The 280976-nt window shown below is 39.6% G+C and overlaps 10 protein-coding genes and 1 long non-coding RNA gene across 25 annotated transcripts in view; 7 read left to right on the forward strand and 4 right to left on the reverse strand.

The window, feature by feature from the left end:
* pax6b (paired box 6b) overlaps window positions 1–12057 on the reverse strand; it is a 21621-nt gene extending 9564 nt beyond the window's left edge. The window contains exons 1-4 of one of the 7 annotated variants that reach the window (XM_085452844.1): window positions 11908–12057; window positions 5843–6031; window positions 2719–2772; window positions 1826–1849 (exon numbers count right to left, since the gene is read on the reverse strand). In XM_085452844.1, the coding sequence (XP_085308970.1) occupies window positions 1826–1849; window positions 2719–2772; window positions 5843–5855 (91 nt within the window). In that variant the 5' untranslated portion in view covers window positions 5856–6031; window positions 11908–12057. Of the gene's footprint in view, window positions 1–1825; window positions 1850–2718; window positions 2773–3053; window positions 3128–5842; window positions 6224–6257; window positions 6413–11907 lie in introns of those variants that run through there. The other 6 variants (XM_085452843.1, XM_085452847.1, XM_085452842.1 and 3 more) reach the window with 6 other exon arrangements.
* Window positions 12058–30555: 18498 nt separating this feature from the next.
* Window positions 30556–37476, forward strand: rcn1 (reticulocalbin 1, EF-hand calcium binding domain). Its single transcript, XM_085452849.1, has 6 exons — window positions 30556–31067; window positions 32779–32972; window positions 33095–33273; window positions 35235–35295; window positions 35919–36118; window positions 36476–37476. The coding sequence occupies exons 1-6, from the start codon at window positions 30841–30843 to the stop codon at window positions 36581–36583; spliced, it is 969 nt and encodes a 322-aa protein (XP_085308975.1). The 5' UTR covers window positions 30556–30840; the 3' UTR covers window positions 36584–37476.
* A 7494-nt stretch (window positions 37477–44970) lies between these two features.
* wt1b (WT1 transcription factor b) lies at window positions 44971–51756 on the reverse strand. Of its 2 annotated transcripts, none has more exons than XM_085452851.1 (9): window positions 51006–51756; window positions 49688–49810; window positions 48870–48969; window positions 47541–47621; window positions 46943–47048; window positions 46713–46860; window positions 46527–46616; window positions 45799–45882; window positions 44971–45655 (listed from the first exon to the last, which is right to left on the reverse strand). In XM_085452851.1, the coding sequence occupies exons 1-9, from the start codon at window positions 51409–51411 to the stop codon at window positions 45534–45536; spliced, it is 1260 nt and encodes a 419-aa protein (XP_085308977.1). In that variant the 5' UTR covers window positions 51412–51756; the 3' UTR covers window positions 44971–45533. The 2 variants fall into 2 exon arrangements, with proteins under 2 accessions (XP_085308977.1, XP_085308976.1); XM_085452850.1 differs by having other exon boundaries at window positions 45790–45882.
* Window positions 51757–60796: 9040 nt separating this feature from the next.
* Window positions 60797–62299, reverse strand: LOC146718559 (uncharacterized). The gene is made up of 2 exons (XR_014919423.1): window positions 62236–62299; window positions 60797–62051 (listed from the first exon to the last, which is right to left on the reverse strand). It is a non-coding gene; the product is annotated as an uncharacterized LOC146718559 (long non-coding RNA).
* Window positions 62300–62325: 26 nt separating this feature from the next.
* Window positions 62326–67374, forward strand: eif3m (eukaryotic translation initiation factor 3, subunit M). The gene is made up of 11 exons (XM_085452852.1): window positions 62326–62443; window positions 63089–63221; window positions 63774–63912; window positions 64010–64133; window positions 64293–64387; window positions 64539–64622; window positions 64715–64814; window positions 65279–65360; window positions 65812–65955; window positions 66622–66682; window positions 67146–67374. Exons 1-11 carry the CDS (start codon window positions 62402–62404, stop codon window positions 67267–67269), a joined length of 1128 nt encoding a protein of 375 aa, XP_085308978.1. The 5' UTR covers window positions 62326–62401; the 3' UTR covers window positions 67270–67374.
* A 3637-nt stretch (window positions 67375–71011) lies between these two features.
* Window positions 71012–74846, forward strand: prrg4 (proline rich Gla (G-carboxyglutamic acid) 4 (transmembrane)). The gene is made up of 6 exons (XM_085452854.1): window positions 71012–71558; window positions 71673–71836; window positions 71930–71957; window positions 72819–72960; window positions 73388–73558; window positions 73659–74846. Exons 1-6 carry the CDS (start codon window positions 71453–71455, stop codon window positions 73684–73686), a joined length of 639 nt encoding a protein of 212 aa, XP_085308980.1. The 5' UTR covers window positions 71012–71452; the 3' UTR covers window positions 73687–74846.
* Window positions 74847–76633: 1787 nt separating this feature from the next.
* Window positions 76634–89541, forward strand: qser1 (glutamine and serine rich 1). 2 transcript variants are annotated; one of them, XM_085452855.1, is made up of 13 exons: window positions 76634–77162; window positions 79384–79493; window positions 79619–79756; window positions 81093–84401; window positions 84745–85067; window positions 85293–85409; window positions 85486–85619; window positions 85700–85884; window positions 86000–86137; window positions 86244–86341; window positions 87724–87870; window positions 88043–88138; window positions 88314–89541. In XM_085452855.1, exons 1-13 carry the CDS (start codon window positions 77053–77055, stop codon window positions 88452–88454), a joined length of 5046 nt encoding a protein of 1681 aa, XP_085308981.1. In that variant the 5' UTR covers window positions 76634–77052; the 3' UTR covers window positions 88455–89541. The 2 variants fall into 2 exon arrangements, with proteins under 2 accessions (XP_085308981.1, XP_085308982.1); XM_085452856.1 differs by lacking the exon at window positions 79619–79756 and having other exon boundaries at window positions 76635–77162.
* Window positions 89542–96035: 6494 nt separating this feature from the next.
* On the forward strand, window positions 96036–103798 carry depdc7a (DEP domain containing 7, paralog a). Its single transcript, XM_085452862.1, has 9 exons — window positions 96036–96150; window positions 98334–98796; window positions 100411–100517; window positions 100638–100830; window positions 101319–101539; window positions 101666–101808; window positions 101886–102011; window positions 102132–102210; window positions 102324–103798. The coding sequence occupies exons 2-9, from the start codon at window positions 98342–98344 to the stop codon at window positions 102545–102547; spliced, it is 1548 nt and encodes a 515-aa protein (XP_085308988.1). The 5' UTR covers window positions 96036–96150; window positions 98334–98341; the 3' UTR covers window positions 102548–103798.
* A 231-nt stretch (window positions 103799–104029) lies between these two features.
* On the reverse strand, window positions 104030–114678 carry cstf3 (cleavage stimulation factor, 3' pre-RNA, subunit 3). The gene is made up of 20 exons (XM_085452861.1): window positions 114428–114678; window positions 113744–113848; window positions 113477–113572; window positions 108672–108704; window positions 107992–108089; window positions 107846–107912; window positions 107723–107757; window positions 107515–107641; window positions 107339–107416; window positions 107065–107227; window positions 106692–106801; window positions 106443–106559; window positions 106132–106350; window positions 105933–106035; window positions 105736–105805; window positions 105441–105636; window positions 105177–105327; window positions 104962–105056; window positions 104770–104830; window positions 104030–104589 (listed from the first exon to the last, which is right to left on the reverse strand). Exons 1-20 carry the CDS (start codon window positions 114452–114454, stop codon window positions 104390–104392), a joined length of 2151 nt encoding a protein of 716 aa, XP_085308987.1. The 5' UTR covers window positions 114455–114678; the 3' UTR covers window positions 104030–104389.
* A 1890-nt stretch (window positions 114679–116568) lies between these two features.
* On the forward strand, window positions 116569–165110 carry LOC146718565 (homeodomain-interacting protein kinase 3-like). 4 transcript variants are annotated; one of them, XM_085452860.1, is made up of 17 exons: window positions 116569–116935; window positions 127498–128800; window positions 147485–147608; window positions 151294–151413; window positions 151893–151979; window positions 152492–152676; window positions 152768–152927; window positions 154177–154300; window positions 154420–154541; window positions 154779–154912; window positions 155566–155733; window positions 155835–156155; window positions 156245–156391; window positions 156580–156842; window positions 157107–157158; window positions 157954–158087; window positions 160135–165110. In XM_085452860.1, the coding sequence occupies exons 1-17, from the start codon at window positions 116863–116865 to the stop codon at window positions 160644–160646; spliced, it is 4029 nt and encodes a 1342-aa protein (XP_085308986.1). In that variant the 5' UTR covers window positions 116569–116862; the 3' UTR covers window positions 160647–165110. The 4 variants fall into 4 exon arrangements, with proteins under 4 accessions (XP_085308986.1, XP_085308983.1, XP_085308984.1 ...); XM_085452857.1 differs by lacking the exon at window positions 157107–157158 and having other exon boundaries at window positions 154417–154541; window positions 157948–158087; XM_085452858.1 differs by lacking the exon at window positions 157107–157158 and having other exon boundaries at window positions 157948–158087.
* Window positions 165111–166161: 1051 nt separating this feature from the next.
* kiaa1549lb (KIAA1549-like b) lies at window positions 166162–231973 on the forward strand. 4 transcript variants are annotated; one of them, XM_085452867.1, is made up of 24 exons: window positions 166162–167080; window positions 198020–198373; window positions 201392–201868; window positions 201995–202110; window positions 206046–206265; window positions 206579–206712; window positions 207278–207446; window positions 211220–211279; window positions 212422–212573; window positions 213041–213212; window positions 213796–213959; window positions 214415–214450; window positions 216077–216267; window positions 221149–221279; window positions 222189–222313; window positions 222751–222980; window positions 223775–223907; window positions 224077–224115; window positions 226616–226984; window positions 227070–227161; window positions 227479–227627; window positions 227824–227975; window positions 228743–228817; window positions 229220–229279. In XM_085452867.1, exons 1-23 carry the CDS (start codon window positions 166861–166863, stop codon window positions 228770–228772), a joined length of 3915 nt encoding a protein of 1304 aa, XP_085308993.1. In that variant the 5' UTR covers window positions 166162–166860; the 3' UTR covers window positions 228773–228817; window positions 229220–229279. The 4 variants fall into 4 exon arrangements, with proteins under 4 accessions (XP_085308993.1, XP_085308990.1, XP_085308991.1 ...); XM_085452864.1 differs by lacking the exon at window positions 228743–228817 and having other exon boundaries at window positions 166164–167080; window positions 229220–231973; XM_085452865.1 differs by lacking the exons at window positions 224077–224115; window positions 228743–228817 and having other exon boundaries at window positions 166164–167080; window positions 229220–231973.
* The last annotated feature ends 49003 nt before the right edge of the window (window positions 231974–280976 follow it).

Consider the following 280976-nt stretch of genomic DNA (forward strand, 5'->3'; position numbering starts at 1 on the left):
GACAATCCTTTATGAAAAACATGCCATAATTACGCATCAAAAAGACAAGGAAACAATAAGATTTTAGCTTTAAAATATGAGGTTTTATTTTTGCTTATTGTCTAAAAAAATTAGTGATATTTAGAAATTATCCTTAAATTATTGTATGGAATCGCTCTAAAGCACAGAAAAAGCCCGCAAACCTGAAGCCAAAAGGGAGAGCTGACTCCCCGGAGTGCCTGAGCTGCTCTCTGTTTCTCCGCTCCCTTCCCCTGCGCTGCCGCCCGGTACATTGACTCCGGGAGCAGAGGCTCCTTAGCAATAAATAAGCTCCAAATATAGAAGAGGGGGAAAATATGATGAGCCTGCCTGACATTTGTCTTTAAAATAAAGCTAGCTGCACGTCAAGTTTGAGCTTAATTTCTGGAAATAGGCGGAAGTCGCCTCGGATCATGCATGGGAGGCTAATTGAAAAGATCAGTTGGAGCACTTGTGGCAGGCATGTCACTTTATGACACCGCTCTGCTTTTGAAAATCGCATCGTCACGACAAATAGTAGCATGATAAAACGACCCTTTCTGTCTGCATTTGGATATCACTCAGACAAAATTGGACGCTACTCGTTTACCCTCCGAGGGAGACTTCGTTTTTAAGGTGGCCAGGGGCTACGCGCGGTCACACAAACGAGGGCGCGCCTGGATTCTTAACATATTAAAAGTGACATGCAGTTTTTCCCCCCCTTGTTTGTATTTGACAACAAATGCTCACAGCCACCGCAGTCCTGTTGTGTGGAATCGGTTGGCGTCTTCTTGCTGAAATGTGCCATAGGAGTTGGCTTTAAATGCGGACTTTATTTTATATAGATGACACAAAAGAAAGAAAGAAAATTAAAAATAGGGGGATCGGGCCTGTTTATAGCTACTTGAGTGAGAATAAACCTGTTTAACTGAGCAACATATCCCTTTTGGCCGCTATGTGTTATAATCTTCCTGCGTGGATCTGATTAATAGTAAATCCATTATCATCCCCTCCTGCTCTTTGGTAATTCCAGGATTAAGTGGAATTAATAGACTTCTTACGCTGAAATTGGCCTACCCACATTAAGCAGCCCTGCTCTGCGGGTTCTCCAGGGTTGCTCCGTCACCTCTGGTTTATAACCATCATATAAATCCTCCGGATCGATAAAACCTGTCAGATAACGACATCACATAAAAATCAAACTCTCCTAAGGTTAAGTCTTAATCATGGCACAATTCCCTCAAGTGCCCGGAGTCGATCTCGCCCGCTGGCGCTGATTATGCGCCTTGTATTCTATTGCAAGTCGACTAATAGGAAAACATATGGTGTCAATTTGGACGCTCCCCACTATATACACCCAGGAGTTATTAGCACAAAAGCCAGCGAGGCCGTCGCGACCTTTAGACAACCCAAAGGGCCGGGCCCAATGATATCTCCTCGGCAATTCGCACCAGACATCACACGCCAAGCCAGGGGAGCATCCTATTAACATCAATCCAGTGGGTATTGTACACAGGTTTGTTAAGGCTCTGTCATCTCTATAACTGACAACTGATAAGATTAAAAGAAAGAAATCACATTGCTGTGCCATTTAACGTAAGAAAAAAAATCTAGTAGGAGAAAAACAAAAGTAAGCCACTCGTGTTTTTGGGGGTTTTTTTCCCCGCAGCGCTTTCTTATGAATCACAGCTCTCTACACATAAAACAGTCCACCTCTCACGTGGTCCAACATTGGATTCAAACATACTCGGACTAATGCGCACAGGTTACAGCACAGACACGTCATCAAGGTATATGGAGAATAATATAATAAAATTATTCCACACACCTTCATCACAGATGTCATACACCTCTTGTCCAGCAGCAAGAGAGAAAATGTTTCATGTTTATCCTTTTTGGTTTCAACACACACCAGGAACAAGACAAATCATTCATCTGCAAGAGGCCACTTTAAACACATGAGGCCTATAAGCAACTTCATCTACCATGTTTTGGGTTGGGGTTTTTTTTGATTGGCACCCACGACAATATGGTTGTTAATATTTATCTTCCTCTCTGAGTTCAGCCTGCACCTAACAGTGAGGCCTGCGGTTATAATATGAGCATTTTCTTTCTAGTTCATGCTGTCTGTCCGTGAAGAATATGGACTAATCTACATAAGACATTATTGCTATTCCCTCATGTTTCATGCAGGACTCTTCTCTACGCAGCTAATCTTGTATGCAGCCTGGCAGCCAGCTCTAACGCTAATGCAGACGGCTGTGCAATTATTTAATACCAACTCAAGCAGAAACAAAAATCTCCCTCTCAACCCAGCACCCCCCTCTAATCCCCCCTTCTCTCTCTCTTTCTCTCTCTCCCTGGAGAAGGAAGGACGACGTGTGATTAACTTGTTCAATAATAACTTGCCTACCTATCATTTGGGAGGGAGATAATAATAAATTAACAGCAATGAAAGCGCCATCAAATAACTTAAAAATATTATCATCCCTGCTCTTAAAAAATCCTGAAAATGTATGGCTGCACATGCATCTGCCCTCTTTAAAAAAAATCAAATTTAAAAAAATAGTGTTTCTGAAATGTATGTTAACAAGCAGTGCAATAAATAAATATAAAAGATAAAATTATAAATAGAAAAATGTCAGTGGGTGTTGCTTCCATGCAACCACATTGCGGCTGTAATCAAAAGTTTCAAAATAAAATATATAGAAAACAACTTACTGTTCTGCATCATTGAAGCTACGCCAGACTCCCACGTGGCTTGGTTGTGGTATTCTAAGCGTCACAAGGAAATAACAAAAGTGGTTAGCAGCAAATCAGAAAACTGGTGTACAGATCTGTTTTACTATTATTATTATTGTTTTAAGGTGTCAAATAATTTGCAACATTTCTTTGAACAACAAAAAAAAAGTTTCTCATGTCGTCCGATTTAAATTTTATTTTTTTTTTAATTGCGGATCTGGTTCTTAAACATTTACTGATCCATAATTATGATTTTGTTTTGTTTTTTAAATAAAAACATCCTGAGTGTATGTATGTATTTTAATTAAACTTGCCTGGAAACAGAGTTGACTGTCCACGCTATAACAATTTAGTCAATCATCTGCCGTTTTCACTACTTAATGTCTCCCTATAGGACAAAGCAAAACAACACATTAGCACAGCCACAGCTACACTGATGTACTTACTGTATTTTCAGATTTATTTATTTTTTTTGCCCTACTTTTACAGATAACCTAAATTTTGGTGCCAAACAAATCAATTAAAATCGACGCGGGACAACATTCATCTTCGTTATTTTCACGTCTCTGTTAGGCCTGTTTCCGAAAGCACCTGTCACAATAAATCTCAGCTAACAGCCTAGCCATGATGTGATATTGGGCCTGTAACTCCTTTACAGCATTGTCTCTTTAAAAAAATAGTCCTGGTGTGCCCCCCCCCCCCCCCCCCCATTTTTTTCTTGTTAGTTCTTATAAAGAAATCAGCTCCTCATCGTCCCAGCAAGAGGCTTTAGTGTAGTTTTTAAAACTTGATAGCCTTCCTCTTGCGGAGTCTGTCGTGGAAACTGTACAGTGACACACGCTGTCTACCTCGCCTCACTGATCCGCAAAAGTCCACACCAGGAGGGGGTACAAAGCTGGTGTACAAAGCCTGCTGGACTCCCAACAATGCACCCCCTTTTCTGCCTCCGTATACCTCAAACCCGGGGCGAAAACTCGGCCTCCACGACTAGAAACACGCAGCTTCCCCTCTAAACACACCAACAAGTTCAGATTAATACAAAGAGCCGGAGGCATGCATCCACCCCCTCCGGGACCATTCACACATACACACAAACACATGCACTCTCTCTTTTTCACACACGCAGACACACACACACACACACACACACACACACACACACACACACACACACACACACACACACACACACACACACACACACACACGACCGTGACCCCTGCGCCGCTAGTGCGTGAATGTGGGGTTTTGTTTGCCCTGCTTTTATAGAACAAGATTTTTTTTTTTTTTTTTGGAAAAGTAATTTCTTGTTATAAATATTTGGTGGTTATTTTGTGCTGCTGGTGCGGGTTGTAAAGCGGTTTTAAAGACACAACAGCGCAGTAGGGCGCTCAATTGGAAAAGACAAATGCATTAAAGAAGCTTCTGAATGGGGGAACAGATAAAAAGGGGGCCACGGAGGGAGAAGTCTGAAGTTTTCATTTTCTCTCTCCGTGCAAAGTTGTGTTGTGTGCAGAGTAAAATGGCCTGTAATGTCGACGTCTAACAGATTGTGTTTAGTCTCGGGCTAGTCGGTGAGATGCACGTAGGGACGCCGTTACGTTCAGATTGTGTAGCTTTCTTTCATGTTGTAACAAATAGCCTGCTCGGTCATTAATCAAATTCAGATTCCTTCACACTGGCCCGCATAGGCCGAGTTACCCACTGATCTTAAAGACACGGGAAACTTGTAAATAATACTACATATTTTTATTAGCCGCGACTTAATGTCACGGCGGTTTTAGCAGGTGTGAATATCTCTGTATGTGTGCGTGAAATAATAATAATAACAATAAAAATAAAAAGAGACCGGCTTCAGCCTGCAAATACACTGCTGCCAGTAGCTTATAGCCCTGTAAGGTCCAAGTGGTTAATCATTTATTTAAGGTCGAAAGCTCAAACGTTGTTGTTCCTGAGGTTAACTGCGATCTAATCTGCATTTCTTTCCCTTTAGTAATCCGCAACAACAATGTGTTAATTCAACATGCTTATTCTGACCGCTGGATCCTGCGCTCACAACATTCATACAAGGAAGGAGAACATGTAGGCCTGAACTACAGTGGCCCTGCTGTTGGCTAACAGACAAAATATGCACATGAAGGCGAATTAAATTTTTTTTTAAAAAGTCACATGTCACAGAAAGCATTTATTGCATTAGAGCTTAATCTGATTTAAGAGTAAAGGAGTAAGTTAACATAGAAAGCTACAGAGTGATTTATTCTTTCATTGCAGTTTTATTTTAATTATTTTATGTATTTTTTTCTTTAAAAATTATATTTAAAATTACAATAGAGGCTTTGCACTAAAATATAGGTTTTGCTTATTTACGTGGATTAAAAAAATAGTTTCAAAGCATCAACAATTTGTGCTTGTTTCTCGGTTTGTCTTTTATTAATTTTAAATTTTTTTGAGACATTTACTTTTAAATTTGAGGCCAGCCAAGGACTCTTTATCTGAGTATTTTAAAATACTCCACAGCTTGACTGCTAAAATGTAAAAGCAGTTCAGTCGCTGTCATTAAAGCGGAGAAGATTAGAGACAAGGAGTAAAGTTGTGTTATCCCCGGCACACAAACAAACACGCTGAACACGGGCCTCCTCAGCAAGTGCTTCATGAAGGCTTTTTTTTTTTAAGAAGGCGCTTGGGTGACTCGCCTGCATGAATCAATCTGACACCTTTCCTCAACGGGTCATTGCGCCCCATTCTCCACGATGATCACTGTCCTGGCCCAACGTGACTTTTTACTCTTTGCTGTCATAAATAAGCAGCAAGCTATCCGTGGGCTTAAACCCAACAACCAAAAATCGAGCAGATAAAACCGACAGAGACGCTAAAAGGCTGTTCGCACTTTTGAGGGAGTCCAGGCTGCACAGTCCAAACGATAAAACACTCTCTACCTCACACTGACCCTCCACTTACAGCCGCGAATAAACCCGATATAATAATAATAATAATAATAATAATAATAATAATAATAATAATAATAATAATAATAATTTAGGCTATCACAAATAATAATGCATAATTTAACAGCAACAAGACAAACTTTTAGTCAGGATCTCACCTTTTTGGGGCATCCTGCGTCGTTATCAAAGTCCTGGGTAAACTATGGGCTGCAGCCTAGTTGTCCACACCAAAGAAAGAGAGAAGGGGGAGAAAAAAGCGGCGACCAGGATCGCTCTCTCCCGGGAAGTTTCGAAGAGAAAAAAAATTTAGTTTCCAGTGGTCTTCGGCGGAGACAAAGGGGATATCCCTGCGAAGGAGACAGAGATTGACAGTGAACTCAGATGTCAGGACGCACGGAGTTTGGCGAGGATGCGCGCTGGCGTGTGAGAGAGCGAATGAGAGAGTCGGGAAGAGAGAGATGGGGAAGAGAGAGAGAGAGAGAGAGAGAGAGAGAGAGAGCGGAAGGAGGGGAAGAGGGAGGGAGAGTGAGTGAGTGGTGGTAGGAGGAGGTGGGGGTAAGAGAATGAACACACCTATGCTGATTGGTGATGGAACAAGTGTATTAATGTATGTGTTCCTGGTCTGCTGTGTGCGCCTCGCCTCGCCTCCCTCCGCCGCTCTTCACTGGCCCATTAGCGCGACCCGACCTCTGTCATCATCCCCCATATAAACACTTCCCCCTGCACCACAGCCAAAGCGGGAAACGGGGCCGAGCCAAAGCGAAAGAGAGAGAGAGAGAGCGAGAAAGCGGGGAAGAGAGAGAGAGAGAAAGAGAGAGTCGCGTCTTCCCAACCCACTAATCAGCCCACGCATGCAAATACTCTGCGCTCACTTGCTGAATATTGCCCTATTGCAAAGGAAGTGCCTCGGAAATGTCCATTGGACGGAAGGCTCTATTCTTCCAGGCTGAATTGGGTCCGCACAGGGAATCTCAGGCATGCTCAGCGCCAACCTGAGGCTAGCTGGAGCCGCAAGGGCGGTGGGTGGTGGTGTGTGTGTCTGTTGTAGTGGGGGGGACGGAAACTAGCAGTGGAGCAGCGCACACTTGGAATGCTGGAGCTCGTAACACCAAATTAAAATTACAAAGCGCTGCAGCGTGCCTTTTATGAAGCAGCCGATGCACTACAGATGCGATTAACGTTATAGAGACGCACATCCGCGCTGCGTAAAACTTTTAGCGCCCTTTTTTCCCTTCTGGACTGAATGTAGCGCGATGTTGCACCTGCGCAAGTGCCGCAATTGGGAGTCATCTTTGAAGGTTTAAAAACTTTTACTTTGAAAAACCACCACTTTTAAACTCTTATACCACAGCGATTGAGCTCCAAAGTAAATCATCTAATCACCCCCACCAAAAAAAGAAAAAGAAAGTTGTTTTACTTTGAAAATCATTTTGCACTTGTCCGGCCTTCACTCACACTCAAAGCAACCAAAAATGTCCACCACGTGCTTTTGTTGATTCTTTTGAGTATCACCCTGCCCACCCCACCCCACCACCCCCATCGTGTCAACAAGAGCACCGTACATAAAGAGTCCGGCCTTTAGGCAGGCTCGGGTGCTTTTTATGGACACATTTGCGAGGCACGGCGACGTCACTCCTGCGACCTGACAGCAAATAGCACGCGTAAATAAAGTAAAAGCAAATGAGTGCGTAGCCATGGCCACACGCTCCCAAACTGAGCCGGCTGAATGACCGACTATTAGCGCACACCTCAGCGCACCCAAAATCAACCCCCTCTGCGCCCGTGTTTGAGCGTACACTCCCAGCTTTGGCCAGCACCAGTCTCGGCACTGAGGAGCCCCGTTGCTTATTCCAAAAAGGAAAACCGAGGGGAAGAGAATGAGGTTTGTGTGGATGCTGAAGCCAAAGTGGAAAAGCAGAAAAGGGGGTGCGTGAAAGGGCAAAGAGGGAGAGAGTGAGCGAGAGAGACGGGAGAGGGACAGACATGAGCAGGGGGAGGGGGAGAGAAATGCGTTTTCTTTTCCCTTTTCTTCTTCTTCTTATTGGGATGGGAGGCCGTGAAATGAAGTCGTGGAGGCCTACACTTGACTTTCTTTGACATGTGAAAAAGTAGGAGAAGTCCGAGCTCATCAATAAAACACTTCGGAGGTGAAAGAGGGCTCCCTAACAACCATCGCATTCCTGACTACGGGTTCAATGAGTAGACAAACGACGCTGCCAGAGAGAGGGTGAGAGAGAGAGCGAGAGAGAGAAGAGAGAGAGAGAGAAGGGACAGGGGGGAGGGGGAGAGGGACTGCCCGGCTTGAATGGGGCCCTCAGTGGGCCGGCGAGATAATGAGCTGAGAGGACCGGCTCAAACTGTCACTGAGGGTCCCGCGGTGAGGAACAACACTTTGGCCAATACTCCTTCATCAAACAACCCGTAAACTAAACGAGCACATTCATCTGTTTCTCCTTCCTGCATTGTTTCTACTCACTTAGACTGGTGGCTCAGCCTATAGGCCTACCGTGAATGGCCGCAGCTTATATCAGTTAAGAGAGGAGGGGGGGTCCCAAGCATTTTTACGTCAAGAACCCCTCCATTAGAATGCATCAGACCACAAACACCCCCTCACACACAACCCAACCCTGTCGCCCCTCCTGACAGGGGTTTGTGCAGTGAGAGACCTCGTGTTGGTTATAATTTACTGTAAAAAAATACATCAAGGACACGGCGAAGTTGGAACTTTCAATTAGCAGTTATTATGAAACATCAATGCAATTCAAGTTCACAGGTTTATGGATTATGTTGTGGCTAATTTGAGAAAAGATATTTGAAAGGAATTAAACTAAAAGTCGACGTGTAATACAAAAAAAAATCTATGGTGGGTTGTTGACTCTTTGACGCAAGAATACTCGCAAGGTGAAACTTTCTGCGCTAAAGTTTGCGTCCTCGTGGACGCCTCGGTCAGCCGCGCGTGCACGGGATGTGTGCCACTTTTAGCAGCTGCTGGTTTCAAGTAATAAGACAGGGAAGTTGTCAAAAGTAGAATGTCATCTTCTCATAATCAGTGTAACAGTACTGAGCGAGAAAACACATTCAACATCTTGCCTAAATGTTAAATTCTTTCTGGTGAGACGCTTGAATAAGTGTATTTGTGAGGCACCTTTGTAGTGCAAATGTTATTGCTACTCACTTGTCACAGATTGCAGCTGTCAAAAATTCACACCACTAACCTGCCTTCATAGAAAGACGGATTCCCCGATGAGTGTGTCAAGTAGTTTTCTTTGGAAACAATACCTCCAGCATGTTATTGATTTCTTTGGTTAAGCTGTAAATCCGCTCCAAGAGCTAATTCGTTGTCTCCATTCTCAAGATATTTCTTTTTGGTTTTTCATCTATTTATTATTTTTTTATTTTTTTATTCAGAAACCTAAGTGATATGCCAAGTTGGTCAACGGCACCTCTCTATGAATATATACATTTCTTATGTGTACATTTATCTTTTTATAAGGTAGATTGCATTGCTGTAAAAGTCTTTAAGGGTGATGTTGGGAAAGCAATTAGCCCAATTCGGATTAGCAGCAACTAATGTCACAGGCCTTGAAAGGAAAGCCTAATCTCGTCGCTATTTTCCCCTGAGGCAGTGTGGTATTCGTACCCCTGCAGAAACTTTTAAATACAATAAAAGAAAGAAAAGAAAAAGAGAGAGCTAGCTGAAAAAACAAAACCTTGTTTTGGTGAAGGAAAGATAGAGTATTTTAACTCATTTTCACTTCACAACTTGACACTATATTTGGACACGACCCCCACACCTAAAAGCCTGCTTTGATTTATTATTTATTTAAAATTGACAACTGTGTGATGACCTCCACTGGAGGTCACAGTTTACTCACCTTAGGAAAAAAAATTATATATACATGTACATATGTATATGTGTGTATATATATATATATATATATATATATATATATATATATATATATATATATATATATTTGAGCTTTCTATTATAAATATTGTTGCAGCATTGATTCGAGTTAGTAATCGCTTGGAAAACACGGTGATTCACTCAGACAATAAAAAGCCTGGTGTGGTGTGCATCTTCATTTTCTGTATTTAAATTGTATCTAATATAGGAGGGGAATTTTTTTTTCTTAGACAATTAAATACATATTAAGTGGTGTACACATACAAGCCCCAGAACTGTATTACACCTACTTTCACTGGTGAGCAAATAATTATATAAATATGAGTTTTCTATATACAATAAATTTGTTATTTATTATAAATAAATATAAATGAAATATTTATGAATATAACAAATGTACTTTAATTTACCTTTTATTATAAACGTTCTACTATTCTTTTTAAAATAATCTTATTATTATAGAAATTCTCAATTAAATGATTATCATTTGTGTTTTTAAGCAGTATTGTAAATGTTGATAATAATAATAATAATAATAATTATTATTATTATTATTATTGTTGTTGTTGTTGTTGTTGTTGTTGTTATTGTTGTTGTCACCGATGTATAAAATTTCGACTTTTACGTGTAGCTGCATTCTTGCAAAGCTCTGAGCTGTCATTCATCAGACAGAGCCGACCGGTCACATTTCTCCTCATGAGCACGTCGCCGGTTTATTTGCATAAATCATCCGCGCGTTTACGATTGTATTATTCTGTTTTCATGAGCCATAATCAAAGAGTCACTTGCTTGTTCGACTTCTGCGCCGATATTTATCCATCTGCTGTTTTGAAAGCGTGGTGGCGCACGTGGAGAGCGTACCGCAACAGAAGCTCCATTAGTGGCAACTCATTTTTCATCAGAGTGAGTAAACATAAAGAAACGCAACTCCATCACGGAGTGGGCAGCCGCATGTAGCTTCCTAAGGTGGCCCCCGTCTTGCTCTGTCGGGATGCCAAACACGCTCAAACCCTGCTCTTTATTATTTTTTTAAGCATGTTGTTACAGTTAACGTCCTCGTGGCTCATCTAATGGCTTCATTTTCTAGTCACATTCACCTCCACAGTGTGGAGTGCTTTGTACATCGTTTAAGGTAAATTTTGTTTTTATTTAGTTTATCCTGTGTAGTTTAACCCCACCTAACAATTTGTAAAGTTTGTGGGGACACAGTGAAGACTACGGCGTGTTCTTGTGTAGTTCCCAGAATGTGTACAGTCCACAAAAGGCTAAAGCCCTCAGCAAAAGGCTGAGGGCTGTGATAAACACCGGGGCTAATGGTGTCACAGCGCTGATCGGCCAGTGTGACAGGAAGACACGCTGCAGCCAAACATACAAGAACCTTGACCCGAGGCTTCCAAAGACTTCCAGATACTGTGTGGAAATGAGTACATGTGTGAGGGGTGTAAATAATAATGCAACTGAAAGCTCGTAATTAGACGAGGGGGTGTGTGAAGAAATTAAATGGTAATAACCTCAAACATAAACAGCAGGTCCGGGCCCTCCGAACAAAATCAATCTGAAAACCACCAAGGCGCGCGTGTCACTTCACTTCGTTGTTTTTGAAGATTTGAAGCACGTGCTTGCAATTTGCTTTCACAACTTTTTTTTTAAAAGTGTTATAGTTCTTTAACAGTACCTCTGACTTTAAACGTTAACTCACAGCATTTCAACCAAAATATCGCGCTGTTTCTCCAAAATGTCACAGACGTGTCATGTTGATGAAAAAGCCCACAGAATCAAATCTTCCGGTGATGGACATCGACGTTTCCATTGCGCTTATAGATCGTGCATAGATGAATGGATCTCACTGTACACATTCCTGATGTATAGGCTGAATTCCCCTCCAGGCGTAACTCGCACAATAATAGCCGCTTTTTAAAAGAAATGACGAGCGCTTAATTCCTGTGTGAAGATCGCTAATTACACGTTGTGTGCGCGTGTGCGATAGATGACAAAAAAACAAACAAAAAACAAAAACGAACTGGGCTTATTGTTTTCCACTTTGTTTTGGTGTTTTCCTACTCTGTAATACACAAAGCAACGTGCAAACACTTAACCAATAATTTTCCCAACTTTCCCAGTGCGCCCGAATTGAAATCAGTCTGCATGCTTTTAACTGCGTTTTTTTTCAGGATTTAATAAAATGAAATAAAATACAAAAATACAGAAAGGATACCCTGTAAATATTCTCAGAGGTTTATCGTGTAAGTTACAGTAGATTTAAATTTTAAAAAGAGACTATTTAAAAGTAGGCTATAGTCCAGCCAAACTCACCGGAAGAAAGGCAGCAGAGGCGTCTGACCGATATCCTGTGCATATAAACTCGCTTCTTCCCTCCCCGGATCTCTCCTCCGTGTCACAGAAACAGAAACTTATAGGTCCCGATGAAAATCTATCTACCTTTGAATCCGTCGTGAAGTTGAAATGTCAGTGAGAGGGGGGGAAAAATCTGCGACTCTTACCAGCAACTTTCCCTTCAGCATCAGCCTCAAGTTGGCGGTGATTGGCTGGAGCGACGACTCGACGTCACGCCTTGGACAGGACGCTGAGCGCAGAATGGGGAAGTGCGCAAGGTAACCAACATGTGGAGCACACCGGCCTGTTTACTTTCCCGGTGTGTCGGCTGTGTGCAGGGGCGGACAGCTAACAATTCACTCTGCGGGCTCGCTCCCCGATTGATAATTGATTTGATTTTTATTTACATCATCACCTTAGTGAATGTTATCCACTTTATCTTCAATCCAAAGTTTGATTTCTATCTTTCTGTTCGTGTTTTATTTATTCATGGAACTTAGCCGAAAACTTGCTCGAGAGCACTTCAGCAAGAAGCGTGCCGTATGGTTTAAAAGGTTTGAGCTGTTTGCGCTCAAAATCACCCGATCGAAGCACTGTATGATTATTATTATTATTATTATTATTATTATTATTATTATTATTATTAATATTAATAATAATAATAATAATAATAATAATAATAATAATAATATTTTTTATGACTCGGATGTGTTCCCGTTGATTTTAAGAATAAAGAGGATTGGCTGAGATTGAGCGAGCATCCGGTCTTACACTGAAACTGTGAAGAGTCTTGGCGCTATTTACATATTTGTTCCAGCTTTCGAATGTACAGGCTATAAGTAACAAAAATGCATCTTCCTAACAACAAGTTTTGAAATTCCCCATTAACAGTTACTGCTTGTAACAGTTGCTGGTGTTAGGTCATAGATAGGTCATATGAATATTAATAGATTAGCAAGTACACTGTTGTGTTCTTAAATCTGAGCATGCTCAGAGCGCAACAGGTGTGGGGGGGAACGGATGCAGGAAAGTCCCGCTCGGGGTCTATAGATGCCCCCTGGCTGCTCCCTATGACGTACTCCGGCTGTAAGAGTCATTACATTACTTATATTTGTAGACAATCCCAGTGTTTTAGTCTGCGCTAAAACCTTTTTATTTCTACAGCCCTATAAAGTTGTCACTGTGACTCATAATGGGGGCTTTAGTTTCCCTTTTACTAAGACAGGCTAAAAGCCTCAAATCCTATTTCACAACCTCTGATGTTTGTGTCAATTTGAACAAGACTGAGTAAATGGGCAACCGCGCCACCGCTTGTCTCTCAGGAAGAGACCGGGGCAGCGCAGGTACGGGCCAGTCAGGACTGGCTGTGTTTGGGCCATTATTTAGAGGAACAGCCATTAAGAGGCCTTGATACTGTGCAACGCAGCAGGGTGCTCGACATCCGCGCTGGAAACCGCACGGCTTGGTCCCTGCTTATCAGGCTGTCAATAAAACGAGATGGGATACAGCGGTCGAGCCAGGTGCTCCCTTTCCCTTCCCACACAGCCCCGCTCTCCAGAAGCAGATCAGGCGTAAACGCAAATCTGTCCAGCCGGTTTTCCCTCTGCCGTCACCACGCTGCTACACAAACCAACCTTTCTCTCTCTCCCTCTCCCCCTCTTTCTCTCTGTGTCCCCCCCCCCCCCACACACACACACACACACACATTAAAATCATACTGTCAGTTTCTGAATTTTTATGTCAGTAGGGAAACAATTTTGCAAATCAAATATTTATGATAGCAAATATCGACCCACATTTGCATGCGATCCCAGTCTTTCCGCCTATACTGCATATTTAACAACCACGGACACTCTAGCCAAAGTTAAATACCTGACATTATTTCGGCCTACAGTGAAGATGCTGACGTGAAGGGGTCTGTAAGGATAACACGAGTGAAACCTGGATTTAAGCTACAGTAACTCAACCCTGCCCGGGCTTTCCAGGGAGATGCCAATCTCTTTGTGACTGATCAAATTTAAAACAAATTGTGTAATGATCGACCTCCCTTCTGTAGCCATGCAGAACATTATGTTGCCATAGCCTACGCCTCATGAGCTTATTGTTTACTGTCGCTGTAGCAGACAGAGAAAAATGTCCAGGGGACCGAGCACGTTACCAGAAAGCAGAGGGTGCACGCAGAGCTGATGCTGCGTTCAAAGGGGGGGCATTTCATCCATCTAAATTAGGATTAATTGCAATGGAGATAAGGAGGTAAGTTCTATTTGAACCTCGCGTTTAAACTTGCTTCAAACGAGAATTTGTTAGAATCTTTCGTGTGCATTTAGCCTTAGGATTTTTTTAGAGCATATTGTTTGTATTTAGCGTCACGAATATCTTGCTAGGCCCACATGAGTTTAAATAAGACCAAAGTTAGTCAACCACTCGAACCTGCTGAAGTGATTAAACAGCCAGGCCCAGTTCATGCGCTCTCCGCCACTCAAACAGCTGGCATGTAGTGTGAAAATGTTTAGGTTGCACATCTGATATTTACAATTAAAAACTACAATGTCCAAAGATAATGTATCATAATTAGCCCACCCCCTCAGCCGACGCACGCATACACGTGTACAGACACATATTCCTCGTTTCGTCCTTTCTTTCCCCTGTGCGAAATGTTTTAATAAGCCCTACACGCTCTGTGTGCAGAGTTTGATTTGTTTTCTCTCCATGCTCCCCGGCCCTGGATCGAGACATTAGCCGAATTCCCCCGGGGTGATTGGATGCAATTTGTCCGGAGTAGACAGGCACGTCCTGGATGTTAGGAATTCACTTTGCCTCAACGTGACAAGTCTGACTTCGATCTACAATCGCATCTGAAAGTGCACGGAGCGGAAAGATTCAATGCCATTAAGTGTTCTTCTGCCCCTTTTTTGCGAAGTAACGAGATCATCCATTTGCTTACAAATATTCATAACAGTTCATTTTGCGAAACCTCCAGCCTGTGTGGAGCGTTAAATGTGGGCTACTCATGGTCAGTTAGGCTGGAGTGAGAAGTCAAAGAGGCGATATTATGCCCCCCAAATCTGTGACCCTTTAAATTAGATTAAAGATTGACAGTGGTCTGAAGTTAAAAATAATAATAATAATAATAGCAAAGTGTTAAGACTGACACCTGCCACTCAGACTTGACTGTGATTGATTCTGATGCTTCGTGCTGGCAACAATAATGTTGCTGTTTTGCGCAGGGCTGAGTAGGCGCATTTATCACTCACTTGCCAGGAGTGGCTGAAGTCAGTGTTCGTGTCGCGCTGTGAGCTGACAGGGGAAAATGGGAGCTAACGAGGTTGTCAGATGTCCTGACAAGACAAATGAGAGCTCGTCACTCCCTGCGCTTTAATAACGTTTAATGGAAACGTATTGCGCCGTTCAAAATAAAATGTTACACGTACCGGGGTCTGATGGCGACTCAGTTAATTACGCACGGCGAGGTAAATTACGCATCAGCTAAAGGGTGTTGGCATGGATTCAGAACCACCAAACAGGACTATCTATATAAAAAACCTATGATTTGTAGGTAATAGAGCAACTCGACCTTGGATTTTATTGTTATTTTCAACAGCTAATTAGACCAAGCACATAATTAAAAGACTTTTTCAACATGTGGCCAGTTTAGTCACAATGAAGGTCTTTTTTTCAAAGATTATCTTAGTAACTGTTGGAAGAAATGTTTGTGTGGAAAATAGAAAATCACTGAGAGGGAAGAGCTTAAATATGACAAAACAGATTCGTACGCATCAACATTTACCTGGCTAATAGATCAAATATAAATCAAAGATCTAACATGTTGGCTTGACTGGGTATTTCTTGACCTGTTAAGTATGTTATGTCATTAGAACCTTAAAGCATGTTTCTAACTTAAATTCAGACCTCGTAGATGGAAATTATTTTATTATAGATTTCACGTTTCTTATTTTGAGGAGTCCTTATTTTTCTTCCAATGCGCCTACATAAAATTTGGTTCTTTAGGAGTTTTTTTATTTGTTTGTTTGTTTAAAAAATAACTAATTTGTATGTAGAGCTGGGTTCAAATCCAGACAAAACTCGAAGTGTTTTTTGGTGAAATGTAACACTTGTCACCAGTCACAAGCTTTGCAGTGGTCTGCGCTAAGATGGTTTCACCATTACTCATGCTAGGGCTGTGGTCTGACTGTATTTTTGTGAATAACATTGAGCACTGAGGTTGTGCATTCTTCTGTGTAATTCATGGTGCGCGATATAGTCAACACACGGTATGGTAGTTGTGGTCATGATACATAATCCCCAGGGCTGGCAGAAGCTGGGCTCCAGCATGCTGCTAGGACAATTTATCTGGGTCTGCGTTGTATTGTTAATATTTGGTTAACCCGCCTGATAGTGTAATTGATGTGCCGTGCACTGCAAGCAGCTGCTCTGTCTTTCCGTGTTCGTTTAAAATGATATTTGCTTGGTCAGCTGACTCGGGATAACTAGAATAACCGATGATTGGTAAATGTAAGAGATCATCGCACGTCAATGAAAACAATCTGACTTAGTCAAGTCCGCCGTCTTAGTAACGACCAGGTGGACAAAAATGTCTGAGCATCATACAAATAAAACTCAGCAAACAGAGTAATGATGCTTCCACAAAGCCTTGGATCCTGTAATTTAACCTAAAAAGTGAGCGAAGTAGGGTTATACACCCTAGTTTCAACGAGCATGATAAGTGACAAGTGTATAAAAACTTATTCGACATGGCTTCTTTCTATAGCGGTGAAGGAGGCGGGCTGTGCGCGTAAAAATAGACATTACTTCGCTAATGCCATCACCTGGCCTCTGGCACTTTTCTATGCAGGGTCAGAGGCCGGAACACCTGCTGCAGAGAAGCAGAGGGGAGGTAATTAGACTAGATAGATAGATAGATAGATAGATAGATAGATAGATAGATAGATAGATAGATAGATAGATAGATAGATAGATAGATAGATAGATAGATAGATAGATAGATAGATAGATAGATAGATAGATAGATAGATAGATAGATAGATAGATAGATAGGCCAATGACCCTTCCAGCAACAGAGGAGACAGAACATAAAAGACCAAATGTGACAAACTCAACGTAGATCTATGTGATATGTATAAATGGATGCCGCGGCAAAAGGCTGTACATGAACTCACACAGATAACTGGGCTATGTAAAACAACACACACTAAATCAGGCAATAACGACGACAAACCGTCTGGAAAATAGACGCACATAGTGCAGCAAGAAATCACTTCTTCCTCCCCTCTCCCTCCTTCTCCTTGTCTGGATGACAAATCCTATCCTGGAGTAAATATTTTGAGGATAATTGAACTGATTGTTATTTGCAAGTTTCTCTGTCTTGAATATAAAAGCTGCGGCGTGCCTGTGCGCAGTCATAATGACTTTCAGACCATTGGCAAGATATATTCATAATGTGGCGACTCTTAAGTCGCTAATATGCAATTCTGCTGAATATGTCAGGACGCATTATTGATTTGGCTTTTCTGTCTCTTTGGCGAGCCGCAAATGTTCTTTTAACACTGGAAATGGGAGTTATAAGAGGGCTGCAGAGACTCTGAAACGTCACAGAACAGAAGAAGCTGACCTCTCCGCTATAAGAAAGCTCACTAAAAGCTCTGTAAAGCCTGCCAAATTCTGAAGGGTAAAAAAAAAAAAAAAAAAAAAACGTAGGAATTGTAGCCAAGTTCTGGAGAAAACGCGAAAAAAAAACTGTGAAAATTGTATTTGACAACATGTTTGTATCTTATTCCAGAGACACTTTGTTGTTCCTTGAACATATAGATTATTGAGGACTTCTCTGAGAAAAATACGGATGATTTTCGGGTCAGTGCTTCCTTATTGATCTTATTCACTCCATCCCTTACAGGCCGGTTATTCAGCAGCACCCCGCTGTGGATACACACTACATTTCAGTCTATACAGTGTTAAGCCGACATACTGGCTACAGAAAGCCTCTGCACAAACCGCGAAACGTTTCTAAATCTAATCACAAACGAACCGTAATTAGACAAGTAATTACCGGCGTAATTAACAGCCTCTTTCTGCTCGCTGTGCTTTGATATGGACGGGCAGCGAGTTCTGCGCTTTATGGCACACAGGCAGCAGCGGCGGATAAAGTCTTTATTATTATTACTGGAAACCCATCTGGTAATAGCCTTGCCCGAGACCTCCTCCCCCCTAATCAAGGTTTTAATTAAAGACGGTTGAGGGCCACGGAGAACAAGAAGGCCAGTAATTAAGACTAACATTGGACCCTAACAGATGCAACCCTCCTCCTGCCTTGGTGCAAAAAAAAAAAAAAAAGGAAAAAAAAGCACACAAACCAAGACTCGCATAGTCTTTTATGTATGGATGTAATATTCAATAAATCATGATGGATGAAGGTTTGCGGTTGCTGCTCATCATAATGCATCACGACGCGAAATAAAAGCACAAACTCATTTAAATACAACTATTTTCTCGTGTAACTTGCACTGGGTTGAAATTTGAAGTATAATTATGTCAGAGTAGAAAATGGGACAAAACTCTATCCTTGACACTAACAAGGTAGGTTAGTTGTGCGTATAGGTCCCGATATACAATAAAGTATTAAACTATAATCTGAGATCAGAGGTACGTGCCCATTTACTGAGCGGAGACGCGGTGGTTATGGTGTTTGTTTTCATATTTCTTTGACATGTATTGATTTGAAGACAGCTGCATAGGTTTTTGTAGCAGGAGAGAGCCCCCGGTCACCCTGCATTAGTGTCATGTCTGAACATTAGCGCGACACTGAGGGTCCAAGCAGGACACATCACACATCAACGCAAGATTTTGGTTCAGTGTGCATATTAATAACTCATTTCAATCTAAGAAAAATCAATTCGCTTTATTGGGTAAACAGTTGAATTTTAGAGTCTTCCTGTGTTTCAGGTATATATTGTGTGTAAAAGTGCACCTGGAACATCACACTTTAAGCCTCTGCTCCCGTTAAGCTCATACCACACCCTATCACATAGACCACGCGAGTCTTTCTCCGTAAGTTGCACCCTAAAAGTAAAGGTTTGCCCCTCTTCAGATGGGCAGACAGATGGGCAGAAGTTTAGCCAAAATCTCCCGCAAAGTTCTCTGGCTGCTCAGCCACCACTGGAGAAACCTACACGAGATTGCACTTTGGCTTCTCGAGCTCTACTTGGACAAACGACAATTCACCGTGTGGTTTTAAAGTAAAACTCTCAGATGGAAAGAACCCATCCCCATTCAACTTCCCCCTAAAAGAGTGCAAGAACGAGAACTCCAGCCAAAACAGTCTCCATCCTTAAACTTTCCTCTTACTGCTGCAGAGACACGTGCGCGGTCTATATTTCGTAATCTGCTACTGACACACAACCTAGCAATACTGCGATGTTTTATGATAACTGCCTTATAACCCACTGCACCGTTAAGACTTCACCTCTGTGATATACTATACTATTTAAGAACAGTCTATGCTGACAATAAAACAGCGCAATTTCACCAAACCTTCACAATAAAACTCATGAATACCATTTCGAATTACATATTAAGCTCAGTCTAAATCATAGCAAACATTCCAAACTTGGCCTGCAAGCCGCAGCTGCTCTCAGCTCCACTGCCAGCTTCATAGCGCTTCATCATTGCCACTTGTGGAGCTTTTCTGCCCCCTAGCGCCGAGTTAGACATCCACAAAAATTCATAAATGCAGAGTGTAAATACCGGAACGTGCCGCTGAGTTAATTTGTACTCTCCTGACCAAAACTGACCTGGCGCAGTTTGTAATCAACTCAACTGGTAGACATTGTGCCGAATGATTGCTTTCACTGTTTGAGTCCACTATTTATGTTCTGGCTCGAATTAGGCTGTAGGATTTAATTAAAATTTGGTTGTTTCGTTCATTTGTTTATGTTTGTGCATGTTTGGCATCATTGTTCAGGAAGGCCGAATGGAGACGCAGATTTTATATACAGACTTTTGTTTTAAGATCCACATAAGATGACGATATGTATAACGACCTTCCTGCAAGAACACCGACATCATCATTTATGATGTCGGTGTGAAATCTTATAAAAACCTACATTCATGAACAATTTCAATATATACAATTAAATGCTCTGTAGTTTACTAGAGTTTTTTAATCTGAGACATTTTCATGCATCTGTTCAAATATGAAAATCTTAATAGCTTCTGACAAATATTGTCTTTTTGTCACTTTCACACATCGTGCAGTGATGCAGTTAATATATGTACAGAGTTCCCCGTTGAGTCAACAGACCTGTCATATCACTTCACAGTTTACTTTGGCAGACTGCATGCATCCATCTACTTGTCAAATTCGAATACTGCTATAAACAGTGTGTGGCTTGAATAGGTCAGTTTATAATATCTGGCACACTGGCTAATGAAATTATAGATATGCGTAAGAAGAAAAAAGATTAGAGATTTACTATTATATATTTCTGAATCAGCTTTAAATATCCCAAACAATAAAAGAAAGAAAAGATAAAACAGAACACTGTCAGCTTGGTGAATTTAAAGCTTTACCAACAAGTTATCTACTGGCTTTATGCACAAATCATACTTCTCACACCCTCTGAAGTAATATAGTAATCTTGAAAAAACACTAATATATAAGTAGTGTAAATAATAAATCACCATTAAACTTCAAAAATGAATCAGAGTGTACAGAAAGGTTCCTGGTTTGAGCTGTTTGACTTCAGGGTACTAAAAACCTACAAAGCCTGATTTTGACTGGATATCAGTTCATTATGTAGACTTTAAGTTTTGGTCAGTGATCTATCAAGGAGTGTAGCAAACTTTTCCTATTTAAACAGCAAACATTTGCTCAAGTTTTCCAACTCTTTGTTGCCGTTTCCTTCACGAACACTGACCAGTGGCCAGAACTAACCCATCTTTTTTATATTATTACAGCTACATCACTTGTTACAGGAGAGCACTTCTGTAAATCTTTCTGCTCCAGGTACATAAGAAGGAAGCAAGCAATTATCCTTAATATCCCAGTAATGTAAAAAGAATGGGACTTAATTTTCCATCTGGTTGCATGGTGAGAAATGTCAAATGTATTGGATTGAAACCGTTGTTTTAATCATTAAAGGAGAACGGTGAAGGTTGATGAAGAGGTATTAAGGTTTTGCTCCTCATGCATAATTTAGTCTATTGATCAGGTGGGTCTGAAGCTCATGCGGCTTTCATACGTATGTCCTACTTTGATCATTTTGTCAATCTTCCAAAGTGTCAAAGTGCTTTAGAATTTGGAATATAGATTGCAATGGCCTGTACGGGAATATTATACTAACATTAAAGTTGAATATTTTCATGATATTTCCACTTGACCCATAGTTATGGCACTGACAATAGTCGCACACATACATTCACCTTAGTTTGCTGAAGAATTTTGTCTTGTAATGGAAATGTGCTTCCCTTGGAGAATCTTCATTTTTTCCTCTCTCCCTCTGTCCTGCTCTTTCTCACTCTATGCATGGAGGGAGGCTGGCATTTACTTGACAATTTCTGCCTTTAAGTGCACGCTTTAAGTGCAGTGTTTTTATCTACACCTAAGATAGCTACAGACCAGGACAATTTAACAGGCAATTTAACTGACCGTGTGTTAGTGAAGCTGTCTGAGTCCCACTCTTTGCCAAAGCGCCATGGCATGATGGATGTAGGCAGTCTGGGCTAGGTGAAAAGATGCACACACGCAGACGCATACAAACACACACACAATCCTACTGAATAGTGAGATACACAGACACACACCGCCCTGCCATATTTTCCCAATACAAACGCATATGGGCCCATCCACAGCCAACCCCCTTCCATTAAGTCAACATCTTGTGCTGGCGGTTGGAACAGTGCAGGGCTGGAGTCAGGTCGTCCAAATCCGTCAGTAAGAGGAGGCATAGGCGTTTGTCATCCTCCTCTCTGGGCACCATCCTCCTGGAAGAGAGAAAGGGGGGACAGAGGGTGGTGGAGCTACGAAGCATCTGGCTCTAGTAGCTCCAGCTGCAGGGAGAGAAGGGGGACAGGAGCTGCGCTGCAGCCCAGGGGAGACACTCTTACTGCAGCCAAAACCTCTCCACTATTCTATCTGCTGGATGAGGGAGCGGAGAAGCAAGTCAGTGAAAGAGTTTGCAAGAGCTGTTAATAACCTAATAAGTGGAAGCAATAGTAGTACACTAAAAACACCGATATTTAGTTTCTTAATTACTCTATACTTAAATTCCACTGATGTTGTGTTTCAGTTATGATTTGTTAATGCTCCGAGAAGATGAGTCTCGTTACATCACATACTATTAAGGTCTTTGTAGTAGTGCTCATCTACTAGAGTGTCCTCGGCCACAGAAAAAAGCCTGCAGCGCAAAAGCTGGAAAACAGTATTTGTGGCACGTGCACACACTTGAGCATGGTTTTCCCTCGAACATGCCACAGTGTAAAGAAGGTGTAAAGAAAGTATTGTAATGCCAACTGACTAGAAAGTTGAACCAGAGGAAAATGTCATCCAAATGATGACCAATAAATCACAGGCCACAGTCATGCAGCCAAAGCCTAGAGACACCCTTTAGCATCTAGCGTCAGCACACACACAAATGATGTTTAGCCAGTGGCGGGCATTTAGCACCAGACCCCATCAACTCTGAGGGTGCTTTGTCACATATCTATGGATGATTCAGAGCCCGGAGACAGCATTTAGTATTAGCACTTAATGTTCCACTGTGTTCCAGGGTTTGTTTTCTGGCTATATAGTTATGCTGATTGAAGAAAGGACATCAAATTATGTTTTAAGGGATTGGATGAGAGGTCCTCAGAGGGGGAACACATGCATTGCTCTCTTATTGTGAAGTGTGACCTTTATGGAGGGAAGATCTAGGGGCCGAAAGAGTCCCTCTGCTCAATCTGAGATATCCGCTAGGATTAATTAACCCCATTCTTCCATTAGGCCATTGGGATTGCTAATTAGGTTGAAAGAAGTCCTGCAGGAGTCTCCACATACTGTCTCTCTGATCTCTGCCAGGTGTATTGACTTTATATTAAGTGCTGCTTTTCAACTGGGGCATCTTTATATTTTTATTTGCTGTGGTAGAACTAGAAAGATGCTAGGAAGCAATGGGAAAGATGTGGTGGGACAAGCAGCAGAGGTCTACAGCCAAACTAGTGAAGCGGTTCATGGGCAGTACTTTAATATCCAAAGCACTTCTCACTAAACCATCATAGTGCCTTTACCCTTGGGACTTGAGCCACTCGAGGCACACTTCACATGTGCTCGAGACAATCAGCAAACAAGTAACAAACATAAAAAGCAAAGAATTCAGTGGTTTTGAACATCTCTGAAAATCAAAAATCTCCCTGTTCTTCCACACCATGGCCTTAACCCCACTGTGAAGATCCTGTTGAGGTTAGCCAGAGAAACAAATGAAATTAGCAGCACAGATCACAAGCATCTGTTAGATGTCACTAATGATATGTCAAGGGGGCTGCCGTGCGCTATTGTTCCGATCGCCTATAGATGCACGTCTGTGAAATCTGATAAATGAGTGAACATAAATTTGCCGCTCTTTTTCTGAAACCAGACCATTACTGTCAATCACGTAGACGGCTACAGCGAGCCAGAGGCTGCCGGCTCGCACAACAAGCGCTGGTCCCCACAGTCTCATGATGACGGTCCCCAGACGGTCTGCTGTAACAGCTCCAGCTAATCTTCTTTTCATGGTCTTCATTACGACCTGTCAGAACATAAATTGACAGTAAATTGCCATGTTTATTAACACTGCGCTAAAACAGCATCCTTAACTCTCCTGCCCCCTCGTGCAAATGTTAACATTTAACAGTGACCAAGAGGATCAATTAAGATGCGGCATGAAATCATGCTGCGCTCAAAACAAATGCTCTCGAACAGACGCACACACATATAGAGGTCCCCGCATTCACAATTCCACCTTAATATGCCTCCTCAAAGATTATGTCCTCTGTTGATGACCCCCCTTTGAAAACCTATTCAGACAGACACTTGCTTGCCACATATTTTCAGCTCGAGTAACGCTGGAAAGGAAGGGCCATGCTTCACGGAGCACTGCATCAACAGAGTCTAGAGTCTGAGACTTGCAGCGGCCTTTGCCATATAACACAGTAATTACTAGATCAAATCTGTTCAAATTGAAGCAACGCTGTTCTGTGATCCCTCCTATACTAATCAGCACACTGAGGTATGGCTGTGTGACTATAAATTGCTGACTTAATTAAAACCAGGACCTCTCTGTCATCTAATTACAGGGAGAAAAGGTTATTGCTTCAATGCAATTTTCCAAATATGATTCCTTCACAGTTATTAAAGGCTCAGGCGTCGTTTATTGTTTCAGATTTTTCAATATGGAAATGGCCCCGGTGACAGACGTAATGACTCGGGGAAAACGCTTCATCTCGATAGTGGCCTGGCACGGCCATTTGTCTAAGATAAGTGGAGCGGACAGGAACGGGGGAAATGTCATGGGAGGTATCCCATGATTGCCTCCACTTTACAGTTGTCATTAAACAGAGCAAAGGTTTCTTTTCTCCTGTGTGGCAGCAATGAGAAGTTTATTAATCTATTGAGTATAGTGAGGGTGGTGAGTTATTGTTACTATGAAAATTCACAAGGGAAGAGGAAAATTGTTTAATTCTGTGATGAGAGACTCTGTGTTCTCTGTTATTGTTCCACTCTAATCACTATTCCACCTCAAATCTTCCACAACTTGAAACCTGACAACAGCAACAACAACAAACATATTAATGAGAAACAAGCAGAGGGAAATCCCAGGAACGCAAACCAAACAATTTAGTGGATAAAGTGGAATAGTATCAAATCACTTTTGTGGTAAATACAGTGAAGAAAAATGAATAAAACGAGATGTAAATCAAGAGTCCCTAAACTCCCCCCCACTTGTACACATGATGTGGCCTGTTAACTATTTTTTTAAGTAATAGTTTAAATCAGTTTCTTAAACATTTTGTTACATACCCATCTGCAGAAGCAGAAAAAGAAATTAAAATATACGGCTCACAGTTTCTGTGAATCAAAATAAAACAATACATTAAAAAATACAAGTGGAACTTCAGCAGTATACTGTCTGTAAAGTCTCACTTCAAAGCATATTGAATATGTTCACTTAGAGTGCCGCTATAACTCTGTAGTGCTTTATACTAAGCTTCTAAAGCTGTTTCCACCCTGCAGTCTTTTCTCGACATTACCTAATCAGATATAAAACAGTCTTTAACATGCATTTTCCCACATTCATTACCCAGGTACCCTTGGCTAAACCAGGCAGCATGGTTAGCAATTGTTGCCACTGTTTTTGTCTTGATTTCAAATCCAGGCAGAGCCCTGCTGTGTGGATTTTGCATGAGCTCCTTGAGAGGCTTGTGATGTAAAAGAGGCTTTTAATCTCAAGTCTCACTTCTTTGATAAAGGTAAACATAAAATGAAAAATCAAAAAGTTTGTATCCAGTAGTGAGAAACTGTCTGACACTATGTGTGAGAAAGGGCAACTTCACACAAGGTCACATCCACAGATAACTTAAAATAGCTTCAGGGTCTGAAAAACCAGTGTGGAAGTGCTTTAAACCAGCATTCTTATAATGATCAGCAGAGGGGTGACTCTTTTGTTCTTCCATAAAAGAATCCCGGTTCTAGAGAAATCCATGTAAAACCTGCCCTCGACACTTTCCTGACAACTTTACGGCCTCAGTCGGTAGTTTCAGGTCATACTGAATAAAACAAGAAACCAATGAGGGTGTGGTATCCTCAACTCAGTTCCACCTCGCGCTGATCCCATCTACTTTCAAAACACCAAGATGAGGACGCTGAACGCGCTCAGCTTGACGTTTCATAACGGGGCTTCACTATCCAATGAGTGACGCCACAGCACGATCAATCTTTTATGTGAGTGGGAGTACAGCTCAGTTCTTTCTCATAATCTTCATGTTGGCAACATTCTCAGTTTTTGTGTCTTAGCGAAATACAACATGAGGCTCCTCATTTAACATTAAAAATCATTGCATAAGTCTGCATTGTTTTATTTGATTTATTTAGTTTTTTGTCGCCTTTGTGGCTCAGAGTTACAGAAAAGAGAACCACCTAGTCCTGAGCTGCAACTGAAAGACAGACAACAAAAAAGGGGGAAAAGGACATTAAAAAGCAAACATCGACAAGTTTCTAGCTTCTCTGTCTTCAAAAGCTTAAAGAAGATACTTGATAATACTAGTAAATGAAATGTTGCAGGCATGACTTCAGGTATACAGTAAACAGCGATTTAAAAAAAAAAGAACTACAATCATATTTACTGTCAAACTCACTTCCATTGTGCACGATCTCAGTTATTTATAACCCTTTAATTATTCAGATGCGCTGATTAATTGTTGTTGCTTAATCAAACTAACAAAACTGTTAAAATCTGATAAATGCAGTGTGTGTCTGTAAGCACAGGGCAAAAAGAGGCCACAACTGAACTGAATTTTCTGGACACTAATGCTCTGTGTCTCCCACCATAGGGTTTTCTTAATTACATTAATCAAATGCATTCTGCAGTGTGTGCAATCTCATGGTTAACTGAACACGCCCGTAGCTGCAGCCCCCTCCCCGTTCTATTCCTTGGTGAAATATTCATGTTGAAAGCCACTCTTGCCATCCGCTTTCTCCTTCCAACATGTTAATGCCCGCTGTTGTTCAGCCATGCTACCATTGTTTGAGAGTATAGTGTTCAGCATACAGGTAACACCTAAAAATCTGCCCCTGCTGTGTGATCTAAAGTTAATGAAAGGGTCCAACTATCTATCCTGCTGAGACCATCATCATCACCAAGATGAAAATTCTGTATTCTTGTATATCCATATGTATCTTTAGGAAATGCATCTCTTTGGGAAAGCACATTTGTATTTCTTCATGTCTGCACAGCACACTGATTCAAATTGACCAGGCAGGACTAATTTAAATACATTAACTATTCATTAATTGAATAAAGAGGCTAGTTGGCCCCAGGGCCTCTTTATAATCATAAACTGGGGTGTACTGTTTATGCAAAACAGCAAAGTGCCATGTGCTGGCTTATTATGCTAATGATGAATGGCAAAATACATGTTTCTCCTGCCCACAAAGGAGGATTAGGCATGGCAGTGTCAGCAAGTTGTTTCCAGGGTACAGAGTCTGTTCTTCCATATTACCTCATGTTGAGATGGGGCTCAGTAATGTGATTCTTTTCGTTTTCTTCACGTGGATATGATCACACACCCCTCCCTACACCAACTCTTCCTCTATCTCGAAACATTATATCGCTAGGACTCAACTAAACTGGACGACTTCACACTCTCGCATTGACTTATGAAGTTATCTGTAGTTGAAGCAATCTTTTAACTTTCCACATTCTCAGATATTGTTAATGATCCAAAACCCATGCTCCGTATTTCTTAAAATGAAAAAAATTAACTTAAAAACTACTTTAACTAAAATTACTAAAACCTAAACTAATTTAAGTAAATACTAAAATCTACAGTGCAAAAGTGTTGAATCAGCCTCACACGTCTTTATACTTTATACTGTTTTAGGAAAATGGGAAATAAATAGTGTATCTGAGGCAAAAAACAAAACAAACAAACAAACAAAACCAGAGTGTTCTTCAACATATCCTGAGCTCTCATACAGAAGCTTTCTTTTCATTTGTTGAAGTAGTCTTCATTAATAGTTCTCCAGGCTTCTTGAAGGACATTCAAAGCTCTTCTTTGGATGTTGGCTGCCTTTTGTTCTGTTCTCGGTCAAGATGATCCCACATTGCCTCAAAAATGTTGAGGTCCAGGCTCTGGGGAGGGCTATCCATGGATGGATGGATGTCAGATCCATTGATTTGACAAAATCTCCAACACCAACACTCCAACACTACGACATGTCTTCTCATTTAATTGTTTTTCTTTATTTTTACTACTTTCTACATTGCAGATAGATACTGATGACATCAAATACATGACACAAGATATATGGAATTATGTAGCAAAGAAAAAAATTGATAAGTAGTTCACAGGCGTGCCTTGTCAGGGTTCATTTGTGGAATTTCTTGCTTTCCTAATGGTGTTGGGACCATAAGTTGTGTTGTGCAGAAGTCAGGTTGGTACACAGCTGCCAGCCCTATTTGACAACTGTTAAAATTCATATTATGGCAAGAACCAATCAGCTAAGTAAAGAGAAATGACAGTCCATCATTACTTTGAAAACTGAAGGTCAGTAAGTCCAGAAAATTGCTAAAACTTTGAAGTGTAGTAGCAAAAACCATCAAGCACTACGACAAAACTGGCTGACATGAGGACCACCCCTGGAAAGGAAGGAGTCACCTCTGCTGCTGAGGATAAATTCATCAGAGTCACCAGCCTCAGAATTCGCAAGTTAACAGCACCTCAGATTAGAGCCCAGATAAATGCCACACAGAGTTCCTGTAGCAGACACATCTCTACATCAACTGTTCAGAGAACATGTGAATCAGGCCTTTTATGGTCAAATAGCTGCTATGGAAAAGCAGCAAGCAGAAAAGATTTGTTTGGGCCAAGAAACACAACGAATGGACATTACACTAGTGGAAATCTGTACTTTAGTCCAAATTTGAGATCTTTGGTTCCACCCGCCGTGTCTTTGTGCGACACAGAAAAGGTGACCGGATGGTCTCTATGTGCATGGTTCCCACCGTGAAGCATGGTGGAGGAGGTGTGATGGTGTGGGGACGCTTTGCTGGTGACACTGTTGGGGATTTATTCAAAACTGAAGGCACACTGAACCAGCATGACTACCACAGCATCCTGCAGCGACATCCCATCCCATCCGGTTTGCGTCTAGCTGGACAATGACCCCAAACACACCTCCAGGCTGTGTAAGGGCTATTTAACCAAGAAAGAGAGTGATGGAGTGCTGCTCCAGATGGCCTAGCCTCCACAGTCACCTGAACTAAACCTGATTGAGATGGTTTGGGATGAGATGGAACGCAGAGTCAAGGCAAAAGGGCCAACAATTGCTCAGCATCTCTGGGAACTTCTCAAGACTGTTGGAAAACCATTTCAGGTAACGACCTCATGAAGCTCATCGAGGGAATGCTAAGAGTTTGCAAAGCAGTAATCAAAGCAAAGGGTGGCTATTTTGAAGAATGTAAAATATAAAATGTTTTGAGTTATTTCACACTTTTTTGTTTACTACGACATAATTCCATATGTGTTCATTCATAGTTTTAATGCCTTCAGTGAGAATCTACAATGTAAATAGTCGTGAAAATAATGAAAAACTATTAAATCACAAGGCGTGTCCAAACTTTTGACTGGTATTGTACATACATACACACATACATACATACATACATACATACATACATATATTCTCTACTCAACAAAAGAAATAATAGAGGCTACATCCTCTCAGCTAACCATCCAACTCGTTTCCAGAAAGCAGTTTAAAAATAAAGGGCATTAAGGGGATACATTAGTGCACATGGCACGAGTGACACACACATCTGTGAAGGGATTATCAGTGATGAACGATAAATCAGGTTTTGGAACAACATATGCTGCCATCCAGGCTTTGTCTTTTTCAGGCAACGCATTGCCAAACCACATTCTGCACATGATTACAAGAGTAAAAGACAGTGGGTGCTGAACCGGCCTGCCTGTCGTTCACCCACTGAAAACGTTTTGGGGATTATGAAATACAAAATGTAACAAAAGCAATTGGCCTCCTCAGCTTCCAGATGCTTAAGTCTTTTGAAATATGTTTCTGAAAGCATGTTAAAATCAGCATTTTTTTTAAATGTCCCAGTTTCAACATCTGATAGGATATGTTGTCTTTTTATTACTAAATATAGTGCATGGCCAGTACATAACATTCCCACTAGTTACCCTGCCATCCTTCACTTTCTCCATCACTCTCAGACACACTAACACACATACACGCACATAGACACATTCAAAGATATTCCACAGCTGTTATCTTAGCAAGACTTTAACTGTGTCATGATGCCACAGTTATTCATTCAGTTCTATAGCAACTAACATATAGAATAATCCATCTAAATCCAGTAAGCAGTACTCGTATAATAGTATAGTATTGCATACTTTACGGATTCAAGGAACTTTACCCTCAAACAAACATCAAACACTGAAATCAGTTCCAGCATGTTTTACCTTAAACGTTTTACACTGAAGCAGCGAGCTGCATACTTGTGACTGATGATTTTTTAGACAGCAATGGTTTATTTATATCCCTGTACATCAGCGTAGCTGTGTGCACACAGCCTTTTCATTTCAAATGCACCTTATTACAAGTTGGCAGAAAACACTTAAATAGTTCCCTAAAACTGTGTGTGTTACTCCCGTTCTCACTGGTTGCTCGCTGACCCACGTTGATTCTCCTGCTCTGGTCGTTCGTCAGCTTGCAACGTGGCGCCGGAATCCCTCTCGTGTTACCGACATCCCGTGGACCAATGGGGGATATTCTGGCAGTGGTTGAGGCTGGGGCCTGAATCAAACGGAGTCTGTGAATGGCTGTACGTAAGGCGGCAGGAAATCCCTGTTTGGTTGCATCCCTTTCATTGGGATAAGGGACAGGATTGACTAAACCGGGGAGGAGTGTAGGTGTTCAGAGAGGACCTGTTTGCGGGCGCAGGTTGCGTTTTGAGGGTGTTTGAACATTGCTGCAACATTGTTGCGCTCCGCCGCTGAAGACAGGACAAAAAGTCGGCGTTTAGCGGTCCAGCAGTGAAAGGAGCTACACAGCCGCTTGATCATTGTGTGTTGTGGTGTTGTAGGCCCGTTTCGGAGATCGCTGTGCCTTCTGAGAGAAGTCAGCTTGAACCCCGACTGATGGCCGGCTTCAGCTTCAGCTTCGTGTGCGCTGTGCTCCTCTGCGCCGCTGTGGCGCAGACCAAGCCGACGCTGAGAAAAGAGAGAGTTCATCATGAGCCAGAGCTAAGCAGGCAAGCCCACGAAGACAATAAGAGCTTCCAGTATGACCATGAGGCCTTTCTGGGCAAAGAGGAGGCCAAAACATTTGATCAGCTCACCCCTGAAGAGAGCAAGGACAAGCTCGGGTAAGGAAATGCTACCAGCACTCTGCCACATAAGCTGATTTTTGGTATCTGAAAGTGAAGTTAGTGACAGGCTTGGTGGGATTTCGAAGGACAGGTTGGAGCTTTTGTGTTTGTTTGTTTGTTTGTTTGTTTTAAATCACACACTCTGCCGCTGAAGCCCGTTTCGTGTAACTGTTCAGACTAAGAACACTAAACATTTAAAAACATGGGAACATGTGCCTGTGAAAGCACTCCTGCTTTATTATGGCACCCATACTGTTTGCACACACTGTACACTTAATAGTCTGCAGAAATCTTAATTACAAATACTCATTAAAGATTCATTTATGGGGGTGAAGTTTAAGGAAAGTTTAATGGCCGAAGTTCTGCATGTAGGTATTCTGTACAAAACTGCAGGGCACGCTCAGTGTGCCACTTGGTTCTGTTGGCAGGATTCTTCAAGTATTAAACGTTTTTTTTTTCTTCTGCCACTGCTGCAGTGACAAGTTGGCACCATGTGACGCAAGTTAGTCCATAAAACTCCTGCTTGTTGTCTTGAAAGAGGGAGGACCCCTGTAATATCACAACGTGGCAGCCCAGGTCTAAGAATACACCACAGATGCACTGCAGTTTTTAGCTTTCTAACCTGGGTTTGCCTGCCCCTCCCTCAGAAATCCTTTCTATGAATCCACATTACCTGTAGGAAATTAATTATTTATTAATTATTAATCCAGCCTGTCATTAATCAGTATCTCATTACTAAAGTCTTCGGTCACTCTATATTTTACTTTTATACTTTCCTTCTTACATTTAATTGGTTTTCAAAGTTTTTCTTTGGACATCTGTCTTGTCCCCCCCCCAATTTTTAGTCCATTCCTTTATTTTCATTTTCATTTTTATTTTTGTCTGTTTGTTTGTTTAATCACTTAACACTAATGTGAATCATTCAAGCGTTAGAAAGCACGAAGTGGACAATCTGTGAACAATAAAAAGGAAGTAGCAGGCCTGTAAAGGACTAATTACAGCAGATGAACGGTATCTGAAACCTATGTTCTTAAGAAAAAGGACAAAAATCAACCGAAGACTTGACGCAGGACTAGAGGGTCAGGGTTTGCATTTGCATTTCAGCCGGTGGTGTTGGGGACCTTGTCAAACTTGACAGAATTACTGATGCAGAAAAATACCATTAGGTTTTGATCCACCATCTAATACCATCTGAAAAGCATCCTATCAGCAAGACTTCATTTTTCAGTATAGCAATGATCCCAAACACAATGACAGTGCGGTTAAAGCATACCTGGACTGAAAAACACACATTAACATTATCAGTCATGAACTGGTCTCCCCAGAGCCCGGACTTCAACACTACTGAAGCTGTGTGAGATCATCTTGACAGAGAACGCTACAAAAAGCAGCCAACATCCAAATAAGAGCTTTGACTGTTCTTCAAGAAGCCTGGAGAATTGGCCCTGAAGCCTACTTAAAGAAGAATAAACACTGCCATACCGAATACTGACTTTTAAACTTCTTAAATTGTAAAACCTCAATTTTTGCCTTCTATATTGAATTTCAGCAAATCTCTGCACATTTCAATAAATAAATATTTTCAACCAAAATATAAAGAAATGAGGGGCTGAGTCAGTATTTTTGCACAACACTGTATGTTGCCTATATATGCCTATAAGATCTAGTTAATATACCACTAATATCGGTCTTTTCCCCTGCCCAACAGAAAAATTGTGGACCGAATAGACAGCGATGCAGACGGCTACATCACCACAGCTGAACTCAAGGCTTGGATAAAGCGCGTCCAGAAGCGTTATGTGTATGAGAATGTAGCCAAGGTGTGGACTGATTATGACCTGAATAAGGACAATAAGATTTCCTGGGATGAGTACAAACAAGCCACATATGGATACTACCTCGGTATGGGCTCACTAGTTCAAGACACATGGTGTATTTTTTTATTTTTTTTTAGTATTAAAGTATTACATGGCTATTAAACCTGATTCATTTTTTATTCATCTTTTTTTTTTTCACCCTCTTAGCCAACCCGGAAGAATTTGAAGATGCCACGGACCAGTTCAGCTTCAAGAAGATGCTCCCTCGTGATGAGAGGAGGTTTAAAGCAGCTGATCTGAACAGGGACCTGGCAGCAGACAGAGAAGAGTTCACAGCCTTCCTCCACCCTGAGGAGTTCGAACACATGAAGGATATTGTGGTTCTGGTAAGCCCTTTGTGTTCACATGATCTTTAAGTAAGGAGTACGCACGTCAGACCTGAAAGAAGTGACGTTCCCAAAAGTAAGAGCACGTCTGCCTAATAAGAAATATGATTTAATTCCAAGAGTTTTGAGTTTCTGTTCCATGTGTTTGATCTCGCTACTTAAATAAATGTGCTACATTTGAATAACCTCCTAATGAAATTTTAACTTGGCCCAGAAATGATTGAGTTCCTATATATTTTTTTGGGAACAGGTCCAGTGGGACAAACCGACCGTCCCATTTAAAACTCAATCTTTAAATATAAATTCGGCTTCGTGGAATGTGGGGTGGCGAATGTTAGCAGTGATGCACTATGCTGCTCTGTTCATAAAATTTGTACTACCCATTTGACAGAGTTAATTATTAATCTCTCATTTTTATGATGTTGCTGAATGTTACCAAAGAACGGTTCAGCCAGGGGTGTCTTCACTGATTGTGGTGAATCTGGCTAGAGCTAACATGATAGTTACACATACATACATGCTGCATTCATACTTTATACTTACAATGAATTTTTCAGAAACACTGATCTTTCTAAAACTATGCAAACGAATGAGTAACTGATGGTACATGCGATCATAGGAAAAACATTAGAAAGGATGTGGCTGTAGGCTAGCGTGAACAATAACTGAAGGAGATTGCTGTGCAGGATCAGGGAGGAACGTGAAGTTGGTAAGCGCCAACTGGAACCCTACACACACTTCACATTTCTACCTTCAAACTGCTTGTGTTGCTGCCATCTACTATTGGCACCAGAGAGCTCCTGCACACTGCAAACGTGGAACAATACCAGTCCTTAAGAATAGTAGATTAAATTTGGCAGACGAGAAATCTTTCATTCTGAAGCGTAACACTTTCCATGAGCATTCACATGTATTTGGCCAAAGAAAACAGAACAGAACCGGTCGTAGTTAAGTCAGAGAGATGTGAATAATCAAGGAGGCATAGTTATTGATTAGGAATTTGGGAAAACTAGTCAGGAAGCAAAACTTGGATGTATCTGGTGGTGTTTATGTAGGTCTTCATTTCTTCCTTTTAACACACCATTAAGAGAATTTCTGAATTTCAACCTAAAAAGAGTTACGAAAGGGTCAGTTTTAGTGATCTGAAACTGTTTGATGTGAAAGAAAGCTCATATAAAATGCTTTAGTTCATTGCTGAACCCATTATGTTATTTTCCAAGCAAAGACAAGATTTTATAGCAGAACATAGGTTTTAATTATGATACCGATTATACTGCTGTGAATTGTCGTGTCCTTTTTGCATCCTTATAAAACGGAGAACATCTTACCCTTTCAGTGTTTCTAAAGATCTACACTGGAGAAAAATCTCTTTTTGCTGACCCTGCACAGATGTAGGAGTAGCAGCTCTAATCTAAGTAACTCCAGAACAGCCAAGCTGCTTGCCCTGTCTGTAAAGGGGACCCCGAACACCCTTTGGAAGAAAATAGTCTCTGCATCATGTATCCAAGATTTCATTCTCTCGGTTGCTACCCAAAGTTCGTGACCATAAGTAAGAGTAGGAACCAAACTGACAGCTTTGCTTTCATGTTCAGATCACTACAGCATCCACATCACTACAAGTGCCACCCCCACACGAACAAAACCCTGAGATACTTAAACTCCCTTCCCTTTAATTAACCAGTTAGCCAAATTCACATACTGTCAGATCCAGTATGTTACAGATAAATCTAGTGGAACCAAGTGTTTGCTGAAAAGGGTAAATCATTGTTGAGTGCAACTCATCAGTAGTCCTGTATTGTTGTGTCACTCTGCCGGCCCAGCTGTGAGCAGAATCTTATAAATTCACTTTTCCACCCCAGGGCTGCACGTTTCTCTTCTATTACTCAAAGTGAAAGTTCCTCTATAGTTGACGGACCCTTGTGTCTTCCTTTAATGATATTATTAACTCATTCTCTATGCAGGAAACCTTGGAGGACATTGACAGGAACAGTGACGGGCATGTGGATGAGGACGAGTATATCGGTGAGTTAATTCAAAAATTGAAAGCAATTGGTAAAAAAATAAAAACCCGTTAGCACTCAAACATCTACTTAGAACCTAACAATATACCACTCAGTGTTTTTAAAACACACACTGACAATTTGAAGCATACAAAGACGAACAGGAATGTGAATAAGGAGCATAATATAATATTTCAACAATTTGCCTCAATCCCCTAATCACTGGAAAAAGTGGATTTTAAAGTGTTGCAGGAGTTTGCAGGAACTTTTCAGCTCTTTTTAGAAATACGAAATATGTACATGTCCTCTTGATAGCATTATGTGTGCACAGTTCTTTAATTATGAATCATTTAGTGTTGATGATTTTTCTATCAGTGCACTGAAATGACAACTCTGCCGAAATAACAGGACTTAAACTTCACCTCCACTATAGATGGATGTTAGGGTTCAGAGCTTCAGTGTCATTGGTGTTTGCTTTGGAAAGCTTGCATGTGAAATAGTGTACATTGTGTGTATGCCATTTCTGTAGGAATTTATACCAGGAGTGTATTTAAGGTGTAAATTGTGTGTTCTCTTTAAATGCAAACTAAAAAAATGTCGAAATGTCTTATTCAAATGTTCTTTCATCATTTCTTTGGGTTTCAGCGGACATGTTTGCACATGAGGATGGTGGTCCAGAACCAGAGTGGGTCAAGACTGAGAGGGAACAGTTCTCTGACTTCCGAGACTTGAACAAAGATGGAAAAATGGACCAGGATGAAATCCGTCACTGGATCATGCCACAGGACTATGATCATGCACAGGCGGAGGCCAGACATCTGGTGTACGAGTCTGATCAGGACAAGGTATACTGTTAGAGCTATGTTGATATGGTTTCATATCTATTGCTTGTGCCCTTGTGGATGTGAGAGCTTGTCAACACAGGGTTCATTAGAGTCACCGGGTACGAGCTGGAACCCGTCCTAGCCGACAGAGGGCAAAAGTAAGTGTACGATCTGGACGGGCCGCCAGAGTGCAGGCACAGAGACGGCATGCAAACAAGTTAATTTTCTTTATTGGTGTATTTCGTATTTGTGTATTTTCAGTTCACAGCAGAATTCTTCACTTGAGTGTTTTTTTGCTTTCGGGAGAGTGTTTTTGTTTACATTTAAATAAGAGCTTTTTTAATCATCATATTTCACACGTTCTATCTCCCTTATCAGGATCAGATGCTGACTAAAGAGGAGATCCTCGAGAACTGGAACATGTTTGTGGGAAGTCAGGCTACTAACTATGGAGAAGACCTCACCAGGAACCACGACGAGCTCTGAGCTCTCACTGCAGCTTCGTGTGTGTGTGTGTGTGTGTGTGTGTGTGTGTGTGTGTGTGTGTGTGTGTGTGTGTGTGTGTGTGTGTGTGGCGCGCTGGTCTACAAAGACACAATCACACACAGTGACAGTAAGAGTGGGACAGATGTCAGTTTGTTAGACTTCAAACCAACATTGTACCAAATGAGAGGACGCACGAGTGTCGATCCTACCACTAACTCTGTGGGTCTGTTTCAGTCTTCGTATCGATGTTGTGCTTCTGACATTCAGGAGCAAAGCCAGACCCCGTGGACTTACTTTCCAACAATGGTGCCTTCCAGCCGAATCGCCAGATTCATTGCCTCAGAGATTTGTGTAGATAGTCTGTAACAAAACTTGTCAAAGCTTAGTATTGTCAGACATGGGAACAATTTTTGATGCTAATGTGAAACCACAGCTCAGAACGTTTGTTCTGAATTTATTTATTTATTAAATTGCTTCTGAACTTTAGGTTTGAGAGGAATATAGTGTTCTACTAAAGGTCTTTTCCTTTTCAGAAAAACAGACAACACAAATTTAGTTTTTTCGTTTGTTTGTTTACAGTTTTATTGTCCTGTTAACTAAAGACTTTTTATATCCTTTAAGTATTTTAAGAATTGTTGATTACTGATGTTTAATGGCATGGTTTTTGCACGCATTTGGTTTTAGTGTAGCCTGTGAAAAAAATGTTTCTCCACATTTAGTTTGAAATGTATTTATTGGTATACGTAAGGCCAACTGTGTGCTCAGTGTTCACATTTTCACTTTTTGATGTTTCATTTTTAACTTTATCTGTTTACAACTGTCTGATTTTAAGGTCAATTAGGCTAAGGCCTACTGAATATGTAATGGGTGGAAATAAAGTCTCCCTTCCTTGATTTCTCACGAGTAAGTTCTTGCTTACTTTTACCTCACTCCAAAGACTTATTCCTTGTCTTGGCATTGTACCTATCAACCTGGATTATTATTATTATCATTATTATTATTATTATTATTATTAGAACAATGTAGTGTGTGTGTGTGTGTGTGTGTGTGTGTGTGTGTGTGTGAAAATAAATGTCAGTAAATGATCAGGACACTGTTGCTCAATCCCCCCACACACCCACGCTCACTCTTACACACACCTTTTAAAAAAAAATCTTTAATGTTTTCCCTGTCTTGATGTATCCCAATCCCAAGTTGCATAATTTGCATACCACACAGGCACAAACCTGCATTAGAAACTGCACATGCTCACAAAATGTATCCAACTACAGTTGCTATGCGTTTCCACACATGTAGAAATGCGTTTTCTTTTTTACTCCATGTTACTTGCACTTTTAATTTGTGTTTGAGTTAAATATGACACGTCTTATTAGAGGCCAGCTATTTCACATTGTTCAGTGTTTGTTCTGAGTTAAAGGGCTTTCAGCAGTGAGTTGAACTTTATTAGTTAGACTTTCCCAATAGAGACTTGGATCTCTTGTGCCATCAGAATGGCCCTAATTCTCCTTCCCGTTCTTAGTTGTGACATCCAGTGTGGTCTGCTGCTGGTGTACCCCACCTGCCTGAAGGTTAGACTTTTCCAATTGGGTATGCTCTTTTGCATACCTTGGTAATAAGTGGTTATTCGGGTTACTGTTCATCAGCTCAAAGCAGTCTGGCCATTCTCCTCTGAATCAGATCAGAGGCTCTGATCTGTGGCATCAATAAGGCTTTTTTACTCAGGGGTTTGCCACAGACTGCATATTTGTAAGTGCCAAAATAGCGGCACCAATAACAATGCCACACTTAAAATCACTTAAATAACCACGTTTCCTCATTCTGATACACAGTTTGAACTTCATTTAAGGCAAACCGCAGTTTTAGGTTAACTATGTCTAAATGCAGCACTGTGACACGATTGAACTGACGCCTCACTAGAAGAAGGTCCTGAGTTCAATTCCACCACCTGGCTGGGGTTTTTTTTCTGTGTGGAGTTATGTCTGTTCTCCCCGCGTTTGCATGGATTCCCTCCGGCTACTCCGGCTTCCTCCCACAATCCAAAGACATGCAGTTGGTGAATCTAAATTGCTCATAGATGTGAATGTGAATGTGAATGCGAATCGTCTCCCTCTCTCTGTGTTAGCCCTGCGCCAGGCTAGTGACCTGTGGTAGCCTCGATAGGCTCCAGCCCCCCTACGACCCTGACAAGGATAAGCAGAAGAGGATGGGTAGAAGTCTAAATGCTTAAATGTATTGGGTTGGGAATTCATATAGCTAATACTACTAGCTAAATTAATAACCTCAAACATAATCCTGGGTTTCTGCAGTTTCTGAATGGTCAACATTTACATTTATTTACAGCATCATCATCACAACTTAATAAAAATCATTATGCATGTAGAAAACCAGTTAAAATACAAATTTTCCACTGTCAGTGTGACATGGTGTCGTGCTCTCTCTGTGTCCTTGCTACAAATGGTAACAGGTACAGGTGAACACTGGTGTTCATCTGTTTCACTGACTGGACACCAGCCTACATACAACACGTAATACTTTTAAACACACCACTGAGTTTCTCAAAACTTCTTTCCTATTGTGCTGCAATATTTATTTATTTGTCAGTCTTTTTGGGGGGCTTGCCTTCCTAACCTCTGTAAAACGTCCCTGTGTTTGAATGCTGCCTGTCTTTATAGCTTCACCAATGAAGACAGCTAATCGTCCAGGCAACTCAACTTTTCAAGTCTGGATTCAACTTTTTTATTCGTTGAACATCAGGAACAAGCGCACTATTAACGCTATTAACACTATTAACACTTCTCAGGACTAATTACAGACTTCACACACACACACACACACACACACACACACACACACACACACACACACACATGGAAAGCAGACATGGAGTTAAGCTGACTTGCTGTTGCTCCTGGCTGTTGCAGTAAAACTCTCAGATGTAACTGAGAAAGCAGTTCTGCCACCCAGCCTGTCCCCTCTGCTTGCTCATGTGGAACATATGGATATATGTGTGCCAGTTAGCAAGACAAGTCAAGCGGGACCAATGCGATAAAGCTCATTAGGAACAAGGGACAGAGCAATGTATGTGTGGGCTGTTTTATTCCGTTCTAATGAAAGACCTCCTTCTTCTTCACTCTCAAACTAGAAGCCAAAAATGGCTACAAAACTATCCTCCAAATATCCAAGTCATGTTTGATATTTTTACTCTGGTTTGAATTACTTGAGAGCTTTTTTTTCAGGTTTAAATAACTTAACAATAAGAATGTTTGGTTTTTGCTTTTTTCCATAAGAATTTGTTGAAATAGGCTAACAAACATGGGCATGGCTCCAGTTGTACAGTCATCCAAGAATACATGAATTTCTTTATCTGTCAAAAAGAAAAAAAAACAGGTCCAGCTCTGAGGAAGGTTCAGAGCGGAGGTGTCTGTATTATCTGCTTCTTCTTTTTTTCTCTGTTAGATAACATAATATTTTCTCTACTGCTTTGCTAAGGAGTGTGGAGTCAGTCTTGCTTCATACATTTGAATAATTGCACTAAGTTACTCAATGTACTTCCTCCAGATACCATATGAGGGTTGTCATGTGTCAGGGTGCATCTATGTCCTTGAGCCAATGTGTGAGTGAAGGTGGACAAGTATTAGTGGTGCACAGAGATGTAAAAGAACCAAAAGTGTGTTTGCATGAACAAGATGGGGGACTGGGGGGGCGGGGCGTGGACTACCTGCCTAGCGGCCATGTTTAACGGTCTGCTCCTGCTGTTTATGATAGGTTCTAGTCATTCACACTGGGGGAGTGTGTGCACATTAATGCCTTCAGACGGCTCTCATATGAGTGTGTGCGTAGATCAGCTCCTCTCCTCTGACAATAATGAGCCCTCTGGGTGAAAACAGGGTGGAGACAGTGGGAGAGGAGGGTCATAAAGTGCACCATATTAATGTCTACAACCTCACCCCCACCCACCCTTCCGATCCAATACAATTTCCAAGTGTCCACCAACAATCTCCTCTTAAAGAGCTTTTTTATAGCACACTTCTATTTCCATATCAGCAATTAACAGCTCCAAAGCCAAAATGACTGCTACAATTAAACAGCCACCATAACAAAGTACGCATAGCATCCAATTCCCCCTTAGCTCCCCTGCTCCTCTCTGACTCACATAATCACGATGCCCTATTTTTCATCCAAGTGTACGCTCCCTCATCTTTGTCTATTATTATGTCCTGTGTTTGTTCCTTCCACCCTGGGGATTTATAGCCCAGGGTGTTGTTTATAATGATCTTTGGGACATCTGACCCATCCCGTTCTGAAGCTTTCATAACAAGCTTTATGCCCATTATATAATAACAGGCATAAAGGCGAAAAAAGTCCAACTATTTTTTTTCATATAGATATGATACGTGGCTTAATGTGACAGCTCAAACAATATTATATATTAATTTCTGTACTTATTAGGCTAAACATTTGCTGTAAACAAAGATGTTGTTAAAAAGATACATAACATTTAGAATAGTAACATTGTTCTTAAGATTATTTATTGTTTGATACAAGTATCGCACCTACTTCCTGGTTACACAAGCTGTGTAGTCGATAGATGTACTAATGGAAAAAAATATACATATATAAAGTGTCCAGTCAACATGAACTTACCTTAGCTTACATTAACTACAGTGAAATGTACCAGGCATTACCACCTACTTGTGAACTTTAAACAAATTTTTTTTATTCAGTTTCTTGTTCACCAGATGAAATTTCCCACAATCACTGTTCTAGAAGAACTCATCAGAAATGGACATTTCACTGAAAGAGCGGATCCCTCCATTTGTCATAATGAACATTAAAACATCCAATCATCCTCAGTCTCACTTAAATCACACAATTAAGTCTTTCCACTATGTAAAACATTCAGCATGTCTTTATTTGATGGGTTTTTTTTGGCCAAAAATAAATAAATAAATAAAGGTATTCAGGATTTTTCCACCAGACTTATTCAGGCTAATATGTACAAACAGCCTTTGTGTGAGGAATTGTTTGTGTGTGAAAACATTTCAAACATCCAGATGACTGCAGAAATATATTTTTTCCTTCCTGTCTAGGCTGATTTGAGGGAACTGCCCTCATGCAAAGGCCATTATGTCTGTCATCCAATTCATGTGATTGTATTTAATTGTAAATGTGGGCTAATAAATGTGTTTCTACTTATGGACAATGACTTTTGTATCTTTTCTTTTACCAAAGAGAATTATCCGAGGACTTTACTCCTCCTAGTGGTGGTGAGGATGAATAAGACGTACACCCTGACTTTTTTTTTTTGTGAACTGCACTTGCGCTCATCTATCACCATGAGTTTTTATGCGCCCATCAACACGGTGTAGATAGGGAATCAGCAATTAATGACTACACAATTAGAGAGAAGGCTTTAAAGAGCAATATATTTCAATTTAGGAACCATAAACTTAGTGAGTTGGTAACTAATTGTAACTGCCTCAGGAGAAATGGGAGCCCTTTGGACTGAGGTCAGGAAGACTCGAAATCAGTTTCAAACAGATTTCAAATGGCTTCTTCAGTCACTCACACATTCTGGCAAGCTGCAGCATATCTCACATGATATACGCTGAGAGGAACTTCTCAAGTTTTAATTAAAAGGCGGGCAAAGTGGCCCGCAGTTGAGTTGTTTTGAAATTCATCACAGTGAGGGTGTAGACAATGCTGTCCCCGTGAGACTTGATATCTTTGGACAAAATGACTCTCTCGCTCCATTTGTCGACATTTTCATCTCTCTTTCTGTGGGTTTCTCTCCCCATGTCCCAGCATCTGGATACCTTTGGGATGGAGAGGGGAGACAAGGTCTTTCCCATCCCACTGTTCCCCCAGGGGGCATGAGTTGGTTTGTGAGCTTCTAGATCACATGATAGAGACACATCTAATCCTGTTAGAGGTTAATATCTTCCCGTGGCACAGAAGAGACAGCAGGAGGGAGAAATGATGGGAAGATAAAAGATGAAATTTCTGATGAGAACGTGAATACATAAAACGTCCTATCTGCTTCTCCTTGCTGTCCCACATATTGGTTTGTGGTTAGGGTATACGTAAGTGTGTGTTTGTTCCCGTGTCTGTGTACCCTCATGGGATCTTTCCGGCTGCTGCCTGTATGTCTAACAGACTCCTCTCAAGGTGTTTTCCCCTCGCTGTCTTTCTGTATCTGCTCCATCTCTGCTCCCTGAGTGAGAAAGTTTACCCTGTAGGCCCCATCTGAGCTCCAGGCCCCCCAAGGCCTCTGCATTCCCAAAGCTCCTACATACCAGAGCCCCTCAGGCTCCCTGCTTTACTACAGGGAATACCCCCAAGAACCCCTAGACCCCCTCAGACTGTGAAGCAGCAGCTCTGCACCAGAGAGCTAGCCTGAAGGGAGGGGGAGAAAGCTGTCTGGGAATAAAACTAACAGCATGCTTCACTTAACATGTGAACATTACCTGACAGCGCCTCCTGTTGGCACAGCATTGTTTTTGCATGCGGGCCTCCTTGTAACCCTTCTGAGTTGTCTCTCTGGAGGGTTGACCTTGTTAACAATCCCTTGGGGCTCCTAAGAGCCTGTGTGTGCTACATGTGCACTGACCTTTCCAGTTCCTGGAGGTTAAATAACGTCTTTTGGCCCAAAGAAACGCAGCGGGAAATGTATGCTGATGTTGGAAGCACCTGGGACTTCACCGAATGACATAGTGAAAAATAAGACCACTCCTTTTTAAACCAACTACAAAAAACAGCTTGTTGTTCCATACAACTAAATCATGAAAAAGATGCACCTTTTTCTTTTGCTTTCCTTGTGACAGTGAATTTAAATAACTTTTACTTTTGATAGAAACCTTTTCGGGACATTGCATGTGGTTGTGGAGGCTGTGAAGCTAGCAGGCCTGCTGTCCTACAGATGTCTTGGGCTGTGCCTTACCAGGTGTACGTCACCTGAGATTACCCATGCCGACACCCCTTAAAGGCAAACTGCCAGCAGTACAGCTGAGGGGGCATCTGGTGGCGTGTGCGCGAGCGAGTGTGTGTACGCCTATGTGTGTGTTCATGCATTCAGACTGGGGGTAACATTTGGCAGGATGGGACTGAGTGCAAACATTTATTGTGTTGTTTGGGTAATACACATGCCCGCAAAGAAATGCAGAAGATCAGTGTATAGGGCACAGATCTGAGTGAGTGTGATAGTCGTTGGTAGTAAAGACTGAGGACATTTAAAGCATCAGAACCTCTTGCTCCGGAAAGCCTTGCCAATATCCAGTAAAGAGTGAACTGAAGTGAGTAAAATGTTCAGCTCTGTCTTTCACTCTGTCCGTCTGATCTTCCAGCAATTCACAACACCCCCGCTGAGTAAGAACAAAGACGAGCCCTTCTTAATCAAAGTGCACTGGATTAAGAAGCAGAAAAAAACATCACAGAGATACTACCTCCCTGCCATTATGGGAATTGGAAAACAACCTGAATCTGCACTTCAAATGAGCCATCTGTGACCCTGAAGTAGGAGAAAGGCATTTTAATCTTTGTTAATTCGTCAAGTGTAAAAGGGCTGCCGTGAAAAGAGCAGGTACACACTGTACCCTGTTTGGGCTTCTGTTGGATAAATGTCTTCTTTAAACGTACACTGTGCTTTCCATATGCGAGCACACTGATAACAGTTAAAACATACTATGAGCCATGCAACAACACTTTCTGCCCACACTGAGTCATATTTTATTAACACACCCTCTGAAGCTGAATCATCCCATCGCCTTTCCTCTAGATTTGCAGATAAGCTGAAAAACACACATTCTATTGAAACCATGTATATTTCATGGACCGAAATATAGTCTGTACTGATACTCAACATGCAAGAATAAATTGGACATCTTCAGGCTGAGGTGGTAAAATATAAACAGTATATGAATTCAGTCACAGTCGAGAACTCTGAGTACAAGTTCCATTTGCAAGACGAGAAAGGATGACACTGCCATCATGTGGATAAAAGGTGTAAAGTGTTGTTCTAAACTGCAGGCTATTATGTACAGCAAGAACTCAAGCATGTGCATGTGTGCATTTTGGGGCCCAGCCTGCGTATAAGGGGGCAGTCAGTGGAGAGCAGCCTGCTGACACTGAGGTATGTGTCTTTTCTAATGAGATTTATTGGGCTCCAGATGTTCCTATTTATGAAGATGTGTGCTTGAGATTTAGGAGGGTGAGATCTGCAACCTGTCAGAGTCACAGAGGGGTGCTGTTTTACTGTCTGTCACCCACCTCACACCCCCACCTCGTCTCATAGGTGGCCTCTTAACCTGACAACACCCACACCTCCTTTGTCTCTCGCCAACACAAGCGTGCACTGATGTGACTCAAGATTTTATAAATGCACAAGAATATAAAAGGCACCATATATTGTGAGCAAATGCACCACATGAAGTATATACAAAGCAATCTGGGCAGTCAATGTACACTTTAGGAAGATAAAGATGTCGACATTCCCACAACCGAAGATTCTCTGTGTTCAACTTAACAGACAAACACTGAGGAGTTGTTCTTATTGCTCTAAATCCAGTTTACAATGTCCAACATATTGAAGAGGTGAGACCATTTTAAAAACAAAAGAAGAAGCCAGTGCATGTGTTGTAAAATATTCAAAATAGTATGTCAACATTTTCCTCATCTCATGAAGTTAAAAACAAAAATCTTGGCTCAGCGTTACTGTGGCATTATACCCTCTCAAAATGGCACTTTTATTGCTAGTAGTGGTTGAAGTGCACCTTGACGACCTTGGGGATCATCTGTGAGTCTTGACGTTGACGCAGGCGTCAGCTGCGCTCGCCACTTCGGTAAGTCTGGCAAAGCACCATAACCGCTGACCAGGATCCAGGCATCTTTTTCTACTAGCTGGCACAACATACTGTCACATTCCTCTTTGTCCTCCTCCTCCTCCTCTTGCTGCTCAGATGGCAGGCTGCAGCTTGGTCAGGTTCCTCTGGTGCATGCTGTGGTGGCGCACCAGCTCGTCAGAGCGGGCAAACTTCTTCTGACAGTTGGACCAGCGGCATGTAAAGGGCTTCTCACCTGACAAGGAGGGGACACGCAAAAAAAAAAGGGGAAAAACAGGAGAAAGCATTGCTTTAGAGTGAATTCAGTGAAGGCACTTATTGTGTGTAAATCAATTCGAATGGAGAAGTAGAAAATAAAGGTATACGCACTTGTTTTACCTGTATGAGTCCGAGTGTGTGTCTTAAGATGATCTGACCGTGAAAACTTTCTCTGACACGTCTCACACTGAAAGGGCTTCACTCCTACGCAGAGATGACGGTTGTTGTTGCACCGTCAGAAACATGAATGAGTGTGGAAACGGTAAGAAGAGGGTCAGAAGTTAAGTGTAAGATTAAGTGGTTAAAAATTGCTATTAAGAAAATGTGATCAAATTTACTCTAGATTCATTCTAGATATGGGAATTCTAGCATTCATGGATTATAATTGATCACTCTGGTTATGCAGCATTCAGTATTATCAATTAAATAAATACAAAATCACAATACATAGAAAAATTATTTGTTTCTCGTAGTGAATTAATTTCTAAATATTTATTTTGTTGTGTTCCTGGATTGAATGATATAGTTTCATGCATTACGGGGTCTTGAAGCAATAATGATGGCCGCTATATTTTTAGAAAGCAGTAAGAAGGTTTAAGAAAAAAGAGTTAAAAGGCGAATTAAGGCAGCAGCCAGGATTTTATAAATAATGAAACACTAATTACAATGACTCATTTCTCGCTTCAAAAAATATTCATTATTCATTCAAAACTGCCTCCTCCACACTACCAGGAAATTCAAAATCCTTTAAGTAATTACTTTTTAAATGTATTGTCCAAAAAGGAAACCTGATGTACCTATCTATAGTGGAATGAGGGATTAGATATACTAGCTTAACACCACTCTACCTGTGTGTCTGCGCTGGTGTCTCTTTAACTGGTCCGAGCGAGAGAATCTGCGTCCACAGTCTGTGAAATCACACTGGTATGGTTTCTCTCCTGCAATACAAACCAGCCGTCATCATCGAAGCCTAAAGTCGTCACATTTCAAAGTGGGCAGGACAAATGAGTACAAATGTTCTAAACAGCCTCCACCTGTGTGTTTGCGGCCATGCATCTGCAGATGGGACAGTTTGAAGTATCTCTTGCTGCAGCCGGGATAAGCGCACACAAACGGTCTCTTCTCACTGGCCTCTGAAGTCTTCGCAGCAGGGGAAGTGATACCAGATACCCGTCTGACATCCTTTAAGAAGAAAGGAGAAGGATTTACACTGAGGAAGTTCACTTTCTGTCTTTGTTCATATGTGTGACCAAACCTGACTAACCTGAAGTCCTCTGAAGACACCGTGGGTGTGTATGTGGTACTGGGTGCTGACAAGCATGGGTGGAGGTGGGGCTATGGGGTCACTGTCATAGCTGGTTGGATGGCCGCTGGTAGGCAGGAACAAAGTTACAAGTTAATTATAACAGTGGAGTATTTAGGACATAAATGCCATGTTTCCTGAGTGATTTCCAACTTGAACAAAAGCCTTTCTCCTCTTCTCTTCCAAACAACCCTTAAACATGCCTGCCTCTAACAATATATCCAGGGCCCTGAAGATATATTTTCTCACTCAGCTTGTAAATTTAGGTGACGGGATCCTACATAAACTTCATCTGAGACTTTTTTTTAATTTTTTGAGCAAGGAAAGCTTCGTCTCACATTCTTTAGCACAAATGGCCCCTTCTTTCTGTTTCCTTCTTTTTTCTTCCTTTTTAAAAGTTTGAATGACTTTATAGTAGCCTAAACCAGAAAACCTTCAAATACTCAACTCAGCATTTAGAACATGCATTAGAAGTGAAAGACTGCACATAAACAAAGCACCAGTGAAGACTAAAAACTGCACCATATGGTGTTGAAAATAAAAAGCGACAAAGTCTCACCTCTTCATAGATGATGCCAAGGAGTTCATTTGGTTCCATGTTACACACTCCAGCTGAGATGCCATTTGGTACAGGTTATCACTGAGTAAAACATACAGCATACGGCATTAACAGGGTTAACACTGCACTTACAGCAGAGTTAGGAAAGCGGGGAAAGTAATTTATAGGCTATGTTCAGGTTTTTTTTTAATTTATTATTTGGTTACTTTTTGGAAATAACCTTGAAATTAATAATCACAGACAAGATTTACTCTGAATTCCTCCTGACAGTTTTCTTCCCTTGTACATAAAATGAAGATGTTTCATTCAGGGGAAGTCCAAATGGTTCACTTATTAACACATGCTGTCCACCCACCACACTCCTCACTGGCCTCATTAAAAGACACAGGCACTGAGCCATTCTTTACCTTGGCAGATCACACTACTTCACACAGACACACACAAACACAGCACACAAACTCGCACACTTGAAGATGGGATTGTGCACTCATTGTGGGGGTGAGAGCCTCTGTGCCTAGTACACCCTGGACCCGTGGATGACATCACTCTGTCCTCGGTATCATTAATGGCGGGAAAGACTTTCAGGGGAATTCTGGACCACATTCCTTCAGAAGTCCTTGAGGGAAGGATTGCGATGGCTCACTAATCAGTTCTGAACTAAGTAAAACTGTGCAAAGACTCACTGATATCTGACATATGTACACCATGTGTATGAGCGCGTGCACTCGTGTGCGTGTTTGTTTGAGGGTTTCCAGTTCATGCAATAGCTCTAACAACAGTGCAGTCTTCCCCGTTCTTATCAGCTGCCGTCCTAGTATTTGAGTTGTACATGTTCCTTTTCTTCAACAACATCGCGGGGCGGCATTTGAAGAATTTCATCCTAATTTACCCTTTGAGATGTTTTCCATCCAAAGGAAAACAAGTGAGAAACACATCTACAGATTCAAATAAGCAGATTTTCAGTGGCAGCTTCTCTGCAACTCTCACTTTCACTTAACATTTCTCCTTTTTACTTTTCTCCTCATTTTTCCTGAGGGTGGACTGAGACACATCAGCAGTAGATCACTTAAGTGTTTGTTTTGGCCTGCTGAGCACCAGTGGGCAGCACTTAACCTCAGAACAAATTAGGATTCACAACCCAGACGCTGTAGAGGCAAACACGGGGCTTAATGTGGGATCAGGGAGAGTTCACACTTCTAAAAATTACCAGCAAGTGAGCAAGCTGCATATGGTGTCAGTGGAAAGAATCTGACATGAACTGATGACTGAGGACCAGAAAAAAGGGGAAATAAAGCAAAAACAAACTCATACAGGGATAAATTATTGTACCTGTTGTAATTTCGCAGCAGCAGCGCTTGGCTGCTCGGACAAGAGTCTGAAGGATTATGGCAGCTGAACATAGGATTAGGCGCTGGAAACTGCTGGTCAACTAAATCAAATGAAAAAAATACAAAGGCTGGTTTAAAATATGGATGCAGTGTTTACAACAATTTCATTTTCAGATTTTAAAATAATATGCTTTTTTTAAATGAAAAGCTGGGAGTCTAGAAAAGATCATGAAACTGTGAAATACATAGAAAAAAACAGAAAACACTGAACACATTGTTAATTTTAGTGGTTTTTGGTTAAAACTATATATTACATACAATACATCACTGTTCCACTTGCGATATAAATGCTTCTAAACCATTGATATTATATTGAATCATTTTTCCAGACACACTAAATTTATTTGTAAAACAAATATGAGTTCATTTCAAAGACACATGAACGGCAAGAGAGAAAAAAAAACAGAATGGAGAACAGGTCGTTGAGAACCACTGGTCCTTTTCAGGTTCACATAGTATATTGGTCCCTAGACAGTTTTTGACATTCCAACAGAGTCGCATAAAGCCATTTCCTCAAGTTATAATTTCCAGAATCATTAACCTTTTGTATGCTTGAAGAGCAAGAGGGAGAGTGTGTTTATGTATGTCTGCGTATATGAATATGTGTGCAGACAGAGATGGGGAGAGATGAAGGGAAATGGATAATAGCGGTTCTGTTGTGATATGAAAAATGATGGGTTACTTATATAACCTTGCTGTGACACGACAGCCTTCCAGTCTGCAGATCAAATGAAAAGGCGCCGGGGCGTAAAGAGTTACCTATGCTGTTTGGCGGTGACAGTGTCTCCTCGTGTTTGAATGACAGGCTGGAGAGCTGAGGAGTGTGGTGAGACGGCGTGTGACCGTAACTGGGATTGCTGTCTAAACCGACTGCTCCGTAACCTGAGAGAAAAAACAAAAACAACAAAAAAGAGAGGTGATGGAAATAAAATGAGCCTATTTGCCTGCTCGAGTCATTAGATCATCATCTCAAACATCACTGCAACATTCTGAAGCTTGCAAAGTCTTCAGTATCTGGTCAGTTATCTATATCCCCTTGATAGTAGCTCTTAGTCCCTGGCAGGCTTACCGCAGGGAGACATTCATCGCACTACTAAATCCTCTTTCCTTGTAACATATTCTTTTTCCCCCCATCTATCTTTGGCTTTGTGGTTGCATTATTTATGGCAGGTGGAAAAAGAAATTTGGCAGACACACCACAGATGGACTGATGTGAGCTACTGTAGCATATGCTTTGTAAAAAAAAAAAAAATAGAAGGGGAGAGAAAATTTTAAAGAGTATCATTTTAGTTATTTGACGGGGAAAGAAACATGTAACGAAAACTATTTTGATGTATTCTGCTGTAGCACACAAGAATTGTACAATCACAAAGAAAGTGAATGTGATGTCTATTTTACAAACGCAGTATGGACAGTTTGTGATACCCAGCGTCAGGCCCAAAAGGGATGTCAGTAAATTTCTAAGAAAAATGACTCACAAACTCCCTGATTCATGCCACTTGCAGAAAACCACTCTGTTTTATCACTTCATCAAAAACTACTTTGCGCTGGGCAAAGAAGTCTCACATGCACACTTCCTCTGAAAGCAGCAGGCAAACATGTAGGTTAAATGTACCCCAGCAGATAGCAAATGCAAGAATTGTTTATGACAGTGGCAGATGTGTCTTATCTCCTGTACAGAAACATTGAAACAAAATTTATGTAGTTTCATTTTTAATTATGATTCCAGATAAGAACCAAACTAATCTTCTGTTTTGTATAAAAAGTTGCTCAAACAGCAGCTGAAGTCAAAGGACTCAATTTTTATTTTTTATACTTACACTTTTTATGTATACATGCAATACTGTGTTAATTAAACCCAAAACTGAGAGGTAATAATAATGATGATGCCAAAGGATTTGTTGTGATTTGAAATGACCTAGTAAAGAACATGACATGCTGCTCAGACACAACATTACTGACAACACTCTTAAACATCAAGAGCACATTTAATGGCAGTATAGAATGATGCTGTCTCTAAAAAAACATTTTATTGACTGATGGTATCACAGAAGGGATTAGCAGTAAGAATGCTTACCCTGATTCCTAGGTGTAGGAGGGCTGTCCACACAGCTGGGCAGGTAGGTTCCATTGGGAAACATTCTTGGCTGGTTTGAAGGTGGTTCTCCAAAGGCCCCGGTCCGACAGGGGCCTGAGCCTGTAAATTGGCCAGTGAAATGCACTGTGAAGGCCCCAAGTCCACAGTGAGGGTCCTCTATCGGATCAGCGGTGCCCCAGCCAGGCTCCTGCTTGATGAGGGAATGGTGGGAGGGCAGGGAGCTGTATGGAGAGCCAGGGTGGAGGTCCAGCATCTGGGTCCACGGGCCCCCGCCACAGCCGCCACCAGCTCCTGGTAAGGATGGCACAGGAGGCGCAGGTTGTAAAAGGGTCAGATCGCGAACATCTGAGCCCAGTGACATGGTTCCACACGGTTCGGTCAACATTAGCGAAGGAGATTCAAGAAAATCCAGTCCAAAAAAGTAGTGATCGTATTCCAAAAGAAGGTACAACTAAGAAATCACAGTAACATTAATGAACTCTTAAGCGCATAACAAAAACAATATCTGAAGAAACAAGAAGCATGGAGGAAATACTTCTGCAGAAACAGACATCAGTGGTCACAATGCGCTAGAGGAGCCATGTTTCCAATCTTTTGTGAGAAAGTGAATAATGAAAATAACTGACTGTTGAACAAAATCTGGATGCCAAATTTCAGGCTCCCTGGGTACCTGCCGTGGATTTGAAGTGGGAGCCTGTGAGATAAACAGTTCCTTGTCCCTCTGTCTCTATAATGTCTGGCTTTCCTTATTCTCTTGAAGGCTCAAATACTGAATAACTCAGTGAAGAAGGGGAGGAGCAAGAGAGGATGAGAAGAGGATGACTCCCTTGCTTTTCCCCAGCCAGCTGAGACTGCAAATCTTTTTATTGTTTTTACAGACTGCACTTCTGAGTAGATTCTAACTAATGTCACATTTAGATTAGAGGGTGTTGTTCTTCCTTCTTTGTTCAAGTTTAAGCGTTTCTCATCGATTGCACGTACATGTGCATGAAAGAGGGAGTCAGTGTTACATGTCCAGTGTTCAGGATGCAGAACAAACTAGAAACCTGAGCAACTACAATTTGAAAATAAAAAATGTTTTCAAACATGTGTTCAAAAACAGCAAAATGAAAATGTTAGTCAGTGCACTAGTGACCTGAGCTGTTCTTACAAATGCTTATCGTTCTGGACTCCTATGACTCTGACTCATTTGTTTTCAGAAATATACACTTTCAAAATTTATACTTACTGGATGAAGCAACAGTTTAGCGAGCAGCAAGACAGCTGCTTGCAAAAACACTGCACTAGACTGAATAAAAATTACAGGTGAAACAGTAATTGCTCAAAATGTAAAAATGGTAAAAACAAAAATGCATAAAATGTGGCCGGAATGTTTCCATTTTGGATATGGTACTGTTTTTTACTAAAAGCAGCTCACATAAACTCCAGGGCCTTGGACCAAAGCCACATCACACTGAGGGATAATTATTTATTAGAAGAGAGGGTGTGTGTGTGTGTGTGTGTGTGTGTGTGTATGAGCATGTTAAAGATTGGGTTTTGACCTTAACTCTAGCTTAACTCAGAGGAACTGCACAGGAATGCAGTAACTTCAATATGCCTATAAAAACCAAGACAGCTGCTTTGGATCTTTTAACATTACAGTATTTGTGCGATCAGCACTCGGGTTCCTCCTTCTTTTCTTTAAAAGCTTAAAAGAATCACAATATGTGCTATAAGCAGTGCAGTGAAACAATCAATCATAGCTGGCCCGAGATAAGACCATGGTAATCATCAAGCTAAAAAAAAAGTGCTTGTATCATTTTTAGCATTTGTTTAAAATGTATAAAAAATGTGATTTGGTATTGGATTAATGAGGTTCATGTTAGAAATCTTGAAACATGGATTATGTGCAAAAACTGTCTGTCCTCACCATGCCTATCGACTGAGAAAACTGGGATCTAAAACACAAAATGTACTATTTCTCTTGTAGCCCAGAGTGTGTCGGTAATATGCTCATACTCTGTGTATAATGTTTGTTCTTTTCCTCCTGGGGACATGAATGAGAGCAAAAAGTCTTAAGTAGTCTGTCACTTCCAATTACTTTAACTCTGAACCGATGCCAAATTGGATAACTTTACGATTCAGACCACAATACTGTGGATAAATTGTCCATCGGTGAATTAGTGTGAGACATGGTAAGAGTGTTAACCAGTTTCTTTCATCACTTTCTCCAATGTAATTCAAGAAATGTTATTGACCCCAGAATCAACTTAAAAATAAGTGGTGGGTTAGTTACTTTTGAAATGGGAAACAGAAAGAGAAGGAAACAGTGAAGGAAAGAGGTGACAAGCTGCTTTGAGTGATGAAATAACCCGACAAACTGCTGAAGTAGCGTTACAGAGACAATTGTCAGTCATTGTTGCAAAATTACAGTGATGCGTCTTTCAGTACTCATGGTAAGTACTTTGAATTGCTGCTTTCTGAAATATTCCAGGAATTTATTGACCGTATCTGATGAAATCCATTACAGTGGTCATAACCTTACAATGCCCTTAAAATTTAAAGCACAGATTCATCTGGGTGGTTTGCGGACATGGAGAAGATTAAGAGTTTTCCTACTTGCTCTATTCTTGGAAATAAACAAGTGCAAAGGCAGCCCCACATCCCTGAGGAACACGCTGACATTTAGAGGATGTCCACATCGCAGATTTGAAAATAGAAGCGAAGAAAATTAATTTCTCCCAATGCAGTTTTTAAAAACCTTGTGTGGTCCGCCCATCACAAACAAACAGAAACTAAAATGATGTCCTTTATGGACAAAAGGTTGTGGAACAATTAAAAGTATCTTGTCAAACTTAGAAAGAGAAAGAGGAGGAAATGCAGTGTGTCTGAGCCAAGGCAAATGCTGGCTGTGCCTTCCAGAGTGGAGCCTTTAATGGGAATTCATCAAAGGTGACAGGGTCGGGAGAAAACAACCCTTTCAAGCCTTATGACGAATGGCAGTCCCCAAATACACCCATTCTTCAGATCGATCTATGGTTAACTCAGGGTTTAAAACAACATTACTGTGCAGTAGAAAGGAAATGGTCAATACTGCCTCTGACCCCTAACAAGAAATACACAAGACTGGAACTTTCTACAGCACGATGACTAAGGGGGAATTTGAGAAGCCAGAGAGATGCATGATAAACTACAGAGATATTTGACCTGGCAGGACAGATGCAAAATAAATTACTTTTTCCATTTAAATAAACATCTGCGTTCAAGCTATTGGATCTGATCATAGGTTACAAGGCAGTTTCTGTTTTTTCAAAACAAGAGCACTGCTGATTTAAAATGATTTATTAACATTTTTGAAATATTAGTAATCAGCAGTGCAGTAGCTTTGTTATAGCATTTAACAGCAGCAGAGAAATGCCAAAGAGCAGCAGGTGTTAGTTTGATGTGCTGAGAGTGGCACAGAAAAACCCAAATCCCTGCTTATTTCTAAATATGCTGGTTTCTGTTAAACAGGAAGGGTACACATGGAACTGTTTGTTCCTTACCTCAAATTACTTTTTTCTTCTTAAAGAGAACACCAAGCTATGTTTTATAAAGCTTGTACACTTGTTTTAATTAGCCCATATCAACTCCAAGCACTCTTCAAAGCGTGGTATATCAGACTGGAGATAAGAAACAGAGAAGAAAGGTCTGCGGGAGAATGTGCAGTTCTACAGGTCACGTGTCAGCCTCAACACTTGTCCAGTGATGTTTTAAACACCCACTGGTTTCTTCTTATTGGCCATTTTTATTCATTTGAAAAGCTTCAGTAGGTGAGCCTCTGTGAAATGCAAAAAGGAAATCCACTCACTTCCCACTTTTTTAGGTACACCTTGATAGTTACAATAGGGGCTCAGCCCCCCTTTTTCCACCAGAACTGCCTAAATTCTTCGTGGCAAAGTGTTGGAAACATTCTTCAGCAATCTTGGTCCATATTCACATGACAGTTGCTGCAGATTTGTCAGCTGCACATCCACGATGCAAATCTCTCATTCCACCACATCCGAAAGGTGCTTTATTAGACTCAGATCTGGTGACTGTGGAAGTCATTTGAGTACAGTGAACTCATTTTCAAACTCAAGAAACCAGTTTCAGATGATCTGAGCTTTATGAGAGCATTGTATGATTCACTGTACACTGTCAGGGATAAAGGGATAGGCATGGGCAGCAACAATACTCAGATGTTTAAATGATGCTAGGTTGGTACTAAGTGGCCTGAAATGTCTTAAGAAAACACCACCTACAATAGCCTTAATTGCAGATACAAAACAGGATGCAGCCATACTTTCATGTTGCCCACGCCAAATTCTGACCCTACCATCAGAATGTAAGAGCACAAATTTTGTAGACAAGGCAACGTTTTTACAAACCTCTGTTGTCCAGTTTTGGTGAATCTGCTTGAAATGCAACCTCAGTTTAGTGTGAGTTTAGCGTTCTTAGCTAACAGGAGTAGCAGCCGATGTTGTTTTCTGCTGCTGTAGCCCGTCTTTTCTTCCTATCTTGGTTGTAACAAGTGGTTATTTGAGTCACCGTTGCTTATCTATCAGCTCGAAGCAGTCTGGCCATACTTCTCTGACCTCTCGCTCATCAGCATGGTATGTTTGCCGGAGAAGTATTGCTAAATGGATATTTTCTCTTTTTTGGAACATTCTCTTTAAACCCTGGACATTGGTGTGCAGAAAATTCCAGTAGATCAGCAGTTTCTCAAGTACTCAGACCAGCACATCTGTCAGCAACAACAGCACCACACTTAAATGACTTTTTTCCTCATTCTGATGCCCAGTTTGAACTTTAACAGGTCATCTTGACCACGGCACATGCTTAAATGATTGAGTTGCTGCCATGTGGTTGGCTCATTAGATATTTGCATTAATAAGCAGCTTAACAAGTATATCTAACAAAACTCAACCAAGATAAATGCTTTCAAAAAAAGAATGTCTTTAAAATGCATTTCTGAAAGCTTTATTAATCTCAATAAAGTCAATAAATTACACAGATCATTAACACTAGTTTTTTTTCTCATTACACGACTCCACTAGTAAAGACACAAATACATGAATTAATTGTAAAACGAAATGAAACAATAAGCAAATTGAGCACTGCAGTTTTTAGCTTGTAGCTATTTTCAGCAGCATAATAACACGTCATCCACCAACAAGAAACAGGGTGGTATGCGTGTGATTAATGAACAGCAACAAATGTCAGCACTCTTGTTCATTACAACATCTTAGTCTGCATTTTCTTTACGAGTTGTGGGACAATGAAGCATTAAGGCACAGAAAGAAAAAAAAACATTTTTAATGATATCCAACGACAAGAAGAGTTTGAATTGTTTTGTTGCTACTCTTGGTGATCTGTTAAAGAACAACTATAAATAAAGGCACTTTATTCACATGTTTGTATTTGTAATCTCTACTTTCAAAAAGGTAAATGAGCCTTGTGCAAGCCACCAAAGATAATGATCCTGACCTTGCATAAAGCATTGATTAAAACGTCTGGCCATAAGATGACTACATGACCTACATCTCACTCTGGGACATATCTGTGACTCAGAAGGTTAAAATTCTGTTAAGAGTGGTTTGTGTCACTTTATGGGAATGTATAAGTACAAGCATAAGCATATGACGCATCATCATCATCATTAACCCGCAATCTGAAATGAGAATAATAATAATTATTATTATTATTATTATTTATAGAAGTTAAGAAACCAACTTTTAATTCTGAGGAAAGTGTAAATTATTATTTTACACTCATTTCATATGTCAGTGCCGCACTAGTGAGTTTTCCTCAGTGATGTCTCATCCTAGCAGATGGGTGTGTGTCAAGATCAAGGTCAGTCTTTATCGGTTCTTTACAGTAATTCACAACCTCTTCCACGCGGTCGCACCCTAGCAGCTGTGGCTGAGGCTTACACAGTCATCAGAAAACATTTTAAGATATCTGTAGCGGTTAGAGACTGTTGTCATACCCTCGAGGCTCATTCTGAAGGTAGGTGAGGAAATGTTTACAGGATAACTATGAGATATGCGAACAGTGATGGGAAAATATACAAGTTACTGCAATCAGCACAAAATGAGACCGTGAACTCTGACACATGGTTGTAAGGAAATACTGATTTGCTGCAATTTTCTCAGTCCTGATACAAACACATAATAAAGCTTTTTGTTTTTGTATTTTGTTCTTTATTTATGCCATGGTTCCTAGGTTGTTCTGTTAAGATGTTGCTTATTTGATTTCCCCTCGTGACTTTACCCCCTGTGTGCCCCCTCTGTGAATCTGTGAGGCCTCGTTTCCCCTCCTTGTGTTTTATTCCTTGTCTTCCCCAGCCCGTTATGTCTGTGCTCTCCCCGTGCTCTCTCTCTCCCCCTGGTCTGCCTCTGTGTGCTTCCTGTTTTACTTTGATGGTCTCCCGTCAGTGTTGTGTTTGCTCCTGCCGTGTCTTGTTATGGTTATCAGTGTCACCTGTGTTCCCCGTGTGCTCCCACTTCCCTCGTTAACCCTCTGTGCATTTATGTCCACATCTCCTTCAGTTCAGTGTCGCGTCGTCAACGTCTCTTCCCTTCCCTGTGTTCCCTCGATTTAGCATTCCCAGTTTAGTTCTGTTTCTTTGTGAAGCCTGCAATAAAGCAGAGATTTTGAGTTCAGCCTTTGTCTCCGTGAGTTTTGCATTTGGGTCCTCATCTGCCTGCACACAGCTAGTTCATGACACGATCTTTGTTTGGCCTGGAAAATAAGTCTGTTAAAAGAAAACAACAACAACCTAAGTTTGTTTGTTTCAACACTGTGATACACTGTGACGTAAACAACACATCTTCACCACTCAATTTTTCCATTCCCAAGTCTTTGTATAGCACTGCCGGATGCCATTCACTTGTCTTCTTACTTCATTACTCCGTGTATTGTCCTGTCTCCCTGTCCTCTTTTCTTTTCTCTTTCAGCCCCTCCCCCACCTTCTACCCAACCAGTTTGCTAGATGTTCCTTCCTCTTAAAAGAGATTTTTTCTTTCCCACTGTCACAAAGTGCTTCTCACAGGGGGGCTGATTGATGGTTGTGGTTTTATCCAGAATGGCCTGCATTTGTATAGCGCTTTTCTAGTCCATAGGAACCCAAAGCGCTTTACACTACATTCAGTCATTCACCCATTCACACACACATTCACACACTGGCGATGGCAAGCTACATTGTAGCCACAGCTGCCCTGGGGCGCACTGACAGAGGCGAGGCTGCCGGACACAGGCGCCACCAGGCCCTCTGACCACCACCAGTAGGCAAACACGGGGTTAGTATCTTGCCCAAGGATATTTGGCATGCAGCCAGGAGGCAGCCTGGGATCGAACCACCGACCTTCTGATTAGTGGCTGACCTGAGCTACAGCCACCCCAGAATACTGTAGGATCTTTCCCGTACAGTATAAAGCACCTTGCCCCGACTCTGTTGTTATGATTTGGTAAGATCTAAATAAAGCTGAATTGAATTGAACTGAAAACCCTAAATAATTTCTGGAAAAAGAAAAAAACACAATTCTGCTTTTTTTTGTCAGTTACATTCATTACTGAGAAAGTTTTAACAGTTGTCTGTTCTCTGTCTTCACCATTGCATTTATCAGCACTGATGAAACAGTCTAAACAGAATCTTGCAGTTACAGGGTCACGTAGTTGAACATGCCTCTAATTAGTATTTCTGAGCTCTGGCATCTATAGCTTCGCGCCAGACATTGCACAATGTATCCCTGGTGGAAACACATTAGATTTTTTTTTTGACTGTGTCTGTGACTTTTAAACTCTTATTGCCCCTACTAGCCTGTGAGAGTGTGTAATATAAACACTCTCTGACGACAAGAGGCCATTCCATCATCGACAGAGCCACAGTTCTAGTGTAGTGGGGCAGGGATAGCTCAGTAGGTAAAGTGGTCGCCCCATGATCGGAAGGTCGGCGGTTCGAATCCACTTAACGGCTACCCTGAGGTACCCCTGAGCAAGGTACCGTCCCTACACACTGCTCCCCGGGCGCCTGCTTAGTGGGCTGCCCACTGCTTCACTGAGTGAATGGGTCAAATGCAGAGAAAAGCAAGTAATTTCCCCATGGGGATCAATAAAGTATCCATTATTATTATTAGTGACTCAATCTATCTAGACAGGAACGCTAGAGTTCCTGTAAAACAGCAGCTTTTATTCCCTGCTGATGCCATTAGGTTGAAACAGAGCACACAAATTCCACATTGAGGGATTAGCAACTTCAGATAACTCAAAACCACAAATGCAAACTCACACTGATTGATTGCTGTGATCCTCAGTGTGATATAAAGCGGAGCATTATGTGAGATAACAGCGGTAAGATAACAATGGTATTTGATTTTTTTTTTCTGGTGATCTAAAGACTTTTTTTCACCCATCTAGAAGGTGTACACAACACAGCCGATCACCAGAAATTCTATGTGGACTAAAAAAAAAATTTCACAAGTGCAAAGGTGTGACATTAGCTGCAGTGCATGATTGATTATCTGCTTGAAGAGGAGATAAGTGATCACAAGAATAAACAGGCATTCAGCTTGATGAGACTGCTCATCAAACATGTATTCAGAGCGTGAAAATGAAACACACAAAACTGCAAAGGACATTACACAGGCTTATTGTATATCCATTTCCTGTAGACTTAACCACAATTACCAGTTGCCCTTACAATTATGTTGAATTTAACCTAATCAGCACTTTTTTAGCCTCAGGACTTTTTAAAAAACTATTTAAAGAGGATTAAAGACAACTTTCAAACCAAAATAACTTCAGTACGGAGCAGAAAAGGTAAATAAAATAAAATAACCAGTTTACTAGTTTCTGTGCTAGTAAACTGGTTATTGTGAAATAAATAAATAAAAACCCAGAGGTCATCATCAAAGTGATTTATTATACATTTCTTGCCTGCATTTATGAACAACAAAAGCCCATCAGATTGGCCCCATAGGATTTTATATGTCATGCAACACTTTGGCCTTAGACTTATTCATACTTAAGACTTTGACTTTAATGTTTTATTTGTTAACTGTATGTGTTTTTACCTTTTTTAAGGGAGGATGGGTCAGCTTATAAGTAATTAACAAGCAATTTGCTCCACCTAGAGAAATAGGGAAGTTACTCATGCGACGCTCTCTGACAAGGTCACTGGCTGATAGATGAGTCTGAGCAAGGGGATCTTTTGGAGACTGTGAAAGCAGGCAGAACTGTGGGAACCAGACAATTAGTGGGTGGAAGGTAGGCAGCCATGTTGGATGACAACCATGAGACTGGTTTACATGGATACTCATCACTTGGCTGGCCGACAGGGAGAAAACAGACACCTGGGCTCAACCAGCTATTATGACACAGTCATTTATCTTTGAGGAGGCTGAGCAGGCAATTCGCCAGCAGTTTAGCATGAAAGCGTGTGCAATTTTCCTTCAAGCAAATAGGGATGAAGTCAGTGCAGACATTTAACAATAAATATTGTTTCCAATTAGCTTTAGCAGACATATACTGTGGGTTGAGGAATATTAAAGATGGAGCATGAACCAACACCTAAAGTTCTTATTTGCATTTTAGTCATTTTTGAAGTTTTTCTATAGCTACAATGCAGTCTTTAAAAAAAAGAAAGAAGTAATAGTTACAAGATAAACACATGAAAACTATCACTTTCTGTTCCCCCGAGAAAAATAACAACCTACTGTAACACAGACACACACACGTACACACAAAGGAGAATTGGAATTTACCATAACACAAGAGAAGAGAAGATTTTAATGAAAAATCTTTGGCAATGTCTACCATTATTTCACAACCTTATACGGGAACAATGCTTGACAAAAGCAGAATTACAACTAGCCTTTCACAAATTCTGCCAACAAAAACAAACAAATGAATAAAAGAGAGGAAAAAATACACACTAAGACACATCAGTGTCAGTACCTGAAAAAAGGGTGAAATCTGCTGCTAGCCTATTTTCTTTCCTCTAAAGTCATCTATGCCAGTTTAGATTTTTAATGATATAAGACAGACTAAATCCCAGTTTAATACATGTACCTGGTACGGGCTCCTCTGAGTTAAAAGGTTTATTGCGCTCCAATTTCAGTGCTATTTTCAGAGCACTGTTCGACAAATATGATAAAGACTATTAAGCATCATAACATTCCATGACACTTTAAATACCTTTTAAAGAAGACAAAAACAATGTCTCACATGCACCTGGAGCTTCAAAGCACACAAAACTCTTATTCTGGACTTGAAATACACCAGGCACTTGACAACAGCTGTTAATCAGATAATGAAAGCCTCGGTGTTACACAAGCACACTTGTAGAGAAATGGCTATAAATTCTTTGCCATGACAGCTCACAAGGGCAGGGAGATCTTGAAGCTGGGATATCGTACCAGGCACTTGCCTTCCCAACAAGATGACGCATCATACGAGCAATATGATGAAACGCTTCTTCAGTCATTTCCCCCCAGTCCACTATTTTGAGCTATTTATCCTCGATGCAACAGATTTAAGTTCCCTTTCTGTAAGTGCTATGAGAAATAACTGACTACCAGCCAGTGATGATGCAGTGTCATGGGTTTCCATAGTTTCCGATTTTGTGAAAAATACACAGATCCTGATGGCAGATGAGGTGAATGTTGGAGCTTGGAGTTTAATAAGACTCCAGTGTCGTCACCCTGTACTTAGATGTCAGTAACTCGACTCCATAGTTTCAGGGTGACCTCCTGCTGCACTTACCCTCTTCACCTCAATCACCAAGTAACCTGCCATTGTAACAATACACAGGATCCCGCACGGTATAGGGGCCCAACACGTGCACCCATAGGTCAGCGGGTGTATGGTGAAGAACACTGCCCTTTGACACTGGCGGTGTTTCCTACTTTGGAGAGCTCTTGGCCAGGCCTTCCATGGTGGTCTGCAAAGATGGACTACAGCTAAATCAGATAACCTTTCACAGGGTTCAGGTTCACCTCTCATCCAAGACATCCAGGGATAATCCTCCAGGAAAGGAGAGGAATACATAAATTAGAGGCAATGGAAGTCAGAGGAAGTCATGACAAATACAATTTAGCAGTTTTCACAATATATAAACCATCATGGACAGGAATCAGATTATAGTCTAATTCGTGTCCATTAGATTAATCCTCGGCGTATTTAAAAGTAGCAATAAGGACAGACGTACTTCGGGTATTACACAAGCGCCAACCAACAGCCTTCGGTTAAGGCTACTGTGGCTTTAACAAAACATGACCCGGAAGAAGAATTTTGTCGCTTGTTCTTTTCCGGTCAGAGCTCTGTAGTGGTGCGAGCGTGGATTTCATCATCTAGGCTCACAAAATCACAAGAAAATGAGCGTACCAGCATTTATCGACATAACGGAAGAAGATCAGGTACAATCTACGTTTACAATAACTCGTGGAGTAGATATAAGCGTTATATTGTCGCGGATGAGTCGCTAAATGATACCCAATCAAAAAACTTAGCATGCTCGCTAGCTAAAATGCTAACTGTCGGTCGTAGCAGCTGATATCTGCACGCTTATTGTTAGGATATGCGTGGTAAAACATTTTAAGCAAATATGTTAAATATCCTGTCATCCACATTTTCTTGTAGGTAATTTAATAGGTATATTTTTAAGATCATCGTGGTTGGGGTTTAGCGTGTCGTAAGTTTCTTTTGGGGTTTAATAATAGCTAATGTTGCTAGCTGTTTTGCCGCACATCTAAACAAACAAAGGCGTAAAAATTCTACACACACGATTCAATAGACTGGATATAGAAAGGATAATACCTTCACTCAAACAGTTGCTTGTTTCTGTCCACTATATAGCTACAGTCCATATTTTAGTCAGCCACAAAAAAAGAGATGTAAGAGTATAGATAAATAAAGTCGTCCATACCTTTTTCTTAAATATAATGTCCACTCTGATGCGAGCACGTAATTTGCCACTTTTCGTTCTCTTAAATGTTGAAATGCTCTGTATTTACTGTGTATTTTATGTATTGTTTTTAATATAAATGTATTTTGTACTGCAGGCTTCAGAGCTGAGAGCCTATATTAAATCTAAAGGAGCTGAAATCTCAGAGGAGAACGCTGAAGGCGGTCTTCATGTAGATCTGGCTCAGATCATCGAGGCGTGCGATGTCTGCCTTAGAGACGATGATAAAGGTAGGCGATGAAGAAAATTGCTGCTCCTTTTTGATTAGTTCATCCTCTTCATCCTTACCTCAGGCTTCACCTCCTGAACTGAAGGCAGGACTCGAATGCACAAGAACATGCATAAAACGTGTAATTTCTTTCAGGATATTATCAGAGTTCCTTGTTGTCAGACCATCCCATCTTGGGGACAACAAGCTGGGTATAACAACACCATCTGGTTACAACATAATTTTAGGCTCGAGTGTCTTAAAAGTCACACTCTGATAAACAGTTTGATTACATTCTCACATTGCATGAGTGTTCATTTGCTGAGTGTCAGAGTCTGACAACATTAGAGCCACTTCGTATACTTTGTCTATAAAAACACTTTTGTACATAAACAGTAGTGGAAACACACCTCCCGTCCAGGTGTGTCCTGTCCATGTTTGTTGTGGGATGCAGAGGGTTAAGTTAACTTGTCTGGTTAAATTTGCTGTCTTGTTAAATGTTTGTTTGACAATTAATGCCCTAAAATTGTGCAACAGTGTCTTAATGCTCATGGCCCCCTCTCTCTCTCCACAGATGTTGAGAGCGTGATGAACAGCATCGTGTCTCTGCTGTTGATCCTGGAGACAGACAAGCAGGAGGCTCTCATTGAAAGCCTATGTGAGAAGCTTGTGAAGTTCCGTGAAGGAGAGAGACCCTCCCTCAGAATGCAGCTGTTAGTCCCATCGAGTCCTTTCCCTGAAAACTATCAAAATAAGAGGTTGCTTATTTATTTGCAAATATATAATCTCTTTTACTTTCTGGTGTCACAGGCTGAGTAACTTGTTCCATGGCATGGATGAGAACACTCCCGTGAGGTACACAGTCTTCTGCAGCCTCATCAAAGTGGCCGCCACCTGTAACGCCATATCCTTCATCCCCACTGAACTTGATCAGGTATATACGTTCATGGTGATTAATCCGTATGACTGGCCAAAAACACTGCTGGTGTTATAATGCAGTGCCTTGGTTTACTGAGCTAGTAAACCAATATTTCTGCATTTTCTTTTTGCCCTTTGTAATTAATGTATCATATGTATTTGTGCCCATAATCAGGTGCGCAAGTGGATTGTTGACTGGAACCTGAACACAGAGAAGAAGCACACACTTTTGAGGCTGGTATACGAAGCACTTGTTGACTGCAAGAAAAGGTAAATCCACATAGGGTTTCTTTGTGTACGGATTACTTCAAGAGAAAAGAAAAAGGACAAGATAAAATTTAGACATAAGAGTGTATGAAAATGTTCTGCATAGAATATCTCAGTAGAAGCATTTTCAACAATATAATTATTTATTTTATAGCGAAGCTGCAGCAAAGGTGATGGTTGAGCTACTTGGAAGTTACACAGAAGACAATGCTTCACAAGCACGCGTTGATGCCCACAGGTAAGCTTGTAGAACTTGTTGAACGCTTGAGATTACACTTCAGCATTGTCCTCCTCAGCAGTACATTAACGCATCTGTCTGCCGTCTCTTAGATGTATCGTCCGTGCTCTCAAAGATCCCAACACTTTCCTGTTTGACCACCTGCTCACCCTGAAACCTGTTCGCTTCTTGGAGGGGGAACTCATCCATGACGTAAGTGCTAGAGATTGCATAGAGCATTTATAATTATTTATTTATTAGGCTTCTTCCGCCACGACCCGGCTGCAGATAAGCAGAAGAATATGGATGGATGGATATTTGTATATAAATGGAAACATCTGCCCCAATAACCCTCATCACAATTTGCCTTTCAGTGCCTTTCATACTCCACAAAGCACATAAAGCATTTATTTTTATAATGTTGTGTCATGACAGTACAATCCACGTCACACATGAGACTGGTTATTAAGTTTGAGTGATTCACTTGAGGAATCTAGAACATTTCTACTTGAGTGCATTCAGTCTATGACAAAAAATTATTCAGGGTGCGTCTACAGTTTTCAGCAATCTGACGTAGATAAGTCTAACAACTTTTAGCCTGTGTGAACAAAACAACAATCAAGCTGATTGTACATCATACAGTGGCATTTGACCCTCTTCTCCCTCTTCTTTTTCAGCTATTAACCATCTTTGTGAGCGCCAAATTGGCAGCATATGTCAAATTTTACCAGAATAACAAAGACTTCATTGATTCTCTTGGTAAGTAGCCATAATGTGAGCTGTTATACACATGACACATGGAAATGCAAACAGAAACCAGAAGACAAGGTAAAAAAAAAGTGTATAGATTATTAATTATATGTAATAGAAATGCACGGATGAGATTTTCTTTTAAAGTTTACATGTAGCTGAGCATCGTTTGTGCTTTGAGGAGCTAGTGTTTCTCACACAATCTTGTGCTGTGTCAGCACTACAGAAAAGTGCGTTCACGTTGTTATCGTCTCACTACTAAAGGTTTAAGTGTAATTAAAAGCTTGTGTAGGATGGACTCTCAAAACAGACCCTGTGGAGTGATGTTTGTGTTAATGAGTAGATTCCCTTACTGCAGTCTCCTAAATCTAGAAACAATTAACACAGGGAAACTCCCTGAGTCAAGACTAATTGACTGTGACTGTTTTGTGCTTAATGATCCCTGCACGTTGCTTTCCAGGCCTGTCTCATGAGCAAAACATGGCCAAGATGCGTCTGCTGACATTCATGGGCATGGCGGTGGAATTCAAGGAGATCTCCTTTGACACCATGCAGCAGGAACTGCAGATTGGAGCCGATGACGTTGAGGCTTTTGTCATTGACGGTATGAACAATTCTTGCCACGTTCCTCTCTTTCCCAAAGGAAAGTGATTGAACATGATGTGAAGCGATTCTAATGAATCATACAAGACCAATTCATTGTTTGTTCATCAGTAAGCAGAGTAGCCTATTAAAATGCATTTTTTTTCTGGTTTAGTCCCAATTTTGCATTTTATTATTCAGCAAAGAAATAAGATAAGCAAAAAAAAATTTCAGTACTCATTACGTCACTGCTTTATATAAATCTACTGGACAGATTTCAATCTATCAATCAAAACCGTCACTGAAAATATAATTTCATTTGGGTGAAAAAATGAGGTTCATGTTTTTGCTTTGTTACAAAATAATCTTTCCCCGTGTAAAATCCTTCCACTTAAACATAAAATTTAAATCTTTTATAAGGTTATTATGTTTTCCACCAGTCACGTGTTAAATCTTTAGAGCAAATGGTTTTTCCTGCCATACAACTGCAGCTGCATTTTTGTGAGGTTATTCCTACCTCCAGGTGTATTATGTCACAGCAATTTGGGATCAAGTCGGTTTGAAATCTTAAATAGCATTTTCTTTGTAACAACCACTTGATTTTATTTTTTTCGACAACAAACCTGTTGATGTAATGTCAGAACTCTTGCTGTCTTTTAATCACCTCTTACCTGCTTTTTCATTTTAGCTGTTCGGACCAAAATGGTATACTGCAAAATCGACCAAACACAGCGAAAAGTTGTTGTGAGGTATGTGATCATTATACATTGTTCTCTAAACATATTGCGTCATTATTCTGTTGTTATATTATTCTGTTTTTTGTTTTTTTTATTAAAGACAAGACTTTCTGATCACCTTGGTTGTCTTCTCACTGGTTTCAAAAGTAGAAGTGAAACAACTTTAAAAAACTTCAGTTCTGTTCATTTACAAAACTTCAGGTTTATATTCAAGGTCTCACATTTGTGAGGCTTTATTTTTTCATCTTCTTTGATTAGGGTTGCTTTTTTATCTATGTTATGCTGGAGGCTGCAGAAAATGTAATTGTTTTTGTTTTTTAAATTCAAACCTGCCTCCTTTTTGAGTGTTTAGTCATGTCTTAAACAAGTCTGTATGGCAGTGTCATTAGCTTATCATAGCACATTTATCGAGCTCTGTGTATGACTTTGGCCTGTGTCATTTTTAAAACAAAAAATTCTATCTCCACCCCTTCAGCCACAGCACACACCGCACCTTTGGCAAGCAGCAGTGGCAGCAGCTGTACGACAGCCTCAGCTCCTGGAAGGGCAATCTAGCAACCGTCAAGACCAGTCTGCAAGCCCTGTCACCTTCTGCTTAATCCCACTTTACCCCAACTGTTTAGACTGGTTCTTAGTGCTTTCCAAATTCCCAGACTGCAATGGTCGGTTTTTTATTCATCCAATAAAAGAACAGCGACAGTCAACTGTGTTGCTCTTCGTGTCTTAATCTTTTTTTTGTTGTTGTTTTATTAATGCTCAAACCAAACTTAATGTATGTACATTAAAGTGCCATTAATGGGTAATAAATGTGCAGTAATGAATCTTTTTAAACAACTACCCCATATCATTATCTAACCAAGCTGTACAGTGACTTTAATTGGGGCTCATCCTCTAGTGGGTCTCAACATCTGGTTTTAGTTAAAGGTAAGCATGGCGGTAAACCAGATGAGCTGAGGCTTGGGGTGAGAAATGGCTCTCAAGAGGAGGGTCACTTGTGTGTGAACACAAGAGAAGTGACAATGGCAGTGTGAACTTAGAATGACCCCGTCTGCTGAGGTCAGAGCTACAATACTGTAATATTAACACTTACGGCACTGGTTGATTCAGTGCCTGTGCAAATCTGAAGCTGCCCTTTGGGTTAGTAGATATACTGTTCAGCTGTGGTCAGCATGATGCATTGTGTGAGAGCATCTGAGAAGTTTAAAAATAAGTTTTGCTGTTAGATTACTGTGGCCTCGCCCATTGATATAAAGTAAACTGCCATCATTTAGCACAATAATCTGTTTCAGGCACCACTCCAGAGCATTGGGATGTGTGAAATCTAATGATATATTGCCCAGGCATTAGGTGTAAAAGGGGTCTGTTATCTCCCTGAGGGGCTATGGTTTAATCAGCACAAACTGACAAAGTGCAGAGTACTGACATTGCACCCTGGAATCTCCACCCCCTAATCTACAGTGCTTTTTCTTTGACAGTTAAACCTACAGCTGTTTACTTTTTGTATTGGACTGCCTCTAATTCTGTAAAATTAGCTCTTTAAGTCTTGCTAAGAAAATGTTTTACTAAGATTAAATGGGCACAGATGTATACATTTCTTGCTATAGTACACTGTTTTTTTTCCTGTCATACCAGAGGTCTGCTATGGCTCACTGCTCACTTCTGTCCAGCTGCCCACAGGGAGCAGCATCCCCCGTTCTTATCATAGGGCGTAAATCACAAAACACCTTCTCCGAAATATAGCCACCCGCAAGGTGGAGCACAGAGCAGATAAAATAACAGAATGTGTGCAAATTCTTATATCTTACATTCTTTCAGCATATACTCCATTTTCAGTGAGCAGTTACTTCTCAGGTACTTCTATTGTTCTGGGTAGTGGTCCTTTCCCCTTCCTGTATCTAATTTATCTCACTGGATTTAAGTAACAGTTTCACACTTGTCTTGAGATTCTTAGATGTAAGTGCTATTTACCATAGTTGGTATGCAAGCAGCATGACCACTTGCAGTTTTTAATATTTCAGTAAAGAAAAGCAAATTACTTCATATTGCATTTGGGAGCTAAGCTGCTAAATCGGCCTCTTTTGCACATTACAGCGAAGGTTATCAGAGGTGGACAAAAAATATGAACGATATCGGTTTACTCTCATATCTACGATTCAGAAGGTTAGTGGTTCGATCACTGGTTTCTCCGGTCTGCATACCAAATATCTTTGGCCAAGATACTAACCCCAAGTTGCTCTCCAGTCATCCAGCATGAATGTGTGTGAATGTTGGATAGAAAGCACTTCAAGTGGAAAGAACAAGTGCTTGTGTGAGTGAGGCAAGTTGTTTAGAGTGCTCAGAAGAATAGAAAAGCACTTTATAAGAGTCCATTTATCTTTTAGCCCTTTAGTCATTATTCTTTTTATTCCATCACGTGTATATTATTGCTATTGGAAATCAGTTTCAAATAAAATAAAACAAACAAACAAAAACACATTTGTTAAAAAAAAATGCACTGTTTAAAATATACACGGTGGTTTCCTTTCCCCTTACAAAATCCACTTATTTAGTTTGTGTGGTTTCAGAAGCTCGTGGGCTGCTTGCCACAATTTTTAAGCAATGTTAGAAGTTCCACCACAGAAAACAAGCTTGTGCTGTTTTGGAAAGGCCCTAACCCCATGTGACCCACTGAACTACTAACTGTAAAAGAAACAAAAAAGTCAAGTTCAAGTTCAGTCTCTACCAGTGTGGGCTATAACGTGTATTACAGTAACATCACATTACATTTCCCAGCATCGCAGTAATGCAAAGCATTACTTTACTAAATTTAGTAATTGCGTTACAATTATGTCGTTAAAAATGGTTCTTCAGTTATCTGTGTGCCAGGTAAATAGAAAGAAAAAAACATATTAAAAAAAATCAAATAAACATCTTTTTTTCTTCCTGAGCATCTGTGCTACAATCAGTTGATTTGAGTTCCTAAAGCTGAGTGCCAAAGCCAGCCCAGCAGCCAGACCCTGATCTTCAACATGTAACAAAAGCAGTGATGACTTTTTAAGTCCTTTAGGGCTTGTTTTTGACTTTGCTCTTTGAGATAACACATTAGCTAAAGTCTGGAATATCTAATTTTCCTTCATACCTTTTCTTTGGATTGACATTCCTCTGGGGACTCTGACAGTATCCAGAGATGTAGCCTAGTACAGCACAGAGGATCTCACTGCTGTTCAATTAGCACCATCCAGTAGGCTGCAAGATAATGTTCTGTTGTATCCTATCTCTGCTTTACATAAACACAGAGTAAGAGGCCCAGAGGCTCTGAGACAGATATTTACATGGGAGAGTGTGAAGCATAAACACTATTATAGGATGTGCTTTACCAGCCAAAAACAAAATGAAGCAAAACAAAATTTCTTCTTTAAATGTGTCCTCCCATTACTTTGTTGGTGCTTCATGTAGTCCTATTTGTTTTGTCTCTAAGGTTTCTATAGCAACTATTATTTGCACTCGAAAGGGCAAAAATTTGATGTAACCCGCATGCCTCTTCTTTGTAAAAATGACTCCAGACTCCATTACACAACACTTCCCACACAAGCCCTGTGTTTAGTGTTGTAGTGTAGTCACCAGTACTGAGAGATCTCTTGAGACAGAGTTTAGTGCTTTTAAAAGAGATCTGATGCACAGATCCAAAAAGATAGCATTGTGTTACAGCAGTAATTTGTGCCTAACCATTAAACGTGAAGATACAGCACTGTAAACATGTGAGACTCAAGCAGTTCAGATGTCTGGGCAAAGTTTATACGTTTGTCCCTTTTAAAGGTCACAAAGTAAAATGACCCCCGTAAATCAGAGTTTATGTGAGAGAACTCCTTAATCCAAGATGTGAGTGAGAAGGAAGTATGACAAATGTGTTTAATAGCTATCTTTATGAGATTGTGCCGCACAAACGCATTTATGTGTGTTTATTGCTCATACGACACATGTAAAGATATATAACAGCAGAGCCATGACTGGTATTTTTAAGGCGGAGGTGCCTTACCACTTGGATGATTTTAATGAAATTGGATACAATCGCATTTTTTTTTCTTTTTAAGCGATCAAATAATGTTTTTTTTTGTTTGTTTGTTTGTTTGCAACGCATATCAACAGCCAGTTGATGCTTAGGAGAAGAAAAAAAAAGTCCCGAAAACTATTTTTCATTGTTCATTGGGTGGAGTAACAGCCTATCTGAGTCATATAAAACTTTTTCAATACTTTGCTGTGTAAAGTTAACTTTCCCGGCTTCAGCTGCCACCTAGCGTTCACTGTTGTACATATTTGTCATACAGTTCAGGTAGGTGATTGATTGGTCGAGTCTGCCCAGGTAAACGTGAGAGATAGCTCGCCAGCGCAGGCAGTGCGAGAGTAGCTGACGACACATCTATTTTGAGTAAACAAGTCCTTTTTTAACCGGAACTTTCTTAATCTGCTTTCAGACGAATTCATCCTTCAAATAATGCTGTCATTTTTTCTTTCGCCGGAGGAACTCGGCAAGCTCAGCCGGTGTTTGTGAATATCACCGAACGTTTCCTGACTGATCTCATCCGCGCCGAGCCTGGAACACCTGACGCTCCTTTGGACTGGTTTCGTTTTGTTGACGCTGAGCTCTGTTCGTCTTTATGTAGCATAATGTAGAGGACGGAAATATTGTGATTTGTCGTTAAAGTGCGCACACAGTATTTTCCAGAAGCAGGGTCGCTGTTGGTTATCATCTGCCTTCTGTACTCTTAGTTATTGTCGCGCGATTGTCAGTGCGCAGGTGCGCTCATGGCAATGTTGCTTCATCTGTTTGTTCTTTTTCAATTTTTCACCTGTGGAGATCTGGCCTTTGTGGGGCAGTTACCTTCCGAAAATGAAGAATCACAAAACCAAGGTAAGATTTTTATTATACTTTATTTTAAGAATTTGATTCTTAAAAGTTCGTGTTACCCTGTATACATCCCGATATTGTAGCTTTCCTGGAAATAATCTCTTTGGATCCGCCCAGTGTTTGTAGATGAGGGGCACGCAAATTCTTTCCTGGGTCGCCACCTGCTGTTTAACCGGTTTGACTTTGAAATGTTCGTACCTGGAAACTTGGAAAGGGAGTGTATTGAAGAAGTCTGTAATTACGAAGAAGCAAGGGAGGTGTTTGAAAACATCCCAGATACAGTTAAGTGATGCTGATGGGTGGAATCAATAATTAACAATTGAGAGGGATTGCCATGTTGATTAATCTTTTTGTTTGTTGGTTTGTTTTTTCAGGAAAGATTTTGGAAGGAATACACTGCAGGTAAGAGGGGGAATAAGAAATACTTCAAGTTTATATAAAATGTGTCATCCAGGAAGTTTGTTGATGAAACTATGACTTGACTGTAGTTGTTGTTGTTTGTGTAAAACCTGTTTCACCACACACCAATGAATGCATGGTAAATGTGAAAGTACAGATTATATACGTTAAATCAGTCAAACTGAATTCCAATTCATCAGTTCTCTTTCCATCCAATTAGTAATTTAGACTATTTTTGTATTCAGTTTACAGATGAGTGAGAAATTAGTGCTAGGCCTCACATGGAAAAGATTCCCTGTTTGAGGTCGGGAGGGGATAAAAACACCCTCAGGAGGTCACATGCGAGTATGATCCTTATGTCAGTTTGAAGCTGGAATAGTTGGAACGATTATGTCAGGGAGGGGATCCAGTCTGAGATCTGCTCCAAATCTAACACACAGCTTCATCCACTGTAGCAACCCAGCCAAAAGTACCTATATTAGGTGCTGGGCTAACAGTTGATTGTTGCTCAAAGAAGTTATGACATTTGAGTTATATATATTTGTGTATATATAACTCAAATATAACTCAAATGTTGTATATATTTTTTTCTACTCACCAAGTCATTCATTGATCCCGTCATGTCGTCATAATGGTTGCAAGGAAAAGATCAATCCCGCTCATTAGAAATGCTTCATCACAAGATACCGGTGATCGCTCAAAAGCTTTGTATTGATGTACGTTAACTATGCCACCTACCCTTTATTATTCACCTATCAGATATATCAGATGTAAATGAAATGATGGTTGTCTACTTGGTAATAACTTGCACTGCCATTATGAAACAAGTTTGACACTTCCTCTGTGCTTTGTGATGATTCATAGACAAGGGTGGCCGCTCTTCACGTGTTGATGTGGTAGCTCTTTTGGTGGGACTCATTGCTGGTGGAGTGGCCATTGTTATCTTTGGCATCATTGTATGGCTTTTGTGTCAGCGCAGATGGAAGGGTAACTTAAGCCATGAAAGGTGAGTGAGAAGAATTTGTGACACTGTCCCAGTATGTCTTTTTCACCTGTTTATGAGCATTATTCTGCCAATTATTTTCTTCTTTAGTCATTGTTTCTAAAAAGTAAAACAATGCATAAATTATGTGTCCATTTCCCAAATCTGATGAAAGCAGAATAAATAGAAATAACTTGTAATATTTTTCATAACCCAAAAATAAATGAAATAACCCATTCAGTTTACCATGATTATGAAAGAGTCCAAAGTACTCTGGATGTGTATTTTTCTTTGCACTCATTGAGTTTTAAATAGTGCTGCTCTTCTGTTACCCCTTTTTGCTACACCAACTGTAGGTTATATAACAAGAACAAAGATGACTTTCACCTTTGATACTTGCACTTTGAGCTTGAAGTACGTCACAAGTGAATGACCACTATGCTCCTCACAGTTCCATTAGGGTGCGCCAGAGGAGGAGTAATGCTTCTCTAATAATGCGAAGGCTAGAGGAGGTCTCCCTGCACCCTGTGCCTCCCTCCGATGACCCACCCGGGCTTCCTTCCTATGAACAGGCAATCGCGAGAAATGGGCCGCATGACGCCCCACCTCCTCCTTATCCTGGGTACGTGCATGTTTGTGCTTTTGTTGCAGTCCATGATGCAGTTTTATGCTGGGTTTTTTGTTGTTGTTGTTTTTAAAGATATCTTTTCTCTTTCTTTTAGCTCACGAATTGGGAGTACTCGGCAGTAGGCTTTCAGTGCAACACGTGTGCACGTCTGTGAGAGGACAATTAACAGCTAACACCTAAACTGTGCAATTATGATGTATCAATTTGTCAAATATCACAAAATACTAACTTTCCTCGATTAGCCTCCCTTTTTCCTCTTTTATATTTATTTTTTTCCTGGTCTGTTTGGATAGTCTTTTCTTTATTTTTTTTTCTTAAATATTTTTCTTGTTCCACCTTCTTGATCTCCTAGTTCCAAACATTTGATTCTTCTTTGTAATATAACTGAAATCTTGTGATGAATAAGCTTTCTAAAATATTTTATCCACTTTGCTGCTTTATCAAGATGAAAATGAAGGAAGAGCTGCTTTGTACACAGCATGTATAGTGACACTGAGCGCAAGATCATGAAGATGTTTTATTATACAGTGTCAACTGTAATAAAACCGAGATGGACGGATTTGTGTAGTCATGCAGCTTCATACAGCTGTTGCTCCTTCAGAAGGAAAACCTGCAATACTGCTTGTACTTGTCTGATGGTAATGTTGACGTAACTGGAAAAAAAAAAAACTTTTACAAATACTCCCTGTGTATTTAATGCACTGGTCTTCCAGCATACCTTTAATATTCACTGCATATTTTCATTGTTTTTGTAAACATAGGCAGATCTTTTTGCTGTTTTACAATATGTCAAAAAACATCTGCATGTTTGAACTAATGACTGTTCTCCCAATGTGAATTTGTTTTTGTTTTTTTTTTCATCTACATTGTGATAATATTTTTTTAATGCAATACAGATATGTGGAAGCACAGGCTTCACAAAATATTTCTATTTATCTAGAACATTTAATTAATTTGAGTGAAATGACGTCAGCTACTTAACTGCAGTTTTGATAAGGATCTCACACTCATTGTGTCCCTGTAAATTATTGCAAGGCCTGAGGGGTTTCACAGAGCCTCCTTTTCCTCTGAATGGATTTCAGAATCTTTTTTTCCAGGTCTCCCTTAAGAAGAAAAAAAACCCGATTTTAATCTCAAGGGACTTCCTGGTTCAAAGATTAAAAAATTTGTATAAACAGATTTTGAGAATTTATTAATATAGCTATGTTAAAGCTGATCTGATGCAGAAGTATTTGAAATGGAAGTCTTTTATATTCCTTTTTAATTAAAATTGCTATTTTAATTAACTTGGTCTTGTCTTTTGGTGTGTGTGTCTATGTATGACTTTGTGACATGAAAACAGCAGTTGCAGGAGCCCATGGCTGTTATACCAAGTTGCCTTGCAGTAGATGTTAGGAGCTATTTTATGTGTTCCTGTTTCAGTGGATATATTTAGGGTGTAAATCAGTATTAAGAACAATGATGGATACGTCAGTATCATTTTTATTTTATTATCTATTGCTCAATATGGCTTTCTTTCCTTTATCAGCACACTGTTTATGCTGTTCCCAGGGTAATGGTAAATGGCCTGTATTTGTATAGCGCTTTACTAGTCCCTAAGGACCCCAAAGCGCTTTTACACAACCAGTCATCCACCCATTCACACACTGGTGATGGCAAGCTACATTGTAGCCACAGCCACCCTGGGGCGCACTGACAGAGGCGAGGCTGTCAGACACTGGCGCCACCGGGCCCTCTGACTACCACCAGTAGGCAACGGGTGAAGTGTCTTGCCCAAGGACACAACGACCGAGACTGTCCAAGCCGGGGCTCGAACCGGCAACCTTCCGATTACAAAGCGAACTCCCAACTCTTGAGCCACGATCGCCCCTGTGTAGTCTCTCTGAATCTACACAGATCTGATTTGGGACATACAGGATTAATTCCTGTCACTAACATTAGTTACTTAAAAAGAAAAATAATTCAAAACTCCCCACCTTGGACATTTGTTGTCGTATGGCTTCAAAACGCTAGTATTCAGTATAGCACAGGATACTAACATAAAAAAATATTTGGTTATGTCTTATTTTACTTCATTTTTGCACATTCAGTGACTTACCAGTGTAATTTAGACAGCCATCCAAGGCAAATAATGAAGGATTTACAGCAGTTTTCGATTTTGGAGCGCCTTACATGTGTTCTGTTTCTAATACATGAGCAGATTGTTCAGTCAAAGAGGTTAATACAGCTTTTTCACTCTCTCACACTCACCAAACAAACATGCAGACATGAACAGCTGCAGCTTGACCTTGATGAGGCGATATCAGACGTATCTATTATTGCTGGTGTTATATGTTGGTGTTGTGACTGCAACATCGTAATAATGTTCATCCAGGATCAACATAGCAAATGACCAGTAACATGTTTTGATGTTATAGCTTTGGAAGGGGAAGGAAAAGGGGGAGGGAAGGGGTGCCTTTGTTTATATAAAACTGTTTTCTGGAACAAATGGTTAGCATTTCAAGTACTTTGTTAATTTATGCAATATAACAAATGAATTATCAACCTAGCTTGACAGTATAAAAAAAAGTTAAATAGATTTAAATTAAAACTAAACCGCCTGCGAATGTATGACAAAACATTCAGCTGAAAATTACATTTCTGTTATATTTTTTTTACATTATTTTTTATCTTTTATTTTATTTTATTTTATTTATAGTACCACCCATCTATTGACCAGACTATTTTGTGTATATTTGTACTTGTGAAGAACAAAATCAGATAAGAATAAAGACCACATCATGTAAATGATTGGGAGGCTAGATTTAACACTGATGATGGTCATGGATATTTTGTGGTTAGGGTAAATGAGGAAATGAACATAAGTTCAGCTAGCATTCTCTGAAGTAAAGAAAGCATAGCATTTTGTACATGCTGCTGCTGTTAAACAGAAGGTAGGCTCGGGTAGCCAGATGCTTGAACACTTGTTTTAGTTCAGGGAGAACAGAGTTCACAACTCGCTGTGGCAGACCGGTGGGATCACCCTTCATTCAAAGGCAGCGCCGCTGCACTGGTACCAGCTTTAGGGTTCGCCTGGTGGTCACGTGACTTTTTTCGCGTGGTGAAGCGAACCGTCGGTACAACATCTCGCTTCGATACATCTGCTCGTGAAGTCGATACCGTAGCTTGTCGGAGAAGTTTGCTTCTAGCGTGACACTGCAACTCATTTCTAATGTGAGAAGTTTCAGTTAGCCAGCTAGCTGCAGCCAAGCGTCAGTGCCTTAGAGAAGTCTCGTGGCAGACTAACTTTACGTGACGGGAGATGAACAAAAAAATAACGAAATCACCCGGTGATACTTTTTTCCACATGATAGCAGCTTGACGCTGTTTTTTTTCTGTGGACTGTAAATTGCATTGACGGGACTTGCCTCGGTCGGTGGGTCCCGGGCTGCTACGATGTGTGTCCGCTGCTCCACGAAGCTTTGCTGGGGAAGTGAATCTTTCACCGGATGATGGACAGGAACTACCCGAGCTCCAGCTTTGCGGACGCGCTGGCTCCACCAGCACAGACCGTAGCTTCGTGGGCCTATGACCGCGGCTCAGCTACTATCAAGCCAAGGTAAAAGATGAAGGAGAGGGCGGGTCACCTTCCGAAGGAAATTTCGGTGATGGAGGGCCTAGCTTTGCTTTTGGAGAAAAGTGCACAGGTCCTTGCGGTTGTCGGGAACACTGGGAGAAATGGTTAAATGTCACAGACGCTGACTTGTCAGTGGTTTCTTAGCCGTGCGTTACTTTTTTCCCACCTTGCTAATTTTTGCTAGCATATCGTGCTTTCAGCACGAGCACACACAGAGTCAGTGAACACAAACTACACAAGATAATTGCTTTATATCTCTACAATAAGGTGGTCATCTGGGTATCCTAAAGTAGCATTTAATCGTTGTGTTTTCTTCAACCACAGGTGCTCGTCAAAGGTAAAACAAGAGAGACAACTAGCAACCGAAGCTAGTTACTATATAACAGTTACAACACTTCAAATTAGTAATTTTCTTTGCTGTGGCGACATGTCTACATTTTTGTAAATCTGTGCTTTTGTTCTAGTAACGAAAGCTTGAGGTCCTTCGTTATATATAGTCCGTGTAACCACAGAACTTGCAAAAGCTGTTGAGGTCTTAGTTCGTGACTTATGACTGATGTGTTATAGTTTGTTCTAATTTGCTATAAAGAGGGGCCATCCTTCATGGCAACATTGTTTTATCTGGTACAAATAAGCTACACTGTTCTCACAAGCGGAACAAAAGTAACAGTCTTCGTAGAACAGATAAACAAAGAGTATAAATTAGCCTGTAAAACAAAAAAAAAAAGACTGTCATGTGCTGGATGGCAAAAAATGTAATAATTATGAAAATCAAGTGGCTATGATAAATAATGAAGTAAATTATTGTGGCTGATCTCTGCTTCAGAAAATCTAAGATTACACCAGTTTGTCTTATTTTATGACCTAAATAAAATAAGATAGTGGCTGCTGATTAGCAGGGATGTTTCCATTCTGAAATCTAACTCATCAGAGTAACATGGTAATTAGCATGTTGTGTGTTGCACTTGTTGTTATTGATTCTAAAGTGTAAAAAGAAACTAGCAAAGATGAGTAGGGAAATAATCTGGTGTGTGCAACTGTTGAAAGGAACAGATGAGGGAAGAGACCTTCCTTAGCTTGCTTCATCCACCAGTATTTACCTTTAAGGCAGCACTTTAGCTCAAGCCAAACTGCATCTGATTAGCTGGAGAGCAAAAATGTCATACGTCAGATTTTAAATAAACATCCCCCCAAAAAAGATGGATAAAAGTTACTTGACCAGTCTATTTATTGATGACTTTTCACACCATTTTTACATCCAAATGTTCACACCATCCAAATGTTTACAAGATATAAATGCCTTACTCGCTTAGCCAAAATGGTTGCTAAAGAATGAAGTGCCTCATGTTATACAGCAAAATGTCAAATGACATTCCTAAGCAAACAAATTTGGACAAATCAGTGTCCTGTATTGTTATATAATTGTTGTTAGCATTTGCGGTGGTCTCTCGGACTAGCGTTTTTCCATAACAGACAAATAGCCACGAGAACCCTTGAAACAATAATACATTCATCCAAGAAATCTTTTGGACGGTTTTACCACACTGGTGATTGGTATTGTTTACTCTACATGACACATACACAACTTGGGTTGCTATGTTTTGTTATAACTATAATACAGAGAGCTGCAGTTTTCTTCCTGTGCAGAGAAAGTGAGTCTACTGAATTTGTCGACAATAAACTGACAAAACTTTACAGACTGATTACTTGATCTTGCTTGCTGTGCATGAAGAGCAATTCACAGTTACTTTAGAAATATTCATACATCTTCACTTTTTGCATAGTTAAGATGGTGAAGAGCTGTGTATAAATCAGACTATGAGTATAACAGTTTCAGTGTTTCCTTGAGCACAGCCATCCCAATCATTTCTAAAAGGAATATATATCAGGATATTTTTGACTGTTGTCTCTTATGCTAGCCTGATTAGCCAGTCGAGTAAACCTTGATCAAGGAGATACATTTAGCAATTTTATTGCAGCCATCTTGGCAGCACTCCATCAGTCACAGCATGTCATAACTTTGTCAGTGTTTAATGTTAATTTGTGAATAAGAGTGGCAACTTTATTATAAGTGTTTCAAGAAGAAAAAACTATAAATGCTTATTTTAATCCACTGTATATACTCATATTTGACTTGGTTGTGCACTGCTGTTTGTAGAGATGATAGTTCTAATGAATCCCCTACATTTGTTTGTATATGCAGCCCCAGTTACGGTGCAACATACCTTGATGCCGAGCTCCTCCAGCGGCAAAGCTACACTACGACACACCAGCTTCCCACGTACACTACATCACATATTCCTGTTGCAACAGGTGAGTTATGGCATTATAATGAAATATTGTTTTAAAGTGACCAGTTTTACCAGGTAATATGTATTCATGCAGAAATTTTTGGTTTAAGCACAGACGCATCTTTCTCTTCCTCTTTTGAATGTCAGGAGCACTAGAGTCAAACAGTAGTACTCCAGAGACCTCAATCATGAGCTTCCTTTCAGCCATGGAGTCGAGAAGCCTTCAGGCTGGTCCTGTTAGTGCCTCATTGCTTTCTCCTTATAGACCCCCATCATGGCCTGCTGGTGAGAACACATCAATCTTTCAATCTTAGTTATATTATTTAAAGAAGAAATCATTAAGTATAGAGAGAATGTAACACGCCATACTCTGAAAACCATGCCCACGAGATTGGGGAAAAATTTAGACCCTAAAGTGTGCAACCAAATGTTGGAACGGTGAAAAAACTACTCTTACTAGCTAAAAATATTTGGTTTCACTATGTGTAGGGATTGTTTTAGCAACCTTAGCTGTTAGAAACTGAACGTTGTCTATATTTGTAAGCTGCTGTAATCTGATAAGGCACATGCAAGTGCAGTAATATTACTCTTCGCTTTTAACTTATCCATGAAAAAACACATGCTGCATAGATAGCCATGCAGTGTCAGGATCTTTCCATTTTCCCATTACTCTTGCTCATAGTGCTTCAAGTCTTATTGACAGTATCCATTTTTGTCTTATAAAAAGCTCAGTTTCAAAGTTCTGTAGTTCTTCAGCTTATAAAAACTCAGTTCTGCATTCTTTGCCCTGTTGGTAGTGCATGCTACACAGCAGCTTTTAGGTGTTTTTCAGTTCAGTGCTAGCAGGTGAATCTCACAAGGAGGCCCTTGGATCTCACAAGGAGGCCCTTTTTGTGCAATGTAAAGTCATTAGAAACAATTGCACAATTTTCTTTTTCTCCAATTTGGGTGGGACCTAAATGCACTCTGTAAGCATCAATTTGTCACTATTTCACAAATTGCTTAGAAGCTTAGGACACAACTTGACTTTGCACCACCATCAATTCTGCTGGCTACATTGTTACATGTATACAAGTACTACAGATAGAGTATTGTAATGCTCTCTGATCTGCTTTGGTAGACAAATTGATATATGTGATGACACACTTTATAAATTACCTTTAGCATCTTTTTTTGTGAATCAAGAAAAACTTGCATGGATACAAAATATTTGTCCAGCTCTGTTTCTCAATTCATCTCACTAATAGAGCAAACAATGTTTGTATGTATGTCTGTTCTTCACTTTTCTCCTGAGTGTATTGCTGAGGACCTGTGTAAGCGTTTGATGTTTATGGAAAGGTGATAACATTTTAATGCCTTCTTCCTGTTGCAATTCAACCACTGGCCACACTACATTACTGTTCTAGCACCCTGCCAGGTCTTTGTTAATATATGCTAGTAGAGACCTTGCACTGTGTACCTATGGTCCAAAAGCTGAGTATGATTAAAATGAAATATGTTGGGGGATGTTGGCATTTCAGATTTTGTATTACCTTTTGCACATGAATTTTGTTTATTATGAAAATATTGCATGTGTAAGATGCTTGTACTTATGTTCTGTGTGTGTGTGGTTTCCATGCAGGTGCCAACTCCTCGACCACAGAACTATATTTGACGGGTGCCCTGCCTTCTACAGCTACTTTCCCCTCTACACCTGCGCTTTCATCCTGTCAGCACACAGGTGCCTATCCTACCAGGAGTTATGCCACCAACCCTTCCCTGACTCTCCAGGATCCTGCCTTTAGCACTTCTACCAATGGCCTGTTTTCTCACCATGATCCCCTCCTGCATCTTAAGTCTAACCAGACTGTGCTTCCCACTGCCTTGGCCTTCAATCATCTTTCTGCCTCTGCTCTGGGCTCACCGCTCCCTGTACAGTCCTCCACTTACCGCTCAGCCCAAGAGTCTGCACCCCACCTCCTGCAGCCCCAGTTTAGCCTCTTACCTTCTACCCTATCTGCCACTCATAGTGTGAATCAGCCATTTGGGGCGACAGTTTTCTCAGGCTCTATTGAAAGAGCCCTTCAGCGTGAATGTAGTGTGATCAAACACCACCAGAGGCCTTCTAGTATCCATATAGCCTCAGAGCAGTTACCTAGTTCGGAGCAGTCCTTACAGGGATATTTCGGTTCAGGCAGCGAAGCGGATGTATCCTACCAGCAGGAACCATCCCATCAGCCCTCTGTGTCCTGCAACCCCTCCACAGGAGCAGATTCCTCTCAAGGAGTCAGTGGTTCCCTACAACCCAAAACAGATTGTACAACACAAGTATATTCATCCACTTCGCTGCAGAAGACGAATGAATGTTCTTCCAAACTAGCTCCACAGCCTGCAGGAAATGAAGAGATGCACTCTCAGAACCTGTCAGCGGGGTCTCCTGAGCGTTATTCCTCCCCTGGACTGAAGCAAAACTCTGTGATTATTAACCAAGAGGCAGTCCAGCTGTCTAGCCTAATTTCCAACACTTTATCTCAAACTTATATCACACCTCATACACAGTCACAAGCCTCCAATTCCACTTCCGACAAGCTCTCCTCCCTTTATGATACTCTCCCTTCACTCTCCAGCCAGTCTGACAATGTGGCATCCATTAGTCAGTCTCTTGTTTACTCATCTACTCCTGGGCTGAACCAAGAGCAGGGCATCCAGTATGGAGCCCAAGTACAGAGCTTGTGTCAAGGAAATCTGTCTGAGAGTTATCCCACATCCCACTCGCAGGGTGCCTCAAATGTGATTTATACTTCTCAATCACAGGTGCAGAATTCAGTGACCCAGTCTCAAAGCTTTATCACGGGAGAATCCCTTAACTCTTCTTTCCCACCCACATGTGCACAGAGCCTGCCCACATCATCTACAGTGGACTACACCCTCATGCAGGCCTCCGTGGGAGGCAAAACACACGACACTCTGTCCCACCAGCAGCACTCACAACCCAACACATATGTTTTGTCTGCACCTTTGCCTACCTACTCTTCAGCGGCTCAAGCCTTACAAAATAACATAACCTCCATACAGGACATAAAGCCAACATATGGCAAACAAAAACTTGAAGAGGTGCCTCTCCAAGGCCTCGAGGCTCTGCGGCAGGTCTCCGTGGAGGCCTCCATAACATGTAACAGTATAGTTTCCCATAACAATGTCATCTACGTTGTTTCAAAAATGGATGATCACCCTAAAGCACAGAGTGTTATTCGAAGCAGTTCACGTTCTGATGACCAGATTATGGGACTACGTCATGTAAATACAGTGCCGGTAAAGGATGAAAGAATGGGTTCTCTAAGCCAACAGCACATTCATTTAACTAGTGCCAATGGTCATGAAACTTCTAACACAAAAACTACAGACTCCATTGAATCCTCACATATACCCCTGTGCTCAGAGCCACTCAAGCAGCATCCTCTCCAACTTGAATCTGCTGAGGCACAGCAACAGAATCAACAGAACCATAACCAGACTCAGGCTTTAGCAGCCCACACCCAGTTTATTGCTATTCCCAGTGCTCAGGTTCATCCTGAGACCAATCAAGTAATTTTGCTCCAGCAGCCAATTTTGAATAATAGTCAGAACACATCAAAGGTGATTCCAGTGCAAGCTATTCAATCGGGACAAGGCCTTGGCCCTGTTCATGTCCAGTATCTTCAGATGGACCGAGACCTGCTGGGTCCAAGTGTTACAGAAACCCAGAGTCAGCAGGGCACAGTAGTGTCTGAACCAAGCTCAGAATGTCCTACGTCTAAACATCACTACAGCCAGTTGACAAATCAGCAGTCAAGCGATGCCAAAAACCACTTTGCTGTCAACTCTATTTGTTTCTCTGACTCTATTCTACTTCCAGATGACAGGAATATTTTGTCAAATGTTGATGACATCCTCGCTGCCACAGTAGCTGCCTGTGGCGTGTCACCACAGGACTTTGTCAAAGCTACATCCTCTGCTGAGGCTGATATGGCAGTGATGGCAAGTCCTATTGATTCCAAAGGTCACTTCCAGACTGTTGATTTAAGACACATGTCACCTAGTTTCTCTTCAGCACAACAGCCAATTATCACTAACACTATCTCCCAAACCATCACCATGACATTAAACGGACCACAGATGACAACAGACTGTCAGGGTGGATCTGGTACCCACAACAACAATAATGAGCTTCATGCTAATGGAGACATAAGGTGCTCTGACAATAACTATCACTCAGCTGGGCAGGTATACGACTCCTCAGGTCCCCAGAATAGAATTCAAGGGAATGCAAAGTGTATTAAAACTGATGATGGACTCATGGAAAGTCCAAATGGTGAGGACTTTACCAAAAAGAAGGCTCGCTCTAAGTCATTGACTAAAACAGGCAGTCACAAAGAGGATGGTGGACTGGCCGGACCAGCCAAACGTAGTGGGCAGACCAAGCGGCAAAACTCGAGGGGTAGTGACGTGAGCTCACCATCTGCGGCACACGGTTTATATGATGGTTGTCCACAGCAGGAGAGAATCAGGCAAAAGATTCGTGAGGTGGAAGAGAAACAACCAGAAGTCAAAACTGGCTTTATTGGCTCCTTCCTAGACTTTATCAAGTCTGGGCCCAAACAGCAATATTCTCCAAGTCCAACACGAACAATTAATCGCCCTAGAAAGGCTTGTACCTCATCCAAACAGTGTACTATGCCAGCTTTGCCCCCAAAACTGCCAACTTTGCCCACGCCCTTAATTCCCCAGGACAGTCCAGCAGTAAACTCCCAGCAGAAACGTCTTGATGAAGATCTACAGAAGAACTTGGAGACCCTGCCATCATTCAGCTCTGATGAAGAAGAGAACACTGGAAAGAACCAGGCTCTGAGGAACAGCATCAGCTCAGCTCTCTCAGCTCTGGATGAATCTTCAGATCGGAAAACTAGGACAGGTAATCACACTCTGTAGCATATGGTACATGCTCAGTAAATAAGTATGTGTGTAAATAAGTATAATAACCATGCCCAAAAATGCCAGGGTATTGATGCTAATGAAGCGATAGTAAAGAAAGAAACAACCAAATTAAACTGATGTTTAAAACCAGCAACTAGGTTAGTTGGATCCCATTTGTATTTTTTCCTGTATATTGTTATAGAAACCTGTAAAACATTGACATTCTGTAACAGTGTGTATCTCATGCTCGAGACAGAAGTATTGTTTGCCTAAATACAAGACAGTGAACATTGAACTTTATTCATTTTCCTTTTTCTGTCTGTGAATTTGTGCTTCTTCAGATAATCAGTTTCAAGGTTTGATGTTGAAGCCAGAAGAGGTTCCCAGCATGCCCCACGCTGTCACCGACAGTGCGCCTCCCGTGACATCCTGTGTGCTGCAGGTACCCACTCCTGCACAGACAACAAACGCAGCCTCAGGAAAGACTGTTTTTGCAGCAACAGAGGAGTCCAAAGAGACACCACCTGGCCAGTTGGCTATGCCTTTAAAGAGTGTAGCCATGGCAGGACTCACTGATGAGGAGCTGTCGGACAGCGGAGGAGAAGGAATGTATCGTGAGAGAGACGAGTTTGTTGTCAGGAATGAGGATATCGAAAACCTAAAGGTACGGGAAGTGAAATGAATGCTTGTAACACTTGATATGGGCAAAATTGAAAGTGTAGCACAGGTCAAAATGTTTATAATATAACACTAGCATTTCAAAAGTAAGCCTTGATGCAATGCAGTGTAACTTAATTTAATTCCTCTTCAATTGTAAGTGATAGACTTAAAAAAAACTGCTTCCACATACTGAAGCCTATTCTGCATTGTGCTGTGTTTCTCTGTTTAGGTGACAATGAAAGCAGGCAGTGAGCCTCCAGCCATCTGGAAGGTACAGAAGGCTCTGCTGCAGAAATTTGTGCCTGAGCTGAGGGATGGAAAGAGAGTCTTCTCAGCTACAAACAGTGTAAGTAGACTATGCATATATAGTTTGATTATACAAATTAGTTTTGTCAACTAACACTTTCTTCTTGTCCGTTTAGTATCTTGGGTACTTTGGTGATGCCAAGACAATGTACCAGAGGGTGTATGTGAAATTTTTGGATACAGTTAACAAAAGGGAATATGTACGAGTTTGTAGTCAGAAGCCACGCTGCAAACCCATGAACTCACTAAGGTAAGTGTAGACTACTGGCTCCTATAATTCATAATAGATTTTTCTGAGTTATCTCAGCTTTTTTTTTTTTTGTCACACAGGGGTTTTCAGGTGAAAACTTTGCTGGGCTTGACAGCCACTCCTACAGTTTTCCAAAACCAAAAGCCCAGACCCAAACAACTTAAGCCAAGAGCAGAGCCTCCACCAAAAAAGAGGAGGAAATGGAAGGAGGAGTTTTCACCCACTGCCTCTGGATCATCTGCAGAAGAAGGAGGCGAAGAGGATGGTAAAGAACAAGTTTAAGTTTTTAAGGAACTCTAGTTTGTTGTCTAGATTTTGTCACACTCTCACTGCCCTTCGATGCCTGCTGTGTGTTTTATCTCTCTCCCGTACACACTCAGAGTTAAACCCTCCGCTACCGTTTGCTTCCCGATTACTCAACACACGAACCATGAAAGAGACATTCAGGAGCTTCGTGGAACTGCTTATCAGTATTGCCTTAGATGAAGATGTAATGACAGCACTTGAAAGGGCAAATGGTGAGCAAGATACTTTTTGGACATTGTTCTTAGTTAGATTGGCTTAACGGTTTAGGATCCCTCACATCATTGCTTGCTGACTTTTCTTTTGTCTCATCCATTTCAGATGAATTGCTGCTGCCACATATGAAAAGAGTGGATGGAATGATCACTGACAACAGAAAACGTTTACTTCACAAACTACACATAGAGCAGGTGTTGAAGGTGAGTGTGGAAATGAAGCTGCACATAAATGTAGATTTGTGTTGTCTTGATGCATGCGCAAGGTAAGGAAATCCCCCAAAATATCCAGAAGAACAGAATACATTTCTTTTAGGGTCGATTTGTGTTCTAGTCCCATGGGCGCTGAAAATGGTGGATGTGTACCGTATCATGCAAAGGTCGCGAGCCACCCCTCATTTCATCACAGTCCAGCCCTGGTGCCTAACCATTTTTAGAGGAATGTTTCTTTTGTTTGTTGAAGACATGTAACACTGCCCTATGAATCATTCAAGGATATACCTAACTCAAGGGAGGAACCGGTGTTGTATCTGCACATAACAGACAACAAAGAACTAGTTTTAATTTGTGTCTTCAGGCACCTTGGTACTGGCTGACTATCCAAAAAAAGATACATTTATACATTAAGAAAAGGAAAAACAAATCCAGCAAAGTCCTGACACAGAAGAGATACATCTGACTCATCAAAACAACAGTTTAACAGTGTCTGTAGTAAGGGTGTCAAATATAAGGCCTGGGAGCCAAATTTGGACCTGCAAAGATCCAAATTCAGCCAGTTGGTTGACTTTGGAAAATGTGAATGAGGGCATAATTCTTTGTCATTTTACAGCTTTTCTTACCCATAAAGCTCTCCTTCATGGCCATTCACAGTACACCAAAGTAATTCAATTTTAGAATTCTGTCATTTCCCACATTAGGGTTAGCTGAGTCATGCTGTCAGATTTCTTTCATTTACTACAGTAGCATTTCTTTACCATGTAGGGAAAACTGAGACATCATGTTGAAATTGCACTTTTTTGTCTTTATATTAAGACATCTCATTGATTAAATGCATATTTAAACTTTTTACATTGACAGAAATTGGAATTTCACCAGTCTGGCCCACATAAGATCTAAAGTGGGCTGTTTGTGGCCTGCAATATAAAATGAGTTTGACCTCCCAGGTCGACAGCCATCTATAAAACATGGTGGAGGCACTGTCATGATTTCGGACAGCATTTCAGCAAGTGGTCGTGGTGATCTTTTAAAGGTTTTTGGAATTATGAACACAGAAAAGTAGCATTAGTTTTTGATCCACCATATAATTGTATGATGTGTAACATCTTCATGTTTTCAGTATGACAATGATCCCAGTCAGTCATCAGTTGGTAGCCAATGAGCATGTTGACTCATTAGTTTCACTGTCGGAAACCCTCCTCTGGCTTCACTTCTGGTTTCGCATGAGTAAGATAGTAATGGCAAAATGCAAATGTTTTACTTCAAAAGTTTTGAATATGCGTTCTAGATCTACTTTCATTGCAATAGGAAAATAAGCATTAAAGGATCTTTACTGCACTGTGTGAACCTAAGTAACTTGTGTTCTTTAGGCAGCACTAGACAGCTTCCCAGAGATCTCAGTGGTGACTGAACTGAAGAAGGATGGGGAAACACCAGCCTTCAAAGTACGTCTCAGTGGACGTGCCTACAACAAGAAAACTATGAAACCCCAGAAGAGCCCCAACACTATGCCTCAGGTAATTGTACTTCTAATGTCTGTCCATAAGAGGGCGCAGGTTCACCGTTTGTTAATCTTTAGGTTTGCTGAGCACTGAAGCGACTACCTCCTGCTCTCATGCTGTTTGACTAATATAAAAAAAGAAATATACTAATTATTCAAATTTTTTTAATTATGTTTCCCTCTTTTAGGAGTATACAGTAGACCAGCAGAAAACTCAGTGGTTTTCTCTATACCATTCTTTGCAGCATTACAAGTACCACACATACCTCATGTGTAAGGATGAGGTAAGACAATGTGTCTAGTTTCTACTGAATGCATAAAGCTGTTTTGTTTAGTTTTAGATTTTTTTGTGAGTTCTGTAAATATTATTTTGCAGATTTAACGTCACTTGCTTACTTCCACATGGAATTTATTTGAATTAATTGTATTTTATGCTCTGTTTGTGGTGTTGTCCTTCAGATTGCATCTCTGCGGGTGCAGGCAGGGGACCTGGGGCAAGAGGAGACTGTGCAGAAGTGTCTGCAAAACGGGGCTTGGGTAGAGGGGCTCTTTGATCGCTTTGGAGAGCTAATCAATCAAGTGCAGCAGGCCTGCAGATGAAAGCCTTTAACATGCTTGGTTTAAAAAAAAGTCCAACTTTTGAAAACCAGAAAATGCCTCCAGCTCAAAATGTGACCGAGAAGGATGGAGTGAGTCTCTTCTTCAAGCGCAGGGTGTTTCGGATCAACTGATTTGCCTGTTAAAGACTGTTGGGAGACTGTGGAGTAAAAGTGGCACGAGTGCAACAGTGAGACACACAGTGTTTATCACTGCATCCCAGCAGAAACCTGGAACTTCATCAACAGAGGACAAGAACTTTGTTCTTGGGAGTATTTTGGAAGGCTCCCACCTAGTACTTCTCCTAGTCTTTGTAGGTTTTTATAGTTAAAAGCCCACTTTTATGGGCTTTTCCATAGATTTATATTCTTTTTAATTTTTTTCTTTTTTAAGTTAAATGCCAGATCATGACCAGATTGTATGCACAATATAGAAGGCAATCAGCACAGGAAGTAGAACACAGCAAATACACAAGCAGAGCAAGCCTTTGTCAATCTTTTAAGTAAGCTCACATGCAAAGTTGATCTGTTGTTTTGTTTAAAAAAAGAACTATACATTATATATAACTATAGTTATATACTGTTTGCAAAACATCACATTTGTAATACGGTGCCAGCTTATATATATATGTATAATGTACATTTTGTAAAAAAAAAAAAAAAAAAAAAAGGAGAAAAAAAATAGCAGGACGTTGGAACAGCAGCAAATCTCTCTTTAGCAGCTACATAGTGCGTCTATACTATAGTTTAACATTTGTGTTTCAAGCCAACCATTTGCTTATAGGAAACATCTTTGATTGGAATCAATGCAGTTCCAGTACTGCTTTTTATTAATCTTTTTATTAATCTCAGACATTGTTACCTTGGCTTATCTATGGGTAAATGAATGCAAATGAATTGCTTTACAGACATAGCCTACATTTTATGATAAAAGTATATATTTTCACAGAAGAAAATGGTTATTTCTAAGACACGTTTTGATTATCTTTTCACAGTTTTCCAGAATTTACTCTAAGTCATTTATTTTATTCTGTCAAAAATAATCTTGTTCTTAAAAGATGCAGTTTGTAAATAAAACACTGCATGTATTAGGTATGTGTTTTTCTAGGATATTTTTTTGCCAGGAACTCCGTGAGATTTTTTTCTGGAATCCCATTTTTCAGAGCAATTATTTCTAAAAAAAAAAAAAAAAACAGGGTGTGAGGTGCATATATAAACACTGCCTTTATTTTGGAATCTGGATTTTCTTGGGTGAATACCTTCTGAGACTGATTACAATCTGAATCAATGAATTTTCATAGAATCCCTACAGACACGTCACATAATGCCACCATTGCATTTGGTCATAGTTTGGGAAGATTGCAGCAGGACTAACTAGGCATGTGACACCTTTTTATCTGTTTTTGCACAATCACCAAACCACATGGGGACTTTTCTGCAGTGTTGCCGTAATATTATAGAATAACCAAATACGATTTTTTTCTTTTTTGACTAATGTTTGATCAAAGTCGATATAAGGAGATTGTGTTTCATTATCAACTGTAACCTTTTTAGAACATAGATGTACTGTTTTCAGTTTTATTTGTAACTTTGCTATAACAGGGGCCAAGTGCTACATTTAACATATTTGAAATGTTAATCAGACAGAAGAGCCCAGCAGAAAAAGTTACAACAGTCTTGCTGCAACCAAATAGTCTGTATGGATTTTTCAGCGTAGCCAGTCACAGTTTGCTTCTCAGCTTCCTGAGGGGTCTGGTTATGTTAGATTTCTCTTGCTTGTTGGAAGTGTGCTGTTAATATTGGCTCACATCTTCCATGAGGACACAACGAAGTGAGAAACTTGCCATGTTGCTCGCCCACAGTGCTCTCGTGACCTGAACTTTTCACATATTTATGGGTGGCTGACTTTGTGTCGTCTGAAAGAGTCTCTGGGCTGTTGAATAAAATATGACTGTCCAGCCAGACCAGTCACAATGCAAAAAAATGACTGGCAATCCCCAAAAAACAAAAGTGTCTCTGTACTTCACTGACTGCACTGTGAGGAAAGCCACTGTCCTCTGTCCTTTGGAGTTGGAGAGGCTCGGGGGTGGAGGACAACTAGTCAGGCAAGCGTTTGGGATTCCATTACGGGCACAACGGGTAGGGAGAGATACTGAGCGTCTGCTCTCCAGATGAAAAGCATATGAATTTTAATGCACTGCATTGTTCCATATGTGGGAGACAGACTGGAGGCACCCCCGAGGCAGCATGAGAATGTGAGAAGGGCACAGAAACGAGATGGCTGTGTGCTGCGTAAGGCTGCATATCACTGACAGTCTTGAGGTTAGAAATAAATGTCTCTTCGTGAAACCTGATGCACTGAGTGTCGATGATGATCTAGTTTAAAATCAGACCTGTCGTGTGTACACGTGCAGGGTGAAAAGTAGTTATCTGTTGCAAGTAGAGTTACCAATTTGTATTTGCTGCAGCTGGAGTCTTCTACTGACAAAGTCAAGATCTGTATTTGGGCGTTTGTTAGCAATTAGCAAAAAATACAACTACGTTTTTATTTACGGTCAGTCTTGAAATATTTGTTCTTTACTTAAGGTTTTCCACTTTTGCTGCTGTAGTTTATGCTGGGTTTTACTCGACTGCAGCACTTCAAAAGTTGTCTAACACTTACATACCATTGTGAGACGTTTACATACATTCACGGGCATTAATACTATGGTAATTTGAGGCTTTTAATCATTTTTGAACTGTTCTTTTTCTAGAGTGGAATGATTGTACAGCCTACATTTTTAATGAGTTTGAAGGATTTTCTCTAATCCACACAGGGTCAAAAGTAAAGATACAGGCTCAAATAAATACATACAAGCCCAATGATATTTAGTTAAATACCACTTAGAAAGTTGCACCTCGCCTAGACCTTCCAAGGTGTTTTACAGGTTGCCATCAACAAGCGTTTGGCGTAAATCTGCCTCGATAATCTGACCAGAGTTCATCTTTATTGGTCGGTCTCCCGGCACAGACGTGGCTTTAAAGCATAGTCCCTAAATTTTCAATAAAGTTGAGGCCAGGGCTTTGAGAAGGCCATTCCAGAAGCTTAATGTTAGCCTGCTCTATAAACCAGTTTTGATGTCTAAGTTCCAACCATCTTGCCGTTGACTTGAGGTGAATTTCAAGACTTTTGGAGTAGTTCTTCATTATTCTTTATTGTACCAGTGCCAATTGTAGCAAACCAGCTCCAGACCATGGTGCTACCACCACCATGCTTGATCGATGGTGCAGTGTTTGTAGGTTTGAAAGCTTAATGTTTCCTCCTCCAAACATACTTCTTGTCATTGTGACCTAAAGGCTTAATCTTTGTCTCAACTGACCATAAAATGTTTCTTCAGAAGGGATTTAACTTGTCCACGTGCATGGCTGTAAATTTCATCTTGGAATCTGCAGTTGTTTAGTCATTCTAAGAGACCTTCCCAACTTGTGTAAATCTAATATTCTCCTATTATAGAATACAGTTCAAGGTTAAATATTAATCCAGCACTATCTTCTTCTTGTTGTTCTGGAACAAGTTTGGCTTGTTTGGAAGAGTTGCCAGGAGAAAGCCCCTTTTTGTTTAAAAAGTACGTGGCCACACAGCTTAGGTTTGCAAGTTGTATCTGAACAAACCACAAGAGCTCTGTCATACTGTTCTTTGAACAGATGAGACAAAGTGGAGATGTTTGGTGAAAATGTCCAGTGCCACGCCCGGCGAAAACCAAACATGGCATACCAAAGTGCTGTAGAGTCGAATGTGAACACATCTGTCCCAGAACTAAAGTTTGCTGAAACTGGGTCATGCAACAGGACAATGATCCCAAGCACAGTAGCAAATCTACAACACAATGGCTGAAAATTTAATGAATCAAGCAGCTGCAATGGTCTGGTCAAAGAAAAGACATCAAACTGATTCAAAGGCTGTGATGGGATCTTGAGGAAGCTGTGAATAAACAAACCTCAATGAACTGAAGGAACATCGTAAAGAAGAGTGGGGTCAAATTACTCCCGAGATGAGGCACTGATAAAATTGTACAGAAAACAAAGTTATTTCTGCTGAATGTGGTTCAGCAAGCTACTGAATCGTGGGCTGTACTTAGTTTTTCAGAGAACTGTAGTCGTCTTATTTGAATTAATTTTATTGGAGAAAATTCCTAGGGGATATTTTTGTTATCATCTTACCTGCATGACTGATAAGTGTGAAGGTGAAGGAGAGGGAAATATACAGGAGCTTCCAGGTAATTGGCGAATAACAGAAATGTAAATATTGCTTTGACCTTGCGGGTTAGAATTACTAATGGTGTTAACAAGGGTGCTTTCTCTGTGTCCGTCAGCCATCAGTGCTGGCATAAAACAGGTTTTACTGTTCAGCGCACTCTCAGCACTCTTGTAAACTGTCGTCAGTTTACAAAATACCAGCATATTTGACCGCTATGCATGGGTGAAACCAATTTCACCTGAATGAAAGTATATGTGCTCTTCATATGTAGATGTGTGATCACTGTATAAATCCACAATGGGAGACATGCTTTGCTAACACACATAATGCTCGATATTATACATTCCAAACCCGAGGTACAACAAGTGTTACCAACCAGTTTGGCACTACAGGCATCCCTGGTTTTGTTTTCTTATGAGCCAAGAATGTGAGGCAGGTATTTCGAGACTAAGCGTCATGGGTATTTTGTCAGAAAGACACAAGACGCGCACAAAACCCCCCCGGATATAACAAAAGCTGAGGCAGAGACTTGGTGTCAAGCCTGTAAAACATTGAATGTGAAAGTAAACAAGAAAACCAAAATGCATGTGTAAAGCAGCTCAGGTGGATGCATGAATAGGGGGTTCAAACCACATCTGTCTATCTGCGCTTGATTAGAAGAAATGTAGGATCTAACCTGGGCACAGACTGGTCTCTGCTCATACCTGCTGATGAATAGCAGCGTTTTTCAAAATAAAAGATACGTAGAGCCCAGAGGACACTGATCGAACCAGTTTGCCTCGGTTGCATACCTCACTTGTTGCACCATACTTGTCTCTTGTGTTGATAATAATAGCTCTCTGCCTTTCAGTCTCCTTTCCTGCAAGTAATCGACATTTTGTCTAGAAAAGAACAAAGGCATCAGTTTAGAGTGTAGATTCTGAGTTCACAAAAACCTCTTCCTGCTACAGCTCATATATGTTTGCTCTTGGGTGTGTAAGTATTTGTTTTTGAGATATTTAAGCTCGGTATATTCAACAGTACGGTGTTCACATGACCCCAAACGAGGTGGAATAGGCAGGTTTGCTTTTGACACTTGAGGGTCCCTACAGTCCAACTTGTGGTGTCTACTGTTTTAGCAGTACATGGGAAAGGTCTGTCTCTGTCTCTCTCTCTCTGTCTCCCTCTCCCTCCCTCCACCCCCCCCCCCCCCCCCCCAAAAAAAATGTCCTTATTCTTAAATTAGAACTTTATCCTGAAAAAATGTTTAATATCTTCCCATCTTCCTGGGAACAGTTACAGTGGGGCAAAAAAGTATTTAGTCAGCCACCGATTGTGCAAGTTCCCCCACTTAAAATGATGACAGAGGTCAGTAATTTGCACCAGAGGTACACTTCAACTGTGAGAGACAGAATGTGAAAAAAAAATCCATGAATCCACATGGTAGGATTTGTAAAGAATTTATTCGTAAATCAGGGTGGAAAATAAGTATTTGGTCACCTCAAACAAGGAAAATCTCTGGCTCTCACAGACCTGTAACGTCTTCTGTAAGAAGCTTTTCTGTCCCCCACTCGTTACCTGTATGAATGGCACCTGTTTGAACTCATCATCTGTATAAAAGACACCTGTCCACAGCCTCAAACAGTCAGACTCCAAACGCCGCCATGGCCAAGACCAAAGAGCTTTCGAAGGACACCAGGAAAAGTATTGTAGACCTGCACCAGACTGGGAAGAGTGAATCTACAATAGGCAAGCAGCTTGGTGTGAAAAAATCAACTGTGGGAGCAATCATCAGAAAATGGAAGACATACAAGACCACTGATAATCTCCCTCGATCTGGGGCTCCACGCAAGATCTCATCCCGTGGGGTCAAAATGATCATGAGAACGGTGAGCAAAGATCCCAGAACCACACGGGGGGACCTGGTGAATGACCTGCAGAGAGCTGGGACCAAAGTAACAAAGGTCACCATCAGTAACACACTACAACGGCAGGGAATCAAATCCCGCAGTGCCAGACGTGTTCCGCTGCTGAAGCCAGTGCATGTCCAGGCCCGTCTGAAGTTTGCCAGAGAGCACATGGATGATACAGCAGAGGATTGGGAGAATGTCATGTGGTCAGATGAAACCAAAGTAGAACTTTTTGGTATAAACTCAACTCGTCGTGTTTGGAGGAAGAAGAATACTGAGTTGCATCCCAAGAACACCATACCTACTGTGAAGCATGGGGGTGGAAACATCATGCTATGGGGCTGTTTTTCTGCCAAGGGGACAGGACGACTGATCCGCGTTAAGGACAGAATGAATGGGGCCATGTATCGTGAGATTTTGAGCCAAAACCTCCTTCCATCAGTGAGAACTTTGAAGATGAAACGAGGCTGGGTCTTCCAACATGACAATGATCCAAAACACACCGCCCGGGCAACAAAGGAGTGGCTCCGTAAGAAGCATTTGAAAGTCCTGGAGTGGCCTAGCCAGTCTCCAGACCTCAACCCCATAGAAAATCTGTGGCGGGAGTTGAAAGTCCGTGTTGCTCGGCGACAGCCCCAAAACATCACTGCTCTCGAGAAGATCTGCATGGAGGAATGGGCCAAAATACCAGCTACTGTGTGTGCAAACCTGGTAAAGACCTATAGTAAACGTTTGACCTCTGTTATTGCCAACAAAGGTTATGTTACAAAGTACTGAGTTGTATTTTTGTTATTGACCAAATACTTATTTTCCACCCTGATTTACGAATAAATTCTTTACAAATCCTACCATGTGAAGTCATGGATTTTTTTTTTTTTTCACATTCTGTCTCTCACAGTTGAAGTGTACCTCTGGTGCAAATTACTGAACTCTGTCATCATTTTAAGTGGGGGAACTTGCACAATCGGTGGCTGACTAAATACTTTTTTGCCCCACTGTATATCTGCAGGTTTTTAATCAGGCCAGATTTACTTCCTCTGTATGCTTTTAGGGTGTGACCTAGTAAGTAAAAGGTTATGTGAAAGCTTCCTAGATGCTGGAGCATTACTTGAAAATGAAAGGCATTTACTGTAACTCCAGATTGCACCAGTCAGGGAGGTTTTTTTTATAAGCACCTTTGCAGATCACACTGCATCCTATTATAATGACCAAATGATAAAATAATTAAAGCTAACGCCGATAGTGAAACCTTGTTTGATTGTAACAGTGGTAGTAATCGCTTGCCTTCCATTTATTTAGTTTCAGTTGGTGGAGATAAGCGTAAAAACAATGTAAGATGCAAAATAAGGTACTTAATGAGCCTTTGTTAAACTTCAGGGAAACAGTGAGAGCCTCGTTATCACGCTGGGAAGGCGGTGATTGGGTCATGAATAATGTATCGGGGTGGGAGGAGACAGTTTCGGCGTTGACTGTAGTTTAGTTGCGAGCGTCACGGTGTGTATTGAAGACCGGGACATGGTCTGAATGGCTTTCTTTACAGTCACTGGAGGAAGTTTTCGTTCATCGAACACCAGGTAAGATCGATTTAACCACTTCACGGACTTCACCAAGCCAGATGTTACTTTTTTTGTGCGTGTGGTAAATATATTGTTGCAATCTGAGGAGTTTCCTTACTTAGGTTTGTAATCTGCGTTATCGACATGTGTCTTTTAATCCCAATTTAATGTCGATTTCATGGATTTTACGCACTCCGTGCGTCTGGAGCAGGAAAGAAATCAGAAAGCTTGATTCAGTGAAGTCGTTGTGAAAAATGACAAACCACGGTTAATCTTTACAGAAAGTATACTTTTAAAAGGAGGATGACCTTCATGAATTCCAGCCTATTTTTATGCTCTGTTAACTCTTCAGAGAATGAGTTAATAACTGATAGGTCGCAACTTTTTTGGGACAGTTTGACATTTGCTGAGTGTAGCAGCAGGTGGGGCAGTGTTTATGTTAAAAACAGCGGGTAGAAAAGGGTATTTTGTGTGGACGTGGGCCAGCGTCTACGATGTGGATTCCAATCCATAGGGGCCAAAAAGCCAAACGGGGTTCAGCCATAGCGTGTTCATGTTGTGCCCTGAAGCTTGATCAGTTAATCTTACTAGTCACAACATGTTGGACGAATGAAGGAATCTGCCACAGGCTATTAAGAACCTGCTGTTTTAGGTCTGATGGTGCTGCACTGCTTCTCATCTTAGGCCTCTTTTTAAGCATTGGTCCTCTTTCTTGTTTAAAAAAATAATAATCTAAATCTAAAAAATCTAAATCTTTTCCCTTTACTGCAGTAGGAACACCTGTATGAGCCAGCATTCTCACGAGGGAATGATCACAGTGCTGAATGCTCCCTGTGCGATTATTTACCCCACTGATGTGTACAAACAGAAGTGCACTATTATCCTGAGCTGAAATGCAGACCTGACACTCCTTGCATTCTCCCTTTTTATATTATTATTATTATTATTATTATTATTATTATTATTATTATTATTATTATTATATAGAGAGGACAATAGTCATAGGGAAGGTGACTGGGGTCAACTATGCAAACAGGGCTCAAATCTCAACCTGGCGCAAGCAACAAGAGGTGACAGAGCACAGCCTGTTCCCAGGATTGCTTTGACCCATATCTGACCTCCCCACTTTTTTCTTTTCTTTTTAACGAGCATTAATAGAAATTGATCAAATCCGAATTTACTGTGGTAATCCCGCTAATCCAGGGACCCCTGAAGGGATTCTCCAGATGGTCTTGCTGCAACTCCTAAATCAAGGATTTCATTGTGATAATGCAGCTCTTTCCTTTTGCTAATTACGCTTAACAAAAAGCATGGTAAATCTTTAAAAAAAAAAAAAAGTCTTTCATTGGGAGTTTACATTAATTTTTGACTGTCGTGTGCATAGTATGGATTTAAATCTTTTCTCAGTGTCTTAAAGTAATGAAATAAACATTTCAAATCAGTGCCTCATCGCCCTGTTATGTTCCTATTATGCATACAAACCTTTGCAAGGTGTTCTTCCTTGAACAGCTGCAGCCCCAGTTGTTCTTTCCCGATATGTAAATCTGCACTGAGGACAATTTCTTCTCTCCCAGAGGAAGAAGTGGTTTGACGTAGCTGTATGTCATTAGGCAACAGATCACCGAGATTAGCGGGCACACACTTCTCTGTGTTCTCAATGAGCTGTTGTATCTTTAAAAAGAGTGGGAGAACATCTGCTTGCCGCTGTATTGTTCCCAAGTGCTTTTCACATTCCAGTTTTACAGATAGGTCAGTAATCATTTTTGTCATGTTGTGCTATCATAACATGGAGTCTGGCTGTTGCTGTCAGTTCCTGATTTATGGCACCTGGCCTCAGCGAGCCTCTCTCCAATTCACTCCTAACATTTGCTCAGCAGGCTTTAAATGTTTCCTGTTGTGAGATGAAAGCCACACCAACATCTCAACAAGGCTAGCTCTGCTTTCTTTCACCAGTCTGGCCTGTGGTGGATGACACAGTTTTTTTTGTTTTTCTTTCCAAAGACAAAAATACGAAAGACCCAACAATCAAACACAGAACAGGAAAGAAGATTTGTTGACAAACTGCACGATCAATTGTTGAAGATGTGGTAGTAGTTAGTAGAACATGGGTTAGGCTATCTGGAGTGAAAGGAAAACTCACAATATCATCATTAATCATTAGTCACAGCTGTCTAACACTTTCTCTTGACTCCTTCCATCAGAACGAGGCATGGCTGGGAAGCCTTTCCGAGCCACCTACATCTGGACCAGCATCATTTCGAATCTGCATACTCGCGTGGAGGTCAAGCGTCGGCGTCACAACCTGAAGTCTTACCATGACTGTTTCTTGGGTTCAGAGGCAGTGGATGTGGTGCTGGCACACATCACCCTCAACCCTTTTTTTGGAGATGAAGCAGTACCCCGCTATAAAGCTGTCAAACTTTGTCAGGCGCTCATGGACTCAAGGGTATTTGAGCCGGTGGGAATTAAAGTATTTGGGAAGGAAAAGAAGAAAACTACATTTGAGGACAGCAGTTTCAGTTTATACAGGTTCCTGAGTCCAGAAAACAACTCGTCTTCTACGCTGACTGGCACCAATTCCCTTTCCACTAATACCATTGAGAGTGGCTATGACTCACCGAGCATTGAAAGAAACACAAAGGGCTATAGTCCTCTACGGGAAAGGTACAGACATAAAGTAACTATTTTAGATGTAATCTGTGATTTGCTTAGCTCTCATTCCTTTAAGGTAATTGTTAAATCCAGTTTAGCTTCAGATAAGATTTCTAAAAACTGGTTTGGCATGAACAAAAGGTTTTAGAGTCAGAACATTCAGTCATGCATTGATTTCACAAATTTTCAGTTTCAGTTGATAATTTTCAGTTAATGCTTTTTCCCAAATCTAGTATTTTATAAATAATGATTAGGTAGATATAAATCATACTGATTTATCTCCCAAGTATTTGATTTGTTTTCAAATTGAGGGTTTGGACTGGAATGGTACTAACATGGTGCTTTTCTGCTCTCATTTGAGCACTCAAAGCGCTTTCCTACTGCAAGCCTTATTCACCTATATTCATATAAGCACCTTGTTCTATCCCTAAGCAGTTTTGACATAACAGTCACGCACTCACACTTTGATCGATGTATTGGGAGCAACTGTCCAAGGATACTTTGACATGTCAGACCCTAAACCATCAAGCTCTCAGTCAGTAGCCAACCTGCTTTACCTCCTGTGCCACATCCATCCATCGTGATTGTCTGAATACTGAAAATAAAGCTGAGCACAAAAACAGAAAATGGGTGGAATGATTTGCAGGCTAGTATAGATCAAGTTACGACCATCATCAATCAAGGTGTTATGTTAATATGTGAGACCTCTTTTATAACACTAACTTCTTGGGTGACCTCCCAATTGTGACACACTTTTGAAACACAAAATTGTACATTTTATTGTTTAATTTTTTTAAGCTTTATTTATCCAGTTAAATCACTGACATCAAGAATCTCTTTTACATGGGATATCTGGCCAAGATGAATGCACCACTAATGTATCAAAACAAACATCAGATTAAATTAACGATATAAAGACTTGCTCACATAAAACACTTGCACACATTCGTAAACTGTAAGGATTTCGATCAAACTTCTTCTTCTTGGCTTCATCTCATCTGCCTCGGCTTGAAAGCATATAAACAAATATCGTGGTGAGCATCTAAACTTTAAAATTTCCTTTACCTTGATGCTGGAGAGTTCAGAGTTTTACAGAGGCTGTTAGGATAGCAAAGGTTGGCAGAATGCATTAAGCATACGGGCTAACACATGGCCTCAGCACTTTGTGTTTACACTCTTTTGATCTCTTTAAAATCTGATCTTGTTGTGGGAGGGACAGACATGGGCAGACAGCAGGTCTGATGGCTGTAATGAGAGATGAAAGATTCAAAGGAACCATATGCTGTTTTAGTGTTTGGACAAGGCTTTTGTTATTTGCAGCATGGGTTAAGTCAGTCTTAATAGGTATAATTTAAACAAACAGGGAAAACAGTGGCTTTTGTTTAATGGAAATCCTGTTTGTCCTATTTAATTTCAGTCAGAAATAGCTCATTTGCAAAACACTTATTTGCAAAATAAGCATTTTTAAAAATGAAATATGCACAATCAAAACAGCAGCAAACTGTGATTGAATCAGACATACTCCATAAAACATTTGTTTACTGATGCCACTTCTCTTCCTGTAATATGTCTGTTTATTTTGCCTCCTCTGTTTTGACTGATTGTTGCTATTACGCAACTCTGCAGGAAAGAAGCGCAAACAACAGACAAATCACTTGAGGACGTGCTGGGAAACCTCAACCTCAGCTCGACGATTACCCCTCAGATGATCAACCTCGGCCTCTCGCAAGAGCGTAAGTTGCTTTCTGTCTTTGATGAGCGTGACATAAAACAGGCGTCGTGTTTTCATGCTGAACATGACTCAGCATTCTCGACGTGTCTGTGTATTTGTGACTTGTATGGTGTTTTCACAGTTGTAGATGAAGTGTGGCACCAGCAGGCAGTGTTCAGACTGTTGCAGTTAATAGAGCTCCCCCTGTTGGAGAGTTTGTTAGAGGGCAAGGAGACATCGAGGCGTGCCCTACATGGCATGGACAGCGACCCGGACCTGTTGTATACATCAAGCTACCTAGACAGAGAGGTTCTGAAGGCCTTCAGTGAGGCTCAGTAAGTCCACTCATTTTTTCTTCTTCTTCGTTTTATAAACGTTGATCAATTCACATGAGTGTTTCTGGTGACCTTTGTTAGACTTTAAGACCTTCACGCCACGCCTCACCAGATTAGCTGGTCTGCTGATACTCATTTTCTGCTGCTCTGCCGACGTAGAATGTGTATAGAATGGCACAGCATGTCTATTTGCACTTGTCCTGCTCTTTAACTTAAAGAAAAGCGCTCACCAATTGACCACTGCTTTTTTTTATTTGGTAGTAAAATTATGTGGAGGTGTAGAGATAAGAGTCATCGTAATAATGGTTATTCATTGGAACTGTGTAGTGTCCCTGCATTTACATGTAGTAGTTATATGCACACCACAAAACTGCAAAACCTCAGTTTGACTTCAGACTGCCTTGAACTTTGTTTATTAATTCTAATAATAAAGGCCAAATTTCAAATTCACATATAAATATTAAATCATAATACTTTCCTCTCTTCAGGGCTGATGAGTGGATGTCAGGAGCAGTGGACTGTCTGGAGTTTCTGCCTGATGACCTGGTGGTGGAGATCAGCCGAGGTCTGGCCGCCTGTGGAGACGACCTGATCCGGTGTAAAAGACTACTGTATCAAGTCCTGACTAAGCACTACGGACACACACAACAGCCACCTCTGCTTAGCAACCAAATTTTCGATATCCACTGCGGCATTTCCGAACTACTCGGTATGAGAAGGCTCTGTCAGATCTTTTGTACAGATACAAGTTTACAGTGATAGATGTGAATCAGATTTTAGGTTTATGTAACTGCATCCCTGCCTTTTTAATGCAAATTTTGTGCTTTATCGACAGTGAACGGGAAGCGAGAGCAAGCTGTGGAAGCGCTCCAGCTGAGCCTGAAGCTGCAGGACTCTCGCAGCAGGGAGGAGCTGCGTCGGCTCCTGAGATTCATGTCTGTTGCAGCCAAACCGGAGGAGGTGAAACTGCACAAAGAGGTCAGCGCTAAGGGTGTATCTTGTGGAAGTCTGTACATTTTTGCTGGCTTTTTACTAACCCTACATAATTCTCCTAGATTGAGAACCGAATGGCAGTGAAAAGGTCTTTCTCACGTGCCATCGTCTACAGCAGAAGACTCGCCAAAGGAAAGGTGGACTTGATGGTTCTGTTCATGATGGATAACCACTGTGATCTGTTCAAAGTGAGTGTTCCCAGTGTTGTAGGAGGGATGTTATCTTATGTCCTTTACAGCCGCTACAAACAAGTAACAGCATATTTGTTTGTAGGAGAAGTTATAATATTTTGCTGTCTCTCCCACCAGATTCCTGTCTCACTGCACAAGATGGTTAGTGACAGAATAACGAATATTGTGAAAGGGAAGGATCCAGATATGTTGACAGGTTTGCAGATTTTTACCCCTCACAGGCATCATTGCGTACATTCAGATATTTAACTGTTAACTGGGGGCATAAAGAGGAATTAATTTTTGGTTTTCTGTCTCTCTTTACTCCAGGATCAGCGTACTCAACAAGAGTAAGCACTGAGGTGTATTCACAAAACGCACGAAAAACCACTAAAGAGGAGCTCGTGTCTTTATTGCGGACAGTCCACGAGAGCCCTACGCTCTCTGATAAAGAAAAGAGACGGCTGCTTGGACAGTTTTATAAAGGCCATCCGGAGATATTCGTTCAGTACTTTGGAAATAAATTGTCCAGTATCAACATGTTGTTACAATAATATTTATTAATTTAAAAAGACCATATACTATAAGGTAAAGAAGAAAAAAGCCAATGCAATCCAGATGATGTGAAAACGTCCATGTCAGCGAGTGGATTTTATTTAGACTACTGAACGCAAATGTGAATTTTAATAATCTTAATTATTTAAGGAACTTGACATTTTCTTTTGGTGCAGGACGCTAACATGAAGTTTTAAATGAAACTGTTACTTTCCGAGAAAGACAAAAAGAACCAAGTGTTCTTTAGTGATTTCCCCCCCCCTTTTCTCACTGCAAACCATCTTGATGGCTTGATGTTTTGTAGGCAGAAAAGGGCAAATCTGCTTGCCAGATTTTTATTTTTTAAAGATGTAAATGTTCCGTGTGTTTGTGCAATAGAAACAGTGTTACCAGTCAAAATGTTCTCAATGCGATGTACAGTATAGCTTTGTGTAAGTAACCCTCAAACGGAAATTTGAAACTGGAAATTTGAAAGTCTGATGTTGAACTGTAGTAAACAATAAGACGCATTCATGAGAATCAACCCTCTGGGTTTTTGTTTGTCGCATCACATCAACAAAACAGATGTTTGTGCTTTTTTTTTTTTTCTTTTGTAACTGGAAACCTTAGCTCCATTTTAGTGGCAGCTTCAATGCCTTTTAAGTAAGGTTCAATAAAACCCTCTGCACGAGACAAGGAAATTGCTTCCATATTTCTATGGAACACTATATAAACTTAAGAAGGATCTAAAATTTGTAGATTCCACACAAAATGAAAAAAATAATTTGCCACCAGAATGCTGAAAAACCCATCAGTGTTCCAGTTGTTAGTTTACTTTAACAAATTATTTTTGTTCAACAGACCGTTGCATTCATTTTTTTTATTACTTGACTGACTGAAATCTAATGTTGCTTTCAGCTGAGTTTAAGAGGAAATGTGAAACAGTTTTCATCCTGTTTGTTAAATAAGAAAGTGAATGGTTACGGAGTCCTGAGATAATTTGAAGCTAGAACACTAAATCACAAAACTAAAATATCTGTAATAAATTGAAACTACTAAAAGCTGTAAGAGAAGACCGACAACTACTTTACTTTATATGCGTTATTTGCATCATATGCATTGTTTTTGCTTCTGTAAGAATTTGTGTCGTATGGATTGGGCAGATTGTATGTTGCTAAAGAGCATACAAAGCTGTGCTAGGTAGAGAAAATTACCTTCTGAGCACCATGTGAAAACAAGCAGCTGGTTGGTATTAAAAATGGTTGCTTATGTGCAGTGTTTTTGAATTTGTCATAAAATGAAGATCTGCTTGATAGTGACAGCAAAATGCTGCTAACCAACTAATTGTTTAAGTCTTTAGTTATTAAATTTATAGACAAAACATAGATTCTCCCACAAAAATTGTAAAGTTTTATATTGTGCCCCCTGCTGGTAGTTGTCACAATGAAGCGTTACTTCAGTTTCAAAGTCAACCCCCCCCCCCAAAAAAGAGCACAGTCGGGTTACTTCTTTCTCACTTTTATTGAAAGAAATTGTCTTTCCTCCAGTTATCTAAAAAAAAAGGAAAAGGGAAAAAAGGAGCTTGCTTCCACTTTGCAATTCCTCATCAAACATTGCCAAAACTGGGAGGTGTGCCAAAGTCAAAGGCTGAATTAAAAATTTTGTACAGTATAATGGTCAGTCTTTAAAAATAAGAACTGCTGACAAAACAAAAGCCACGAAAACACTCAGGTGCGCAGACTTTCTGTAGGTTTGTGTGTGTACACTGCTCTTCTGTACCAAGATCAGCTGATGTATAATCTGTCAGGTGGACATGTACATTTATCCTATAGGACCAGTGGTTAAAGATTACATTCTTTAGTTTATCGAATCCTCTTCTGTTGGCGTGCGCGGTAGATGTCGTGTATGGGAGGAGCGATCGCTCCTTTATCATCCTCCTCGTCTGAGTCTGCGTTAGGCCTCTTGAGTGACTTGGCAATAGTGTGGTTCTCCATGGATCCGTTGCCCTCCCCTCCTACATCAGGCTGTCTACCAGTGATCAGCTCTACAGCAGCATCAACAGCTACAAAGAGCAGGGGTAAAAAAAGAGAAGCAGGTCAAATGAAAAGTACAACAACCTGTTAACACACAATTAGGCAGTGTAAAACAGCTGCTCTGTCACTACAGCATCCATCACCACAGCTTTTCTTCTAATGTGACTAAAAATAGAAGTTGTATGGATTCATCCTAAATAAAGACTTACTCTCAGGAAGTGTGCATCTCCTGAAAGTTTCCATGAGCTCATCCACTTGAACAAAGGGACCCTGCAGCAACAAACAATCACACACTCTTTTGAATCCAAGCAGCAAGGAGAGGGGAAAAAAACTGTTCCTAACATCTTTTATTCATTGCCAGTAAATATGAGCTTGATAAGTGTTAAGCTGCTGCTACTAACAGTGAAGCACGTAGGCGGAGGGAGCAGCTTCATTAGGATGACAGCAGCTGGGGGGACTGGGAAAACTCCACCAGGGACAGGGTGTAAACCTGGAGCTGCAGGGAGAAACACGAGAAGCTACGTCAAAGATGAATCCTTTCATGCTTTATGCAGCAGAGAGAGCAGTGGAAAGATGCATCATGCTCGTAGGTTTACTGGATTTGAGGACTACGTACGGGCAAGGTGACGTGGCTGGAAGGGGATCATCTGATTTGTGTCTGGTTTGGGATACTCAGGTTTACGGTCAACTTCGTCCTTTAAAGCAGGTACAGAGGGTGCCACCACAGTCTCTGGTAGAAGTGCTGCCAGTTTGGCACGTGACACATCCTACAAAAAAGACACGGATACAAATTAAGTATCAGTTCATGTCAGCAGAAAAGCTGGAATCTGCTTATTTTGCAGGAACAGGATACTGCGACGCCAAATGGGAAAACACACACCTTGTATCCAAGGGCCTTGAGTTCACTGGTGGAGCAGGGATAGAGGTCCATAAACTTGTATCTATCTACGAGTAAGGCCGTTTCTTTTCCCTCGTATTCATCCTTAAAGGCCATGAAACGCCTGCGCTCGACTTTCAGAATACTGGCTAGGTCTCCTATGTTGCTCTCGAAGGCAAGGAACCGGGCCCAGATCTCACTGAAAAAAACAAAACACACATCACAGTTAATAAACATTGATATCGACAGTTATGACATAAACGTACATGTATGCAATTTATTCAATATTTGACATTACCCCGATTTTTCTGGTGATAAGCTTCCTGAGGTGAGGACACGTTCAAACAAAACCCTGGTGTTGTTATCCTCTGAAAGCCAAAAAAACCCCTGATTATTTACAACAACAACAGGAGACATTTTTGCATTACAAAGGAAGAAACTAAGACATCACTATTTCTTTGATATCAAAAGTAACCCACAGAACTTGTTACGTACCATTGAGGTGTGAGAGGTAATCGATGTATGCAAGTATGTACTCTGGAATGTCGCCATACTTCTTCAAACCCAGCTCAAAAATTTTAAAGGCCACTGATTTATCCTTTTAACAAAAAAACAAAAACAACAAAAGCCCTTAGACGTGTATGCGTGAAAAACACACAGTTCATACACTACACATCTGATCACGTGTTCTTACCTTGCTGCAGTAGTATTCCATGAGCGCTGCGGTGACGTACACATGATGACGTGTGCGTGGATCTTCTCTGGCTTTTTTAAAGATGGTGCGACCTGATTTGATGCCCTCGGCTCTCCTGGCAAACTTCATGTACTGGATGTAGACCAGTGTGGGGTCGATGTCTTCAATCGCCAACAACTTGTTATAGATGCTGTGGACCTTTTCGTACTTCATGCGACTCTAAGACAGCAGAAAAGGAAATGTGCCGATAAGCCAGCGTGCCTCTTTCAGTCTGGGTTACAGCGTGTGCAGAGTTCGTAATGGACCCTCACCTCCTCATAGTCAGCAAAAGCAAAGTATAGAAGCATGTTCTTTTTCAGAAGAGTCCCGATGGCACGTTCATAGATGTTAGCTGCCTCATCGCTGAACAGCTTTGAGTTATTCATGTCCTGAGGGGTAGGGGGAGAAATACAGACTTATGGGACTGTTTGAGCTGAAGTTTGGCTTTATTTGAAAAATACTTAAGAGCCTTTAAACAAAAATACACATTAAATTTCACAATGATAAGGTTAATCTCTTACCCCTTTCTCTGCCAAAAGTTTGCTGGACTGCTCCAGGTACTGTGCTGCCTCATACCATATGTCAGGATGGTGGCCCAGGACGAGCAGGCACTGTTCATAGGCAAACATCACTGCACCACAAAAAATAAGAGTTAGTGACTAAAATATTGGCTCTTCACCACCTGAGGTTAAGCACATCTCAAGAATGCACGTGGAGAAAGGCGTCAATCCACGCCCTCTAGTGGCTTCAATCCCACATGTCATGCATTACCCACTGACTACAGTTGAAAACGTACTAAAAAATTACATATCAGCATAACAACTGGAATTACAGTCCTCCCGACACAAACACAGAATAAGATTTACCAACAACAGCTTGGCCACAAGCAGTTACCTCTCTTTGTAATGAGGGTCTGGTCTTCTGTGCGCAGTGGGTTGCTTTTTTCCCACTGAATGTACTTCTTCCACATTTCCACCTGCTGTGCTTCCTGAGGGGAGTTCTGAGGTGGTACTGATGGTGCATTCCTGTCCAGCCCTTTCATCACTGTCTCATACTCCTGAAATATGGAAACAATACAGAAATCTGTATTAGCTTTATAATGAGAGTACACAGGACAAAGGACTGCACGTAGGCCTGTACATACTTGAGACACTGTGCAATATCTCACCTTAGCTACTCTCCTGGCATTCATGTAGTCTCTACTTCGATCCTCAATCATCTTTTTGGCCAAATGTACATTGATACCCTGTTTGTGAGACAGACAAGTCAGTCTACCAGTCACTCGGTACTCATGATGAAAAACCAAAAGCTCCATTTAAGAGCAGAAAAAGGTGGACCACCCGCCTCTTCATATTTGCTATAATCTCTCCAGAGCTGTTCAATGTTGATCATCGGGTTCACGCAGCCTCTCTGGTACACCCGCCGTACTGCGGTGATTCGCTGGTTCTCTGCATATGAACCCACAGCCTCACTAATAAAACAAAAATTTCAACATTAAAGAGATGCTAAGAGAGCTGAGTAGCAATAAGGTCATGAAACAAAAATCACTTACACTCCCTTGAGGAAATTGATGTAATCCACCCAGATCTGAAAGAGTAACAGATAGCGGTTATGCAATAGCAGTTTAAAAAACACTCATACCATTAGTACAAATACATTGTTCAGATTTGCATACCTGATATGACATAATTTCCATGCCAATTTTATCCAAGGCAAAGTCATAAGCCTGGGCCATCTTCTCTCTGATGGCAAGAAGAAGAGGTGGAAAATTGTATGGCAGTAAATAAATGCTCAATAAAACAATGCAGCTTGTCATCTTACTTGTAGCTGGGAAGCTTTCCTTTGGTCTCTCGAACATATGAGAGGTAGCATTTCCACAGGTCGATGTGCAACACTTTCATTAGGCATCTCTGAAACAACTACAGGGGCCAGAAGATGTTAGACAACAAAGCAGATGGAAACACACTTTTATATGTCACATACAGTCACAACACTTTCTCCTAACTATCTGACTCTGGATGCAGATCATCTGTTTACAATGTAGCAGGACTGCTACATTTAACGGCATGAAGTTAAACCCAGAATACCAGATTTGTTCATGTTCAAATCTTTGACCTAAAATGTATTTCATGTATATCAATTTATTGTTTTTATTTAATATTTATAAGGGGGATAAATGTTGAAAAGCTTAAAGACATCTAAAGACACACTGCTAGTGTGGAAACCTAGTGAGAAAAATCCCCCAAAGTGTCATCAATTGAGTTCAAAAAAGCAACTAACCCACTTCTAACATTTCAAAGACTTATTATTGATTTATAAAATTAATATTTTCTATTTAATCACCATTTCCAGGTGCTTTTTAATGGGTACTATAATTGTCTGTATGCATATTCCCTTTGAAATCAGAAACAATACTTAACTAGTGTATTTAGGAAGTCATACCACCCTTCCCAGATTTTAAAATTTCACTTTCAGATTTCACGAGTGAGGCGGACACTTACCTTTTCTACCTTGTCATAGTTTTTAGCCTTGATCTGAAAATAAGAGTGTAAACCAATGTTAATTTTCCAGTACTTTTATGGCTTATCGGAAACATGCATTCATGCAAATGTAACAACCATTCACAAACGCACGCACATACACGACCTCAAAGATCAACAAAGTGAAATTCACACAAGAATGACAAACTACTTTTAGAAAGGGGTTTATTTTCATTGTAGTTGCGCCACATTACCCAGGAAAAATACTGAAATTGGACTTCAGGCTGAGAAATCCAGTATTCAGAGAGAAAAAAAAAAGGGCCCTTTTCCACATAGCTCAAAGCCTCAGGTGTGCTCGATCCATTAGTAAAAATTTGCAGCGATGAATTTCTTACGGCCTACTACAAATGAGCTGAAACCATCCTCCGGTACGTAGAGGTAAGGCTGTTATTTCTGTGGCATAAGCACTGTAGAAATGTGTAAGCACATCCATTTTTATCCATAGTGCAATAATAAAAATTTGAAAAATGATTAGGGGGGGTGGGGGTGGGTGCGCTGAATTAGGCTTATGGTAACAAAAACAATAACTTTGCATGGCTACACTGACAAAGCAAAGGTCACTCCTATAACACACTTAAGGAGGCTTAAATATGTAAAACGTCACAGAGATGTCATGAAATTATTAACAATGTCCTGACACTGCAGCTTAAGACAGTTTACAGATTAATGTTAATATTTACACAGAAATGTGGACCAAATTCTAAACTAGTTGTTTTTGTGCGACCTATTAAACAAAAATACTAAGACTGCAACGTTCCTATGGCTGCAAGGCCCAATGTAACTGCACTGGTATGTACAAAAGCCATTTTAGACCTACAAGAATAACATTAACATAAAAGATTTCAAGGTCAACTACAATTAATTAACGGTGGAACTCAATTTTCAATTTTTTTCAGTCATTAGGAAATGTCTTAAGGCGCTTAAGAAATAACCTACACTTCCTACTCTTTAAAAAAAGAACAACAAACCCAGACATAAAGCACCAGTAAACCTTTAATAATAAGAGGAAGAATACAGTGACATGTAAATCTTTGAACAACTCTTCAAAACCTGTTACAGTTACTCCGAAAAATAAATACTGTTAAATACTCTTTAAAAAAATAGGAAAAGTTGCAAAGGTGTGCAGCAACTTTTGCATGCGACAAAACTTTTCTTCGAATGTAAATGTTGCTCAAGAAACAATAAAAATCTAGGGGACACTTATATCACCACATCAGATTTTGATGAAATATTCAAGTTAAAAATCCTTTACCACCAAACACTGTACTTTGTTGATAAAAAAATGAGATCATAAACTCTTTAATGGCCACCTTAATATCTATCGATCGATGTATATAGTAAAGTAAAACTTTAGTTATTTAAGCAAGCTTTGACATAGGAATAGAAATGGCATAAGATTTAATACTAGAATGTCTAAGCTTTCTGAAATGTAGTGTATTTGGTTGGGTTACTTGCTGAAAGGGTTAAGTGTGAGAGAATCACAGGTAGCTTTGTCAACAAAAGCTTTTACTAGAGCTGATGCAAATCCTGTTTTTGTGTAACACTGGAACAGAGAAGTTACATAATGTGCACAAATTACACTGCAGTGATGTTTTGTTTGGATGCATCTGCCTAGGTGGTTGTAGAAAAGCTCCTCCTGATATTTAACATGCCACATCCCTTTTTGCACTAAGTTGCATAATCGCTTCAAGCACAAAATTCTACTTGAGATGACTTGCTGCAACACACCTTTTTGTTAATGATTTAAAGCTTACTATCAGCTTACTTCAACTGAAAAAAATGGAACGATCACAAGAAAAACATGAATATAATTAGACAAACAGCTTAAAGTAGAGAAAGCACTTCAAGGCAGAAGATTAGTAAAGCCACATAATTTCTATTAAAAAAAATTAAACGCAACTTCTCCACTATTTGTTGAAGATAACTACACTGAACTTTCCTTGAGGTGCCCTAGTTTCTGAGAAATGCAATCAAAATAGTCCTAATGTATAAGAGTGCGGATTTTCTAAGTTTCCAATTTTTGAGGTCCACCATCCAACAAATGAATACAGTACTGGCCGCTATCTTTCAACACTGCCGTTATGGTAGCGCAAATCTGCAGTTCATATGTGAATACACAGTAGCTCAACTGCATTTAGTTCCCATAGTCATAAAGGTTATACAGGAGGATCCACTCTGAGAGAAAACAAGACACGAACTTAACAAACGTAGGCACACTTTACCCTGTTGTTTCCTCTCAAAACATTATCCATCATAGCACAGGCTGCTCATACTGTATAACTCAAACAAGTTAATGCACCCTGAAGGAAGCCCAAAGTAAGTTAGCCCCATTAAGCTCTTCTTACAAACTGCGTGTAAAATATTTTAGTAAGGGTACAAAATATAGATAAACCTCAGTCTAACAGTTAAAAACAGCTGGTTAGTCTCACTATAAAGTGCCTATATTAATCAGACATAACTTTGTATTTTGATCAATGTGCTGTCTCAACATAAACCCAACTGAGCCGTGGTCTCTAAAACTAGGTCTTCAAAAGTGGTGAGTTATGAAGAAGACATGCTATGATCTGCACAGAGCAAATGAAGTCTTTAGAAAATGTGCCTAACACACACAAAAGAATTTTGCATCGACTTTAAGTGAAGAACACTATGACGATTTTTGACTACTTAACTCTTTAATTTTTTTTAAGTTGAGATCATCCCCCACATACTTACCACACAGACTTTCTTTCTACATTATCATAAAATAAAAAAAATAATTTAAAAATATACATATATTACTAACACATTCATCAAACTACGATAGTATAAAAAGGCCTTCTGTTGCTGGGGGAAAAAAAACACTGTTTTAGTTATTGACTGTTATTTCAGCTAACAGAAGGCTTAATGCAAGTATGCCGGAATAAAAACTGGGTTTGGGGTTTTGGAATTAACTGTTTGGTGGGGAAAGAGGACTAAACAACGTGGGTTTAAAAAACAAAACAAACTTTAAAAGTATTGTATAAGATCAGATTCAAAAATCAGCTTTATTAGTCGAGCATGCTTATCCATATAACAAATCTGACACTTGCTTAGAGCTCTTCCCTGCCATCTTCTGTTGCTACTAGCTGACCTCTAAAACTACACACACTAAAAGCTTACTTAACTTGAAATGCCATATTTTTTAATGTCAGTACTGTTTACATTTTATTTGCTTTGCATTTTATTGTAAATGTTAATATTATGTAAAATGGGGGAAAAAAAAAAAAAATCAGTCTACTGTCATGTCTTCTGCAGGTCCACAGCTTTGTTTAAAGCTGACAGTAGATGGTGTATCTACTATTCGTTTAAAATTTATAATTACTTTCCTGCTTTAAAAAAAATGGATCCTAAGCAAACATCTAAAGTTAGAAACCACATATGTTCAAGTTTGTTTTTTTTAAATAGAGCGACTTTAAATAAAAATATTGTTTACGAGTCAAGCTTCCAGACAAAAAAAAAAAAAAAAAAAAAAAAAAAAAAAGAGGCACCAGTGATGTGTAGATGCAACTGTTTTATTTTAACCCTCTAGCTTGTCTGCAGCAGATTACCAAGCAATAACCCAATAATAACAGTAATAGTAGACAACTCTTTAATAGCTTGCTGTTGATATTTTTAGAGGGCCTAAAAAGTGTGGACTTTAACAGTGATGCTTTACTGATGCAAATTAAGGAAATTGCTACTGGTCGTTTTAGAAGAGACTGTTTGGAAAAGCACATCTCTCCCTGTATTTCAGTGTGTGAAGACCAGGGGTGGACACATGGGGGTGATGTAACTTCACACAGGGAAGAAACCCCCTCAACCAGCCAACTACAGCCACTAGAACCTCAAATAAACCCACATTTGGTGCACAGCACAAAAGTAGCAAGTCTCCAGAAGGCAGGAGTGGCCTTTTAACTGGAAACTAAAGTCTGATGATTTGGTGCAAGTTCCTGTGTAACTTTTGGAAAGCACTGGTTTAAAATCAGTTGCAGTCATCTTCTGCAAAGGTGAAGGGCATCAAGGTTATTTTATTTGGTTAGCAAAAATTATTTGTTTGGGGAGGGGGGGGGGGGAGAATAAAAAGTCATTCTATCAGTAGCAGCGAAGCCTGTTGATGGCATTGAGGCAATAGGGTCACTTGTCTTCAGGAGGAGTGGGGAGAAAGAAAGGGCCACACAGTTAAAATGTTTTTATACAGTTACCCAAAAGAAATGACACAGGAGGCAATAAATTGACACAACAAGTGAATAAAAGGCTAATGCACTCCAATACTATTAAAATAGTTTTAATACTGTTGCAGACCAAACATGCAACAAATGCACTTTACCCCATTAAAAATATGGCGCAGAAAATGTGTACTTTAAAATCCTGGGAACATAAGAAGAATTTTGTGGAAAAGATACTGTTAGAACTAATTCCCCCTTTGAATTTTTAAAAAGGCACAACTCTTAAGAAGTCAAGCAAGAGCCTGGGAAATATAAAGCGTTCCACATCATTCTTCACACATGTTCAATCCATGTCCTTCAGGTTTAAATCACTTGTTAATCGTGACTGTTGATGGCAATCTTGTAATGAAAACTACAAAATTTAGGACCAATAGTTCCAGCTGAAGTAGGCAGGCTCAGCGATCCAAAATAAGAGTTGCGACTTTATTGGTCATTAAAGTAAGACAGTTTGGTCGTGTGAAAATCACATTGTTGATCATTTGAGGAAAAAACTAAAATCCCAGCCATGCACACTAAATAAAATTTAAAAACAAAAGTCTTAACCTCAGCTTCAATGTATAGCTTCCAGAATCTGCCAGAACTTGGGAACTGTGAGACAAGTCGCTCATATGTCTTCCTTGCTTTGTCTATGGGTTGGTTCTAAAGAAGGAAAATGCATTGACACCTCACACTATTTAACATATCAAAAACCAGTCATGGGAGGAAAAGATTTTATGGCTGCTTTGTATTCTAACAGTTTATAACCCAAGCCCAACCACCCTTATTCCCCAGTTTCCTTAACCCCAGGAATACAACTCTGTGTCACTAAACCTGTGCTTCTCGAATCAGAATGCTCCATGCGTCAAGGTCATATGGGTTTTCTTCCAACTTCTTCTCTGCCTTCTTCACCTTCTCAGGGATATATTCTGCTGCTGCCTGCAAGACAGCACAAAGGCACAGGGACAACATAGTTATGCCTCTGAATAGTGCTGGGAAAAACTAATCTAAGGGCCCATCTTGAGGCTTAGAACATACATAAGTAGGTTTAGTATTCTATGGTAGTCAATAATAGAATAACTGGCTACAACACTGCAGGTAGAGAAATTTACGAATATTTGGGTGGTAATTCACATTACAAATACAGAACAATGTCCAATTAGCTGGCATGTTAACTCCTTTTACGTGGCGCGACTAAGACTACATTCGATTGATGTGTACTAATAGATTATAAAAGTGTTTAAATTAACTCAATTGGTTTAACAACAAGCGTTAAGTCGCGACTTTACTACAAACGCTTATACTCAATATGGCGAACGACGGGCTAAACTTGCAGCTTTCAGTCGTAACCCAAACATACATATCTGCTACTAGTACTAGCTAAAATCGACGTAGAATAAGTCGAAACATAAGCAAATACTACCGCTTTGTCAACTTGCTAACATTATCCAAAATAACACGGTGTAAATCATGCATTCTTTTCAGCACGGGTTAGCTTGACCCGCTGCGTGTAGCTACCTGTTCGGCCGTTGCCTCCGTCGACATGGCTGGAAGAGTAACCTAGGTTAGAAATGTCTTTATCAATTGTGTGAACACTCAAAGAATAACGCGATGGCACGTTTTTTAAAAACACTTCGTAATCGGCATAGCTTCAAAAAACACGATCACATTGCCATCAAGCGACTAGCCGCTCAACGGCTCGCCGATGTCTTAAAATGGCGTGACACTGGTGTTCCGCTCCGCCAATGGCAACAACAATAACAGTTCCGGCACGAGTCCTTCAAAATAAAGCGCCGATCTCTACGAAAGCGAGTTTGACAGTGTGCCCTTTGCCCCGCTCCTCTGAGTGCAGTTTATCTAAAGTTAAATTGTATGTTCTGTACACTACATTGTGTAAGAAAAATGATTTACACGATTAAAACTATAGTCTATTTGCATTTTTTCAAGTTTATTATTTTTTAAAATAAATAAATAAAATACCATGAAATTCTAAATGTGCCTTGTAAATTATGTTTTACTGTGATGTGCATCTGCTAATGTGCACTCAGGTGATTCCTATGCGACTGCAAACCGTGTTACAATTTTGACCTATAGGCGGCCTCTAGTAGTCTAGTAGTCAGTCAGTTTACAAATACTAACTTGTACCTCGACCCCTAGGCTTATTAATCCTTTTTGTGTAGATAAAAATACATACATAAATTAAAGCAAATCCGCTGTTTACTGAAATTGCAGAAGATATGGCAATCAGTAAAACAAAGCTTGTTTTGTGCTGCAGACTGCTGGCCACCTCACTGGCCAATAGGGGGAGACAAACGATAACCATCGAGAGCGCGCACTTTCATATAACCGTCTGGCAAAATCCAAGCAGACCAAAGCAAAAGACCACAGAGCCAGATCACGAGTAGACTGCTACCTTTTTTTTCTTCTTCTTTCGTCCATACAAACTATTTCAGCAACAGCAACGCCGTGTTCGGTCTTCAGTGCTAAAGGAATTGATATACGGGGCCTTCTGCACATGTGGGTTCTTCTGATTACCCCCATTATCATCCCAGCTGTCCTCACCCAAGATAAACCAAGTTAGACAAGAGGTGTTCACACCTGTTTTCCAGCTGACCGGGCAGGCTCTGTGATTTGTTGTGTGTGACTCGGGTGAGGACAGATGAGGACTGACAAAGACAAATGCCTTTTGGTGGATTACATTATAGCTGGTCGACTCAGACACAAGGGGCTTATGGGAAGCTTTTTTGCCAGCTGGGTGCCTCCTGCCTGTCTGAGTAGTAGATTTCAGCTTGTATTTCCTTTGAAGGCTAGTCAGCATGTTTTTGGCATCACTAGTCCTACCTTTCATCATATTGATCTAGATTTCATATCTCTTCCAGGATCAGAATTAGAAAAAAAAACTGTTATTGCTGGTCTTTTCACAGCAGATCAGGCGAGCAGTACAAATTAAGATAAAAGGGAAAAAAAAGTCAGGAGTGGAATGAAGATGTGCTTGGACAATCGGTTAAGCACCTTCTATCTGGGGCATTAGGGGTTGTGTCAATGTGAAGCCTAGAGTAAGTACTAGCTAGCTTATTTTTAGAACACATGATAGAAGGGTGGCTAAAAAGAGGATGCTGCTGCCTTTGGATTGTACATTTTCATATTCTATTTTTATTATTTTCTTCTAACTTTACTAGGCTATAGTAAGTATGCTGCTGACACTTTACTAGAGGAACAAATCATGAAGCAATCACATTAACAATTCAAACTTTATTGTTATTATTCTGAATATATGTAACCAAAAGTTGGAAATTGTATTTCACATTGTCATTTATTGATGTTAGCTATATATCCATCTCATCCTGGCAAAACCCGAAGGGGGACTATAGTATTGCATTAACACTTTGCCTGTGCTTTATTATACTTCAAATGTAAGCTACATCTCTGTGTTCATTCTTTTGTTCCTCTCATCCTTCTCACCCCCTTTGTCTTTATCATGTATGTTGTCAGTAATTTTCAGTATACCTTATTTCTTTTTATGAAAAAAAAAAGCTCCCCATTGTAGTGTACTGCTTTCTGTCTAACCGACTTCCCAGAAACGAACCAGTGAATCCCCCATCTTTGCACCTGCTCTGTAATCGTTTAATCTGGACTGGCCAATGCCGTCAGTTCGCAAACATTCGCATCCAGTTCCTAGAGAAAAGAGACATGTTAGAGGCTGGCAGGCCCGCGGAGCGGTGCGTCTAGACAGGGTAACGGACACCCTTTACAGAGATGGGCAACGCTGCCCAAAGAAGACGGAGACGCGCTTGAATTGTGTAGCTACGACGTGGGTTCGGTGTGGTGTTTCTGGAAGCTCATATGCAAGAGTTATTTAGTGTTTAAAATGTGGGAGATGGTGGCGTTACCGAGAGCGAGCTCTCCCTTCCTGTCGTCTAGGACAAGATGGCAGCAATGCAGGCGAACTGTACATGGTATGGATTTATAAGTCCATAACATGTTCAGAGAAGCCCTGGATTATACTTATAGTGACTCTATGTGAAGGTAAGCAGCGGGGTGGTGGGAAGGCTATTTTTCTGTGGTGTTTATTTAGCCTAACCTTTGAAATGGTAGTCTAAATGTGACGCAATACTAAGTGACAACTTAGCTACAAACTTAGCTAGCGAGCTTTTGCCTTTATAACCCAATATGTAAGCGTACCTTTCGTGCGCAGGTAGTTCCCCCAGCACTTTGGATATTTGATTGGTTAAACCTGAATTAATTTTCTCTTTTAGTCAAACTGCAGTGTTATTATGTGCAAATTATTGGCGTGAGTGCCAACACTGACGCGTTTGCTGTTTTCAGTGTTGTCACGGCGACCAGTTGATTTCTTTTAACTCAAGGTCGACTCGTTTAGCTTTGGAAACTGCAATCGTTTGTTCTGTTAACTAACTCTAACTGGACGATAAGGATCGTGTGACTTAAGTAGTGAGTGCTGTGTTAGTTAAGGTTACATTGGGTTTCGCCTGTGAGTCAGCTAACATATGCTAGTCAAAGATTGTCCAATAATGTTAATACTTTATCATAATCAGGCATGGCAAAAATAAGCAGACTTTATGTACAACCCAGTCATACTTTTTGGTTTAAATTTGTACCAGATGTATGGCAGTGCCACGTGTTGTTAAATTGTAGTTAACTGGAAGTCTAATTGTGATGAAGCATTTGAAGTGTCTCTGTCATTTTCAGACGTTTATGTTTTTCGGTAATGATGATCTAGAAAAAAACCCTTTCAAGATAGAATACTAACAACAGCTCATTGAAGTGCACCCAGACTTGCGTTTTCCTGGACCAAAAATATGAAGCTGTTTTTGTCAGCAGGCATAAACACGTTGGAAGAAAAAAGGTTTAAGAACCCAAAGTATCAAGTTAATCATACAGTATATCTGTAATGATCTGCTTGGTGTTTTGCCGCATTGACTGTGGTGGTTTTGTGTTAAATATAAAGATTAGGACGTATAAGTGAGTTCCTTTGTGTGATCCAGCAAAATTAAAGTGTGCTGTGTAATTGTAGGCAAGATTATTTGAACAGCCAGCTATTTATGTGGCGGCAGCCATAGTGAGGTTCCTTCTCCTTTTAAAACTCAGAGAAATTCAATACCCAGACTGTGGCTTGTAAAGCTAATGTACTTTCCCTGCCTTACAGTTTCTTTTTCTTTTTACATTGCCAGTAACACTTGTCTGATGTAAATAGCATCAAGTGACTATCCAGTAATGTGTTGCTCATTTGGTTATGAGTAACTTAGATAAACTAGTCTTTAAGTTTCACAGCCTATTATAATACCTTGGTGACGTTACCACCAGTGAGCACTTGTGAGACTCAGAGTAAACTTCAGCACTGCACTGCTATTTTTTTGTGAATTTTTTTCTCCCCTCGATACTCTTGTCTGCTGATTATGTCTGTGTTCTTCACTTTATCAGTAGCATAGAAAGGCCACTAATGCATGGCTGTGGGTGGCAATGATGGCAGTAATGACAGATGAAAGTCAGGCCAGTAAATAACATAACTAGTGGTTTACCTTACAGTAATTGGTATTAGTGAGCAATTTTGGTTGGTGAGTGAGGGAATAATGACTGCACATATCTACTAAACCTGGGGCAACTGGTTATCTGTTTTGCACTGTGGCAAGCTTAAAGACCGGTTCTTGGGTGATGTTATCTTGAGGTGTGGGTACAGACATGAGGTAGTAAACGGTTACGCAGAGAGATGTGGTGAGGGAAACATCAGTCTTCACTCTATCTTAACTGAAGTAATTGCTTTATTGTCTCTTGCCAATATCATGCACATACAGACAGCATCTTCTCAAAATGGCCCCCAATCCATTTCCTGCCCACTTTAAATACTCTAAAGACCACGCCTTCTCAATTCAGACTGGCCTATAAAAGAGCTGCAATTGGCCTCCTCTTTACTGGGAAAACAAGATGGCCACCACAGAGGTAACCTGCAGAACACTTTGTTACATTAGTGCTTCCTAGCATAAACAAAACGGAGTGATTGAGTGTGTACGTAAGAGACCACCATGACATGAAGAAGCTGTGATGTAGACTGAATTGCAGAAGTGTTGGGTGGTAACTGTGTGTTATCTCAAAAGTAAACATCTATTACAGCTCACAGGGGATAATTACCAGTGATCTGGTCAAAACCTTTATTTTATTTACATTTCAGTTGCTTTTGTTCAGAAAGTGGAGAGGTAAAATAACTCTCTTCTAGTCTATAATGGCTTAATGAGTGTAAGACCTTGTGGGTGGCTATGATAAACGATTACCTGATAGAAGTAAATTCTTATTTTTGTCAGTAGTATTTTCTTGTGTAACTTAGTTCACAAGATGCAATAAGGCAGTGGGTAATTTTTAAGAGAATGAATGAAATGAATGGAAAAAATGGGGGATTGCTCTGTAATTGACACCATAATGAATCTCTTCATTGTAATAGTTAACTATACTGCGCATTGCCTACTAACTGGAGCTATTTCAACAAGAAGACTGCTAAATGATAGTCATAAGTTCACAGTTGAGAAATCATGAGGTCACATGCTTTAGGAAATGGAGAGGCTTTTTATCTAATGAGCATACAAGATCAAGTTCACGAGACACAGCACCACACTGTGCTGTGAGGCTGTAGGCCTGCAATATAAAACAGCAATGACTGTTTAATTCTCAAGCTTATATGGCAAAAGCAGAAAGTTGGGTTGGTTCAAAGTAGGTGTTTTTATTTCCACAATGACCATCTGTATTTACCTTCATCATCTGATGAGAACATGTCTGTTTTTGTTTCATGCATAAACATTCATATTCTGGGTCCTGTTTGGTAAAAAGTAGCCATAACGAGTTTGTTCTTTAAAGTTGGTCTTAAGAATGAGAAATACTTTATTTATCTAATATTTGGGAAATTATTTTGTTACAACTGCCGGTAGCACATCTGACAAGAAATGCAACTACTTGAAAAATTTTTTTAAGCAACACTGTTGTTTAAACTTCGGTAGATCAAGATGGAGAAAAAAGACACAAGGGATTAAATGTTACCACTTTCTGCCAATTCATAATAAGTATAATTATTATCTGTTATTAGTCATCAGACTTGAATCGTGTGTTTTGAAGAGGACTGGTGTTTATGCTTGGTGTTACACTGTTCCCCACTAGAATAAAAAGTTTATATGGTTCAGTTTTGTTTAAAAACTGTAGCTGATTTAGTCAAATATTTATATATAAAAGGACTTCTGTTTTACAGATTTTTTTTTTCTTTGTTTGTTTGTTTTTGATTTTGGTACAGTAAGCAGAGCTTCCTAACAGAATGTTGGAATGATGTTTTGATATGCTATATGACAAACAGCCACACTAGAGGTCGGCGATATAGTCGTAAAATTATATTGCAATTTTTAAGAAAATTTGTGATATTTGTGACAATATAGGGAACAAAATTACTGAACTTTTTTTTATTAGAAATTTTAAGTAAGCGCATAAAAAGACTGCTTAACACTTATAACAATTATATAACAATATAAAGTAATTAAAATAAATATCCTTTTAACTTGCCAGGAGCCTGTACTTAATAATAATAATAATAATAATAATAAAACTAAAAAATATTTGCTATTTTAGATTGTGGGTCAAGCTTAAAGCTACTTAAAGCTCTATTTTTTTTCCACTGTGTAATTGCATCAGTAATTGCCAGCCACTGCTTGGTCTCTCTGTTGTATTGAGTGCTGTTATATTTGTTTATATTTGGGTCGCACATCATCAGCTGCTAGCATCTCCTCTGTCATAGCCTGGTTGTACTTGTTGGTGTGTTTTTGTCTAAAGTGGTGAAATGCGTTCATCGTGTCTTATCCAAACTTGTCTCATTGTTGTGTGCCCTAGGGAACGCAAATCCATGGCATTGCTATTAGGGTTGCAACGATTAGTCGACTAGTCACGATTACCTCAACTATTAAAATCGTCGACGACTAATATAGTCGACGTGTCGTTTGAAGCTTTGTGAGATCCCAAAAGACGCAGGAATAAGTAGTAGGATTTTAGAGTGTAATAATGGACTGAAACAGAAGATGGCAGCACTGCATGTGCAAGGATGCCAGCTGTCGTTAAACCTCGAAGAAGAAGCAGTGTCCGGTGTCGTATCTGTGTCCAAATTCAGGAATCGGATCCTCCTGTGCCCGCATTTGTAGGCGCCACAATGAAGACTGTCCAAATTCGAAGACTCAGACAAATGCGGCCTTCATTTCCCTAGATTTGAAGGATGGGTCGGGTGTATACTTCATGGCCCAACCTATCCCAGAATTCATAGCGCGGCCCTGCTCAATTTCCAGCAATGGCGGCAGCTAGTTAGTTTTAATATTACTCTTATTATTCTTTCTGGGTCACAAAATAAATGTTTAACATATTTTCAGGCGAGAATGTAGCTGTGCAACCCTCAAATATCTGCTCAGTTTATCAAGACACCACACTTACCCACCAGCTCGATAGCTAGCCGGGGTTCAAGGCTCACTAGAGCCCATGAGAACACCGGACTCCCAGCAAATCGTTTTCAAACCCACCGCCGTCTTTCGCTACTCAGGTTAAACATGATATATAAGTCACTTAGATAACTTAAAAATATTATTGTTTGGCTTTTTTCAGTATTTTATTTGTTCCTGAGTAAATCGGTTTGGCTGAGATTAAAGTTATACTTTTTACACAGCTGAATAAACGTCAAGCAGACAACTGATTATCAGAAGTGTGAGATGCTCGAGAATATACTGCGATGTCCTGTTATATTTTAGATAGCAAGAAGCAGATGGCCGAGTTTATTAAACTCCACCGAAACAACCTGCAAATTTCATTAAAATTTAATAAACTATCATCTTGTCTTTATTTTTAGTTAGCACATACCTTAAACACTTAAAGCTGTAAGCTAATGATAGTTATATAAGAGCAGATGCATGCTGGTGCAATAAGCTGTACGTTTTACGTCCAATGGATGCATGATCTGATTAGTTGACTAATTGCAAAAATAGTCGGTGACTAGTCAACTATCAAAATAATCGTTTGTGGCAGCCCTAATTGCTATAGCAACGATATCGCAATACAACATTTTTAAAGCACAGAAGAATTTATGCTGTTATTGTTGCTAATGGTGTGTGAACTGCCACAAATAGCGTGTATAGTTCCCAATTCTCTTCCTGCAGCACTTTTATGTTTACATGATTGTTGAGGTGTCCTAAGCTGCATCGTTATTAAAAAAAAAAAAGTCATTAGTGTCACTCGATGTTAAGCTGTACCATTTCTGTTCTTATCTGATTATAAAGAATAAAAATAATACTCAGGAGAGGAAATGATAGCTGTGGAAAAAAATATTGATGAACATCATGTTGGATGGCATTCATAGTAAAACAAATGTTTAAATTTACGTTTAAGTGAACACAGGGTTTTTGAAGATTAGTGCTTGTATATAGCCTTCATATTCAAAATCTGAAATTTAAAAAAAATTGTCATGTTGTTATCTTCTGCAAAACACTGACGGTCTTAATCTGTCATCTCACCTATTATGACTTCAGTCAGTACCATTTGTTCCTTTTGGCCAGCTGTCTAGTGTTTATTTTCTTTTCCATTTAATTTTGAGTAGCTCGGGGTCAAAAGTTTAAATGTGAGCAATTACTTAGCAGCTCATGCTTGCTGAAAAGTTTCTGCAGCTTTGAAGGATGTAATGTAATGCCACAGGAGGAGCGTCACAGCTGACCAGGGGAGTATCTGGATTCAGATGGTAATAATAGCAGCAGCTGCCATTTCTTGCCTTAGATCATTAGCCTTGACAACTAAGGCTGTCTGCTTTTACAGCCTTGTGGTATGCTCCTCCAACTTACTTTATATAGTGATTGTAATTTTGTAGGCATCCAAATTAAATCAATCTTAGTTTCCTTTGAAATCGAGTTCTAGATTGAAATTACTGGAAGCTCACATCCAAATCCAGACATCCTAATTGTTCAGTTGGGCTCCAAGTGCTGTCTCCTGTCTTGGGACTCCCATCAATTAATGTCTCAAATCACAATGCACAAAGCTGAAACTGAAAGTATAAGTATTTCATATGAGGGTCAGGAAGAATATTGTGATCATGCTGGCTAAACAGTGTAAAACTTGACTGAATAATGGTCTCAGAAATGTCAGTGGTGTTTTGTTTTTGTTTTTTGCTGTGAATCGCTACATTGTATGTTTAGTGGTTGCATGTGGTTACATTTGGAATACTTGCATAGTTGTTAAACAAACAGTGGAAACACGGAGGTCATCCTTTTGTAATGTTGTCCACTTCTGTACAGGATTCATAAAAATGGAGCTCAAAGATGGGTTCGATAAGAGTAAGAATTGATCTACCAATGCATTTTTCATTGTGTTGGGAAGTATTTGGTTACACAGGTGACTAATAGGAAGTGTTCATAAATTGACATTAGTCTTGAGTTTGAACTTCAAGTATCTTGCAGTTAGTTTGGGTGTGTCACTTGTGCTTTTGACCCCCTGGAAACTTGAGCCCTGTGTGCAGAAACAACTCTGAAACAGTAATTGTAAATAAACTAACCTGCGTATCTGGGACAGATCAGTATATGTGTAAAAGCAAATAAAATATAGACCTAGTGTGGTTGATGAATAGAGAAAAAATAATATAGTATTTTTGCAAGTGCTAAAGTAAGTCTTGGAGGTCTCACCTGGGATACTTTAAATCGCGTTAACAACATTAAGCCCCCGATTACGTTACAGCGACACGACTAAGACTGTCCAAATTCAAAGACGCCAACAAATGTGGCCGAGAAATGCGGCCTTCATTTCCCCAGATTTGAAGGATGGGTCGGGTGTATACTTTGTGGCCCAACCTATCCCAGAATTCATAGCACGGCCCTGCTATGAATGTTGTTGTTTCCAACAATGGCGGCAGCTAGTTAGTTTTAATATTACTCTTATTATTCTTTCTGGGTCACAAAATAAACGTTTAAAATATTTTCAGGCGAGAATGTAGCTGTGTAAACTTCAAATATCTGCTCAGTTTATCAAGACACCACATATTTTCAAAAGCGCTCTGACGTTTTCGGAGGCGTCTGTTACCCACCAGCTCTATAGCTAGCCGGGGTTCAAGGCTCACTAGAGCCCATGAGAACACCAGACTCCCGGCAAATCGTTTTCAAACCCACCGCCGTCTATCGCTACTCGGGTTAAACATGATATATAAGTCACTTAGATAACTTAAAAATATTATTGTTTGGCTTTTTTCAGTATTTTATTTGTTCCTGAGTAAATCGGTTTGGCTGAGATTAAAGTTATACTTTTTACACAGCTGAATAAACGTCAAGCAGACAACTGATTATCAGAAGTGTGAGATGCTTGAGAATTTACTCCAGTGTCCTGTTATATTTTAGATAGCAAGGAGTAGATGGCTGAGTTTTTTAAACTCCACCGAAACATTCTGCAAATTTCATTAAAATTTAATAAACTATCATCTTGTCTTTATTTTTAGTTAGCACTAAAAATTAGGGCTGCTCAATTAATCGAATTTTAATCACGATTACGATCTGGGCTTTCAACGATCATTAAAAATGACTGAGCCGATTATTAGCCCCTCCCTCATGCTTTATTCTCACGCTGCTCCGTGTGGCAAATCGAGCGCACCTCTCTGCATTTCGAACACGGGTCACAACAATTAAGAGGACCCGAGGGAAGCTCGGAAAGCTAAGCAGAAGTTATTTGGAGAGGAGAGGTTAAAAAAAAAAAAAAAAAAACTTCAGTGGTGTGGAAACATTATGGGTTCGCGGAGTCAGACGTGGATCAAGTAGACACAGTGTGTAAACTTTGCTACGGTGTCGTAGCTGCACCACAGAGCAACACTGCAAAGTTCACTAAACATAGATGTTTACATTTTTCATTTATTTTTTTATATTGCAAACATTTGCACTGTTATCAGTATTTGCACACTAATTTATATTATTTTTTAAAGTCATTATTCAATACATTGTTATTGTTAACCCTTCAAGCCGGTCAGAGCGGTTTTGCTAACTATTTTTAAATCCCTGTAGAACCGGAACCGCGTAAGCTAGCGCAATAATTTTTTTTGCATATGAAACCAGAGGAGTTGTACTTGCATCTTATGCCATCGGCTTGTCCTCTGTCACGGTTTCCTTCCACATAAAGCTTTGCAAAAATTGCATAAAAAGCGCTTGCAGGAACAAAAACATAATATTCCAGAAACACGCTTTGCCGATCCGATCAGCTGTTCCTAACACTTCCCACATTGAAACAGACGTCAGCGCGAACTATCGCATGTCCGCCATTTCCTGCCCGAAACCGGAAGTGACGCCTTAAAGTATAGGCCTTAAAAGCCTATACTGGTGTTTTTATAAGTCATATTTGACTTTTCTGAATAGTTGCTGGGATGCTTAGAACTCGAATTACACTGCTGGAAATAGCATGTGCATCAAAATAAACTGTTTTCTTTGCAAATTTGCATCATAGGATTGTTTTTTTGTTTTTCCCGCAGTATATAAAAATTGCTTTATCTCCAAAATAAAACTATGAAGACACTCAAAATAAATTTCCTGTTGTTATTTTTTGCAACTTTTTTGTATTTAAAGTTTTGAGGGATAAACCTCTTAAATTTTTCCAAGTAGAAATATATGTAAAAACAAAACAAACGATTTTCAATTTTTTTGTAGTTTATTGCACTTTTTTGCAATTAATGTAGTTACTATTGACTTAATGCATACATATTATTAAAATAAAATAAATATTAAAATATGGGCTATAACAGTTGTATTGATGTATAGCAACTTGAAATGCTCCCACAAATGACACTACAACAAAAAAAAAATAATATGAGCTCTGGTGGACTTGGTTCTATGGTAGGTCTTAAAGGGTTAAATAAATATCGTCAAATAATCGAGATCTCAATTTCAGTGAAAATAATCGTGATTATCATTTTTGCCATAATCGAGCAGCCCTACCTTAAACACTTAAAGCTGTAAGCTAATGATAGTTATATAAGAGCAGATGCATGCTGGTGCAATAAGCTGTACGTTTTACGTCCAATGGATGCATGATCTGATTAGTCGACTAATCGCAAAAATAATCGGTGACTAGTCGACTATCAAAATAATTGTTAACAACATTAAACAATGATTATATAATTACAGCTTCTTAACTTTAACCTACCCAAGTCTAATGAACACCATTACAAGTTCATTTTGGTTTGAAGTCTAAAAGTAGAGTCCTTATGTCACTTCTTTTACAGTGGATCTCAGGACACTTGCTTTTTGGACTCTTATTGTTGTTATCTTTTTCTTTCTTTTTTTCTATTGAGCCCTATTTGGGATAAATGTGATAAAGTGCTTCTTACTAAAAAGACGGTAAATGGTCCCACCAAATAGAAACGCAAGTTGTGATTGTGCAGAGAGCTGCCAACAGAATAGGTTGACCTTATCGCGTTGCTCAGAATAGAGTCAGAGGGATGGCGCACAGTGCTAGTGTTATCACAACAACACAAGTAGGCTTTCCATCAGGGATATTTATTTAAGGAGATATTACAGAGGGACCAAACAGCCCATACCTGTCTAAGCTGTGTACACTTCTTGTTTTTTGATTGATCTTTTTCAGTTAGTTGGAGATAAGACATTAAGAGTAACAGTGCTCCTGTTTAGCATTTAGAGCATTTAATAATATTTGTCCAATTTTGTATTTAGATGAACATGCTTCTTTTAAATGTAGTGTCAATAGAAGTATTAAAGTCTTTGGAGTCCAGAAGCATGCATCTCAATCAATGTGGTCCAACATGAAAGTAGGTCATGGGGGTGCAGCATGTTAGAGGTAACTAGAATTCTGAAATTTGTTATACTTTTTACTCTTTGTTTCTTTTTCCACATAGTTTAGTTTCAGAATATTTTAACTATGCAGGTTTCTGTGAGTTCTAAGTGCTTTACCCTCACTCACAAACATACACAAATGATGGGGGAAAAAAAGAATAAGCCACTCTTAGACAATTGGACATGTGGGATTGATGTTGCTATATAACTTTATTCTTATGTTTATCTGTCTCTCAAACTCGCTCCCTCTCCATTGGTTGCCTAGAGACCTGCAGTAGGATGCATGGAAATGGCAGGAAAAGGTCCGGCAAACCTTTGAGAAGTTAGTCATCTGCTATGTGGAGGTGTTGGTGGGATAGTGCAGAACGGTGAAGGTGTTCTGATGTCGTCCACTACAACAATCTTTCTCTGAACCGTATAACATATGTGGATGTGGTCATGGGTGGGTTGTTGTTAGTGGTGAACAACTCATTGCACTGTCATCAAGGAGGGGTGAGACAACAGCAAAATTAGACTGGTGCCATGGGTCAGTTTTTGTGCACTCAAAGTAAGTTAGTCTAGCCCTTGACCAAGCAAAGAGAAAAATGCTCTGGGAAATTTGGCATGTATTTTCTTTTTTTTTTTTTCTTTTTTTTTTTGACAGATTCTAAAGTTGAGTTCAAGTGTGCTTAATTGCTCTTTTTTTGTGGTAACATGACAAAAATGGACAACATTATTTGCTGTGGATCTAATTAAATTCTTTCTATTCTTTGTTCTCCACAGGTATGGCCTCACAAGTCTTGGTCTACCCACCACACGTTTATCAAACCCAGACAAGTGCCTTTAGCAGTGTGAAGAAACTCAAAGTTGAGCCCAGCAGCTGTGTGTACCATGAGAGGGCACACCCACGGACTTTTCTGAACAGCAGAACCTTTGGCATTGTGCATCCAACGAAACAAGCCCACTCGTTTGTGAACCGAGACTTGGCAGTGGGCCTGAAAGTGCGTGGAAGACAAGAGTACCCGGTGCAGACGGTCGTGGTGCGTGGTGTACAGAGACAACAGTCCGGTAAAAGAGGTGGTGGAGCACCAGGCCCATTTGTGGCCCAGCAGCAAAGAGAAGCAGGGGTTGTCCAGTCACAGGACAAGGAGCAGCAACAGCAGCAGACAGACATAGCAAGTGGGAGCAGCAGTGGAGCAACAGGGGCAGGAGGAGGAGGAAGGGGAGAGGGTGGTGAGGGAGGTGAAGAGGAAGAGGGCGACAGAGAAGAGAACTGTGGAGGTTTGAACTCAGCTGACAGCTCTCAGCGATGTGGGCTGAAACGTAAAAGTGAGGAGCTGGATAACCGAAGGAGCACCATGCAGATTGTGGAGGAACTGTCAATGTTGCCTGCCATGTTGCAAACGACGACTGTGGGGAACGCAGCCATGACAGCCCCAGCGGCTGTGGGGGCTGGAGCGGGCCCCTCCAAACAGGGTGTAGGGCATGGGGCTGTAGGGGCAGCAGGAGGGACGGGAGGAGTGGATGGAGACTATCAGGTTGTGCAGCATGAAGTCCTCTGTTCCATGAAGAATACTTATGAAGTGCTGGATTTCTTGGGGCGTGGCACATTTGGTCAGGTAGTGAAGTGCTGGAAGAGGGGCACAGGTGAGGTAGTGGCTGTCAAGATCCTGAAAAATCACCCTTCATATGCAAGGCAGGGTCAAATTGAAGTTGGCATCCTTGCTCGTCTGAGTGGAGAGAATGCAGATGAGCACAACCTGGTGCGAGCCTTTGAATGCTTTCAGCACCGCAGTCACACCTGCCTGGTATTTGAGATGCTTGAACGGAACCTGTATGATTTCCTGAAGCAAAATAAGTTCAGCCCACTGCCCCTGAAAGTGATCAGACCTGTGCTACAACAGGTAGCTACAGCTCTGAAAAAGTTAAAAAGCATGGGTCTGATTCATGCAGATCTTAAACCAGAGAACATAATGCTGGTGGACCCAGTGAGGCAACCCTACAGGGTGAAGGTGATAGACTTTGGCTCAGCCAGTCACGTGTCCAAAGCAGTGTGTTCCACGTACCTCCAGTCTCGGTACTATAGGTGAGTACAGATATGAATGACAAGATTGTATTTGTTTTTTCATTTTTTTTAATGGGTTCGGTATTAGTTCAGTGCAGTCTTGTACTCTGTATCCATCCCAGCATAATTAGTTTAAAAATGTCTTTTCTCAAGAAAAACAAGGAAATGTCTCCCTACTGCACAACATCCTGTGTATTTAGGAGGCACATACCATAGACTGTGAAAAATTTAAAAATGTGACCCTGCAGTGTTTACTAACAGACTACAAGCTAACTGCTCATCTTCCTGGTGCCACTGAAAAATATGTAAGATGTGGAAAAAAAAGACTTTAAATCAAGTTTTAAAAAAAAGTGTCTTTGTGAACAAAGATCCACCCTGCAAGAATGCAGGGTGGATCTTTGGATTTAAAAGTTAAGAGGATTAAATATATTATGTTACAGAAAACAAAGGCAAAAGCAAACATTTAAAGATTGATATTATGTGTGCATGTAGATTAAGTAAAGAAAGGTAATGACAGAAGTTGGTGAATGCCATGCCAGAGGCTAATGGGGTTTCTCTTACAGGGCTGTGTATAAGATGCAAAGTAGATGTAATGTCTTTTGTTTATGCAGGAAAAAGATCTGGGCTTCTGATAATCTTTGGCATGCAATAAAAAAACAAACAAACAGTGAGACAAATTACTTTTGGCATTATGTTATGAATGCTTTGGTTTGAATAGAAAAACAGGCCTGAAGTGATATCAACTGCTGTGTAAGTCAGGAGTGTCCTAGTTCACTGTTTGGTTTCTGTCTTTCTTGTATAGGAACCTTGAAATGATAAGAGGATATAAATTAGTCTTTTCATACTAATAGGTTCTCAGATGTCAATTATTTGCAATAGCTTGCGTATATATTTCATAAAGACAACTTTCCCATTGAGACTCAATGTTTCATTTACAAGAGACCCATTTCAGAGAAACATTAAAATTACATCAACAATAACAGTATTCTGTACATATGCTTTTAACAACAAGATATTTTTAACTAATATTGTAATTGGGGGATTTGTTTAGCCCAACCACACGAAATTTTATATTGTGTTTGAGATTGGGGGTAGAGGGGAAAAAACGTTCAGTCTAGTGACCCTGTTTAAAACATCTTTTTTGACTTAAAGGCTGTGGGCAAATGATCAAAATGTAAGGTCTTATGGGCAAGTCAAAGAAAGAGGAAATGGGTGAAGTAAATGTGATACATGAGTTTAAGACAAATCCTTATGTAATTGTTAAGCTCTGCTAACACAGCTCACATATCACAAACAAATGGAGACAGTCTGTGACTGTCACTTTCTCACTACTGGAAACAATGGCTGTATCCCAATTCAGGGTCTGCAGCCTTAAAGTACGCAGCCTTAACAGTCCACAAGGGCCGCGTACTCAAAGACCGCTAAGGCCGGAAGTGAGAGGCTTGTGAAATGGGACGGTCAAGCCTCCGTCGCGCTGCTCAGGTTGCCTAGCAACCATGACACTAACAGCTGGAAACGTTTCATACAGCTTTGTTTGAAAGAAATGAAGGAGAAAATCTTTTGTTCATTTGTTTGTTTGTTTCTACATGAGCTTTGATTTGATAAGTATCTGAGATAGGGCTGCCACGATTAGTCAACTAGTCACGATTACGTCGACTATTAAAATCGTCGACGACTAATTTAATAGTCGACGCGTCGTTTGAAGCTTTGTAAGATCACAAAGGACGCAGGAATGAGTAGTAGGATTTAAGAGTGTAATAACGGACTGAAACAGAAGATGGCAGCACTGCATGTACAAGGATGCCAGCTGCCGTTAAACCCCGAAGAAGAAGAAGCTGTGTCCCAGAATTCATAGCGCAGCCCAGTGCAGTTGTCAACAATGGCGGCAGCTAGTTAGTTTTAACTTTACTCTTATTATTCTTTCTGGGTCACAAAATAAACGTTTAACATATTTTCAGGCGAGAATGTAGCTGTGTAAACCTCAAATATCTGCTCAGTTTATCAAGACACCACGTATTTTCAAAAGCGCTCCGACGTTTTCGGAGACGTCTGTTACCCACTAGCTCGTTAGCTAGGCGGGGGCAAGGCTAACTAGAGCCGTGAGAACACCGGACTCCCGGCAAATCGTTTTCAAACCCACCGCCGTCTTTCGCTAGTCAGGTTAAACATATATATAAGTCACTTAGATAACTTAAAAATGTTATTGTTTGGCTTTCTTTAGTATTTTATTTGTTCCTGAGTAAATCGGTTTGGCTGAGATTAAAGTTATAGTTTTTGCACAGCTAAAACTGTCAAGCAGACAGCTGATTATCAGAAGTGTGAGACGCTGGAGAATATACTCCGGTGTCCTGTTATATTTTAGAAAGCAAGGAGTTTATTAAACTTCACCGAAACAATCTGCAAATTTCATTAAAAATTAATAAACTACCATCTTGTCTTTATTTTTAGTTAGCACAAACACTTCAAGCTGTAAGCTAATGATAGTTATATAAGACCAGATGCTGCTGGTGCAATAAGCTGTACGCTGTATGTCCAATGGATGATGATCTGATTAGTCGACTAATCGCAAAAATAATCGGTGACTAGTCGACTATCAAAATAATCGTTTGTGGCAGCCCTAATCTGAGACTGAGACCATGGGACTGTGAAATCATGATTATTGGGCTTCACTTCTGTACTGGGCCCTATTTCAGGAAGCCGGTTTAGAAAACTAAAAATGAAAAACGATACTCAGGGTTGAGTAACCCCGAACTGTCCAACTCGGAATATTCGGTTTCAGAAAGGCTGATAACAATTAGTTCAGTCAACGCAGAGTTGCTTTAACCCCAAATTAAGAGCGCGCACGAGGATACATAAAGCCCTGATTAGTGGAGCACAGATTAAGCGAGTCACCATGGAGACTGAGGGAAAGAAGGCGCGGTCAATGTATCTTACAGCGCTTGAGGCCGAAATTCTGATGGCAGCATATGCCAATAACATGCAAATTCCGCGGAAAAAAAGTAACACAGCCTCAGCTGCAAAAGAACATAGCCGACAGAGTCAATGCGTGAGTGTTAATTTAAACATTGATCTAGGGATTTCCACCCATTTAACACGTTATTTTATTATATTTTATTTTTTATTTTATACATTTTATTTTATGATGTGATGTGAGCGCAGGTGCAACCCAACAGCCCCCAAACGTTCCTGGCAGCAAGTAAAAATGAAATATAAAAATATAGTCCAAACAGGTAAGGTGTAATTGTATTATGAGCCATAGTGCTTGGTCTGTTTGTCCGATGTAAATCAATTGCAGTTAGAGGCTACATTAATTTCCCCTCTGTAAGCACTTATTGAAATTATCTGAGCACATTACAAGTACATATTTGCTTACTCTGTATGCTCAAATGTGACCCGTTATAGCCAACAGAAAAAAAAGCGGAGGCCTGGAAAACAGGTGGGGGTCCTCCACCGCCACCACTCACAGAGGCTGAGCAGTTGGCTTCCACATTTGTGATAATGTTGGCAGCATCACATATGATCTTCACAGTGCAGAGAACACAAATTAGCATCCATTACTATAATGAAATAATTTGTTAGTTTGAAATGCTACAGGGAACTATGTACCTGTACATTAATGCTGTGGAAAGACTTCCTGTTCACATAGTCTCCTTCATTTACTGAAGGAGCAATGATTGGAATGTGAGTGCCATCTATACAGCCAATCACGCCTGGGAACCGTGAAAATAAATGTAAAATTTAAGTAGTAGTTCAAATATCACCACATCATGAATTAAGTTTCGTTCATCCTGATACCTGCAATTTTGTGGAATCCCTCTTTGATAAATCTTGTGGGTCTATGACCGGGGAACACCACAAACGAGTACAGGAGACGTTTCAGTGCAACTGTAACATTCCTGACTGCCCGACAGACGGTAGCCTTGGAAATGTGCTCAGCATCACCAATATTATACAGAAAGCTCCCGTTTGCAAAAAACCGAAGTGCAATACAAATAATATGTAATGAACTGAGAGCATGTCCGCGATGTGTCACATGAGCAATATTAGGCCTGAGGATGTTATTCAAATAAATTCTAGATTGTGCTGAAAAACGGTAACGTTCACACAGGAAATCATCAGGAAATGATAAAATGACCGAACGCGCTCTAATCACTCTCTCCCGGCGGAGAGCTTTGCGGAGAATTTGGGCTTCAACATCTACTGGCTCTTCAAGTAAGGAGCACGCCATGTCTGACACTTCCTACAGTCAGGTTTCTGACAAAGAGGCGGAGAACGTCAGGGTTAGTTGAAGTAAACCTGCTAGGGGGCAGGTTAGCTTCACGGAGTGTGTCGTCATAGTAACTCACTCAGAATTAATCTAAACTCGCTTTGTGAAACTGAAAACCCAGAGTTTTCGTTAACTCAGGGTATACTTACTCAGAGTTTGCACTAAACCGGCTTCCTGAAATAGGGCCCAGAACAGTCATTTATGATTAGCTAGTAAATAACAATTAGCTAATGTTGTTCATGAGACTAAAGTCATCTCACTTTGGTAATGTAAATATAATATGGCCAATATTAAAGTTATAATTTCAATCATTATTAGTTATTACAGCAGTGAATGAACTCTGTTTCAAATACTGAGCTTCAGTAAAGATTCAAGCTGCATTTATTCATAATATTTATATTTCCTGTCACCTTAAATCTTCACTCAAAGACAGGTTTCTTTGACACTGTATATATAACTGTGTTATATATATGAAAGACAAATATTGTTCTTTTAATATGTTGGCATTGCTAAATTTGTCTCAGTGCTTACTTTAAATATCCATAAAATCATCACATTCTCTGTAAGACTAACGTCAACTATTGAACGGCGTATATTTTAAAGTAAAGGCTAACGAAGTTGGTACAAACATCGCTAATGTCACATAACTTTGCCGACATGTGGCCAACAGTAATGTTTTAATGTTCTTTGTTATTAAACATTCGCACATAAATAAGTAACATAATATTCAGTAGGGCTGCTCAATTAATCGAATTTTAATCACGATTACGATCTGGGCTTTCAACGATCATTAAAAATGACTGAGCCGATTATTAGCCCCTCCCTCATTTATCCGCGACACCTTAAAGGCCGGTCCGTGAAAATATTGTCGGGCATAAACCGGTCCGTGGCGCAAAAAAGGTTGGAGACCGCTGATTAAGAGGACCCGAGGGAAGCTCGGAAAGCTAAGCAGAAGTTATTTGGAGAGTGACTGCCGTTGGTTGAAAAGAGAGTTTAAAAAAAAAAAAACTTCAGTGGTGTTGCACACTATTTTATATTATTTTTTTAAAGTCATTGTTAACCCTTTAAAGCCGGTCAGAGCTGCATGCTCCGTTTTGCGTAACTATTGTTAAATCCCTGTAGAACCTGAACCGTGTAAGCTAGCGCAATAATTTGTTTTGCATATGAAACCGGAGGAGTTGTACTTACATCTTATGCCATCAGCTTGTCCTCGGTCACGGTTTCGTTCCACATATAGCTTTGCAAAAATTGCATAAAAAGCGCTTGCAGGAACAAAAACATAATATTCCAGAAACACGCTTTGCCGTTCCTATCAGCTGTTCGTAACACTTCCCACAGTGAAATGATGCACATGCTGTTTTCTTTGCAAATTTGCATCATAGGATTGTTTTTTGTTTTTCCTGCAGTATATAAAAATTGCTGTATCTCCAAAATAAAACTATGAAGACACTCAAAATAAATTTCCTGTGGTGGGAAACTATTTTTTGCAACTTTATTGTATTTAAAGTTTTGAGGGATAAACCTCTTAAATTTCTCCAAGTAGAAATATATGTAAACAAAACAAAAGCGATTTTCAATTTTTTTTGTAGTTTATTGCACTTTTTTGCAATTTATGTAATTACTATGGACTTAATGCATACATATTATTAAAATATGGGCTATAACAGTTGTATTGATGTATAGCAACTTGAAATGCTCCCACAAATGGCACTACAGCATGTAAAAAAAATAATATAAGCTCTGGTGGACTTGGTTCTATAGTAGGTCTTAAAGGGTTAAATAAATATCGTCAAATAATCGTGATCTCAATTTCAGTGAAAATAATCGTGATTATCATTTTTGCCATAATCGAGCAGCCCTAATATTCAGTACTTACTTTTAAAAGTTTACTCTTCGGCCACCCCTCTTCTGCCGTTTTTTTTTTTTTTTTTCCTCCCCCCGGCAAAATTATCCACACCCACCGCCGCGTTATTCATTCTGGGATATGTTGGGCCACGAAGTCTATACCGCCACATCCTTAAAATTCAGTGACATGAAGGATGCATTTGAGGGCCGCATTTCGAGCAGCCTTTGAATTGGGACAGCCTTCGTCCCGTCGCTGTGACATCGTCAGTCTACTGCCAAGAGGCGCCATCATCAATGTAAATACAGAACACACTTAAGAATAGGAGTGATAGATATAACATAACATCATCTGTCAAACACGGTGGAAGCAGTGTTATGTAATGGGCATCAATAGCTGCCAATGGTACTGGGTAATTGGTGTTTCTTGCTAAGTTTCAGACAAATACTGCAAAACCGATTGGATGGCACTTTGTCACAGTGCAAATAGAGTATGACCCAAAAGCAATAACATTTCGAACCAACAAAGCATGATTTTTAGTTAAAAAAGACAAAACAGAAGTAAGACCCACAAACCAGCAGCAGCTGAAAGTGGCTGAAGGAAATGACCAGCAGAACATCTGAAGGGAGGAAGCATTTTAAAAGGGCCTTGGGTTGTAGACTTCAAGCATTCATAAGGATTTTCATGTAAATATTAAAAACAAGCTTCATATTTAAAATGTTAGCTTTAAAATGTTTAAAATGATCATACTTTGATAATTTGAATAAAAACTGAAAGTCTGCACTTCAGTCACATTTAGAATTGTTGTTTTTAAAAATTCACTGTAGTTGTACAGAAATGAGGTTTCAAAAAATGATGCGTTACTGTTTAAAAACTTGAGAACTACACTTTATCAGAGCAGTTGTCTATTCAAATGGAAAGACTGAGATATGAAGGGCTTCATACTCTTGGTGCTTCTAACTTGGTTTCTTTGCCTGGGACGGTTGAGGATTTATGAGCCACATTCAGAACTGGCTATTATAGTGAGCAGCTTTTGCATAGAATTTGAATAATTGTCCCTGCCTGCACATTCAGACAGTGGAACAGTGTGCATTGCAGGCAATTCTGTACTTTGAATAAAATGGATGCAAATAGTATTTGATAGCTGTATTCATTTGCTTTTACTGTAGATTGTTCTTTAGTGTCTAAAGTGAGAACTTGGCAATTACTTTGACCAATTCCCTGCTCATTGTTTTATGGGAACTGTGGAAAATACTTGCTAATTGCAATTATTCCTTGTATACTCCTTTCATTCCAGGAACTCATCAGGCTTTTGTGTGAATGTTGTTGCGATGCATATACACTTCATTTCAGGAACTTGTTAAAAATAAAAGTGTCAAGGTTCTAGAAACCAGTCTCACCACTTTAATGGTTGCTTGGAAATAATTGCTGCATGTACAGCAAGCCAAGAAAAATACCCATTACTATGATAATGTGTAGATATGCCTGCAACTACACAGCTGAAAGTGTGACTTAGTAACATGTTTGGCTCATATATTTGCTGGTTCTGCTGTTTATTTTTTGTGGACAGAGGTATGACGTAGCACAGGAAATGGTGACCGAAAAAAAATAAAATAAACCGAGAAACCAAGCTATGCATAAAAACAGCCAAGCAGTGACGCAATTAAGAACTGGACTTTCCAATATTTCCATTATTTGTCATCTTAAGCACGGTGGCACGGTGGTTAGCACTGTTGCCGCACAGCAAGAAGGTCCTGAGTTCAATTCCACCATCAGGCCGGGTTCTTTCTGTGTGGAGTTTGCATGTTCTCCCCGTGTTTGCGTGGGTTCTCTCCGGGTACTCCGGCTTCCTCCCACCGTCCAAAGACATGCAACTTGTGGGGATAGGTTAATTGATTAATCCAAATTGTCACTAGGTGTGAATGTGCGAGTGAATGTGAGCGTGAATGGTTGTCTGTCCCTATGTGTTAGCCCTGCGACAGACTGGCGACCTGTCCAGGGTGTACCCCGCCTTTCGCCCTATGACAGCTGGGATAGGCTCCAGCGCCCCCCGCGACCCTGAAAAGGATAAGCGGAAGCGAATGGATGGATGGATGGATGTCATCTTAACTTCACTGTCTCTCAAAACTGTCTGAAAACAATTTCTGATGCATGAATTTCAATTCTTGCATTTTTTTCATCACAAATACTCATTTAGCAAACCTCTTGGCTGTGAGGGGGAAAAACCCCACTTAGCAGCTGTGAGCTGGCCAGTCAGCCAACAAAATTTGTGATTTGGAGCAAAATGTATGCTTTCATGAGTTATACAATTCTTATTAATTTCTAATTCTAGCCTTTCCTTCCAAAGTCATAACCGAGCTATAACTGTTTTTGTTTTTCCTCCACACTTTACTCTTTCCATCAATTTGATGGAGGCTGGCTTTTGTCCTATCATTTCTGTTCCTCAGCTCTTTTGGATTCTTTGTATGCTGTTGGAAAGTAACGTCAGGCCTTTCTGTTTTTGTTGTTTTCCTATTTTCCATGTACCTTCTTTTAGAATGCACAACTGTTGAGCTTTGATCAATATTTGATGTCCCATCTTTATCTATCTTTAACATCTATTCTAAGATTTGTCAAACTGTAGCAGACAGGTTTTTTTTTTTTTTTTTTTTTTTTTTTTTTTTTTTTTTTGGGACTATATTAACATTTTATTAATTTTTTTTTTACCTATGTTTGATTTCATTCTCCTGTTACAGCAAAATTGTTGGAATGACAACAGACTAATGAAGTGAAATATCTATTGTAACTCTGTCGTCCCTCTGTAGTTTACCCCTGTGGGACAAGAGTATGCGAAGCACACTGTGGGGAAACTGCGTTGCTGAGGGTGAAATTGGAGGGTTGCTAAAAATAGCTCATGGGATGCTGGCCAGTGTGCTTTGACTTCTATAGATGGTGATGCACATAGGCAGCCAGAATGAAATAAGGACAGCTTGAAATACTAGAGAACTCTGACTTACTTGTTCAAGGTCAACTAGCTCGACAATGTCAGCTGTTTTGATTCCCATATGTCGATGCACGTTTCTGTGTTCGCTGTGCTGAATGTTTAGTTCACCTTTCTGAGACAGGAGATGGTGGACACCTCAAATCTATCACCCACTCTTACCAATAAGTTTGACAGCTACACTGACTGCTGCCACAATTTACAAGCATTTGGCCGTTGGCCACTTGTAATTTGCCACTCCAGTTTGCATAGTCAGCAAAGCTGGAGTGCTCACAGCTCCAGGGTAGAATTGACATCTAAAAATTACAGTCCCTCCAATCATCTGCTATTTTAATATTTGGAAATTGGAAATATTAAGTTGCATTTATTTACCGTGAACATATCATAGTAAGTATCCTGAGTCTTTACTGGGAGGAGTTCATTACATTTTCTGTTAGTTCATTAAAAAGCCTCCCCAGGAACAAATACCATTCTCTTGCAGGAAATGTTCTTGAAAAAATGTTGTTGTTTTTTAAATGGGATAAATCACAGACATGAGTGATTGAGACAGGTTTACATTAACATGGTCATTAATTCTGTGAAACAATAAGCTGTGCATTATTCTCCTATCCATGTGTAGAATAGTTGGCCTAAGACTGATGGATTAACTGTCCTTGAAAAGTAGGTCTGTGAGCATTTATTCCATTGGACACTCTTAGAAACTTATTTGTGGGCATGGAAACTTGTGCACACACAAGCATCTTCCATTTTATGAACAAAGTCCTTCTCTAGACTGTTGGGTAAAGGGTTTTTTCTAAGTATTGATGTGGTCAAAGTAGCTTGCACTGGCTTGCAGTCTGTCATTTGGCAAGCACTTAAAAGTTATGCACTGTCGAGACTAGTTCTCATAGTACTTTTTGTGATTCTAAATGCTCTCACAAACAGCAGTAGGTTTGTTCCATTATTATGTTTGTGTCACAGAGTGGTGTGGATGGCTCCTTTTGTAAACTCCCAACGGCACATTTGCACTCCCACCAGAGTGGTATTAGCTGTTGTTGGTGTCACGATGTGAAGTTTGGACTCAGGAGAATATTCCCCAGCCCTACAAACAGTATGATGGTATGAAGAGCTAAAGCTGGTGTTTGTTTTTGGGGGTTTTTTTTTTATTGGAGCAGGTAATGGAGCATTTTACCACAGGCAATATCAGTAATCCCACAAAGAATGTAGAATCTAATGTTTCAAAAGATTAAATATATGTGAACATAACTCAGTATAGACACTTTGTTTTTTTTGTTTTGATACAAATATTTGAATAATGAACTTTGTAGTATTATTATCAATGCTGTAAAGCTACGGTTCACTAAAACATTGTTCTTTTAGTTGTTAGTACGGCATCAAATTAAATGGTTTTGCTTTTGTCTGTTTGAGTTGGTAGCTTAGAGCGCAAACATAAGGGGGAAAACAAAACTGCACAAAGTTTAGCTTTAAAGCTTTGAATCCAATATCTGCTTTCTACCCTGTTCTGTAGTTACTTCGTTTTAGAGAGTGGTATTTTAGGGGTAAGAAAATGTAAGCTGGTAAGTACCTGCAATTTTTCCACAGTCTTCCCAGTGGATCTTAAATATCCAGAGGTATTTCGTTTTCCTGTCACCCTAAGCCCAGAAACAATTTCTTTAGGCCATCTTAAGTACCTTCTTAAAACCATCAAAACGGTAAAAAACACATTACACCTGAACTGGGGGGAAAAAAAGCTTTCCTAAAGCTCAGCGCTATGTCAACACGTTGAATGGTTTACATCTGTAAAACATGTCTGAAAGCTTTGTATCCTTAATCTAAAGCCTTTGCAGATCAAAGTGCAAGTGGTTCCCCCGCCCTTTGTTACACTGACTCTGTGTTTCACTGAATAATGCAGGAAGCTCTGTGTGTATGTGTGTGTGTGTGGTATTGCAGTTCCTGGTAAAAGCATGCAGTGTGGCTCCATTCTTCCTTCATCGAGGAACCATGTTGTCAGTTCTTCTTTTTAGCTGACCTTATAACAACTGCAGTGTGGTTCAAATAAATGTCTCTGTCACAACAGTTTTACTCAAAGGCTTGTGTGAGCATGCAGCGACAGTGATCCTTCCCTCTTCTAATGTGTAACCACCCTTATTTGCTCTTTTCTGTATGAGCTAGTTGGATATCTCTTTACACTTTAATCCACCCTGCTTTGTCCTCAAAGTAAAGACCCAAGGACTATTTCTGTATTGTGAGATAGTGGCCATGAATAAGAAATAAAGATAGAATTGTTGGTTATAAATAATAAAATATGTTGTCAGTATTTTTTTTTTGTTTTTAGGTAGAAAATTGGATACAAATGAAAATGTTTGGGTCAACATCTTAATGCACACATAAACAAATCTGTAAATGAGCTTGAAAATGTAGTTGCAGCTTCTTACCATTGCCTCTGCCTATTTGAGTTTAATTTTATTACTGTAGATGAATGTCATAACTGCAGTGTAGGAAGGTTACACCTTGCATAGTGGCAGGCCTTCTCTGAGGACGGCATTGTTTAGTAGGATGATTTCTGTCAAAGACCAGGTAGCAGTCAGTGCAGTGTTATTAACGTATTAACGCCTTGTTCTGAAGTGACCTCAACAAACCAAATGCTACACATATTTTATGTGTCTATAAAACCATAGAATTGTTCAATCCACACCAATTAACAAATTACTTACAACACAGCATAAACACATGGATTACTTATGTTCTTCCAAGTAAAATTTCTGGTTTTGTCCATAGAAGGTATTAAAAAAAAAAAAAAAGATAATTTTGGGCTTTGGAAGGTGAAGCCAATGCAGAGGTCTGTAATCTGTAAAAACCTTTCTGATCAGTATATTGGCTCGGTCACCTATTTTGAATCATAATAAATGAAAGATTCTCTGAAAATATTGTCCAGTTCAGAAAGGAGGACTCTCTAAGGCATAGGTGTCAAACTCTGGCCCGCGGGCCGGATTTGGCCCGCAGCCTACTTACATTTGGCCCACGAAGCCATACCAAATTATTATCAGAGCTGGCCTACTGGTATTATACAGCTAATATATATATTGTTTAGTATTAAGCTTTGCTTGTTCCATATTCAGTTTTTCAGCAAAATGTGTTTGAGTCCATAAGAAAAGATTCATTCTTATATCTGGAGGAATAAATATATTTCAGTAAATATTAACGTTAGCCTGCGACTTTGTTCCAGTTTTGAATTTTGGCCCACTGTGTATTTGAGTTTGACACCCCTGGTCTAAGGTATGCTCATTGGCTAATAACCGGTGATTGACAAGTTTTTCTTTTGGGGTTTGGCAATCAAATCCACCCCTGTTCTCACATCTGGTTTCAAAATTCCAACCTGACCACAGTGTCTTTACGAACCAATGGGTTATATTGTTGCCACCTACCTCTTTTATTCTGTTACTAGGACGCTGGGAAGGATGTAGAATGTGAGATATTGGGTATAATTGCTGTGTATAGTTACTGTTAATTCTTTGTGGGTGTGGGGGGGGGGGGGGGGGCTCACAATAGTTTTGCCATGGTCTTGCCATTGGGAGTATATGGCAATGTATTGTGTCGTTTTTCTAATGCAATACATTGTTGATACACAGTTGGCAAATATCTGTTTCTGTTAAAATGTTCAGGCACTCAATTCTTGTGTCTATTTGACTTTGCACCAGTTTAAGGACTTTATTTGATAAGCAGTTATTACTGTAACTGCTGTAATGTTCGAGTTTTTAAAGCACCTTATAAATAAGATCAGTGTAGAAGATGCACTCTGTTTGAGTGACCAGACTGACAAACTGGAATCCACACTTCAACTTTTCCTCATTGGGCCAGGTGTCCTCTTTAAAGCTTATTGAGAATACAAAACTGTCAAGGCAATATGCGAGCTTTCTTGTCAACTAACCTGCTAAAAGAGCACTTTTTCTGTAACAGAAAGGTTGAAATGCCAAAGCTAAAACTGTTATATAAATATCTATTTTTTCTCTTCGTTACTTCTGAAGGTACGTTTCAGAGATAACAGATGAGGCCTTCTGGAAGCTTTGAAGCTGTGAGGAAAGTAATATAATAGTCAACTCGTATCTCACAAATTAGACTTGTTTTTAAACTCATGCACTAGCATTAGTCAACAAACCTAATGGACACTCTTTTGTCTTCTAATGGAGAAAAACATTGTAGGTTTACAGCACACTAAAACATTAGAAGCAGATCGACTGCATTTAATAGCCTGTAAAAGTAAAATAATGCAGCATTGATCTGTTGCTGTATTCTGTGCCTGTAAAACATAAACTGGTTTTGGATGAATTGGTACCCGTTGCGGAGTAGCTATGAGGCATCAGGTCACTGCTTCTGATCATTTGTACTTACCGGATGCTTTATCATTTGACTTTGAGTTTTTTGTCTATTCCTCCATTCATTTATTCCCCGTGCACACTTATTCCTGCTCAGTTTTATGAAGTGGGTCTGTAACATGATGTAGACAGTTTTGTTGTACCTGTCTTTTTTTTTTTTTTTTTTTTCTGGAATTCTTGCACGTGGCAGTGAAGAGTCACGAGGCTTCACTATCTCAACTTGTGCGTCATATCCCCAGAATGAAAAACAGATTCAGTTTCATAGAAAGGCGGTGAGCTTGAGTTAGGTTGATTAGGATGGAGCCCGGCAACCATGGCAACATCCACTTATCCCCCAAAACTAAATGAAGGAGTCTTGCAGTTTTCCGTTTTTCTGTCTTTCTTTGTACTCTTTATTTCCGTTTGGCATTTTACGTGTCGTATTACTATTGTGCATTCAGAAGAGCAGAAGGAAAATGCACTCATTTTCTATGTGTATCAACAAGAACATTAATCTTTATATTTTGAAATAAATAAATGAGTCACCCGCTTTAATTCACATGATTACTTATCAGACCTCTAATGCATTCTTTAAGTCCATGATTTTGTTGATGGCTCAGGGCTCTGAAAACAATTAATGTGGTCAGCAACCATTCTACGCCCTCATGTTGACATTTTGTATATTTCTGACAAAAATGCTGCACTAATGCTTATAAAGCCATAATACTGGATTGTTTTGAATACGTGGGGGCGTTGTGTGGGGCTTAGTACGCTGGCTTTGACTTTTAGAAATAGGGAAGGATTGTGCATAAAGGAAGGTTATTGACATCAGAATAATTGTGTGAATCTTAATTTTTCTGAGCAGGTAGGGTGTCACAGATGAAGATGGAGCTGTTGTTCGATTTGATTTGGCATTTCGTTGTGAAAAGAACTTTGGTTTTTTGTTACACAGTGGTGCCTAACTGGAAGACATACTTAGTGATGTCTTGCATTTGTTTTAATGAGACTTATCAACCCTATGCTACATTGTTTCCCCACACAGACATTTCTTGCTGGCTGCTGAAGTATGTTAATAATCAGTGATCCATTTTAGCATTATTTTATTTATTTCCTTCCGAGAGAATATTAGCATCTTATTTTGAAAGCTCAGTTATTGCTAAGCAGCTAGTCCCCCGGCCTTCTCATGCTTCCTTCCTGCTGGGCGTGTGTGATGCTTTTTCTCAATGTTATTCAGCTGCCTCTTCAGTGAGTCTTTTTTTTTTTTTCCTGCAGAAAGACTAGCTGATATTGCCCCGCCTTAGACTGCAGCTTTTTATAGTACTACTTTTCTGCTCTGAAGAGCTGCTCTAAGCTGGAGGACCACTTCAGCCAAAACCTGTGTCAGGTGAAGAAGCGGTTCATTTTTCTCTATGCCTTCGTCTCTGAGAAAGCACAGGGGACAGTTGACAGTTGTAGGCTAAAATACAGTCTGTCTGTGGGACAAGAGACTCACTGAAAAGGCAGCTGAACGTGTGGGTAATTTGTCACAGTGGTTGGACATTTATCGTATAACATGATACTTCCATGCATATCTGAATGAGAGGATGTGTTGATATGTGGCTTCTCACTCTTCTTTTTTTTTTTTTTTTTTTTTTTTTTTTTTTTAATATAAATAGGACAGGCCTGTAAGGCGGAAATGGTTCGCATACCTTCTACCTAGGTTTTCTGGTACTATGTTGGCTACTCAAGCAGCTGTTGCATTTGTTTTTAATAGGTGACGGTTGGTTTCCTGTTTCTCTCCATGTGTCCCACACCCTTTAGTCTGATATGACTTCACAGAGTTGCTGACTGCTTGTATCCTGGATCCCTTTAATATGTACATTGAAAGTACAGGATCATCTTGGTTCATATGTCCAGTTTGCAAAATGGCAGACCCAAGATATTTCTTGAGCAGATTTCTTTGAAATTAAGCTGTGTGTGTGCGCCTCTGCGCGCGTGTGTGTACGACAGTTCAATGCAATGGATTATTTTACTGTTATGTATATGCTTAATGGAAATTAAATAACTCTCTACTTCTCGGGTTTCTCACCAATGTAATCTTGGGGCCAAGTTATTCTGAGCAATGCCATTATCTGTAGTTATTTGCATCCACCCATCCATCCATCCATCCATCCATCTTCTTCCGCTTATCTGGGACCAGGTCGCGGGGGCAGCAGCCTAAGCAGAGAAGCCCAGACCTCCCTCTCCCCCTCCCCAGCCACTTTCTCTAGCTTATCCGGGGAACACAAAGGTATTCCCAGGCTAGCCGAGAGATATAATCTCTCCAGCACATCCTTGGACTCTGCTTCCTCTTCAGAAGACGTGTCAGTGAGATTAAGGAGGTCCTTGAAGGATTCCTTCCGCCGCCCGACAATTTTCTCAGTCGAAGTCAGCAGCGCTCCACCAGCACTATACACAGTGCAGGTAGAGCACCACTTTCCCCTGAGACGCCTGACAGCCAGAATCTCTTGAAGGCAGTCCAAAAGTCTTTTTCCATTGGCCTCTCCAAACTCCTCCCACACCCGAGTTTTTGCTTCAGCCACTGCCCGAGCCGCATTCCGCTTGGCCTGTCGGTACCTGTCAGCAGCCTCCGAAGTCCCACAGGCTAACCAAGCCCGATAGGACTCCTTCTTCAGCCTGGTGGCTCCCGTTACCTCTGGTGTCCACCATTTAGTTCGGAGTTTACCACCACGACAGGCACCAACCACCTTGCAGCCGCAGCTCAATGCAGCAGCTTCGGCAATGGAGATGCTGAACATGGTCCATTCGGACTCAATGTCCTCAGTCTCCCTTGGAATGCTGTTGAAGCTCTGCCGGAGGTGTGCGTTGAAGATCTCACGGACTGGGGCCTCTGCTAGGCGTTCCCAGCACACCCTCACTGTGCATTTAGGTGCATTGGGTCTGTCCAGCGTCCTCCCCCGCCACCTGATCCAACTCACCACCAGGTGGTGATCAGTTGACAGCTCAGCCCCTCTCTTTACCCGAGTGTCCAGAACATATGATCGCAAGTCTGGTGATACGATTACAAAATTGATCATCGACCTGCGGGCTAGAGGGTCCTGGTGCCACGTGCACTGGACACTCTTATGTTCGAACAAGGTGTTTGTGGCCAAACACCTTGTTCGTTATTTTGTTATTGCACAGAAGTCCAATAACAAAACACCGCTTGGGTTCAGATCAGGGAGGCCGTTCCTCCCTATCACGCCCCTCCAGGTCTTGCTGTCGTTACCCACGTGAGCATTGAAGTCTCTCAGTAGGACAACAGAGTCTCCAGGTGGAGCACCTTCCAGCATCCCACCCAGGGACTCTTAAGAAGGCTGGGTACTCTGAACTGCTACTCGGCGCATAAGTGCAGATGATAGTCGGGACCTGTTCCCCGACCCTAAGGCGCAGGGAACAAACCCTCTAATCCACCGGGAAGAACCCCAACGTACAGACAGCAAGCCGAGGGGATATTAGAATAGTCACCCCAGCCCGCTGCTTCTCACCAGGGGCAACTCCAGACTGAGACAGAGTCCAGCCCCTCTCCAGGAGACTGGTTCCAGATTCCAAGCCATGCGTAGAGGTGAGCCCGACTACATTTAGCGGTACCTCTCAAACTCGCACACTAACTCAGGCTCCTTCCCCACCAGAGAGATGACATTCCATGTCCCAATTGCCAATCTTGGTAGCCGGGGATCAGTCCGCCGGGGCCTCCGCTCCTGGCTGCCGCCCGGCACACAAGGCACCCGACCCCTATGGCACCTCCTGCGGGTGGTGGCCCTGCAGGAGGATGGGTCCATGTCCCGTTTTCGGGCTGTGCCCAGCCGGGCCCCATGGACTAAGGCCCGGCCACCAGACGCTCGCCCTAGGGCACCCTCCCCGGGCCTGGCTCCAGGTCGGGGCCCGGTAACCCTATCCCGGGCAGGGTGAACTGTTCCCTCGATGTTTTCCTCATAAGGGTCTTCTGAATCGCTCTTTGTCTGGTCCCTCACCCAGGACCAATTTGCCATGGGAGACCCTACCAGGGGCCAAAAGCCCCCGGACAACATAGCCCCTGGGATCCCTGGAACACACAAACCCCTCCACCACGATAAGGTAGCGATTCAAGGAGAGATAGAAAATAGAAAATGCATCCATAAGCATCTGGTACGATATCGAAATCTGTATACTGATACAATTTCCAAAAAGTTGAAGAAATTATGTTGAGTTTTCTGTTAGCCCTTTGGATTAAAAAATTGTGTATATATTTTTTTTAAACTAAGTTCTTGCGCATACTATTCATAATTTTAGACGTGGCATAAAAAGAGCATTATTTCTTTCTGCAATGAACTGAATGGCACTCTTAAGACATTATTCCGAAAAGCAGCTTTGTGAAGCCTCTGTTTAATATGGTACTGTTGGTGTGCGAGATACTGCTAGTATCTTATTGATTTTAATGAGCTTGGAGGTCACTCCTGCACATTAAGGTTTGTGAGCTCTGAATACATGATCCTGTCAGTGCTCTGTCATGTTGCTAAGGTTTGTGGTGTGTTCTGAATACTAAGTTAATGACTGTCAGCATATTTTACACATATTCATCCTGACAGACTTGTGTCACCATGAGCCTTTCCCTTGAAGTGGCATTGCAGTGCTTTTATGGAGACGTAACACTGAGCAAGCATGTGGGGTTAAATAAACTAGTGACTACGGCTCTTATTTTCTCTCAGACTTGAGCGTCAAAGCCTGTCAAAGCTCTGATCCCAGCCTGGCTGACCTGCTAACCCACTGGCATGGCCTGCTGACGCACTCCAGCTCCAGAACACACACAGTACTGGCTTACAATTCTCTTGGCACTGTTACACACGTAAAGCACAATCCTATTTGACTGGCTATCATCAGGAATTCAGTGCCACTGTTTGCTCAATACTTCACCTCTGGTTTATACAACTAACATTTTCAGCAAACATTGTTTTTTCTAATGAAGGGAAGATTTTAAGGTGTTATTGATGCATGGATTATGTCTGCACATTTTTAATTTGTTAATAGCTAAGCTCATAACTCTTGCTTTTAAATGGCTGTAACAGCAAAGGCCCTGCAAAATGCAAATTTGGTATTTTTCTGAAGATTTGTAGTTTACAATTTAAAAAAAAAATAAATAAGTGAAGTGGTTGGATTTATTTGTATATGCTCTTTTTATATTAAAAAAGGCACAATAGAACATTTATTTTTAGTACAGTCATGTATGAATTTTAAAAGCATTTTGAAGGTACTTAAGTATTTTTTTTGTTTTTTCTCTGCTCCACAGGGCTCCAGAGATTATTTTGGGATTGCCGTTTTGTGAAGCCATAGACATGTGGTCCCTAGGCTGCGTGATAGCGGAGCTTTTTCTGGGCTGGCCTCTTTACCCCGGGGCCCTGGAGTACGACCAGGTAAACAGCCAACCTTCTCACCGTGTACTCTTGCCTCATTTCTTTTTCTGGGGATTTTCTGCCTCTTCATCTCTGCTGTGTACCTGCCCACTATCCCTTCTTTTCAGTTTTTTAAGTAACTTATTAAGCATGTCCAACTTCTACTTTTACTTTCTGTGACTCAGTTTCTCCTCTTCATCAAAACACAGAAGCTTTTAAAATAAAACTTAGGAGGTTTATGGAAACAAAAGCTCTTGTGCATAGTTATGCTCTGAAATAAATATTGCGATGGATTGTTTGAGCAAAGAAAGCGACCAGGAGTGTAAAATTACAGTTTAAAAAAGAAGAAGAAGAGGAGAAAAAAAGAGGTGCTTGATGTTCTGGTTTCTTTGTGATGTACTGACCCTGAGGACTGTATTTGTGGCACTGAGCATTAGGGTATATTTTTGTGATTGATGGTATGTCTATTAAAAGCTGTTGGATGCCTGCCCCTCCCAGTGGAGCCCTGACGGTGTCTTCCCAGGGCTAGATTGATCTGGGCTTATGCTGAGCGGCTTTCCCTCCCTGCCTCGGAGCCCCATCTACTCAAAGCCTGCCAGCAGAGCCTCAGTCGGATCCCTTCTGTCCAATGCAGCACTTTACATTACTCCCCTCAGCCGCGTGCTGCACACTGTAATCATACCAAGGTATTTTTATGCCCTGGTATCATTTTTCACTCTCTGTAGGGCTGAGACAGGAGAGAGAACTCAACTCCTCTGAAAGAGATTTGACTCGAACACAGCAGGACAGGCCTAAATATGATTAATTTGTTTTTGTACAAGCCAGACAGAATGTCACAAGTGCTTTAGAGGTATCTGGAGAGAACCACCTCAAGTTAGGATTAAATTTTATGTATTTGAATCTAAACACAATGCGAACACTGGCGATTGTGGCAGTGGTTTCATGTAGAGAAGAGTTCATTCTTTTTTTCTTTTTTTTTTTTTTTTTTTTTATTCTCACAAAATGGTTGAAATACTTTTTACTGATACTTTTTTTTAAAAAGAACTTTGTGACTGAACTGTCCTGTGATACCAAACCCACATGTCTGAAAGACTGCCCACTGGTATAAAGGGTTCCCTGTGTGCTTATTGAATTTCCCCAAGAATGGGAAAACAACCAGTACAATTAACCTTCTTTGAATTTAATCATCAGTCAGACTATTTTTTCCCCAAAGAGAACCACAGCTCTGTCAGTAAAAGAAAAAACACATACAAAACTACTTTCTTTCCATTTCAGCCTTACAGTCCTTTAGCAGAGCCTACCTACCATCACTTATATTGAAACATGCTGAAATACAAAATCGTAAACATTCCAAATTTATACATATTAAAGAAGATGTCTTTCAATCTAAATGTTCTGCTAGGGTACATTGGCAATCGTGTTAGTTTCTTTATATGAAAGCATTTGAGAAGTTTAAGTTATGAGTAATCATTAACTGGCAATTCCATTGCAAACCTTAGCAAAGCAGTGGTTTGTTGGTTTGAGGTATTTTCCAAGAGTCATAGGTTGATTTGCCAGGAAGTGGCTGACCCTCTGCCACCCTTTCTTCTCCCTTTTTCTTCTCGTCTTTCTACATGGGGTCTTATTCCATCCTACACAGCATATTGTATTTATAACTCTAGCTCCTCCTGCTTCCTTGCTTTCCTTTTACTTACTCAACCCCACTTTTACCTCATCTCCTAGTCACGTTATATTCTACTTCTACACGTGGCCTCTTTTCTGTTTTTAATGCACTTACTTAGTGTTGCCTTATTAGTGGCTACGATTAGCTAAGATGCTGTGGTCTCCACTATACCACCCGTTATCTCTTTGGCCTTTTTTATATCCTTTCCGTAGTTCTTTTTGTTTCTTCCTTGCTAAGCCGTGCAAGTGAGAACAGTGGCAGTCAGCATGTGGAATTGCAGATGGCAAAGTAAAAGGAGTCCTTGCTATCATTTCACCAATATTTTCCTTTGGTACTCAACCTTGTATAAGACTAAGAGGTTGTATGCATGGTCACCAATAAAGAATGTTGGGTTATTAGGGGTTAAAGTGTCAAAAGTGAAGGAGCGAGTGTAGGCTATGAGATAGATAGAGATAGATAGATTTTTTTTATTTTTTTTTATTTTATAAATTGTACTTTGAAAAGCATTATTTACAGTCTGCTCTGTTATCAGGACTGTCATAAAATAAAAGCTGCTGTGCTTCCTGTTTGCCCTGCAGCAGGCCCAGGCTCGCTTGATAGTTGTTTTGCAAAGCTGTAGCTTTGCGCCAGTGATCTCACTGGTTTAAGCTCTTACCAAAGGCACGCCTTCAAGGAAAAATAAGGGTTTTCCCATCACAAAAATTTTCCCACCCACGCACATTGTTTTTTTGTTTTTTTTGGGGTTTTTCTGTTTTGTTTTTTTGGCTGTTGCTGTTGACATGACTAAAGCTTAGCTGCAGTATTTCATGAAAAGAGGGGAATTAAGGCTAGGGGTACTTTTGGGATAAAGTTTATTAGAATTGGCAGTTCCAGTAATCTTTGATTATTTTATCAATACCTCTTGATGTACTTTAATCAGCCTTTATTGGGGATATGGGATTTGATATGAAAGGAAGAACATTTCCAAAAGCAAAAGTGAAATGGACTGTGATGCAGTGTGCTGTGTAATAGTTGAATGTAAGGGGATCTCCACCATCCCATCAAAGTCACTTAACAAACAAGATTGCGCTCATCATGCATCCCATCAGAGTGGGAGCGAATGCAGTGCTTTATAACCTCACATATGGCCAACTGATATGAATGAACTGTCCCACCCACACATAGACACATTGCAGAATTTGCACCTCAATAACACTCTGATGCAAGTTAGCTAACGCTTAAGCATCGCGGTGGCCAAAGAGACCAAGAAGAACGTTAACGGAGTAAATGATTCCAACAAAAACACGTTAGTTAAAAAAACAAACAAACCTGCATATGTTGAAATGACGACGCAACATTGGCATCCCAGTATACAATTGGGGACATGCATGATTCTCTGCCTTACAGTTATCTTGATTTCAGTGTTATAGGATTATGTTCGTCTATTAGTGCTACATATGAATGTGTGTGTGTACAGTTCCCTTAATCTTTGTCATTCCTACAGTGTGGCTCTTTGCTCTCTCTGCGTCTTAGCTTTGCTGAATCTGTAATGATTGTTGTTCATTACACTTGGGTGTGATTGACGTCAGCCAGGCTTCTCACTGCTGTCCTCTCATAAACCTGTGTATGACATTCTTGTCTCACAGCGTGTGACTGACAGGCGCCGTTGCCCAGGAATGTATTTGACTTTGATACCATAGGAACCTTGTTTTCATACGTTTTCATGAACAGACAGTGACATCTTTCAGACATCACAAACTAGACTCGATATAAGGTCTTATTTGGGTTTAGACCTTTCAAGAACATGCCACATTCAAGGTCTTTTCAGCAGTTACCACTGTGCGCACATCCACACAAAGTAACTCTGAGGGACCTGTTAGTGTGATGTCACTGCCAATGACCTTGTAAATTTCCATTTGTACACAACAGTGCTGCAGTGATGTTAGTTTTATGAGAGAGTGATAATGATGGTGAAAACAGCCTTCCTTTCTGAAGTGACTATTACAGTACTTTATTTTCTTCATGGAATCTTTTCTCCTCCCTTTCTCTTCTCACATTCAACAGATTCGCTACATTTCTCAGACGCAGGGTTTGCCAGGAGAACATTTATTAAATTCGGGGACAAAGACAGCTCGGTTCTTTTGCAAGGAGTCTGACTCGCCTTATGCAGCATGGAGACTAAAGGTGAGGAGTGTTTATATACAAGTCACAGAAATGTATAGAATTTGAATTCCTTATTTAAAATACCTAGTTTCTAACCTTTTTGGGAAAAGCTTAAAGGTAAAGATGAATTGGAAATACATTCTTCCTGTCGGTAAACAGTAGTTGCTGTTCCTAGTATAGACATGGCGGTGTCTTTCCTGCAGTAAACTGAAACTTGTATACATAATTAAGATCATTGTCTTATCTCAAGTACAATGGAGATATTGTATTTACACTCCACTAATCTCAGTATCAGATTAGGGCTTTTCTTTGGACTTTTCTGATGAAACAGTTTACTGGCAGAGCCAGTATATATTGGTAGCTGTAAATGACCCAGCCTACAGCTAAAGCTGTGAATACAAAGGATTCAGTTCATAGTAACAAAATATTCAAATCCCAAGTAGCAAGTGCTCTACTTCGTTCATATGGTACATAACCACTAAATATTTTCTTGTCTACAGTCAACAGATGAGCATGAGGTGGAGACGGGAATGAAGTCAAAGGAAGCAAGGAAGTACATCTTCAGCTGTTTGGATGACATAGCGCATGTATGTTCAAAAACTTGGACCACAATGTACTTATCGGGACTTCAGAGGAAGTACAACATCAAAGGTTTAGACGTTGTAGGCTACTAGGTCTTTACCAGAGGAAGTACACCTACACATGTATGAGGAGAAGACAGCACACATGTTATTACTGTGAAAGAAAAAAAAGTTGCTCTTGAATTGCCTTCCCCCTTCAGTTGAATGGTAAACTTAAATTCAGAAGAAAAAAGGTTAAAGTTTCAGTCACACAAAACAAACCACAGGTGGAAATTCCCACAGTGACTGTCGATGCCTGTTCACGTCTGTACTTTTGATTTAAACGTCACTAGAGATTCTTGTGAATTATGTTCGTTTGCTTTTCTGGAAAATGCGTGTTCCAATAAAAGTGCTTTAATTAATTTTAAGCAGATTATATTATAGATTCATAATTTACTTTTTTTTTTAAATATGATTATTTTATCTGCTACTTGTCAGCTATTTTGACAAGTCAGCCTAAATAAATGTCTGTATTCCAGGTGAACTTGATGATGAACTTGGAAGGTAGTGACTTGTTGGCAGAGAAGGCAGATCGCCGGGAGTTTGTGAGCTTGTTGAAGAAGATGCTGTTGATTGATGCAGAAGAGAGGATTGCCCCCGCAGAAGCTCTCAGCCATCCATTTGTGACGATGCAGCACCTGCTTGATTTTCCACATAGCAACCAGTGAGTTACCTTTGCTTCATATTGTGGAACTGGTGCAATTTTGACCTTCCTATATACCGGTAACTTGTACTCCCCATGTCTCTGTCTTCAGTGTGAAGTCATGTTTCCACATCATGGATGTTTGCTGGACTCGTCCCAGTGCATATGAGGCCGCAAACCGAAACAAAGGGCCTTTCATCAGGCCTGTAACTACAACCGCTGCTGCCTCAGCCAATCACCCTTTCAGCAAGATGACTGCTGTCCATCCTCAAGTAAGTTGGTTTTGATTCTTTTTACACAAAGTAATTATTGCATCCAGAAATTAAAATATTCAAAAACAAAGTTTTGTTTCCTGAATGATGGAATGATCCCACATGATGTGAATTAATAATAATAATATGCTTTGTTTTTGTGCTTCTGTGAAGAGTAATTGTACAGACCTTGCTTTTATTGCTTTTTTGTGTACTGACTTGTCCGTCTTATTGCGTCCTCGCACTGCTGTCATGGCAACAAAAACACGTCATGTTTCTGAGGTCATGGCAACAGTGCAAATCAGTGTTGTTGCTGAGGAGAAAAGAGCAACTGACCCTTTTTTGGGTTTTGGATCTTTATAATGCAAAACAACTCAGTTTATTTAACATGTACTCACAATGAACATGACTAATAGTGACATGCATGCATACATACATACATTACCTGAATAACAATGTAATGGTGACATAGTTAACCATTAGTACACGGGAAGATCACATTATGTCTCCCTCATTCCAAATCAGAACTAAAAACGGATAAGAGTACCAGATGGCATTTATTGAACGATAAAACTGATGCACTGTCATTTCTGTTATGTTTATGGGCCGCTATAAAAGAAAGTCAATGTTTATCATTCAGGATGTGGTGGCTTTCTTAGCATTACCGATTTGAAAGGCTGCTTTGCGTTTACAGTCATGTGTGCGGGGGCTGGGATACATGTAGGAGCTGTAGCAGACTGTATAGACCTAGTTGTTGTTAGCCAATAAATGTGATTATACCCAGGCACGAGAGAAGCATTAGTAGGGAAGCAAAGGAACATGCTCGACTGTTTACCCCTAAGGCCAGTCAATTCTTGAGCATGTTCATAGCAAAAGGTGTCTTAGAACAGAGAATATCAACAGCGTAAGAGCATAACCACAATTCTTTAAGCTTAGTGACTTTCATTTCTTCAAGGACTGCATTAGTACAAAAGTGGACCTTGAACCTGCTTTGATTCAGCAATTTATGAAATTATGTGTGATATGGGTTTCAGGTGGGCCTACACCTTGTGAACCATTATCTGTAGACTTATATACTACTGTTAAGCCAAAGGTTAACTGACTACCCAATAATTTCTCTATTTAATATGTTTCTGATCTCGCTCACCTGGGGGAAAAAATGCTGCTGGCATGTTGCCATCTGCTGGCTCTTCAGTGCTACTGATCGTAATTACAATAAATCTGAAAAATGCCATTATCCCCTTTTTATTATTGTTTTTTTTCCCTTTAGGGGTTAGCTCCATCAGCAGCCTCAGTAATGCACCCTGGCATACCACTGCAGACAGGAAGTGGTCAATTTGGATGCAATGAATCATTTCAGCAGGCTCTCATTTTATGTCCCCCAACCATTCAAGGTAGGACATGTAAAACTTTAATTTATTTGTCATGCTTTCAGTCATTCTTATATTTATTTGTCACTCTCCTTTTTGTGGATAGACTTAACAAAGACATTTTCTATTACCTCCCACAGCAGGAATCCCCCACAACACAGCTAAACCAGCAGGTTACTCTGTTCGCATGGAGGCCTCTGTGCCACTAGTCACACAAGCACCCTCAATCCAGCCCATACAAATCAGACCTGGAGTCATCACACAGGTAAGGAGGCACTTAAAATGACAGAATATGTACTGATATGAAATGTTAGCTTGAGGTGATTAGTGTGCTTAGATCAATGAAATGTTTTTCATTTAATATATATTAATCATTTTTGGGAGTCATTTAAAAGGGGAGAAATAACCACGTGCGAAAGAAGTTCAGAGTTGACCTTTAATGTACAATCTGATGAAAGTAAAGTCTGCAGTGATGCAACTTTGCTTCTTTGCACTCCAACAGTCTTGGTCAGCTCGTGCACAGCAAATCTTGGTGCCCACTTGGCAGCAGGTGACATCGGTGACATCGGTGCCCCCACCACCAACCACTATGGCGTCGGACACAGTGGCAGGCTCACAGAGATTGGGTGACTGGGGGTAAGACATGCATCTATTTCAGGAGGTTACACTACACCGTCTTCCTGATGTGTCATCCATATCATTTCGCGTCTGTATTTATAGTTCCATCGCATATTGTAAAAATTATTGATGCTTAATTATCTTTAGTTTCCGTGTGGTAGGAATGGACATGCTGTTCTCATGCTTGCTCCACTGAATGTTAACGACCTATGAGTCATAAGCTGCATTTGTGCTGCAGGAAGTTTCCTCGGGGACCACAAACCTTTGTCAAAACTCTGTTATTCCACCACAGGAATTACAGTTTAGAATAAGTTCTGGGGAAGTCTGTGTGTGTGCGCGCGCGTGTGTGTGTTTTTGTGTGTGTGTCTTGCAGCACCAAACATTTATTTGAACCACACTGCCTTGGTCATTGCACATTCAGTCTTCATAATAGCTGATAAAACGTGTTTCAACTTAAACATTTTTGCCTCTTTGAGTCCCCACCCAAAGTGGTGGATAGAATTGGTCTAATCTTTGTCATGGCAGTCCAGATATCCAACAGTCCAAAGCAAGCTTTTAGTTCCTTGAAAAAAATCACTAAAACTTCTTGAGTACTTTTGGTAGAGATGTAGCTATGCCTACCAATTTTATTGAAAGCTGTGCACAATTTGAGATCTTTGCTTTATTTGCAGGAAAGTGCGTCCCCATGGTAACCATTACAGCTCCATGATTGCACACCCTCAGCCATTCTTAACCAACCAAATGACCATGTCCACCCACCAGCCAATCAACATAGGCATTGCACATGTGGTGTGGCCACAGCCAGCTGCCAACAAGAGAGCCAAGCCGTCTGTGAACAGGTATGATTCATGTTTCCCCCCCCCCCCCCCCCCCCCCCTTAGGAAGAAAAATAAGGACACAAAAACATGAATCTGACAAAGCCTCCTCTGTTCTTTTCTAGGTGCAACATCTCCCAAAACACTAACATCCAAAATTTAGCATGTCAGTCCCCAAAGATGGCCGATACAGCAAAGAATGTGGACGAGGTAGAGGAAGCCAGATGTCCAGAGGAAGGCCACGCTATTGGAGAGGAGCAAAGAACAGAGCAGGTGGAGGAGGAGGATGAGAACTGCTGCAAAGTGGAGCCAGACTGCGAGGAGCTTTCAGTTTCACAGGAGCAGAGACAGGCTATGGTGATCTCTGACCTCGCTAGCCCAACTGTTAGCGTCATCAGTATCAGCAGCGATGAGGAGGAGGGCGCGCAAAGACATTCAATTGGAGAGTGAGTATTGACTACCATGCTCCTCTTCCTAACATCTCTTTAAAGCATTCAAATTGAGTGTCTGATTTGATACATCTCTCTGCACACAGATGTAAGGGGAGTGCAGATTGTGAAGCGTGTCAGAGCACCGTCAGTATGGAGAGAGTCTGTTCTCTCAGCAGTCCAGACAGTACGCTCAGCACCAGTTCTTCTGCCTCATCTCAGTCCAGCACATCTCCCTGCAAACACCCCAACAGGTAAAGTAGGGATAGTAGCTTCAGACTGTCCTTGAACAGATGAGATACTGCCTGGTTTTAAAAGTCTCCATTGGACAGATTAGCCCAAATTTTAAAATAGTACATGACAACCAAAATAAGTGTGCAACATTGAGAGATATTCTGTTCAGCTACTACGCCGTAAGTTGCCGCATACATTCTTATTGCAGCATGTCGGACGATGAACAGGAGAGTGGTTGTGACACCGTGGACAGCTCGCCTGCATCACATACCTCTGGCCATAGCAACAGTCCCTTCACAGAAAGGCGCTATATTGCTGACAGCAACCAGAACTGCGAGCCTTGCGTCGCATGTGTTGCCCCGGAGACCGAGCCCAGCAAACCAACAGTTCGTACTGTTGTGGTGCCTCCAATGCGGGTGCAGAACAACAACAATAATAACCCTGCAGTCAGTGAAACTCATGGCAACACAGGTAATGGTTTACATTTGCTGCCAGATTTATACACGTTCTTACTCTACTTAAAAGGGGGATGAGCAGTAGATTAACACACTGATCATTCTAAACTAAAATGATAGTTAATGATATGGTTAACATGACTATATTCCTTCATTGTGCTCAATTGCTAAGTGTCTGAAGTATACTTTAAATAATTGTTGAGTCAGACAACTTGCAAATCCATGACTAGGTCGCGCTAGCTCAAAGGTCTTGTCACCACTGCTGCCGTCTGCTCCACAGGTCACGTGGCCTTGGATTATGTCGTTTTAGTAGGCCACAGAAGTTCTCACAGGTGATTATGGGTTACATGCCCTGACATATCTGCTTTGATCGTTGGAGTGGATATCTGTTTGCTGTCAACACTTCTTACTCAAGGCTGAGAGACCCTCTGTTTCTGTGTGGATTTGCATTTCTTGAATCTGCATAAGGCATGTGCAATTGCCCCAAAGATACCAGTCAGTATTTCTTTATTGGTGCTAGACTGGACACATGCTATATGTAGACTTTATAACAGTTGTGGTAAGTGGGACCACGGGCAACAACTGTCATTTAAGATCTGCCTTTCTTTTTAAAAATAAGACCCTTTAAAGTGCAAGGTTTACTGTAAATCCTTAGAAAATCATACAGATTCATATTACCTTTATGTCTCCAACCTCCAAACTATTACAACTAAAGGCACACATAAAAGGGCACAGCTTCCTATTCTAAGGCTGCCATGTGTATTTTTAGCCAATGGTCTGACCCTCACTATAAGCTCTATGAACAAGCTTGGTTACAAACTACTCCCTGACCCCCAAAACATATCTATTTATGATCATCTAAATGAAAGAACAGATATAACTGTGTTTAATGGTTTGGAACTGATCAAGCACAGCTGAAATCACCAATAAGCCTTCAGAGCCTCCTGCCACAAATGTTGCCATTTCTCTGGATGTAGTTGGATCTCTGGCTCAATCTTGTTTGCCTGTTATTTACAATCTAATATTGTTAGTAGGACACTGTGTTGTTTGTGTTTATAAGTGTCATTTCAGTCTTTCCGTGTTCTCTTCTTTACCCCTTTTCACATGACCTGCTTCCTCAGGCTTAGAGTCTTCATGCCAGTCCAAAGGGCGCAGTTTTCCTGGGCGACAACATCATCACTCCACTCCCCTCCTCAACAGGCCTCAGAAAATTACCCCTGCATTCCAGCCCCAGCAACAGCAGCCTATTGGCTTTGGGCAGGTAAGCACATGCAGTCGCATACCGTGAACGTAAATAAAGACACTAGTACAAGTTAGAGATGGCACGATACCACTTTTTTATGTCCGATACCGATATCATAAATTTGGATATCTGCCGATACCGATATGAATCCGATATAGTGTGTTTTTTAATCAATAAAACAGTTTTTTAATATCTTGCTGCTTTTTGTATAAGTTCATACTCAAGTTTAAAAAAAACCCAAAACCACTAAAGCTATTCTGTTATACCTGTATGCAAAAAATACACTGCACCCAAAATATTTCATAGTTCAGCATTACTGATCAATCTAATAAACTTAAACCTACTCCATCCTCCCTATTCTGGTATTTTAAAGAGTAAGCAACCTAACTAATAGGGTTCTAAAACTCCCAGCAAAAAAAATTTTTTAAATGGGGAACCACCCACGCTCCACCTCATGATGCTTAATTGACGTAATCAACTTTCATTTGATGCAGTGTGAAAAAAATGCACAGAAATAAATTATTTTCCAAGAATAATTAAATAGATTCAACATCTTTCTTCAACAGAATTGCAGACTGCACAGATCGTACCTCCCCAAAGGAAAAAGTAGTATAGCTTACTAGGGTATATTAGACTTAATAGTTACTATATACTGTAATGGACTTCTATACATTTTACATCAGATTAAAACTTGGGTGTAAGATTCAGATAACTATTTATTAAAAGCTCGACATTTTAAATGAGAATAAGAAAGAAAAGTATGTCTTTGTGCCCCACTTTTCCCTGTTCGGCCCCCCTGGCTAAACTTTGCTAGATCCGCCCCTGCACAGTTACCAGCCGTCAGCTACGTAGAAAAGGATCCTGGTGTAGAATGTAAATAAATTCTAAAAACAGCTTATCAAGCTTAAACGTGCTGCTGTTGTTCAGCCGCTGGTTTCCTCTTTCTGGCACGAAGTGAGCAATAAACAAACAAGAGAGACGGACTCGCGACAGAAAAGCCGATCAGCTGATCAGTAATTATTTTCACGTTTGAAGTAGCAGCAGGAGAGGGAGGGAGAGAGAGGCAGTCACTCCATATATCGGTTGTTAAGCTTAACGCGGGAATGCTTTACAAACATTCAGAGATGAACTTAGACATTTGCTTTACTTCTCTCTGGGATAACTTCCTCGGAAGTCGCAAGTTTTGTGAGGTGCTTTTTTTTGATATTTAATGGATCGGATTACTTTTTTTTCTTTTTTCTCCGATATCTGATCCAGTAATTTACGTCAGTATTAGACCGATACCGATACGTAATATCGGATCGGTCCATCTCTAGTACAAGTAAACTTATTTTTGAAAAAAAATTCTATCTGCCTCATCAAGTAATATTGACTGTAAAATTATTTGCACAAATTTGAGATTTTGAGAACAACAATTTTGACATAAGAAACTTGTCCTGAAAGGGCAAAATATGTTTCTTCTTCAAAAGAAGTCTGAGCAAAAGCATAAAAAGCTTGGTTTTAGCTCCAGGCAGAAATAATCCTGGTGTGTCTTTATGAACGTAATTGGCTGTTGCTTGTAGAACGCCTCATCTTATAATTTTTGTCAGCGTCAAGTCTTTTTCTGGAATGTAAAGCAGCAATGGCAACTTGTAAAATAACATGATTTTATTAAAGTAACAGAGGTACTTGTGACTACACTCACTACAGTTTAATGTGTGATAAAGAGCACAACATTTGAATTTCAAATATTTCCTTTTTGAGGTAGTGCAGCAGTCAAGTTCATACTGTAAGTGGAACTTCCCTGGGAGGAGCAACATCATAGCAGTGCTCCCAAATGGTGTCAGATGATTTAAGTTTCCAAATATTTTTAAAGATGAAGGTATTTTACTTTGATACTGTTCATTTACTCTTATGTGCATTGGTACACAAGCAGATGATGCCGCTGTTGGTGACTGATAACATGGAAGGTGTTTACATGCAAGCGCATGGAAACAGCAGCATCTAGTGGCTCGCAAAGACTCACTCGGTACCGATGAATCTGAGGTCGTTGAATGTGAAATGTTGTTGTTCTTCGCTCCTTCAGGTGCAACATTTCAGTTCCTGCCATCAGGAATGGAACGGGAACTTTTCCCACCGGAGACCACAGGCCTACATCCCTCCCACCATGCATGGGCACACTTTCACTCTCTCCCACAGCAGCCCAAACCACACTACGGGCCCCCACCCACACCTTGGTGGACATCCGCACTCCCAGCCCACCATACTGTCTTACCCTCCGTCTGGTTCTCTGGTCACAGCTGCACCTGTGGCCCACCTCCTGGCCTCTCCTGGGGCCACCCGCCCCGTCCTTCAGCCAACCTACAGCATCTCCCATCCGGCAGGCATTGTGCATCAAGTCGCAGTAGGCATCAACCCCCGGCTGCTACCCTCCCCCACCTTGCACCCCCAGGGCCAGTTCAAGCCCCTCTTTCCCCCGCACTCCTACATTGCCTCTCCCGCCTATGGCAGTTTCCCTCTCAGCCCTACCAAAATAAACCAGTACCCTTACATCTGAGCATGGCTGCTCAGGTACCCTTCATACCACCTGAGGGCTAAGTGAGCAGGGCGAAATATATCTTTAACCACAAACAACATGGTTTTTATTTCTGAAAAACCATGGCACAACCACAGAGAAAGCAAACTATTTTTTGAATCATGTAGACTTGAGTGTAATTGAACTTCAAGCTTTAAAAAACAAAAAACAAAACAAAAAAAAGAGTTCCAATGGTAGAGATGATTTGGCAAAAATTAAGAAGGAAGTAACGTATGAATGATTGAATGAAAGAATGAATGAATAGTTAAACTCACACTTAATGTGTTTTGCACATTTGATATATCTTTGCATTGGATCTTCTACGAATACTCCTCAAGACAGGTGAATAATTGGGGTGTTGTTGAATAGTTAGACTTTGCACCCCTGATCCCAGCTATTTTTCTATATTGCCTTCTTACGTGTGTGCAAGACACATTCATCTTTGTAAAGCCATCCCAGTCTCTAGCTCTAGATTGACAGATGCACATGTCGTCCACAGTGTACGTTGTACTGCGTTTGAAGTATTTGTACCTTTTCGGTGTCTTTTGGTGTTTAGCAATGTCAAGTCAATTAACCGAATTAAATAGGGTTATTCCTCACGCTGCATGTGGTCTTGCATGAGCAAAAATGTAAACGGAAAGATGCATAGACGTTGCTCTTATTGTTTGTGTCACAAGACTCGCTGCATTGTATAACTGTCCCCAGCCATAGTGCCTTACATATTTGAGGTTGTTAATGTTACTACTTATATATGACTATATACATGAATATTAATGTACTGGACTGCAGCACTTGAAATTCCAATCAGTCGATGCATCCTATGTGTGAGTGTATATATATGCACATGTGTATATGTCCATGCATAGCCTGCATGGATGTGATGTATCGCGGATAGCGGTGCTTATATTTTCGAGTCTGTGTATATTTCAGCGTGTAGTGAGTTAATTTTTTTCCCCTCTGTTCTTTCAAGTAGAACAGCGTGCTTTGCTGTTGCAAATGCCTGCTGTTTCATTCAGTTCATTTTATTCTTTTATTTTTTTCATTCTCCAGTTCCCGAATGAACTAGTGTACAAAGTGCAAGTACTGAGTATTGCTTAATATTTGATAATCACTTTCTATTCAGTGAAACTCTTACTACTAACAGTATTTGTACTGTTTGAAACTGCAATACAATCTAAATAGTCGTTGATTATTCTTCATTTTTCGTCTTCGTATTTTCGTTTTTGAGTGTTTTCACTTTGTTTTTTGTTTTTATTTTTTTTAGATGTTTAGAAGTGTGGTGGGCATGGCTTTGATTAGGTAAAGAAAAAATGCAAATTAATTCACAGTATGGAATCTTCTAAGCCTGAGCAAACCATGCAGTATTTGATATACACACATATATGGACATATATTATAGAGCTAGACTATTTAGTACAGATGCTTGATAAGGTGTGAGTTAATTGTGTGCAATTCTCTCATTTATGCATGTGTGACAAAGTTAACTTTTTCACTTTACATTATACCATTTGTTAAAGGCTTACAGCTTATCGGTGTCAACTGCTTATTTTATACATTCCGTCAGGGAGGATATATATACATATATAAGACTGTAGCACCAGTCTATATATATGTAGATATGCTGCGTGTGTGCGTTTTTGTTTTTTCTTCTGTTTGTTTTACTAGTTACATGTGTGGGTTTTTTTGTCTTTTTCTTTTCAAATGAAGTTGCTTGTGCAGCACCAAAGACTGTAATTCATTTCTTGAGCAAGGTAGCTATTCTGTTTGCATAGACCTCAGTTGTACTGTAGTTGTAGAATGGGGTTAAATTAAAACAAAAAAAAGTTGTATTTAAAAAAAACAAAACAAACAAAAAAAACAGCTGAGGTTTTGTCTAGCTTATTGGGCAATTAATAAGTCGTATCATTTCTTTCTTGAATGTATCATAGATAAGCTGCTATATGATTGCCACTTCAATAGCTGTGAAATTAGGTGATTTCTCTCTGAGTTTAAACCTAGCGTTGCTATTTTTGTATAGGTCCCTAATTATCTGAAATAGAAGTGGTTTTGATTTTTGTGTTTTGCGTTCATATTTGAAGTGTCATTGTAACTACTGTATTGCTGATGATGAACATTAGTTGCATTTGTCGTTTCTCGGGGTGCGTGTTTTTTGCATCAGTATTTTATCCTTATTAACCTTTTGGGCTCGTCACTGCATATAAATGATGTATCGATGTAACTTAATTTTTGTATGTTTTCATATTGACGTTTTGTACACATCTGAAGCTATAGCTTGCAGGATTGAGTTAACTTTTTTATTGTGAGTAAACGGTGTGCTACCAGTACTCTCGTGGGTTATGAGGGCACTGCGAGATGCCGGGGGGGAAAACAAAAACATTGTGTTCCATTGGAAGACTTCTGTGTTGTTTCCACTAGTCACACACAAACGCACTTGCCACTAAGCACTTATAGAGGTAGGGAGGCTTGTTAGGGTTTGGGTGATTAGACTGTAAGAGAGAAATTTAGCCCAATTTTTCTGTTCTAAAATGACGTTTTCTGATTTGTTTTTATTGTTAAATTGGTTTGATCAAAGTATTTATTGCAGCCCTTTTATCTGTTCAATGTTATATCTGGCTAGGATATCAGTTTCACAGTTTGATATTCTAAACTGCCTTGAGTTCAGATCGCTCTCCCCTTTATGAGTGTCTAATATCAAAATGATGTTTTGTCGGTGCGAAACAGTTACCGTTGTGATATGTCCTTTCTTGAAATTGAGACAGTGTGAGCAGCACTGTTTATGTGCCTTGAGATTCAGAAAGTGAGAATTCATGCTGGTGATTTCTTCCCGATTTATTTGAGGAAGGAGTAGAATTCAGTAACAGTTCCCTACAGTGTAGAATGGACAAGTTTTTAACAGACATTTGACCAAGAGTTTAAAGAGGAAAGTAAGAAAAACAAGAAGCAGAGAATAAAAACAACTCAAAGTAGGACTTCATCACAGTGACTCTGATCAGCTTATACACATGAACAGCGTAGTGGTGGTTCTCCGCTTGTTTCACACAGTCGCCACGTAAAACCTCTCTGATTAACACACACATGCGTGCGCTTTGAATGACACTCACTCAATGGTCTTTGGATAGTCACTCTGGCTGAACAGCAGATGCAATACTTTACATTGTGCGGTCATTGCACCACCAAGTGTTCTTAGATAATCTCCATGCTTTACATTACCTTGCATGTACACCTTAGATGCTTCACTTTGTCTGCCTAGAAGCTGACTGCCTAGAGCAGCGCTCCTATCATGCAAACTGAAGCTGAGTGGGAGTAACCAGAGCACGGCTGACAACACTGGCCTTTTAAAAATCAGAAGCTATGCTTTATATCCAGCAAGAGTATATCTGGGTGTTTTTGTTCTGGGTTCTGGACGAAAAGAGCTCTGTCGAGGAGGTTATCATGTTCTCTGTCAGTCATGAGTGCAATACTCCACATTTCGCCACTGACATTGATATGGTTGTATGTTTTTTAATAGCTTTTGTCTGACTTGTATGCTTTACTGATCATACTCAAATATCCCTTTGGGAAAGAAAGCTTATGATGACAAGGCATGGACTTGGCAGATTAGTGCTTGAAATAGTTCCCCCAATAATAAGCATGTGAAATGTAATCTGTGTTTTGATTCCTTCAAAGGTATTCACCAGCAATGCGCCTGCATAAACTCTCCCGTACTTGTTTAGGAAAAGAATGGATGCAAGAGGAGAGAAATCTTAAAACTGTTTTTAATTTTCCACAAGATTGACACCTTGATTTCTTTTCTGTTTTTTTTTTTTTTTTTTTGAAGATTCATCTAACATTTAACAGATAAAACAGTCATTTGTAAAATTACTTCTATTAATGTTATGACTTTGATATGGAAAAAAAAATCCTCTGCTGCGGTATTATCCTTTAGAGATCTTAATTCAGGGTGTGTATTAGTCTAATTGTGCTACTGTGTAACTGTTTGATTTTAATATGAGATTTGTTTTACTCAAGCTCTTATTTTCAGTTTTCTGGTCACTTGTATCAATTTCAGAGTTAATTCACACTGCAAGTTATGGAATCATCTGTTTGGATTGCTCATCAATTAGACTTGATAATTAAATCTGAACTGTTACTGTTTTAATACCTGTAGATTTTTTTTGTTTTGTTTTGTGGCTTTTATTTCCTCCTGTTTTTGGTTCGTTTGCTTTTTTAATTTTGTGCTACACTAGTTTGCCATGTAGCAATTGCACTGTGCAATATTTACAGTATGAGGACTGGGAAAACTAACTCTATGGATGTGATGTCTCTTTACAGTTTGCGATAGTGTTTCCTCTCTAGTTCTCAGTGATTTAGGTGTGACCAAGCCTTCTCTACTTTGTCACATTAAGCGGGTTTTCCAGGTGACTCTTTTGGTGAGTGTCAAAATAAGACTTTATGGTGTATTATTGTTAAGATTCACTTTGAATTAAAAAAAAAAATCTATTGATGCAGTTCTTTCTGATTTGGTCTGTTCATTCACATTAATGCACATTAATATAAATGATGGATTGGACTCATTTCTATTTGTTTTAGTGTGTGACAGGAAAAGTAGAGTTTGCAAGGTAGTATCTTGACATTTATTGTCAAAAACAAAAAGACTATCCTTTAGAATTGTTTCAGGAGAAAACTGCTCAATTATCAGACATGAGAACCTGGAATCAGACAAAAGATGAGTTTTCTGTCAGTTAATCTGTTGCATTTAATCTCCAAACATGAATATGTTCGGATGAAACTGAAATTTGAACCTGAACACAATAAACTGCACCTACTGAAGAAGATTTTTGTGCTGTGATTGAAAGCTCCAAATCACAACAGTTCCCTCAATGGGCTTTATATTGTGCAGAGAAACCCAACAATCAGATTTGCCCATATGAGTAAGTACTTTGGTGACACTGGGAAGGAAGGACTCCCTTTTCTGACAAGAAGATGCCTCTGGCAGAACCAGGGTCTGTGAGGGGAAGACACCTGCTGCGACCGGTTGGGGATGAGGGGAGGAAGACCGGACAAAAGACACTGTGAAAGGGTAAAAAAGATGAATAATGGCTTATGACACAGTGATAAAACGTTAATAAAGCTCCCAGCAGCCTCGATCTACTGCAGCGTCACTAAAGGGGAGGATTCAGGGTCACCTGATCCAGTCCCAACTATATGCTTAAAATCTATATTTTTAATAATTTATTTATAATATAATGTATTATATTTAAAATAAAAAATCAACAGCTGACATCTGTAGAAACTCACAGGAGGTAAAAACGGGAGTGTATGCGTCAAAAGCAGAAAAACATCGACGGCAGAAAAGTGTCTCCCGAATTAAAACCTGGAGCTTATTCCACACATTCTTAAATAAGAAACACGAGTGAGCACAATTCTGAAAAATGTCAAATGATTATGGTTGCTAAATTACCTCAACCGGAAAGACGTGTTAATGTTCAAATGATAAAATGTTCAAATTGGTAAAAAAATCGTGTTCAGTGGGCTTTGGTGTTGACGACCTGCTGTGTTTTCTGGGTCTGGCCTGCCATCCTGTGGACATCAAGAGGTACAACAGCCATTATCCGCACAATTAGGTATTCACGCATTAATTACGGTAACCATTAAGAAAGACAATGTACGTGTTAATAGGCTAGTGTCACGTGATTATTGTCGTTTTTAATATCAACCCAACATGTAAGAGCGCAAAGAAGACCAACCATCATTTTTTTTAAGCAGCTCCACATAGAAATCTGATTCTTAACGAGTTACCGCCAGAAGAGGTCGTCCTGCCCTCTCGCTTCCATTCTCACTACAATTAACAGAGAGGTTAATTCGCCCAGTTTGGCCAGGAAGGTGGCACACTTCAAAATCATCCAGCCACAAGCAATCAGCGGTAGGCTGGCCTTTCTTTCATGACTGAATGTTGCCTGTGCGCAAGTAAATGCCTGCCATCCACCTGGACCAGATCTGGATGTGGCACTTCACCGCCAACAGCTAAATGTCAAACCTTTGGCAAAGTGCGCGCGCCGCCCTGCGCCACACAGTGATGATGGGTGGACCGAGCGGAGAGGGGCGATAGGGCACATTTCTTAATTTCCCTTCAGCGCCGCTTCCCCCACCATCCAGACCTGGACACGCGACGAGACCGCGGGACGGCCCTGTTTCCCGTTCACACAGCGATCCAATGTATTATTCACGAGCGAAACTTCAGCAACTTGTCCACTGGATATGGCTCCCGGTTTGAGGAGTGGGCGGACAGGTCACCTCAGAGTGGCGGGAACCGGCGGGGCAGACCCCGATGGGTGCTCGCCGCAGCGGACGGATGCAGGAGGAGAGGGGAGGTGTTTGAGGACCAGGTTGCGAGTCGGAGCAGCGGGGATGCTTGCAAACTGTCTGCTGTCTGTAGCAGTGCTTTTACTTCTTGTCCGGTGCTCTTTGGCCGCAGAGGGTAAGCACGCGCCGTCGCGCTATCTGCTCCAACATGCCGTGGCAGAGTGTGATTTTTATGCGTTCACATTTTTCACATCTAGGCTGTGACATCTGCTGTGGAAGAATGAGAACATGCTGAGTGGAAAATGGATCTTTTGTTTAACACGGGCAGCGTTTTGTAATCCGCTGCTGGGTGCGTGATTCACGGGCTGTGTGGATGCAGCTATGGTCTGCTCAACAGCTTTCTAAATCATTTTTAGGAAAAGAAAACTTCTATCCTTTAGCCATGAATCCAAATCTCTACAGTGTGATACACTGTTGGGCTTCTGCAATGAATGAGATTAGGGAGTATTTTCTCCCCTGGACAAGGTCTCTTATAAACGGCACTGCCACGAGATGATATTTTAGGGATGCTGTTGATTCTGGTCTACTCGGGGTTTGCTCATATGTGATGTAACGCTCACCTGAGCCTGAAGCCTTTGTCTCACTGATCAGATTGCACTGCACAGAGCACAGAGCTCTGTTTCTCCTCAGGGTGAGCAATCTCATCCTCAACATTGTCTCCCAATTCAACTTCACTTCCCCATTGTTCCTTTGATGGCATTTTATTTGTGTTGCATTTCAATGACAGAGGCTATTAAGCCCCATTATTACAGCCAGTAATGAGCTGTAAGGAGTTATTCTGGGAATGCAGTGCAGTGCGGTCACAGGACAGTGTTTCAGAGCATCTGGGTCAGCACTAATGACACACATACTGCTGCCCACTGTAGGTCTGTTTGTCTCCTCTGGCATGTGAGGCAGCTGGGGTAAGGTTGGCCGACTTAGCTGCCCTTCAGCCATCACCGTTTGCCGGGAAAAGTGGTTGAAACAAAAGAACAAGACAGTCAGTCTCTTCATGTGCACTGCCTCGACTGCACAGGTGTCCTTGAAATCTTGTGTGTCCACGAGTGAAAACAGAACAAACACAAGGTGTTCTTTGCAGGAACTAAACTGAGAGTGGCTCCATCAGCCCTTTCCAGTCTGCATACTGTGATGTAGTGGTGGCTGTAGTCTCACCTCTGCTGATGCACTGCTACAGTAGCAGAGTCTCCTCCTCCTCCCTCCCACCACCTCCTCCTTTTCACAGTCAGCACATCCATTCTTAAACACATGAACACAGCAGCAGCACCTGAGTTGTACAGATAGAAGTGCATTTTTTACAGTATTTAAGTGATGTTTTTGCATTTATCTGTGTGCTGTCTTTTAGGTAGCATCAGTGCAACCTGCACCCTTTCCTCCAAAAAATAATTCCACCATTTCTTACATTTGATTCAGCTGATGAGAGTATGTAGCCTACACCACATGAAGTTTAATTGACAGATTTTTGCATTTAAGTGTCCAACAAAGGACATAAAACATTCCTTTTATGAGCTATAGCAAAAAAAAAGAAAAGAAATAAAATACAAATAAAAAAAATAATACTATTACATAATGGATATAAAGTACAAAATTATTACACAGAAACTTGAACACTGCAGTCTTCTATAAATTAATTCATGCAACATTGACTGGGGTCCATTACGTTTTCTCCAATTATCATTGAGATGTAATGGGAAACGATGGGAATACTGATGCCATTTTTCTTTTTCTTTATCCTCTATGTATCAAGAAAAACCTAGTAGCAAACTAAACTGTGTGGAGGTGGCCAACACTAACAGAGGCTCGTCAGACATTTATAAAATCAGACCTCGATGTCTAATAAATTCTCTTTTTAGCTTAAACTTTTGTAGGGCATCATTAAATGTGTAGGTACTAATAGAAAGCATTCTATAGCATTGAAATCTTAAAGGAGCACAATGGGGTGAAGGTGACGTGAAAGAAGTTTGGAACCTTCAGCACGCCTGAAATTGGATATCTGGTGGTTAGTTACACAGGGGTTCACACAAGGGTGTGGGGTTCCCCTGCTCTCATGCTCCCTATGCCTATGCTGGGGAGGTTCTGGTGGACTTTCTGGTTAAATAAAGGGGGGGGGGGGGGGGAAACAAAGCTTCAGAAGCCTTCTACAGAGACCAGAGGACGACTGTCTCAGCAGCACTCCAAAAATCAGGCTTTTACGGTAGAATGGATAAACTGAAGCCACTCTTGAGTAAACATCACCGATGGCCTGCCTAGAGTTTGGGTAGAAGAAAAAATAATTTTCTGGTCTTATCAGGAAAACAAAAAAAGCCATTAAACTGCAAAGACTTAGAGGTGGCAATTCACAGATGCTTTTCATCCTATCTTTTTTTTTTTTTACTTTTTATTTTCATTTTTTAAATTGAAAACGAACAACAAACAAACAGAAACAAACAATAAAAGACATTTACAGTTATGGGACAGAGTAGGTATCATCAACTAGCCAAAGCTTGACTGGCCATTATGACCAAAAAAAAAAAAAAATTCTCAGGAACACACTCTAGTATCTTTATCTTTCAAACATAGCCTCCACCCTCTGAGGACAGAACACAGAAAATACGGGCGTATTAATAATAATAATAAAAAATAATAATTATAATAGTAACAGTATTGGTAATTACAGAAATTTAAAACAAAACAAAAAAAAACAAAAAAGAAACAAAAAAAGAAAAAAAAAAAAAAAGAAAAACATATCGTGTGAACCCCTCCCACCATCCCCCCACCCCTTTACCCCTGTATGGCTCTCAACTTCATCACATTCGTGTATACAAACAGCCCATATTTACACCCGTCTATACACAAGAATCAGCACAACATTCAAGAATTCTGATCAGAAGGGCCTAACCAAGGATCAATTCAGGGTAAACCCAGAGGAATTTACATCATCTTTATATTCTGTCAAGTCCAAAGACGGTAATACTGAAAGAAATGGTCCCCAAATTTTTTTAAAGGTTCCGTATTTCCCTTTTACACTATGCGATATCTTCTCAGGTGTACAGTAGGATGCTAACTCATTAATCCAATATCTCAGTGTTGGAGAATTTTCAGATTTCCAATGTGTCAGAATACATTTTTTAACTGCAGTACTCGCAAGTAAAATAAAATATTTCTTGTGGTAATCCACATTTATAGAATCTATATCACCTAAAATCCATAGTTTTGGGTCCATTTCGACTTGGATCCCAATCACCCTTGAAATTATTTCAGTAGTCCGTCTCCAGAACTCCTCTATTACTGGGCAATTCCACAGCATATGAAGAAGATCACCATCTATCACCTTACATCTCAAACATTTGGGAGAGTAATTAATATCAATTTTATGTAATCTGTAAGGTGTATAATATGTCCTGTGGAATATATTAAATTGCATTTGTCTATGATTTGTAGAAATTAACATGGTCTGTGCCTGTTCCATTAGATGGTACCATTCTACCTCTTCATAAACATAGCCCAGATCTGCCTCCCATTTTCTTTTCAGTGACGTTTTGTTGTAGTCAGGTAATTTTTCATTAATAATAGTGTATATTGAAGATACTATTCCTTTTATTGACTTCCATGGTTTGGTGCAAAGATGCGTTTCAAAAGGACTTTCTTTAGGAATCTCAGGGAATGTTCCTTTAGTTTTTTCTTTGATCCAGTCTCTTATTTGTAGAAATTTAAAAAAATTTTGGTCTGGAAGTTTAAATTTTTCCTTTAGTTGTTGGAAGTCAATAAATGTATCATTATTATATAGATCGGCAACAGTTCGAATATTTCTATCCTTCCATCCCCGCAATATGGAGTCGGAAATATGATGGGAGAGATCAGGATTGCCCCATAGGGGTGTCCTTCTAAGAAAAGAAATATTTATTTTTAGAAGTGAGTGGGATTCCTGCCAGGCACGGAAGGTGTTTAATATTATCGAATTATTTGTGAGCTTAGATAAACATTTTTTCGTACCTAGAAATGGGACGTCTTTTAATGATATGGGATTCACCTCATATTGTTCTATTGGAACCCATCGAACCTCACTCCTCTCTGCATATAACCAGATCAATATTGATCGATATTGGGAGGCCAGATAATAATTCCTGAAGTTTGGTAGGTTGAGTCCTCCCCTTGAATAAGGGGCCTGTAATGAGGAGAGTTTAACTCTTGGGTTTTTCTTTTGCCATATGAAGGAGGTTATAAGTTTATTTAATTCTTTGAAGAAACTTTTTGGAACATTTATAGGGAGACATTGAAATAAATAGGTAAACTTAGGCAAAATGTTCATTTTAACAACATTAATTCTCCCTATAAGGGATAATGGAAAATCCATCCATCTCTGTATATTAAGTTTAGTTTGCTCCAACAGTTTAATATAATTTAGTTTGAATATTTTATCCTCAGATTTACCAATTTGTATGCCCAAATATTTAAATCCATTGTTACACCACTGTAGTGGATCTGTAAGAGCTCTAACACGATTATCTTGTATATTTAATGACATAATCTCACTTTTAGTATAATTTAACTTGTATCCTGAAGCTGCACTATATTCTTTAAGACAATTCATTAATGAGGGAATTGACTTGAGAGGGTCCGTTATATACAGTAGGAGGTCATCTGCATATAGAGAAAGTTTATGTTCACTTATACCGAATTTGATTCCAGATATAGCAACATTAGTACGAATGGCCACTGCTAGTGGCTCGATCGCAATCGCAAAGAGCAAGGGAGAACTTGGACAGCCTTGTCTACAGCCTCTGGTTAAGGAGAGGGTGTCAGAAAGCACATTATTTGTTATAATATTGGCTTTGGGGGCGTTAAAAAGTATCCTAACATAGCGGGTGAACTTTTCTCCGAAGCCCATGGCTTCCATTGTCTGAAATAGAAAGTTTGGTTCAATCCTGTCAAATGCTTTATTAGCGTCCATGGAAATTATTAGCAATGGTTCTTGATTTTTTTGAGCGGCATTCAATATGTGGAGCAGGCGCCGCACATTATCTGCTCCCTGTCTGTTTTTAATGAAGCCTGTTTGATCGGCATTTATTATCTTAGGCATAATGTCTTCCAATCTATGTGCAATTATTTTAGATAATATTTTATAATCTGCGTTTAAAAGGCTAAGTGGTCTATAAGAGTCACATCTCTGTTTGTCCTTGCCCGGCTTTGGCAATAATGTAATTGTTGCATTTTCCAGTGATTCCGGTAATTTCTTATTTTCTAAGGCTTCTTTAATCATATTTGTAAGTGGTGTCAATAATTTGTTAGAAAAGGCCTTATAGTAATCAGCTGAGAATCCATCTGGTCCAGGGGTCTTATTATTTTGTAAACACTTGAGGGCTCGAAGAACCTCCATCTCCGTTATATCTACATCAAGCAGTTCTTTGTCCTCATTATATAATTTAGGAAGGGTTATTCCATCTATGAATCTTTTTGCAACAGTACCATCGACCCCTTGCTCAGATTTATACAGATCTTCATAAAACCGTTTAAACTCTGCATTTATAAGTACTGATTCATCAAGAAGTTTATCATCTTCCGTTAGAATTGTCCGTATAAATTTCTCCGATGTTTCTTTCTTAATTTGCCAGGCCAGTAATTTACTTGTTTTGTTTCCAAATTCATAGTAGTGATATCTTGTTCTGGCCATAGCTGCTTCTGCTCTATTGGTGCATAAATTATCATACTGCAACCTTGCTTTTGTTAATGTATTAAGACATTCTTCCTTTTTGGTGGCAATATATTCCTGTTCCAAGTTTTTAATGTCGGTCTCCAATTTAGATATCTTCTCTCTGACCTTTTTAGCCTTATTAGCCCCATATGACATAACCATACCTCTCATATAAGCTTTAAGCGCTTCCCAAATATTAGCATGTGAGGAAGAATTTGAATTAGCATCTAGAAATATTTCAATATTAGTGTTCATGTATGAAATAAAATCAGAGTCTCCTAGCATATAATTCTTGAACCTCCATCTGTAGGTTATATTTTGCGATATATTGGTAGCCCAGAGAAGTTTAATGGGATTATGGTCTGAGAAAGTAGCTGCTAAGTAAGAGCAGTCTATCACTGTTGCCATCATATTTTGTGATATAAGAAACATATCAATTCTTGAGTGCGTATTATGTACTGGAGAAAAAAAAGAAAAATCCCTTTGACCTGGGTGGAGGTTTCGCCATACATCAATTGCGCCTATATCCTTCATACCTTGGTTCAATGCAGTTGCTGCTTTGGATAAAGAAACTGTTTTAGGTGAGGACCGGTCCAAGGAGGGATTTAGGACCATATTGAAATCTCCACCCACAATATACTGTCCCTCAATTGTAGCCACTTTCATTATTAAGTTATTGAAGAATAAAGGGTCATCATAGTTGGGCCCGTATATATTTACCAAAGATATCTTATTTCTATTTATTTCACCATTTACAAGTAGGAATCTGCCATTTTTATCCTTTTCAACTGAGTTTAGTTGAAAGTTCAAGTGTTTATTAATAAGCAGGGTGACTCCTCTTGCTTTGGAGGTATATGATGAATAAAAAACATTGCCTACCCAATCTCTTCGTAATTTTAAATGTTCAGCGTCTGTAAGGTGGCTTTCCTGGATAAAAGCGACATCTACATTTTGCCTCTTTAAATATGTCAACATTTTTTTTTCTCTTAATAGGTGAATTGATCCCTCTAATATTCCAAGATATACAGGTTATATGACCCTTAATTTAAGTTCGGTATAGTAAAATTCTGTACATGGGTGTAATGGTAGGATATAACCTAAGCCAATGAGCTATCTGAACAATTATATAAGTATAAGAAGAATTTTTTGTAAGAGACCATACATAACCCCAAAACATTAAAATAAAAACCTGCCTCATAAAACCCCTATAACAAAACCACATAAGGTAGGTAATTCAACTAAACAATGGTGGTGGCCCAGGCAGTTGTTAAAGTTAAAGTTCTAGCCACTCTCGGTAATATATAAACAGCAAAGTATTAAATTTTAGCAGTCGGATACAGAACGTAATTGTGTAAAGGAAAAAGTAAAATATTTAAACACAATATAATCACACTCATCCAGTAAGGGATTGATTTCTAAATCATAAATGCACACAAAGTCTATAGTTTTATAAATGTGTACTTATTTTAGCTGAGTAATAAGCAAATATTTATGTTAGCTATTAACTACTAGATTGCTATAAATCATATCTTCAATTCGTCTGACAGATGGGAGGTGGCGAGAGTCTGTATCAATGCTTAATGTTATAGTCCCTTTTTTTTTTTTTTTTTTTTTCTTCATTTCACCTCGATCCCCAGATTTAACAGTGGCGGACGTCTCGTCTGCGAGTACGGATGTAAATTGCTTTGTTGACATCACATTACATCACTTTAGTCTACTCACTCAGAAAATCTTTCAGATAGCGTTGCGCTTCAGCAGGAGTGGGGAAAATTTTAATCGATCCCTGATGTCTGACGCGAAGTTGCGCTGAGTACATCAGAGCATATTCAATCTCCTTTTCTCGCAGCCTTTGTTTCACGTCACGGAACTCGTCTCTTCTGCGTTGCAGGTCTATGCTGTAGTCCGGGAAAAAAGATATTTTCTTATTCTCATATGTCGTCTCTCCCTTACTTCTAGCCAGTCGAAGGACTTTCTCTTTGTCTCTGAGGTTCAGAAACTTAGCAATGAAGGGCCGTGGTCTATCTCTTTTTCATCCTATCTGACAAACCTTGATAGGAGTAGGTTATGCCTGGGAGATCTGGGTAAACTGGCTAAATCCAGGTATTTAAAGCCTGCAAAAACTTATCCATAACGCTCTGCCAAAGTGGCTTTTACAAAGCCCAGAATTAAGGATTTATGCATGTTTGTTAATAAAACATTTCAATTTTCTGTCAGCACACTTTCACCTTATCATTATAGATAAATGCTTGACCTCTGTTATAGAAATTGTCCTCATTATACTGTGCAAGAAACAGCACTGAGCAGCTCATTTGTTTTATTTATTTATTTTTGCTTTGGATTGCATTTCCCTAAACTAATATACAATATATATTCTGGTTTAGTGCTATATTTGTGTATGCCTTTCTAAGGATTACTAAATAAAAAACACACTTAGTTTTCTGAACTCACTGCTGAACCAGAACAACATGTGATTTCTATGGTAACACCAATTTTTGACTAACAATGACATTTCCCCTTCAGAGCCCTCACCAGTCAGAGTCAATGTGAGATGCTGCGTCAGTGTGTGTGTCTCGAGTAATTTTCCAAGCAAAGACTAAGCTTTTGCCTCATGTTAGATTGTTGTTGAATAAATTCACAGAATCTCGTGCTGGCTTTATTGCTTTCTTATCAACAGCTCCTGAAATTATGCCCAGGGACATGCAGAAGAGCGAGCTAAGCAAAGGCTTCTGTATTCCTTCCACGATCAACTGACTTCTTCTGACGTAAGCTCTGTTTACTCCTGCGAGCACAGCCCGCCCGTTCGCTTATGAGTGCTGACAGCTTGGTTTTGACGCGGGGTTAACCTCATAGACCTCTGAGTATGAGAAGCCATCCCTGAGCTGTTGCCAGTCATCACTTTGTGCTTAGGAATTCATTGAAAGCAGGCATGAAAGTAAGATTGAAAGCTATTTCCTATTTGCAAAACATTCTGGGGGGTTTTTACTCATAAAATGAATGGTAATGTGAATTGAGTGGCTCGTGACACTATCTGTGTGCCTGCGTTTTTTAAGTCTTTTTAGCTGTGCAGTTTTCTTTTGTGTGTGTGTTTTCTGTTTTCTTGCATCTAGATGAGTCTTTTCAGAGCTGTCAGGATGGTCAGTGTGAAACTAACTTCTACAGATTTTTTTTTTTCTTTTAAACACCACTCACGGTTGGTTTGGTACACTGTCTACATGAGCTGTGGGTTTCGAAGAGTACAGGGAGGGCCATTTATATGGATACGTTACGTTGAAACCAAGCACACCATTGTTTTTCTTGTGACATTACCAATAAGTTTGATGTGTCACATGGCCCTCTTCCTATTGAAAAAAACAAAAGTTGTATCCAAGATGGCCGACTTCTAAATGGCCACTATGGTCACCACCCATCTTGAGGAGTTTGCCCTTTCACATATACTAATGTGCCACAAACAGGACTTTAATATCACCAACCATTCCCATTTCATTGTGTATCCATATAAATGGCCCTCCCGGTATATTCAGTTAGGGTTCTAGGCCTATTAACTTCTCGTTAATGATCATGATTGACTACAACTGGTAGTTTCTCTTTGTCAGCATAAAAAGGATTTGATTGATAGCACTCTGAACAATGGGAAAGGCCAAGGAACTCAGTGAAGATCTAAGAAGGTCTCTTGGAGCCATTTCTACTACAGGTTACTAGATCATTAGTTTAAATGACTAATGATCACTTTGTCAACACTTTGCCAGGGACTGGAAGAAGATCCAAACTGTCACCCTCAAATAAGAGCAAGTATGTTAGGATGTTCACGAACAATCAATGAACCACCAAGGCTCAAGCCTGCCATAAACTAAAAACTGCTGAAACACTGGTGTCACTGTCCACAGTGAAGGAAGTTTTAGATAATCAAGGACTAAGAGGATGGCGACCAAGAAAGAAACCACTGATCCAAAAACCCAAATAGTTGCTTCTGTTCATCTGGACATTGTGTTTTCACTGGGAGAAACGTTTCGTCACCCATCCAAGTGACTTCTTCAGTCTCAGCTGACTGCAGGCTTCCCCAACCTTATAAGCAGGACGTTTGCGTAACGACTGAAACTAACACCACTGACTAACAATGGGCCATGAAGTCAGTTTCATGATCATTAATAAGCAAATTGTCATGACCATTGATCAATGAGTACTATTCACATGTACTGAATAGAAGTATACGTTTGGAGGAGTAAAGGTGAGGCTTTGCAAAATAAGAATTCTACCAGCTTTTAAGCACTGTGGTGATAGCATCATGCTTGGGTGCAGTTTTGCCACCAGTCGCATTGCTACATTGCACAAAATGGAAATGGATGAGGGCTACCTCAAAATTCTTAAACTTCACCTCAAATCGACAGCTAGACGGTTAAAGCTTGGACACAATTTGGATGTTCCATCAGCTCAATAATCCCAAACACACATGAAAATGAAGTTTGTAATGGATAAATCAGAGTAACATCAAGCTTCTGGAGTGGATTTTCTAAAGCCACAACCTCAACCCTATTGAAAATTTGCTGGATCTGTGCCAGTAAACCAACCTGTTTAAATGAACTTTACCAATTCTACCAAGAAGAATGATGAAATATCCAGCCAGAATTATGCCAAGTTTGTCGATGGCTAACAAAAGCATTTGGTTGAGTTGCAACGTGCAAAGGGCCATGTGACCAATTATTAGTGGGGTTCTATATATTTGATCCTGTATATATAATTTTGAGAGAAAATCCAAAATAAATTCAAACTTTTGCACCCAATTCTTGTTTTTAGTATTTGGTCATGAAAGATTAGCTATTTTAGGGGGATATCTGTGTGTGCAGGTGACTATTACTGTGCATAATTATTAGGCAACTTAACAAAAAACAAATATATACCCATTTCAATTATTTATTTTTACCAGTGAAACCAATATAACATCTCCACATTCACAAACAAAACAAAAACAAATCAGCGACCAATATAGCCACCTTTCTTTGCAAGGACACTCAAAAGCCTGCCATCCATGGATTCTGTCAGTGTTTTGATCTGTTCACCATCAACATTGCGTGCAGCAGCAACCACAGCCTCCCAGACACTGTTCAGAGAGGTGTACTGTTTTCCCTCCTTGTAAATCTCACATTTGATGATGGACCACAGGTTCTCAATGGGGTTCAGATCAGGTGAACAAGGTGGCCATGTCATTAGTTTTTCTTCTTTTATACCCTTTCTTGCCAGCCACGCTGTGGAGTACTTGGACGCGTGTGATGGAGCATTGTCCTGCATGAAAATCATGTTTTTCTTGAAGGATGCAGACTTCTTCCTGTACCACTGCTTGAAGAAGGTGTCTTCCAGAAACTGGCAGTAGGACTGGGAGTTGAGCTTGACTCCATCCTCAACCCGAAAAGGCCCCACAAGCTCATCTTTGATGATACCAGCCCAAACCAGTACTCCACCTCCACCTTGCTGGCGTCTGAGTCGGACTGGAGCTCTCTGCCCTTTACCAATCCAGCCACGGGCCCATCCATCTGGCCCATCAAGACTCACTCTCATTTCATCAGTCCATAAAACCTTAGAAAAATCAGTCTTGAGATATTTCTTGGCCCAGTCTTGACGTTTCAGCTTGTGTGTCTTGTTCAGTGGTGGTCGTCTTTCAGCCTTTCTTACCTTGGCCATGTCTCTGAGTATTGCACACCCTGTTGACTATTTTGAATGAAACGCTTGATTGTTCGATGATCACGCTTCAGAAGCTTTGCAATTTTGAGACTGCTGCATCCCTCTGCAAGATATCTCACTATTTTTGACTTTTCTGAGCCTGTCAAGTCCTTCTTTTGACCCATTTTGCCAAAGGAAAGGACGTTGCCTAATAATTATGCACACCTGATATAGGGTGTTGATGTCATTAGACCACACCCCTTCTCATTACAGAGATGCACATCATCTAATATGCTTAATTGGTAGTAGGCTTTCGAGTCTATACAGCTTGGAGTAAGACAACATGCATGAAGAGGATGATGTGGACAAAATACTCATTTGCCTAATAATTCTGCACTCCCTGTATAATTTAATTGCATTCTGTTGTGCTGCAAATGTTTGTCTTTGTGACCAGTTATTAAACTAAAAACTCAATTTATTAAAGCAAAAATGCTGTAAAATACACACACAAGAAAAAACAACTTTGTTTCGTTCTCCATCTGCCGTTTTTTGCAGGCTATGCAGATGTTTTACTGGGAGACAGTTGGACTTTAAAATTATAGGAATGAAAGAAATGAAAATGCTGAACGGATATTGTGAAGTAATTTAAATCTATTAATGCTGCCAATCACTCTGAGAACAAAGAACATTTATTGTTATTTATCTCTGCTATAATTCACTCTCTTTCAGACTGTTTCCATCTAATGTTAAAGGGGCACATAGATGTATTCTAGGAAGGGCAAACTAGCTTCTAATTAATATCATAGACCATCTGCCTCACATTGCCCCACGTATAGTTCTGTAAAATCAGGACGTATTGTTTGTGTAGAGAGCTTTCTGCATGTTTCTCTCCAGTATCTATCTGTACCTATGTGCTTTCATTTTTTTCCCTCCTGTGTCCTTCTTTATTTTGGCTCTTTGGTTTAGCTTGATGGCCGATAAAGGCTTGGCTCTGCTGCTGCTTAAGAAAGAACAGCGTGCCGTCTGATTTATTGGGACACGCTGTATAATACACCACACTGCTCTGCACAAGGCCACTGTTGAGCACACACTGCATAACACTGGACTGCCTTACAAGATGGCCTGATCCTTGAGGAAATGTCAGGAAAGATCAACTTACGTGACGCAATTGTATGGATAGAATCTGTCTGTTTGAATTTAGTGGTTATCATATTAGTGGAACTGAAGTTCAAGTGAATTAAATTCAGCGGTTTATGTTAGTGTTTACAGGTACTGCATTCTCACATAGCTGCTACAGTTATCATGCAGTGGCTGAAGGTGGGCCCAGCTACACAGGTTGTCACCAGCCTTCATGTAATAATATAACTGATGAGGATGATGTGTTATTTATCTAAGCCTAGCAAATCAAGAGCATCTGGTAGAATGTGGAAAAGTGACCTAATGAGCTGAAGTACATTCATTCAAATGGATAGGGCTTTATTAGCTATTTTAGGTTAGCATTTCTTGGGTTTGTCGCATGCTTGAATTTTAAAGACGTAAAGGATTTAAGACCTTTTGGCTCAAACAAACTAAGATGTGAACAGACCAAGATTTTGATATATGGGTGCATAAATAGTCAATATAGTTATAGATGGAGTGATTTAAATCTTGTTTACTGTTTATCAGATGTTTACTGATAAATTGTCAGTCACATCTAGCTTTTGTTAGATATTGTAAATGGATGGGTTAAAACGCCAAAAACGCTTCCTACTTTCAGATTTGTTGAGAAAACTACATTATTGTTCACGGAATGATGACCTTAGCCATCACGTCGTGATCAATTTAAAGTCTTAGTTGGTAATTTCAGCAGTTTTTTAATACCATATAATATTCATGCAGGGTAGGATATGGCTACCTTTCCAAAAAAGAAGTCACTCCCATGTCAGTGTGCAGTGTCCTCAGTTTCTGAGACAGGTCAAACCCTCAGATGTTGACGAGCAAAATTTCTTAACTTATTGCATAAAACGGGCATGGTTCCTACTCAGCCCTCTCACAGTGTTATGAAAAACGTGCCACGCACACAAGTTGCAAAAATCAGGAGGCACAAAGCTAGCCTTAACAACACTAAAGTGCGGCGTGTGCCTGTAGCTGTGTCTTTCATTGGTGTCATCGTTGCCAGAGACAACAATGGCTAGCATGAAGTAGGCAAAATACCATAATTGCAGTTTTTGGCCACTAGGGCAAAGAAGAACTCCACAAGTCTCCACCACACAGTGCTGATGCTACCATATCCAACAGTCTGCATACTTACGCTAATCAAAATTGGAACTTAAAATGAAGTCACTGAAACTGACGCTAAAGAGTTTTTGTGTTTAGCACACCAGTAAGTTATTGGTTATTAATAAAAAACTATGTATGATAAAGATAAAGTGTAATTTTGATGTAACAAAGAGAGGTTTGCATAGTTTAGTGCTTGTTGTTGTTGTTTTGAGTTGATAATTTTAAAAAAATGTGTGCCAACAACAGTTATTACCAATTACGAATGAATAGTTCATTGTTGGTCTGTGACCCTGTTTTAGTCCGAGAATTCTCACGTTCCAACCTGTCAAAGCGCTTTCACATTGCCGTGTAAGTCTGCGTATGCTATTCTTTTGTGCGCTTTAATTGGATTATATAGAAATTGGGGCTAGGCTTGGATAGTTAATCGTCTGTCAGTTTCCAAGAGAACTGGATCATCATAACATGAGTAGAACTGCAAACAAATTCTGATTTTACAATGTAAAAAATTTTCCCATTTAAATAAGGGTTTCTTTTAATCTTATTTTTTAATCTTACAGTTTCCAACCATATAGTGATATGCACATCCTCTTATTATTCATAAAAATAGTATTACTTTATCAGTATTAGTTATCAGTTCAATCTAGAGTGCAGACTGTCCCCAGGCTGAGGCTGATTTAGGTCGTTTTTGACTCACAGTGCCATTGACAGTATACCATGAATTTTTAGACTCAATTATCATTTACTCTGTTTTTCTTTCTAGCTTCAGTAAAGCAGGCTGAAAGTGGAGGCAGCATACTTTATGTGAAGATGACAGAATCAGTGAAGCTTCAAGAGTAAGCTCAGTTCGTGGAGAGCATTAAAGGAGAAATTTTACATTTTATAAGTCTAGCTTTTTAATCAGTAATCCAGTTGTCTTGTGACCTTAAAAATGTGCTCTGACAGGATACAGAGGTGGTTTTAGTGTTCACACTTGTCTCATTTGCAGGTGATTTGAAACATTTGCACAAACTGAACTATAGCCATTAAGTGCTGAAATATAAGTGGTCTGCACTACATCGTCGTGTAAAGTATAAAACATGCCTTGCATTTTAAACACGTGATGAAATTACTCACTTGCACGCACATTCATAAATTTTTACTGTAAAATTTGTTAGATTTATCTCCAAACCTTCATGCTTTTAACCATGTCACCCACAAAGTCTAAAAATGAAACACGTTGTTTCCCATAGGCTCATTCATTACTGGAATAATCTGAGTGTGTAACTGCACTGTCTGAAATAGAAAAGACCTTTACACACGCTTCTGTTCATCTGTGGGAAAGTTATTCAAGTTCCAGACTTTGTTTCTCTTCAGTTTTCATAGATAGCCTTCTCAGGCTTCAGATACTAGTTCACTTGTGTTTCTGTGGTTTTTGTTATGTACATCTTAGCACTTTGTGAGACCAAAAAATGAAAACTTATGATACATTTTAACATTATGAAGTCATTGTATTAGTTGCTGATATTGTGTTTTCTTAATATCAGCTGTATCCCATCTTTTCTTTGTCTAATTTTAGGTAGAACTATAGCAAAACAAAAGCCCCCATATATTGCACAGGAGAACTTGAACTCAGTAATTAAATAACATTAGTAAATGTCTCAGTTTTTCATCCACTGGCCAAAGAAGCAAACCGAATTACCCATTTTACCGCATGGTGCAGTTTGTATGAAATACAGTTAAAAGTGCGACTGTGCTTCTACCTCAGTGTTTCTTTATTTCCTGTGAAACTGCAGCATGTTGTAGGATTAACAAAGGCAACATGTCTCTCCAGGATTAGATTATAATACACACGGTACATCTCAGTAATGTTATTGTCAGCAAACTGGCCACTCCTTAACAGTTGATGTTGATAGACAATTTGTGGATAATAAACACTGTAGTAGAGACGGGGGAGTGTGTGACATCACATTAAAAGAATCACAGAATATCCAATTCAAGAAGAAAGTCTGTAAGCAAAGAAGACAAATAAGTGGAGCTTGGCGTTGATATAAAGAGACAGAAACTCTTTGGATTGAGATTCAAACTGATGGAAGAGGGCTGCATTGTTCTGTAACTGAGAAGACCTTTAAAATTTAAATCATGTATCAAAAATCAGGGCAAAATTGCCTCATTTGTCTTTTCATTTTTATAAAACGAATCAAGACTGATTATAAAGTGGTGCAGCAAATAGTGGGAATAAATAGGAAAAGATAATATGACAGAGCGATAAGAAAAAAATTACCCCACAGTCCAATTTTTACATGCTAACACTTTGAATCCTATGACATTACAGTGGGGCAAAAAAGTATTTAGTCAGCCACCGATTGTGCAAGTTCCCCCACCTAAGATGATGACAGAGGTCAGTAATTTGCACCAGAGGTACACTTCAACTGTGAGAGACAGAATGTGAAAGAAAAATCCATGAATTCACATGGTAGGATTTGTAAAGAATTTATTCGTAAATTAGGGTGGAAAATAAGTATTTGGTCACCTCAAACAAGGAAAATCTCTGGCTCTCACAGACCTGTAACGTCTTCTGTAAGAAGCTTTTCTGTCCCTCACTCGTTACCTGTATGAATGGCACCTGTTTGAACTCATCATCTGTATAAAAGATACCTGTCCACAGCCTCAAACAGTCAGACTCCAAACTCCGCCATGGCCAAGACCAAAGAGCTTTCGAAGGACACCAGGAAAAGTATTGTAGACCTGCACCAGACTGGGAAGAGTGAATCTACAATAGGCAAGCAGCTTGGTGTGAAAAAATCAACTGTGGGAGCAATCATCAGAAAATGGAAGACATACAAGACCACTGATAATCTCCCTCGATCTGGGGCTCCACGCAAGATCTCATCCCGTGGGGTCAAAATGATCATGAGAACGGTGAGCAAAGATCCCAGAACCACACGGGGGGACCTGGTGAATGACCTGCAGAGAGCTGGGACCAAAGTAACAAAGGTCACCATCAGTAACACACTACAACGGCAGGGAATCAAATCCCGCAGTGCCAGACGTGTTCCGCTGCTGAAGCCAGTGCATGTCCAGGCCCGTCTGAAGTTTGCCAGAGAGCACATGGATGATACAGCAGAGGATTGGGAGAATGTCATGTGGTCAGATGAAACCAAAGTAGAACTTTTGGTATAAACTCAACTCGTCGTGTTTGGAGGAAGAAGAATACTGAGTTGCATCCCAAGAACACCATACCTACTGTGAAGCATGGGGGTGGAAACATCATGCTATGGGGCTGTTTTTCTGCCAAGGGGACAGGACGACTGATCCGTGTTAAGGACAGAATGAATGGGGCCATGTATCGTGAGATTTTGAGCCAAAACCTCCTTCCATCAGTGAGAACTTTGAAGATGAAACGAGGCTGGGTCTTCCAACATGACAATGATCCAAAACACACCGCCCGGGCAACAAAGGAGTGGCTCCGTAAGAAGCATTTGAAAGTCCTGGAGTGGCCTAGCCAGTCTCCAGACCTCAACCCCATAGAAAATCTGTGGCGGGAGTTGAAAGTCCGTGTTGCTCGGCGACAGCCCCAAAACATCACTACTCTCGAGAAGATCTGCATGGAGGAATGGGCCAAAATAGCAGCTACTGTGTGTGCAAACCTGGTAAAGACCTATAGTAAACGTTTGACCTCTGTTATTGCCAACAAAGGTTATGTTACAAAGTATTGAGTTGTATTTTTGTTATTGACCAAATACTTATTTTCCACCCTGATTTACGAATAAATTCTTTACAAATCCTACCATGTGGATTCATGGATTTTTTTTTTTACATTCTGTCTCTCACAGTTGAAGTGTACCTCTGGTGCAAATTACTGACCTCTGTCATCATTTTAGGTGGGGGAACTTGCACAATCGGTGGCTGACTAAATACTTTTTTGCCCCACTGTAAATGCACATCAGAGTTATCTCCCCATTTTGATACAGATGTGTCCTATTTCTCATTCTCAAAAAAAGGGTTCTGTAAAAGCATCCGTCCGCTTAATAGTATCTGTCTGCCTAACATTAGAGTCTCAAAAATATCTTCAGCATTACAGTTCATGTCGCTGAGTGCATGTACTGTGTAATGTTGGTTAAAAAGATGAAGATTATTAGGATTTCTTCTTAAATTATAAAATGTCTGCCAAAATGTCTAAATTAGAAAACATTACAATAGCAGATGGTTCAATTTGACCTTTCACAGTTCCAATAACATCATCTGTCTACATACGGTCCACTAGAATAATCTCAATCTCATCTCAATCTTCCCTAATTAGGGAAAACCTTTGAATAATATAGTTAATCTATGGCCTAGATTCATTGAACAGTTCTACTCAGGTAAAGTATTGATGGTTATACACACACACACACACACACACACACACACACACACACACACACACACACACACACACACACACACACACACACACACACACACACACACACACATATACAGATAGATAGATATATACACATATATGTTGTAAGCACAATTGAGCTAATGAGCTGACAGCTTTTTTTGTTCATAATGCCAAAGCAGCCACTGCTAAACTGCTGCTCTTATTGCACACAAATAAAACCCTATTAGGATTTACACAGGCAGACAATGAGCCAGCTTTATATGTATGATTTATGCATGATTTACATTTTATATACTACTGCTCTCCCCTCACACCCAAAAGGAAAAAAAATATAAATAAACATAAAAAACTATGAAACTATCTTAAAAATAAAATATGAACAATATTATTATTATCCATTCTAAGGAGCTTGGAAAGAAAGCGTCTGGACTAAAGCATAAAGGTCACTCTTTTGAGGATACTAATGTTCTCATTTTGGACAGAGAAGATAGATTGTTTGAAAGAGGAGTTAAAGAAGCCATCTATGTCCACTGTGAACGACCATCTTTGAACGAGATCTCTTCCCAGGCGCCTCTCGCAACCTGCGTCAGGTAATCTCAATGGGTCACATGAAATGGTGAGGCAAGGTCTCACAATGGTTTACCTGAAACCTCTGCTAATAATGACCCACGCTTTTTTTCCCACACTTTGGCACGTGTTGTGAAACACATGATCATTAGTGGGTCAACAACCTTCTTAAGGGAAAACTCCCACTAGGGTTTAAATACCTGGGACTCTCCACCGTTTGTTTTTTAAAACTGAAGAAGTTTCTCGAATGAGAGCTGAAAATTCTACAGGAAACTTAAAGAGGTCTAGTCACTTTGTTTCCAAGCTTCTTAGATTAACATGACTGAGTACCTACACAGGCATTATCCATTCTGTTTCCCCTTTTCAATCTCTGTCAGTTCCTCATTCAAACAAACCTTCTCTGTCTTGCCTAAATTTTTAATTTACTGACAGTTCATAAGACAGCCTGTAAAAAGAGTTTATGTCCATAAATTCTATATGCAGTATCTTTTAGATATGAGCATGTCTTATAAGTGCTCTCTTTTCACATAATTATTCCCGTAATTAACTAGCTTAATTAGATGTTTGTGTTTTTGCTGAGCTGAAACAGTCTTACGTAATTACTTCTTAATCATTTGATTACATGTAAGTTTCTTACTTTTAAAAAAAAAAGATTTTTTTAATCTTCAGTATGCAATTACAGCTGCCTTGCAACATGCAACACCTGAGTAAAATAGCATGCAGTAGACCTAACAGCATATCCTTTTCATAACCAGTAATGATATAAATAAAACCATTTCCAGAGTGGACACTGAAAACAAAAGAAGGATATTGTTTAATAATGTGTATGTTTAAGAAGTGGGGGTTGCTCCAGTGATAAGAGTTTATGCAGCCAGCAGGATTTTCACCATTATGATCCTATTATAAATATCTGCAGCATTAGCATGCTCACTGGCTTGTCAGTATTTGTATTTCAGAGGGATCTTAGGTAGCCACCATTGCAGAAGCAGCTGCAGTGTGACAACCAGTGGCCTTGCGGTGAATTCAGGCTGTAATGGAGGTTTTTGCTTGAGAGCACATCCATCATTCTGCCTGTTGAAGTCAGTGGTGATCCCTTTGTTTGCTTCGACTGTGTGGCGTGTCAAGGTTGAGCATCTACTCGCTGTGATGTGAAGATGAACAGTGTCAGTGTTGTAGCGCAAACATGCACTGGTTGACCCGGTATTCAGCTATGGTAAACTGCATGATAGACCAATGTCTTTTTTATTATCACTTGCATTCTCTAGTTCATGCTTCAACAAATCATTTTGTGTTTTCTTTCCTTATTAAAAGGCAGCATATGGACATATGATACTGCTACATTGAGGTGAATTGCCCTGCAGTGCATAACCAAGCCTTTCCCATTTTGCTGCTCACAGACATTGACAAAGCACAGTTAGTAGTTATATTATTTCTGACAGGGCTACTTTAGTCAAAATAGGGCTATTATTTCATCTGCATATTGTTGTTCTGGGACCTTCCAGCACTTACAACAGAAGAGCAGCAGCAACACAGGACCTCAGCATAGATCAGAGCACTAATCAGAAATAGTATGAATATTGTAACGAGGAGCTGGGATGAAAGTCAGGTTGCAAAGCGGCTTGTAGAGGCAAAAGCATCTGTACAAGCATCTTAAATAGCATCCTCCATATGAGGCTTTTCAATAGAATGTGTAGAAGGCTATGAGATGAACTGTCATAAATTGTGCAAAAAAGAAAGAAAATTACTGAAAATTTCCCAGAGTTCAAATAGTTAGTTAAACAGTTTGCTTATAAAACATGAGTTTATATTTACATACATGCTTTGATTTTAGACTGTTTTTATGTGGTTGCCATGCAAAATGATGGCAAATAATATATAATTTAACATAATTCAAGTATTTACGGTATAATACGTTATTAAATTAAAATCCTATCATCACCTTTATAAGGTGTTTTAAGCACATAAAGGCTACAAATGCCTCGTTGTAACCCATTCAAAAGTGATTGCTAAGCATCATGATGACATCACAATTTCTGATATAAATAAGAAACTTCGGAGGCATAGATGTGCCTGTGATTTTGGCCACACAAACCCTGATCATGCAGCGGGGATTTGTGGGCAAACAGAGATTTCATGTACTCTAGTGTGAATAAAAAATTCTTCAAAAGTTCAGTGTAAAAATGAGATCTTAATCTAGATTCAACATCTCTTGCATATTCAGATCACATGAAGAAATGCTTTTTATACACTTGTCTGTGAAGGTTCTCAGTCATCCAGGTCATTGTAGTCTAAGGAGCTTGGAAAGAAGCTCCTTACACTTTTATACACGTATTTGCATTTCCTACTCATGTGCATTTGTCTCTGTAACAAGATGACTGGCTTACATGTTCCTCAGTTCAGCTTTGGTTGCCTCTGTGGTAGCAGAAGCAAGATGACCGCCATGTTTGCTATTAACAAATTCTTCTTTAGATTTTTATTAAGTATTTTTGAGTGCCTTCCCTCTGGAAATACACATTGTCCATTAATAACAGTTGGAAACTTGAATTTCCAAATCCCATAGAATCCCATAGAATCCCATAGAATCCCTTCCCAAAACAGAATCAACATGAGCCAGTGACTTTGGGGACTGTTGCTGCAGTGACCCCAGATTATAGAGCATTGTGATTGCATTACATAGATTTGACATTCTTGTGCTTGACTCCAGTGTGGATTTAGAGGGAATCCCAAAGGCTTAACAGGCTTATCCTACCTTGTTATCCCTCATTGTCCTCTTCCCTCTATCATCCTCATGCTACGGCTAACCTCTGCAGCCCTGTGGTCAAGAAATGGTATCAGAGTCCACACATCTGCTCTTATAGGTCTTATAGATCACTGATTTGGAAATCAAAAGGATTCATAAGACAGTTCTAGTGTTGTTGCTTTGGGGATATATTATCAGTTCTAGTGTTCTCTACCTTTAAATTGTAGTTTTCCTCAGTAAATCCAAACCTGACCCAATTATATGAAACAGCATGAAAATTTTGGTCTTTGGTTGAGTGGCTTCACCATCCCATGTGTATGATCAAGGTCAAGTCTGTGCAGTGTCTTTGTTATGTCACTTAAGAGCCTTGTAAATATTCAGCTTTTGCTTTTGTGTTTATGTTAATACGCTTGAGAGCCAAGTTGGTTTGACATGGAAAGCATGAATTATGGCTGCGACAGAATCAGAGTCACCATTACTGCAATTAATTACGTTGATGTTAAAACTTCAGAGACAAGACGGCTTGTCTGACAATTTACCGTGAATGAAGTTGTTTAGGTTAATGAGTATTTATACTATAAACAAATGAGACCTTTTAGAGGTTAATTGTGTTCTTTGGGGATTCGATTTATGCATTAGTAAACTGAAAAACCAGAGAGAAAGGATTTTTGCCTTTAGCACACATGGAGGAAATGCTTAGAGGAGGTTGACGTTTATACATATACTATTACTTTTTTCTTTTTAAATATCTGCTCATCCTTTTTCATGCTTTGCAAAACACAATTACTTGCAAAGACATGCCAAGGGAGGACAGCAGGTTTCAGCATTTAGCAAGATTTGAGAAAAATGAACAGAGTTCACTGAAAAAATGTAATGAATTTTTCTAAATTGTTACTCCAGGTAATTAAATCATAGAGGCAGAACTGATTTGACTGTAATCTAGACATGTTCAGAAAGGCAGGCCTTTTTGCTACTGGAACAATGAGATATTGTTGTGCTGGGGTTTAGTGCAGGGTATATAAGATACAGCAGGTAAATTCACTGCTCTATCACTTTGCAGGACAAGCTTTGACTTCCTCTGAAGTCTCTCTGAGGACCCAATTAAATAGTGAGTGCAGGAACTTGTGATCTCCTCTACAGCAAAACCAGAATAGAGTAGTAGAGGGTGACACGGGTGACCAAGCTGAACTTTACCTGCTGTGATGTTATGGTCTTTTAAATAGCAGACTTCAGGCCACAGCTATACTTAGAGAGGCCATCCTGCAAGCAGATGTTGATTCTGATATATTTTGTAGACCTTTGTGGGGCCTTTTTTATTGTTAGCAAGGATGTGGTGAATTGTACATTTATTTAAATATAGTTTTGAATGGGGATCATAAAATCTATTGGATGATGTCAACCTTGTAGATGGCTATTGGTCTGCTGTCAAATAGGATTACATTTGGTTGCTGTTGTTTATCTGTTGTGTGCAATCAAATTAAAAAGAAAATATAATAAAGCTACAAGGCTTCAAAAATAATTTTTCATTAAGATCTCTTTGTTTCCCCACTCAAAAAGGGGGGGGGGGGGGGGGATGATAACAACAAAGCAATCAAACAAGAAAATCTTGATTAAATCAATTCATTTACTTATGTTTAAACAGAAGATAAAACTCGGATTAGTTGCCCACATGTTAAACTGTCTATATGAAGAACCAAAATGAATATGAACACAATGAACACAATAATGAACAGATTGTGCAAGTATATAGTATAAAGGGAAAGCTGACTAGTGACTTCACTCCAGTTTAGCAAAGGAGGCCCATAATTTTCTATTTCTATGCCTTTCTTAAGCTTTTAATCTTACACTGTGGGCCATCTAAGGTTGTTTAGAATGGATGGCTGGATGAATGGATGCTTTTAAATTAAGTGGTACAATTGCATACCTTAGAAGGAACCTTCATCTTCACTCATATGCAGTCAGCTGCCGCGTCACTATCTGATGACAGCCTGTAATGGCTCCTGGCCCGTCATAGCCCCCAGCATGCAGCTCAACTCCTACACTTGTACCCTCGCCTGCTCTGAAATGTATGTTCCCAGGAGATGAACACTTTGGTTTGATACAATTCCTTCTTCTTAAAAAACAAAACAAATGTTTTTGGTTTCTGATAAATCAGTGAAGTCACATTTTTGGAAATAAGACAAGCACACCAACACTAGCTTAGTTACTTTTTACTTTTGGGAAAGTCAACTCAAGGTCATGATGACTATAGTTTTTGCAGCCTATACATACTCAAAAATTTGTCATAATATAAAAAAACAAACAAAACATAATGCAATGTGAAAGTAGCAACAAAAACAAGAAAGAAAATCAAACTAACTAAAATGCAGTCATTCACTACGCACTAGCAGTGGTACAGATGACTGATGTGACTTTATGCCTACTTCTAAAGATCAGATTGTCTGCCTTTTGTTCTCGCAAAACATAAATGATTTAAAAAGACTATTTCCAAAAACACTTTTTTCCAAAAAATAAAATTCAACCTATAATTTCCTTTTTTTCTAAAAGGATTTTTTCTTATTTGCATGTAGAGCTTGGTAGAGTTTGGGTTGAAAGGAGCTTTCTGTTGGCTTGTCTTTTTTTTTCAGATAACATGAAAGCACAGTTGAAGGTGTAGAAGTGCTGGTGTGTACATTCAATGCTCAATCATTTTAATAGACCACCACCCAATGTAAGGTATTGGCAATGTGAGAGAAAGAGAAAATAAGAGGATAAGTGGCAGATGTGCAGCTGACAAAATACAACAACTGTGTGATGCTATCGTATCAATATTGACTAAAATCTCTGAGGAATGTTTCAAGCACTTTTTGGAATCTATGTCACAAAGAATTAAAGAATTTTTGGAGGCAACAGGCATCTAACCATAACCATCTAACCTTGTCTTAGATAGGTGTAATTAATGAATTAAAGTGTTTGTACACTGTAATCTGTACAATAATCAGTTCTAAAAGGAAGATGAACAAGATTTGGAGACTGTGAGGAGGACAAACTCCCTTTTTAACAGGAAGAGACCTCATGCAGAAGCAGGGCAGCCACCTGCAACAGCTGGTGGCTGCCCTGCTTCTGCGTGAGGACATCAGACCATGGGACATCACACAGTGAAATACAGCAATCTAGCCTAGAAGTATCAAATATCTTGAGTAGTTTTTTGCGACAGGATGCTCCTAAATTTTACAGTAGACGAAAATTATTAAATAAATATTTAATTTAATTAATAAATATTTAGGTCAAACATTTCTCAAAAAGTCCTTTGCACTAGTAATGAAGGCATAGGTAAATCTATCAAGAGTAATGTGCTGCGCTTTTTCACGTATTTGCTGAAGCAGCACCTTGATTTCCGAATTTACATAATGAGCCATAGAAATCAGTTAATTTTGGATTCAGTTACTCTGTTTTTTTGCCAGAGGGTCTGAGCAAGCAGATATATGATCTCTCATGTGAGAGTGGAGAGAATGTGTCCCCTGTCACCTTCCAAAAGCTTGCTAAAAGCCATGAATTATTGCACTCTGGTGTGTTGTACTAAGCCAGCGCTGGCCGAGACAAACATAGAGACACTCAATAGGAACATTATCCCAATACGCCATATAGCGATGCAGATACTGGGAGGAATTAATTAGTGTTGGGCTAATTAAAGACTACAATGTAACAGCACTGTTTTAGTCTCTTATGATACCCCAAAGTGATTGTGACGGCTTCTCAAATTGTTTTTTCTTTTACATTTTCCAAACCGATCCTGTGTACCTTTTCGTATCTTCAAAAATCAGGACAACTCATAACAATCAGATTTTTCTAATCTTACAGCATCTAATGTCAAACCTAAATGGGGTGGGTTAAACTCAGACGCGGGGACAAGGACAGCCTTTGTAAGCAGTAATATGAGCAGACAGACTGCAACAACATAAGCCATGACTACAGTGTTCTGAGCTACATCAGGACAGAAGTCAGTGTGTTGACATGTCAGGCTGAAAAAGCTGAAGAGCCTCAGCGTCAGTAGAAAGGCTGACTTTCATCTGGAGGGACAGAGAGAGGAAGTGAAGAGAAGGAGAAGAGAGGAAATAGAAAAAAAAATAGGTGGCTAGAGAGAGCTCAGCTTCTCCTGAGTCAGGGCATTGTCAGGAGATAGTTTTTCTCCTCTGAGGACTTCATCAGTGGAAAAAAGGGACAGTGATTGGGCCAGTGGATTTTTTCTAAACAAATAAGATTTATGCAAAAACATTAATCAAAAAAGTGCAAAAAGCACTATAGGTGGATGGATGCACTAAGTGAACATTACTATTGCACTTAAAAATAGATTCCTTTCAACTGGTGGTGTCAGTCAGGTGGTGACTTCTTTGGTTGCTAAACAAAGTAGTAGAATACATTTTAAAAATAATTAATGGTCTCAATTATGGAGTTTAAATCATACCTAACACTTGACTGTAACTTATTTAGTAAACTGTGGTCACATTTAGTGTTAAATGGATGGCTACCTGCCTGGTGAATGACAAATAGCTACCAAATGATCATGCAGTGTCAGTCACACATATGATGCCTAGTTTCTACAAACCGAGATGCTCAAATTGAGACTTCACAGCAAGATTCTGCGGCCCAGTTGGTGACAGTGGCTATATCTGTTTTTTTTATGTGTGGTATGTGGCAAAAAGGCTACAAAATCAGCATGTACAAAACTGGGTGGCTGTAGCTCAGGAAGTAGGGCAGGTCACCTGCTAATGGCAAGGTTGGTGGTTTGAGCCCTGACTGCTCCAGTCTTTGGGCAAGATATTGAACGACTAGTCGCTCTTTCAAATCAAATCAAATCAAATCACTTTTTATTGTCACATCACATGTGCAGGCACACTGGCACAGCACATGCGAGTGAAATTCTTGTGTGCGAGCCCCACAAGCAACAGAGATGTGCAAACACAACAACACAAACGAGCAAAATACAAGAATGGCCAACCTGAAACTAATAAATATATGTACAATATATAATAGTGTATGCATTTCTGGATGTGTATACTAAATATTTTCCTACGTGTGTGTGTGTGTGTGTGTGTGTGTGTGTGTATGTATACACATTTTTACAAATTAAATAGTAAAAAAATAAAATAAAATAATAATAATAATAATAAAATATATAAAATATACAGAGTTGAATATGTGCAAAACAAGTGGCATTTATATACAGTGTGGAGTGCATAATGTTGAAGTTCCAGTAGTGAAGCTGAGGTGTCTATGACGTGTTCAGCAGTCTGATGGCCTGGTGGAAGAAGCTGTCTCTCAGTCTGCTGGTACGGGACCGGATGCTGCAGAACCTCCTTCCTGATGGAAGCAGTCTGAACAGTTTATGGCTGGGGTGACTGGAGTCCTTGATGATCCTCCCCGCTTTCCTCAGGCACCGCTTCCTGTAGATGTCTTGGAGGGAGGGAAGCTCACCTCCAATTATCCGTTCAGAGCACCGCACTACTCGCTGGAGAGCTTTGCAGTTGTAGGCGGTGCTGTTGCCATACCAGGTGGTGATGCATCCAGTGAGGATGCATCACCATCCTTGATCACCATCATTGATGGGTTCATCAGGGCATGAATGTTGTAAATTTATAGAAGCTTGTTTCTGCCACTAAAAACCTTTTTTTAACCATCGGTAGTTTAAAATCTGGTTATCTAAAAATGTCAACTTAATTCAGTTTTCAAGGGTTTTTTTGTTGTTGTTGACTTTGGGTTATTTTTTCAGCATTTTGAATTAGTAAGTGTCAAACCCTAACCCTAATTAAGTTAGTAAGTCAAAATTTTGAGATATCGAACTCAAAATTTTGAGACAATAACCTGAAATTTCAACATAATAATCCAAAACTTAGACTTACGCATGTCAAACATTTTTCTCAGCACTGGAAATGAGCTCCTATGCAAATGCGTGTCTAATTAATATATAATATGACAACAATTTTTTGCATTAATGAGTATCCAAGTATCAATTTTTTCTGACCAACCTTTCTCATGCAAAAAAGAACCCACTGCATTTTCACAATTTTAGTATAAAAAAGTATTGTTTTACCCTAGTAAATAGAAGAATATGTTTGTTATTGTTTAAATAAGGTACATAATTTAAATCAAAATTCACAACACAAACCAACTCTTGGTACTTGGGTCTATCCTGAACTATTTTTAAATGACCAAACCAACAAAGAGTAAAAAAGAACCAAAAGCAAACGATAAAGACTTTGTTCAAGTTCATGACTGAGTGAACGAACATCTCTTTTAGTACACTGTACGCATCTCTGCGTGGCTGCAGAGTTAAGTGTCCACTGGGTTCTGTTCCAGACAGATGAGGCATGTATCATCCTGCTGCGCTGTTTGCACCCCATGAAAAAAAAAAAAGACAGAGCTGGGTGTGTGACATTCTCCCTCGCATCCACACTGCCACCACAGCAGTGCTTGGCATCACTGCCAAATGCTCCTTCTACTCGTCTTCCAGCCCTGCACAAGCATGATACCTCCACAGAGAGAAAAACAGCGACAGTATGTGAAATAGATCCATTTTTTATAATTTAAAAAGAACAACAGCTCAGAGCAGTTCTATATGCTGTTTCCTGTCATAGACAGCCAAAAATGTAAGAGGCACTTCCTCGGCAGGAGTTGGCCAGGCTTCTCAAATTGGTTTCTATGCTCCCAGGCCTCCATCCAGTTCACTATTGAATTACACTCACTTGTTTACCATTTTCTACACATAAGAGAACAAAAACAGCTTAAAGCAAAAGGGGAAGCAATGTATAATATGAGTGCAACACCAGGAGCCCAGCAGTGTCATGTCTATGTCCTGGTAGCTCAAAGATAGTGTTGGCTGAAGAGAGGAAAAGTCTGGATTTGATGTCTGTGGTTTGAACGTGTGGCTTGTCAAAGGTTTAAGAGCTAAGTCAGGTATGTTTAGCTGTCTTTTGACTAATAGTTAAACATTTTATTTATCACACATGTCTGTAGTTTTGACTTCTTGCAGAAGGCTCTAATGCTGTTACTAAACCATGATTAGTTCATGTTTTTAGAAACTGACTCTATACTGCCTAATAATTCCCTTGCACAAATCATATACTGTGTATTTCAACAAATTCCAGCTCTTTGTTTAAACTACATGATACTGAGCTAAATAAGTAAACCCAACACAGTGTTTTTATGGCTGCACCATTCACATGGTATCATCGCAGGTGTGTGGCGTATATTCTTATACACATTTCCAAAACGTGTACTTGGTGTCTTTCAGACTGACATCCAAAATAAGAAGTTGTTGCAAAATGTAATTAATGATTGATGTCTTTTACACGTTCACATTCCATCTTTTTTTTAATCTTAACTGGATCATTTTTAGTCTTTCAATTGCAACAATGTTAAAATCATAACCTGTTTTGTCGATACAGTGTCATTTTACTTAAGTAACCTAAACAATCAAACACCCGCTTTGCATTTATAACCCATTTGAATTGTTCTAGTTTTGGTCAAGATGCAAATCTTCATTTTTTACACTGATTGATTGATATTTTCTGTTTTTTGAGACAGATGCCTGATGGTGTGAACAGTCTGTAGACTTAAAGGCAGTTACAGTTTTTCTTCCAAATGACCTAAAATGTCATCATTTTCTTCTTCTCCCACTGCTATATACACTTTCATAGCCCACCCTTTTTATTATACTTTCACATTTCCTCTCAGCTTTTATCTGCAAGTATTGTCCTCTGTGGTCCATTGTTAAAAATCCTTCCATATGCTCAGCTCCATCGGAGCAGGTGGCAAACCACAGGTGGAACTTACACCTTCACTTGGACTGGCATCCATCCCATGAAACAAAAGAAGTTGGCTTGCTAACTGTGGGATTGAGGATGGGGGGTAGAGGATAGGATGGAAGAATGGAAGGTAGTATCTCTGACCTTTTAGTAGCCTTAAGGAAGGTCAGATATCCTTTATTTTGTTAAACTCCTTTGTGAATAGATGAGAGCAATTACCTTATTTCCACTCTTTTGTATCACTGGATTTCAAGAATGGATTAAAAATTGCTGTATAGCAGTTTCACTAATCACATTTTACCATGTTACAGATTTATTGGAGAAAAGGAATTAAGTGGGATCACAAATACAGGATGAGGGGGCTGTGTTTAAGGAACTAATACTGGCAGATAATAAAATTCTGTGATTTACTTCTCTGAAAACAAATTATAAAAAGCATTATGCCAGTTCTCTGGGATATTGGTGACATTTAAGGCTACATTCACAGTTATAAACCTGGAACTTTTGCTAAATGCACGGGTATTAAATTCTATTACAGTTCTCATTTATTCTGTAATTCTACTGATAGAAAAAAAGTGTTTTCAGTCCCAGCTGTGTTAGTACACACCGCCTTAGGCTAATCGTTATGTGTTGTACAAAAAAAAAGAAATAGACTCAAAGGCCTCACAGAATGTGCTGGACACTTATCTTATATTTTATTCTATCCTCAAGTATGTATTTATTAAAAGAAATGAAATTGAAAAATAGATCTGGCAAAATAACATTGACGCTATTTGAGTATCTTTTTTGCTTTTCTGAGTACTCGGGTATGTCAAAACAGTCCCCAGAACTCCGTCTTCTGTCCATGTCTCTCAGACACTAAGGGGTTTGCTAGTTAGATGAACTTTAGCAAGGCAAGCATGTTGAGGGGGTGGAAGATGTGACAGGAATGCTAAGCTTCATAAATGGATAAAATAATCCCTGTATGGATGTGTTGACGATGTGCCGTGAATAAAAGAAGTGGTAGGGACAGGAACGGATGAGAAACAGCTCAGCTTCAGCACATTAATGACCTCCAGCATCTTGATGATAGCTAATATTCTCCAGCTGCCTCTCTCTTTCTTTTACTGAGATGTAATTTCTGCAAAGGCACAAAACACAGTAACAATAAGTCCAAAGTGGTTTTTTAGGCGTGCCATAATCTTTGCTGTACTTTAGAACATGGTTGCTATCTCTTGAGTAATTCAATTTGTTCCACTTTGAAGACTGTGCCTTTTCCTCTATTTTGGGAATACATGTTTGCCCTTGGTATATTGTCTGAGACTATTAGAAACCTATCATTATAATTCCTCTAACTAAGTAGTATTTGTGATAATTCTCACAATCTTAAGAGATTGTACACTGAAAGTATTATTTCTTTTCTTTTTTTAAAATGATAGCTTATCCAAAATATCACAATTACCACTGACAGCAACATCCATTTGCACATGTGCTTTGTTTGATCCTGTGTGACAGTGAGACATACCAGTCTCTATGTAATGGCCTCATCGGTCTTGTTTACAGAAAAGTAATACTGTGCTGACATGCAGGCTGAATGAGTACGCACAATGCAGTGGCAGTCTGATTTTTCACACTGTCATTTAATAGGACAGGGCATCAGCATGGCATTTCATACAGGTTCTAGGGCTTAAAAATTCAGAAATGTGTTATTCCGTACCACTGCTTTTACCTTTAACCTTGTCCTGCTTTATGTTTTTCGATAGCTCATTAATTAATCTCCAACTGACTGTTGGACAGCAGAAAGAACAGGAGAGCATCTGGACCAACATCAATTCATTAATGATTTATTAACATTTTAACTGCAAACTTGAAGGCTTCTAAGAAGTTAGCTTTGATGAATTCATAACTCCATGACTGCGGTAGAAATCTCAGTGTATTTGTTTGTTGCTGATTTACTGATGTGCATGGGTATGCAGAACAAGAATCTGTTTTGTTTGTAACTTACTGAACCATCTTTCCCTCTTATGCCCTCATAACAGAAAAATCCACCTACGATGCCTCAGGCTCCTCACCTTTACCGAGCGACCCAGCAGTCACAGGCGTTCCTGCTCACCCATCGGCTGACCTGTCAGTGGCTGAGGAGGTGCCTTTCCCAGTTGTCCATTCAGACAGTCACTCAGACACTGATGCGGAGGGCTTATCGGGGCAGCCTGCTTTTTCTTCTGTCTTAACCATGATGGCAGGAACTGTCAAACATCCAGTGAGCCTTGATCAAAGTAGAACCTTGCCAACTATCACCAGGGATGAGATCCATACCACCCAATGGCCTTCACGTAATTCCAGCCAGGGCTCAGACATGTCCTCCTCATCGTCACATGTGGGAGCCAGCTCAGGTTTGACTTTTAGCATGTCTCAAAAACACGCAACACCGCCTCAGACTGCTGGTTACACTGTATCCAGGCTGTCACGTGTATCCTTCACAAACGGAAACAACATTGTATCATTGTTTCCATCATCAACAGAGTTGACACCAATAATGTCTTCTCCATCTCCATCCACACTGTCTGTGCTTTCATCCTCCGTGCCCTCATTTTTCCTGTCACCTTCCACTGAGTGGATAGACAAAGCCCTTCAGACAGAAACAGCAGCGTTATCAGCAAGGTCTCAGGGTTGGTCAGACAGTTTAACATTCCCGCAGTCCACCACTCAGTCACTTGCTGACCTGCAATCTGTAAGACAGGAGAGACAAAGCAAAACAAGCAAACGGCCACACTCTTCAAGTGAAACCAGCATTGATAAAGGCAATAAAGTAACAACACATTCATCAGTGGACAGAATCTACCCAGTGAGTGAATTATACACTAGAATTGCAACACCCAAAGAAATCCAGACACCAGCTACCAGCACATATACACTATACTCTACTCCTAACTATAGTCAAAATCTTTTAAAAATTTTGTACAGACCTACTCAAATGCAAAATCCAGGTATGAACTTTGTACCCGCCAATAATCTTGAAATGAACGCCTCATTTCCCTCTAAACTGGAGAGTCAAACTGTTCAAAGGCAGCAGGGAGCTTCACAAAATCCCACATCAGCACTGCTGTCTGCCCATCCTAAAGGCTACTCAATTTCTAGTCATATCACACAGTGGCTTCTAAACCAAACGGCATACATGGAAGAGGAAGTTAAGACAGCAGGAGAAAGTCACACTTTTATTCATGAAGGTCATGCCGTCATGTCATCACTCAGCTCGCATGTTGGGACTCCCACTGTGTCACCAGTAATGGCGATCACACCAGGTGAATCATTTTTTACAGTTTCCTTGGAGACTCCACCAGGTAAAGTGACGCTCTCTGAAGCTGCAATCACCAAGCTAACAGGTAGCCACTCTGGCATGATGTCCTCAGAGCATGTATCTAATCCTGGTGATTTACTGATCGCAGCGGGTCACAGCAGTCCCAGAGTCCCTGCCACTGATGTAATTTACAACCAGGGAGAGATAACGGCAGCAGAGCTCAGATCTGTTTCCACTCATGCTCACCTGAATAACTCACTTTCACTCACACAGCTGAAACCTGATTCCACTATTCGTTCTATCCCCAGTTTGAGCACCAGAACAGGAACAACATCGTCTGCACTGGAGTCAGATTTGTTCAATTTGAGACCCAGAAATATTCAGGAATCTGTAACTGGGTCTTCCAAGGGCATAACTCACTTGTACATAGATTACACAACCTCAAAAACTTTATTTTCTAGCAATAAGATAGAATCTCTTTCAGGATCTGCAAATGACATAATTTATAAAACCAGAAGCCATTCACACCTCAATCAGCCTACGTACAACCCGAACTATAATAATATAGATGAGCTATCTTCCAGAAGTGCGATATATTTTGCAAACCAACCCAAATTTGTTTCATCACCGCAAATAATTCCCTCAGAAAGACCTCTTCAAACAAGGCCTTTGCCTGATTTTTTCCATAAATTGTATACACTTAGTTTAACTTCTAAAAAATCTGAAGAGACAGTGGTGTCCTCTGATGAAACCTCTGCTCATATAAAATCAGAGGGCATGACTGAGATCCACACAAGAGCAGAAAATAGTAAAGTATTGCAAGGTTCTCCTGTATTCAATGGAAACAATGAATCTTCTCTGATCAGTGATGCTGTGTTTTACAAGAAAGAAACTCCATCAGTGTTCGCAACACGCTTCCCATCTCTCGGGACTAAAACAGATTTTTTCATGCTGACTAAAGGGTCTGCAGGTTCTGGAAAAATCTCTACTGAAATCCCCTTTTTACCAGTAACAGCTGAACCTCTTATGAGAGTTTTTCACAGAGACAATGTGACATTGGTGGGTCATAATGAACTGTCCGAAATGACCTTAACACAAACAACAAACTCTTTTTCTCACTCTCAGGGACCAATCACTAGTGTGAATAGCAATAAATCTAATTTTCACCTGGACAGAGAAACGAACATGCCCTCAGATGTTTCCCCTGCTGTAACTACTTCCTCCAGTGATGGACAAAACAGCATGGAGACATGGAGTGCTATTTTCAGCTTGGGCACAAAACTAATGGCACCATATACAGACTGGAAAACCACCAAGCCTATGGCTCTTGAAAGCAGTGGCTTTAAATTAGAAAGCACATCTATAACCTTTGATAGGGTAAAATCTAATTTACCAACAGTTGGTCCCTCATTTCAAAATCCAAAGCTGGAAGATGGACAAGAGCGTAATGCGTACATGCTGAATTCTGCTGATTCAACAGCTGTTGCCAGTGATCCATATCCAGCTCATCCAACTGGTGACTATCCATCTTTTGCAACTTCCGACTATAAGGAATGGAGCTTGTCCCCAGCTAATTTTAGGTCATCTGTGGCTTTTAATGTAGAGCAAGATGTTTTTTTGCCCCTGTCTCATATAACTACTGATTCTGCAGCATTTTCCCAAGCTGCTCATGTTGAATTGATATATAAGACCAGGAACAGCCCCTCGCTGACAGCTGTTCCCTCTCTTGAATCTGCATTTGATTCTGCTGTCACACTTTCAAATAGCCCTGTGCATAGTATCTCTGATACTGACAGCAAGAGTAAGACAACTGATTCCATCCTGAAGGCATCAACCTTCCCAGCTGACCTGATTTCATCCTTCCCTTCTTACCCATCATCATCATCATCATCATCATCATCATCATCATCATCATCATCATCATTTTCATCGCCATCTTCATTCTCATACATAAGACCCACCACAAGAAAAGCAACCATGGATGAAGGCACTGCATCGTTAGCCGTCTCTCTAAATCTTGAGCAATCTTCATTTCCATCATCATCACCAAGTTTGATCTCATTATTAGATTCTAATCGCTCACCGGTAGTGACTGAGACATTTGTTCTTACAGAAGCAGAGACGGATGAATTAACCGCTGGAACTTCCAAAACAGTTGGACTCACTTTCCCCAAAGAAAAAGAGGCTAGTTTAAGCCCCTCTCAATCAGTCAGAATTACCCATTCTGCTGGGCCTACCGAGAGGACAACTCAGGTATCACCTCTGACCCCTCGACAAGACACCACGACAGCCTCTGTTAAGCTTTCCACCACTACGGCTTCAACCACAAAAACTAAAAACTCCACCACTACCACGCCTTCCCTAAGAGTCACTACGCAGTCAACCACCACCACCACACCACAGACCACGTTCGCGACCGGGAAAACCACAACCGTCAGGACTCAGTCCAACAGGAGAACATTCACACCGCCTGTCCTAAGAACGAGCCCTCCCAGGGGGGTCACGGCTGTCTTCATCTCACCTTTCACCACTACCACAGAGACTCCACCACAGCAGTGCAACATCACTGAGAGAATGTGGGTGAAAACAGGTAAACAGTACTTTTTGGAGAAGTCCTAGAGAAAAATAATATAACGATATGGTTTTTTTTAATTTATTGCTCTGACTTGTTTTGTCTGTTGCCTGTCCTGTCTTGTCCTTTTTGTCTGTCTCTTAGTTGTTTCCATCTATGTGAGGAGAAACAGGCTAGACAGCATTCAGAGGCAAAACCTGCGAAGGGGACTAAGTCAAGGCCTCAGGAAAGCTCTCAATGATACCTCTGCCCAAGCACAGGTCAGACTTTCACCAGTTATTGCTTATTGTGCTACAACTACATCTTTTTCATGTTTATAGATGGATAACATAACTTGATTTCTTCAAATATGGTTGAACAAATGTATTTTTTTTACAGCTTCTCTTGAATTGCAACTTAAGTTACGGTTTCATTATGCGTTTATGGTCTCTCTTCTCTAGTTTAACAACCAGTTTAACAATAATAGAAAAACAATATTTATTTTTCTGGAAATTACAGTCCTATTTAGAGAAGAACAGAAGATAAAGTCGGGTATCTTCTAGGGTGTGGATACCTTGTGATTGTTTCATTGACACGGTTTTAATGTCTTATGAGCTTGCCATGAGCTCATGTGAGTCAAATTCCCTTTTTCAGAGGTTTGGTTTAAAAAAAAATAGCTCGAACCCTCAAGAACCCTAAAAAACTATTCAGCTTAGACAATAACTGAATAAATAAATACATTTTTAACACTGAAGAATTGTTTTCCGGTTGTGCACTCTCCAGAAAACCAGAGGTTTATAAGCATGTGTTACACACTCATACCGAGGACCCTCAGCTGTGTGAAAAGAAATGAAGACTAATATAGAAATTAGGTTGACTGAATGTGTCCCAGAAGGCACAGAGTGATGTCACATATTTGACTAAGTGTACCAGGATTAAAATAAGATGCATGTTAGGACTGTATCGGTGCTGTAGATATTTACAAGACACAACCTGAGTGTCTGCAGAACCCATCCATATTTCACACAATCATCTTTTTGTGTGTGGATAGGTTAGCTGTGAACCAGTCATAGTCCCTGCACTGCCAAAAGCCACCTTGTCCTTGCAGTAAGCCTCCAATACCTTCACTCAATGTGACTTAAGTGTGAGAAAAACACCAAGCGAGGAACAGAAATGTTTACTTGTGAGGATCTACCAAAGACTTGCTCTTGTGATGATGTCAGTAAGATGGTAAACATATGAATATACGAATAAAGCACATGCAAACAATATATTTTGTTATAAAAACAGTCTTTTGAGGTCTGGAAGTAAATACAGAGAAATCTGTCTTCATAGCACTGTCACAGTCACAGTCATTGCTCCAGGAAATGTAAACTGCACCTGTGTGTGTGTGTGTGTGTGTGTGTGTGTGTGTTTGCGTAGCTCAATGAAATGCCTTATTGTGTTGTATTTCTCAATCTGGAAGTATCAAATATTTGAGAGGGAGCCTTGTGTATTTGTCCTGGCGATGTGAAGGTCAGTGCTCTCACATGTTCGCTCTCTGTAGTCTCTGAAGGTGTCTTGCTTCAGTGCACTCCTGTCACCCATTTCAGCATTGCCTGGTTTCCTTTTAGTAGCACTTCTTTCTCATCCAATGAGAGGCAAGCTGTTGGCTGGGGAAATTGCTTCTGTGTTTAATTATAGGTTATAAATGGTTGGGAGGAGAGTGATGTGCTGAGCTGATGCTAAAAAGATCACAAGAAATAGACTAAATGAACTGAACCTCAGGACTAAGACCATTAAAAAAATAATAGTGAACTATTTCCGTGTCTTTCATGGAGTTAGGATTCTGCCACAACTTGAGAGTTTTTGAATGCCAATAGTGGGATCTGTTCGGTCTGCTGCAGTCTGTCACACTCTTTGAGACTGAGTTAGTGTGTGTGTGTGTTCGAAATGCAATCTCTTAATAACACCTTCACATGGGTGAAGCCCAAGAGGATGAAGTGATAATAAAGGGCTCTTTTCACAGAGCTCATAACAAGGCTGAATTGTGAGGAAGCAGAGTGGTGACTCTCAGCTACAGAGACTAGGCTCTCAGTGTTTCGGCTAGTGGATCTCCTTGTCAGCACAGGCTTTCAGATGGGTTTAGATAACGGATTTGAATGGTTTCACCTCTCATACACGCACGCTAGATCTGCCATCATTCCCTTTTCCACTTTCACTGTACTCAGAGTTCACGAAGAAGTCAAACTCTAACTGACAAACACATACTGTATAAATTTTATTCTGTAATGAGACACAATTTCCCAAACACACAGATTTTGCATTTATATCCATGAACGTATTGATTCCAGTCCTCTTGTGTTAGAGGTGCAGGAACATAAGCGTCTTTGTCCCAAACTCACCTATTTAACAGTCTCGCTCATGTCTCTCTTCTCAGCAGCCCCTCAGGCCCTCATGGTTCTCACCACATATCTGTATTCCACGATCACTCCCTCCTCTTCCTGATGCTCTCATTAGTGACTTGGATAACAAGTGCATCTTCCGATTTACTGTGAACGATTTCATAGCATGTATGCAATTTCTATTTGAGTGATTTTTACTATATGGTAAGATTCATTAAAATAAATTTAAAAACCGTTCTAGTTTTTTTTTACAGTAGAAATTTCAATTTGTTATAGCAGGAGAAGTAAAAGGTGTGGCTGATGACATTAACAAGCTATTCTATTCAGTTGTCTTACTAGTAAGTCAGCAGACATAACATATGAATCACCATGTTTGAACAACTTTATTCTACATGTGTTAATGGCCCTATACAACACACAGAAATTGTTGTTCTTTGAGACCTTTAGAAACAAAATTCCTCTGATTATATTTTTCTCCACAAGCAGCACACCAGTGACTTGGACATCTAGTCGTTGTCTGCAAGTGATTTTCATTCTGTAATAAGATGAATAAAAAGGCAAAAAGCAGTGGCTATCTGAAAGGCCCACTTGAGATGTCACTTTACTTTTTGTGGTTGCATTGTGGGTAATGATGCAAACTGGTATGCAGTGCTGCATATAACAGCTTTATGGTGATTTGCATCATCTTATAATAAAGTATCTTTTATTCTGATTTAGGAATGTGAAAGGAACCACTCAGACCTTTAAGGAGGTTCTAAACGCAGACATTCATTCATTCATTTTATTCCTAGCCTGTAATTTATTGTTTGGATGATTTTTTTCTCTCTACAATTTTATTTTGCTTTTTATATTGTTTTTTTGGCATTGGATATTTTTCATTTTGTAATGTATTTTTATGTATTTTTTATGACTACATTTAGTGGGTTAGCATATTTGCTTTCTTCTTCTACAGAAATCAGAATTTATTTTATCTTAATATACTGTATGTTTAAGTTTCATTAAAAGTGTAGAAGGGATCATTTTTCTTCATTAAGAATGAATGACTGTCACCCTTCCAGTGAGGTCATTTCTAATCAGGCTTTGGCAAACAGTAGATGAATCAAATAGATGGGCCAGATGCATCTCTCAGGTCCTGTGACAGATCTGGATTTTTGCCTTTTCCTTAAGTACATAACTTTCTGATATTGATATAGATATGCTCACTGGCCTGCCACTTCTTTTTTCATCTACTTGTCCAGTTTCCTCAACATTTTAAGTAGACACTGCTGAGATATGTTGAGTTTTTGGCTAGCAGCTCTTTGGAAATCACTCTGTTGGTGCAAAAACAGAATTTTATTCCTGTCAAACTATGTAATATTTGGTAGTTTTTATAGATTTGTATTAGGAAACTAGAACAATTTGTGTTTTTGTGTGTGTGTGTGTGTGTGTGTGACAGGCTGTGGTTAGAGACACAATTTAAAATAGGTTCTTTGCCAAGTTGTTGTTTTCTAGACAGAACACTGGTTCATCCCATGGTTTAGGTCACTTTTTTATTCTTGGATGATTCATATGTATGTGTTAAGTAAAAAAGAAATCCTCTGAAAATTATTAGATATAATGACTGGACTAAAATGTCTGAATAAATTTTGAAAGCCTGGAGAACTTTTGCTCTAGTTGGGCTCTAGGTATGGCTCAAAACTTTTTCATAACACTTAGCACATCATAGAAGACATGTTGAAAATACCTTCTTTAATCATGGATTTGTAGAGGTAATCATTTTGTAATTAATGGTAAAATGTAAGCAATATGGCTTCTCAAAGACATCCAACTCTCTTTTTCTTTTTCTTTCTTAGGTGGAGACTGTATTTGGTTCTCCCAACATGACAGTGGCTTATCACGTGACTGGAGGGGATATAGTTTACCCTCCGTCTGTAGTGATGGAAGGCTTGGCATCCTATGGCCGTGATAAGCTGATTGCAGACCTGCGGCAGTACCTCCCCATGGTAACAGCCCTGCCCCTCCCGGTTGCATTATGGAGACCCAGCCCAGCCACAGGCTTCCAGCTGAAAACAGGTCAGCCAGTGCTCAGTCAGGTTGAAAAGAAAAAAATAAGTCTGCTTGAGACTTGCCGTTATATGTTCCTTCTTTGACTGTGCACTGGAAGGGTATGAAGTGTGAAAAGAAATTCTGTGATACCACATCAGAGACAGAAATGGCAATATGGCATGTAGGTACTTATAAAATAAGCACAAATAAGTCAAATTCTAAATGTTCCTAATATAGTTATATACTGTCAAAGATAGCAAAACACACTCTTACAGGCTTTTGAAGAATTCTTTGATTTTCAGAATGCAGTTTGTCAGTTTGTGTTGTTTTTATGTTGCAGTGCTACAGTTTGTGGGAGTAGGTGATGATCCTCGGTCCTGTCGCTTCTCTCAAATGATGGAACAGAGGCTTGAGAAGGTTTTTTCCGAAGCGCAGGCCAAAGTGCTTAACGCTAACAGCAGACTCTCTGTTCAGGTACTGCGGGGGAACCTTTGTGTTCTGGTCCTGGAATTGCGTAGGCGTTCCGCATGCTGTCAGGATAGATATTGATGATAAATAACTTAATTTTGTCCCCTGTTACACTTCAGTATCACCATGTGGTTTATGTGATGTGGCAGCCACAAAAGGCTGCAAACTGTGTGCAGTTTGAGCAAAATTGTCCCTAAGCATATTGGGCTGTGCCTTTTTTTCAAGAACTACTTAATTATGCGGGAGAGGCATTGGTTATATTAATTTTAATGTGCTGCCACATTAAAGTGCACCCTATATTAAAACTAATTTGCCGTTTATGCATGGATAAAGCTACTGTATTTTTGAATTCTTTTATTTATACATACATATTTCTCTGCTGTCGAGATTCTTGATGATATTTATCATTAAAGACAGTTACTGTTTCCGTGCCTCCCCTGTCATTTAGAAAAATATTTCTTAGAATTTGCAGATTACAGTATACAGTATAATCCTAAGCATTTTGCTCATATTACCCACACTTCTCTATGCCTTGTTCTTTTTCTGACCTCGACTTTTGTGTTTTTCCTAGATGCTGAGTGTCTCTCAGGCAGCAGGATCCCCTGCTGTGTCACTGGTCTACACTCTAAAGAATGGGACTGGCTTTCTTAATGGCACTGCTGCCTCAAATCTACTTGGTCAGCTGTCAGCTGAACTAGTGGGCTACTTCCTCTTCTATCCGCCACTTATCGTTGCTGAGCGTAAGTTGCAATTTGCATTCTTAAGTGAGTGTTAGGCAAGAGTAATGCAACAGGCCCTACAAGAACAAGCATCAGAGGTAGTTCTTGAGTTCTCCTGGGAATGATTTGTTCTCTAAATACAAAAGAGATTCCAGATGTTTCAGGTTGTGTCTCACAGGGCTTTCATGTTTGGCTCTAGTTGTTTGGACACTGAAACTTTAGTATTGATTAACTATGCTAGAAATCATGCCCTAGTTAATTTAATGCATTCTGAGCTTTTTGCATTCACATGGACTCAAAAAGCTTCTCTAGGCATTGGCAAAAATCATAAATTTCTTTGCTAAGCCTGACTGACATCCAGTTTTTCAGTAATTGGATGTTTTTGACTGTTCTTATGCTATTACAATCACAATTTTACATTTGAGTCATTTAAAGAAAGTTGATGAAAAGACACAACTAAGCCTCTGCCTTTCATCTCAGCCTCCTTTGAGGGCATAGTCAGCATCCATCTGTGTTAGCATTGTACTTGGAATAAAATAAAGAGTGACAGGGAATCAGCAGGAGTCTAAACAGCAATCCCAGTAGCGTCCTATGGCAGCCTGTTACTATCCCTTGTGTAACTGCTCAGTGGATGGAGATATGGTCGACATGGACCTCAGATGCATGCAATATAATGAGACTTATTTTTATGGTACGTTATTAATCCCTAAAGGAGGGATTGTGTTGTTTTGCTTGACCCGGTTCACATAAATGTACAATAAAGGTTCAGCAACAGAACTACTCTGATACACACACGCACACACAAACAGGATTTTACCCAGAAATCGCCTGGAGATTTTTTGTGCTTCAGTCTATGTCTATCATCAGCAACACTTCACATAATGGCTTCTGGATTTGTGCTTCCTTGATGCGCTGCAGTTTGTGTAAACAAAAGCAATGGGACCTTCAGAATGTGTTAACCAGAAGAAGCAAGTCAGCAACAGCTAGATATAATCTATCACGTACCCTGAAGTCAACCTGTCATATTACATCACACATTTTGCTTGAAACCCCTGCAGATAATAGCCAAATGCATGGAAGAGGAAATGATCTTTCGTATTCAGCAGTCATACAGCGAGGCACTTTTTCAGTTTTTTCTCTCGTCCTTGTCGGAGTTACGTTTTGCTCATTACAAGTTCATACAAAAGGTGTGTTTCCTAACCTGAAGGCATCCTGTGCAGACACTGAGAGCAGTGATGTCCTGCTCATGCTTTACCAGTAGCATTATTATCTTAAACATTATATGTGCAAAATGGGCCTTAGTGTCTTGCATTATGTAATCCAGTGTAAGCAAACCTGTTATATAGCTCAAACAGGTCTGGAGAGATTCTATTTAAAGACTCACTGGGTCAAGCAGACTTCAGGAATACAGAGGAAGCCACGGGACAAGCTGTGGATTTAAAGAGGCTGATGTGTTGAAACTGCGCCTCTGGTTAGCTTTCTATTCAAGCAGAAACAAGACTCCCAGCTTGATTGCAAAAGTTTCTAACCAGGTTCAGTGCTTGAATATTTCTAGACTGTGGTCAGTTTGAGAAATTGTTAATCATTGGACTTGGACATGGTCATGGTCAGGATCACACCAGAGCTGATACTTTATATAGGACTATAGGCTTCCTTGCAATAACCTCTGCCTGAGTTCAGTCTTAGTTTTAACTTTTAGTCTTCTTCATGTTCTGTTGTTGCTAAGGACATTGTGAGAAGAGACCAAACAGATTTTCTAACCTTTAGACTCAACTTGTTTGGATCTTAGAAAGATTCAGAACTGAGTGTTAATGTTTGTCAAATAGTGGTAATAATGTTTTCCATTCACATCACCAATAGGAAGTAATTTAATAGCATGCCAGTGACTGTAATGAATCCTCATCTTTTCTTGTGGATTTTCTTATTTCTTTGAATCCTTTTATAGCCTCTATATTTTCAGTCCACATCAATTTTCTGTATGGTTTAAGTTTAGTAACAAGTTAAAGGAAATTGTTATCAAAATATATGAGATTTCGGAGTCATGAGTCAAAGATAGTTGCATTTTCTCCATCCCATATGAGCTCAATAAAGCTATATATAATATCTAGAGTGTCAACAGTGTTGCACTCATGTTAGCCTAATCAAGATAGTACTTCCTATGTACTGGGAAGGAGAAAAGCCTCTAAAACTGAATTTTAAGAAGTAAGATGGTCCAAAGGTTGTGCTGCTGAGACAAAACAAAATGGGGTACTACCTCTAACAGTTAAAAATACTAAATGAAGATCTTATGTTTCAAAAGCATCTACGTGCCTGTCTAGAAAGAGCAGTTTCCCTGCTCGTAGCCTGGTGTGTCCTGTGCAGAAGAAAGAAAACAATCTAAGATTAAATATTTTACATTTGGTTTGCGTCTTCCAATCTGACAAATCTGGGATCTGACCTAAGTGCCTCTGAGGATAGATAGCAGTCTTGGGTTTCACATTGTTGAAATCAAGATAGGTAGGATTTCCAGTAGTGAGCATTAAACTAAAAACCACTTTGTGTTGAGCCTGAATTAAGTTAGAAAATCAAGTTGCCTACAGGCATATTGTTTCAGTTGCTGAGCACAGAAAGAGAGGAAGGCAATCTCGGTAAAAAGAAGAGACAGAGGGAGCAGATACTGACATGGAGGAAAATGCCAGAGAGACAGTGGGGTTAAAGACAGAAGTGTGTAAAAGTGATTTTGTTTGTTTTGTAGCCTCACAGTTAGTGATATTACACTGCTCACAGGAGGTGCAAGCATATGCCAGCAGCGGCTGCCTCCTCACTTCAAAGCCAATTATTGCAGTAAATAATTAACTGTGGGGGATTCTCATGCCACCTTAGGCTCTGCTCTGACAGCAAAGGCCCGCGATCTCATACGTTCCAACGTGCAGTCTGGACTGCTGAGCTCAGCTCTTTTACACCCCCTGATTTGCAACAACCTCTCTCAAATGTAATGACTGAAGCTATTTGGAAATGTTACCATTTTAGACTAGATTATTTAACTTTTCAACATGTGAAGGTACAAAGTAGAGAAAATTAATAATAGCTTTTGCTGGAGAGCATTTGGGATTTTCAACGTTCTCATCAGAAAACAGCAGGGGTTCACGCAAAAGCTTGCTAAACCTTGCTGATTAATAGTTCAAATGACTGAAGCTTATAGACAGCGCTGAACTGATTTTGCTGACAGCCTTTCAGCCCTATCCATTATTGTTGCTAAAGCCCTTACTATTCCTCTCACCCTTCTCCCCCACCCGTCTCTCCTGTCATGCCTGAGTGTACAGTTCTGTGAGTGTGCTTTCACAGACCACTGATACAGCATTCCCCAAAACACTGCACCAGTCTCTAGCACAACAGCTTAATCAGGCAGGAAATAGATGTAAGAGAACACAGAGACAACCAGAGCTCAGACTGCTTAAAGCTTCCCTTGCTTCTGTATTTGTCTGACTATCAGTGATAATGAGGCTTTAAAGTGAGATATCAACACACAAAATGTGCCAAACCTTCAACGGCTTACTGTACATTTTTCTTGAAAGGTTTCAAAAGTGTTGGTATGTTCGGCTCAAATTAACACCACCAAAATGATACATTCACACTTGCATCAATATATGTTGAGCTTTTTTTGCATTGTTGATTATATTCAGGTCATATACAATTGTGCAACTGAGCATTCATTGTAAAATCTCAGCGTGCAAAGGCAAATGTAGGCTACACTACTGTGTGGAAATCGTATATTGGTATTAACTTTGCTTTCAACTTTTTTGTTGTCATTACAGCAATGGAATATCACAATCTGAACACTTCAATAGCAACCAGAGACTTCTGGGTTGTTACAGGTAGGGATATCATTGCTTACTGACTGTTAAAATCAGAGCTTTGCTCTTGCTTTGTGAGTGGATTATTTACTTATGAGTCGCCATTTACTTATGACCAGTATTCAAATGCAACCAATTCCCAGTCCTCCAACGACATCCTGGAACATTCTACTTCTACAGTTTTGAAAATATTCATTGGGAACTTTAAGAAATGAACTGATGAACTGTCTCATTCCAGAGGAGAAATAAAGTACAAAATGAGTCCTAGTAAATGTTTTCAATGTGGGTGTTTTTAAATGACTAAATTGGCTGAGGAGCAATACACTGATCAGCCTCACAATTAAAACAACCTGCTTAATGTTGTGCAGATTTTCACTATAGTGCTAAAACAGCTGTTACTGTATCTGTTGGGATGTGGGCATGCCATGTATGGTGTTTAGCAACAGATCCTTTGTGCTCTGTGGGTTGCTGTGGGTGGGGCATCCATTAATTGGGGTAATTCCAGTACGTTCTGCAGACGCTCTATCTGATTGGGATTTAGGAGAGTTTGGAGGCTTTGACAATGCACATATTGTTGATTTTCTAAAGCCTTTCCTGATCAAGTATATCAGCGTGCAAGGGTGTAATGTTCTGCTTGGAGGGAGGGAGCAGAACCCTGGTTGTCCGAGCAGAACATTTCATTATAATGAGACGGTCAATAGTATTTGCGACAGCTGTCAGGGGTTTTAATGTTGTGGCTCATTGGTTGTTGTATATCTCTAAGTTGTCAAACTGAACGAGTCTTTCAGATCACAATCTGTTGCTCTACACCTACTCCAGTGACACTTTGAATAGTTGAAAGTCAGCCCCACACTGAAGATGAGATCCAACCAGAATTATAGCTTTTCTGCTTTTTCCTATTTATAATAAGGTTCTGAATGTCTCATAAGTTCATATCAGAATTAACAGTGCTTTGGCAGCACTTTAACTAAGTATGGTCATGCCAATAATGAAAGCTGAATTGAATTCCGAAGCAAGCTACACTATATTACAACCCGCACACACACAGACACACACATTTCCAACTGTGCCTCTGTCTTTTCTTTTGTACTCCTTTCTGCCCATGTATTTTTTTTCTCTTCACAACAATCTGGCCATCCTCTTTATTTCAACTACATTTGCAGTGATCCAGGATGTGGATAATGCCAGCCTGGAGGGACAGTACCAAAGCTTCGCCAGTCTAATGGAACAGCGCCTGGCAGAGTTGTTTGTGTTGGCGGGCCAGCAGGGCACTCGTTTTAGACGAGCAACGACTGTAGGCAGCTACACTGTCCAGGTAAGAAACTGGCACTGCAGCCTGTAGGGAATGCCAGTCATCTAAGATTCTTATTCTGATGTTTTGCCTGACTGCCTTGGCATGTCAGAAGTCAGATTAGTCTAATTTGTTTCGTGGGCTTTTTTCTCCCAACAGTATGAATATTTGATACACTTTGATACGCACTTCTGCACATGCTTGCACGATTATTTGTGGTCAACCCCTGATAATTAGGTAGCTTCTCCGCTCATCATGTGGTAATTGCTCATCAAAACAAGTCAGAGGTTGAATATTTTACCCAACAAGTCCTTTCTTTTTTCATACAGTTTTTCATCTTAAGAAACTCTCCTAAATGCATGATTTTATTTTTGTTGTATTTTGTGAAATTAAAGTTGGTGCATAAGACATTGTAATAGCCGTTGAATAGGTTTATGCTGATTGTACAGCAGTTCACACACACACACACATCCCTTTTCATACCCAATCAGATGGTGAGCATCCGCCGGATCTCAGGGTTGAAGAATCCGGCCGAGATGACCTACTATGTCCAACACAATGGCATTCCTTTATTGGGCACATCAGCTGCCAAGGTCCTGAACACAGTGGATTCTCAGACTATGGCGCTCACCCTGGGCTACTTTGTCCAGGTGCAAGCAGAACGTAAGCAAAGCATCCTTCTAGCATTTGACAGCTAGGAAAAGTGACACAAACACAGAGACAAGTGAACCAAAACACATGATTCATGCCGAGTTTGGAAAAGAAAAGCTGGTGTTGTGGTGAGAGACATAGAAGAAAAGGTTGAGAAAGCTCTTTGCTGTCTAATCTCTCTGAAATGCTCCCAGCGGGACATTGTTTGTTTGGGCTACAGTGCAGCTTGCTGCTAAGAGAAGAGACAAGGGGGGAAAAAAGGGTGAGACAGAGTTTGTGGGTGGCAGGTGTGGGAGGGGGCATGCAGCATTCTCCTATGCATTGGATTGTCGCCTGCAATAGCTGAATGAGGCGCAGTGTATGTCAGCTTGAGCTGTATGCAGTGCTGCAGTGTAATGAATGATTCTTCATGTTTTGTCAATACAACATGCTGAGGACTTCATTATATTTTAATGAGCAAATCAAAGGACAAATGGTTATCATTTAGAGCCTACTGGATGTCATAAAGTAATGACAGGTAAAAAACAAACAAACAAAAAAACAAAACAAAGAAACAACAAAAAATAAAACAACAACTTATTTAAATTTTTTTCAGCTGTCGTCAAGAACCCTCCTAATAACCTTTGGATAATCGCTGCTGTTTTGGCCCCGATCTCCGTAGTAACACTCATTATTATCATCATCACAGCTGTGCTGTGCAGGAAGAATAAGAATGACTTCAAAGCGGATGCCATCGGTAACCTTAACCCTCGAGCTAAGGTATTTATCTTATTCATGTACTGAGCTATATTTTGGTAATCAATTCATTGTTTAAATATATTTTCAGGCTTCGTGACCATTTGCTGCTTGTCTTAATTTGAAGGCTTGGATTCTTGGCTAGACAAAGACGTGAAGACCTTGAGTTCAGGGTCTTTTTTTTCCTGATAGAACATTAAGAGATGTACTGTCTGTCACTTTATTTAGTAGCTACAGACTACAGATTGTGTGATGTCTGCCATCTGTCATTGCGTGATCAGGGTCAGTGATGCTGGGATATGTTAGCGATGTTTTGTTTGTTATTCTTTCCGATTTTGTGTTTTCTGTATTTTATTCCACAGTATCTGCGTTATCCCGTTTCAGTGCCCTCTTTTAACGCATTAGCAGAATCCTAGTCAATTCTGAACACAAACCCAAATCACACATATAATGTTTAAAACATTTTCTCTGGCTTTTAGATGGCGTACCGGAGAGATGTGGGCTATTATCACCAGGTATCTATTTCTCTGTATTCCTCCTCATTACTGATCTGTGTTTTCATTTTCAAGGCTCAGCTGTGCCAGCAGTGGGATTTGAATGGGATTTTGGGCAGACAGCAGCTATTATATATTGTAATAAATCCTGCTGTGCTGATGGAAACTAAGGATACAACAGGAATTCTGACTATCAAACCTGCAACAATGAGATTTCCGTAGATAAAAGAATGGCATTGCCTGTACTTGTTACAGTATAGCAGTCACCACATGACAAATCTGAAAGACTAAGGCTTGCAAAGAATGGTTTACCAGCAGAATGAGCGCTTTTGTTTGTGTGTATGCTCACAATTGCTTAGTTTGTGTAGAGAAAATGGAAAAGTGGTTTAGTTATTGCTCCATTCAGAGTTTCTGTAATTACCTAATATCTCCAGCTGCATGAGTGTCATTTTTGGACTCAGTAGTTTACTGACATACATCACTGTAGATACATGAAGATGCAAAGTATAACTCAGCGTATCCCACTGTCTTATTTATGAACTTTCATTAGTGAGAAAGCAATAAAGTCTTCGTATTAGACTGCAAAAGCAACTTCAGCACTGCTTTCAGAGCGCCAATTGTACACACAGGTCTTGCATGATGTAAAAAACCCCACCATACCAGCTAAATTCTATAAAATATGAAATACTCAATGTTATGAAAAATCTTTAGTGAAAGAATATCCGATTCCTTCTAATAAGTAATGTAAAAACCCTCAGTTGCTCAAAGATAGCTTCAAATAGGTAAAATTTAAATGAGTCTCTTGTGCTAGCTCTTCTACATTACTCAGCGTCAGCCAGCCAACTCGTTTCATCACACACCCTTGTTAGAGTTTTCTCTTTTGAAACCAGCAACAGGAGGGGTTTCAGTTAGTGAGAAGACAGGATTCAGTGAAAATCGTTTCTCTCTCTCTCTCTCTCTCTGTGTGTGTGTGTGTGTGTGTGTGTGTGTGTGTGTGTGTGTGTGCTCTATCAGCAGAGAGAGGATGAATGTTCACAGCAGTGTCACACTTTGTGATTTTGCACCATGTCTGGGTTACTTTGAGGCAGTGATGTGTGTCTGACAATTTATGACACCGTGATGGGAGCGGTCCTAAATATTTTAACGTATGTGTATGTATTAGTGAGTGGGTCTGAAGTATTTTGGCTACTACTGTTTTTTTTTTTTTTAGTATATTGGCTTCAAGTGTTAGGTAGAAGCCTGTACCTTTCCTCGCTTGTCCTCAAATATTTTTTAATATATAACTTTATTGCTGTATTTCTGTAAAAGTCTGCAAATCCCATTTTTGTCACCGCCCACTGCAAGTCATTTATTTGACAAGAATTTGGAAGAACATGAAAAAGGGCCTCAGTTAAATCTGTGCTTATCTTTTTTAAAGGCGCAGCGGTGCAGTAATCCCCACTTCTTTTTCCTAAATCCTTTGGACATCAAAATATTCACTGTGTATTTTAGCTATACTGAGATATTTGTAACACTCGTTCTGGGCAGCATAGTTCTGTGTTGCTTGAAATGGTTAGTTTTTTTGACAAGAGGTATGTGATAAAGAAATCACTCTCACTTCAGCTATACTTTTTGTCACTCTGCATTTTCACCCAACTTGTCTATCAGCCAGTCCAAGGTTTTGACTATGCCAAACAGCACCTTGGCCAACAAGGAGGAGATGAGGAAACACTGCCTGTCAGTCAGGATACCTTAGTGATGTCTCTACAAATACGGGACACACCACTTTCACTAGAAAAGGCTCTGCAACAAGATGGAACTGCCAACAAGAAAAGTCTCACCACTGACAAACACAAAAGGTATCACTCACTCTAAATGTTTTTTACCTACGTGACTTGTATTGATCTGAGGTTAAAAAAATGCATGATGTTACTCAGGTGATAGCAATGATTATATGTTCATTAGTTAACAGTTAACTGTTTGCCTACAGATTTTGTGTGTGTGTGTGTGTGTGTGCAAATAGTCTAAACAAACCCCCCAAAATACTTGAAAACTTGCCTGTGACATGTTAATTAAAAATTGTGTCATAATTATTTCAGAGTGTAGTGCAAGCACAATAAGCAGAAATGGACCATGCAAACTGAAGTGTTTTGGCAGTTAGACTGATTAGAAGTGACATCATAAAGCAGAGTCCAGTGACAGTAGGAGACAGTGACAGGACCCCCTGGAGCCTTGAAGCTGGTGGTGGAGCAGAGTAAGCAGATGGCTGATGGAGATTTTGAATGAGACGTCTTGGACATTACAAATGAGGTGGAGATGGAGAGGAAGAGAAGGGATGTATGATGATTTTCAAGGCGGGATTTAAAGAACAAGGAGTGGGAGCTGATTGGCTTAGAGAAAGCAAACAGAAACAGAACATAAAAATAGACCTGAGGGAATAGCACAGCTCTGTTCATCACAGTCCTCTTGAACCTTGTATCCCTACTATCAGTAGTAATGACTTAATGAGCTCCTTTACAAATAAAGTTCTGACCAGTAAGAAAAGAAGAAAAAACCTAGCCTCCATACAGAGCTGGCAGATGTATGATCAAGTAGAGCAGCTTTAGAAACGGCTGATCTTTATTCAGTTTGTTTTTCTTGGCATTAGCTTTGAGAATAACTACTATGACACTAGACATTAAAGGAAATGCATTGTGCTGGTTTCAGTCACGCTTATCCAATAAATCCTTATTTGTTCATATAACTAATGAGTCTTCCTCACACACAGATGATCATGGAGATCCACAGGGTTCTGTGCTAGGCCTGATGCTTTTCACAAAAGAATAAAAAATAAAATAAATAAAGTTTTTACAGGCCATAGCTTTAGCTATCATCTGTTAGTGATTTAAACCAAGAACTCTGAGGACATAAATCATGATCCGATATGATGATGGTGCTGAGGAAACGTCTCATCACATAAGGTTAAAACAAAGCTACAACAAAACTCAACCTCCCAGCTGTCTGAGTTGTATACTTCAGTCAGCATGCTGATGTTTGTAAAGCAGGGGTATCAAACTCAATTTCACTAGGACCAGCCTGGGAAATGAGAGCACTAACATGGTTTTATTTAATCAAAAATAATAAAAAATATCCTGAATTATATTGTTGTTTATGTCCCGTAGAGCTTTCTTATACATAAATTGTTCCACAGAAAGCCCCTAAAACTTCCACATGTTGCCTAACCATCATTTGTTTAGTCAAACAAACTACATTCTGGTGTGAGTCACTTAATAAGGAAGAGACATCCTGATAAAAGCAAAATAATTTAACCTTTTTTTGTGCACATATTTTTACAAGTGTAGTATTGTCTTTTTCACAGACCTCGACATGACAGCTCAGTAGCTGCGTGTGAATATCCTCCACTAATGGGCTTGTATTTTCTATTATGAAGCTTGCCTTTACAGCTCCATCACTTTGGGATTTGGCTTGTAAAATCACATTTTTGTAGCTGCCTGCCTCTTTTTAGGCAGTGACTTTTTGAAGCCTCTATACTCTCTACATGGCTCTGTAACTTTGCTGGCATGTGGTTTCAAAATGACAATAGAAGTATATGAGATTGTTTCTTGGGAAATGGATGCACATGGTCCTCTCTTTATGCTCAGCGAAGACATCTGTTGTACTACACAACTGTCTATCTTCAGCATTGGATTTGCATCTTTGTGATATAGGTTAAGGTTGTTAGCTTGTACATAAACTAAAAGGTGGGCCAGATGAAAATTTGTGAAGGGTTGGATTTTGAGTTTTACGTGTTTCCTAGATAAATAATTTAATTGATTTTTTTTTTTACAATATATGTGTTATCACACGAGATCACTACTCATGTGCAAAGTGCCTGAATTATATAAAGAAAGGCAGGATGATAAAACATACATTTTCCTGTCCTATACTCTGTCCTCATTTTACTCCAGTGCTGAGCGATAGGCAGCTATAAGCAGAGTTCTCTGCATGGGCAGGTGAAATTGACCTTTTCCCCCATCTGACAGTCAGTCGCGCTGACTCGGTAATTAATTGCCATGTTAAATCATGCTAAATTATTTAATCAGGGAATGCAAAAGGGCATAATATTTCAAGGCCATGCAAGATAATGATATCGAACAAAATTTATGTAATAGAAAAGGGAATCTATGGACTAGTGGTCCTGCTGTAATGATTTTAAACACTCCTGAGGCAGCAAAAGTTTTTAATTTGTTATTCATCAAGATACTAATGAATAACAAAAAGCTATTAAAGTCTTCATATGTCATCATTAAGTAGATTTTCCTGGTTTTTAACCAGCTATATGCACTTATCCTAAGACGTACCAAGCCTATGATTTACCTTTTTCCACCCTGCGGTCTGTCCTCGCTTCATCTGTTATAAAACAAAGCCTGGCTCCAAGTTTTCAGAGCACAGAACATTTGCTGTAGAGGTTAGTTTGGAATTCTTGTAGCATTTTTTTTTTCATTCATTCATTTCTGTTGCAAATTTGGTAGTGTTTTGCCTGGTCGGTTCAGAATACAACAAAGAAGGGCGAGCCATGCTGAAGCAATTTCAGCCATGTCAGCATTTATTAATAGCAGCTCAACAAATATAAACCAAACGAACAAATGAAGGTGGCCACCCAGGAGAATAGCTGAAAATCAATCAAATCATAGCAAATGTAAATCTTGCTGGGTGGCTAAAAGGCACCAGCCTTCAAGGTGGGAGGAGAGAGAACCACGGTCAGAGAAAAGAAGCTTATACAGACTCCTGATCACGTGAATTCAGTCTGTGAGTGCAAAAACAGAGTCAGGGATTTGTATCAGAAATAAAAAGGAGGAAGCAGAAAGCAGGCCAAACAGCAACTATTGACGCAAGGCCATCACACTAATTGGTTTTAAAAACAGTTCCAATAACATCAGTGTCAGTGACTCATTTTTATAAGACTATTATACTCTCCAATTTCTAAATTTGATTAGGCAGACGTAAAACTGCCAGTATTAATTAAAATCCTGCTATTATTATTACTATGGTGCCAAAATACAGGAAGCATGTGCTTCAAGATTTTTCCCAAGTGTCACTTATCCAGAGAGCTCAAGGTTGTTCATTTTTGTTTACTGTTTGGTAACGTCAAAAAATAACCTTTAGTTTTAGCTTTTTCATAAATATAGACACATCAATAATGTAAACCGATAGACAAGGAATACTGTGGTTTGACTTACTTTGCCATCCTGTTAATTTAGCTCATCCAAAAGAATGGCTTATGGGATATCGAAGCATCCATCGATGGTCTGTTAGCTCGATTATCTCTTCTGCAATGCCACAATTCAAGTATTGGTTAGATTTTAGTGAAGTTTGTACACAATGATCTGCTAATGGGGCTTCACCGAAACTTCCCAAGGTTATGGTCATATTTGTAATTTCACTGGTGCTTTTTCCACTTTTACAAGAATTGCTACTTAAGTTTTTGCAGATATAACTGTTTGTGAACCTCCGTGGATTTTAGATGTCATTAGTTTGTGTAATTCAGCCAACAAATGACAAGAAGCAACATAACATTCTTCTGTACGTCATCTATTATATTAACCTGTCAATTGTGATTGATCATGAGCCGGATGAGCTATTTTCTGATTGACTTTCCATTCAGTATAACAAGAGAGTGGAATATTAGATATACTTTAAACTTAGATTAAAGGGGGTAAAATGCCACACTGTTGCATTTCAAAAAATTGTTATCATGCATCAACTAATACACATAGCTTGTAAAAACCAAAACGTTTTTTTTGTCAACATCTAAAATCATGTCATTTAATTTTATTTTAATTTTATTACATGATTATGTGCATCCGTGTATAGTGTATCTCTAATAGCCTTAAACCTAAAACTCTCTCACACCGACAGGGTAACCACAATCTGTCCACCTCTATAAATTTTTATATGTTTCTATGCAGCCTCAGACTATAGAGTGGGGCTAGCTCTGCAGCACTGCCTCAGTTAGAGCACGGGGAGGGTAGCCACTGTTCCACTGTCTTTCTTTGCCGTTATCAATTTTAGGCAGACAATTAGGGGATAGACCATAGTGCTTTGATGTCACTGTCAGCCTCGTGGTCTTTTGAGCCGAGGCTTGATCGGCTCTAATTCCAAGTAGAGTACGGCGTTTGAAGCGAGTAAAAACAACAGTTTGGATGAAGCAATTGTTTGTCCAGCCTTGCTTCACTCTGGAAATAATCTGACGTGTACTTTGCACATACATCGACACTGCATATGTAGTACAGACACAAAACGGGAAGATAAATGTCCAAAAATCCTTCATATTGCCAATTTTTTTTTAGCAAGAGAATTAGATGATTATTTTGTTATTACATGTTTCAAATATAATAATGGTAGTAAAGTTTTTTGTCAGTAAGATGATTTTTCTATCGTTTGCTTTCATTTTACTGCAAAACGAATGAGTCTCAGTGAACAAAATGAACATACTTGATTGAATACTGTTGATTTCACTGATATACTAAGAGCAGGCAGCATTTGGTGATGATTTTAACATGAGCACACATCTTTTTTATCCTTTTTTTGCTATGCAAAAAAAAAAAAAATACAGTAATAGCACATTGTGGTAACAGGACAAAGGCTTGAGTGAGCGAGAGAGGAAGGTGAGGTTGTTAAAGCGAGGGATGACATAACCTGGCTCTGAGCCCAGCTTCCTGAGAGCTCACCGCCTTTCTTGTTGCTATGGTTACTTGCAGCAAGTTGCCAAGTGAGGATGGTTCCGTCATCAGCAACGAATCAGAGAAGCCCAATTCCGGCAGGGGCCTGACGGTGTCGAAAATCACAGCACAGCAGAAACTGACAAAGGAGGAGACTCGCAAGAGGGACGGTGAGAGTTACACGCTGATGCAAATACAAATAATTTGCTCTATAGCTCCTTTGCGGACGAGGTCAGGTGTATGACAGATGTTTTTCCATTCTCTCCTATGCAAAACACTTGCATAGGAGGGATGTCTACTACATTTCTACTGCGGCTATTTTTACATTCTAAAGTAGGTACCTCTTCAGCAATAAGCATAGATAGATCTGATCAATATTACATGAAACAGAGAGTCTGCTGGAATAATACACCGTGTCAGACTAGCAGATGCTGTGACACACTGACACAAACACATGCTTGAACACATGTATTAATGCAAAACATAAAAAAAAGCCAAACGACCATGTGAAGTCAGCCTTCTCGTGCTCTTTGAGCATTCTGTGCAGTTTATGCGAAATCCATTTAGATGTTGAATTATTTGCTCTTCTATTCTCGTCCACTGAAGCTAAATGTTCTATATGTGGTGGATGTGAGTGAAATTAATCTAATACTCTTTAAATTAGATCAGGGGTGCTCGATTATGATATTCTTAATGCTTAGTTTTGAATAATTCATCAGCTGAGTTAAGGGAAAGCTAGGACTGAATCTAGTTTGTCTGATGCTGAACGAGGAACTAAAGTGCAAAGTCAGTTTTTCTTCATTTATCACAGAGATGCAATGCCACAAGTTTGGAAGTCAAATCTATCTTTGTGATCTATTGTCTCCATCCAAAAACTCGTTTGCTGACACAGACAACTGATGTTTGACATAATCCCAAGTGTCAAGAGGTGACAGGAGCCCTTGGGTGGGCAGGCGGGGGTGGTTATCAGACAGACAGACAAAGAGAGAGTGTGACCGTTTATTCCTCTTTGACTGACAATGTAATGATTAGAGGTATTTGTAGTCTCTTTGTGAGTGAACTCCTTCTCTGTTCTTCAGATCCATATGACACCTCCTCTGGCTCCCTGCAGCTTATCTCCATAAAGCCAGTGGCAGCACAGACCAACTACTCACATCCGGCATCCTCTGACCGCAGCCAGGACTCGGCTATTGTCAATGGAGAGGTGATGCAAATGCACACATCCTCTCAGTTGGATACTTTTTGAACAAAAAAAAAGTGTCATATAAGCTGGAAGACATAGAATTCTGTCCTTGCATACTTCTCTCTTAAGTTTAAAATCGCCAGGAAAAAGTTGGCACAAGGTCACATCTTTCTGTGTGCTACCCACAAATAAGCACATTTTTAATCAACATCAACTTACAGTGAGTCTAAAGAAGAACCTGGAAGTGGATAGTTCAATAATTTATTCTTGGGTTTTAATTTATTTTTCATGTCAGTTGTAATACTGAAGCAACATAATGAATTTTTAATAAGGGTTCATTTTCTATTCACACCTGCCTTCTAAGACAAACCTGTAACTGCATACAGAATAACCTCATGTCTGCATTTGTTCTGATTGTCCTCTGTTCTGCTACATCCTGTGGCCTACCCTCTCTGCAGGTGAACTTGGCACTGAAGCAGAAGTCAGACATTGAACACTACAGGAACAAGCTGAGGCTGAAGGCTAAAAGGAAGGGCTATTATGATTTCCCGTCCACCAATGGCAGCAGCAGTGGCCGGGCTGTGGCACAGAGACAGCGACACGGTCATGAGAGGGCTGCCGATGAGCATGGAAGACCGCTGGAGCCTGATGATGAGCGAGGTTCTACTTATGTCAAGTCTCACAGAAGGTGAGGGGAGAGTAGGGAAGCAGCTGGAAACAAGATTTTACTGACTGTCAACACAAAGAAAGATCCATTCTTGCTTACAAGTTTGACCCACCACATGTATCATGTTCTTCATATTGGTTGATTGGACTTTTAATCATGGACTGCTAGCAATCTCTGCTCACCCCTGCTGTGCCTAATTAGCTTACCTCTATAAGTGAAAGTGCCTCCTCTAATACTGTTATTATCCATTTATGCCATAGTAGGTAGTGGGAGTCCCATTAGGCCTTTCTGATTAGACTGATCCAAATTCAGAGCTTCCCTAATGGAGATAATTCAGGGTTTTGGATGGACCACTATGCTGGTTCTGTCCTGTTTCAACCACACAGATGCACAAAAACATGTGTAGTACTTGTACTTTACATTTAGACATCAGAATAACTCACACTCATCTGCTAAGCAGCAATGTTCAAACCGGAAAGTGGGTTTGTGTGTTCACTTGATGACCATTTTACTTTGAAAAAAATAAATCTTTCAAACAATTATTTGAAATCTGTCCCAGAACTTTTCTTTGATATTCTTGGGATTTTCTAACATATCACATCTCATCCCTCTGTTAACATTTCAGGTAGCATGTATACTTTTCCTCGCCCTGTTCATAATGTCTGGCTCAATAAAAACTGTAAGGTTTATTGTCTTCCTTCACCCATCACTACTTGCCACTGCGGGGAAATTAAAACTGAAAGAGTAAATGTTTTAAGTTAATAACAAAACCAGATTTGATTTGCACTGAATCCACTCTTTACTCTAATTGGCAGGCACTCGCAGGTAGGGCAGGCGGCCTATCGAAGCAGACAAAGCTTAAGCAGTCCGAGCCCCGGAGGAACAGAGATGGACCTGCTTGTAATGAGAGAGAGACCCAGGAGAGGCATCCGCAACAGCGGCTATGATGTGAGTTATATTTCAACACCGACCCTGTCTGCCCAACTAGATCATCCAGCTAGCAGTTAAAAGATAACTCTACACAGGTTCAAGTCTATTTTAAAAAATATGCACCAGTTTATTAAAGATTTGGTAATTTTAACTCTTTTTGTTACTCTTGTCCTTGCTGCCTGTGAAGCGATCCTCTGATGGGGAATTAAAATCCACAGGCTTCATTGTGAGTAAAAGATATTTCCACAGTTCAGCTAAAACTATAATGAGGGTTCATCTGTCTGTGTTGGGCAAACAGAATGCATGTCTTTCAAATTTCCAGCTAATTTTAGTGCAAATTTTCCCCTTCGTATTTCTGTAGACATTGTTAAGCTGCTGTGCAGCTGTAGAGGGACACTTAAGACAAGAGGAAATTTTGTACAGACTACCAGCAAAATGGGGGAAGAGCAGCTTGACAAGACTAAAGCAGTTTTTCACATTTGGCACTGCAGCCCTGAACCTTTCTCGACATTATCCCGCAGAGCTGTATGCGAGAAGCGCATGTCTGACTCAGTCAGAGAATACAATAGGTAATTACCTGGAGAATTTACATTGGGTGAGTGGACGCCGTGTGTCTTGCCTCCTGCAAGCTCTACCCAGGCAGCACCCTCACCTGAACCAAACAGAGTATTTCCAGAGCTGAGAACGCAGCTTTCCTGTAAGAGAAAGGCTTCAGTTAGACATAGGGATGTGTTAGAACACATTAAAAGGCGTTTCTGCGCAGCCATTTTACACTGAATTGCATTAAGAGATCATATCATGTGGGAGTATAGCATTTGTAAAAGCCTGCTTAAAGACAGAGGAAGATATTTATGTGTAAACTTATTTAACAAAGCATTTTAGCAACACTGAAACAAATGCTGGTATTTATTAAATGTATTAATACGAGGTAATTTGCAACCTGTGTGTAGAAGACTGCACAAGTGACTTTTACTTTTCTGATGTATTACTCTTCAACGGTGCCTGTGTTTCTCATTCATTTTAATAGTAATTAAAGAAAAGGTTGCCTATTTGCACTGAATTAAAAGATCAAAATCAATCCCTGCTGGAGTTCAGCCTTATTCTCTATGCAGCAACAGAGCTAGAAATGAGTTATATTCAACTCAGGTGTGGTTTCAAGTGTGCCCCAGCCTGCTGAAGGTAGAAAAGTGGTTCATTTATAATTAAGAGCTAAGATTTATTGGGTCCTGTCGTTTTGATATATAATGTATCTCAGGAAGACTGGTTTATGTCCCTACTGTTTTATTGGTCCATTATGGTTCTGTGTATGGCTTTTTTCTGTCATGAAGACCAAACACAGGCATGGGAGCTTCTAAGAGCAATCAGGCAGACCATTCCTAAAGAGGGCTTTCATTCTGAGCCAGTGCTGGAAATATTTCTCTGAACTTCCACTGACCTGACAGCCATCTGACTTTTCATGGGAGAAAAATAAAAGGGTCTACTGGCTCTTATAGCTGTAGTTTGGGCGCCTATGTTGAATCTTACTGTTTTATGCAATTCTGTTGCTTTGTCTTCTGTTGCAGGTGAAAATCTGGTCTGGCAGCTTTTTGCTTCCAGTTTAAATAGATCAGGTGTTTGAGATGACTAGCTGGTATCGCAAGCAAAACAGTGTGTTGAAGTCTTTGTTACCAACCTTTCGGCTCTGTTAGAAACATGGCACAATGGCCAGTACAAATTACAAGATCCTTTCTCAGAACTCCTGGCCCTGTACATTACAGAGGGCCTCGTGTAGCTGCAGGCTCCATCATTGCAGATATATTTCTCTGATGTTCTGTGTTGCAAGAGGGGCTGATTTATGAGGTGCACCACACTAGGTCTCCCATGACTAGTCTGTAGTCGCACAGGAAGTAGGACAGCCTCAACTCATATTAATTTATCACTAAGTATGAGGACTGATTTCATGTGGCTAAAGAGAAAGTAAGAAAAGATGGAGGAGATTAAGTCTGGGAGTGGAATACATAGAGTTGAGAGGACAGTGGTTATGTATAAAGTATCAGTGGCCCTTCTCCTAAGCTTACTGTAACCAAACTCATAACAACATTGGATTAAACTATTACAGCAAATTAATCTAGTACACTCAAGTGTATGTTAAACAGCCTCTTCTAGCTCAGTCAGCACTTTGTTTGCAACCAAGTGACAGAGTTACAAAATACATTACAGGACTTGTATCTGTTAGCATCCGGACAATTCAGTGTGGAAAGGCTACGTTTAAAAGTATCACAAAAATTTGAAAGTCAAAGCATGCTTTCCACAAACCATCAGCATAAAGCTACCGTGAAACTGATGCTTTTATTCTCTGAGGGCTAAAGTCATCACTGGTGACAACCCTAACCCTAGCCTAAGCTCTAATCATAACCCTGTATTTTGAGAAAAAAATAGGCTTTGATGTGTCTCAGTTGGAATGATCATTTCTTTGTGACTTGATTGCTAAAATCTTAACTGTCAACCTGAGATTAGGGTTTGGGTCACCACAGATAATTTCTTAGGCCTCAGAGGGTTAAACTTGTGCCAAAATTGCATACCTCATCAGTCTTGTTTGTATGTTGCTTGTTTTGTTGTTGTTGTTGTTATTTAAGAAAATGAAACAGATAAATATAGGCTTTTCTACCAAATGTACAAGTTGTCAGACTTTGCAAAAGTATGTTTAGTCTCAGTTCACAATAGTTTCCCTACGGTAATATTTTCAGACTGAGCCAGAGTTGATTGAGGAGACAAATGTTGATCGTATCATGGGACCGCGGGGATACATGTATGGACGGGGCTTGAAAGGCCACTCAGAGACATCCACTCTCAGCTCGCAACCGTCGATTGATGAAGTGCGACAGCAGATGCACCTGCTGCTAGAGGAGGCTTTCAGTCTGGCTTCAGGGGGGCAGTCCACATCTGGAAGGCACTCCCACCACCACCAACCAAACCACTACAACCCTGCGCCGCCTCCCCTCCCTTATGCAGATGTGGTGACCAGTGCACCGGGTACAATGAGCTCTGGACAGGGAGGCCTCCAGTGGGTGCCATCTTATGGTACAGATATGTATCAGTGTAGCCTGCCTGAACCAGTAAGTTGGCTGAGAATCACTTGTGCTCTCTAATACCTGTAATAAAGAAACGTTAACCCTAAATGGCTTTCACAATCTGTTTAAGGCCTTTCGCTTCACCCAGCTTCCTGAGGCCATGGGTTCTCCTCCCCCTTTACCACCTCGCACTGGGCCCCCTCCTGGGACTTCTCTAAGACGGTAATGCTGAAGATATACACGAGCACAGCTGCAGACAGACCGTCATACTGCTGCCTGTATTTCCCAAAACCCATAAGATATTCAACATTTATTCATATTTAAATGCATATTCAGGGACTAGATAGTCACTGGGTGATGTACTGTGGCCAGCGCGATTTTAGGGCTTGTGTAAATTTTAATATTGGAGCAGTGCATTGAGAGATGGGAAGAATGTTAATAAGGTGCCCACTTTTTCACTCAGCATGTGTCTGCCATCTAGTGGTGTAGTATTGCAGCATGTCTTTGTTTATTGCCTCTCCAATCTCTGTCCAACTTAGTTCCACTTCTGACTTGGGGCCTAAGGGAAGGAGCTTAGAGACATCTGTCGCTGAAATGCAGAGTCAACATGACAACAACCCATATGGGCCAACCACTAGAGCAGCACTTCCATCTATCACTGCAGAGCAGCCTGTGTCCAACTACTCAGGTAAGCATAACAAGGAGATGACTTTGCATTTTAAAAGCAACCCACAGTGTGTTCCAGTGTGCTTAAATGCCAACATTACTTTGTCAAGAATGGAAAAATATTTGGACAAATTAAAATGCTTGAGGTGAAAAGCTGAAATCTATGAACCCACAAATGAAATGAGTCAGTGCCACTCTCTCTTCTCTATTTTTCACAGGAAACCCAATCACGGCTGTCTATGCCATCCCAGCCACGAGGCCCGGTTACTCAGAATACTTTGTGTCCACACCGCCCACCTCCTACCACAGTCCCTCTTGGATGTCTTATCCACCTGAACCCGAGGATGTGCCGCCACAGTGGGCAGATTCTGTAAGGAAGCTCATTTTGCCCGAAGCACCCGAGACTGCAGAATAATTAATGTACAGCGGTAGAATGTCGTTACCAGATGTCGGAATTAAACAGGACAGTCCGGCTTAAGCTGTTGTCCCATAGCTCCAAGAGATCCTTGGACTAATAATTAGATCTTTAAAATAAACTCCTCCAAATGAATTTCTTGAAGGATTAAGAATAAATCAAGACTCTGAACAGGTTAGAGAATGGCTACAAACATAACATACATGTAAGGTTGTTTTTTTTGTTTTCTCTTATTTTCATACAGTTTCCTGAAACACACTATTAATATGATAAAATATATTAGATAATATTAAAATGCTTCTCCATAAGTTCAATTCAAGCCCAAAGAGCCATAAAGCGTGGTACTGAACTGACATGAATTAATAATAAAAAGTCGCGTAGTTGGGATACCCCTCCCCATTAAACATTTTTTTTGTCCTTTGTCTCATTATGGAACTGACATTGATCCAAAACACATTTTCTGCCCAGTCTTTAACTTTGAAGATGACTGGAACTCACTTAACTTAGTAGCTGTTAAGCACAGTCCTAAATGTTCTTTGTTTTTCATTACAATTGGAAAGGCTCCATTTGTCTTGTTAGATGTGTTATTGCAACCCGTGTGGCCTATGTGTCCCTCCCTCCCTGCACTCTCCCTGTTTGTATGAAATGTTTTTTGTCTTTTTTTTTTTTCTTGTCTCTTTGCCTGTTTCAACCAAATGCATTCATGCAGTGTCTTTTTGCAGAACCAGTGTCATTTAGAAACCATTTGCTGAACTGAATTTATGGCTGGCGTTGAGTGGACACAACAAAACACTGGGGTAGTTGAGCACATTTCTTAAATGAACACCTTTTTAAAAAATTTACTGTTTGCTTTTTTTCCCTTTTTTTTTTTTTTAGTTTTGTGGTGTGTAATGCTGACACTTAAAATTTGTGTCTTCATGCAAGAGTAGATTTTTGTTCGAAGCAATGTTTGAATCAAGTTGCATCTTAGTTTAATATTTTTGTAGAGCTCCACACTCATTACTTTCCTTGTTACGTTGGTCCATTTTTTGTATATTTTGCGTTATCACCCATTCTATTAAATTAGTGGTTCAAGAGAAACTGTTCACTCAGCAAGATGGAAAACTAACGAATATTCTGTCTTCTAACAAAGTCATCTTTAGTGGGCAGTAGTAATGATGTTTCTGTATTTCTGATGTCCTGTTCATCTTGTTTTTCAGGTGCCCCTGCCTGGGTACGTAGAGGCTTTTCCTCATCCTCGCTACCCACAGGGGAGCCCCACCAGGCTGCCTCTGCAGTATAACCAGACACTGGAGCAGCCACCACCTGCCCCAAGCACATCATCCCAGCAAAGTCTACCCCAGGTGCTGAAGGACATGGACAGTATGCCCCTGAGCAGCCTCTCCACCTCTGCACTTGTGCAAGCGATCCGACAGGAGGTGGCAAAGCTAGCGAAGAAGCAGAATGACATGTTTGAGTTCTAGGTTTGATTCTGCTCCCATGTGTGCAGGACATGCACACAGTGGTGGCATTCCTATGGACAGATTTTTGATGTTTGTACTCTATAACAGACTGATGTTCTTTATCCACTGATGATCCACTTATTGATTTCTTTTCATACACCATTGATGTTTTTTTTAGCTCCTGACTTTAGGGAAATGAACAAAAGATTATTGCCATCCTCTGTTGATGATGTCCAAAGTAAGTACACACATCTCTCTGTAGATATGTCAATAGGAGACGCTAAATATGGAAAATGTCTTTTTTTCCCATGATCTCAATTTTTTTGGTAATCAGAGTTAATTGAGAAGAGACAACCCCGTAGGGTTATTGTCTGTACTGAGAGGACCAAATTCTTCCTGTCAGATGGGTAAGTATAAACCACAGTGTATATGAGCATGTACAGTATAAGGACATTGTGTATCTAATCTCCTTTTATAGAACGTTAGCTTGAACAAGATGGGCTCGATCAATATCTGCTAATATCCGAATCCATACAATATCAAACCAGTGCATCGCTTTTTAATGTTTGTTTGCAGATCACATAATAACACCAATAACAACAAATGCTTGTTATCTTTGGTGGACTAATATTGTTTTTCTTTATTTAGTTTAAACTAGTTTCTTTAAATTAAGAAATGGTTTAAATACAGTGAATGGGTATTTGTGTTTTCAGTTTAACCCAAGTTAACATGACGATGCATCCATGATGATGTGACCGATGAACTGTATATCTCCGTGTATGCAAAGTGAGAGAATCATTCATGACTGCAGTATTTGTTGGGTGTTCAAAAAGTAAATTCACTTGGTTAGCATTAAGAGACCTTTCCTTTGAACAGTAATAGGTGGTTATTATAGTATATTACTGTTGTCAAATACTTAACCATATGTTTGGCTTTTTTAATGTCGAAAACACAAACACTTTGGCTTTTGCAAACCCAAATGAACAACTTTGAAGTCAAATTTATATGCTCAGCTGGATTTTTATACTTTATCATTTGCCGATGATTCAGCACACCTACTCTACAATTTCAAATCCTTAAACAAAATCCAGTCTCTTAACTTCTAGTAGTATCGGCATCGTTTCTTGTGAAGTTCAACTATAAAGATAGTGAGTATATGCTTGTTTACTGCCCCTAAAGCATCTCGATGGTCTCAATGAGCACATTTAATGAATAAAATGCCACGTTTGTTTAAAGTACTGACACATAATGAGGTTCTGCATCACCGCTCCCATTCAGAGGTTTAAGCGCACAAGCCATCGTGTCATGGTTCAGAAACAGTGTTCAAGATGAACATATCACTGTGGATCATCATTGTGCCCTGGAGTCATGCTATAGAAGACAATTACCTTCATTTTTTTGGGAAGTTTTCATATGTAATGAAACTAAGCCAGGTCATACATAACAATATAAAACATGTCTGCCAACCTTGAAAGTTAAAATGTGAGTATTAATGATAGTGATCCAGGCCCAGTAAATACAGGATATATAGTATATAAATTTACAGGTTAAATAAAAGACCAAGCCTTGAATAGTATAAAGGACACTTATTACAATTATTTTAGCAAGGACAAGAAGAAAGGCGGTCACGATTATTCTCTAGAAAAATGAAAAGAAATCCTGCTGACTTTTCTAATGGGATGGGTTTAATTTAGCCATCTTTATGAACTTTGTCAGCCTCATGTTAGGACACCATATTAGGCCCCAAAACAAATGTTTAAAACTCCCATTGAAGGAATTCTTTCCTCATATTTCACTGTGGCATGAAAGGCTCTAGCAGGTTAGTTTGAACTCTTCATGCATAATTGCTTGCACGGGAACTGAAAGTGGGACTGACTGAAGATGAGTGCATGTAGGCCTACACCAGGGATGCTGCAATATATTTGTATACACACTGAGATGGTATAGATTGCCTACTTTTATTGATATTCACGTGGAATGCTTTGCTGATTATATTCTGATCAATGCTGTTGTGGGTAAACAGTCAGTGGTGACATAAAGAGTGAAGATGCCTTCAAATCATTGTTTCCTTTTATAGAGCAGTATTGCTTTTTCAGCAATCCTGGATGAATTTAGCCTTTTTGCCTCATGATTACTTAAAAAGTCTCCTTCTTTTCCAGTAACTGTTATTTTATACTCATCCCTGTTGATGTGTATGTAGTAATGAAGAAATCTTGTCTGTCCTAAACTCAACACAAACTGTCTGCTTGTTTTTATTAATTTTACTGATTATTCAGACAAGCACTTGTGTCTTAAAAGCTGTAGGTAATACAGTGAAACCATTTTTGTGAGTACCAGAAGTGAAGACCTTTCCACATTCTCATGCTGGATATCTGAGAAAACTTAGTGATATGAAACAAAGGGGTTTTAGGATATTATTTGATTTGAAAAAAGATGAGTATTTATTCTCTAAAATTAAATGCAAAGTGAACTAAATCTATTAAAAAAAAATCAGTGTTTTTTTTTCTTCCAGGCTGGTTTCTTATTTCTCTTCATCTGTTTGACCTTGTTAGATTCAATGATCCTCTCATATTACTCTGACAGAGAGATGAAGAGAATGATTGAGAGGGACAGAAGTTTTAGCCCAGATGATTAAAATGGAATAAAAGGTTTTATTTGGAGAGCAAATCAGTCCCTCCATCGTTTTTTACCCCGAAAATCAGTTTACCTGTCGAGCATTATCGAAGCGGTCAGAGCAACTTATTGTGTAACCATGTGTGTAGTTGTTATCTTGGTATCCTAATTTACTACATGTTCCGTAAGACATGCTAACATGGAGACACAGACGTGGTTGATGGTAATTCAGAAAAACAACAGATGGTTATAAATGTGTAAAGTAACTTGTTTTCATAGACTGCATGGTTGTGAGCCAACAGCTTTTGCTGTGTGCAGCCACCAGAGGCAGCACTACGCAACTGATTACAAAATTGAAGCTTTCTTTCATTTTAAAAGTTTTTGGGCTCAAATAGCATGACAGCCACATCCATGATTGCCATATTGCCAGGAAATATATCTCTCCTGTAAGTAAGTTGCTTATTTTTGAATACCGTAGAAGAAATAAGCTCCGTAAGCTAACACAGCTGATTTAAATGGCTAAATTACCTCATCAGCATGTCTTGAAGTTCTCCAGAGGCCTGGTAATGAACTAATCGTTTGATTCAAGTGTGTTGACCCAGGGTGAGATCTAAAACCTGCAGGACACCGGCCCTTGAGGCCTGGAGTTGGAAACCCCTGTTGTATGGCAGCATGACTTTAGTAGAGATACATAGTATATGAGCAGGGTTCTGGGGCACACTTGGCATATTACTATAAGTGAATTCACCTGCAACAATTGAAAGCTTCAACAGGCCTTAACTTGCATAAACTCAAGCAAATATTTAAAAAGTAATGTGTCTTATAATATAGAAAGCTGTCTCTTGTCAAAGACTTCTTTGACCTGACTCGGTTCTGTAACACATCAGCAAACTGTGGAGCAAGCATATTCTTGTTTGTGTTACCTGCCAGTTCAGGTCCATGAATAAAAGTGTCATTTCTGACACTACTGCAGAAGTTTGCAGCAAGCTCAACACCCATCAGAGTAGCTAGAGATTATATGAGCTAAGACCCAAAGTGCCATTCTGATGCCACTGAAAGTGCTACAGCTGTGACAGGTACCAGTGCAGCAAAAACTATTCTGTCATGTTGACAGGTGAGCATACTCAAATTTACTCTACTCACATATAGTGTTTGACTTTGCACACATACCATTTTTGACAGTTGAGCTGCAGTGAATCATATCACTGGCAGGGCGGATTGAATGTAGCTTTATTTTCCTTCAGTACTAATAACAGTCATAATCATACTGTATGCAAACGCGCGTTCCAACTTCTTATCTGGTGCGCGTCTTTTATTTTGACCCCGAATGCGCTCCTGCGGACCACTTGTGTGCAGCCCTGCCTATAACCATCCCTTTCTTGTTGAAAAAATGAGGTAAAATTACCTAGAGACTCAGGTGTATGTCTTTGTTGGCTATATTTACAGCAGCTGTAGGGAATGGAGTTAAAGTCATTTTGCTTTTCTAAAATCAGAAATATTAACAAGCACTTCTGGCAATGTAGCCTAATATACATTCTACCACAGAGATGCTTTCAGGTGCGGGTCCCAAAACAGAACAGAAGAATCTGAGATGAAATATTTAAAAAACAATTACAGACTTTTACAGAAATTTCTCTGAACTTTAACATAAATTTAACATAACTAAAGAGCTAGCATATTCTTGTTTCAAGGTCAAATGACTTGTGTTAATTCACTATAATACAGTGCTTCTGTTCATATGACCTTATTGACAAAAATACTTGTGTATGTCATATTTTATTATCGTCATGTTTTGTGTACCAGCATGAGCGCCAGGCACTGTTGCCTTTTGTATGTGTGTGTGTGTGTGTGTGTGTGTGTGTGTGTGTGTGTGTGTGTGTGTGTGTGTGTACAAAAATAATGCATTAAATCTGTAGTTCAGTATTTTACCACTAGGGCTCTCCCTAGTGCCATGCAAACAAACGCCCTCTCTCTGGAAATGGTAAATAGGCTTCCAAGTCAGAACACATCTAAATTGCCTTTACTTGCATAAAGAGAGAGCTGCACTGGTAATATGCACAAAATGTTACATGAGATGGACACAGTATCAGGAAAATTATACAAAACTGGATTATACGATACAATTAAGTAGAATGAACCAAAAGTAAACGAAATTTTATCATGTATCAAGTTGCATTTAAATCTTTTTTTAGTAATGCAATCTGCTCAAGAATAGATGCACAGACGGGAATATACAAGACTGAGATGTTTCTTGCCTGTTGTTGCCATAAACATCAGAGTCTCCTTCACTCAAAAATCAAAGTGACGTCTTTTTGTTCACCTTTGTTGTGCAGATTGAAGTATGTTCAGGATCAAATAGCAGAAGGTTGTTTCAGATGAATCTGCTGAGAGTGGGAATTTTGTTTGTGACTTGTAAATGCAATCTTGATTTGTGACATAAGAAAAACCAGGGACTAAACCATAATTCAACTTAAACCAGTGTGATGTGAAACCTTGCAGCTGCTGTGGTTTCCAAATGCACAGTTCAATCCTGTTAGCCCCATGAAAGATGTATATGTATTCGTTAGAAGTTAGACCACCATCATCATTCATATGACACATTCTAAAGTCAGCTCTGTGTCATAACATGTCCAGTTTGTGTCCATATATACTGCATATATTAGTTATCAATGCAAAAACACATACACATCCAAATACACAGTAAGGTTTGAAGAAAAGTGGGGAGACTTAAAACTTTTGGCAGATTTTAATGAGAATACCAAATCTGTACGGTTCAGATGCTTTTGTCCATCACCATGCTTTGATGTTGCTGCACAATTTTTTAGGCCTCATATCCACACCTCTGCTTTTGTGTCCCCTCTCCTGACTAACTCTTATCTATTTCCCCGAATCCTCATTTAATTCAATGAAATGCACAACGCATGGAAGCAGTCGTTCTTGTATTTGATATTCTCTTTCCCAGGTAGAGTGTAGATATAGTTAGAGCCTAAATTGTCAGTTGTAATTAAATGTGATCGAACTCTGAAGGTCCATTATCTCTAATAAAGGCTGCTTAAAGTAATTATAATGCAGACTTCTGAGAAGACATCAGCACAGAGATTTGATAATGATCAGTACAAGGACCGGTCAAGGGTGGAAAACAAACTTGAAAGTAACTTAACAAATTTCCTGTGATACCACAAGTGACATTTTCTCACATTGATATTCACAACTATGTTTGCACTTTTAACTCGTAAACTGAATTCTGACTGAGGTATTGCTGGGAGCAGAGAGAATTTGTGAAATGAAGTGTAACTGTTTTGGTATTAGTATGCGTCAGGAGGTCCCGATGAGGCAAATGATACATCACTTCGCCCTTAAATTACCTAATGACAACGGATATCCCCAAAGATAACAATCAGATCAATAAAGTATTCTGATTCTGATTCTGATTTTCTTCTTGTATCCATATCATTTGATATGGATGAAAATGACACATTGTTTTCCACTGACTGAACTCTTCCCCAGTGGTATAATTTTAATATGTGAACTCAGTGGGTGGTGGATTGAAAGTCAGACTCAGAACCAGACAGACTGAGTCTCATTAACTGAGGCGCCTCTGAACTACACGGTGGAATAGAACGTTAAAATTATCTTAGTGCCTGTCGTGCCTCTGCAGCATATGCTTCAGTTTGCATGAATCATGCGCGTACAGTAAATAAAGCAATACAACTTTTTCTGTGTCAGGGCAGTTGAGCTTTAAATAAACAAACCCTTAGGGTTTTCAGTACAGTGGTTGTGTGTGGTGTGATTCAGGCTGCCATTTCATGTAATTCTATTGATTATATCTGCCTACTCCAGTCGGTGCATCATAGCGAATTCCACTCTGCAGAAGTTCAGTCCACCTCCTTAAAAAAATGAGGGGACCACAGCCATGACCTGCTTACTCTAAGTTTAAAACTTTCCAAAGTTTATCACTCATAACTGACTCCATGAAGCTAAAATAACTGGATGTCCCTTTCTGCCTTTGCTTTTCCTTTCATGCACTCTCATATTTAGTGTTTTTGCAGTACGCTACTCTAGGGGCTGTCAAAGATACTTAACAGACAAATCATATGATAATAATGTATTGCAGTTGCTGTTACATTTATATGATTGAGATTTGTGTATTTTATTACTTGTGTGACCATTTGAAAATCAAAATGTTATTAACCTTATTAAATAAATTATAAGAAATCTAAATATTTGTCTGGTTAAACTGATCAACTAATGAACTAATTTGCTTGAAATACCTTTAAGTTGACATTTATTTTTCCACCAACTTCTCTATTATCTGCCAGAGATAGTGATTAGGAGAGGACCCAGATGCAGGACACAAAGGAGTAACAAACAAGAGCAATCTGTTTAATCAAGGCTGATGATGAGATTTGCGCATTAACAAAGTCCAAAAGGTAAAAACACAAGATGCACAGTGACATAGGTCAGCTAGAGGAACCTAACAGATAAACTAGATGTGGGAGACACTGGAGGATGTATATACAGAGCACTAATTAGAGAAAGAGACACAAGTGAGGGCAGAAAAACAACCGGGGAAAGCAATCAGGGAGAAGCACAGAATCACAAAGGAGGGAGAAGACAGGAAGTAAAACTAAAATTAAACACAAAAGAAAACAAACCTTCAAGATAAAACAGGCAATAGCTAAAGGACACTAACAAAGACCTGAAGAAAATTACTGAATAAGAAATCAGGGACAAGCGAACACAGCAACATAGACTAATACAGTTACTAATAATATACAGGGTGGGCCATTTATATGGATACACCGTAATAACATGGGAATAATAATAATAATAATAATAATAATAATAATAATAATAAACTTTATTTATAAAGCACACTAAAAAACCAAGGTGCTTGACAAAAATAAAATAGGAAAAGGGAGATGGGAGGGAAAAGAGAAAGGACCTGGCACGTATCAATTATAAAAACCTTGACAATCGTAAGATATAAAAGTAGTACACAAGCATAACGGATAAAAATGTACCAACGCACACCAAGTGTTAACTAGGTGGAAAGCCAAGATTAAACAAATAAGTCTTCAGCCGTGATTTAAACAGTGGCATAGAGTCAGACGCCCGAATAGCAGCAGGAAGGTTGTTCCATAAGACCGGGGCAGCTACAGCAAATGCGCGGTCACCGCGAGACTTCAGCCGAGAACGAGGTTGCTCCAGAAGAATTTGGGTAGCAGATCTAAGTGCTCTGACAGGAGTGTGTAACCTGAGAAGCTCATTGAGGTAGCTCGGCGCCAAATTATTAATGGTTTTGTAGGTGAAAAGTAATATTTTAAATTGAATACGGTATTTAATTGGAAGCCAGTGCAAGCCAGCAAGAACAGGAGTGATGGAAGAAAACTTCCTGCTACCTGTCAAAAGGCGTGCCGCCGCATTCTGGACAGTCTGCAATCTAACGAGAAGGGTGGAGGAAAGGCCAATGTAAAGAGAGTTGCAGTTGTCCAACCTGGAAGTCACGAATGCATGAATGAGTTTTTCCAGGTCAATGTGCGGAATATAGCGCTTAGCCTTAGAAATGAGGCACAGCTGATTAAAACTAGACCTCACAACAGCAGACACTTGCTTGTCAAATTTAAGCGAGCTATCCAGTAGTATGCCCAAATTACTGGCATAATCAGAAGGAGAGCTAGCAAAAGGCATCAGAGCAGCACACAGTTGGTCACGGGGGATTTTACTATCAAACACCACGATCTCCGTTTTGTTTTCGTTCAGGACAAGTGAATTACTCTTGAACCAACCTTTAACCTCACGCATGCATTCACGAAAATAGTGAAAAGACATAGCAAGATCGTCAGTAATCTCAAAATAAATCTGTATATCATCAGCATAGCAATGAAAGGCAAAATTAGACTTCTCAAAAATTGCTCCAAGAGGGAGCAGATATAGCGAAAAGAGAATAGGGCCTAATACAGATCCTTGAGGCACACCACAGTGTACAGGTACCGAGGAAGATGAGAAGTTGCCCAAATTAACCGAAAAAGACCTGTCAGCAAGATAAGATTTAAACCAGTTGAGGGCAGTGCCTCTTATACCCACAGTATGCTCAAGTCTTAGTAGAAGAATGTTATGATCAACCATATCAATAGCAGAGGAAAGGTCCAAAAAAACCAGGACCACAGAGCGTCCAGAGTCAGTGCTTACAAATAGGTCATTGAGAACTCTAAGCAAGGCCGTTTCAGTGCTGTGCCGTGGCTTAAAGGCAGACTGAAATTTCTCTGCAATGTTGTTCGCGTCTAAGTATGCCTGAAGCTGAGAAAGAACTAGTCGCTCCAGGATCTTGGAATGAAACGGAAGCTTAGAGATTGGTCGATAGTTCAAAAGATCATAACAATCAAGATTCTTTTTTTTTCAGAATAGGCTGGACTACAGCATGCTTAAAGGCCAGTGGGACACATCCAGAGAGTAGAGAAAAATTCATTAAGAATAGAATGCTCGGTCCAATTACATCAAAACAGCCCTTAACAATGCGTGATGGGAGAATATCAAACACAGCATTGGTGTTTTTCAGTTGATCAACCAGCTGCTTCAGAGTCGAAAGCGACACGGGCTCAAATTGATGAAAAGTTGAATTACACTCAGAGGAAAAGACAGGATAAGAGGCAGACGAAGAGGAAAGCTTAAGGGATGAAACCTTATCTAAAAAAAGAATTTGAAAACGCTCACAAAGAGCTTGTGAATACAGTAAAGGCATATCAGGACAGGGATTAACAACAGAATTAAAATTTTTAAATAGCATACGAGGGTTGTGACCATTAGCCAAAATGACTTTGGAAAGAAAAGATGCCTTAGCCATTCTAGCAGCAGTTTGAAACTGTGAGCGGCTGGTCCATAACATATCATAAGAAACCTGAAGTTTATCTTTTTTCCACCTCCTCTCATCACGGCGACAGACACGTCATAAGGCACGTGTAGTATCATTTAGCCAGCAACGAGAGTAGGCTCTAGGGCGCTTCATTTTGATGGGAGCAACAGAATCAAGAATAAAAGAACAAACAGATAACAGGATATTAGCACAACCATCAACCGAACAGAGAGAACAGTCGTCAGGTACAGCCAAATCAGAGATAGATGAAAATAATGATAGCAAAGTATCAGCATAACCATCAGATGAGCGAACTGAGCAGCAGTCAGGAATTATAGGCGCCAAATCTAAAAAAGACACAGCAAACTTTGACACAGCTTCAGAGCTGAGTACGCGTAGCGGACGAGAAAGTGCTCCAGGCTGCAGTCCAGCGGCAGATAAGCCAATATCAAAGGAAATTAGAAAATGATCTGAAATCCCAGCGTCATTTATATCCTTAATACAAATATCCAGGCCATACGTAAAGACCAAGTCCAAAATATGGCCTTTAACGTGGGTTGGTTCATTTACCCATTAAAGGAGGTTAAAAGAGTCCATTAAAGCAAGAAAGTCTTTAGCAAGCAGGTCATTCTTACAACAGATGTGTATGTTAAAATCACTAAGAATAAGAATGGAATCATATTTAAAAAGAACGGAACCCAAGAAGTCGGGAAAGTCCGAAATAAAACACTTGTTATATTTTGGCGGTCGATAGACCAACACACATAAAGTGGTCGTGGAAGCAGTCATCTCCAATAACTGGACTTCAAAACTAGCAAAGTTAGAATGGTTGGTGATATTAAAGTCCTGTTTGTGGCACATTAGTATATGTGAGGGGGCAAACTCATCAAGATGGGTGGTGACCATGGTGGCCATTTAGAAGTCGGCCATCTTGGATACAACTTTTCAATAGAAAGAGGGCCATGTGACACATCAAACTTATTGGTAATGTCACAAGAAAAACAATGGTGTGCTTGGTTTCAACGTAACTTTACTCTTTCATGAGTTATTTACAAGTTTCTCTTTGTTCACAGCCATTGACATGTCGAAGAGGTTAACACGTGAGGAGTGGATCGAAATTGTGTTGATATCTGGTGAACGCAGTCATTGCAGCAGATTTCAATGCAAGACACCCTACGAGACCACCCATCTCCCATGCTACAGTTAGCAAACTGCTTGCTAAGTTTCGTGAAACTGGTTCAGTGTTGGATTTGCCAAAATGTAGAACTAAGAAACCAGCATTGGACTAAGACTCATTACTAGAATATAGATAAGACAGGAACAAAATACTTAATGTTAGAAAAACTAGTATTAATAGTATATATGAAATAGTAGACTTTCAATACATAAACTAAAACAGCAATTAGAAACTCAAACTAGCAATAAATAACGAATAACATAGAAAACAAACTCGATAACTTTAAAAAATCACCTCAAACTTACACATCATTGTTTACACATCAGTTTGAGGATATAGCAGCTAATATAGCTTCATTGTGCTTCATGACAACACAGCAATCTCTTGAAATAGGAACAGGAAAAGTCTTGTAAGTGCTCAGTAGTTAGTGCAATGCTTGTCTTTGTGTTCCTCTCTGTAGTTCATGCTTGTATTTATCCAATTCATGGATATTTCGGTGAATGAAATACAATAAGTTAAGTGTTAAACAAGTGAAGACAGTCAGGCTATATTTATTCACTTTGATGTGTTGTGCTCTTAAAGAAATAAGCTCTGTGCTCATATTAAGGGTTTCATTAAATTTTTCTGGCAAGTGGCTCAAGTGACTATAATAACAAGAATGTGTCCTATTAAAGAAAAATGTCGTTTTCCACTCACACTTAAGGAAAGAACTCAGACGTAGGTGCTTAGCAGCTAAATATTCACTGCTTTTAAGTTTGTTACTGTTTCACACCAGAAAAAAAGTGTTGCCCCTGTATGTCTTTCCAAGTATTTATGAGGAAAAACCATCAAAAGTCTTTATACTTAATGTTGAACTGGGTTGGAAGCCACTTAGTAGTGAGTAACAGGCTGGTTCCTCCTTCGCAACTTGGCCATTAAAATCCAGCCCTGTCTCGGTTGTAATGGGAAACATCTAAAAGCCTTTGGCTGGGTGGAATATGCAGAGCTTTGGCTGTAGCATGAGCTGAAAACTGGCAAAGCTTACCTCTCTTATTTGGATTAATATCCCCTGCACCTGTCTTCTGGGAAATTAATGGGTGTTACTGTAAGTAGCCTTCTTTCTTCCTCAAATCTTTTCTGCTGATTTCTCACTTTCTTGACCCCTTCTGCCAGTTCTTTTTACCTCTCTCTGTTGTCCTTCCATACTTTCCCTCTGTAGATTAATTGCTCAGTGATACCATATGTTAAAGAGTGCTGAGCTCCCCTACCCAGCTGTTTGAAACCTGAGTAGTCAGCAGAATTTAGCTGCCTGGCCCTCACTTGCCACTTCTTATGCATTTGCTCCTTCCGTTTCCAGTCCTCTTCAATGGACCTCCTTCTGTCTTTTATCCTTCTCACTTGTGTGCTGCTTTCTTTGCAATATTCCCAGCTAGAAATGTCATGATGTGGCCAGTTTTAGTTTTATGATTACTTTTACTGTTGCAACCTAAACATTAAAAAAAAATTTTTCAAGACAAAAAGTTTATTTTTGCAGATTTCTACAGATTATATAGGAACAAAATATCTTTACCATTTCTCTACAGGGGAAGTGAGGCCAGCTAAAGAAGAAAAGCAAAAAGGCGGTTGGTCCAAATGACATAGTTGTTCATGTATGAGGTGTAGATTTTTTGAACAGGTTGTTTAACACAGTTCTGGAGAGTGAGAGGATGCCTGAGGAAAGCAAAGGAAAGATGGCTGGTACTGATTTTCATAAAATGGGTGATGTGCAGAGCTGTGGCAAAAAGGGATAAAGCTGATGAGCCACACCATGAAAATGACAGACTGTTGAAGCTGGGTTAAGAAGAGAAGTGACAATTGGTGAACAGCAGTATAGTTTCATGTTGCGAAAGAGTACTACAGATGTGATATTTACTTTGAGAGTGCTGATGTAGAAGTATAGTGAGTGTCAGGAGTGGCACTGCGTCATTGTGGATGTAGAAAAGACATGCATGTGATAAGGTGTCAGTGAGCAGCCTGGGAGGAGAAAAGAATGAAGACCACAGAGAAGTTTTACGATGTAGTAAATGAGGACATGCAGAGGGTTGATGTGACAGAACAGGTTGCTACCATACTGTACCATCTTCTTGTTTTGGCAACCTGTAAAGTGATGAGCCAAAAGAACAAGAGTAATCTAGATATTGCATTCTTGTATTAAAAGTAAATAATTATTATTCTAAAACTTTCACAATTAACTTGTTTGAATGAGTTCAGATCAATTCTGCTGTTTTCCTTTTAAAATCAGTTCCAAATCAGTGCCTAGTTAGCATAATATTTGCCATTTAACAAAAAGGTTTTATCATTTTATTTCTTGAGGAAAAACCAATACAATGCCTCAAAATAGCTGATTAATTGCTTTCCTTTGCCAATCAAAATGACACATTTAAAGGCCTTATTGGCTCTGCAAAGTTGTGATTGGCATTAACTGAATGATTGCAAAATAACCACCAAGTCAACAGATAATGAAAATAATTAATTGCAGTACTTCAACAGAGGCTGTCACGTTTGTTCTTTACTATGTTTATTGTGTATGACCCAACAGTTAATTGCTTTGTGTAGAGTGATGATAAAAGAGGCCTCTCTTTTGAACTGTTATTGTTTGTGCATCCTTGCCGTGGTTTGATTTTTAGAGGCTTATTGGGTTCCCTAACGTGATGGTAATTAGAATATTTACATTTTTTTTACTCTGGAAATTTCAAGTCCTTTACATGCTGCACCTACAGTCAGAAGTCACCAAATCATGTCTGAGAGTTACTACAAATATTTGTGCATTACTTTAACTCATATACATAACAAGGATAAACAAATTTCAGCATAATTCATAATCACATGTGTGATTTGTGACCGCACACAGGGAAGTGAATGGGAAATGAGTGACTCTCTGCTGAGAGTGTGTGAGCAGTAACATTATCAGCTGATTGCCACAGCCGCTGTGAAGTGCATGCTGACAGGGTGATTAAGTTATTTAAATCGGTTCCATATACTCTATTGCCTAGATAGGACAAACCTTTCAAAAAATGAAAAAGAAGGTCTAGTGTCTTTTTGCATATATGGTCCAAACACAAGGTTACAACTGTGAGCCTTTGCTAGTGTGTGGGTTAAAGTCATGATAAAACAAAAGGTTTTATGTGTGTATGACAACAAAAAAAGGCCAGCCCTTACCAAGTCTTGAAATTATAACAAAAATGGAACCAAAATGCCAAAGCAGCGGGTGGAATTTCTAATTTTATTCAATTTGGGTTTATTTATTTAGCACCTAGATCTAGTTGCCTCAAGGCACTTTATATTGTCAGATAAGGACCCTACAATAACACAGAGAAAACAGAAAAAACCCAACAGTCAGAATACCGCCTATGTGCAAGCATTTTGGTGACAACTCCCTTTTAACAGAAGAGGGGCCTGAAAGCCGAAGGCTCTGCTTCCCACTATTGTCATGGTTTTGGGTCATTTTGACACAGCATTTTCAGTTTCTTGTATTTTGGTGTTTTTTATGTATTATGGTTTATTTTCTGATTCTTTAATTGTCCTGTTTTTAACATTATAATCCTAAGTTTCCATGTTGTTCTGGTTAAGAGTTTTGTTCTCAAGTTTTAGATCAGTGTCTAGTCTGTGTCTGTCATGTTTCCTGTTTTACTTTGAAAGTCTCATATGTTAGCGTATCCAGTGTTACTCTCCCCTGTGCTATCATCATGTTTCATTCGAGTCAGCTGTGTCCTCATGTGTCTCCAGTTCTCCTGATCACCTCACATGTGTATTTAAGTGCTCCGTTTCCCTTTGTTCATTGTCATGTCATCTGTGTTACCTGCCACCATGTCATCACAGTCAGAATCTTCACAATCTTTGTAGTTGAGTCTTAGTTTCTCTAGTTTAGTTTAGCCGCTGTCCCTGCTGTCATGCCACCTTGTTTCAGCCATAATAAAGGCTTGCCTTTTGTTTAAAGTTCAGTTTTGTCTAGAGATGGCACGATACCACTTTTTTATGTCCGATACCGATACCGATATCATAAATTTGGATATCTGCCGATACCGATATGAATCCGATATAATGTTTTTTAATCAACAAAACTGTTTTTAAATATCTTGCTGCATTTTGTATAAGTTCATACTCAAGTTTAAAACAACAACTACACTAAAGCTATTCTGTTATACCTGTATGCAAAAAAAAATATTTCATAGTTCAGCAATACTGATCAATCTAATAAACTCAAACCTGCACCATCCTCCCTATTCTGGTATTTTAAAGAGTACTTAGCATAAATATTAAGCAACCTAACTAATAGGGTTCCAACTCCCAGCAGCAACAAAAATAAATAAATAAAAAATAGGGAACCACCCCTCACGCTCCACCTCATGATGCTTAATCGACGTAATCAACCTTAATTTGATGCAGTGTGAAAAAAAATGCACAGAAATCAATTATTTTTCAAGAAATATTAAATAGATTCAACATCTTTCTTCAACAAAATTGCAGACTGCACAGATGGTACCTTCCCAGAGGAAAAAGTACTATAGCTTACTAGGGTATATTAGACTTAACAGTTACTATATACAATAATGGACTTCTATACATTTTACATCAGATTAAAACTTTGGGTGTAAGATTCAGATAAATATTAAATAATTAAAAGCTCGACATTTTAAATGAGAATAAGAAAGAAAATTATGTCTTTGTGCCCCCTTTTCCCTGTTAATGCCCTATCGGCCCCCCTGGCTAAACTTTGCTAGATCCGCCCCTGCACAGTTACCAGCGTCAGCTACGTAGAAAAAGATCCTGGAGTAGAAAGTAATATTAAATAAATTCTAACAACAGCTGATCAAGCTTAAACGTGCTGCTGTTGTTCAGCCGCTGGTTTCCTCTTTCTGGTGCAAAGTGTACGGTGGCTGGGAAGTGCAAATCGCAACAAATTAAAAAACCGCAACAAATAAAAAACAAACCACAACAAAATACAAAAAGCCCACAACAAATTACAAAAAGCCCACAACAAAATACAAAAAGCCCACAACAAAATACAAAAAGCCCACAACAAATTACAAAAAGCCCACAACAAAATACAAAAAGCCCACAACAAATTACAAAAAGCCCACAACAAAATACAAAAAGCCCACAACAAATTACAAAAAGCCCACAACAAAATACAAAAAGCCCACAACAAATTACAAAAAGCCCACAACAAAATACAAAAAGCCCACAACAAAATACAAAAAGCCCACAACAAATTACAAAAAGCCCACAACAAAATACAAAAAGCCCACAACAAATTACAAAAAGCCCACAACAAATTAAAAATCCTTGACGGAGAGGGATTGTCTGAAATACCGAAAGTGACACAAGCGTGATGTCATGAGAGGGGGCGTGGTCAGGGTTTTTGGTTGAGGCGCCACATTTCTGGGCCGAACAAAGCGCTAGCGAAAGAGCGAAAGTACACGGATAACACTAGCTATGGTTCGTACTTGCTGTGCGGTCGGTTGTAAAGTTAGATCGCACGGCCGGCAAGGGAATAAGGTTGAAAATGGTTTATCTTTTCATTCTTTCCCAACCTGGAAGCAACATGAGGCAGCTCATGTATCGGATGTTACCAAACGAAGGCGTCTAGCCTGGATAGCAGCTGTGAGACGAGCTGATATCCAGTTCTCTTCCATCTCCAAATATCTGTTGGTGCTCCAGACATTTTCATTCCCGTAAGTTATAGATATGTTCATATCACTCTTTATCCGGTCTTTAAGTCTGACGTCACTAGCATGGGCTCAAACGCTGCTGCAGGTCCATAAATCACAGGATCACTGTGGCATTACTGAGAGTTGAAAAACTGTCTAAAGTCTTTCATCTGTAATAAAATTATCAGCGTTCTGCTCTACCAGGTGTAACAATTGAGTTTAACATCCAGGCATCCATGAAAACGAAACGGAATATATGACATTTAACAGAGTTAGAAATTAGCAGGAAGTTAGCTCGCTAGCTTCCATCTAAATGAGGGATTTTGGAAACAAATTCAAACGTACAACTCTGCTATCACTTCCAACATAAATGAAGACAGAAAACTAAACAGCAGTGACGTTTGTAGGGCACTGTGAGTAAAATGCGTTTGATTTCCTCCCGAACATTCAAATTAGTGCAATCATAAATTCATTCATGAGGTGCAAATTAGAGTGAGAACACGTGGAGGCTCTGGCTACGTTCACACTGCCGACTTTTTTGACCGTATGCGACCCATATCCAATCATGGTATGACGGTGTAAAAACAGCACAAATCCGATATTTTCAAATCCGATCTGGGTCACTTTCGTATGTGGTACTTAATCCGATACATATCTGATGTTTTAGGAAGCAACTGCTGTTTGAATGGTCATGACGCATTAAATCCGTCTTTTATTTCACTGACACAAAACATATGCCAATTATCAGCGCTGGAGAAGACATTGAGAACACATGAGCGCTTCGTGTGCATCCCGTGCAGATGTTAGTGAAACTGTTGGGAAGATAACGTGAACATTTTATTTGTACTGTATAATCTGCAGATTCTGACATAAATCTGCAACTATCCTTTGAAGCACCGCTCCTCTCTAAAACAACAATAAGGATCATTATTAGGCCATATGTAAATAACAAAATAACTTAAAGCAAAATTGGACAACGTAAAGTCTGAAACAAGTCTTTATATTAAGGGCCATCAGTCAAACAATGCTGTTTGGTCTAAACAGAGCGCGTTGTGTGTGACGTCTTCTTTTGCGCATGCGGGCCACTTTGAGGGTTCACAAAGGACTGCGTTTGCTGTCACATTTAATTGTAGTGTGAACAAGCAGACACAAAATCAGATTTAAATAAAAAAAAAAAAAAATCGGAATTGAGCATTAAGACCTGCAGTGTGAACGTAGCCATAGTGAGTTCAGTGCATTGATGTGACATTGTCCTGAAGGATTTAGTTATTCTCAATGGTTAAAGAAATTGCAATTATTTATTCATATTTATTATAAATAATCCTAATTATATATCTTGCTTCCATGTTTGTGTCCTGTGTCACAAAAAATAAATTTTTTACTATAATACATTGATTAATGACCTGCAGAATCTCCTTATCATATTACGTGTCCATAATTGTCACCTAAAGTCAAACTTTATGCTTTCTCCATCTTGAAAGTGATTACATCCTTGCATTACATACTTTAGGTTCATTTTCTGAAGGCAGGTTTCTGAAAGAGAACAGGCAGATTTGGAATATAACATGCAGCGTTCTATAGATGGATACATAAAAAAATGGAAAATTACATGTATGTGCTAACTTTCTAAATACTTTGTTACATTTATGATAAAATGGATTTGAAAGTAGATAAAACAAATTTATGTCGGCCTTGGCTCATTAGAGTCCTTGTCTTTAAATTAACTTTGTATGTTTCAGGTACTGCACTCTCAAAGACTGAATGAACCAGCATTGGGTCATTGTGAGCATCACAGGGAAGGTTGAAGCCGCCCACTGCACCTGTATGGCCGGAGTCCTGGAGACCTGCATCCATGGCGCTGCTCTTCTGTTTAATGTAGAAGCAACAGTGCAGATCTGTGGCACAAGGACTGTTACAGATGAACCTGCATACTGGGGTTTTCTGGGTAATATGACCAAGATACAGCCAGAGGTTGGCCATAAGATGGACTTCTCCTCTTCAGCTGACCAAAAACTGCTCTCAATCAAAACATAAACAGACCATCTGTAGTGACAGGTAAAAGGAGCCGTCCTCAAAAAAGAAAAATCCCACCTGCTACTGTGGAGGAGTTGTCACTGCTATTGGAATCTTTGCTGGAACACAGTAAAGCTGCGGGTTGTGGGAATGACCCATAATGTTTTATATAAGGGTCTAGATTTATGCCTGAAGTGCACTGCCGTGTAAATAATTTGCATTTACTGAATATGTACTGACTGAGTACCACTGTTCAAAAGTTGAATAAAGAAACAAACTAAGTTTTGCTCTTTTTTTTTTTTTTATTAAAACCACCTTACAGAACATCACATCAGTTACAATGTAGAATCCATGTCATAGTTTATAAAGGACAAAATGTTTACACAAAATCATGACAGCATTTACACGATATCACCCACTACTAACGTTACTTTATTTACTATCAATTACTTCAATTTATGTTCTGAAAAATTACCGCTATTTATACAGCACAAGACTAAAGAATATTTAACAGGAGCAAGTTTCATTTTCCCCTGGTTTTACTACCACACTGTTCACCAAAACGGCAGCAAACCTTCACCATCTTATCCAGAAGGGTCACCTCTTCACCCTCACATGGAAGAAGTAATCTGATTGGCATGGTGGTATGTTTGAAGCAGGTCCCTTGTGTAGCGCTGGAACTCAGTCACGATGTTTCATCCATTTCATCGGCTGGTTTGCTGCAATAATGCCAAATAATTAGTAATTCTATAAATAGAAGGTAGTTCTGCAAAATCACTCAGTAGGATGTTTTTTTCTAATTTTCTATGACCTCAGAGTGCATCGAAAATAAAACTAATAGGCTATAAAGATATGAACATATCTATAACTTACGGGAATGAAAATGTCTGGAGCACCAACAGATATTTGGAGATGGAAGAGAACTGGATATCAGCTCGTCTCACAGCTGCTATCCAGGCTAGACGCCTTCGTTTGGTAACATCCGATACATGAGCTGCCTCATGTTGCTTCCAGGTTGGGAAAGAATGAAAAGATAAACCATTTTCAACCTTATTCCCTTGCCGGTCGTGCGATCTAACTTTACAACCGACCGCACAGCAAGTACGAACCATAGCTAGTGTTATCCGTGTACTTTCGCTCTTTCGCTAGCGCTTTGTTCGGCCCAGAAATGTGGCGCCTCAACCAAAAACCCTGACCACGCCCCCTCTCGTGACATCACGCTTGTGTCACTTCCGGTATTTCAGACAATCCCTTTCCGTCAAGGATTTTTAATTTGTTGTGGGCTTTTTGTAATTTGTTGTGGGCTTTTTGTAATTTGTTGTGGGCTTTTTGTATTTTGTTGTGGGCTTTTTGTAATTTGTTGTGGGCTTTTTGTAATTTGTTGTGGGCTTTTTGTATTTTGTTGTGGGCTTTTTGTAATTTGTTGTGGGCTTTTTGTATTTTGTTGTGGGCTTTTTGTAATTTGTTGTGGGCTTTTTGTATTTTGTTGTGGTTTGTTTTTTATTTGTTGCGGTTTTTTAATTTGTTGCGATTTGCACTTCCCAGCCACCGTAAAAGTTGGCCAAAAACAAACAAGAGACACGGACTTGCGACAGAAAAGCCGATCAGCTGATCATTAAGCAGTTTCATGATTGAAGTAGCAGCCGGAGAGCGAGAGGCAGTCGCTAGTTAAGCTTAACGCAGGAATGCTTTACAAACATTCAGAGATGGACTTACACACTTGCTTTACTTCTCTCGGGGTAACTTTGTCAGAGATGAAATGCCGGGTTGCTAGCGAAGCTCCACATGCTATCCAGACCACCGACAGGTCCCGCATGCCACAGCCGCTCTATCACGTGATGCATACTGCTCCGACGTGCTAACGTTCTGAGGTGAGTTACGGCGTGTTGCAAGTTTTGTGAGGTGCTTTCGTGATATTTAATGGATCGGATTACATTTTTTATTTTTCTCCGATATCCGATCCAGTAATTTAGGTCAGTATCGGACCGATACCGATACGTAATATCGGATCGGTCCATCTCTAGTTTTGTCTCCTCGCCTGTGTCTGCTCCGCTCGATTTGCCCCGCAGACCGTGACAATTATACTTTTAGATACCCTAAGAACCACAAGTAAATCAGAGGAAAACGCTCTATTGGGTACTATTGCTCTATGGTACTAGAGGGTTTTTTAAGATAAGATGAGACCTGATTATTTTTTATCATTGTGCAGGAATTATCACCACTTTTCTTCCCATTGTTGCTGTTTGCAGACAACCATTTATGAACAGTTCTTTCAAATTATGCCAAAACCTTTAAGTCTTGTTGAGATCTGAAATTTTGACTGGGCCGTTGCAACACTTTCTTTTCTTTTTCAGCAATTCTGTTGTAGATTTTTTGGTGTGATTGGAATCATTGCTTGATCACTGCTACTAGACATCGTTTTTGGCATAGCTTTAGCTGTCAGACAAATGACCTTACATTTGACTCCAGAATACTGGCACTGTACATTTTCATCATCACTTTGATCCCACCTGTCCAAAGCACATTGTTCCAGAGGTTTTAAAGTTTGTTCAGATGAAGTCATGCTGCCATGTTCTTTTTGGAGAGAAGAGGATTTCTCCTTGGAAACCATTTTCAAACAAGCCACATTAGTTCCATTTTTTTTTCTAATTGCACTATCATATATGTTAATATTAACAACCTAATAGATGGTGGTACAGTCTGAGATGTAGCTCTTATCTTGGGGCGACCGTGGCTAAGGGAGTTGGGAAGCGCATCTGTAACCGGAAGGTTGCCGGTTCGATCCCTGGGCTCTCTGTCCTGGTCGTTGTGTCCTTGGGCAAGACACTTTACCCTACCGCCTACTGGTGTTGGCCAGAGGGGCCGATGGCGCGATATGGCAGCCTCGCTTCTGTCAGTCTGCCCCAGGGCAGCTGTGGCTACAACCGTAGCTTGCCTCCACCAGTGTGTGAATGAATAGTGGCATTGTAAAGCACTTTGGGTGCCTTGAAAAGTGCTATATAAATCCAATCCATTATTATGTATTTGTAGTTTTTCTGATCATTGCCGGGTCTGACCTTGGGGTGAATTTGCTCGGATTTCCACTCCTGGGAGAATTGGCAGCTGTCTTTTTCTAGTAGTGAATACTCATTCTCACCACGGAGTAATGAATTTCAGATTGTTTGGAAATGGCAATATAACCCTTCCCAGGCTGATGGGCAGCAATAAGTGCTTCTCTAAGATCTTTGTTGATGTCTTTTGTCCTTGACACTGTGTTAACACACACCTGAATGCTCCAGACTAGGAAACTGCCAAAAATTCAGCTTTTATAGAGGTGCTCATACTTTTTTTTATGGTGAATTAATCAACTGTATTTGATAAGCAGTACCTGGCTTCTGCTCACCCTCCTAATTCCTATGAAAGCAGCAAGGTTGTGCAATTTTTTTCAAACTTAACTTTTACTAAAAAAATAATGATGCGTACATTACGTGCTGCAGAGATGGGCAGTAATGAGTCATCCGATTACTTTTTTCAAGTAACAACCAGTACAACGACCAAGTAAGGGATTACTATTGCAAAAAAGTAATTAGATTACTGTTACTTTCCAGTAAGCATTTTCCGTTACTGCGTTACTAAACCGTGATTTTGTTTGTGAGAATGTCTCATTATAATAACGTACAAGTGTGCGACGTCCATGGAGCAACAGACAAGTGTAGATCAACAGTGGATAATATGGAGTGCGGGAGAGAGTACGACCATGCAGCATTTAAAGCTTGGAAGTACTGACATTACTTTGAGTTTGAATCCGTAAAAAGTGACAAAAACATTAACATCTGCTGTAAACTCTGAGTGGAAAGAAAACTTTATTCGACAGCAAAATATTTAACTTCAAATATGAGCAAGCATCTCGCAAGCCAGCACGGGAATGTGAAATTCACAGAGAAACCCCCGGATCCCCCCACTGACATGGCCGGCATCGGGCAAACCTCCACCAACTCCGCTCCTGCTTAACAGGTGAAAATAGATTTAAGAGCAACAGGACTTAGTGCTGCTAAATCTTTGATTTTATTTATTTTTTCTTGTGTTTTACTTGCATCTATCTGAAAGAGTGAGCGTAACCACAAAAAATTATTTTTATTTTATATGCTGGAATATGCAGAAAATAGGTTTAAATGTTAAACAAATGTCTTCAGGTCAAAGACTGTTGCATATAATTAAAATTTAGCTTGATGCAATGTGCATAAAGTTAAAAGATTAAAACTAATAAAACAATTTTTAAAAAGAGACTTTTTCATTTGATTCAATTTTGTATGCTGGATTATGCAGAAAAAATACAACTGGGCTGAAAGGTCTGTTGCTTTATTATGTATTCAGGTTGTGTATCATGTTAAGTAATGGGATTACTTTCTTGGAGAAGTAATCAGTAATTAGTAACTAATTGCTATTTTCAAGTAACTTGACCAACACTGATGTGCTGTACTTCATATGACTTACGTTTACCTAATTTTATGGTAATGAGCAACTTCTTTTTCAATTTTCTTTTTCACTAATTTGCAGTGACGGGTATTAAGCTATTTAGTGCTGTCAGCGTTAATCTTGTTAAAATTACGTTAATGCCATAACCGCATTAACGCAGCAAATCTCTATTAGCAAGTTATCGTGGCTCGTGGCTGGACGGCGCTAACGAGCTAACCGTGCTAACACGTTGACACCGTGCAGCCCCATGCACATTAATGCAGTTATGACGTTAACGTCATTTTAACGAGATTAACGCTGACAGCACTAAAGCTATTACTTAATGAAGCCTTTGTGACACTAGAGTAGACAAATAAAGAGAACAGATTTGATCAAGTGCTGTATGACTTTCTCAGTCACTAGAGTGCAATATCCAAAACAGCATTAACCAGTGTTCAAAATGAAGATGATAATCTCAATCGATATGGATGATGATTTAAAGCACCGTATAGTTTTTAAAAAAGTCAGTTCAACAAAATCAATCTCACAGGTGAACCTCGCAAATTTAAGGTATTGATGCCGACTAGTCTCTTTAAAATTCACAGAGACACAATGTGCTATCAGTGCAAACCAACTAACATAACATTTTGTTAGAGAAAGGCTACTGGTGCAATTGTATTCTCACCTACGTAAGTGTTTTCCTACGTAGGTGAGAATACAATCGCATCACCTGGTAAATTGCACTTCCTACATTGTGTACCGTTACTTGTCATACTGCTGCTGTCACAAAAAAGAATGTGAAATGAGGCAAAGCAAGGAATGAAAGCCAGAGTACCAGAGAGGCTTATTGAATACATAAATCACTTCCTGGATCGAGGGTATGTTGTTTCATTGCTAATGGATCTCCACTGGAAGTGCTCTGTAAATCACAGTAACCACAAGCAGTACTACTCAGAGGCGGGACTCCACAGGCAAAATGAGAAAGAAGACATTATTCTGTTGCTTTCTATTTTGTTTCCCCTTTTCCCTCCATTGCCCTCTTGCAGGGATTTTGGTCCATACAGAACTGCAAAATAAGCAGTATTTAGGTTACTGCCTTTCTGCTCTCTGGGTAAATAGGTACTTACTCAGCTCAGTGGGGGTGGTATTAATCCCTGATGCTGCACAAAAACCCCACACGTTTCTACCTGACCAGGCAGCTGTAATGTCCTCGTGCATTGTTTCTCAAAGTAGTCTGAAACATGATTTAAATTCTTGTGTTTTGCATCTGATGCTAAAAAAAAGGATTATTAAAAAACACTATTATTATGTCCATTTTCTTCTGATTGAAGTCCACATGGCTTAGTGATTAGAGTGTTTCTCTTGTATGCTAATGCAATCAAGGACGTCATGTGAATAATACCCACGAATGTCAAGATGCAAAATTTAAACCAATGCATATAGTTGCAAGGTGATGGTGTGGTGCACTGTGATGTGTTACTGTATCCTCTCCAGACCCATATTTGTACCACAGGGGTTGAGGACCTGAACACCACAAGAGACTTACTCTGAGCATCTTTATTCATGTCAAAATAGTTTGGACATCAGGTTACAATATTATATATTTTAGTGAACCCACCTTTTTTACTTACTACTAAGCATCCATTGTGTAGGTCATTTAAAAATATCACTGCCAGTTCCACTGTTTTACATGGAAAGAATTGTTATTTAGAGATGGAAATTAATAATAACTTAGTGAGTCTGATTCCATTATCGATATCACTTATCGATTCGATTCCTTATAGATTCACTTATCGATTTTCATTAGGTTTTCATTGGCTCCACTTTGAGATTCATCAAAGTATGAGACTGAGATTCATTACTCAAAATAAGTATTGCACATATTACACAGAACACTTTTTTTTTCAAAGTAATGCAGTATGTTAGTTAATTATTCACAGGAGAAATGAATTCATTGTACAACTTGTTACATTACTTGTGTTACTCTGTAAAATGTCCTGAAATGAACGGTCACATAATCACCATTTAACAACATGAACCTTAGGCTCCAGTTCCACACACCAACGCAAATTCCTATGCTAATGATGACACACATATGATCTTTCTCTTAGTATTTAGGTATGAGTACAAAGTCAACAACATAAAGATGAAAGATGAAAACCAGCACAAAAAGACTTTGCAGCAATCGACACAGTAATTCTACTTTAGCAATATGAAAAGGTAGAAACTGAGGCTGCGGCCTATGGAAGAGGATTAGGGCCACTGGGGGTAAAAAAAAAAAAAAAAGTGGTGACACCTCTTTTTTTTATTCTGAGCAAAGAGTCAGAATTATGATTTTTTTTCTCAAACTTCTGAGATTTAACTAATATGAGTTGATCTTTTTTACAGTACTGAACACAGCCAGTCATTAGGCTGCAAAATTATATTTTTAATTCTACATTTCATTTTTTTTTAGGTGAATTTTATTTTTAAGTATTTAGGGATCCACTTTAAAAACACAAGTTTTTATTTATTTATTTATTTATTAAAGGCCATCTAAATGTGTTTCCAAAGCACAAAGTTAGCAATCATTTGAAATAATCATGAGATCAATATTGACTACACTATAACTGAGATTATGACTTCATGGTAGAGCAGCTATATTTGTCACTGGAGTAATGAGAGTTAAATTGGTGAATATGATTATAAACAATGTGTTTAGCTTCCTGCTTACACAACTATAACTTAAAACGTCCAATGTCATTTGCTTTGGTCATTTGTTAGACCATCCTATTACATATCATACATGAATACCTTGTTAAATACCTCCGATACTGTTATATGTGGAGGTGTTTTTAACGACATGATTCTTGCTCAATTTTCATAATAATTTATTTCTTTTTAAATTAATCAGTTCACGACAATCTCTGTAGGAATGATTTTGAAATGATGAGACAGATTCAGTAAGATGTCCACGGTTCCTGTCTGTTGCCTTATAAAGGTTGACAGTGATACTGACCCAATCTGTCTCTTTTCTCTGAGGGGTGACTTTGACTTAGTGACTGATTCCTTGTGCTTTAGCCTCGCTGGAGCGATTGCACAAATTCCTCAGTCAAAAAAAAAAAAAAAACTTATTAGAAGGGAGAGATAGGTGAACTCTGATCCCATGTCCACATCTGGCATGGTGCATTCACTCCACACTTTCACTTTCAAGGAAAGGGTGACGCGTAATCTTGGCTTTTGGCTTCAAGGCATCTGCGTGTTACAGTATTACACTTTTTTTCTCAGTTGCTTTGGCTCAAAGTGATACTTCAAAACATACTTTTTAAAACTCGTGTATACCAAAAATACCTTTGCTTATTCATTTATTCATTCATTCATTATTTCATAATGTTTGAAAATGATTTAGGACATCTATGGACATCTAAGATGGTTGTTGGATAAACACTGTTTTTTCCCCTCTTTACACTGCAAAGGAGAACATTAGGATCAGGAGCAACAGGCTTTCCAGTGAATCACAACCTAGTTCATAGTGCCTGTAATATGCCAATAACTTTCATGTTTTTCACACTAGTCCATATGTTTTCTTATGTGCAGTGCTGTGTAAATAGTTCTTTTCTTTCACTTTTTCTGTGTACTATATGGTGTGTCTATTAAAAGAAAAATATTTCTCTTTCATAATACACGCTACCCTTAATTCACAAAGTACAATCAAAAACTTTAATTCTTCACTTTAATGCAGGACAGAATTCAGTTATAAAGAAATAATGGTAAAAATGTATAGGATAAGAAGAAATGAGATAATTGTGAGAACAGTTGTTGAGTCCATTGTCATTCAGAGTATCTAAACCTGTCTTGCGATATCAAAGGGGCTTTCCATTTTGGTGGCAATAATCTAATTATTGACACAAAACTTCTGTTTTTCACAAGAAAAGGTTAATGCTCTTCGACAGTTACAACTTTTTGTGGATTATCTAGTTTGTTTGAGAACAGGACATGTAAACTGTATGGCTGTATGACTAGTGCTTCCTGCAGAGGGTCATAACAGTTTTTAATATTCTTTACTGAGCTGCTTCGGCTGTGGGAAAATTAGTTGGGTATTTTTTTTTAAATAAGGAAATTAAGTGTGTGGTATGTCTTTTGTATTACCCCAGGCAGGAATCAGGGTAAAATGTTAGATCATTTAGTTCAAAAGTCATTTGCACCCTTGAATGAACAATTCTTTCATCCAAATAGCCTTTTTTAAATGCTTCAAATGTAAAATTCAGAGAAACTGCGACAAGACCAAGAGCTACTTCTCTGACTCTACAGGCCTCAGTTAAATTTTAAAGGTTAAAATTCACGACAGTACAATTAGGGAAAAACCTGAACACGTGTTTTGTGAGAGATGAGGCGAAAGTGGAGATTTTTGGCCATAGTGCATAGGGCCTCATGTGATAAAAACCAAATGCAGTATATCATCTGAAACACATCATACAAACTGTCAAGCACAGTGGTCATCATTTGGGCTTGTTTTGTGGCCACAGGGCCTCGGCACCATGCAGTCATTGAGTCGACAATGAAGTAGCGTATGTTGACCAGATTATTCTAGTGTCAAATGTGAGGCCATCTGTTCAACAGCTAAAGCTTGACCGAAACTGGGTCAAGCAACAGGGCACTGATTCCAATGACACCAACAAATCTACAACCGAAAAAGAAAAACTGTTGCAGTAGCTCAGGGAAAGGTCAGACCCTGTAAAAATTAAATTTAAAAAAAGTAAATTAGTGCTTCAAGTGATTGCTGCTAAAGCTGTAGTTTTGTATGATCCTGGCTGTGGGGTCATTATCGTTTAATGTAAAATAAAATTGGGATCACTTGTGAACTTAAACAGCCAGTTTCTTAAAACCTTTGCTGTATGTTTAAAAATTACACACTGGAACTTATGAATTTGTAAATGGTGTGTTGCACAAAACTGCTGTGAAAAACTGCATGAATTCACCAGAATGCTTTTGACATTTATCCTAATTTATAGATTTTTCCACAGGAGTGTAAGCTAATGTGAGATGGGAAGAAAAAAGAAGCTTTTGTTCTGTTTCTTTACTGTGTAGCATTTCCAAAACAATGAATGAAAATGGGCGGCACTAAACCTCATGTTAGAAATGTCTTTTATGAAATTATCCACATTCTCTAACTTGAGGAGTAATGAATAGTGCGAGTTGTAGAGAGCAACACAGTGAGGCTTTCATGCTCCCTAATAAATACGAGGATACTGAGCAACAAGACCATGTAAATATACCGACCATCACCTTTTTTCCTCCCCTCTCTCTGGAATGATGGATTCTCATTCGGATAATGTGCCGTGGATGAAATAACAGGTACAATAGCCAGTCTGCCAAGTGGTTCCTAATTAATACATTTTACCCAGTCTATTGACTGTAAAAACACATTTTGTATTTTTGTAAGCCTGACATTCACTTTGCTCTTTAATGTATATAGACACAAAAGCATAAAAGAAATAATACCTGAGAACGTCTGGCATTTCAGGGCTGTCAGAATGCAATGATTAGTTTAGCCTTTTCAAGGATACAGCTGTCAGTTCTTTTCAGGGTTTGGGCTTTCTTTTGAATTGGTATGTTCTATTTAATGTTCGTCAAGAGCACAGGTCTGAAAGACTATTAAGGAGAATAGAAGTATCTCTGGAGAAATATTATTAATTATTTTAATTATTACTGTGCAATTTTGTTTGCTTCTTCAGTCTCTTAAAAGTTGTACAAATTGAACAAATAATTTATCATTGTCACTCTGACAGATTGCGTGCTGTTACTAGAGTGAGTTTATTAAATTCGTCTTAAATTAAAATGCAGCAGATAGCGTGTACATTTACTAAAGAAAGAACTTTTTTCTGCATTTTGAAACATGGCTAAGGTATTGAAGAAACTGTCTTACAATTATGAACAGATTTTGCAATTTTGTTATCCCCGTAAATATCGCAGAATAACACATTTATAAATAAGTGACCTAGAGCCATTACAACGTTTCTTAACCAGTGTGCTGCCTGGACAACCAGATGTGTTTGGAGCTTAATGCTCGAGTGAGTCTTAGTCCAGTGGAGGTTTTCAATTAGATGTTTTTTATGGCAAAGCCTTACAGAGGTGCACCACGTTGTCTTCATTTCAGGGAAGCCAAATTTATGAGTCACTTAATAACTAAGTGACTCATATAATAAGTCGTGACTATTCAGAAAATTAAGAACGTGCTTTCTGATGAAGACTAACATGTGATATCAGTGAAAACTTTCAAATTACAACTGTTAGCTCTTCAGGAAAAAAGAGTCCTGCATTATTTTTTAATGTTGTTGATTCGGCTGACTTGATGGGCAAACATTTTAAGTAATGCTGTATGCTTGTGTGTATGTGTGAAACAGCATTATTAGTAGTGACAATGTGTCCAGTCGACTGTGCTCTATCTCGCTTGTTGCAAACAATAGAAATGAACTGTAATCATTGCTATTTGCTTAAACATGTCCATTTCTTTTTTTTTTCTTTTGCTGTGTGAGAGATGCAGTCCTATTCAAAGAGAAGTGCTTGGCTGACTCTGACTTCTTTTCAAATGCAACTTGCATCTATTGTTCCATCTATACTGAACTAAAATGAAAAATAGCTGTGAGCACTTATGAACACATTAGTCCCACTTCTTTCTTTATTTTGACTCACGTCTGTGAAAACATATTTGATATTAATAGCAGCCATATGGTATTCTTTTCTAAAGAGCTCCAAAATCTCTGTCCTCTCTCTGTACAGTACTATTTTGGCTAGCTCAGGTTCAGCAAGGCAGGGATTTGTACAATAGGTGGCCTCTTTCCACAGGGGGAGAAATGATTTCTAATTCTGAAAGAACCCACAGCTTGGAAATTGCAGTTCTATCACACTACTACCCTTCTCGGTGAATACTGACAATCCCATATCTTACACTCAAACAAACTGACATTGTTGAAGTGGACAGGGAAGGAAGTAGATATGAGAGCTTTGTTGTACCCCTTTAGTGGAAGGAGTGAGAGGACACTGCTGTGTCCTTGTGAAACTCCTGAGGACTGCATGTTAAATGTCATTGCCTCTTAATCATCCACTGCATCATGATGCAGGCTCTTTATGGGCTGTCACTTTCCATCCAGAGACTATGTATTTCAGCCACTGTGGAAGCATGTGGCCACAAATAGCCAGACTTCAGAACAGGACTATGCTGCTTTGTGCTGAGCTGTTATATTTTCAGGCTGTGAATCGTCCGTATGTTCCATCCTCAGAATAAGATATCTTAGGAATGCCTTTGGGGAATCTCATTCACAAGTGGAACAAACAGTTACTTGGACAAAGGGATGAACTGATTAGAATTTGATAATCTAAAGTCAAGGTCATAGTTGTATCAAAAACAAAAATATTCAGATTTCAAAGTTTATTTATTATCATTATGCAAAACTCGATTTAAACAAACAAGTCAATTTAAAGCAAATCTTAAAAAAAGTAGTAATTTTGAATTAATTAATGTAATAAATTAAAAATGATCACAGTGACAGGAAGCTAACAATGAAGTGTTCTCTTTTTTTGGTTTTAGTAAGATTTGCTGCTGGATTTTGGGTGACCAGTAGTTTGTTTAAACTATGCTGGCTCAAATATGCATATAATGAATTGCAGTAGATAAAAGCACCTATGGCTATCTCTGGATTTCTTTTAAATGTAATTGAGCTGACCTTACTGAGTCTCCTAATCTGCATAAAACGCAAGCGGGCAACTTAAATAACATGTTTGTTTGCTGTGTCAGGTGTCAAAAGTGACACCAAGGTTTTTGTAATACTGGCACAACAGGTAAGGAGCTCAGGTGTATCGTAGTGATTGTTGTAGATGCATCAGTGTGCACTTCTGTCTTATTCATATTTAGCTGCAGTGCCATCCATCGTTTAATGTTATGGGTACTGTCACTGAATGCACTGAGTCATTCTCATGCCCATTATTATTATAGGGTCTTCACTTTACGAAATAAAGTGCCTTGAGGCAACTGTTGTCGTGATTTGCTATATATTTGGTATATGAATTGAATTAAATTGAATTGAATTGAATTGAACTGAATTGGGGTTAAAAGGGATGCAAAGCTGCATATCATCTTTACAGTAGTGAAAACTAGCAGTGTGCCTTTGTAGGTTCAGTCACAAAATGACCTAAACAGAACCTTCTTCTGAGACTTATCAGAGCATTCAACATCACGAACAGATGTCTCACAGGTCTTCACATAGCAACTTCATTAAAGTGCACTTTCAAACCACCAGCCTCAACTCTGCCTTCTAGGCATAGCTGGAAATAAAATAAAACACTCTAAAGTGGGCAGCACAGCGTTTCTCATCATCAGCTCTCAGCAAGAAAGTTCTGTGTAGAGTTTAACGTTCTCCCCATGTCGGTGTGAGTTCTAAAACATTTGTGGGTTAGGTTAATTGGCAATTCATCCTGCAACAAACTGGTAGTCTGTCACTTTATGACCACTGGGATAGGCTCCAGCCTCCTTGTGACCCTCAACTGGATAAGCAGAAGAAAATAAATGAATGGATAAAGTACAAAAAAAGTAGAGAGTCGCATCAGAAGCTGGTCAAGGAAAATAATAAGATGGGTAAAAGACATAAAGACTGTAAAGAGTAGGAAAACAGTGGCACAGATAGAGCTCGGCTTAAAGTACTTTAGTAAGAAAAGTAAAAGGGGAATCTTATAATGTTTGATTTTTTGACTCAGTTTCTTTCTTTATAAATTGCTAAAGATTAATTGCTTGGTGGTGATTTGTCATCACCAAGCAATTAACTTCTGTTGATGGATTAAATTCTACTGGCGTTCTCTTTACAAGACACTTTTATCACATCTCTCTTATTTAATCTATTAAAATAATAATATGTACCATTTGTATTGAAATACTGGGTTCAGTTGGAATGCATTTGTCCTTTGTGTTGAATAGTTCAGCTTTCACAAGCTATTCATATATACAAAGGAAACTCTATTTAACTGTAACTGTAAATAAAAATCTTTCTCGGCTGTGTCAGTCAGTGCATGATTGGCATGCCCAACATGTTGCCATAGTGGCAAATCTATCATATGTACAACGTACTGGAGATAAACATTAGATTAGTATGCAATGGTCAGTGACTGTTCTTTTCAATTTCAGTTCAATTCAATTTTATTAATACAGGGCCAAGTCACAACACCAGTCACCTTTATTTTGTAAGGTAGATCCTACAATAATATATATAGAGAGAAACCCAACAATCATATGACCCCCTATGAGCAAGCTCTTGGCAACGTTGGGAAGGAAAAACTCTTGTTTAACAGGAAGAGGCCTCCAGCAGAACCAGGCTCAGGGAGGGGCGGGGCCATCTGCTGCGAATGGTTGGGGTGAGCTTTTATTTGCAGTTTGTCACCATTGAGTTTATTCTCTTCAAGATCAAGAGGAAAAAGTAGTTTTCGGGAGTGATTCCTAAACCTCTTTTGAAGTTAATAAACTGTTTAATGAATGCTGACGTGTCATTAAATGTCCAATTTTTGAGTCTGAATGTCCAAGTGACAAAAAGAGTCAAATAACACAACAACCTTGATCCCTCTGAATTTGTCAGAGCTGCAAGACAAATTCTAAGCTCATAGTTTTAGTTTCACTTCAACAGACAAATTATTGGTTCTGCACTTGTTCTCCTGGGTATACACACACTATATAAGATACTTTTTGCTAAACTCTAAGCTTTTATAGCTTGATATGCAGAACTACACATACTTTCCATTCGACATTCACACTGCACCTACCTCAGGAAAACATAAGGTGATGTTGAAGTTTTAGGGCTACACTTAAGCAGTCAGAAAAAAACAAACAAAAAACAGCAAACAAATAAACCCCCCCCCAAAACAAACAAACTATTACACTTCTAACAATTTTCCTGACTTATAGTTAAAGTCTTCTTGCATCGTGATACTAAGGTTCCAGGTCCTAACTGGCTTAAGCATTGTGTGCATCTTCTCAGCAATAAATATAGGGCTGGTTAGTTACAGTTTTTTACAGACGCTAGGACACATTTCTCAATACTTAGGTCACGTTTGCAAAACTCCTCACACAGTGAGCACAACAGAAGTCTATGTGGGCTAAACTGAGGACCAGTTATCATTGTTTTGGCACAAAATGCATTCAATGACTACATCTCTCAAATTTCATGAATTATCTTCTCACTCAGACACAACAACTGCCAAAAATCTTTGTACGGACAGGACATTTTGCATGTGCTTACATACTGTTTTCAAAACTGTTAAACTTATGGCCAAAACAATAACACAATGCAAAACTTGAAAAGACAGCAAAATCCAACAGCAATATTTTATTGAAACATATTTTAAATCTAAAAATGCAGTTTAACCAGCCACAGCTGATTCCCATTGTAGATGAACCTCTACACAGGTGTTACTCCTTCAATTCCATTACAAAAGGATACAACTGCTGAATAGGTTTGTTTTGTGACGTAAACATGGACCCAGCCAGAAATGGAGAAGTGGCTGAAAGAGGAAGAAGAGTGGCTGGGAGGGGGCGAGGAATACGTATGCGTGGTGGAAGAAGAATAAGAGGAAGATCAAGAGCTGTAGTCTCAGATGAGATCAGAGCTACTGTAATTGATCATGTAGTAAATCATGGTCACTCAATGAGAGAGGCTGGTCAGAGAGTGCAGCCAAATCTGCAACGCTCTACAGTGGCATCTATTGTTAGAGTTTTCCGGCAAACCAACAGGTAACTTGTATTCTGCAGGGGCATTTGCACATTTCAGAAGTAAATAAGCTTTTGTGTAATTGTTGTTGCATTCCTGCTTAGGACTCAACGGTCACCTCACACAGGAGGGTGAGGACGGATGTTCACTGATGTGCAGGAAACTGCCATTGTTGATATGGTCATCAGAAACAATGGGATAAAACTCACTGAAATTAGACAAAGAGTCTTGGCAGACAACGTTACCTTCGCAAATATTCACAGTGTAAGCGTAACAACAATTTCTAGAGTCCTGAAAAAACATCAGGTCAGGATGAAGCAGTTGTACACTGTGCCTTTTGAGAGGAACTCTGAACATGTCAAGCAACTCAGGAACCAGTATGTCCAGGTAAGATCAGAATAAAATACAGATCTGTTTTTGAACAAAACCAAACACACACAAAGACAATTATACAAATTTACTACTGTAACAGCTTATGTTGCCTTGTGGATTTATGTTAGAGAGTCATGGAGATTGAAGGCAGGCAAACGCACCACATTTTCATCTTTGTGGATGAGGCAGGTTTCAACTTGGCCAAAGCACGGCGACGAGGGAGGAATGTGATTGGGAAGAGAGCCACAGTGAATGTCCCGGGCCAGAGGGGTGCCAACATCACAATGTGCGCAGCAATATCTGATGGACTGCTGCTACACAGACCACTGATTGGGCCATACAACACTGAACGGCTCCTTGCGTTCCTGCATGATCTCTATGGAAGGGTTGTGCTAGGTGAGGAAAGGGATGCGGAGAGAAGGAATCAGCCAACATTTATAATTGTATGGGACAATGTGGCATTTCATCACTCCCGTGCAGTCACCGAGTGGTTTGCAGCCCATCCCAGAATGGAGTCTCTTTTCCTCCCACCTTACTCTCCATTCCTCAACCCCATAGAGGAATTCTTTTCCTCATGGAAGGTTTACGACCATCATCCACATGATTAAATGTCCCTCCTGGATGCAATGAATGCTGGATGCCTGGAGATATCAGCAGAAGATTGCCAGGGATGGATCAGGCATGCCAGGAGATTCTTTCCTAGGTGTATTGCCCTAGATGACATTAGATGGGATGTGGATGAGAACCTGTGGCCAAATGGAGAAGACCGGGTTGATTAGCATTGCTATTGTATGTTCATCAGTGGATGGTGTGTATATAAATACTTGTATTTTGGGATTTCTTAGTGCAAAAAAATAAAAATACATAAACAAATATTAACGAATTCTGCGTGATGTCTGATTCATTCCAGTAACATATATTGAAATTATAAACAGAGATGTGTCCTTGTTTTACACAAGAAAACACTGTGTAATGCTACATGTTGTTAGTGTTTTTTAGGTCATTGTTTTGTGGGTGACAAAGTGTGTTTGTCGGCTGTCAACCTTTGCTAGTGTTCTGGAAGAATGAGTTTATTTGAGACCTGAATAAAGTGTTTTGGTAGTTGTAGTGCATTTTGAATGTGAAATGAACTGCTTTGCCAAGCTGACGGTCAGTTAGGAGGATTGTGTGAAGAGTTTTGCAAAAGTGACCTAAGTATTGAGAAATGTGTCCTAGCGTCTGTAAAAAACTGTAAAATATTTCTCCGGCAATGCATAAGAACTTCACTTTGTAGGGCACCTGAAGACATAGTTTGTGGCCAAATATAAAATATGTAATGTCTTGTATAATTAATATAATGTATCTTAGATTTAGCACCACATTTCTGAAGGCGTTGTGTTATTTTTGTTATATTTAATTTGGTTCTAGATTCTACAAAAAAAAAAAAATAAATCTTTTGCCAGCTTGTTTATATGGTTGTATGTGTGCCAAACAGGCCGGTACATTTCACTCCATCCAGCCGCAGTCCTCCTGATGTTTGAATGAGCTTTGCCAAATGCAGACCCAGCAGGAGTACCAAGCTCTGCATCTAAATGAGTTTCAGTAATAACCACTTAGTACTCCAGAGAAACTGAGTGACTCTGTTGCTGCTATTGCATCCCCAAATAACTTAATCCAAACTTCGAAATTAATGAAAATAATTAATGGGAGGACAATTTTAGATTTGTAATGACCTATTTTAAAGGGCGCATTACTTGCTTTCTTTTAAAGTTAAGCTTTAAATGACTGAACTGTCCAGATGTTTTGTATTTACTGATAGAGAAATTGAGATTACCATACACAATCCAGTTAAAAATAAAAACAGGAAAACTATATGTTTCTTATTTTTACTTTGTTTGTTTGATGTATTGTTCCATAATGCCCTTAGGAAAACAGGTTGATCAGCTGCAAAAAATTACCTGCTACCTACTTTTCCTTGACCTTGGTGGAAAATATCACAAGATCAAGGAAAGGAGTGACAGAGAATGATTCAAAGTGTAGCCTACTAGAGACTCCTTTCCTTGGACTTACACTGGACAACTTAACGAACAGGATGGCAGATATGTGTTATATAGAAATGAAGATGGACTACATATGAACAGCTTACTCCACTCAAATGTGTTATTTTGCGTAGATCATATTAATAAGAACCACTGGTGAAAAAAATAAATCTTCATCTTCTTTTCCTCCGATTCGAGTAAATTTATTTCGGGTCCTAGTTTATTTCATGATAGTGAACATTACTAATGCATAATGTTTAGTTTAAACACACTTTCACCACTTAATATAGTTCATAGTCTTGAGAATATGAAATATGGAAATATACATTCTTCATGCAAGCAGCACCTTTAATCTGACAAGAAGCAGTTTTTATTACAGCTGTGATGCTCATAGTTCAGCTGTGAGTTTAACAGCTTGTTCCTGAAAATTCAAAATGCAGGTTATGGAGCTGGAGATATGCATTCCTTACCTGATGTAAGTCTTCACTTTTAAACAAATTAATGTGAACACAAAGTCCAGGTCAGTACGATTTGAAACTCTGATGCAACGTAAACTTGCAATCATTTTTCTATTTCTATTTTTTCTTTGCCTAAAAAAAATCTTATGGAAAAAAAATCACTGAATATGTTTAAATGTTTGACAGCAGTGTTAACAAAGAGAGAACGGCATTCACATCTGTTTAAGTTGCACTGCGTACAATGCAATGTGCCCTTATAGATTATAGATAGCAAGCTAAAATCACTCAATAATTCATCAGCCATCATTATTTTAAGGAATCATTCCAGGTGAATGCAGATAAGGGTAACCTGCTTGAAGGCAGCATATGATAATGAAAGCAAGGTTGAAAGCACATCCTGAAAAAAATATGCAGTTTAGTTTAGCTGGTTTTAATTGGAACTGACATTTGGCTTTATTTCACTGTTTTCTGACTCCTTACCTCAGTCCCAGCCCCCACACATACAAACATACACAAACACAAGGAAGCCAATGGAGAACATTGCTTTTAGATGTCAGATTCCTACTTGGGCTTCAAGCTGTACTTTTTATGTTACATTATGGAAAAAAACAAAATCTAATTATGAATTAAATGAAGGGTATTCATATAGTAGTATAGCATAATGAACCTAGCAATCTGTAGATTAATTAGAAAATGTCTGCATATATATCTAAGTCTAAGCCTGTGTTCCATGCTTCCTTGCGTCTCATTATTGGAAACACGTCTACAACAAAAAGGGTTATTGATCCCCTCAGAGTGCCACGCTTCCTTCCACATACTAGATTGAAGGGCAAAAAAGTGCCTTAAATGAAGTCCTGCAATTTATCTCATTACCACCCATCTCAAGTGTAGTGTAAGTGCCTTTGAAGAAAAAAAGTGTTCAAATTAACTAGCGAAGGTGATGCAAAGGACACAGAGTTTCTATAGGGAAATTAAAAAGAAATTTGTACATACTGGATTTCCCTTTTTTCTTTGCTCTGCTTTGTGTAATAATGAGCAATATGTTGAATAGACTTAGCAGCAAATACTAGATTAAAAATATTGTAAATCATCATTAGTAATTTCACACTTTATCTTATCTTTCCCCTTTTTATCTTCTGTTGTGTGGTTTTTTTTTTTCATTTTAAAAGCCATTTTAACAGTTAGTAAAACTATTAATAAATATTTTTATTCTAATCAGCCATATTTATTATTCATTTTGTGTTTGGGGTCTTAAGTATAGTGAATAAAATAAAAAATTTGATTACCCCAACCCAGACTCCCAAACCAAGGTTTATACCATGCCAGCAGTTTTGTGCATTGGTGCAACACTAAATTACAGAAGTGTCAGAGGTCACTGATTTGATTTTAGGTCTCTATTTTTCTTTTATCGTTTTAACACTTTATCTCAGCCACCTGTTGTCTTGAGTGTTTATTCGGCTTATGCGGGTTGGATGTCTGGAGCCTATGTTAGCTGTCATTGCGCAATAACTTCTTAGAACTTCTTAGAACTTCTTGCACAACTATTTATAAACGAAAATATGTACATATCTAAATGGCCTATACAAATACAGGCCATTTAGATATGTAAATATTTTCGTTTATAAATAGTTGTGCAAGAACTGTGTCACATAACAGAAAAACCCCAATTTGACAGAAATGACCTGCTGTAATGAAATATCTGTTTTTTCTAATAATATCTATATAAATAGATATTATGTATATAGATATACATGTGTGACAGATGTGTGATATCTTTAGTTTCCCTAAGCCCACTTTTTGTTCTCATCTTTCCCCTAAGGTTGCCCCTTCCTGATCTTTGTTTGTAGGTGTCTTCCTATTGATGGGCAGTTCTTTTATCCTGCTGTTTTCAATTGCTTGCTCATGAAGAATCACCTGGTCATCGGTTTTCCTTCAGTATACTGTGCATTGTATGATACTCTATCTTATATACCCTATATTTACCCCAGTATAAAGAGCCTCATGATGTTGTTGTGAATTGTCACTATATAGATAAATTGCATTTCCTCTTCTTCTTCTTTTTTAAAAATGAACATGAACATCTAAGTCAAAATGTTACTGTATGCATATGTTTTATCTTTCAGCAACTATATTTCCTTGTTGGCAGAACAAACTGTGAGTAATGATGTTGTTTCATCAGGCACTATATGGGACTTTCAATCTTTCAACTTTCTTTTTGAAATTGTGTAACAGAAGCCAACAACTACCACATAGTGATGGCAGGACTGAGGCAGGATTTTAGTGCTTAACAGAAGGTTGCCACTGAAGATTTTGTTGGCAAACAATGTGATTAGACAGTATGAAATCCAGGCACCAGCAACTGCAGATTAAGAATCATTTAGAAATAACAATGTCAGACTGTCTACACAGTCACAGTGTAGACATAGTCCTTATACAACATCATTTACAATGAAACATCTTCACAGAAACGAGGAACTACTCCATTATGTGTAAGTTTGTTTTGTAATATTTTATAATAGGATGGTGTTATAAGTAACCAAAAACATTTCAATAAAAAAACTCCTCTTTTCTTTCTTAGAAAATAATGATGCTTGAAGCAAAGGGGGCATGTAGAATATTCACTTATTCACAAGGCCAGCTTCAACATCTTTAAAATATGCAAGAAGAACATGACTGGGCAGAGGGCTCTTACAGTAGTAGGTACCAGTATCACCGTATGACTATTGGCTCACACAATACAAAACAACTTCTCACATTTCTTAGTGCACTCACAGAGAGGATATTAAAGGTGGACATAGCCACCTCGAGGCCCTCTTGAACTAAACATTTTGGCCATTGCCATCCACTTTGAAACACTGTATTCTCATACAATATTGTTTTGTCAGACATAGGTAAGTTTAGTTTCAACCATATTAGTTTCAAGTTCCAGAAGATAAAGATAAGATCAAGTGGAATAATTTCTAGTTTCATGTTCACATTTTTCTCATTAAAGATTCTGTTTTTAATGAGAAGTAATGAGAAAATGTTTTATCCTCTCCATGCTATTGGCTGCATTTTCCACTGGTAGCAAGCACATCCTGTAAATAAACTCTACGGATGTTCTGAATCAAAGACCACCCGAAGAGAGAGGGATGTTGAGGCCTCTGTATATCATGGTTTGGGACAGCAGTGTTCACTGCTCTCACCTTGTGAGTGAATAAGTTGTAGCAATCTTGAATGATAATGCAACTCCTCACAGCATAGTCTCATTATCCAAATGCCATTTGAGGTATTTTCTGGCAATGGGTGCAAAGAACTGCTAGGGATTGATATGCTTCCCTTAGTGCAATGCAGGGGAAAACAATGAGATTTTGATAACCACTTGTGACCCATTTTATCATGGTGATGATGCTGCAAATAATCTCATTTGCCATTTTTAATGACAAATAAGATTATTTAAGAAAATAAAAGGTGGGGTATAGTGGAATGGGTGTAAATTAAGAAGGTGAAAACCTGCACTTTCAGTTTAGTGTTGTTTTAGCATTGGTGGTATAGTGTTGTACTTTTATACTTTACTTTTGGGAAACATCACAACAATGACAACAACAATCTTTACTAAAATGCATACACACTGTTAATAAACGAGACCCAGTGACCTTTGTACAGACAAGACCAAAATGGAAAAATATGTTTGCCACAATGCACCATTTAGAGAAATCCTCACTCCTCCTCCACCACCACCACCACCACCACAGAGGGGTGATGATTTGGGCTTGTTTTGCAGCTTATGTTGTTTACCTTGATATTCTAGAGTCAAATGTGAGGACATCTCCGTGTGACATCCAAAACTGGGTGGTACAATAGAACAATTCCAGACACAGTAGCAAATTTTCAGCAGAATGGCTGGAAAAGAAAAGAAAGTGTAGCAGGGTTCTAGTGAAAATCAAGACCCCAACCTGATTGAAATACCGAGGCATGACCTTAAGAGAGCTGTGCATTAATAAATAAATGTCCACAAACCTCAGTGAACTGAAACAATAGCGCTAAATCACAACATTTGCATCAAGGCGCTTTATATTATAATGTAAAGACCCTACAATAATACAACAGATATAATAAAGAAGAGTCAGCCTGCATTCCTGCACAGTGATGTGAGACATTGATAGTCATAGTGAAAATTGTTACTCGAAGAGATAATTGTCAGCAATGGTGGTATTATGTAAGCTACTGATTTGTGGTTGTATTTAGTTTTTTCACAGGTGTCCTTTAAAACCTTTCTTTTTCACAACTTTCAAAATTAAACACTGAAATGAGGAAACAAATGCTGACAAGTAAAAAAAATTCAAAACAAAAAACAACCTTAATCGAAAAAGAAGAACAAGGCAGACTAAATCTGAAAGGAACAAAAAGGATTGTGCACAAGTAAACACATGACTTGAGGAACACAGAACTACACATTTACAGATCCAGAGGCGTAATTGGAAATTTGTTACAGATGGGGGTTACACAGGTGCAGTATCAGGTGAGGAGGAATAGACAGGAAGGAAGCCAAATCCACTGCAACTAATTGACAGTACTGAAACAAGGAGACACTGGAATATGGAAGAAAAGAAAAGAAAAACATGAATGAGTTAATGTAGGGGGAACACAGAAGGACAGGTGCAGACAAAACAGAGGAAAAGAAAAACACTGGAAAAAAATAACAACAACAAGAGGAAGAACAGCAGAAACCAAAAACACGAAACTGACAGTCAGCATTGTCATACCAACAAAGTTAAGGAATAACACTGAATATCAAAATGAAAAATATAACGTTTTTGAAAATAGCAATAAAGTTAACCAAACTTGATCTCAAAGCAAGAATCCAAAACTGAAGGATCCAAATCTAAAGACTGTGACAAAGTTTAACGAAGAGTAGTTCATAAAAGAATATTTTTTAAAAGAAATAGTCTTGTAGTTTTAAAACACTAAGCGTCATGTAAAATAAAGAATGCCTTTTAACACAAGGCACTAAAACAAGCTTAAACATGAATTACAAAGTGATGTCATAAAACGGCTCTTAAAAATATCACAGTCTTGTTTTAACAACGCGTTTATCAGTTTACAACATAGTAGCAATAAATCAGTTCAAGCATTGCTTTTTGTATGTCATATAAAAATTTATAATATAATTATAGCATTTTAAAACCTCTGGCACTTTAATAGCTTAAGTGCTTCGTGACTTTTTTGGGAAAAAGCAGTCACGAACACTGCCCCACTGGCTCAAGGTGTTGCTCTCTTGCTGAAGGCTCATCTCTACATTTATCTTGTCAGGGTGTGAATGAGCAGCACCTGAAATGAGCTGCTTGCGTATGTGCATTGTTGTTCTTGTGGTTTATCATCAACCTGCTGAGAGAGATGGACTTCTTTGCTGCATATGAAAAACCAGTCCTCTTTAGATTTCTAAGGTCTAGCTCTATCCCAGACACTATTGGTGTTATGTCCAACTAGCAGTATACCAGTCAAATAATATTACACCTTTCATGAAAGTTTTGCTTGCACTCCTCAAAGGTGTGAATAATAGATTTTGTGGATGTTTCACAATGATGCCATCTCCAAGATGAGTTCTGTTAAGCAGAGGCAATATAAGTGAGAGACACTGCACTCAAATAATCCTGAATACAACTAAACAAAGATGGTGCGGAAAAATAGTTGTAAAAATCATATTTTTTTTACCCAGTTTCCAGTTACCTGCTAATTGGTAAAACTTGCTTAAAATCAGAAGGTATCCTACTTCAATTTACATATTATGTGATAGTTAGATAAAAGCATTTTGTTGGACAGTCAGCTCAAAGACTTACTAAAAACCAGCTGATTTTATTAATTATCTCCAAGGTTACCATTCTATACTCACTACAAGTTTCTGTATATAACACAATTTCAGTTTCCAAAGATTGAAAGAAAAACCATTCTTCAGCAGCACAGAAAATTACATCGCTGCTATAAAAGGACATGCTGTTCTTCCTTGTTTGATGGAGAATGATTTTGTCAGCACTGATGAGACACATTATTTGAAAGACAATGAATGAATGGGATGGGGAGAAAGTGATGCAGCAGATAGGTGTAATTAAAATCTCCTTCCACTGGGATTACATTTATCTTGCTTCTTCTGTCGATGATTTATTAGGTAGACTGGGATGCAGCGCTTTACGTGACTGACTTTTGTCAGTTTAATCATATTTTGCTGTTCAATACAAAAATTATTTCTCTTTTATTTTGGTAGATTTTCAATGACATCAATGTAGTGAAATTGAAGAGAGCCACACATCATTTTTCTGATGCTGCCTTTCTCTGTGAAGTTTGTGTGTTCTTCCTGACCTTGTGCAGACTTTGTTGTAAATGCTGCCTATCTGGCCCCAGAACAAACTTTCAAAAGATAATCTTTTAAAACTCAATAGTGTCATTTTACTTGTAGATTTAAATAAAGATGAAAAAAGATGAACTGTTAGAAGGGAGGACTTGGATTGAGAATAAATAGATTCATAGATGCTTGGTGGATGGGCTTTGAATTTAGTTAAGGAATGATTTTCATAAGGTTAAAAGCCTATATGAGCTCATTTGTCATATGGAGTTGGTACGTTTCTGTGCCCTCGCTTGGTGGTCTGTGCTGAGGAAGCCCTTTGCCTAAAGACTGCATGGTCTGTCACACATCAAGAAATTTCCTTTGAGCTTTTCCCTCTGCTCTGTGAAATGCTTGTATTTCTTTCATTTACCTTTGTTTTAGCAAAATAATAATTTGAAACTGCCCCATGCATCACGTTAATAGGTTTTTGAATAAAATTAGGACTTCTGTATCAGAGACCATGTTTGAATCCAATTTCCTCTCTAAGTTTATGGTGTTGGTTAAATGTTGAGAACTATGATGTTTTTTTTCTTTTCTTAAATCAGTTCGCTGCTGATCTTTTTTATGCATTATTCCAGGGCACAGTTATTCTCTAATTTCAGAGGAGATTTGGGAACTTACTGAGTTTATTAGATGTAATGAGGTTTTTATTTGATAGTATCAAATTATGAACAGCGATTGAGTTATGTGTTTTTTCTAGTCTCACCCGCCTATTGCGCTGATTAATCAATCTTTGTTTGAGAGGATGGTATTATTCTAGTTGGTTCCTTAATTAGTTTGGATAGATTTTCTTTTCTTCAAAGAACTCCTACAGTTTTTCCTCTTCCAATTTATGCTGGCTTTGCTTGAAAAGTATAATTTCTTTTATAAAATCACATATTCCAGTTTTCCAGATGCATCATAAAAACATTGTTAGATGCTGGTGGGAGACAAAGAAAAACAAGATCAAATGTCATGTGAGACAAGAGTGTGATTGCTTATCCTGCTGCAGTGTTTCTCTTGCACTACATTAAAGCTCACAGATCCTTTAGAGCCAGCCCTCATTTCTATATACATGGATATTGCTAGGAAACTGAGGAAAGGGAGCAGAGGTTAATTAAAATATCTGCAAACATACATGGACATTGTATATAATGCAAAAAGAGGGTTTATACAGTCAATATTTTGTATGACCACCTTTATTCCTCAACATAGCTTGTCCTTGTTAAGCAAGCTTTCTTGTAAATAAATAATTAGTCTTAAGTAGTCTTCAGGAATAGTTCTACAACCTTCTTTTTCTTAGGACGTTCCATTCATGCTGGAAAATGAGGCTGTGGCCAATCAGATGCTTTACTTTAAGATACAATTTAAGTTCTTTGCTAAGTTTTCTGTTATATGCAGCCATAACACACTTTTAACCTAACATAGTTAGCTGCCTTTTTTATGCTTGAATGATTTATAGATCAGTGCTAAGTTGGTAAACAAACAAGAACTTGTAGTTCATGCTGCTATAATCCACAGCTCACAACGCAGTGTGACTATTTTGTTACCTAAAATTCTGCTCCCATTATGCATTTAAGAGGTTTGCGTTGGTTTTGTAGTCATTTGATATGAACTTCTAATTTTATTTGAATCAATATCAACTGTGTTTTTCTTTGGTTGTGTTACATTTTAGGCTTCAAAGTTTTAGGATAAGTATTACGCTTCACACCGAATGTTTTACTGTGCTTTGTTTAAACTGGAAAGTACTGGCACTAACCGTTAATCACGATTTGTTCAATCAAACGCTGAGTATAAAGCATACTCTAGAGTGCAGTAAAAGTGAGTGGGAGTCAGCATGGCCAACAGCTGACATCCACGTCAAAAGACCATGTTAAAAGAGATTCTGGTATGTTTCTAAGCAACACACAAATGGACAAACACACAGAGATAAAGCCAGGAGTGGGAGATTTACTCTTTTTTTTTTATATTCCTCATAGTGTGCTTCAGCCTCCTCTGATCCCTGATAGGCCTACATTTTTCCTGTTTCCAGTTGCAAAACATCACAAATGTTCCCCATAGAGCTCTACGCCTCCAGTCTCTAGGGGATCAGTCAGCTCTACACACTTGCGGTTCAGAATCTAGTACTTTCCAAACTCCCCTCTCTCCCACTTGTTTTTATTGTAATTCAAATAGAAAACACAAGTTTAATTGCTGCTGGAGTACATAGAGGATCAAGTGGTGTCCGCTGAACTATTCATGGAGATAATAAAAATAATAAAAATGAATCATTACATAATCATTAAAGCCACAACAGAATCGGTGCATTGCATCGATTCATTGCAGCCTGACATTCTCCACTCGTTCATGTCAACTCGCCCTGTACTGTTTCTGTTTCTGATCTTCTGCAGCCCTGTGTCAGACAGCCTCATTCAAGTCTCTACCTCAGACCAATAGAGTGCTTGACATTGTCTCCTCCTTGCTAAAGTCAAAGTCAGGTTAAGATCACAAGCTCTTCATTAGTATTCAGGTGTAGGAAAGCACACTGGAGCTGAGTGGGCCTCAACTGTGGCCAGAGCCTGACTCAAACAAAGAGCTATTGAGAACTGTTAAGCAACAAGCATCCAAATTCATCATTCGCATCCGTGCCAGTCTGCAAAAGTTGTGAATCGTTGCAAACCTTTTAAATCTACCAGTTTTGAACTAAGCAATGGTATAACAGAAAGGACCGTGCTATATACATTTATGCCTTCATGAGAAGTGTGGGAAATAACAGTGTAGTTACCTCCAAATCACAAATAAAGTTATGTTCCCTGCATGTGGATAGTCTCAGTGTTTACTATTGTTGATTTTAATATTTGGTCTAAAAATGATAATTTCCACACTGGGAGCGACCCTTATGTAAGCTTATCCACCTCTGTTGCAGGATTTATACCACTACATTAGTGTGGTTTGAAATGGCCAACCCCACTCCTCCCCACTTCCCCTTCCATTTTCGCCTCGTTGCCTCTCTTGCTCTATGTTTCTATTTAGTGCCTGCAAGCCTGCATCAGACTGTGATGCTATGTAAGCCTATATCTTTAGTGAAGTGACTGAAACATCTGCTGCTATCTCAGATTTCTGTCACACCTGCTCTCTTTGCAGTTATGACAACATCTGTACCCAAAGGAGTCATTTTAAACAAAAGGTGCCTGCAATATGAAATTAGTCCTAAGATTGTCTTTTTGTCTTTCTGTGTCTTGTTTTTCTCTCTATTTATTTTTTGTCTTGTAATATTATACTATCAATCCACTCATAGTAACCCTTCAGCACAGAAAAATCTTTTTTCTTTCACACAGACTTATCTTTGCGTGAAACAAACGGACGTTTCTGCTCTCACAAATTTCAGGCATTGAAGGTTGTTCAAAAAAAGGCTACTTCATAGAAATGATAATCTAATTTTACAGGACTGATAGAAGGAATATCGCAGTTATAGCCTTTTTCTTTTTTAAAACAATTCCTACTATCGTTTTACCCAACTGTCTTGACTATCATCAGTCAACATGTGTTAGAAGGCTGTCAACACACTGCCCGTGGCATCTTCTGGGGCCTTAAACTCCTACTGCAGTTACGTATCAGCGACAGACACATGCACCATGCGCTTCTTTTGTCCATATTCTTTTGAAACACACCTCCCAACGTGCCAGGCAGTGATGAGTAACACCTGAGGCGGAGATTATATTGGGAAGTAGGGAATGGGAAGAGTGGTTTCATGTGAAGGTACTGGGGTTTGGGGGAGTTGATTGTGTGATGAGAGAAAACAAGCAAGTAATGCCTCGCTGTTGTGATGATCCCTGAGACTGAGAGCTACCCAAATCTATATTAGAATGTACATGTTAGAGAGAAATGCATCAGTTTATTGTCTGGAGGGTGGTATGAAAGTGTGTCTTTTAGCGTATGTGCATGTGTGTTTGAGTGTGTTTGGGTGACTGCGGTGTAGTGCTGGCAAGTGGATGGGTGTGTGCTCATCTCAGGATAGAGAGTGCCTGCAGCCCCGTAGCTTTAATGTCTGACAATTTGTATTGGACAATGACTAGTGTGGATTGTCTGTGAAAGGATAAATTGTTTGATTGTGAGACCTAGTTAATGTCTACAGGTATACATGGAAGGAAGATGGAACACAGAGGAGGAGGGATTACATTTTCTTCTGCTGTGGCTAGCATTAAAAATAACATCACAAGGTTTTCACTTAAGATGATGTTTGTCCATTTAATGTCTTAAAGGATATGTATGTAATGAGCCAAGAAGTGTGTAAGGAAAGAGAAGAGAATGAAGTACTTTTCTATTCCCGTTTAATTAAACTTTCACCAACATTTTGTTGTAAATCATTGCCTTTATGCCTCAATCACATTACAATAGTTCAGTCTAACAAAAGTTACTTCTTGGCATGATACAAAATTTTAAGCTTCTGCAACAATGAAAGAATGAAGCTGATGCAAGTGCTTTATCTTACTTAATAGGACAGTTGTGTTTACAGTGAGATGTCAGGCCCAAACTCTCTGAGTCTTGCACTCAGTCTGAATGTATTATAATCATTATCTGTTATTTGGTGTTGTTTAGCAGATCTATTCAGACTTCAGTCATTTTTCTTTTTACTGTCTCTTTTTCACTATCACACGCTGTTTTTTGAGTGCTGTGCAATGAATAAAATGGAATATGTATATGCTGGATATGGATGTTATTAATGAAGGTTTTCTGACCCCAAAAGAAACTGGCCTATTTCAAAGGCACTTATGTGCAATTATTTGGCTTTTAGCATTCTGTTTTTCCACACTTTCATCTCTGAAGCACTCAGCTCAATGAGAGAGATTCAATGTCTGTCATTGTTAAAACATACTACAAAACGTGAATATGTACTTTAAAAAGTTTAATAGGACCTAATAAATCTGTATTGTTCACATAGACAGAGAATATAGGTAAGAAGAAGAAAGGTCCAGCTGGACACTAGTCATTGAAGGGATTCAGCAACATTTAGCCATTCTTCCCAAACCCTGATATATCTGTGATACACAGGAAAAACTATCAGCAGTCTCCTAATTTTAGAATGCTATTTCTTGATATATTATAGATCTTTTTATATATTATATATATCCTTTCACAGTGCTTCTAGATCTACTGATAATGCTTAACTTACATAGAGTCATGTATTAAAGAGAACAAAAAATTGTGTTATTTGCAGATGACATATTGTTGTACCTACCCAGTCCATACCATTCTCTTTGTGCTATAATGTAATTGCTCTGTCATGGTCCTGGGTCTACAACTCAGTTTTTGTTTTTGTTATGGGTTATGTACTAGTTCAGTAGTGATCTTTCTATAATGAGATGGTGCTACCATAGCTCTAAGGCAGGGGTGTCGAACTCCAGGCCTTGAGGGCCAGTGTCCTGCAAGCTTTAGATATCACCCTGGGTCAACACACCTGAATCACATGATTAGTTTATTAGCAGGTTTCTGGAGAACTACAAGACATGTTGAGGAGGTAATTTAGCAATTTGAATCAGCCGTGTTGGATCAAGGACACATCTAAAACCTGCAGGACACCGGCCCTCAAGGCCTGGAGTTCGACACATGTGCTCTAAGGCCTTCCGAACATGTATATGTTTTAGGATACTGGTGGATGCGAGTAAAAAGGCCATAACAAAAATGGTTTAGTTAGAAATTACCCACGCGAGTACACTGGTTCATTGAGATGTTATATATGAAAAATATGATCATGTATGATATTTGTGCAATGGATATATTTAACTTTTGATTAACTTTTTGCCCCATGGCCTTCCAATCATGGACCAACCACTCTACCTACTGAGCTTCCCACGCCTACATGTTTTAATTGTCAAACATTGTCAGATGTGTCCAGTGCTGAACAGGTGTCTGTATTACCTGTTTTGGAGAAGAGAGTTTATAGAAATCAATCTGTCTTAAACTGTCTAAACATCACCGAAAATTTTTTTAGATATTGCATAATATTGGATATTATTAGCTATGTCTTTGTCTTTGCCATACACATAGATTATTTGATTATATTTGTGTAAAAATAGAAATCAGAAGATAAAACAATACAATATTCTGCTTGAGGAAATTTTGCTGAAGTCTTTTCTGAATGTCTTGCTATATGTATGAATACATTTGGTCTGGTAGCCCCCCCCCCCCCCCCTTTTTTTTTAAAGATCAAATCAGCCCTTGCACTGAGGAGCAATACTCATCTTATCAAGTAATAACTGGTTTGTCAATTATAAGCATATAGTACAAGACCGTTTGGTACCCTTTTAAATGAGTTTGCATCCTAACATGATTTTTAAGTGGTAACAAAATAGGCAGTGTTTAGATAAGAGATACAGACCTGCAGTGCTTCTGGGCATGACATTTGAGAAGAGAGAACATGAGCATCTTCAGCTAACACGTGTGGTTTCCCAGCCAAAGGTCAGGAACAAGTGGAAGACTGAGCTTGCGAAAAGGTCAAAGTCTCTTTGAAAATGCTGCTAACAAAATAGTATCATAAACAAGTATTCATATCAGGTTCATGAAATCTACTAATGTGCCGTTAGTTTTATTGGAAAATATGATAGATAATGAACTGAGATTCTCTACTGACAAACTATTGTACAAAAATATTTTGAAAGATGAGTTTGCTACACAAAGGGACTTTGGAGAATGCCACAGCACTGACAGGATAGATGTTAATGTGACATTTAAAGCAGACCGCACAGTTGGATGTCTTGTATTTCAATTTTTATGTATAATATATCCAACGGCCACTGAAAGATACAACCCCAATTTAGAAAAAATAATGATGCAACGATATGCAAATCTCACAAACCCATATTTTATGTGGCAATAAATGTTTACATTGAGAAAATTTGCCATTTTGAGAAATAATTTATGGCATCAACAGGCTTTTTATAAAATTAGGATAGCCCCATGTTTACCACTGTGTAGCATCACCTTTTCTTTTAACAGTGCTGCTCAACAGTCATGGGTTTTCTTTATGAGATTTTTTTGTTTCATGAGGCTCAAAATGTTTTCAATTGGCCTGGACACCAATTCCATTGGCACTGAAGCACCCCCATATCACCTCAACTGAAATCTGAAGTGGTTCCTTACCTCTTTATTCCAGAGGAATAAATTTCTTCCAAAACTTCCATTTCTTTTAAAAACAATTTTGAATTTAAATTCCTCTGACCCCCCAAAGGTTTTCCAATTTATCTCATTCCATCTTAACTTAGTTTTGTCCCAAAGAAGATGGTAGTGTTTTGGATCATGTTCACTTCATGAAATGTATTTTCTAATACATGTTTTCTAAATCACTCACCCAATTATTGTCACTTAGTAATAGGTTTGTGACTTTGTTACTTTAAGCATCTTTTTTCTTGCTTACTTTCTTTTTTTTGTAATTGGAGTGCTGCATTGTTTACACATAGAACCAGCTGATAGTGTTGAATAGTGAATAGATCTCTGAGGACCTATGAAATCAACAATGGGGATAGAGTACTGGAACTAAGCGTAGAACTAAGAGAAAGAGATTTAAACCATCTGTTCCAGCTATCGTCATGAGAAATGTGGGGTCCTTGGGAAAGATGGATGAGTTCGGAGTGGTGATTAAGACCCCAGGAGAGTGTCATTAGTGTAGTATGATGATGATAAATGTGAATAAACTCACAATTCCTTGAAAAATTTATCTGAATAGAAGAAGAAGACTACACGATTTAATTCACTTCAACTCAGTTTAATTTATATCAAACCAAATCATAACAACAGTTGCCGTTGAGGTGCTTTATAATTCAAGGTAAAGGTAAAGACAATAATCCAGGGAAAACCCCAACAATTGGATGACCCCCTCTGAGCAAGCTCTTGATGACAGTGGGAAGGAAAAAAAACAGTCTCTTTTAAGAAGAAGAAATCTCAAGCAGAACCAGGCTCAGGGAGGGGCAGCCATCTGCCGTGACTGGCTGGGGAGGGGAGGAAAACAGGACAAAGACGTGCTGTGGAAGAGAGCCAGAGATTAATAATAACTAATGATTAAATCCAGATAAACATGCTGTGTAGAACCCATGTCTATTGGAAGTAGAGTTTCCAATAGACATGGGTACAGTGGTTTAAATCGTATCCATCTAATAGACTCCAATTTGTTCATGGAAATGGAGAGTCCTCGTCACATACTAAGGTTAAATATGGAGTTCCACAGGGTTCTGTAATAGGACCATTTTTTTTTTTACACTATTACATGCCTCCCTTAGGCAGTATCATTAGAAGGCATAGCTTACAATTTCACTATGACACCCACGTTATCTGTCCATCAATCCAGATAACACACACCAATTAGTTAAACTGCAGGACTGTCTTAAAGACATAAAGACCTGGACGACCTCTAATTTTCTGCATCTAAATTCAGATAAAACTGAGGTTATTGTACTTGGCTTTAAAAATCTTAGAAATGTGGTATCTAAGCAGGTGCTTACTCTGGGTGATGTTACCTTGGCCTTCTGTGACACTGTGAGGAATCATGGAGTCATTTTTGTGGATATTTCCTTAAATGCTCATATTAAACAAATATGTAGGACTGCTTTCTTCCATTTGCACAATATCTCTAAAATTAGAAACATCCTGTCTCCAAGTGACGCTGAAAAACTAGTTCATGCATTTATTACTTCTAAGCAGGACTACTGTAATTTGTTATTATCAGGATATCCTAAAACTCCCTGAAAAGCCTTCAGTTGATTCAAAATGCTGGTGTAAAAGTACTGACAGACAGCAAGAGCATAGCATGTACTGGCTTCTCTTCATTGACTGTTAAATCCAGAATTGAATTTAAAATCCTGCTCCTC

The sequence above is a fragment of the Copadichromis virginalis genome, linkage group LG1 (genome assembly GCF_057382275.1).
Source record: "Copadichromis virginalis isolate Kocher_CV1m ecotype Utaka linkage group LG1, C_Virginalis_male_GT1.1, whole genome shotgun sequence".
Taxonomy (NCBI): Eukaryota; Metazoa; Chordata; class Actinopteri; order Cichliformes; family Cichlidae; genus Copadichromis; species Copadichromis virginalis.

Excerpts from the sequence above, each read along its gene's own strand:
- qser1 (XM_085452855.1), top strand. The coding sequence starts at position 77,053 with ATGATGGACAGGAACTACCCGAGCTCCAGCTTTGCGGACGCGCTGGCT. Across the intron at positions 85,885-85,999 it reads AGAAGGAGGCGAAGAGGATG|AGTTAAACCCTCCGCTACCG; the intron begins GTAAAGAACAAG and ends GTACACACTCAG. Across the intron at positions 86,138-86,243 it reads AGCACTTGAAAGGGCAAATG|ATGAATTGCTGCTGCCACAT; the intron begins GTGAGCAAGATA and ends CATCCATTTCAG.
- LOC146718565 (XM_085452860.1), top strand. The coding sequence starts at position 116,863 with ATGGTATGGATTTATAAGTCCATAACATGTTCAGAGAAGCCCTGGATT. Across the intron at positions 152,928-154,176 it reads TGACTGCTGTCCATCCTCAA|GGGTTAGCTCCATCAGCAGC; the intron begins GTAAGTTGGTTT and ends TTTTCCCTTTAG. Across the intron at positions 154,542-154,778 it reads GACCTGGAGTCATCACACAG|TCTTGGTCAGCTCGTGCACA; the intron begins GTAAGGAGGCAC and ends GCACTCCAACAG.
- cstf3 (XM_085452861.1), bottom strand. The coding sequence starts at position 114,454 with ATGTCGACGGAGGCAACGGCCGAACAG. Across the intron at positions 106,560-106,691 it reads AACTTTTGGCAGAGAAAGGG|GACATGAATAACTCAAAGCT; the intron begins GTAAGAGATTAA and ends CCTACCCCTCAG. Across the intron at positions 104,831-104,961 it reads CTCCGCCTACGTGCTTCACT|GGTCCCTTTGTTCAAGTGGA; the intron begins GTTAGTAGCAGC and ends TTGTTGCTGCAG.
- depdc7a (XM_085452862.1), top strand. The coding sequence starts at position 98,342 with ATGGCTGGGAAGCCTTTCCGAGCCACCTACATCTGGACCAGCATCATT. Across the intron at positions 101,809-101,885 it reads AGGTGAAACTGCACAAAGAG|ATTGAGAACCGAATGGCAGT; the intron begins GTCAGCGCTAAG and ends TAATTCTCCTAG. Across the intron at positions 102,012-102,131 it reads ACCACTGTGATCTGTTCAAA|ATTCCTGTCTCACTGCACAA; the intron begins GTGAGTGTTCCC and ends CTCTCCCACCAG.
- wt1b (XM_085452850.1), bottom strand. The coding sequence starts at position 51,411 with ATGTTGACCGAACCGTGTGGAACCATGTCACTGGGCTCAGATGTTCGC. Across the intron at positions 47,049-47,540 it reads TTGGCATCATCTATGAAGAG|CGGCCATCCAACCAGCTATG; the intron begins GTGAGACTTTGT and ends CCTGCCTACCAG. Across the intron at positions 45,656-45,789 it reads GACTCATACAGGTAAAACAA|GTGAGAAGCCCTTTACATGC; the intron begins GTGCGTATACCT and ends CCTCCTTGTCAG.
- rcn1 (XM_085452849.1), top strand. The coding sequence starts at position 30,841 with ATGGCCGGCTTCAGCTTCAGCTTCGTGTGCGCTGTGCTCCTCTGCGCC. Across the intron at positions 31,068-32,778 it reads GAGAGCAAGGACAAGCTCGG|AAAAATTGTGGACCGAATAG; the intron begins GTAAGGAAATGC and ends CCTGCCCAACAG. Across the intron at positions 35,296-35,918 it reads GGATGAGGACGAGTATATCG|CGGACATGTTTGCACATGAG; the intron begins GTGAGTTAATTC and ends TTTGGGTTTCAG.
- prrg4 (XM_085452854.1), top strand. The coding sequence starts at position 71,453 with ATGGCAATGTTGCTTCATCTGTTTGTTCTTTTTCAATTTTTCACCTGT. Across the intron at positions 71,958-72,818 it reads TTGGAAGGAATACACTGCAG|ACAAGGGTGGCCGCTCTTCA; the intron begins GTAAGAGGGGGA and ends GATGATTCATAG. Across the intron at positions 73,559-73,658 it reads CCACCTCCTCCTTATCCTGG|CTCACGAATTGGGAGTACTC; the intron begins GTACGTGCATGT and ends TCTTTCTTTTAG.
- eif3m (XM_085452852.1), top strand. The coding sequence starts at position 62,402 with ATGAGCGTACCAGCATTTATCGACATAACGGAAGAAGATCAG. Across the intron at positions 65,361-65,811 it reads AGACTTCATTGATTCTCTTG|GCCTGTCTCATGAGCAAAAC; the intron begins GTAAGTAGCCAT and ends GTTGCTTTCCAG. Across the intron at positions 65,956-66,621 it reads TGAGGCTTTTGTCATTGACG|CTGTTCGGACCAAAATGGTA; the intron begins GTATGAACAATT and ends TTTTCATTTTAG.
- kiaa1549lb (XM_085452863.1), top strand. The coding sequence starts at position 198,517 with ATGTCTTCTCCATCTCCATCCACACTGTCTGTGCTTTCATCCTCCGTG. Across the intron at positions 211,280-212,421 it reads AGACTTCTGGGTTGTTACAG|TGATCCAGGATGTGGATAAT; the intron begins GTAGGGATATCA and ends CTACATTTGCAG. Across the intron at positions 223,908-224,076 it reads TCCGCAACAGCGGCTATGAT|CGATCCTCTGATGGGGAATT; the intron begins GTGAGTTATATT and ends CTGCCTGTGAAG.